Below are 288358 nucleotides of genomic sequence, written 5' to 3' on the forward strand. Positions count from 1 at the left end.
TTTCAAAGTTCTTTGTATATTTTGGATAACTCCTCTTTATCAAAGATACCTTTGGCAGTATTTTCTCCAAGTCTGTGGCTTATCATTTTCAGTCTTTCAACATTGTCTTATGCAGAACAGTAAGTTCTAATTTTAATGAATTCTTGCTTATTAATTCTCTCTCTCTCTTGTGTGTGTGTGTGTGTGTGTGTGTGTGTGTATGGATTGTGTCTTTGGCCTTCCATCTAAAAGGTAATCACCAAATCCAAGATCATCTAGATTTGCTCCTGTGTTATCTTTAAAAAGTTACATAATCTTACATTTTGTTTTTTAATTATCCATCTTGAATAACTTTTTTGTGAAGGACATAAGGTTTATGCCTAGATTTATTTATTTATATTTTGCATGTGGAAGCCCAGTTATTCCTGCACCATTTGTTGATTCTTTTCTCCATTGTACTCCTTTGTAGACTGTAACTTATTAGAATAATTTTCTCACATATTCAGGTGGCAGAGATAATGCAATGAGTTTCTCAAGTTTGAGCACTTAGGGAAGACCATATATTTGATTTTTAATCAAAGGAATGTAGCACAAGTCTGTTTGTGCTTCTGTGACGTCTTCTGTTTATCATCTCTCACAAACTTGCATTTCTCCTCTGTCTCAACTCATGTATCTATCTAGCAGAAAAAGACTAAATGGATAGTCTGGGTCCCTGGTTAACATTTAGAGGAGGACTGCCTAGGATCACTTTCTGACCCGCCCCCAGATATGGTAAAAAATAAAAGATAATTAAACTTCTATTGTGTTAAATCACAGAAATTATCAAACATGGTAGCTAGTATTACTAACCCTGAAAATTATAGTGCAAAGTCATAAAAAAAAAATTTCTTTAAATCTCCAGGAAAAAAAAAAGTGTTTTAGAAATCACTTCATTAGATTAAAAATGGTTTAAAAATTATGGTGTTTAACAATAACAATTTGTTCTTCTCATACAAAATTCAATAATAATGATGTTTTAATGGCATTAAGTATATGCCTATATAATCTAAGTGTCACTAAGAATATCTAGCACTGATTAGAGTTTCCGGTAATTTTCTTGTTTTTGATACATAATCTTCAACATTATCATTATGACAGCTTCTTCAGACTCTAACTACCTTTAAAAAATATTGTTTTAGTAATCAAATCAAGAATAAAATAGCATAGGTTTTTGGCCCAGTTAGAATATATTTCACTTCAATCACTTAAACTTCTTTGTAATGTTCACGTAGATGGACAAATCATTGTGGAAATACATACATGTAGGAGTGATTAAATACAGAGAACATAGTTTTTATGTTAAGTATATCTTCATAGGGGACTGGAATGCAAAAGAAGGAAGTCAAGAGACTGGATTGACAGGCGAATTTGGCCTTGGAGAAAAAAATGAAGCAGGGCAAAGGCTAACAGTTTTGCAAAGAGAACACAATGGTCATTGCAAATGCTCTCTTCCAACAACATAAGAGACAACTCTACACATGGACATCATCAGATGGTCAATACCAAAATCAGATTGATTCTATTCTTTGCAACCAAATATGGAGAAGCTCTACACAGTGAGCAAAAAAAAAAAAAAAGACCGGGAGCTGACTGTGGCTCAGATCATGAATTCCTTATTGCCAAATCAGACTTAAATTGAGGAAAGTATGGAAAACCACTAGACAATTCAGGTATTACCTAAATCAAATCCCTTATACAATGGAAGTGACAAATAAATTCAAGGGATTAGATCTGGTAGACAGAGTGTCTAAAGAGCTATGGACAGAGGTTGGTTAGGGTACATTATACAGGAGGTGGTGATAAAAAACCATCCCCAAGAAAAAGAAATGCAAACAGACAAAATGGTTGTCTGAGGAGGCCTTACAGATAGTTCAGAAAAGAAGAAGAGAAGTGAAAGGTGAAGAAGAAAAGGAAAATATATTCATCTGGCTGCAGAGGTCTAAAGAATGGCAAAGAGACATAAGAAAGCCTTCTTAGGTGAATAATGCAAAGAAATAGAGGAAACATTAGAATGGGAAGGACTAGAGATCTCTTCAAGAAAATTAGAGATACCAAGGGAACATTTCATGCAAAGATGTGCACAATAAAGGACAGAAATCGTAAGGATCTAGCAGAAGGTATTAAGAAGAAGTGGCAAGAATATATGGAAGAAATATACAAAAGAGGTCTTAATGACCTGGACAACCAAGATGGTGTGGTCACTCACCAAGAACCAGATATCCTGGAAAGTGAAGTCAATTGGGCCTTAGGAAGAATGACTAAGAACAAAGCTAATGGAGGTGATGGAATTACAGATAAGCGAGTCCAAATCCTAAAAGATCATATTGTTAAAGTGTTGTACTTAATACACCAGCAAATTTGGAACACTCAACAGTGGCCACAGAGCTGGAAAAAGGTCAGTTTTCATTCCAATCCCAAAGAAAGGAAAGGCCACAGAATGTTCAAACTAACACACAACTGCACTCATTTCACATACTAGCAAGGCAACGCTCACAATTCTTCAAGCTAGACTTCAACGATTAAACTGAAAACTTCCAGATGTACAAAATGGATTTAGAAAAGGCAGGGGAACAACAGATCAAATTGCCAACATTTGTTGGATATTAGAAAAAGCAAGAGAATTCCAGATATATATTTACTTCTGCTTCATTGACTATGCTAAAGCCTTTGATTGTGTGGATCACAACATACTGTGGAAAATTCTTAGAGAGATGGGAATACCAGACCACCTTACTTGCCTCCTGAGAAACCTGTATGCAGGTCAAGAAGTAACAGAATGAGAGATAGAACAATGAACTGGTCCAAAATTGGGAAAGGAGTACATCAGGGCTGTATATGGTCACCCTGCTTACTTAACTTAAATGCAGAATACATTATGTGAACTTCTGAGCTGGATGACTTACAAGCTGGAATCAAGATTGCTGGGAGAAATATCAATAACCTCAGATATGCAGATGACACCTCTCTAATGGTGGAAAGCAAAGAGGAGCTAATGAGCCTTTTGATGAAATTGAAAGAGAGTGAAAAATTTGGCTTAAAACTCAACATTCATAAAAAGATCATGGCATCTGATCCCATCACTTCATGGCAAATGGATGTGGAGATAACGAAAACAGTGACAGACTTTCTTACCTTGGCTCAAAAAATCACTGCAGATGGTGACTGCAGCCATGAAATTAAAAGACGTCTGCTCCTTGGAAGAAAAGCTATGACCAAACTAGACAGCTATTAAAAAGCAGAGACATCACTTTGCCAACAAGATTCCATATAGTCAAATGGTTTTTCCATTAGTCACGTATATATGTGAGAGTTGGACCATAAAGAAGGCTGAATGCTGAAGATTTGATGCTTTTGAACTTTGATGCTGGAGAAGTCTCTCAACAGTCCTTGGATAGCAGAGATCAAACCAGTCCATCATAAAAGAAATCAACCCTGAATACTCACTGGAAGGATTGATGCTGAAGCTCCAATACTTTGGCCACCTGATGCCAATCACTGACTCATTAGAAAAGACTCTGATGCTGGGAAAGATTGGGAGCAGGAGAAGCAGGAAACAGAGGTTGAGATGGTTGGATAGCATCATCAACTCAATGAACATGAGTTTGAACAAACTCCAGGAGACAGTGGAGGACAGGGAAACCTGGAGTGCTGCAGTCCACGGGTTTGCAAAGAGACAGACAGGACTGAGTGACTGAATAACAGCATATCTTCACTGAAGTTCTGCCTCATTGAACTATCAATAGTCATAAGAGTAGTGTTGAAATATATAACTGTAACAGTGGACATTCCCCTTTTTGTAGTTTTGTGTTTGCCACACCTAACATGTTTCATACATGTTTAGATTATTAGATCTTCTTGGACAATTGATTCTTTGTAATTCTATAATGTTTCTCTTTATGTCTGAATTATTTTTCTTCTGAAGTCTTCATTGTCTGAAATTAATATAACTTCTCCATCTTTTTAGGAGAAGGCAATGGCAACCCACTCCAGTACTCTTGCCTGGCAAATCCCATGGATGGAGAAGCCTGGTAGGCTGCAGTGCATGGGGTCGCTACTAGTCGGACATGACTGAGCGACTCACTTTCACTTTTCACTTTCATGCAATGGAGAAGGAAATGGCAACCCACTCTGGTGTTCTTGCCTGGAGAATTCCAGGAATGGGGGAGCCTGGTGGGCTACTGTTTATGGGGTTGCACAGAGTCGGACATGACTGGAGTGACTTAGCAGCAGCTCCATCGTTTTAAAGTGTTTGCATATGTATTTTTATATCCCCTTACTTTTAATCTGCATCTTTATATTTAAAATGGCATTTTTGTATACAACATAGAAATTTTATTGCAATCCATTCTGAAAATGTCTGTATTTGAATTAGTGTATTTAGATCTTTCATATTTTAAGTGATGATACACTTGGATTAATATCTATTATGTTTGTAACAATTTTCTAATATATTTATTTTTCCTCTGTCTGTCTCTTCTACTTTTGAGATTTTCATATTCAGGTTATCTCCTCTCCTAGAATATCAGTCATAATTTTCAAATATTTTAGTTGTTGTACAACAGTTTCCAACATGCATTTTAATTAATCCAAGTTAATGTTCAAATAACACTTTACCATTGTACATGTACCCTGGAATTATAATAGAGCATCCCCAATTCCTACTTGAGATAATATTGTTCATTTCACATGGATATTATGGTTACTGAATACATTGTTATTATAAATGTAGTTACATTTATATCATTATATAATAAGTAAAAATTTTTAATTTACTTATTCATCTCTCATTTTGTTTATCAAATCCTAGTTTCTGGCCTATATTATTTTCATTCTTCTTGAATACTATATTTTAACGATTCTTTTGAGCAGTTCTCAGTCATTTAATTCCTCAGATTTTGTTCATCTGAGAGTCTTGACTTCACTTTTAAGGATAGTTTCACAGAATATAAAAGTTCAGGGTGTGGATTTCTTTTATCTCCTTAAATATGTCACTTTACTCTCTTCTTACTTATATTCTGTTGCTATATCTAACTTAATTCTTCTTTGTTCCTCTACAGGTATAGCGTTTTTCCCCTGTCTGATTTCTTTCAAGATTTTCTCTTTGTCTTTGGTTTTCTGAAGTTTGAATATGACACATCTAGTTGTCACTTTTGTTACTACTTTAAGCATTTAGCCTGTTTAGTTTTATCTGAGCCCCCTGTAAAGATTTCTGTCATTAATTTGAAGATTTATGAGCCATTTTAACTTCAAACATTCCTTCTGTTTCATTCTTTCCTCCCTTATTGGTACTACAATTATGTGTATGATGCACCATTTGAAATTGCCTCACAGTCCTTAGGTGTTCTTCTCAGTTTCCTTCATAACTTTGTTTTCTCTTTGCATTTCAGTGTAGGAAGTTTTTATTGGCATATCTACAAGTTCAGTAATTCTTTCCTCAGCATAGCCAGTCTACTGATGAGTCCGTCAAAGGAATTCTTTATTTCCATTACAGTGTTTTTGGTTTAGCATTTCCTTTTGATTCTTTCTTAGAGCTTACATCTCTTTGCTTACATTAACCATCTGTTCTTGCATGTTGTCTGTTTTTTTTGCATGAAATCCCTTAACATGTTTGTCATAGTTATTTTAATTTCCCTATCTGTTAATTCCAATATAAGTATCATATATGAGTCGGGATTTGATGTTTTCTTTCTCTTCAGACTGTTTCCTCTTGCCTTTTGGCATGCTTTGTAAATTTCATTGAAAGACAGACAGATCACACTGGGTTGTAAGTTTTAAGTTAATCTTGTTGGGAATTGGGCTATGTCTATTTTGTGTAGTTGTAGGTTACAAAGTCTTCACGTTACTCTAGTGATCTTGGTTTTGTCTTCTCCTTAAATAGGGTCTGTCTTGTCACTCTTTCTGTTGCATCAATTTTTATTACACTAGAACTCTGTTATATTAGTAAGATTTGGGGGGAGGATAAACTGTCTATAATCTTATGATTTAATCTCAGTCTTTCAGTTGTTCTGTACCCTAGGACTGTGAACTTTACATGTGTTGGTCCAGTGATAAAGTGTTTTATATATTTACAGTGAGTTAGAAAGGGTAGAAGAGGCTGGATTTGGACAAATGGCCCTCTTAAAGCCTAGATACAGCTTTGGTGAGTTTTTGCACTTGGAGAGCAGGTTTTTACGAATAATGCTCTGGGCATAATTCTACTTTTCATCTCTACCCGCCAGAGTCAGAACTTCTTTGTTTGAACCTGTTGAGCTTCCTTGCTGGAGAAGGGAATGGCTACCACGCCAGTGATCTTGTTTGGAGAATTCCATGGACATAGGAGCCTGTGGGGCTACAGTCTGTGGGGATGTTAAGAGTCAGACAAGAAGTAAACTATGTGCAACTCTGATGCAACTATGAAATGTGGCCCCAGGAATTTCTTCGTCTCATGCTAATCCACCCTCAGCATCCAGTTCCGTTCCGTCGCTAAGTCGGGTCCGACTCCATGCGACCTCGTGGACTGTAGCCTACCAGGCTTCTCCGTCCATGGGATTCTCCAGGCAAGAATACTGGAGTGGGTTACCGTTTCCTTCTCCAGGGGATCTTCCCGACCCAGGGATCGAACCCGGGTCTCCCGCATTGGAGGCAGACGCTTTAACCTCTGAGCCACCAGGGAAGCATCCAGTAATTCACCAAAATTATTATTTAAGTTTTACTCTAAGTTTATGGCTCTTGCCACTTCAATCTAGCAGGGCAGATCTTACCTGTGATTCTATGTATTCACCTGCTAAGATTTTCAGGTGGTAGTTTTCCCAACGGAGAAGGCAATGGCAAGCCACTCCAGTACTATTGCCTAGAAAATCCCATGGATGGAGGAGCCTGGTAGGCTGCAGTCCGTGGGGTCGCTAAGGGTCGGACACGACTGAGCGACTTCACTTTCACTTTTCACTTTCACACATTGGAGAAGGAAATGGCAACCCACTCCAGTATTCTTGCCTGGAGAATCCCAGGGACGGGGGAGCCTGGTGGGCTTCCGTCTATGGGGTCACACAGAGTCGGACACGACTGAAGTGACTTAGCAGCAGCAGCAGCAGCAGCAGTTTTCCCAAAGACCTCAGCTGCATCCAGTTGATTTTCAGTTTGTTCAGCCTTTTGCTGTTACTGCTGTAATAACAGGTACGATGGCTTCCAGATTCTTTATATGTTGAGACTAACCGAAATTTGTGAGATATATTTTTAAAGTAATGTATCAGCTTTTCAATGGCGAGACATTTTCCTTCCAAGTGAACACACTTGCCTTCCCCCCCCCACTTTTTTTTTTTTTTTGCTTTTATTTCTTGCTTCCTTTCCTCCAAACTTTCCTCCCACCCTGAACTTCACAGTCTGCAAAGTTGTAAGACTGAGGATATACAATTTTTGTAGAAGCACTATATGAGACAGCTTTGATTTCTTTGGCCCAACACTTATTTTTAAATTACATGACAACATTTTAAAAGACATGAGATTTTACATAAAGGAAATATTTGCTTCTTCCCTTAAATATTCAAAGAACTAGCAATGTTGAGTTCACATTGCTCATGGAAACTAAGTTAGGCTCAGTTGCAGATACCTCCTTTAAATGACTAGGTGTGTGTTACTGTATTTGTGCTTAGCCACTCAGTCGTGTCCAACTCTGTGTGACCCCATGGGCTGTAGCCTGCCAGGCTCCTCTGTGCATGGGGATTCTCCAGGCAAGAATACTGGAGTGGGTTGCCATGCCCTCCTCCAGGGGATCTTCCCAACCCAGGGATCAAACCTTGGTCTCCCACATTGCGGGCGGGATTCTTTACAGTCTGAGCCATCTGGTATTGTATTTACAACATCAGAAAAAGTATATCCTTAATTTATGTAAAGCTTCTCTCAGACACACATTTTGGTGTGCCACTGAAATGTAATTCTGACCTTAACTTCCTGGAAATAGGTGGCATTTCACAGTTAATGGTCCAGTTTCCAAAGAGACTGCCTTTACTTCAGACACCAACCACAAGCTCTGGATTCCTAGGTCACCTATGCTCTTACCAACAGGTTACAAATTTAGGATTTTTCACTAGTTTCCCAGGTTCAAAAATTTGTTAGAATGACTCACAGAACTCTGAAAAATACTATAGTTGTGACGATCATTTAATTGTAAAGAATGCAAACAATATCCATTCAAAGGATGAAACCCAAAAAGAAAGCTCTGGGAGGGTCCCAAAGGAGATGCTTCCGTGTCTTCAGAACATGTCACTTTCACATCTACCAGGAAGCTCACCTGACCTATGGTGACCAGAGGTTTTATTGGGATTTTTATTATGCAGTCATATTTTATTGAATCTTTGGCCATGTGACTGAATTCAATCTCCAGCACCCCTCCTTCCCCAGAGGATGAAGCTCCAATCACATTTATCTAATTGCATCCGTCTTTCAGGGTTAGTGTATTCTCATTACAAGTCATCTCATTAACAAAGAAGATCTAGGAGCCAATCGTAAGTCACTTCATTAGCAAAAACTCAGGTCTAGCCTTAGAGTCCCACATAACAAAGACACTCTTATCACTCAGGAAGTTTCAAGGGTATAGAAGTTGTCTCCCAGGAATCAGGGACAAAGACCAGCCACTTTCTTCATTATACTACAGCTATCCTTATTCTGAGGCAAAGGTCTAGAAACATGTAAAACTGTAAATAAAAAATTCAGTAACTGAGAAAAGATATAGTTTAATCTGTCGATCAAGAGGACTAGAGGCTACTGTATGAATACTGATAATTAGCAGGAGCTAACCATTTCAGTTGAGTTACACATTTTAGAAGCTTCATTAAATTTTTTTAAATTTTTTAATTTTTTTATTGGAGGATAATTACTTTACAATATTATATTGGTTGGTTTTGCCATACATTGACATGAGTCCACCCTGGGTGTATATGTGTTTAGTTCAGTTCAGTCACTCAGTCGTGTCTGACTCTTTGCGACCCCATGAATCACAGCACGCCAGACCTCCCTGTCTATCACCAACTCCCAGAGTTCACTCAAACTCATGTCCATCGAGTCAGTGATGCTATCCAGCCATCTCATTCTCTGTCATCCCCATCTCCTCCCATCCCCAATCCCTCCCAGCATCAGACTCTTTTCCAGTGAGTCAACTTGTCACATTAGGTGGCCAAAGTATTGCAGTTTCAGCTTTAGCATCAGTCCTTAGAATGAACACCCAGGATTGATCTCCTTTAGAATGGACTGGTTGGATCTCCTTGCAGTCCAAGGGACTCTCAAGAGTCTTCTCCAGCACCACAGTTCAAAAGCATCAATTCTTCGGCAATCAGCTTCATTAAATTTTATACTAAAGCTCATAACTTCACTCATATTACTAAAAATTATAGTAGCTAACATTTACAGATATTTTTTAGAGTCCACAGCTTTTCATTATCTGAGTCTTTGCCAGGAAAGAAGAACCTTTCATACTCTTGTTGGGCTCTGCTACTTTGCACGGTATAAGTGCTTCTCTTTCTGGTCTCCCAACTCAATTTACCTGAGGTTTCTATTTAACAATTTTTTATAAAATACATAGTTATATTTCAAAACATATCCATAACAATATGTTCTAGGCCCTTGTTCATTGTCATTTGGGAACATTTTACAGAATCTTTTGCTCCATTTTGTGTTACTCATCTTAAACTTCAGGCTGTGGGTAAAAACCTTAATTTTATAGATGGAAGCTCAGTTTCAGGAAACCTTAAACTGATACCTAAACAATGTCTTACCATTCCTTTTCTTCAATTGTAAAATAAGCCATAAATAATGTAGTCTGCAAAAATTGGAAAATATTTTATTTATTAATTATTAGTGTATACTCCTTACTACACAAAGAAGATCCCCTCCATTGCCCAGCTCTTATCAATTTATTATTCCTATTATTAAAGGAATAGCAATTATTAAGTAGGGCTACAAAAGAAGTACACAAAGAATAGCATAGAAATACAAAGGATAAATTGTTTCACTGCCTCAAGAATCAAGTAGTATTTGAGTTTTTAAATACAAAGATTAAAATGAATCTGAAACAATAATTTAAGGAAATTTTTTAAAAACTAAGAGACCTAAGAAAAGCAGTTTTATTTGGCCAGAACATGGTTAAAGATGAGACAAGATATAGGCAGAAGCTTGACCATAAACTATCTTTCATTTCATGCTCAGATAGTGGAAGTTTCAAGGAACCAGGGATAAAGACCAGACACTTTATTATACTACAGCTATGGACTTTCTGAAGTCCATAGAAAACTTTGAAGGATTTTATGTAGGCCTGTGTCATGATTAGATATATTTTAAAAGTTATTCTTGTGATAGTGTGAGGGAAAGTTTTATCACTTTTAAAGTAATGTTATTAAATATTTTATGAAGGATAAATGATACATAGACGTGTGCACAATAGAGCTAACATATGCTCCAGCAATCCCACTCTTGGGCATATATACAGAGAATATCATAACTTGAAAATATATAGGCAACCCAGGGCTCACTGTAGCATTATTTACAATAGCCAAGGCATGGAAGCAACTGAAACATCTATCAACAGATGAAGGGATAAGGGAGATGTGGTATATATGCACACAATGAAATGATACTCAGCTATAAAAAAGAATCAAATAATGCCATTTGCAGCAACATGGGTGGGCCTAGACATTATCATCCTAAATGAAGTAAATCAAGAGAGAAAGACAAATATCATACAATATCTCTTAAATATGGAATCTATTAAAAGAGATACAAGTGAACCTATATACAAAGCAGAAACGGATCCATAAATATAAAAAATAAACTCATGGTTACCAATGGGAAAGTGCATGAGGGAAGAGTTCAGGATTAATGTATACACAATATTGTACATAAAATGTATAAGGACATACTGTATAGCAGAAGGAATTGTACTCAATATTTTGTAACAATAATGGAAAAGAATCTGAAAAAATTGATATATATGTATGTATAACTTTATCACTTTACAACTGAAATACCACTTCATTTAAAAAGAAGAACACACTTTGTAATTGTACAGCTTTATCAATTTTCACCAAGAAGTCATACATATAATCAGGATACAGATCAATACAGAGAACACTGAACATTGTCAGTCCCAAAGAAAGCCACTTGTAACTTCTCCCAGCTACTTATACTCCTCCTCAAAGAGAAACAGTATCAGACTTCTGACATTTTATTTGTTCACAATGCTGTACAATATTGCACTGTTTAAAAATTTTATAATGTAGTTTACTTAATAAGCCTATGGCTATTATAAATAATGATACTATGAACAGTCCTGTACATGTCTTATGGGGTTCATTTGCATATATTTCTGTGGAGTATACAGACTAGGTTGTAGAATTCTGGGCCAGAGCATGTATATTTGTTTAGGTTTAATGTATACTACCAAACAGATTTCTAAAACAGATTGAATTTGAGACTCTGTTAGTATTTAGGTGAGAGGTTAAATAGCAAATATAAATACAGCTTAGACTCCTAGGAGAACAATATTGGAGGAGTATACATGTATTAATAATCAGCATCAAGGTGGTAGATAAAGCCATAAAGACGGAATGTGATTACTGGGCAGATAAAATAAAGGCTAAGAAGAGAAAGCAACAAGGAGAAAACCTAAGAAAAGCTTAATTTACTAAGTGGATGAAGAGAGCAAAACACACAAACTCTAGAACTGGAAAGTCACAGTTAAAAGAAAATGATCAAAACCCTGATAATAGGCTAATTCAGAAATAACAGTTAAAACACACATTTTTGGAAAAAGAAAAAAAGGATTGAAATGTTTTCATTTGAATTGAATCCCTAGGAGGTCATTGGTAAACTCATAAAGACTTTGCCAGTGGAGGTAGGGATCACAGAACGGATGATTACAGCAAACTAGAGAGGATTCCAGGTGAAGAAGCAGAAGATTACATTTAGATTGCCTTTCTTTAGTGGAAGAGTGGGTACATGAAAGAGAGGCCTCTAAGGGAGAGTGTGAAAATTGCTTGGAAAAATACATTTGCTGTCTCTTAGACAAGTTTAGCAGTGCATGATTTCTGTTAGTTTATTTTTTCTATTTGTGGAATAACATTCTACCTTATTTTTATACTATCTGCTGGCCATTGGCCTTATAGAATGAATTGTACCATAGCAAAATTAGTTTATTATAGAAAGGCAAACTAAACAAAAGGGAAAAGGGAGGGGGGGATGCTTAATTAACATCATCCACAAGTTTCTAAAAGATTATCCCCAAGTCATGCCAGGACTGCTACTAATGTTGCACACTAGTCCTGCCATAGCAGCACTGTTCAATAGAGCTTGAAATTAGCGAGAAACACAGGGACTTTTTGACAGCCAGTGTGTTCATGGCCGCCAATTCTGTGCAAACAGTGGCAGCTATTTTGCTCACAGGAGAAATAAGGTCAGGGGAAATATTAAAGAAATGTGAATACCACTGCTTTGTAGTAATTGGCTCTTGGCAATTCCTGCTGGCCTGTTTCTGAAACCTCCAAATTGAAAGCCTTAATGCCACTTTTCAGAAAACATCTCGTCTCTTAAATAATGAAAAGAGACCAAACGTCTACTAAAAGTAACCAACAGGCTTTTAGTTTCAGTTATTGTGTGGTTGTATGTAAGGTGTTTAGTACAAGTTTTTCTTCTAAAATAAAATTAAAGTCATCGCTTTCTACTCATTTTTAGTTTAATGGTTAATTTGTTGCTACTGCCAAGTCACGTCAGTAGTGTCCAACTCTGTGTGACCCCATAGACGGCAGCCCACCAGGCTCCCCTATCCCTGGGATTCTCCAGACAAGAACACGGGATGGGTTTCCATTTCCTTCTCCAGTGAATGAAAGTGAAAAGAGAAGTCGCTCAGTCATGTCCAACTCTTAGCAACCCCATGGACTGTAGCCTACCAGGCTCCTAAGTCCATGGGATTTCCCAGGCAAGAGTACTGGAGTGGGGTGACATTGCCTTCTCCGAATGGTTAATTTATATGTATGCAAATATATGTGTATATGTGTATGTGATTTTTAAGATTTTCATATTGTATCTATGAGTATTTTTCTTCATGTGTATATGTGGCTTAAAATACAGACTTTACCTTCCATGCTTGTTTTATTTATTTATTTATTTATATATTCTGTGATAATAGCACTTAAGTTATTGGGTAAGCTTGTTTCCTTGAATTTATTTTTGTATTTTAAGAGTATATCTTTGGGGCAAACAAATTATACACATGTCCTATGACTGAACAAAGTGTGTATATACAGGATTAGCTCTGTGAATCAAAACAGAGATCTTTTGCTATTAGCCAAAGAATTAGCCTCTGTGAAATTAAGGAGAAGCTAAACATTAAGATGGAGAAGACAATGGCAACCCACTCCAGTACTCTTGCCTGGCAAATCCCATGGACAGAGGAGCCTGGTAGGCTACAGTCCATGGGGTCGGGAAGAGTCGGACACGACTGAGCGAGTTCACTTTCACTTTTCACTTTCATTCACTGGAGAAGGAAATGGCAACCCACTCCAGTGTTCTTGCAGGGAGAATCCCAGGGACCGGGGAGCCTGGTGGGCTGCTATCTATGGGGTCGCACAGAGTCAGACATGACTAACGTGACTTAGCAGCAGCAAACATTAAGAATATAGGTGGTAAATTGAAAATGAAAGCAATGAGTACAATCATAACTAATCTCATTATCATGTTAAACTAGTTATAACAAAAGCTCTGAATTTAATGTGCAATTGATATATTTTAGTGCTACTGATATATTATTCATAATGATATAATCTCTTGAGAAAACAATATTCTTTGGCAAAATATTTGTAAAAGTTGTGAATACTGTAAACCCTTTGATTTTATCTATTCCTGAGAATCATATAAAGTAACTCAAAGGTTTTAATGTATCCTTACTCTGGCATAGTCAATGTAGCATTATCTATTGTATCAAAATGCTTCAGTTCAGTTCAGTTCAGTCGCTCAGTCATGTCCAACTCTTTGCAACCCCATGAATAACAGCACGCCAGGCCTCCCTCTCCATCACCAACTCCCAGAGTTCACTCAAACTCATGTCCATCGAGTCGGTGATGCCATCCAGCCATCTCATTCTCTGTCGTCCCCTTCTCCCGCCCCCAATCCTTCCCAGCATCAGACTCTTTTCCAGTGAATCAACTTGTCGCATGAGGTGGCCAAAGTATTGGAGTTTCAGCTTTAGCATCAGTCCTTCCAATGAACACCCAGGACTGATCTCCTTGCAGTCCAAGGGACTCTCAAGAGTCTTCTCCAACACCACAGTTCAAAAGCATCAATTCTTCAGCGATCAGCTTTCTTACTTAAAAGAATCCTAAAATATAATGTTTTAGTCTCCTCAGGCTGCCATAACAAAATGTCACAGACTGTGAGGCTTAAACAACAGAAAATTAATTTCCCACATTTTGGAGGTTGTGACATCCAAGACCAAGGTGTCAGCTAATTTGGGTCCTGATGAAAACTGTCTTCAGTGTTTGTGATTGGCTATATCCTCATTGGCTTTGTTTGGCTGTATTTCTCTCTCTATGTCCCAACTAGTAATACTGAAGAAGCTGAAGTTGAACAGTTCTATGAAGACCTACAAGACCTTCTAGAACTAACACCCAAAAAGGACCCTTTCATTATAGGGGACTGGATTGAAAAATAAGGAAGTCACAGGCAAAATTGGAGTAACAGGCAAATTTAGCCTTGTAGTACAGAATGAAACAGGGCAAAGGTTAATAAAGTTTTGACATGAGAACGCACTGGTCAGAGCAAACACCCTCTTGCAACAACACAAGAGAAGACTCCACACATAGACATCACTGGATGGCCAACACCAAAATCAGATAGATCATATTCTTTGCAGCCAATGTTGGAAAAGCTCTATACAGTCAGCAAAAACAAGACCAGGATCTGATTGTGGCTCAGATCATGAATTCCTTATGGCCAAATTCAGGCTTAAATTGAAGAAAGTAGGGAAAACCACTAGACCATTCAGGTATGATCTAAATCAAATCCCTTATGATTACACAGTGGAAGTAAGAAATAGATTTAAGGGACTATATCTGAAAGAGTGCCTGATGAACTATGGACGGAAGTTCATGACACTGTACAGGAGACAGGAGCAAGACGATCCCTAAGAAAAAGAAATGCAAAAAACCAAAACAACTGTCTGAGGAGGCCTTACAAATAGCTTTGAAAAGAAGAGACATGAAAAGCAAAGGAGAAAAGGAAAGATATACCATCTGAAGCAGAGTTCCAAAGAATAGCAAGGAGAGATAAGAAAGCCTTCCTCAGTGATCAGTGCAAAGAAATAGAGGAAAACAATAGAATGCGAAGTACCATTCCATCTCTTCCCAGTACCATGGGAAGAGATCTCTTCAAGAAAATTAGAGATCCCAAGGGAACATTTCATACAAAGATGGGTTCAATAAAGGACAGGAACTGTATGAACCTAACAGAAGCAGAAGATATTAAGAAGAGGTGGCAAGAATACACAGAAGAACTGTACAAAAAAGATCTTCATGACCCAGATAATCATGATGGTGTGATCATTCACCTAGAGCCAGACATACTGGAATATGAAGTCAAGTGGGCCTTAGGAAGTATCACTAGGAACAAAGCTAGTGGAGGTGATGGAATTCCAGTTGAGCTATTTCAAATTCTGAATGATGATGCTGTGATAGTGCTGCACGCAATATGGCAGCAAATTTGGAAAACTCAGTAGTGACCACAGGACTGGAAAAGAGCAATTTTCATTCCAATCCCAAAGAAAGGCAATGCCAAAGAATGCTCAAACTACTAATAATTACACTCATCTCACATGCTAGCAAAGTAATGCTAAAAATTCTCCAAGCCAGGCTTCAGCAATACATGAACCGTGAATTCCAGATGTTCAAGGTGGGTTTAGAAAAGGCAGAGGAACCAGAGATCAAATTGCCAACATCTGCTGAATCATTGAAAAAGCAAGAGAGTTCCAGAAAAACATCTATTTCTGCTTTATTGACTATGCCAAAGCCTTTGACTGTGTGGATCACAACAAACTGTGGAAAATTCTGAAGGAGATGAGAATACCAGACCATCTGACCTGCTTCTTGAGAAGCCTGTGTGCAGGTAAGGAAGCAACAGTTAGAACTGGACAAGGAACAACAGACTGTTTCCTGATAGGAAAATAAGTTAAAACTTATTTAGCTTATAAGTTAAATAAGCATTGTCACTCTGCTTATTTAACTTATTTGCAGAGTACATCATGAGAAACACTGGACTGGATGAAGCACAAGGTGGAATCAAGATTGCCGGGAGAAATACCAATAATCTCAGATATGCAGATAACACCACCTTTATGGCAGAAAGTGAAGAACTAAACAGCCTCTTGATGAAAGTGAAAGAGGAGAGTGAAAAAGTTGGGATAAACTCAACGTTTAGAAAACTAAGATCATGGCATCCAGTCCCATCACTTCATGGCAAATAGATGGGGATACAATGGAAACAGTGAAAGACTTATTTTGGGGGGGCTCCAAAATCACTGCAGATGGTGACTGCAGTCAAGAAATTAAAAGATGCTTACTCCTTGGAAGGAAAGTTATGACCAACCTAGACAGCATGTTAAAAAGCAGACATTACTTTATCAACAATGGTCTGTCTAGTAAGCTATGGTTTTTCTGGTAGTCATGTATGAATGTGAGAGTTGCACTATAAAGAAAGCTGAGCGCTGAAGAATTGATGCTTTTGAACTGAAGTGTTTTAGGAGACTCTTGAGAGTCCCTTAGGCTGCAAGGAGATCCAACCAGTCCATCCTGAAGGAGATCAGTCCTGGGTGTTCATTGGAAGTACTGATGTTGAAGCTGAAACTCCAATACTTTGGCCACCTGATGTGAAGAGCTGACTCATGTGAAAAGACCCTTAATCTGGGAAAGATTGAAGGCAGGAGGAATAGGGGAGAACAGAGGATGAGATGTTTGGTTTGCATCACCGACTCAATGGAGATGAGTTTGAGTAGTCTCTGGGATTTGGTGATGGACAGGGACGCCTGGCACTCTGTGTTCCATGGGCTCGTGAAGATTCAGACGTTGCTGAGAGACTTCACTGAACTGAACTGTGTTCTCATTGTGTCCCCTTGTGGCAGAGAGAGAGAGAGTGCTCATGACACTCAGTACCAGGAAAACAAACAACCCAGTCAAAAAGTGGGCACAAGACCTAGACAGACATTTCTCCAAAGAAGACATACAAATGGCTAATAAACACATGACAAGATGCTCAACTTCAGTCAATATTCAGTTCAGGTTAGTTGCTCATGTCCGACTCTCTGCGACCCCATGAATCGCAGCACGCCAGACCTCCCTGTCCATCACCAACTCCCGGAGTTCACCCAAACTCATATACATCGAGTCGGTGATACCTCGTTGTAGTTTTGATTTGCATTTCTCTAATAGTGAGTGATGCAAATCAAAACTACAACGAGGAATTATCTCACATCTGTCAGAATGTCCATCATCAAAAAGTCTTCAAACAATAAATGCTGGAGAGGGTGTGGAGAAAAGGGAACACTTTTACACTATTGCTGGAAATGCAGACTGGTACAGCCACTATAGAGAACAGTGTGGAGATTCCGTAAAAAACTTGGCCTAGAACTGCCATACCACCCAACAATACGTCTGCTGGGCATACATACAGAGGAAACCAGAATTGAAAGAGACACATCTACCCCAATGTTCATTGTAGCATTATTTACAATAGCTAGGACATGAAAGCAACCTAGATGTCTATTGATAGATGAATGGAAAAGGAAGCTGTGGTACATATACACCATGGAATATTAATCAGCTATAGAAAGGAATTCATTTGAATCTGTTCTAATGAGATAGCTAAACCTGAATTAAGTGAATCAGAAAGAAAAAGACACATACTGTACATTAATGCATACATATGGAATTTAGAAAAATGGTACCCGTGAGCCTACATGCAGGGCTGCAAAGGAGACATAAAGAACAGAATTTGGGATTCAGTGGGAGGAGTCAAGGGTGGGATGATTTGAGAGAATAGCACTGAAGCATGTACATTACCATATGCAATATAGATGAGATAAGCAGTGTAAGTTCCATGCAGGAAGCAGTGCACCCAAGGCCAGTGCTCTGGGACAACCCAGAGGAATAGGGTAAGGAGGGAGGAGGGAAGGGGTTCAAGATGGGCAAGACACATGTATACCTGTGGCCAATTAATGCTGAGGTATGGCAAAAACCATCACATTATTGAAATGTAATTATCCTCCAATTAAAAATAATTAATTGAACAAAAAAAATAAAAAAGATTGTACCTTTAAAAAAAAAGAGAGAAAGAAAAACAAACTCTCTGGTGCCACTTTTCATGAAAACATGAGGCTGATAAAGTCAGAATCATCACTTACAACTTCATTTAACATTAAGGACTTCCTTAAGAGTCCCCATCTCCAAATACAGCCACAATGGGGGTTATGGCTTCAATATTTAAATTTGGCAACAAACATTCTTTCCATAGAAGATTTGTGACTTCATTAAAGTAATGTTTAGAAAGATTGGATAGAAACATGGGAAAATGTTTCAGTTCAGTTCAGTTCAGTTCAGTCGCTCAGTCGTGTCCGACTTTCCGTGACCCCATGAATCACAGCACGCCAGGCCTCCCTGTCCATCACCAACTTCTGGAGTTCACTCAAACTATGTTAAAAGAAAAGACGAAGATTATGATGTGAAATATATTCCAATAATTTTGATTTGAAAGAGGCTTGAAAAATACAATCAAAATAAATATGAACTATTGAAGTGCTTTATTTAGAATTAAGTAAAAGCATAGTCAGTCTGGGCAGAATTATCATTTCAAGTAAAACAGAAACGGATATTTTTCCATGAGGAAATATATATGAATCCCGACCTCACACCTTACACAATCAATTTCATAAAGTTAAAAGATTTGGTGTCAAAGACAACATAAAAACTGTTAAAACAAAATATTGAAAATTATCTTCATACCTTCAGGGAAGGAAAGGATTTTTTTTTTTAACCGAAAACATTTGGCTTAACTTTAAGTACATGATTTTAAGTAACCTTTTCTGACAATAGTTAGCAAGTAGAACTAATTTCCCCCAAGAATCCTGATAATTTGTGATGTGTCCGTATCATAAGCATGTAAAAGGAACATTCCATTCTCAATATGGGACATATCTGCACTAGTCAAACAAATCAATTAAATATGTAAAAAGAAAATGGGGGGAATTAGAACACAGCAGGCTCTAATGTTTTTAAAATTAGTTGATTAATTAGTAGGTTTAGGAAAGAATTTCTTTTTTTAAATATTTATTTTAATCGGAGGCTAATTATTTTACATTATTGTATTGGTTTTGCCATACATTGACATGAATCTGCCCTGGGTGTACATGTGTTCCCCATCTTGAATCCCCTCCCACTTCCCTCCCCATCCCATCCCTCTGGTTCATCCCAGTACACCAGCCCCGAGCATCCTGTATCGTTCCTCAAACGTAGACTGGAGGTTTGTTTCACATATGATAATTACGTGTTTCAATGCCATTCTACCAAATCATCCCACCCTTACCCTCTCCCACAGAGTCCAAAAGACTGTTCTGTACACCTGTGTCTCTTCTGCTGTCTCGTATACAGGGTTATTGTTATCATCTTTCTAAATTCCATATGTATGCATTAAAAAACTGTATTGGTGTTTTTCTTTCTGGCTTACTTCACTCTGTATAATAGGCTCCAGTTTCATCAACCTCATTAGAACTGATTCAAATGTATTCTTTTTAATTGCTGAGTAATATTCCATTGTGTATATGTACCAAAGCTTTCTTATCCATTCGTTTGCTGATGGACATCTAGGTTGCTTCCATGTCCTGGCTATTATAAACAGTGCTGTGATGAACATTGGAGTACATGTGTCTCTTTCAATTCTGGTTTCCTCGGTGTGTATGCCCAGCGGTGCGATTGCTGGGTCGTATGGCATTTCTATTTCTAGTTTTTTAAGGACTCTCCACACTGTTCTCCATAGTGGTTGTACTAGTTTGTATTCCCAGCAACAGTGTACAAGGGTTCCCTTTTCTCCACACCCTCTCCAGAATTTATTGCTTGTAGACTTTTGGATAGCAGATGGCTAACAAACACATGAAAAGATGCTCAACATCACTCATAACCAGAGAAATGCAAATCAAAACCATGATGAGATACCATTTCACCCCAGTCAGAATGAGGAAAGAATTTCTTAAGCAAAACATATAAAGTAGAAAGTATAAAAGAAAATTACATTTTAGTACATTGAGCATAAAACTATAACTACTGTTCATAATTCTTTTCTTAATGGATTGAAAAGTCACACTTGGAACCTGACAAGTCATATTTGGAACATAATTGGAAAAAGATATTTACTATTGCCATACCATTGACAATGGATTGTCATTTAGAAAGTATAAAGTATTCATCTAAGGCAAAACAAAGAAAAGAAGCAATTTAATGGAAATAGGAGTTAAGTTCAATTCAGTCACTCAGTCGTGTCTGACTCTTTGTGACCCCATGGACTACAGCATGCCAGGCCTCTCTGTCCATCGCCAGCTCCTGGAGTTTACTCAAACTCATGTCCATTGAGTCAGTGATGCCATCCAATAATCTCATCCTCTGTCATCCCCTTCTCCTCCTGCCTTCAATCTTTCCCAGCATCAGGGTCTTTTCAAATGAGTCATTTTTTGCATCAGGTGGTCAAAATCGTGGAGTTTCAGTTTCAGCATCAGTCCTTCCAATGAATATTCAGGACTGATTTCCTTAGGATAGACTGGAAACAGGAGTGACCAGTAGGAATAAGTATGTATTTACCCTCATTAGTTATTATGAAATACAAATGAAAACCACAATAATTTATATTTTCACCCTGCCAGATTAGCAAGAATAAAGAAGTCTGATAGTCTTATCTATTAATTAGATACGAAAGCAACCAAATTTCATGAACAATTATCTATTACTTTAAAAATGGTATAGCAGATTTGAAATGCTTGGATCCTAAACTTAGTAATCCATTACTTAATAAGTCTTATAGAAATTCTCTTGCATGTGTGTTCCTGAAGACTTTGACAAGCCTGTGGACAGCAGCATTCTAAGAGTAGAATATCAAAATGCCTATAGGGTCTTCCTGCTGCTGCTGCTAAGTCGCTTCATTCATGTCCGACTCTGTGCGACTCCATAGATAGCAGCTGACCAGGCTCCGCCGTCCCTGGGATTCTCCAGGCAAGAACACTGGAGTGGGTTGCCATTTCCTTCTCCAATGTGTGAAAGTGAAAGTGAAGTCGCTCTGTCGTCTGACTAGTAGCGACCCCATGGACTGCAGCCCACCAGGCTCCTCTGTCCATGCGATTTTCTAGGCAAGAGTACTGGAGTGGCTTGCCATTGCCTTCTCCGAGGGTCTTCCTAGATTAGGTTAATTATTCTACCTAATATCTAAACACCACTTCTTGAGTTGTTATCAACTTATCAGAATGTTCTTTCTGTTGGGAAAAAAATATGTATTTCAATGTTCTATACTTGTTTTTACAATTGTCTTTCTATAGGACATGTGTGGCATCTTGTAAGTAACACATTGAAAGGGGGAAATGAAAACTAGAATGTATTGCCAATCATCCCACTTGAGAAACTTAAGATTCAATTTGACTTGTTAATAATTTACTTAAAAAAAAACCCCATATCATTAATTCTGCAATAATTTATGTCTAAATAAAGCCCCACATTTCAAACAATTATTGACAAATTTTCAGTGTAATATTTTAGGTGACTACCAGATTTTCTTGGGGTAGACTGAATTAAAAGTGTTGTGGAGATTCCTCAAAAAACTGGAAATAGAACTGCCATATGATCCAGCAATCGCACTCCTGGGCATACACACTGAGGAAACCAGAATTGAAAGAGACACATGTACTCCAATGTTCATTGCAGCACTGTTTATAATAGCCAGGACATGGAAGCAACCTAGATGTCCATCTGCAGATGAATGGATAAGAAAGCTTTGGTACATATACACAATGGAGTATTATTCAGCCATTAAAAAGAATACATTTGAATTAGTTCTAATGAGGTGGATGAAACTGGAGCCTATTATACAGAGTGAAGTAAGCCAGAAAGAAAAACACCAATACAGTATACTAACGCATATATATGGAATTTAGAAAGATGCAAATGATAACCCTGTATACCAGACAGCAAAAGAGACACAGATGTATAGAACAGTCTTTGGGACTCTATGGGAGAGGGTGAGAGTGGGATGATTTGGGAGAATGGCATTGAAACACGTATGTTGTCATATGTGAAATGAATCACTAGTTCAGGGTCAATGCATGTTATAGGATGCTCGGGGCTGGCATGCGGGGATGACCCAGAGGGAGGATAAAGGGAGGAGGGAGGGGGGAGGGGGGTTCAGGAGGGGGAACTTATGTAAACCCGGGGCGAATTCATGTCAATGTATGGCAAAACCAACCAATATAATATTGTAAAATAATTTGCCTCCAATAAAAAATAAATTAATTACCAAAAAAAATGCTAATACAAGCACAACTTAAAAAATAAATCAGCATTATGATTGCCAAAAAAAAAAAGTGTTCTCCCAATATTGTGATAAGTTTAGCATTTGCCCAAATTGTTCATTTCTTAACAAAGTACTATAACTAAGAGTTGCATTTGAGTATTTGCTTTGAAGTTCCAAATGGTGTCAGCTAGCAGGTATGAGACACATGCAGTTAAGTTTGAAAGATAACTAGCAACATACCCTGGCTCTCTTTTCCCAAATCCTTCTAGTCACAAAGTAACTAACTGTCCCTTTACAAGTAACTTTTAAGAATGCCATACATGGTTCAGTTCAGTTCAGTTCAGTCGCTCAGTCGTGTCCGACTCTTTGCAACCCCATGAATCACAGCACGCCAGGCCTCCCTGTCCATCACCAACTCCCGGAGTTCACTCAAACTCATGTCCATCGAGTCGGTGATGCCATCCAGCCATCTCATTCTCTGTCGTCCCCTTCCCCTCCCGCCCCCAACCTTTCCCAGCATCAGAGTCTTTTCCAGTGAGTCAACTCATCGCATGAGGTGGCCAAAGTATTGGAGTTTCAGCTTTAGCATCAGTCCTTCCAATGAACACCCAGGATTGATCTCCTTTAGAATGGACTTGTTGGATCTCCTTGCAGTCCAACACCACAGTTCAAAAGCATCAATTCTTCGGCGATCAGCTTTCTTCAAAGTCCAACTCTCACATCCATACATGACCACGGGAAAAACCATAGCCTTGACTAGATGGACCTTGGTTGGCAAAGTATTGTCTCTGCTTTTTAATATACTATCCAGGTTGGTCATAACTTTCCTTCCAAGGAGTAAGCGTCTTTTAATTTCATGGCTGCAATCAGCATCTGCAGTGATTTTGGAGCCCCAAAAAATAAAGTCTGACACTGTTTCCACTGTTTTTCCATCTATTTCCCATGAAGTGATGGGACCAGATGCCATGATCCTTGTTTTCTGAATGTTGAGCTTCAAGTCAACCTTTTCACTCTCCTCTTTCACTTTCATCAAGAGGCTTTTGAGTTCCTCTTCACTTTCTGCCATAAAGGTAGTGTCATCTGTATATCTGATATTTCTCCCGGCAATCTTGATTCCAGCTTGTGCTTCTTCCAGCCCAGCATTCCTCATGATGTACTCTGCATATAAGTTAAATAAGCAAGGTGACAATATACAGCCTTGACATACTCCTTTTCCTATTTGGAACCAGTCTGTTGTTCCATGTATAGTTCTGACTGTTGCTTCCTGGACATACATGGTACTTGGTGATAAAACAAAGTGCACTAGAACGCAAGTTACAAGAGACAGTGAATTCCTTCTGGTCTTGGGCTGAGTTCATTGTACTGACCAGTGGTTCAGGCCAAGCAGTGAACTGGCTGCAGAGACCCTGCCACAGACAGAACCAGAAGACCGGACTGACCAAAGTATGTGAAAATGTGTCAAAAATTACTATTTTATTTGTTATTGCTAAATCAATACAGATTTTACAGTCTAATGTATATGATTATACATTCTTTTCATTTTTAATAATATTTTGAAAATAATTTTTGAACTGAAGTATTTCATAGGTATATTTAAATAATAAAAATTACACACTTTAATTATTTCAGCACCTTTTTACTCTCCACAATGGACAATACTTAAATGGTGACTCCAGTTATATTTCATTTTCACTATCCCATTTGTCTAATTTACATAATTATAAGACGTATTTTCACTGGAATTTTATGCCAGGTATATTTAACCTTCTCGTTGATCCCATAAAGTAGACTATATTCCTATTTAACAGATTAGCAAAATGATGCCTAGGAAGGTTTAATAATAATTCTGCAAAGAAATGAGTTAGAATCTGATTTTGAGAAGTTCACATCTCGTGCTTTCAACCTCTGCTCTCACTGATGAATTTCTCTGTTCAGTCATGACTTCTCTAAGTGCCAGGAAATTTCAGAACATGTAAAATAACCGTATATTGCAAAAAACATGAACTGAATTTAGGCATGAGTTTTGTGATACAAATGCATAGATTTCTTCAAAGTTGTTAAGATCATGGAAGCCAGGGTAGAATATATGTCTATGAAAGAATGTATTCCTGGTTCTTTTATGTTTTAGAGAAATGTTTATATAGGGGGAAGAATGGGGTGGGTGTGTATAATAAATGTATGGTTATAATAAATATAAAATCAACAAAATGTATCTTGTTAGAGAATACTTGAAATTAACCATGCAAATAATGAAACGCATTATAGCTCTGTTCTGTGAAAATGTAAAAACTGGGTATTTTTTTCTTAGGGGAGAAGACAAAAGGAAAACTACACCATCATCTTACAAATACAGCTAAGATCCCATATCAGACTGTGACTCCCACCACAGGTTTTTGTGAGGCAATAGTACTGTTCAAAATAATCTAGAATTGATTCTAAAGTGTCTGTCTACTTGTCAGAAGGAACAAAGATGCTATTTTAGAAGAATACAAAATCCTTGATAAAGCATAACATGAAGGAAACAAAATAAAGTGACTAATTCTCAGTAGTTTTAAAAAAAAAGCATGAGTTTAATATTATATTCCTCTTCTGGAGCTTAGATGTGATGAAAGCATAGTGACAGAGGACAAACCCTAAGTAATGAGGGAATAACCTAAGTAGCTCTAGAGACAAGCTGCTTCCAAACTGTCACTGAAATGCTTAAGGTGCCACTTCCTACTTCAGGCCATTTTGATTTTGAGATCAGTCCTTCTTATACTCCCCAGAAGCTCCACTGGCTCAAGAAACATCACTCCATCTCCTACCGATCCAAAGCAAGGCAAGTGATGTCTTTTTCTTGAGGCCAGGGCCCCATTGGGAACCAGGGGGACACTGCTTGATCTATCAGGTTGTTCTGGTTATCATTAGGCTAACACAGACTATGGAGCAAGTCACATCAAGGCCAGCAACCTTTTTTCCCTAAGAATACTAAATATATTCCCACCAAAGTAATTGGTTTCTGGAATGAAAATAGTTTCAAGAAATAACTACAAAGTACATGACTTCTCTTCATAGTCAAAATATTCTTTGACATAAAGTGCACCAATGCTTTCTTAGGTTAGTTTCCCAAAGGCAAGAGAAAAACAAAAATAAATAAATGGGACCTAATCAAACTCACAAGCTTTTGCACAGCAAAGAAAATCATAAACAAAATGAAAACACAACCTATAGAATGGGAGAAAATATTTGCAAACAATGAGACTGACAAGGGCTTAAAATTGTGTAGGGCTTAAAAATTATATATTTTCAAAATATATAAGCAGTTCATGCAACTTAACAACAGTAACAACAACAACAACAAAAAAAACCCCAAATACCTCAATTGAAAAACTAGCAGAAGACCAAAGTAGACATTTTTCCAAAGAACTACAGATGGCCAATAGGCACATGAAAAGATGCTCAACACTGCTAATGGTTCAGTTCAGTTCAGTTCAGTCGCTAAGTCGTGTCCGACTCTTAGAGACGCCATGAACCACAGCACGCCAGGCCTCCCTGTCCATCACTAACTCCCAGAGTTCACTCAAACTCATGTCCACCGAATCGGTGATGCCATCTAGCCACCTCATTCTCTGTCGTCCCCGACTCCTCCTACCCCCAATTGCTCCCAGCATCAGAGTCTTTTCCAGTGAGTCAACTCGTCGCGTGAGGTGGCCAAAGTATTGGAGCTTCAGCTTTAGCATAAGGCCTTCCAATGAACACCCAGGATTGATCACCTCTAGAATGGACTGGTTGGATCTCCTTGCAGTCCAAGGGACTCTCAAGAGTCCTCTCCAACACCACAGTTCAAAAGCATCAATTCTTTGGCAATCAGCTTTCTTCACAGTCCAACTCTCACATCCATACATGACCACGGGAAAAACCATAGCCTTGACTAGACGGACCTTGGTTGGCAAAGTAATGTCTCTGCTTTTTAATATGCTATCTAGGTTGGTCATAACTTTCCTTCCAAGGAGTAAGTGTCTTTTAATTTCATGGCTGCAATCAGCATCCGCAGTGATTTTGGAGCCCCCAAAAATAAAGTCTGACACTGTTTCCACTGTTTCCCCATCGATTTCCCAGGAAGTGATGGGACCAAATGCCATGATCTTTGTTTTCTGAATGTTGAGCTTCAAGCCAACCTTTTCACTCTCCTCTTTCACTTTCATCAAGAGGCCTTTGAGTTCCTCTTCACTTTCTGCCATAAGGGTGGTTTCATCTGCATATCTGAGGTGATTGATATTTCTCCCAGCAATCTTGATTCCAGCTTGTGCTTCTTCCAGCCCAGCGTTCCTCATGATGTACTCTGCATAGAAGTTAAATAAGCAAGGTGACAACATACAACCTTGACGTACTCCTTTTCCTATTTGGAACCAGTCTGTTGTTCCATGTCCAGTTCTGACTGTTGCTTCCTGACCTGCATACAGGTTTCTCAAGAGGCAGGTCAGGTGGTCTGGGATTCCCATCTCTTTCACAATGTTCCACAGTTTATTGTGATCCACACAGTCAAAGGCTTTGGCATAGTCAATGAAGCAGAAATAGATGTTTTTCTGGAACTCTCTTGCTTTCTCCATGATCCAGCGGATGTTGGCAATTTGATCTCTGGTGCCTCTGCCTTTTCTGAAACCTGCTTGAACATCTGGAAGTTCATAATTCACATATTGCTGAAGCCTAGCTTGGAGAATTTTGAGCATGACTTTACTAGCATGTGAGATGAGTGCAATTGTGCGGTAGTTTGAGCATTCTTTGGCATTCCCTTTCTTTGGGATTGGAATGAAGACTGACCTCTTCCAGTCCTATGGCCATTGCTGAGTTTTCCAAATTTTCTGGCATATTGAGTGCAGCACTTTCACAGCATCATCTTTCATGATTTGAAATAGCTCAACTGGAATTCCATCACCTCCACTAGCTTTGTTCATCGTGATGCTCTCTAAGGCCCACTTTACTTCACATTCCAAGATGTCTGGTTCCAGGTGAGTGATCATGCCATCGTGATTATCTTCGTATGAAGATCTTTTTTGTACAGTTCTTCTGTGTATTCTTGCCACCTCTTCTTAATATCTTCTGCTTCTGTTAGGTCCATACCATTTCTGTCCTTTATCGAGCCCATTTTTGCATGAAATGTTCCCTTGATAACTCTAATTTTCTTGAAGAGGTCTCTTGTTTTTCCTATTCTGTTGTTTTCCTCTATTTCTTTGCATTGATCACTGAGGAAGTCTTTCTTATCTCTCCTTGCTATTCTTTGGAACTCTGCATTCAGATGCTTATACTTTCCTTTCCTCCTTTACTTTTCACTTCTCTTCTTTCCACAGCTATTTGTAAGGCCTCCTCAGACAGCCATTTTGCTTTTTTGCATTTCTTTTCCATGGGGATGGTCTTGGTCCCTGTCTCCTGTACAATGTCACGAACCTCCGTCCAGAGTTCATCAGGCACTCTATCAGATCTAGACCCTTAAATCTATTTCTTACTTCCACTGTATAATCATAAGGGATTTGATTGAGGTCATATCTGAATGGTCTAGTGGTTTTCCTTACTTTCTTCAATTTCAGTCTGAATTTGTCAATAGGGAGTTCATGATCTGAGCCACAGTCAGCTCCTGGTCTTGTTTTTGCTAACTGTATAGAGCTTCTCCATCTTTGGCTGCAAAGAATATAATCAATCTGATTTTGGTGTTGACCATCTGGTGATGTCCATGTGTAGAGTCTTCTCTTGTGTTGTTGGAAGAGGGTGTTTGCTATGACCAGTGCGTTCTCTTGGCAAAACTCTATTACCCTTTGCCCTGCTCCATTCCGTGCTCCAAGGCCAAATTTGCCTGTTACTCCAGGTGTTTCTTGACTTCCTACTTTTGCATTCCAGTCCCCTACAACGAAAAGGACATCTTTTTTGGGTATTAGTTCTAAAAGGTCTTGTAGGTCTTCATAGAACTGTTCAACTTCGGCTTCTTCAGCATTACTGGTTGGAGCATAGACTTGGATTACTGTAATATTGAATGGTTTGCCTTGGAAACGAACAGAGATCATTCTGCTAATGGTTAGAGAAATACAAATCAAAAGTACAATGAGGTACCAACTCACCCCAGTCAGAATGGCCATCATTAAATGGCCATCATTAAAATGTCTACAGATAATAAATTCCTCCTACACTGTTCATGGGAGTGTAAGTTGGTGCAGTCACTGTAGAAAACAGTATGGAAGGTCCTCAGAAATCTAAAAATAGAATTATCATATGATCCAGCAAGCCACTCCTGAGCATATATTCAGATAAAACTATTGATTATAAAAGATACATGCACCGCTATGTTCACAGAAGCACTATTCAAAATAGCTAAGACATCAGAACATCCTAAATGTTCATCGACAGAGAAATGATTAAAGATGTGGTATATATACAATATAATATTACTCAGTCATAAAAAGAACAAAATAATGCCAGCAACATGGATGGACCTAGAGATTATCAGTAAATGAAATAATTCAGAGATAGACAAATACCACATGGCATCACTTATATGTGGAATGTAAAGGATAATACAAATTAACCAAACTATGAAACAGAATTACAGACATAGAGAACAGACTGGTGGTTACCACAAGGGAAGGGTTTTGAGGAGGGATGAATGGGGATGAGAGGTTGGGGTTAGAGGCTGTAGGCTTTTATGCATAGAATGGGTAAACAACAAGGTCCTACTGTACAGTGCAGAGGATTATATTCAATATCCTATGATAAACCATAATGGACAAGAATATAAAAAAAAGTGTGTGTATATATGTGTATGTGTGTATAACTGAACCTTTTTACTGTATAGCAGAAATTAACACATTCTAAGTCAATTGATGAAATGACTTGAAGCTCAACATTCAGAAAACTAAGATGATGTTATATCATGGGAAATAGATGGGGAAACAGTGGAAATAGTGTCAAACTTTATTTTTGGGGGCTCCAAAATCACTGCAGATGTTGACTGCAGCCATGAAATTAAAAGCCGCTTACTCCTTGGAAGGAAAGTTATGACCAACCTAGACAGCATATTAAAAAGCAGAGACATTACTTTGCCAACCAAGGTCCATCTAGTCAAGGCTATGGTTTTTTCCGTGGTCATGTATGGATGTGAGAGTTGGACTGTGAAGAAAGCTGATCACCGAAGAATTGATGCTTTTGAACTGTGGTGTTGGGGAAGACTCTTGAGAGTCTCTTGGACTGCAAGGAGATCCAAATAGTCCATTCTAAAGGAGATCAGTCCTGGGTGTTCACTGGAAGGACTGATGCTAAAGCTGAAGCTCCAATATTTTGGCCACTCATGCGAAGAGTTGACTCACTGGGAAAGACTGTGATGCAGGAGGGATTGGGGGCAGGAGGAGAAGGGGACGACAGAGAATGAGATGGCTAGATGGCATCACCAATTTGATGGACATGAGTTTGAGTGAACTCTGGGAGTTGGTGATGGACAGGGAGGCCTGGAGTGCTGTGCTTCATGGGGTCTCAAAGAGTCAGACACGACTGAGTGACTAAGTCAATAATACTTCAATAATAATATCAATAAAATTTTGATCTTAACTTGAAAACCATCACTAACTTTTATTGAAAAATATCACAAGCTTAAGAAATTCACAAGAATGTCTTTCCATTTTATTATTTTATTTATTTGGTTTTCATTTCCATGGAAACAGAATAGAAATTGAAGCTACAGGCCAGAAGCATATTGGAAATTTTATTTTGTTAGCTATCTGCTAGAGGTGATAGACATTGCCAGTATGTTGTAGGTTTAAAAATAATAATAATACAAGCAAAGAATAGAAAAAAAAAAAAAAGACTTCCACAATTCAATGGGCTAGAGTTTTTCACTGTCAAAAACCTAAGGAATATTCTTCAATAAATGATAACGTACAAAAATATACTCCTTTTTAGTAAATGTCATTGAATATTTTGAATATGTTTCCACAGTAAAAACATAATATATGAAACAGATTTTTAAGTTAATTTCTGTAACTGTCAATAACCAGAAAAACCATTTAATTTTGGTTGAAATCAAATATGTAGAAATTCAAGAAAATATAGAAAACAATAAAGATAAAATAGATAATCTCAGAGTTCTCTTTGAGTCTCCGTGATACTTAACCCCAGCACAAACACACAATCTTCATTATCTTCCCTCACTGGGAACTTACCTTCTAAGATTAAAGCCACCGTTTCAATGTAAGATATTTTTGATAGTGCTAGAAATCTTGTAGCCACCTAAATAAAGGAAGTAGAGCATGACACTCACACCTGCATAGGATAATAAGCTTCTGGAAATATTTAATAAAGCTGCTTATTCCTGTGTTCATCAACCATCTATTATACCACTGAAAAGGCACCAGAACTCATGCTTACTACTAAATAATAAACACTGAGGAACTGGTGAGAGAAAATATTTGGTTAACCAGTGGAAGTATAAAAAGAGCTTAAAGGGTTAGGCATATTTTTAAAATGTTTATTTAAGAAACTATGTCTCCCAATTAGGTAAGATTTAAATATATCACAAGTCTGCCTTTAGGAGTCCTCAATAAGGAGAATAGGGAAAAAAACTTACATGACAATGTATTTTAACTAAAAACTTTGCAAATTGTATCACAGTATTTGGAATGAGTGGAGAATAATGTGGAAATAATTGTTTATAAACATTTTAAATTTCCTTCTGTCATTCAGTGATTAGTTTCTCAGTGCATTACCTTGGTCAACTATATCTAAAACCTACACATAATTATACATTTCTGTTAAATCAAATAAAGCATTCTCTTTTCCTCATGTGTATGAATTTTTATCCATCACAGTATTTGGAGGTTACTCAGCTAAACATATCTAATCACTAGTGGAATAATTACTTTTAAGTCAAAAAATGATGCCATTTTAATAATTTTCTATTTTTCCATATTTCTTCTTTTCTCTTTTGTCCCGAAGGTATTACATGTCTGTTTATTTATGCAATTATTGAACATTTTTATTCTGCAGCTGCTATGTCTTTTCCGTATTTAATTTCATTTCTGTGTTTGTCTTGAGGTGTGAAGTTCTAAAGACAGAGATTGTGCCAAAAGAATTCTTTCTCATAGCCCTTAGCAGGGGGTCATGTGAATTTATATCCTGAAGCTACAGTATTTATTATTATACATCACCATAAGAGGATATCAAATTTTCTAGTCTCTTTTAGTCTTATGTCTTCATCTTTCTCTTCCTGGATTAGAAAATCTCATTTATTTTTAACCAGCTTTTAAAAATTTTAGAGCCTCATAGTGGGAATAGAGAGTTACAATAACTAACTTTCAGGAAATTAAGATCAACTGTATATATTGATGTAACAAGGAGACTATTAATCCTAGTATAAATTTAATTGTTAATTAATTCAATGTAAAAAAATCTTTTATCTTTATACTTTAGTATGTATATGTACTGGAGAATGGAATGGCAACCTACTCCAGTATTCTTGCCTGGAGAATTCCAGGGATAGAGGAGACTTGCGGGCTACAGTCTAAGGGGTTGGAAAGAATAGGAAACAACTGAGTGACTAACACACACACACACACACACACACACACACACATATATATAATGAACTGCAGTCACCTATACAATTAAGGGGTTGAGTGTTCAAGCTAGAACTTGATTACTTCTTCACTATTGAATCCTAAAGAGACTAAACTACAGATTGAGTTTCAACTAACAGACCTTGCCTATATATTCCAATCCAAAAGTCAGAGTTCATCAGAATTTAGTCTTAGGCATGACCTCACCTGTTACCTACAAAGTTATGCTTTCATGGTTTCTGTATATGTACTAGGAAAATGCAATCAAGAATGACCTCTGAAATGTTCCAGTGGTTTTACACAAAGTGGAATTAGACATGATGCACATATTACTGCTAACTACATATTTATCTATAATTTATTTATTTTAAACATATGGTTCAGAAACTCTACAAATAAGTGCTTTAGTTTATAATAAGTTTATAGTGTGTATGTACATGTGTCATATTCACTTGAATGTTTTTTACTATCAAAATCATCTCACTATCAAACATAATATTTTTTCTTGTTTAAAATTGCTGATACAAATTGCATTAGCCATCTTAGTCCTTTCAGGTTAGATTCCAGGAATTTTGCTAGAGATACAAAAATGATGCTCTGGCATGCTATTATAATCCACATGAATCAGTTTAACATTTTTTTAAGCTTCAGAAACATCCTTATGAGGATGTTTAGTTCTTTATAAAGCAGAAGCTTCTGTATGTACTGAACTCATATATTTTGATATGACAAACTGAAAAATATGTTATGAAATTAATGAACCGCAGAAAGGTATTTAAGGAGACAGCTCAGCCTGAAAATTGCTAGCATTTTTCCAAGTATTCTATTCCCAGATGCTCATCCCTTAAAACATAAAATCTTTGTCTTATCAGGATGAATCCCTATAAGCCATGTATACCTTATGCTGTTGCTGCTAGAGTGTCTGACTCTTTGTGACCCAATGGACAGCAGCCTGCCAGGGTCCTCTGTCCATGGGATTTTCCAGGCAAGAATACTGGAGTGGGTTGCCGTCTCCTTCTCCAGGGGATCTTACTGACCCAGGGATTTAACCCATGTTTCCTTCTTGGCAGGAAAATTCTTTAACACTGAGCCACCTGGGAAACCCCATGTATACCTTATATTTTGCCTTAACAAATGGTGCATATTCTCAGTCAAAGGATAGTGGAGAAAGTGAGAAAGAGAAAATGAGGAGATAACTTCCCTAGCTCTTATGACCCTTAGATATTTCATGCAAATCTAACTCCTTGTTTTCTCTCTTGTTCTTACTATCATAGTGACTTTGAGGCAAGAGATAGATGGGCCCCAGGCTGAGCAGCTAGAGTTTGTCCCCTGTGGACAGCTACTCCAAAATATAGAAGCGGGAGAGGAGCTGAATCCTGCCCAGATTAAGAGATAAAAGACCACACATTGCTCATTTTCCAAATTAAGGAGACCTTTTTGACTACACATGTGCAGAAAGGCTTCTTGAAGGCCAAAAAGGGAGTGATGTCAAACTACTCATAGCCCTTTATGCTAGAATCCATCTTGGCTAAGACATGTCCATGCACACAGAGGATAATCTTGACATAAACCAAATAGGAACTTGGAACCAAGCAAAGCAAGATAATTGGCCAGAAGAAACTCAGAAGAAATCCCCCAATATAAGGCAGACTTCCAGGAGGGAACCACTCTCTCTGACCTCGCCTTTGTGTGCCTATTTACATACATTTTCCTCCTGATAAACAGTTTAGCTGCTTTAGGATTTCCGTTTCTTTGCTGAAATTCATCTTCTGCGAAGTCATACAGGCTCATTCCTTATCACTGACCATTGGTCTAGTGTAAGCTAGGATTCAGTGTTCTCACTACCACCACCTGACTTCAATCTCTGGCCGGGAACCAAAATCCTGCTTCAAGCCATTGCAGGCCAAGGTCACCTATGATCAATTTTACTCTTATTCAGTCAAATTAAGTTGGGGAAGAAGAATTTACTAAAACTATTTATACGTTCAGTCTTGGAAACAGGATTGTGATTCATGGACAAATTCTAACTGAAAATTACAGTACTGTGCACCAGGAAAACCTAGATTAACATAGTATAAAACTATGTATATGGATCATTATATCACTCATAACACAAATATTTCTTGATAAACTATGTGTCCAAAACTCTTCCAGTTAGTGAACTTGACAGACTAGGTTGCTACCTTCAATGTGCTTACATTCTAGTGGAGGAGACAGACAATAAACTAATACAGAGCATAAAATTTCAAGCTAGAGTAGCTAGTGCCATTAAAGCAATTAGTGACTGGGAGTTCCAGAGAGATAGACTGAGGTCCTAATGTAAATAACCTATAATGGACAGGGAGGCCTGGCGTGCTGTGATTCATGGGGTTGCAAAGAGTTGGACAGAACTGAGTGACTGAACTGAAATGAACTGAATGCTCATTGAAATTAAGTAGACATTAAAATATGCTTTTGAGAATATTCAGTTCAGTTCAGTTCAGTCGCTCAGTCGTGTCCGACTCTCCGCGACCCCATGAATCATAGCACGCCAAGCCTCCCTATCCATCACCAACTCCCTCACTTCACTCAAACTCATGTCCACAGAGTCGGTGATACCATCCAGCCATCTCATTCTCGGTCGTCCCCTTCTCCTCCCGCCCCCAACCTTTCCCAGCATCAGAGTCTTTTCCAGTGAGTCAACTCGTCGCATGAGGTGGCCAAAGTATTGCAGTTTCAGCTTTAGCATCAGTCCTTCCAACAACTATAAAAAGAATAAGATACTACCATTTGCAGCAACATGGTTGGACCTAGAGGATATCATCCTAAGCGAAGAGAGTGAAAGACGAATATGATATCACTCACATGTGGAATCTAAAAAAATAAAAGAACACATTTATGGTTACCAAAGGGGAAAAGGAATGGGATAAATTAGGAGTTCCAAATTAACAGACGCACACTACTATATATAAAACAGATAAGCAACAAGGATTTACTGTACAGCACAGTGAACAACATTCAATATAGGTAATAACCTATCATGGAAAATAGTCTGAAAATATATACATATATAACTGAATCACTTTGCTGTATATTTGAAACTAACACAATATTGTAAATAAAATATACTTCAATTTAACATAGTTTTCTGGGGGAATTTTGCAGGAACTAATGCCTGTGGCTGGCACTTTATTATGTGAGTGAATAATGAAATGTCTCCAGTCAAATGTCCAGGTAACAAAAGAAATATTAATACAACTCCGGTAAGTTGCTTAAAAAAAAAAAAAGGGAAGGGGATTGGTTTTAAAAATAGCAGTGTGGAAATGTTTACTGTATAAATGCTTCATGAAAAAACAGCTTTCAAAATTTTATGCCATGAAGGCAAATACCCAAACATATAAACAGGTTAGTGGTTTTAGAAGAAAAAAAAAAAGTTGTGTTGGGATGATATTAAAATCTTATTTTTCATTTCTCTATTGTATACCTATTCCACATCACTAACATCAGCTAATAAAATAACATTACATAAATGATTCTAAAAAATGGAATTGAAAGAGAAAATAAAACAAGGAAAAATATTTAGGAAGACTAAGAATGACTAAGAAAGTACCTCTTCAACAGAGGTACTGAACACCTGCTGAACACCAGAGAGTGTGGTAGGACCAGTAATACAAAAAACAAGTGTAAGTCTACTGTCAAATAATTTACCTTCCAGCTAGAGGGTAAACAAGCAAGCCAACGCTGCTTTTCCTTGTGATAAGGGCTAGGTTTACAGGAAACCCAGTTTGTTCTGGAAGCACAGAGGAGTGGTCAAAAAGCTACACAATGGATTAAGCAGTATGTCACAAAAGTTAACGTGCATAAGAATCACCTGGGTATCTTATTAAAGGCTCATCCTGATTCAGCACACATGGGTGTGTGCGCTGAGTGCAGTTCTAGCAAATTCATGGGTGATACCATTCTGACATCTACGAGTAGCATTTGGGTAAAGAGAAGCAGTTCTAGAGAATAAAGTACTTCTGATGAGATCTGAAGAACTAAACGAATTAATCAAATTAGAAAAAAGAGTCAATTATGTCTTTCACCAACCCCATTTCTGATTTTAAAGATTTTTTTTAAAATTTATAAACTAGTAAAATCTGGGCATAATGAAATTAACTCTCTTCATAGGAGAAACATCTAGATGTCATTAATATGTGATCAGGATACCTAGAAATAGACAGGCAATTCTAATTTGATAGATGAGAATCTGATTTCATTTTTACATTCTTGAATAAGCATAGTATGAAAAGAAAAAACAAAAAATTATACTCTAGTAAAGTACTTCTCAGGCTTACCAGGTGGCTCAGGGATAAGAATCCACCTGCCAAGCAGGAAATGTGGGTTCAATCCCTGGATCGGGAAGATCCCCTGAAGAAGGAAATGGCAACCCACTACAGTATTCTTGCCTGGAGAATTCCATGGACAGAGGCGCCTGGCAGGCTATAGTCTGTGGCGTTGCAAACAGTCGGACGTAATTTAGTGACCAGATAGCAGCAAAGTACTTCTCAGTTTCATCAATTACTATAATCTGGGAGCAGTTTTAAATAATAACAATACCCCAATCTCACCTTGGAACATTTGAGTATGACTCTATGGTTGGGCCCAGTCAAGAATATTTTTAAATACTATTCAGATGATTCAAATGAACAGGGCTGAGCAACACTGATTAAAAGTGAAAATAATAAAGAATCAGAGGTTGGCGGTACTGAATTAAAACACTAATCTGGGTAAGGAATGCTTCAAAATATGAAGTTGCATAAATCACATTCTCAGCTCTGTAAAAGAAAACCTGTACTCCAGTTTAGTTCAGTTTCTCAGTCATGTCCAACTCTTTGCAACCCCATGGACTGCAGCACACCAGGCCTCCCTGTCTATCACCAACTCCAGGAGTTCACCCAAACCCATGTCTACTGAGTCAGTGATGCCATCCAATCATCTTATCCTCTGTCCTCTCCTTCTCCTCCTGCCTTCAATCTTACCCAGCATCAGGGTCTTTTCAAATGAGTCAGTTCTTTGCATCAAGTGCCAAACTATTGAAGTTTCAGTTTCAGCATCAGTCCTTCCAATGATTATTCAGGACTGATCTCCTTTAGGATGGACTGGCTGGATCTCCTTGCAGTCCTCTTTATAGTCCAATTCTCACTTGGACTTTCTTTATAGTCCAATTCATACATGACTACTGGAAAAACCATAGCTTTGACTAGATGGACCTTGGTTGGCAAAGTAATGTCTCTGCTTTTTAATATGCTATCTAGGTTGGTCATAACTTTTCTTCACTCGGGTGGATTAAATACACAAAGAAGACTTTATCAAAAGTATTGCAATAGAGAAAGGGATTAAATTCAATGATGCTGAGATGAAATGTGAAAGTGGTTTTAAGCACTGGGATGAACTATTGAAAAAGTTCTAAAAGACATTAGGGAGGAGGTTGGAAATGTGATTAGGTCACCTGTGTTTGCTAAATGGCACAGGTTAGTTAGGTTTCTATCGTTCCACAAAAGCTAGAGGTAAGGGTCCCATGTTCACTGATGATTATATTTCATAGACATGGCTCCCAGGTTCTTGATAAGGATATTTCTAGGTTGCAAAATGTTTACCTCTCAATTGTGTTGAGGATTCTGCTACAGTTGCAAGTTTTCTAGAATAAATGTTATAAGGAAAGTAAAGTCAGGGACTTAATGCCAAGAAGAAGACTGTCAAAAGCTCAGTCAAGCTGATGTGCTGCAGCCACTCTGGCCAGTCACGTGCATTGGAATCACACAATACCCACCCTTCCATGGTTGCTACACGTTCGGTTGAAATTTGACTTCTTGTGGATTCTTGCTTAGTGGATCCATTCTAAAATTCCATGTGTGTGTGTTAGTTGCTGTGTCATGTCCGACTCTTTGTGACCCCAGGGACTGTAGCCCACCAGTCTTCTCCATCCATGGAATTCTCCAGGGAAGAATACTGGAGTGGATTGCTATTCCCTTCTCCATAGGAACTTCCCAACCCAGGGATCGAACCCTGGTCTCCTGCACTGCAGGCAGATTCTAGAATTCCATAGGGCAGTGTTATTTTCTCAACGGGAGTTGTAAACTCCTGGAAATAATAGTCTAACCTGATTGCCTAAAATCATGAAGTTCATAGGTTTATCACTGTCCAGCATTCTACTTATCAATGTTTTCAGTCTTTCCTTTTGAGAAAGTCTTATTACTAAACTAAGATACAAGAACAACAAAATACTACTAAAGCACAGCTTACTAATCAACATGTTGTGAACTAGCATTGAGTTAAATAATCAACATAGCAACACATCAATGCATCATTCATCATGGTAAAAGAATAGACTTTCAGTAGTCAACATCAGCTAGTCTTTTTATATAGGCATTATAAGACGTAATTCAGTTAACAATGAAAAAGAGATTACTCAAAGTCATTAGTATATATTTATTTAATACATAAGGCAAATGAGACATGCATGTGTTAAAATTACCCAAGTTTCAAGGACTAGGTAAAAACTGTTCACCTTAAACACTAATATTCTATACTGTTTGCTTATTTTGTTTCAAGGGGTCATTCTATGCTTCCATGTGCTTCCCCTTCAGGCATCCTTAGAAGCATTCCTTTCTGTCCTACAGAACGAGAGAAGCATGAAACTCCAGTCTGACTTCTAAACTGCTGTTTTGTTCTTCCCCATTATTCACGTCATGTTCCCAAGGCACAGTCCATCCTTATTTATTTATTTTGCCTCATAATATTACTGTTGATTCTTGTCTACATTTTTCTAACTACCCCTCTCTTTTAGTCCATTTCTTCTATTAGTTTTAGAATTAATTTATTATTTTCATTTATTTTGAGGTCTGGATTTCTACACATAATGTACTTCTCAGATATGTGGTAGGCCACTTCTCTCCTGGTTGAACTGGAAGTAAAACAAGGCTACTAATTGCAAACATAGGTCTCTCCCTGAATATCGACTTTGAATTCCAAGAGTCGCCTCTTTCATACACAGCACAGAATTTTTCTGTCTTCGTATTGTTATGTACATATCATCAATAAAGTCTACCTTTCAGAAGGACTTGAACAACTAACTGGCTGTTTTTTCCTCAGATTCTTATTTTCACATTTCCCATTCTAAATGGGTTTTTGACTGGACTAGGAGAGATTTAGATTGCAAGAGGTGAATAAGTTTTTTCAGTGTCTTTTCTGCCTTGCTCCCTGAAATTCTGGCCCATGGACTCTTGGGAAGAGAAGTGGTTTAGCTATTGGAACTGAAGACATTTAAACAAACATGCTGTAATGTTTTGACCTTCTGGTCCTTGGTTTGAAGTGGGTATTACGTACAAAGGACTGTATTTACCATTTCTCTAAGAGTAAGTTCTTCTTCCTGTTGACATTAAATAGGATGTAGTGGCTATACTTCAAGAGAATTATGTTCCCAATTGCAAAGCCTCTGGGAAACAAAACATTGAGAGATTCTTTTGTAGTTGTCAGTGGGATGGATTGACAGGAAAACTGCTCAAATCAAAATCTAGAAGAATTTAGGATATCATAAAAAATATAGAGATAAATAATTATAGATATATATTAGATATTCATTAAAGCAAATGAATCAAGTCATCTAGAAATCCATATGGCATTCTTTATTTACAAGTTAAAATATGCTACTATTTTTACCAAGTTATATGACTGACCTGCCCTCAGCAAACATGACATTTGAGTTCCTAGAAGTGAGGATGAGCTAATTCTTAACCAGAGCCTCTTTTAACCCATATAGAGGTCTAAGACTGTTGGATTGGGCTATTGTCACTGGGGCTAATGTTGGTAGGAAAGTATATGTAAAGTTAAAAGAGAAATAAAACTGTTAATTAATGAGAATTATACCCTTAGTAGAAATTAAAATGAAAAGCTGCCCTTTATTGTTAAAACCAGTAATTAGGGCAATAGAGAACAAAAAGAAGTAAAAGTTGTCTTCTCCAAATACCCAGTGCAGCTGCTTTGTAAGTCAACTGTTATTAAAGCATTGTTTAGGTTTCCACTGAGAAGAAAGCAGGATTACCATCAGTGGAAGACACACAGTGATTTTGTTTGGTTTCTTCATAAAACATGAGAACTTTGTTCAACACTACTGCATATTTACAATGGTAAGTATATATACCCTTTTCCCAACATTAAACATAGTATAGGCTGGCCTTTAAAATCAGATATATCCAGGGTTAAAGTGCTGGCTTTCCTTAATTATTACTAGGTATCATGTGTATTACATGTGCTAAAAGCATTAGAGTATTTTGGATAATAAGCCATTCCTGTGACATGTGGCAGATAAACCATGAAATTATGAGAAAGGGGAGTATTTATCAAGAGTAGGAATACTGAGCTAGTGACAAGAGAGTCATGAGAAGGAAGGCTCTGGTTTGAGAGTGACGGTAGGGATGATACCTATGAAATCAATGGAAACTACTTGATCCAAATCAGATTGGATACTGAATCTTAGTCTCAAAGTAACTCATCACACCTGAGTTTAAATATGAACAAGTCAATTTCATTCCTGGATAGTCCATGGGCTCTACATAGATACATAGTATTCAAAAGATTTGCACCCATAGGTGTCACTGTGTTCACATAACATCAATGTGACAAGGTTATTGAGAAAATATTTAGCAGAATGAATGAAATAATGTGTTATTTCATTTTCCTCACAGCTAATCCTTCTGTATTGAAAAACAAGGAAGATAAATTTAATTTCAACCTGAAAATAACTGGAAAAAGCAGAAAGCTCCAAGAACCTGGACCAAGGGGGATTAAAATCAGAGACAGCTGAGAGGATCATAGTGGCCATGTGAACTGCTTTAGGGAAGAGCAGAAGCCTGGGATTGCCAGAGGGCCGACAGCTGGTGATTGGAGAACACAGCAGGAGAGCCACATAGACATTCAAAGGGGCCCCTTCCCAAAGTCCTTGGCTTCAGCTACAAATTGGGATGTAGCTAAAGGCTCAGTGGAGTGAATCTACATGATTCTATGCTTGCGTTTGTAAGTGAGAGAGTGTGTCAGCAACATAAACAGGAAAGTAGGCTGCTTATTGGGTTGTTTCATTTTGCTTTCTTGTTACCCTTTAAAAAATAAGCATAAGCTTTCCACAGACAGAATTAAAGTGTTTGAAAATGATTCATCAACAAACAAGTAGAAGACTTAAAAAAAATTAAGGTTCAAGATGTCATGAGTTTTACTGTCTTAGGACATAGATAGGACTGAGTTGGTTAAGGATGTTAGTCTGAGGCACTTTAGACTGGATTCTACTGAAGTTGTCTATGTATACCTAGCTTACACCAGGAGGAAGGTGATTTCCAGGGCATGAAGCTTACCCTATCGTAAGAGGTAGGGAAAGAGAATAGAGTATAACCATATCTATCATTATATGAATTTGTTTTTTGGTTAATGTGGATATGGAGTGGAGAAAGAGAAAACAACACCATCTTCACTTTTAGCAAGTTTTTCACTGTAGTTCAAAATAAAATGCAGAGAAAAATACAATTGTACTTAGCAGACTAACAAAAATTGGAAAGGTGAAATATGATTTAAAAAAAGGCAACATTATCGAGTCATGTGGATTAAATTCAATGCAATTTCCCTTTTCTCTTTGGTTTCCCTTATGCCTTCAGTGCTAAAGAAATGCATAATAATGAGTCTAAGTAGTTTATTATACAAAAAGTGATATACAGTGTTTTATGACAAGAATCACAGTGCTATGAGATGACACTAGTAGAATATACCTGTATTTCTTCATCTATAACATAATGATGATACTATAGAGTTAGAATGAGAATTAACCGCATTCAGCACTATGTACCATAGTCAGGATATGGAAGAAACCTAAATGTCCATCAGCAGAGGAATGGATAAAGATGTGGTACATATAAATGGTGGAATATTACTGAGTCATAAAAAGAACCAGATAGTGCCATTGCGGCAATGGATGGACCTAGAAATTGTCATACTGAGTGATGTAAGTCAGACAGGGAAAGTCAAGTATCCTGTGATATCAATTATATGTGGAAATGCACAGTTGCACTCATCTCACACACTAGTAAAGTAATGCTTAAAATTCTCCAAGTCAGGCTACAGCAACTTCCAGATGTTCAAGCTGGTTTTAGAAAAGGCAGAAGAACCAGAGATCAAATTGCCAACATCCGTTGGATCATCAAAAAAGCAAGAGAGTTCCAGAAAAACATCTATTTCTGCTTCATTGACTATGCAAAAGCCTTTGACTGTATGGATCACAATAAACTGTGGAAAATTCTGAAAGAGATGGGAATACCAGACCACCTGACCTGCCTCTTGAGAAACCTGTATGAATGTCAGGAAGCATCAGTTAGAACTGGACATGGAACAACAGACTGCTTCCAAATAAGAAAAGGAGTACATCAAGGCTGTATATTGTCACCCTGCTTATTTAACTTATATGCAGAGTACATCATAAGAAACGCTGGGCTGGAGGAAGCACAAGCTGGAATCAAGATTGCCGGGAGAAATATCAATAACCTCAGATATGCAGATGATACCACCCTTACGGCAGAAAGTGAAGAAGAACTACAGAGACTCTTGATGAAAGTGAAAGAGGAGAGTGAAAAAGTTGGCTTAAAGCTCAACATTCAGAAAACTAAGATCATGGCATCTAGTCCCATCACTTCATGGCAAATAGATGGGGAAACAGTGACTGACTTTATTTTTCTTGACTCCGAAATCCTGCAGATGGTGATTGCAGCCTTGAAATTAATAGACGCTTACTCCTTGGAAGGAAAGTTATGACCAACCTAGACAGCATATTAAAAAGCAGAGACATTACTTTGCCAACAAGGGTCCATCTAGTCAAGGCTATGGTTTTTCTAGTGATCATGTATGGATTTGAGAGTTGGACTATAAGGAAAGCTGATTGCCGAAGAATTGATGCTTTTGAGCTGTGGTGCTGGAGAAGACTCTTGAGAGTCCCTTGGACTGCAAGGAGATCCAACCAGTCCATTCTAAAGGAAATCAGTCCTGGGTGTTCATTGGAAGGACTGATGCTAAAGATGACACTCCAATACTTTGGCCACCTGATGTGAACAGCTGGCTCACTGGAAAAGACCCTGATGCTGGGAAAGATTGAGGGCAGGAGGAGAAGGGGATGACAGAGGACGAGATGGTTGGATGGCATCACTGACTAGATGGACATGAGTTTGGGTGGACTCCAGGAGTTGGTGATGGACAGGGAGGCCTGGCGAGCTGCGGTTCATGGGGTTGTAAAGAGTCGGACACAACTGAGCGACTGAACTGAACTGAAGTGTACAAAATGAACTCAGTTACAGAATAGAAAATGAGTTACAGGTGTAGAAAACAAGCTTATATTTACCAGGGGATAAGAGGAGGGATACACTGAGAGACTGGGATTGACAAATACACATTGCTATATATAAAATAGATAACTAATAAGAATCTGTTGTACAGGGGACTCTACTCATTATTCTGTAATTGCCTATATGGGAAAAAAACCTTTAAAAAATGAGTGTGTATGTGTATATGTATAACTGATTCACTTTGCTGTACACCTGAAACTAACACAACATTGTAAATCAACTATACTCCAATAAACTAAGAAACAGAGTAAGCATGAGAATTAAATGAGAATATATATGTATATGTATTTATACACATATAATTTTGAACATTTTCTGCCTGATCCATATTAAGAACACAGAAGAAGCAAATATTCCACTGAACTATAAGTCCATGAGTCTGCTAAACTATAAGTCTATAAGTCTTTGCACAAAAATAGCAAAGAATCAACTATCATTAGTACATGGAATTCTCCAAGCAAGATTATTGGAATTTGTAGCCATTCCCATCTCCAGGGAATCTTTCTAATCCAGGGATAGAACCCAAGTCTCCTGCACTGCAGGTAGTTTCTGAGTCACCATAGTGGAGAATTATTATAAGCATCTATAAACCATATATAGCTAAACAATTTTAATTTAATTTTGTCAGCATTTACATGTTATTTTTTGTTATCACTTATAATTTCAAATGATTCCAAGTAATATCTGTAGTGTTTTATAACAAATAAAATTGATAGAATTAAACTCTCCAGTAGAAAATGTTGTCAAAAGGAAATAAATTATTTCATGCTTAATAGTAAACATTTAACCAACTATTCGGAGAAGGCAGTGGCAAACCGCTCCAGTACTCTTGCCTAGAAAATCCCGTGGATGGAGGAGCCTGGTAGGCTGCAGTCCGTGGGGTCGCTAAGGGTCGGACACGACTGAGCGACTTCACTTTCACTTTTCCCTTTCACACATTGGAGAAGGAAATGGCAACCCACTCCAGTGTTCTTGCCTGGAGAATCCCAGGGACGGGGGAGCCTGGTGGGCTTCCGTCTATGGGGTCACACAGAGTCGGACACGACTGAAGTGACTTAGCAGCAGCAGCAGCAGCAACCAACTATTAAAAGTTATCCTTCTTTTATAGATGCATAAATAACTTGAGCATTACATGACTGTTTATTAGCCTATTTTATTTTTATTTTAGTGCTAAAAATGAAAAAGTTAACAATTTTGAGAAATTAATATCTTAATGGAAGCTTCATCTTCCAGACAGTATAGGATAACAGGTATGGAATTAGCCCTCCTACCAAAAGAAAAAAGAAAAAAAAAGCCAGACAAATAAATAAGACAATTGTTTTCAGGTATTTAATAAAAGGAAACTTGAGACTGGAATTTCCAAAAAAGGAAAACTCACAAGCTGAGGCAGACAATCTTTGTAACTTAGCACAATTTTCCAATTGTTTTTGCAGAGAATATGAGCCCAAGAGAAACACCGTGATCCCTCTGACCTGAAAGCAGAGCCTAGAGCTTTGAGTATCTGAAGCAGCTGAAATAAAAGATTTGTGAGATCAGGGTACCAGTCAGACGGAATTGAGGCTTGGATTGTGAAGAATTTATCTTTGAGTTAACTAAAAAGTAGGCTACACATGTACTGAGAGAGACTCATCCCTAACCATCATAGAAATGCAAATCAAAACTCACATATGTCAAAATGGCTATCACCAAAAGTTAACAAGTAACAAATGTTGGCAAGAATGTGAACAAAAGGGACAGTTGGTGGAATGTAACTTGGTGCCCCGACTATGAAAATAGTATGGAGGTTCCAAATACCTAAAAAGAGAATTACCTTATGATTTAGCAATTTTCCTCCTGGGTATATATCCCAAGAAAACGAAAATACTAATTCAAAAAGATACATGCACTGCAATGTTCAGATAAGCATTATCTACAATAGCCAAAATATGGAGATAATCTAAGTGTTCATCAATAAATGAATGGATAAAGAAGGGGTAGTATATATACAATGGAATATTACTTGGCCATAAAACAATGAAATTCTGCCATTTGTAACAATCTGGATGGAACTTTAAGGTATTATGCTTACTGAAATATCAAATAGAAAAAGACAAATATTCTATGCTATAAAATATATGTGGAATCTAAAAAAAAGTAAAATAAACAAACATATAACAAAACAGAAACAGACTCACAGATACAGAGAACAAATTAGTGGTTACCAGTGGGGAGAGGATATGAGAGATGGGCAAGATATGGGTAGGAGGTTAACAGAAACAAACTACTATTTATAAAATAAACAACCAAAAGGATATATTGTACTGAAAAGGGGGATATTGCCATTTTATATAAAAACTTTAAATGGGGTATAAGCTATACAACTATTGTGAACCATTATGCTATACAGCTGAAACTAATGTATTATAAATCAACTATACTTTCATAGAAAACAAAATAAAAAATAAGTGTAAGATCTAAAACATAGAGAAAATGAAAAACTTTGCAAACTTAAGGTTTGCCCAGATTTGTAGATAATAGTCAAAACACAAGGACCATAAAAGAAAAATTAATAAGCTAGATTTCATGAATATTTTTATCTTCTGAATTTTTAAAAAATAAGTCTCTTAAAATTGAAAGGTAAAACATAGGCTTGGAAAAATATTCCCAATTAGTTTGTTTGACAAGACTGCACATTTAAAATATTTTTAGAAATTTTATAGTTCCATAGAATCGGAAAGACTAGAGATCTCTTCAAGAAATTAGAGATACCAAGGGTATATTTCATGCAAAGATGGGCTCGATAAAGGACAGAAATGGTATGGACCCAACAGAAGCAGAAGATATTAAGAAGAGGTGGCAAGAATACAAAGAAGAACTATACAAAAAAGATCTTAATGACCCAGATAACCACAATAGTGTGATCACTCACCTAGAGCCAGACTCCTGGAATGTAAAGTCAAGTGGGCCTTAGCAAGCATCACTACGAACAAAGCTAGTGGAGGTGATGAAATTCCAGTTGAGCTATTTTAAATCCTAAAAGATGATGCTGTGAAAGTGCTGCACTCAATATGCCAGGAAATTGGGAAAACTCATCAGTGACCACAGGTCTGTAAAATGTCAGCTTTCATTCCAATCCCAAAGAAAGACAATGCCAAAGAATGTTCAAACAACTGCAGAATTGCACTCATCTCACACACTAGGAAAGTAGTGCTTAAAATTCTTCAAGTCAAGCTTTAACAATATGAGAACTGTGAACTTCCAGATGTTCAAGCTGGACTTAGAAAAGGCAGAGGAACCAGAAATCAAATTGCTAACATCCACTGGATCATTGTAAAAGCAAGAGAGTTCCATAAAAACATCTACTTCTTCATTATTGATTATGCCAAAGCCTTTGACTGTGTGGATCACAATAAACTATGGAGAATTCTGAAAGAGATGGGAATACCAGACCACCTGACCTGCCTCCTGAGAAATCTGTATGCAGGTCAAGAAACAACAGTTCGAACTGGACATGGAACAACAGACTAGTTCCAAATTGGGAAAGGAATAGGTAAAGGCTGTATATTGTCACCCTGCTTATTTAACTTACATGCAGAGTACATCATGAGGAACACTGGGCTGGAGGAAGCACAAGCTGGAATCAAGATTGCCGGGAGAAATACCAATAACCTCTGATATGCAGATGACACCATCCTTATGGCAGAAAGCGAATAAGAACTGAAGAGTCTCTTGATGAAAGTGAAAGAGGAGAGTGAAAATGTTGGCTTAAAACTCAACATTCAGATAATGAAGATCATGGCATCCGGTCCCATCACTTCATTGCAAATAGATGGGGAAACAATAGAAACAGTGAGAGACTTTATTTTATTTTTTGGGGGGCTCCAAAATCACTGCAGATGGTGACTGCAGTCAAGAAATTAAAAGACACTTGCTCCTTGGAAGAAAAACTATGACCAACCTAGACAGCATATTAAAAAGCAGAGACATCACTTTGCCAACCGAAGTCCGCCTAGTCAGTTTTGGTTTTTCCTGTGGTCATGCATGGATGTGAGAGTTGTACTATAAAGAAAGTTGAGCAGCAAAGAATTCATGCTTTTGAACTGTGGTGTTGGAGAAGACTCTTGAGAGTCCCTTGGACTGCAAGGAGATCCAACCAGTCCATCCGAAAGGAAACCAGTCCTGAATATTCTTTGAAAGGACTGATCTTGCCATTCTCCCAAATCATCCCACCCTTGCCCTCTCCCACAGAGTCCAAAAGATTGTTCTATACATCTGTGTCTCTTTTGCTGTTTCATGTACAGGGTTATCATTATCATCTTTCTAAATTCCATATATATGTGTTAGTATACTGTATTGGTGTTTTTCTTTCTGGCTTACTTCACTCTGTATAATAGGCTCCAGTTTCATCCACCTCATTAGCACTAATTCAATCATATGAGAAGCGAATCTCCAGTCCAGGTTCGATGCATGATACATGATGCTTGGGGTTGGTGTATTGGGATGAACCAGAGGGATGGGATGGGGAAGGAGGTGGGAGGGGGGTTCAAGATGGGGAACACATGTACACCTGGGGCAGATTCATGTCAGTGAATGTCAAAACCAATACAATAATGTAAAGTAAAAAAAAAAAGGACTGATCTTGAAATGGAAACTCCAATATTTTGGCCACCTGATGCAAAGAATCAACTCACTGGAAAAGACCCTGATGCTGGGAAAGATTGCAGGTAGGAGAGGAAGGGGATAACAGAAGATGAGATGGTTGGATGGCATCACTGATTGATTGATATGAGTTAGAGAAGTTCCAGGAGCTGGTGATGGACATGTGAGCCTGGCGTGCTACAGTCCATGAGGTTGCAAAGAGTCAGACATGACTGAGCGTCTGAACTGAACTGAACCAATAGTTCTATAATTCAAAGAAAAATCATCCAAACATGAAAAACAGATATAACACTTGAATAATACCTCCCTAAAGTAAGATATATTATGATAATCACATGAAAAGTTTAGAATTAGTGATATACATATTTAAAACATAGTATAACATAAAATAGCATTTCATATTTCATACACAATTGAATTGCCAGAGTTAAATAGACTGACAATGCCAATTGTTTCTGAGATCTAGGGAATCTGAAATTCTCATATATAGCTCATGGAGGTACAAAAATATTTGACCACTTTGGAAAACAGTTTGACTGTTTTTTATAAAATTCAGCATCCACCTATATCCACTCAGCAATTTCATGTAAGAGAATAAAAAATATATATGTCTACAAAGATATTCATATTCTTTGCAGCTTTATTCATAATAATCAAATGAGGAAAGTAATACAAATGTTCATCATTAAATGATAATATATTGTGGTATATTCCTTAGAATGAAATACTACTCATCAATAAAAAATAACAAAATACTGTTACAAGCAACACCACTTAGAGAAAATGAAAAAGAGCTGAACAGAAGATTAGCTTTCAGAGAGTAGAGTGCAGACAGTGTGATTACATTAATATGAATTTTATAAGTGTCAAAAATCTAAAATAATAAAATAATCTAAAATGACAGAATCAGATCAGTATCATCTAACTGGGTCAGGGAATGGGAGTGTTAAATGCAAGAGGTGAATAATAAAACTTTTTAGGCTGTGAGAAGTCTTGTATCTTTGGTAGGGAAGTGGCCTTATGGTTGCATAAATTTGTCAAAAATTCATTAAATTTTGTGCATGACTACATTTTCTTACATGTAAATAAAGCTTGCTTCTAAATCAAGAAACATACAATTGTTTACATTTGTGTGATACCCATCCTATTCCACCTTCCTCTTCCTCCCACCACACAGTTTTGTTTTTCTTCTAACATCCATATTATATATATTTTGCATGCGTGCACAGTTGCATCCGACTTTTTGCAACCTCATGCATTGTAGCCCAACCGGCTCCTCTGTCCATGGAATTTTCCAGGTGAGAATACTGGAGCAGATTGCCATTTCCTTCTAAAGGAGATCTTCTCAACTCGGGGATCTAACCCACAGCTCTTGCATCTCCTGCATTGGCAGGCAAAATCTTTACCACTGCAACATTTGGGAAGCTCATCAATATGTTTTAACTTTGCAATTTTATTCTCATTCCAGAAAGCCAACATTCATTTAACTTTATTATTATTATTAAGGACCTGTTTGGAATTTGACTATCTTCCAACTGTCCTACTCTTGGCAATGTGTCAAACGGGGAAAGATCTGTTCCCTACATTTATCAGTCCTCTGTACAATAAACAAACAAAAAATGTGATATGAATGTCAGGCAATGATGAATTATGAGCAAAAAGAAACTCAGGTTACAGAGATAGAGTGATGGGTGTGCAATTTTTGACAGTGTATTCAGGAAAGCACTCTCTGAGGAGGCAATATCAGCTCAGACCTGATCAAGAGAGGCAGAGCAAGGTGATATCGGGGCAAGAGTGTTTCAGGCAAAGGTAAAGGCTCATATTAAAGTTCTCACACTGCCAAGACTTTGAGAGGATATGATGTTACAAATATGTTAAACAAATAACACTAATATAAGCTTTCAGGGTAAGTTGATGATGCTGAAATAATTTCAATTCATTTTATTATTAAAATCTTAAGTGTGATAATGCATCAATACTAGCATCAATCTTCTGATTCATATAGTTCCCAACCTTGAAGATCTCATTGATTTTTCATGTCATTACATCTGAACTAAATCAATGTCATATTCATGGGACTTTTAGAACATCCTAGCAAAGATATAAAATGCCCTTGAAATTTTGGCTTTTAGAAGAATGTCTTTATAGAAAATGTATGATTTTTCCTCTCTGCTCTGTATGAGAGCCTGGATATCTTGTTCTTCAAAGAGTTTTACAGCATTGTTTTTCCTGGCTGCATCTTCAGTTTAATTCAGTCACTCAGTCATGTCCAACCCTTTGCAACCCCGTGGACTGCAGCATGCCAGGCATCTGTGTCCATCACCAACTCCCAGCGCTTGCTCAAAGAGAATTGGTGTCTATTGAGTCAGTGATGCCATCCAATCATCTCATCCCCTGTCATTCCCTTCTCCTCCTGCCTTCAATCTGTCCCAACATCAGGGTCTTTCCAAGGAGTGGAGTCAGTTCTTCATATCAGGTAGCCAAAGTATTGGAGTTTCAGCTTCAGCATCATTCCTTCCAATGAATATTCAGGACTGATTTCCTTTCTGATTGATAGGTTTGAACTCCTTGCAGTCCAAGGGACTCTCAAGAGTCTTCCCCAGCACCACAGTTCAAAAGCATCAATTCTTCGGTGCTCAGCTTTCTTTGTGGTCCAATTCTCACATCCATACATGACTAAGATGTATGTATCCATACATGACTTAAGATGACTAAGGTTGTATCTTAAGTCTATTTAAAACATTGAGTAAGATCCTCATATGTGTCAGTTTTATACTGCTAAACTAAGTCACTTCAGTCATGTTTGACTCTGTGCGACCCCATAGACGGAAGCCCACCAGGCTCCCCCATCCCTGGGATTCTCCAGGCAAGAACACTGGAGTGGGTTGCCATTTCCTTCTCCAATGTGTGAAAGTGAAAAGTGGAAAAGTGAAGTCGCTCAGTCGTGTCCAACCCTTAGCGACCCCACAGACTACAGCCAACCAGGCTCCTCCATCCATGGGATTTTCTAGGCAATAGTACTGGAGTGGCTTGCCATTGCCTTCTCCGCAGTTTTATACTAGGTACTTATAAAAAACTTTCATGCTTATGTATGTATATATAGACACACACATACATACACCAGTATACATATATAAGTACACACATATATACATATCCACACATACATATATTTTGTATAAAATAAAGGCAATATTCACCTATATTTAAATATGTATACACATTTATCAATTTGACGTGTGTACATATATTAGATAATTTGCATATATACTGTATAAACATTCTCTGTATATCAAATACATGTCTATACCTGTACATCAAATTTGGTATTTGTCAAATCTATGTGTGTTTATACATATACACATGTATATATTGCAAAAATATATCTATTATATACACATACAATATATATTTTTCTAAACAGGAAAATGGACACTGAGGAATGTTAAATAATTTGCCTAAGACCAAGAAAGATTTGGTTCCCAAGTTCTACCTTCAATTTTTAGATTCGTTGTAAGCCAAGGACATAGATTCCGTTTGCGTTCATTGAGGACTTACAATAAAAGTAGGTAAAATTTAAGTTAGTGTTTGAATAGTGAAACCACTACTTACTTCAGATCTACCATTTGCATGATAAGTTGTAAAGTATTAATACAATACCAAGGGTCTGGAGGAGATTTTGAAGAAGTTATGTTTTATATAATGTTATTTGTTTTATATTCATGCAGCAATATATGTAGCCTTTGGCATGGAGGAATATAATTATAGGAATAGGAATATCAAATGAGAAGTTTAGGCATCATTTTTGAAACACTCAAGCTAGAAAGTCGCTGTGAATTGTGCTTGGCAAAACTCAAACTCTGTAAAATTCAATCTGATAAATCTTGCAAACATAGGATGACATGAAAACAATTTGCTTTATCTGTGCTTCTGATAATTATATCAGAAATATATAGATAATTCTTACATAATTGAGCTCCTCAAAGTAAGTCAGATTATTATGCATTTCAGTGAACCATTATATAGAGCTAAAATATTTTGGAGTAAGTAATACAATGTTTTAAAAACTTAACAAAACTAGGATTCCCTGGTGGCTCAGTTAGTAAAGAGTCTGCCTGCAATGCAGGAGATCTGGATTCAATCCCTGTGTCAAGATGATCCTCTGGAGAGGAAAGGGCAACCCACTCCAGAATTCTTCCCTGGAGAATTCCATGGACAGAGGAGCCTGGTAGGTTACAGTCCATGGGGTCAAAACGAGTTGGACGAGACTGAGTGACTAACACTTTCATTTCAACAAAAGAAGTATCTCTCAACTTTCCTATAATTTATATATTACTCAATGGTTTCTCACATTGCCCAGTGGTAAAGAATCCGCCTGCCAATGCAGGAGGTGCATGAGGACACAAGTTTGATCCCTGAGTTATGAGATCCCCTGGAGAAGGAAATGGGAACTCACTCCAATATTCTTGCCTGGAAAATTCCATGGACAGAGAAGCCTGGCAGGCTACAGTCCATAGGGTTGCAAAGAGAAAATATGATTAAGCAACTGAGCACACACACCACATTACTCAGAGATATTAAATTTCCAATGGTGAGAATAAAGGGGATTTTGGAGGACTGAGAGTTTGGGCAGCATAAAGATAAAATTAAACTAGAAATATAATATTAGTAAAATAAAGAGTATTGATATATACTGGGTAATAATTATAGGCTGGGACAGGTTTTAAGTTCTTTACATCAATTGAGTGACATGGCACTCCTGATTAATGATTTCCATAGTTGTGGAACCTAAATTCAGAGAGGTTCAGGTGACTTATACAAATTCATACTAATGGTAGAACTGACTTCAGAGCTTGGTTTTGCAACCAATGTGCTATAGATCATGAGTCAAAAATTTATATATAGTATAAAATGAAGTTTGACCTTTCTGAGAAATGCTGTACATAATATCAAACTACCAAATTATTAATAATAAAGACAATAGAAGCATTGCGATAAGCCAGTATAATAATTTTGCTGAATATTGTACAAAATTGATACATTTGGTAATATTTTTAAAGTAACAATTTGTATAACTTACCATAACAAACCTTGGATTCTTTCCAGGGTCATTCACTAGAGGGGGAAAAAAAGCAGGGATGTTTGGGATCACATAGCTCCCAAGCTACAGAGAAGAATGGGGTGGAAGGAAATCACTTAGGGTCACAGAGAGTAACTGTGTGTTCCAAATTTCTAAAGAGCTCATGTGAGCTAGGCTATTATATCTAACCCAAGAATATCTGTGAACCTGCCTGCTGTCTACACAGGTTTAAACTTACGTACCATAAAGTTTCACTTACTTGAAAAACAAAACAAGCAATATATTGTGTTCAGTCCTGACTGCATCAATAGCTGGTTGAAGACCTGGGATATTATTTAATCTATATGGACTTGAGTTTCATTATGTATATCAATACCTGCTTTATTAGTATTATTGAGTTGTTTGACTAACAGATAACATGTTGTCACTAACACTTCAAAATTTTGTGTTGCTTACAGGATGATGAAGAAAGATTAAAAAAAATGCTGATGTGTTTCTTCAGTTTTCAATGCAGGCAGACAGGAACAAAAGGCTTATAGAATTAGCCTTGTGACGGATACCTATTTGTTTTTTGCAAAATCTAAAAACAAACCAAAACATGTGGGCAATCAGAGAGTCTAAAAGAAAGAAAATGATGGCTTACACACAAGCATGCCCTGGTAAGAATAGGGTCATTTTAGGTGTATAGTATGACCGACAACATCTTTTGACAAATAAAGCAATAAGCACAGTCACTCTCAAAGCTTTTGTAGAAATTATGAAAAACTTCTCTATGCCATAAATTAAAGACATTAATTACAAAGGGAGTGTTATTTACACTGCTAAAAGTACTTAGTTTATGACTTTCTTTTTTTCTTAGTTATAATTTAAAGTATTGATTCATGTGTTCTATTAATATTTATTTCCTTTATCTCAAAGTATCTCTACTTAACTAGATCGTTTTCCCTGAAACAATGTTTCAGATATTTGAAAAGATTAAAAGAAAAAATGCTGAAAAATTATGGGAAAATTATACTAGCAATTATATGAATTTCAAAATTATTTCCTTTTTATAGTAATCAGGAATACCCCTATATCTTTTGACAATGTCTCTTCTTATGTCATCTACTGAGTTACTTTGTCACAACTTTCATGCTTATTTTAATACTTGTGTAACTTATTCTTCTCCTTTGTATTCTTCTCAGTTACCATTTAAGGTGCTATATTAGAAATGTGATGTTAGTCCAGGGTGTATTAGCATTTCACATCACAGGAACACAGTGATATCTACTAAGTCAAGTAAATTTTTGGAACAGATTACTGCTTTGGGGAAAAAGTATAGATTTATTGCATTTATTGTATTTATTATATATGTAAGTTAGATGCACTGTGAAATTATTGTAGCACAGTGTTCAACCATCATCACAGGTAGTATATTTGCTAGGGTGGCTTATATTTAGGCACCTCAAATAATCTATGATTGTGAAAGCTGGACGTGCTTAACACACTGTTCTGTGTTCCACTTGGACAAAAGACTTTGAAAGTGATGAAAAGGAAAATACTTTAATAATGGAGACATGACTATTCTCTCCTTATGGGTGGGGGAAAAACATTTGTTTCAAATCCCCAGTTGTCTCTTTCACATATGGCTATTTCTTTTCTTTTTCTTTTTTCTATTTACTTCTACAAGGTTTGATTGAAATGGCATAATTCTTTGTGATGCTTTCCTCTGATCTTGAATAACTTTGCTTAAGTGTGAAATATTTTAAAAAATTCAATTGATTTGCAAGTTTTTGTTTGCTTATTTGTCTACTGTAATAGGTAGTTGTAAGTTTTCTATTATGAACTATGAAACTCCATGTTTGAGCCTGGCTCTCTTCTTGCTTCTTTAATCACATTTTGTTGTGTGAGTATCTTGTTGTTTCTGTCAGTGACAAACACTTCTTAAAAGCAGAGGTCATTGTCACATTAAAAAAACTAGGAAAAACTTTTTTTCTAATATGCTGGTGATTAAAATGATTACAGAACATTTTTCAAGTTTGTACATTCCTGTATTCAACAAGAATGCAACGTATTTCTGGTTATACTAAGCAGGAAATGCAATACAAACTTCCCAGTGCAATATTTTCTTTGAAGGGAAACACATTAGCTCCTCAGGCCCAGGGAGAATGCTTGATAGGAGCAAACAAAAAATAATAATAATAAAGGAAAGTGTGGCTATATAAATTTAGGTAACAAATTCCAGGCACCATTCACACTAATGTACAAAGAGTATATATCATCCCACAGTCACTCAAATAATAAATTGGGAAGGCTATAAAACCTTTTATTACACAAAGCAAAGTATATGTAGTCAAAAAGCATTTTGCAAAAGCTATTTTGAAGAGAGCCTTAGGAGAACCTATCTACATTAAAAAATAAGCAAGATTTTGATTTTTTAGCATAGACACAGTTTTGTACAATAACAGTGAGGCAAAGAGCTAACTGGAACAGTACCAATAGCGTCAGGAATAGTGTATGTTTGAAGCAGCAAACATTTGTAATTTAAAGATTGAATTCTGAATGAATTCAAACCAATTCTAAAGAATGAGAATTGCAAATGAGTCTGGAGCGAGGAAATGCTTGGTGTGATGTGGTCAATATAGGTGCAACATGGGGACTGGATTTGTAGAATTAAAGAAGAGGACACTCCTACATGTATGAAGTAGTATTCTGGTCACACCTGACTTTCTTATGGCACCAACGATAATATGTAACAATGACATCACACTCTACTCATGGTCAATATGGACGAGGATACTCTTTACCTGTAAATTTCCTCAACACAGAGCTCATCAAAGAAACTACTAGCCTATCAGCATTGCCTGTGAGTTGAAACCAATTAGTCATCTCTGACCTACCTATTCAGTAATGAGAATGGATTCTAAGTTAACAATAAAACACATTAGTAGTTATTCCTGAATTTTTGTGATGAGTTGAAGGCTCCTGTGAATGTGCTTCCCTCAGCTTCCTGTGATATAAGGTGCAGAGAGTTCCTATGTGCTTGATGAGGATAGAGAAGGTGGCCCAGGGGACTAATGAAGGGCTTCTCAGGGTAATGACCTTGACAGAGAGGGAAAGTGATTGGAGAACTGATATAAAAGGAGAATTATATTGATCTTGAGATCCAACAGTGCTGATCTCAGCAGGACCCAGACATCAAGATAGAAACTGGCCAGTGTTCCCTATTAGTAATTTCTTAAACTTTACGAAAATAATTTTTAGATGTTTAATTTTCTATTAGTTCAAACATATGCTATATGCATCTTATTATCTAAATATATTTTTAAAAACAAATTTTAATATCCCAAATGGCATATTTAGTTGCTAAGACATAACTTCAGTATATGAACAGAAGAAAAGTCCATGTGCAAATATAGAGAAGCACTAGCATGTTGAAATGTGACAGAATATGCATATTAGCAAATAAAATGCAGATTTGGGGTTAAAAATATATTATTATCATTTTCAAATAGGATAATAACATAATGATTTTGTTTCTTCCTGGTAAAATTTTACAGATTTGAAGAAAGTAATTTCTTAAATACTCTATAAATAAAGGGGCTACAGTTAGTTATATGAAATATCAGAAATGAAACATATAACTAACTGTAGCCCCTTTATTTATAGAGTATATATACATGGGGCTTCCCTGGTGGCTCAGAGGTTAAAGCGTCTGCCTCCAATGCGGGAGACCCGGGTTCGATCCCTGGGTCGGGAAGATCCCCTGGAGAAGGAAACGGTAACCCACTCCAGTATTCTAGCCTGGAGAAGCCCATGGACGGAGAAGCTTGGTAGGCTACAGTCCACGGGGTCGCAAAGAGTCGGACACGACTGAACGGAACGGAACGTATATATATGCATACACACATATATACATACACATATATATATACACACACATATATATATGAATAGTTTTAAAATAAGGTCTAGAAAATCACTTTATACTCCAGATATCAAAAATGAAATAGTTATGGACTGTAGCATGTGAGAAACTAGCTCACTGCTAATTCTAAATACATACAGAACAAGGAAATTGATTTTGAAATTTAAAATTTTATAAAAAATGAATCTAATAAACACTGGATAAAATATCCTGAAATATCTTTTTCTGATGGACTTTAGGATATGATTTAGGCTTTAGCATACCTAAATACATGGGGAAAATCTACAGATAATGTAAATTCTTGCTTGATTTTTAAAATTTTAAAATACATTTCCTTACAGATATTTGTTGGATTCCCTGTTTCACATTCATCTCTTCAAAATTACATATGTGCACAAATCTATTGACAATGGCTAATGATTATGGTAAAAATTCTCATGCTCATGCTTACTTTCCTAAATATGGGTTTCTGTAAATTTTGTTCCAAACATGTCCTGTCTAGATGTTAAATCATTGCTTACCTGCTTTTGATACAGAAGGCAATGTTTGAAATGAATTTGTGAATATACTATTTTTTTCTCACAACTTATGGCATTATATAAAAGTTGATATTAATTTTTGACGTACGCTTGTGATTCATGGGGTCGCGGAGTCGGACAGGACTGAGTGACTGTACTGAACTGAACTGTGTTAAGATCACTACTAACCATTTGATGTAACAAGCATACATCACTAGTTTTTATTTCATCAAATAGTAGTGATCTTTGGTAAGATTTTTAAATAATTGATATAGCCTCTTAGTTGAACAATTTGTGCCTTCAACTACTGTTATTTTTTTCAAGAATAACAAAGCAATAATATACAGTTCTTTGTAAACAAACCTAAACAATGTAACTCCTTTGTGAAATGCAAAAGGTAATAAAACAAATCTTTATTTCATAAGTTCAGTTCAGTTCAGTCGCTCAGTCGTGTCCGACTCTCCGCGACCCCATGAATCACAGCACGCCAGGCCTCCCTGTCCATCACCAACTCCCGGAGTACACTCAAACTCATGTCCACAGAGTCGGTGATGCCATCCAGCCATCTCATTCTCAGTCGTCCCCTTCTCCTCCCGCCCCCAACCTTTCCCAGCATCAGAGTCTTTTCCAGTGAGTCAACTCGTCGCATGAGGTGGCCAAAGTATTGCAGTTTCAGCTTTAGCATCAGTCCCTCCAATGAACATCCAGGATTGATCTCCTTTAGAATGGACTGGTTGGATCTCCTTGCAGTATAAGGGACTCTCAAGAGTCTTCTCCAGCACCACAGTTCAAAAGCATCGATTCTTCGGCGATCAGCTTTCTTCACAGTCCAACTCTCACATCCATACATGACCACGGGAAAAACCATTGCCTTGACCAGACGGACCTTGGTTGGCAAAGTAATGTCTCTGCTTTTTAATATACTATCAAGGTTGGTCATAACTTTCCTTCCAAGGAGCAAGCGTCTTTTAATTTCATGGCTGCAATCAGCATCTGCAGTGATTTTGGAGCCCAAAAAATCAAAGTCTGACACTGTTTCCACTGTTTTTCCATCTATTTCCCATGAAGTGATGGGACCAGATGCCATGATCTTTGTTTTCTGAATGTTGAGCTTCAAGCCAACCTTTTCACTCTCCTCTTTCACTTTCATCAAGAGGCTTTTGAGTTCCTCTTCACTTTCTGCCATAAGGGTAGTGTCATCTGCATATCTGAGATTATTGATATTTCTCCCAGCAATCTTGATTCCAGCTTGTGCTTCTTCCAGCCCAGCGTTCCTCATGATGTACTCTGCATATAAGTTAAATAAGCAAGGTGACAATATACAACCTTGACGTACTCCTTTTCCTATTTGGAACCAGTCTGTTGTTCCATGTCCAGTTCTAACAGTTGCTTCCTGACCTGCATACAGGTTTCTCAAGAGGCAGGTCAGGTGGTCTGTGATTCCCATCTCTTTCAGAATGTTCCACAGTTTATTGTGATCCACACAGTCAAAGGCTTTGGCATAGTCAATGAAGCAGAAATAGATGTTTTTCTGAAACTCTCTTGCTTTCTCCATGATCCAGCGGATGTTGGCAATTTGATCTCTGGTGCCTCTGCCTTTTCTAAAACCTGCTTGAACATCTGGGAGTTCACGGTTTACATACTGCTGAAGCCTGGCTTGGAGAATTTTGAGCATGACTTTACTAGCGTAAAAGGTAGGGGAAAAGTCATAAAAAGGTTATGTAATTTGTTTGTAGCTCACAAAGAGGTGTTGCTAGAGTCAAGAAGTCAGATTATCTGCTTCTTTAAGCATAAAACCATGCTTCTCAACAAGCAAACTCCACATGGAATAAATAGGAGTAACAGAATTTCCAGTTTAAATACTGTGATTTGGGATAAAAAATGCCCCACTGTAAAGTATAATTAAATCTTCAAATTCTTTAATGTAACTTAGCTTCAGAATATACGATGAATTTAATTTATAAGATAAAAAATGGACATCTGAATTCACTTCATTATCACTTTAATGTGCAAAAATTATGGAGGAACTCTCTTCCAGGAAGACTTCAAGACACTCTTGTTTTTGAAATAATAATTCTCACTCCTACTCTTCTTTCAGATGACGTTGTTTTGACAGCCTGAGTGGGTGGAGTGGGAAAATAATGTTTCATGTAGCCATGTAATACCTCAAGTAAAGATAGGACTTATGAAAAATATCCTGTTCGAGAGAAAAGCAGATAGACACAAAGGAACTGCCATTTTTCAGAAATCATATTTTTCAAGTCACCTTTGTTCTCCTACTTACCCTCCTTTCCTGAAGCAATGTCTGAGTTTTTCTTTGCCAACAGCTAAACTAAAGTGAGAGAAAGTGGAGTGATCAGCTTCTCAGGAGGTCTTGAACTTGAGCCAGTTTGCCTGCATGACTATGCATGAGAGATGGCAGAGATATGACAGCACTGCTGTCAGAAAGGCAGCGTTTGGTGTCATGATCTCAGTCTGGTCACATTCCTTTTCCTTTGGAGTGGGTTAGGATAACTAAATACAACTTGAGAGGCAGGGGTGGGATAAATTTTAAATGCACACACCCAGATTTTTTTTTGAATGCTGTGACTAGTTTAGTTCCTTTAAAAACAATAAAGTCTGTGCTAACTCATATAAAATCACTTTGAAGACCTTTGGGTGGAGTCTCACTGTTATGTAAGAGAAAGATTAAGAAGGATAAAATTTGTATTTATAAAGGTGAATTTTTATCTTTATGAAAAAGTGGTACTTTCATAACATAATTTATTTCCCTGCTTCACTCTCATACTCATAAATGATGGGCCTTTTCCTTTATAAAAGATGAAAGAAATCTAAAACATTTATTTTCTTAAAAAAGATATATGCTCTTACAATCCCTGTTTTACAGATGAGGAAAATAAGGGTCAGAGGGGTTAAGTGTCTTCCCAGGGTCACACAGCTAATAAATATTGGAGTCAGATTTCAAACCCAGGCTGTCTCCCTCCAGAGTCTACACAATTAAGCAATTCACTGTACAAGTTCAATACTTGAGAATTCTGGGAGAGACATGAAACTAAAAAAAACTGATTCACAGACAGACAAATAGAGGTCTTCACATGGTTAAAGTTCCCAGGTTTAAGAGGAAAAGAGTGAACTTGAAAAGTTATAGTCAAAGAAAAACCATTAGAGTTTATAGTTTTCGAACCAGGGAAGAGCCAGGTCATGGCTAGTTCAAGGGTAACCATGAACAGGGTTGCTATAGAGCATGGTGTTGGAAATTAAGTCTGAGGTTGCTTGATGAATCTCTCATGTGAATATTGAATTTCCATTGAAACAAATACTGGATTTGAATTTGGTCCAAAATGAGGGGGAGTAGGACAGGGTTAACCATATGGTTTGGCCCAAAACAGAGGTGATAGTCTACTAAAGTGAACTTATAAAAACTTGGAAGTGACTAAGGGAGATTTATTTTACGGCAAGTGAATTGCAGCCATCAGAAGTAGCCTTAAAAATAAATAGAAAGACACGATAGGAAAATTAATTTAAAACATGCTGTTAATCTATAAATGAACCAGGATAGTGACATAAACCTGAACAGATACTTCTTTGGGGAGAAGACTTATAAAAATTGATATATAAATTAAAAGACAAGACAAAAATTTCCCCTTCTATTAAACTCATCCCCAATCACAGGTCCTTAGTGATGCAGCATTACAGAGATGATGAAATGATACTAACTAGATACGAACTATGCTAACTACAAGCTCGCAGGCCCATCCTTAAATTAATACTATTTTCCACAGCTCTCCACCTCTGTAATCAAGATACACTTATGGAGCTGATTGAAATAAACAGTCACGCTCTGAAATGTGTCCCCAAATTATCATAAATAGTAAATGTAACAACAAAGTAGTAAGGAAATCGCCTTGTTCAAGAACTCTGTGGTGTTTATAGATAAATCTCTGAAATGCAAGAGATATCCTGAGTTCCAATGAGGTTTTCTTTTTAATATTATATTTTGAAAACGAGAAAATGCACATGAATTTTTTTAATCTGCTCCAGGGAACGCTCAGAGCTTTTACTGTCTGTGTTTTTAATGGTACTCCCTGACTGCTCACACTGCTGGAAAGCCTGGCATTGGGGACAGAAAAGCAATGTACCATGGTCAAGAGTAACTATCATAGCAGTTTCACTTTAAGCAGGCTCTTTGCCCAAAGTCCTAATTCAAGTATTGCTAAAGAGCTCTCCAGAGGTTGTAAAGAAAGGCAATTGCAAATGTGGAGCCCACAAAATCACTTTTATTTGCTTTGAAGTATACTTATGGAAGGTTTTTCATTCTGTTCTTTCTTGTTAGGTCCCTAGTCTGCAAAGTGGGCAAGGCAGCACCCTGCTGTATTTGACAAAGAGGCCAATTGCAGGAATGATAGATCATTTTATTACTTTTCTGAGATATATTCGCCAAGTACAAGAAATCACACTATACTCCAAAAAATATCTTGTTTTCACATCTAACAGATGAATTATAATTTATAATAATAATTGATTCATGATAAATGTGTAATATTGCTTTGGTGTTCTATATGGAAGTGCTTGCACAGTGAAAGTAATGTCAATTTTATTCATACATTTATTTGCTTCTATTTTAATGTTTACTTTTTTAGAAGTACTTGCATTTAAGCTTTTTTTTTTAATTGACTTTATTTTTTAATGAATTTTTATTATGTTAGTTTCTCCTATACAGCAAAGTGAATCAGTTAGATTCTTTTCCATATAGTTCACTATAGAGTATTGAGTAGAGTTCCCTGTGCTATACAGTAGGATCTTATTAATTGTCTACTTTATGTATAGCAGTATGTATATATCAATCCCAAACTGGGAGGTTGGGATAAGCCTTTTTGGTTTTAAATCATTCCATCCTTTATTTGCAAAAATAATATAATTAAAGGGATTCAAAGGGATTTGAGATAAATATTCCTATATTCCCATCATCATTCTCCATAATACATTCTACTTCTTAATGACACTGGCATGCCTACTATTCAGCATAAGTGTAGTAGTATTCTAGATGGGCTTTACATTTAATCAGGTTTTTCCTCCCAGTTTCTTATCACCCCACATTATAGATATCCACTGATGCCAGTATCAATGATTAAGTAAATCATTCCTTTTCTGTTGCTTTAAGATATTGCTTTGTTGTATATTAAATCTCTTTATAGATTTAGATTTGTAGTGGACTTTCATTTTTGTTTTGCTTACTGGTGTGACTTTTTATTTTTAACACTGGTGACATCATGATAGTTCTTAAGATCTTTTTGTTCTTTACATTTACTACAAAATGTATCTGACACAAAAATCGAATACAGTAAAGCCCATGACTGCTTTGCCATCTTTGTTTTATAGTTTCCATATTGTTCTTTGCAGATTTTTCTCTCATCCTATTGTCTAGTTGATTAATCATATTTTCTCTATTGCATTTTTTAACTCATTTTCAAGTTATTGACTCTATATTATTCTAATGAGAACACAGTGTTTATAATTTCATTTATACACTTGAATTGAAATCTGAAGTTCATAAAAATCACCATCTTCTCCTGAACAGCTATACCCATTGGAAATCTTCAACTCTCATCTGACTGTTCCATCTTTCTTGGGATTTTACTATACTTCTTATACTCCATCTTTTTTTAATTCCATACCCTAAGTTTATATTTTACTAAAATTGTTATAAATCAAAGTGCTCATTAGAGTTTATCCATATGTTTTCTAAGTTTGTCAAAATGTTTTCCTCCTGGGCTTCATTTCCTTCCCGTTGAAATAATGCACTTTAGACATCCTGAGGTTAATGACCCAGAAATGGTAAAGCCTCTAAACCTGTGTCTGAAAGCATATTTGTTTTACCATTAATCCTGAATGCTAGTACAAGATGGAGTTTTCTGTTCACCATAATTTTCCCTTGGGTTGGATATATTCTTGATGCAAGTCATTGTTCTTTCTTCTCCTCTCTGCCCCATTCCTCCTTTCATCATGGGTGCTCCTGATTTGTTCCCTCAGTTTACTCCTGTTTTGCTCAGTTCTCTCCTTAGAAGGGAATTATTTGGGGGCATCACTTCCACCTTCTTTCATTAGAGCATGTTGTATTATAAATACTGCCTTCCTCTTTCTTTGGAAAGTCAAAGTAATGAGAACAAGCACTTTATTTCACTTATTACTGTATTGCCAATGCCTGGAACAGTGCCTGGCATATGACAGGTCCTCAAACTATGACTGTGGAGAGAATGGTTAAAAACTATGTATTTATAGCTGATTTTGTACTAAAAGAGTAGTTATCAATTCTGGTTGCTCATGAAGATTGTTGGATAAAACATAATTGTGATCCATATCTGACCCGTAGGTTTTGGATTCATTTGACAGAGAGAACACTGATGGTGACAGAGCATCAGTATTTTTAAAGTGCTACCCAGCAAGTTCTAATATGAAGTTAGAATGGAGGAAGGACCGCTGAGGATGGTTCTTCATTTTCTCTTTCAATTTGCTTCTCTCAACGTGGTGCAGTGCTGTGCTTAGTCACTCAGTTGTATCCAACTCTTTGGGACCACATGGACTGTAGTCTGCCAGGCTCCTCTGTCCATGAGATTCTCCACGCAAGAATACTGGAGTGGGTTGAAATGCCCTCCTCCGGGGGATCTTCCCAACCCAGTGACAAATCCAGGTCTCCTGCATTGCAGGCAGATTCTTTACCATCTGAGCCACCAGGGAAGCTCAAGAATACTGGAGTGGGTAACCTATCCCTTCTCCAGGGGAACTTCCCAATCCAAGAACTGAATCGGAATCTCCTGCATTGCAGGCTTATTCTTTACCATATGAGTTACCATGAAAACCTCTCAACATGGTACAAAACAATTAATTAGATTCCAATTGATCAAATTTAAAACACATTCATTACTGTTCTTCCAGTTTGTACCAGGTCATACTGACTATAGCTTCAGAATAAATTAATGACCATCTCCAACATCTGAGCACTTTGTGTATTTGCCTTTACCTTTCCTTCACACTAACGAAATTCTTTAGGATTCTAATTTTACTCTTCCGCATACAAATAGACACACTTCGAACTTTTATATGTTATCACTTTTTCAATCTTCACATCCTTTATACTGCTTTGCTTTTTATGGTGCTTTTTAAAATTGTTCATACTATAATAGTGTGTGCTGCTAAGCTGCTAAGTCACTTCAGTCGTGTCCGACTCTGTGTGACCCCATAGACGGAAGCCCACCAGGCTCCCCCGTCCCTGGGATTCTCCAGGCAAGAACACTGGAGTGGGTTGCCATTTCCTTCTCCAATGTGTGAAAGTGAAAAGTGAAAGTGAAGTCGCTCAGTCATGTCCGACCCTTAGCGACCCCACAGACTGCAGCCTACCAGGCTCCTCCATCCATGGGATTTTCTAGGCAAGAATACTGGAGTGGCTTGCCATTGCCTTCTCCATAATAGTGTGTATAACATGGTAAACATATATACATATGTACATGTGTAGTAGTAAATATAAAAGGACAATTTTTTCTTTTTTTTAGTTGAAATATAGTTGATTTACAAAGTTCTGTTAGTTTCTGATATACAGCAAAGTGATTCAGTTATACACACATGCTCACATATATATACATATATATGTATATATATTCTTTTCCATTATGTTTTTTTACAGGATATGGAATATAATTTCCTGTGCCAAACCATGGTACCTTACTGTTTATCTATTTTACATATAGTAGGTTGTATCTGCTAATCCCCAAATCCTATTTTATTCCTCCCCCACTCCTATTCCCCTTTGATAACCATGTCTGTTTTCTATGTCTGTAGATCTGTTTGCTTCATAAATAAATTCACCTGTGCCATATTTTATATTCTACATATAAGTGATATGGGTATGGTATTGGAAAACAATTCTGATGGTTTATTTAAGTCACTTAGTAGTTCTTCTTTGCTTACAGAACTTTATGGTGTTTTTAAGAAGTGAACCATTCAACTTTAGTGGATAAATTTCAGTTAATCTAAGACAATCATTATCGTATCCTTCTTTGCCAATAATTATCTTATGAATGGTCCTATCAATGTCTTTGGGCCAATGAGTAATTAGGGGAAGGTTGCTATCATGCATATGAAAACTATATATTTCTCTGAAAAAAGATAAATATGTATTAGGAAAATTACCATTTGGACTCTTTTCTGCTTTCTCTTTGTTCTGTGAGAATATGAGCCCTAGTTCTACAGTAGCCATCTTGTGACCATGAGATGATAATACACCAAAAATGGCAAACAGTAGATTAGAAAGGACCAGCAAAGACAGAAAACAGCAACAGCAATAGTAACAACAATCACAGCAAAAGAACAATGGAACCATAGCTTCTGGAATTCCTAGAAAGTAAAAAAATAAATGGCCAATGTCTATTCTACTGTTATTTAGAATTTCTGTCATTCACATTTTAAAACAATCAAACTGGACACAAGATTAACTTCAGTTTCAAAAACTCTTATTTAATATATTTTTACCATACTGTCAATTACACTTATAATCAATTTATATTTAACTATATGTTATGTTCCATCACTGATAACATTTTTTCCCTCTTCCCTCATGTTGGAAATAGAGCATTTTTTTTTTCTAGACATGTTGTTGAAATGCCTGTTAATTCTTGCATTATACATATATGCACATAACTTCCCTTTGCTTAACAGTATTATATTCTTGGGTCCCAGTCTTCTTGCTCAAGAATGTATAGATTAATTGCAGTGCTTTATGGTTTTCAGTATTGCAGAGTTAATGTCCCATGTTAGATTGCCTTTCTTTTCCTTGCCTTGCCTTTAAGTCAGGATGTGTGTGAAATTCCCTTTACCACTTCAGAAGTTTCAAAGGCACATAGATAGGCTTTTGTCTTTTTGCTAATCCTGAGGGAAAACTTTCAACTATCATCAGATCAGCAAGTGTTTCCCCTATAGAAGCTTGTCTCCAGTTTTCTTTTTCTTCTTTTTGCTAAGTCACTTCAGTCGTGTCCGACTCTGTGAGAGCCCATAGATGGAAGCCCACCAGGCTCCCCTGTCCCAGGGATTCTCCAGGCAAGAACACTGGAGTGGGTTGCCATTTCCTTCTCCAATTTCAGGTTGTAAAATATTTTTATGCGCCATCTCCTCAGTTTCTCCTCCAAGATTTTTAATTTTCTCTCATCCCTGGAATTTTGCTCACTGTCATAAGTTTTTTTATCTTCTAGACCATTGTTTCAGTTCTCAAGAGTGTTCATCCTCTCATTAAGCTTTTTGATAAGAACACCCTGACTGTCATTTTAAAGTTAATATTATAGTGATCTACTTGAAAACTTTATTACTGCTGCTTTTGGTAAAGTTTTACATTCTCCCTAAAACACTCATGTTTCTCAAGTGATGCTGACTCTGCTAGGGACCACTTGGGACCACTGCTTTAGGTAAAGGAATCCTTGATTCCTTTTGAAAAAGGATTTAAATCTTTCAGAAAGCAATGATGCATTTAGTACATTCAGTTGTTCTCATTTTATTTGGTACTCTTGTTTTTTCTTTTGTTTTTACCTTTTCTAAGGAAAAAGAAGTGACATTATTTTTCTACTCTGCTTCCTTCTAAAGATTTTAAACAGGAAATGCACACTGGTGGATTCTTCCATTAGTTATAGGGTGAATGATCAGTACCGAAGAGCTGAAACAGTGTGATTCCCTGCCAAAGATGCACCATAAAGCAATGTCACCCTTACTTCATGATGGTCTGTGATGAGTGATCTGTAGAATGGATAAAAGCAAACTAGCTGCTGTGTGACATTTGCTTTTATTACTGTAAATGATATCATGTGTTTGCATTTACTTTAAAGTTGATCAAATGTAACAGGAGACGGTGTTGACAGATGCTGAAAAGTGTTAACCTTTCCTTTCATCTTTTTTGCTTATGTGTATCTTGTACCATAGGCTTCTCAGATAGTTTTACTAGCTGATATATGAAATGTTGTACAAAATACTCACACAAAGAATTTCACTCTTAGAAAGAATTATCTGTAATTCTATAAATGATACAGTCAAACTCTATGGTTCATGTATGGTAAACCAGATCCTTTAACTAAATAAAATTGGCTTATATAAAAGTGCATAATTAAAAAATTAGTTTTGAATGTAAGTCCAGGCATGCAGGTAACTGATTTATCCTAGATGTGATTTTCAATAAATTTAGCTCAGTTGATCTATGTGAACTGAAATGCAGTTATTTCTTAAAATTTGACATTAAAATTTCAACAGTTATATTATTTTTCTTATGTATTTACTAATCTAAATGGACATAATATGGAGCAAATGTTTATAGAATTATCTTCAAGCAGATGGAAGGATTCTGATTTATCCTATGAAGTTAGTGTAGGATCCCTTGGGAAATTATAAAGACACTCTGTCTATAATACTGCACATATATATCATATTATAAAATTTATTTTGTACTGAATAAAATTGGAAAACATTTTGCAGCTATAAACTGATGGGTTTTAGTTTTCATTATTGTTGTCTTGAATTCCACTTCTTAAATCAGAAATACATAAGATAGAAAAACTTGACTATTTGACCTTTTCAGCAAGACAAAATCAAAGAAAGCTTTTAATTGCCCTGAGAATATTTTATATTTTCATTGCTTTTTCACTCCTTTAGTGTCAGGTGAAGCTGCTCAGTCTGCCTTGGGATCATTGTTGAAGAAGAGAAGCTACTCTCTAACAGAAGTTGAGGAGAATCACATGAAGAAATGAAGAGATAGAAAATGGGGCAGATAGTACAGGAGATACATATATATATATATATATATATAAAATCAGAAATGAACAAGTGAAAGACACAATAGTCCCCTCAGAAATACAAAGAATCATAAGAGATTACTATGAGTATATGCCAATAAAATGGGCAATTTAGAAGAAATGGGCTAATTCCTAGAAATGTATAATCTCCCAAGACTGAACCATGAAGAAACAGAAAATATCAACAGACCATTTACCAGCCATGAAATTGAACCCAGAATAAAAGCATTTTCCAACAAACAAAAGACCAGGACCAGATGGTTTCTCAGTTGAATTCTACCAAACATTTGAAGAAAATTTAACAGTTGTCTTTCTCAAAACTATTCTAAAAATTTAGAGGAAGGAATGCTTCTCAACTTACTCTGTAAGACTGGCATTACCTTATACTAAACAAAAGCAATACTAGAAGAAAAAGCAAATCTAGACAAATATCACTGATGAAACTAGAAGCAAAAATCCTCAGCAAAATATTAGTAAACAGAACTCAAAAACATAGTATTACATCATACACATGTTCAAGTTGGATTTGCAAAGATGCAAATTTTTGCAAAGATGGCACGATATCTCCAATTCAATCAACAGGATATACCACATTAACAAATTGAGAATAAAAACTATATGATTGTCTCAACAGATGAAGAAAAAGCTTTTGAAACAATTCAGTTCCCATTTATGATAAAAACTCTCAACAAAGTGGAAATAGAGGGAACATACCTCAATATAATCAAGGCCACATATGGAAGGCCACAGCTCTAACGTTATACTCAGGGGTGAAAAACTTTCTCTAAGACAATGGACAAAACAAGGATGCTCACTGTTGCCACTTTTATTCGACATAGTATTGGAAGTCTAGACATAGCAATCATATAAGAAAAAGAAGTAAAAGGAACAAAATTGTAAAGGAAAAAGTAAAAATCTTACTGTTTGCAGACGATACGATGTGATATTTCAAAATGTTATTAGCAAAATTAGCAAAAATTGTAAAAATCCTGCCAAAATCCTACTAGAACTTTTCATTGAATTTGATAAAGTTGCAGGTTACAAAACTAACATACAGAAATCTGTTGTATTTCTATATACTAACAAAGAAACTATCATAAAAATTATTAAAACAATAATAATCCCACTCAGAATTGCATCAAAAACAATAAAATACTTAGGAATAAAATAAGTCTAACCAAGGAGATAAAAGACTGGTACTAGGAAAATTATAAGAAAGTAATAAAAGTAATGAAGATGATACAGAAATGGAAAGATATACAGTGTTCATGGATTGGAAGAATTTAAATGGTTAAAAGGATCATACTACCCAAGGCAATCTACAGATTCAAACCAATTCCTATCAAAATACCAGTGGCGTATTTCACAGAACCAGAACAAATAATTCGAAAATTTGTATGGAAACATAAAAGACCCCAACTAGCCAAATCAATCTTGAGAAAGAAGAACAGATCTGGTGGTATCACACTCCCTGATGACAAACTATACTACAAAGCTAGTACTAGAACACATGAAAATGACACATACATTAATGGAACAGAATAGAGTCCAGAAATAAACCTACATTTATATGGGCAATTAATCTATGACAAAGAAATAAAGAACATACAATGGAGGAAAGATAAGCTCTTTAGTAAGTATTGTTGGGAAAACTAAATAGCAACATGCAAAAGAATCAAACTGAGCCACTCTTTCATACTGTACCCAAAAATAAATTCAAAATGGGTTAAAGAATTAAGTGTAAGGCATGAAACCATAAAACTTTTGAAAGCAAACTTAGGCAATACGGCCTTTAACATTGGTGTCAGCAATACTTTTTTGGGATATGTCTCCTAAAGCAAAAGAAACAAAAGGAAAAATAAAAAAGCAGGAGTATACCAAACTGAAAACCTTTTGCACAGTTAAGGAAACTATCAACAAAATAAAAAGACCACCTATTAAATGGGAAGAAGTATTTGCAAGCAATATATGATGATAAATGATATCAAAATTATATTCATAACTTATGCAATTCAATATCAAAAACACAAACAGCTTAAATTTTAAAATGGGGAGGCTTCTGTGGTAATGATGTAAGTTAACAATTTAGTGGCTCACAACATCATAGAGAAACAATCTACTTACCAAATTGAAAATATTCATGGAACATGGTTGTAAATTACTTGGCTGTGGCATACATGAGACTTATAAATGCATGAAAACTGATTCAATATTATAAGAATTAAAATAAAATTCACAATTATTAAAAGATATACATTTCTTCTCCAAATAGAAGAAGAAAATCTTTTAATTTGGCAACATGCACTTTTTTTGTCCCTTTGCCTTTCACAAGTTAAATTTTAGATTTCTGGTAGCTAGACAAACAAATTATTTTGACAACAAATTATTCTGCAACAGGATTTTCTGTATGAAGAAAAATTACCTAAAATAAACAAGATAGCTGAAGGAAGAAAGAGGGGTAAGAAAGTTTTATACAAATCTCTTCTGGAGTTCTGAATTTTTAAATTCTCATTTGGGACGTAGGTTTAATATCTTGGACCAGACAGTGAGAAACTGGGTTTTGTGTGAGCACAGCCAAAAAGAGAACTAACAGCCAGTCCTGGGGAAGTCAAAGCCAGCTTAGTTTATTTCTTGAACCTAAGATGGATCAAGGCTGGTATCCCAAACTTGAATTTAATAACTGGAAGTGCAGTCATACATCTATATTCACATTGTAGTCATATACCAAAAAAAGAAGTCTCTCTTTCCCAGGCTTTATTTACCTGATGTAAGGGCAAAAATTCTTAGATAATCATAGCTAGAAAACCACTTCCTTTTTATCTTAGACTTTGGGAGAATGGTGGACACACTGAATCATATAATTTCTAAAGCACACAACTTGCAAAAATGAATGGAGATCAGGAGAGTGTGACAGATTTTATAAATCAACTTTAGGGGAGAAATCATTTCACAACCTACAGAATTTGAGTAGTAACTTTGTTTTGTGGGTGTCATAAACATAGTTCTAATACCTTTCTATTTGCTTATTATGAGTGTTGATGAATAGGTTTTTGGTTGTCTTTGTCAATAGATTAGATGAGTAATAATCTGAATGTAGCTGTCAGCCAAGTTCTTATGTGTAATATTATTGACTTTTCAAATTTTTAACCACAGAGGATTTGACTCATAAGACATACAGGAGGGTAAAAGACTCTGAAGATATTAGGATGTCTATGTATAACCATATTTCAGTTCAATTCAGTTCAGTCGCTCAGTAGTGTCCGACTCTCTGCGACCCCATGAATCACAGCACGCCAGGCCTACCTGTCCATCACCAACTCTGGGAGTTCACTCAAACTCATGTCCACAGAGTCGGTTATGCCATCCAGCCACCTCATTCTCGGTCGTCCCCTTCTCCTCCCGCCCCCAACCCTTCCCAGCATCAGAGTCTTTTCCAGTGAGTCAATTCATCGCATGAGGTGGCCAAAGTATGGGAGTTTCAGCTTTAGCATCAGTCCTTCCAATGAACACCCAGGATCGATCTCCCTTAGAATGGACTGGTTGGATCTCCTTGCGGTACAAGGGACTCTCAAGAGTCTTCTCCAACATCACAGTTCAAAAGCACCAATTCTTCGGCGATCAGCTTTCTTCACAGTCCAACTCTCATATCCATACATGACCACGGGAAAAACCATAGCCTTGACTAGACGGACCTTGGTTGGCAAAGTAATGTCTCTGCTTTTTAATATATTATCAAGGTTGATCATAACTTTCCTTCCAAGGAGTAAGCGTCTTTTCATTTCATGGCTGCAATCAGCATCTGCAGTGATTTTGGAGCCCAAAAAAACAAAGTCTGACACGGTTTCCACTGTTTTTCCATCTATTTCCCATGAAGTGATGGGACCAGATGCCATGATCTTTGTTTTCTGAATGTTGAGCTTCAAGCCAACCTTTTCACTCTCCTCTTTCACTTTCATCAAGAGGCTTTTGAGTTCCTCTTCACTTTCTGTCATAAGGGTAGTGTCATCTGCATATCTGAGATTATTGATATTTCTCCCAGCAATCTTGATTCCAGCTTGTGCTTCTTCCAGCCCAGCGTTCCTCATGATGTACTCTGCATATAAGTTAAATAAGCAAGGTGACAATATACAGCCTTGACGCACTCCCTTTCCTGTTTGGAACCAGTCTGTTGTTCCATGTCCAGTTCTGACTGTTGCTTCCTGACCTGCATACAGGTTTCTTAAGAGGCAGGTCAGTTTAGTATACATGAAAACAAAGAATGCAAAAAGTTAAAAATAATTTGAAATTTTTATAAAATTTTGAGGTATAAATTCTATTTTTTCACCTAGTCTTTTATTTATGTGAAAGTATATGTAGAATTTCAGATGTGAAAGGAAACCTCAGATCAAATTTTCATATCCCTACTAGTATATAGGGAAAGAAAAGTCACAGGAGAATTATTTATTTCATATAAGATTACATATCTCTTGGTGTTCCCTGATGGTTCAGTGGTAAAGAATATGCCTGCAACACAGGAGACACAGGTTTGATCCTTGGGTTGGGAAGATCTCCTGGAGGAGGAAATGGCAACCTACCCCAGTGTTCTTGCTGGGAAAAATCCCAGGGTCAGAGGAGCCTGGAGGGGCTACAGTCCATAGGGTAACAAAGAGGTGGATATGACTGAGTGACTGAATGAGCACATACATTTCTTAGTAATGACAGTTCTAGAATCTGGTTCTTCCGGTTCCCTAGCTGCTATTCTTTTTCATATCATTTAAGATTTATTTCTTAATTTTTATTGGAGGCTAATTATTTTACAATATTATATTGGTTGGTTTTGCCACACATTGACACGAATCCGCTCCAGGTGTACATGAGTTCCCCCTCCTGAACCCCCCTCCCACCTCCCTCCTCTCCTTATCCTCCCTCTGGGTCATACCCGCATGCCAGCCCCGAGCATCCTGTAACATGCACCGACCCTGAACTGGCAATTCATTTCACATATGATAATATACATGTTTCAATGCCATTCTCCCAAACCACCTCACCCTCACCCTCTCCCACAGAGTCCCAAAGACTGTTTTATACATCTGTGTCTCTTTTGCTGTCTCGTATACAGGGTTATCATTTGAATCTTTCTAAATTCCATATATATGCGTTAGTATATTGTATTGGTGTTTTTCTTTCTGGCTTACTTCACGCTGTATAATAGGCTCTAGTTTCCTCCACCTCATTAGAACTGGTTCAAATGCATTCTTTTTAATGGCTGAGTAATACTCCATTGTGTATATGTACCAAAGCTTTCTTATCCATTTGTCTGCAGATGGACATCTAGGTTGCTTCCATGTCCTGGCTATTATAAACAGTGCTGCAATGAACACTGGAGTAGATTAGAGAGCTAAATGTAAGACCAGAAACTATAAAACTCCTAGAGGAGAACGTAAGCAAAACACTCTCTGACGTAAATCACAGCAGGATCCTGCAAGACCCACCTCCCAGAATATTGGAAATAAAAGCAAAAATAAACAAATGGGACCTAATTAAAATCAAAAGCTTCTGCACAGCAAAGGAAACTCTAAGCAAGGTGAAAAGACAGCCTTCAGAATGGGAGAAATTAATAGCAAATGAAGCAACTGATAAAGGATTAATCTCCAAAATATACAAGCAGCTCCTGCAGCTCAATTCCAGAAAAATAAATGACCCAATCAAAAAATGGACCAAAGAACTAAACAGACATTTCTCCAAAGAAGACATAAAGATGGCTAACAAACATATGAAAAAATGCTCAACATCCCTCATAATCAGAGAAATGCAAATCAAAACCACAATGAGATACCATTTCACACCAGTCAGAATGGCTGCTATCCAAAAGTCTACATGCAATAAATGCTGGAGAGGGTGTGGAGAGAAGGGAACCCTCTTACACTGTTGCTGCGAATGCAAACTAGTACAGCCACTATGGAGAACAGTGTGGAGATTCCTCAAAAAACTGGAAATAGAACTGCCATATGATCCAGCAATCGCGCTCCTGGGCATACACACCGAGGAAACCAGAATTGAAAGATTTATTTCTATAATTACTTTTAGTGACAGTGTTGAGGGAAAGCAGATCTATTGTTTATAATGGTAGTCCATAAAAAGAAGTAAAAAAAAAAAATTCTTATACACTAGGATAAGAGGGCAACAAAGTATGAGATGGTTAGATGGCATCACCTACTCAATGGACACGAACTTGAGCAAACTCCGGGAGATGGTGAATGACAGGGAAGCCTGACATACTGCAGCCCATGGGCTCACAAAGAGCCAGACATGACTGAGCAACTGAACAATAACAACAGTCCTTAACCAAACCACTTCTTTTCTTTTTCTGCTATTTAACATCTAGATAACCAAAGCTAGAAAATAGCTTCCTTCTCATGTTAGAGTTTTGGAAGAATGATGAAAAATTGCACCATGTAATTTTAAAATCACATTACACATTAAAACGATTGGATAAGAAGGCAGTTTAACAAATTTTTAAATCACGTTTTGGGGAAAAACAACTTAAAGATGTAATTATATGATAGAAAACAATATTAATTCAATTATAAGATAAAGAGCAATAGTAATTTTCCTTGAACTGACCCTTGTATTACTGTACCCACCAGACCTCGTACTCCATGATCTTATACTAATGACATACCAAAAGGCATCTATTAATATACATTTTTTATATTTAACTCTAAATTCCTCACAATATGATGTTTATTCAACAGTTTTCTTCTAATACTTTGCTCCCTTTTCTAGTACAATTGGTCCTTTTTTCTTTATCAAGATATTCTCATTACTAGTTCCCTCTTAGCCTTCTAGAAAGCATTCTGGTTTTTCATGGCTCTAAGTGACTAAAATGTGCCTTAACACTGAACTCTAAGTGGTACACAGATGGTTCAGGTTTGGCAAAATTTTCATTCAGTAACAAAGATCCCCAGGATTTTGGTGATTTAACACAAAACTTTTTCACCCATGATTCATTTCCAAAGCCTGTTGGAGGAAAGACTTCATGGATAATCACTCAAGAGGGAAGCTGACCAAGCAAGACTGCGGTTGAGAGGCCTCATCTCAACACAAGCTTTCACAATCACTGAGACAGGAGAAAGGAATGTGGTGAATTGAGTGAAGGTTTTTAAAGTTTCCTTGTAGAAGTGACACACGCATTTTGAATATCATTTCAGTGCCAAGATTAAAACAATAGCTGTCTCTAACTTCAAAAAGGGATCTGCTGGGAAATGCAAACTTACTCTTTGCCTAGAGAGAAAACCAGAACATGTATGATAGCAGGTTGTGTTCTATGTACTCAAACCTTAAATTCTGTTCTCACATTTTGTGGTAGGCAGGATTCTGAGGAGACTTCACAGTTTTCATCCTCTGAAATATAGTCAGTACTATCTCCTGTAAATGTATTACTGGATTATCTGTAAGTATGATATTACTCTCATGATCAGGCTGCCTTAGATGGCAAAACTGAAGGGATTTTGTGGATGTAATTAAAGTCCCAAACAAGTTGATTCTGAGTCAACCAAAAAGAATATTATATCAGATAGGCCTGTCTTAATCAAGTGATAACTGTTAAAAATAGTGTGTGGACATTCCTGCAGAAACAATTCCTCTTTTTGTCCAGCTTTGAAGAAGTAATCTGGCATGTTGTGAGAAGGTCTGAGAGGATTTTGGAGAGGGCCACATGTCAAGGAGCCAAGAAAGGTCTCCAGCTAACAGCTAGCCTAAACTGCAGCCTAGGAAGACACTGAGCTGAGAATCAGACTAGATATGCCTAGGCTCTGGGACCACAGAACCTGTGAGTAAGGAAATGCATGATGTCTTAAGCTTTTATATTTGCGATAATTTGTGGTTATATAGTAATAAAAACAATAAAATTTTTAATGCTCATTAAGAATCATCTATTTTATACATTTTTTAAATTTAATAGATTATATATTTGAGTGCAGTTTTAGTATTGATTGCCAATTCCTTCATTTCCCAAACAATAATGTGTATCTATTATGAGCTAGCAATAGTGGTATTGGTAATAGCCCAGTAAATACATCAAGGTTTTAAAGTTTCTAAATAGAGACTATAAATAAATGCACAATTAATAAAAAAGACTTGCTTTTTATAAATCAGTCTTTCATGAAGTAGACAGTGATTCATTCCTTCATTCCACTAACAGTCCTGAGTGTCTACAATGTTCCAGAACATGGGAAGAGTTTAGGTTTTGTAAAATAGGTGACACAGGACATAGTCTTTAAAAAAGACTTGTGTCTGCCCTGTATTAAATAAAAAGATGAAAAGAACATGTCTTGACATGTATACAAACAGTGCAAGCCCTTTATGAGATGAAGGGCAAGGTAAATTCTCTTTATCCTGAGGATGGAAAATGCCAAAAATCTAAGCAGCGAAAGGAGTACTGGTGTTGGAGGAGGGGGCCCCTTTAAATCTCAGTCCATCAGTGACTTTGATGTTGTTCTACCTGGATCTGAGGACAGCAGAGGTTAGTTGAAGAAAATTTTTAAAAATCTCTCTGCAGGATTTGGTCATTATTCATTCTTCAGAGGATTTTAAACGTAAGATCTCACTTAGGATGGCCCAGGTCCACAGACCCCAAGATGGTTTAAAATTCCCTGGTGAATTTCATTCCTGGGCCCTGTAAAACTCAGAGCAATGCAGATAAAGAGCGGCTGAACAGAAAATATCAGAGGACAGTATAAATCTTACCTTAATTTTCTTGGAATGGTTTCTGGCTTTATCATAAGTTTTTAAGAATGTTGTATGGAAGTCAGTGACAGGAATAAGGACAAGAACTAACCACCCCTTTCTGTTTTCCAGCTTCGGTCAATCAAGAGAAAGCATGCTGTCAACAGCCTTCACCTCAAATATCTAGTCAAGCAGGCTCAGCCAGAGATTGATTCACAATTGAACTATGTTTTCACATGATTAACCGACTCATTCACACCTGAGCCACATTTTAAGGGTGGAATGGCAAAGCTTTCACTTTTGCAGCCCATGCTCTATCACTCTTGTGGACAGAGGCCTCCTGATGACACTGCTCCCAATCTTGTGCTCTTTACTAACAGAAATTAACTTTTGAGGGGAAAAAGAGGTTAACTGCTAATTTTGTTATTTAGCATTTAATTTTGTGACATGGATTTCATCTTTAAATATCAACTCCAAGTTTAATTTTTGATTTGTAACACCTGAAAAGTAAATCTATACTCTCAAATTGAACAAAATTAGTTTCAAATCTGCAACTGAGGAAGTACTCTGAAATAAATTGAATCTAGGATCCCTCTTTCTCACTGATAGTTTTGGCATTTTTGTAGGGAGTGTGCAATATGTGGCATTTCATAGTAGGAAGGGAAAATAGATAATTATTCCTTCTAATCTATTAAAAATATCAACCTCATAGAAAAATCATCCTAAGAATGCATATAAAATTTTAAGTTTGATTAACTTTATCTCATCGTTATTTAAAGTTTTAAAACCTGGAAATAAAATTTTTCATTTAGACTTTTCACGATGATTTTGAGCTAAGTTAAAATTGACTAAATCAAAGATATTATACTTAAATTAAAATTGCCCCCATATTGTAAGAGTCAGATGAAGAATTTGCTGCACCTCATAATCAGTTCTTTTAGTTTTATTATAGTTAAAAATGCAATAGATGCCATATAATTTCTGTTAATAAATAGCACGTATTGAAAGTCATTTGTGGGTATAATATTGTTCTTTTTTTAATATTTAAAAGAAATCCTAATCCCTAGATCATAGTTTGAAAACTGCAGTCATTAAGTATGCCAACATAGGCTTTAGTTGCATTACAAAAGGAAGAATAGATAATCCCCCCCAAAGGAGTGCCATTTAATCCCCAGTGACTGTACAAGTCACGATCTCTCTGTTTCTGTCTCTCTCTCTCTCTCATACACACACACACACACACACAAATGCCTACTTGGCTATTAGACCTTGTATCCTGCCAGCTTTTGTGCTAGCACTTCTACAAAAGTAACCAATTCCATCATTTTAACCAAATAGATATATTTTCTTCTTGAGAAGTGAATCTCAGTATTAGAAGAACTTTTTACTTTTCCCCGCACCTCTAAAATATGAAAGGATCACAGCTAACAGTGTCAGAATGAGTAGAATAGGGAGGCAGTGTGATGTTCAGTGATTTTCCAAAAGCATTCTTCAGTATGTGTCTAGTGTTCTCCATTATGATAAAAGTTACATCATCGAGAGAGTGACTGAACTTGGAATGCAATTTAGTGAAAGGGAAATGGCACTAAGATGCTTTAGTGGGTATCATTTAACATACATTACATTGAACTGTCATTGTGTTGGAGAATATTTTGGTCAATAATTAATAGGACTCAATGGAAAACTCAGTTCAGTTCAGTTCAGCTCAGTCACTCAGTAGTGTCCGACTCTTTGCAATCCCATGAACCTCAGCATGCCAGGCCTCCTTGTCCATCACCAACTCCCAGAGTTTACCCAAACTCATGTCCGTTAAGTCGGTGATGCCATCTAACCATCTCATCCTCTGTCATCCCCTTCTCCTCCTGCCCTCAATCTTTCCCAATGTCAGGGTCTTTTCAAATGAGTCAGTTCTTCACATCAGGTGGCCAAAATACGGGAGTTTCAGCTTTAACATCAGTCCTTCCAATGAACACCCAGGACCAATTTCCCTTAGGATGGACTGGTTGGATCTCCTTGCAATCCAAGGGACTCTCAAGAGTCTTTTCTAACACCACAGTTCAAAAGCATCACTTCTTCTGTGCTCAGCCCTCGTTATAGTCCAACTCTCACATCCATACATGACAACTGAAAAAATCATAGCCTTGACTAGATGGACCTTTGTTGACAAAGCAATGTCTCTGGTTTTTAATATGCTGTCTAGGTTGGTCATATCTTTCCTTCCAAGGAGTAAGCGTCTTTTAATTTCATGGCTGCAACCACCAACTGCAGTGATTTTGGAGCCCCCCAAAATAATGCAAAACTAGCCAGGTTGTAATGGAGTGTACTTGAGTTCTCGTTTATATTATTTTTGCTTCTAATATGTTGCAGGTTCCTTATATACATTTTTTTCTTACTCTAATACTATCAATGAATGTTAGAGCTCTTATCCCTCTGTTTATATCAAGGAAAGTGAATCTTAGATTAGGTTTATTCACATTCATTCATTTATTCATGCATACATAAATTTATTCACCAGTTGTTTGATGCTTTGATTCACATACCCAATTATGTGCAGGTCACTGTCCAAAGTGCTAAAAAATCCTAAAAGAATTTGAAATCTAGAAAACAGCAGTCCCAGGATTGTGAACAAAGAACCATTATCTAAAGCTTGCGATTTCAAAACAACTTAATATATTACAAAAAAGAAAAAGAGGTTAAGCTGAAGTTTCAGTTTAGAATTAGTGTTGAAACTGAAGTAGTTTTGGGGACCTAAGAAGAATCTCCCACCAGACTTCTCTGTTCACGGGATTTTCCAGGAAAGAATACTGGGGTAAAGTGCCATTCCCTTCTTCAGGGGAATTTCCCAATCCAGGGATTGAGCCTGAATCTTCTACATTGCAGACAGATTCTTTACCATCAGAGCTACCAAGGAAGTCCAAGAAGAATCTGAGTAACCAGCATAAAACTTTGATGAACTAACTTGAAGCTGTTATGTACTGACCAGCAGAGTGCAGTGATTCCTTCCCTGCTCTTGAATTTTTTATATTGTTAGAGATTGTGGTATTTGGGGACAGAGTTAAGCTCAATGTAGAGTTGCTTCTACAAAAGCCAAATGTAGAGGATTTCTTGCCTCTTTTGACACACTGTTATTCCCAAACCATCCGTGTCATTACTGGGATATAGCAATCAACCTGACAAATTCACTGAAAGGCAGGAATTCTTTGGACAGAGTAGAGTTTCCTTTGAATCCACTTCTCTGATACCATGTAAATTGAGTGCTCCAATGTGGAATTACTATTCTACTGGGAAATTCACTAAGGATTTTAAATTAAAATCAAATAAATCTTGCATTAAAAAAGGCAATTTCTGTGAATATGATAGCTAAATTAACTCTTATTTCCCAGGTTGAGGGGCTCTAACAACTGCAATGCTGTAATAATGCCTTTGACAGATAAACAATACTATGAAATGAAGCAAGTCGTATTTTTTAAGTATCATAATAACTAATGCTTTAATATAGCACAGATTTTAAAGCATCATAAAAGATATGATGTGATAATATATTTTACTAAATAGTTTAGCAGTGCGAGTAAAACTCAATTAAGGCCAGACTCATTAACACTTAATTTCATTTGGGCCTTTATTGCTTGTAATTGTACAGTTTCTTAACTTTATTCCTCACTCTCACTCTTAATTCTAGTAAGCCTTACATCTATCACAGAAGACAATACTTCTCTGTGAAGCACCCATGGATGAATTTTTCACATGTGAAAAGACATACAATTTCTTTAATTGCTGACATCCCCCTGATTTAAGACAGCATGAGCTGGTAGGGAATCAGATCCTTGTAATTGTGAAGATGCTTCCAAGTGATCTGAGACAATAGAAGGAAAATGCAATTTTGACACATAGTAGTTTCATGTACATGGCATAAATAGCACCTGCAATTTTGGAATAGGCAGGCAATACTGGATTTAAACCAAATTTAGGATTTTTAGACATGTGTAAGTAGTCTGACATTCCTTTGGAACTAGTAATTTCAAAGTTAGAAATTGTACTAGAAAATTAAATATTATGACAGTTGTGTTGGTTTTCTCAGGAGAATACATGTTTTAGTCTATTATCTCAGTACTTTTATGAAGAAATATTAGTATTCCAGTATTCCTTATATAAGTAATGAAAAATTATTTCAGAATTTTATTAAAATTATTATTACTGCTATATATCTAAGAATAAAGAATGGGCTTCCCAGGTGGCACTAGTGCTAAAGAACCCACCTGCTTGGAGAATCCTAGGGACAGAAGAACCTGGCGGGCTACGGTCCATAGGGTTGCAAAGAGTCAGACATGAGTGAAGCGACAGCACACATGCACATGAGAAAAGTACAAAGCTTAACATTATAAAAACCCATGTAACAACTGCCAAAAATCTATTATACATAAAAATATTAACATTAAAATCTAAAAATTATTTATAAATAGTTGTTACAGACAAAATTGAGGAGATGATGCTCCCTTTGTACTATTTTCAATCTCATTCTTCCCCTTTCTTCACAAAAGCAACAATTATCTTGAGATTGGTTGCATCTGTGCTGCAATATTTTAGTAGCATTACTTATATCCATAAGCAATATATTGGATTTTTATTTGTGTATGTTGGGACTATCAAGGACTCTCTGGATAGAAGAAGGACTCTTTTGAAGTCTTTTATGATACTGTGTCATGATATGCTTATCAATAAATTCTATAGCTTGTTTGATATAAGAAGACCAAAATAGCAGATACATCACTATATACATATTCTTCTACTTGCATACCTTTGCAAATAAATAGGTTTTTGTGAAAACCATTTCATATAAATGTAAATCAAACTTATTATTGTTAATTAGTTTTTGCTTTATTATTATTTTTTCTATTTCCTCCCATCTCCTTTGAAATAGAAATTTTATTTTCATTTTGATTTCTTAGAATAAAAAGACATTGCAACTCTCTTATTTTAATGGTTACACTTAAATTTTTTAAAAAAATAAACACAAATTTATTGAATAAGTGTCCTTTACAATAAGAACAAAATATAACAGATTGCTCTTAATTTCCTCTTATTTTTCAAGTTATTACTGTCAATTTCATTATTCTTGTTTAAAATCCCTTAAAATTAGTGGTAGATAATTTTTGGCAGTAAATACTAATTAAGATATTCCAAAACATTTAACTGTGTATTTGCTTATTATTGTTTATTCCATCTATATCTTTTTTTGAGTGTGGAGTTTTATTTACCTTTTAATTGAAAGATAATTGTTTTACAGAATTTTGCTGTTTACTGTCAAATATCAAAAATAATCATGCATAGGTACATCCATGTCCCCTCCCTCCCAAACCTCCCTTCCATCTCCCTCCCCATCCCACCCTTCTAGATCATCACAGAGCCCCTGTTTGAGTTTCCTGAGTCATAGAGCAAATTCCCATTGCCTATATATTTTACATATGGTATTATAAGTTTCCATGTTACTCTCTCCATACATCTCACGGTCTCCCTCCTCCCCTACCCCCATGTCCATAAGTCTATTCTCTATGTCTGTTTCTCCACTGCTGCTCTTCAAATACATTCATCAGTACCATATTTCTAGATTCCATATATATATGCTAGTATATATAATATTTTATTTCTCTCTCTGACTTACTTCACTCTGTATAATAGGCTCTAGGTTCATCTGCCTCATCAGAACTGACTCAAATGTGTTCCTTAGGGCTGAGTAATATTCCATTGTATATATGTACTGTAGTTTCTTTATCCATTCATCTGTCAATGGACATCTAGGTTGCTTCCACACGCTAACTATTGTAAATAGTGCTGCAACTATATCTTTCTTTTTATTGAGATTGTTTTCCTTGTTGAAGTATTCCTTGTTTCCTTTTTAAGGGAAAGTGTGTGAAATGTAAACTTTCTGTTTTTATGCTGGAAAATAATTCTTTCAACCTTCAGATGTGAATGGTATTTATTCAGTTTAGTATTAACATTGTTAATCTTGTATGGATTCCTAGACTGAAAACTAACTTCTCCAAATAATTTGAGGATATTATTACTTTGTATTGTTGTTGTTCAGTCACCCAGTCATGTCTGACCCCATGGACAGCAGTGTGCCAGGCCTCCCTGTCCCTCACCACTTCTCGAAGTTTGCTGAAGTTCATATCCATTGCATTGATGATGCCATCAAGCTATCTCATCCTCTGAGACCCTCTTCTTCTACTGCCCTGAATCTTTCCCAGCATCAGGGACTTTTCCAATGAGTCAGCTATTCTCATCAGGTGACCAAAATACTGGAGCTTCAGCATCAATCCTTCCAATGAACATTCAAGGTTGATTGGCCTTGAGATTATGTTACAGGATGCTCGGGGCTGGTGTGCGGGGATGACCCAGAGGGAGGATAAAGGGAGGAGGTAGGTGGGAGGGGGGTTCGGGAGGGGGAACTCATGTACACCCGGGGTGGATTCATGTCAATGTATGGCTAAACCAACCAACATAATATTGTAAAATAATTAGCCTCCAATAAAAAAAAAAGAGAAAAAAAAAAAAAAGATTAATGGTTTGATCTCCTTGTCCAAGGGACTCTCAGGAAACTTCTCCAGCACCACAGTTCAAAGGCATCAATTCTTTGGCCTTCTGCCTTCTTTATGGTCCAGTTCTCACATCCACTTGAAAGACCACAGCCTTGACTATATGGACCTTTGTCGGTAGAGTAATGTCTCTGCTTTTCAACACACTGTCTAGGTTTGTCATAGCTTTCCTACCAAGAAGAAATCGTCTTCTGATTTCATGGCTGTAGTCACTGTCTGTAGTGATTTTAGAGCCCAAGAGGAAATCAGTCACTACTTCCACATTTCCCTCTTTTCTATTTGCCAGGAAGTAAAGGGGGTGGATGCCATGATCTTAGTTTTCCTATAGTAGGCTCTTTCACTCTCCTCCTCCACCCTCATCAATAGGCTCTTTAATTTGTCCTTGTTTTCTGCCATTAGAATGTGCCATCCACATACATGAGGTTGTCGATATTTCTCCCGTCTATCTTGATTCCAGCTTGTAACTCATCCAGTCTGGCATTCCTCATGATGCTGTCAGCATATAGGTTAAATAAACAGGGTGACAACAGACAGCCCTGTTGTACTCCTTCCTCAGTACTGAACCAATCAGTTTTTCCATACAGAGTTCTAACTCTTGCTTCTTGACCTACAACAGGTGTCTCAGGAGACAGGTAAGATGTCCTGGTATTCCCATCTCTTGAAGAGCTTTCCACAGTTTGTTATGATCTACACAGATAGAGGCTTTAGTGTAGTCAACAAAAGAGAGATAGATTTTTTTTCTTGAATTTCCTTGCTTTCTCTGTGATTTAGTGAATGTTGGCAATATGATCTCTGTTTCATCTGTCTTTTCTAAACTCAGCTTGGACGTCTGGAAGTTCTTGGTTTGCATAATGCTGAAACCTAGCATGTAAGATTTTAAGCATGACCTTATTAGAATGGGAGATAAGTGAATTGTCTAATGGTTTGAACATTCGTTAATACTACCCTTCTTAGGGATTGGGATGAGTTTTGATCTTTTCCAGTCCTGAGGCCAGTTCTGGGTCTTTCAGTTTTGCTGACATATTGAGTGCAAGGCTTTAATAGCATCATCCTTTTGAGTTTTGAATAGCTCTACTGGAATTCCATCTCATCCACTAGCTTTATCAACAGCAGTGCTTCCTAAGGCCCACTTGACGTCACACTCCAGAATGTCTGACCCTGGATGACTGACCACACCATTGTAGTTATCTGGTTCATTAAGATCTTTTTTGTATAGTTATTTTGTGTAGTCTTCCCACTACTTTGTATGCTAATTTCAAATATTTTGCTGAGACCTCTGCAATTAAAGTTGATTACCAATTCTTCGAAAATAATCTTTTTTTTTTTTAATCTTATTTTTCCTTTTGGTACTTCTCCAAGACTTTTTCCTCATCTCTTACATTCTGCATTTGGAAGCCCTGCATTTTCACTATAACACAAACATATATAGGCTTATTATTTATATATGTTGTTTTGTTTTCTGTATGCTATTTCATTTCTGAGTACTCATATTTCTTTTTATTTATAAATTCTGGATTTTAAAATTCATGATGGCTTTGAAAATATCCTCTCACCATTTAACTCCGTTCTCTATCTGGAACTCTTAGTTACCCATTGAAACTTCTTAATTTTTCTTCAATGTCTCTTAACAGCTTATTTATATTTTCCAAGATCTTATTTATCTGTGCTGTATTTTTCATATTTAACTCTATAACTTCCCAATATATAAGTCTTTCTTCAGTTGTTCCTGTTCCACCCACAGAAACACCTTTAAAAAATACCAGTGTCTTTCATTTTCATCTTATAAATTATGTTTGTTCATCCTATAGTTTCCAAAATGAACTATTTTTTTCTTCTGTGTGAATTACAATATTTTCATCATTTCTTTGAACATTTTCAAAGTGCTAAAAATTCCCCTGGGTGGTTCTGTTCTCTGTCGTTCTTAAAGTATGAGTTTTTTCTTTAGATTTCTTTGATTTTTCTCTTTCTCTTTTTCTCATAGTTGTTCTGTTCTGGACACTTTTGCTTCTTTTTATCTCAACCCAAGTCACTTGTGTGCTCTGGGAATTCTTTCTTGCTTTAAACCACAGAGGTGCTCTGATAGGGCTTCTCCATGTTCATCATGAGCTTTCTGAATGTCATCCATCTGTACCAGTTTTCAGATCAGTTTGGGTTGCCTTTTTGTATATCTAACAGATAACATGATTTTAGACTTCTATTTAATGTAACAGTTTAGAGTCTCAGTTTTCTCTGGATGTTTCTCTTCTTTCTTGCCATAAAAAAGAGTAGGAAAAGCATTTTTAAAATGGTTCTACAACCAGGCAAGTGTGAGAATTCATGTAACTTTCCAGGTTTTGTTAACTTATATGATTGATCCTGTTTACAACCTGATGAAATTTCCAGCATTGAATTCTTTCTGTATCATTTGTAGGTATTGTTTTCTCTTCCTTTTAAACCCTACTGTATACCTGAATTATTTTGGCATTGCAAGAGAGATTGCTTTTATTAACTTGGTGGACTATAGTGACTGAAGTCTCTCTGAAACTTAAACGCCTTACTGGAAATGTGTGTGCTCAATGGTCTACATTTAATAACTCAGTTTATTCTTAATTCAAAATATTTCCTCAAAAGTTCATCCTGATTTTTTAGCATAAAATTTAGACATTTTGTGCCGACATCATTAACAAAATAGTCATGAGGCAATGAAAATCTTAAAAATAACATGAAGAAATTTGTACTGTGGTATGAAGTTACGATGATATTAGAAAACATCAATAACACCTGGTGTTTGTTTACTCAATATCATTTTTCAAGGATATTAACAGACATACATTTTAAAAACTTGATATCAAAACAACATTGTGAGATATATAGGCAAGAATAAAGTCAGGAATTTGACATTTAAATACGTGTGCATGTTCATAATGTTAGAAGGTTCAGGGCTGGTATGAGAGTCCTTTCCAACATATGATTCAAGATTTAATATTTTAATAAATTTTTTAATGCTGCTTAAGTAAAATATCTGATTTTGAAAACTGAAATTCATAATTTTAATATTATCTACAAATATAATACTGATCACTCTCAGGAGATAAACTGCACATTTAGTCAGTAAAAATAAAATTTTTGTATCATAGCCACACCTAATTTATGTTCAGGCTCACTTTACAGATTGTACTGAAGATAATCATGTCTCTTATTGTCATCCTAATTAACTGCTTGCTTATCTGGCAGTTCCTTCTGTTAGTTTGCAACCTTTGCATTGTCAACTTTCAGGTGTAATTGTTCACACTTTTTTTTGGCTTAAAGCTCACTGGATAAGAGGAAAGAAGATTAGCCTTCTGTTTTGTATCAGTTGGAAAATAAAGTTGATTCTCAGGGAATACAGATGATATAGAGTTACTTATTGAATATAGGTGAATATAGAGTTTCCAATTTCATGTCTTGATATTTAAAATGTTTGAAAGGGGTCAGAGATTAAGTATAAATATAAGTAAACAACACATTCAAGTTTTTCATTATTTTAAATAAATAAATTGGTCTTATCACCATTTTGTCACAGATCACAGTAATTAACTGGAATATAATCATCCACTGTCACAGTTCAGTTCAGTTCAGTTCAGTCGCTCAGTCGTGTCCGACTCTCCGCGACCCCATGAATCACAGCACGCCAGGCATCCCTGTCCATCACCAACTCCTGGAGTACACTCAAACCCATGTTCACAGAGTCGGTGATGCCATCCAGACATCTCATTCTCCGTCGTCCCCTTCTCCTCCCGCCCCCAACCTTTCCCAGCATCAGAGTCTTTTCCAGTGAGTCAACTCGTCGCATGAGGTGGCCAAAGTATTGCAGTTTCAGCTTTAGCATCAGTCCCTCCAATGAACATCCAGGATTGATCTCCTTTAGAATGGACTGGTTGGATCTCCTTGCAGTATAAGGGACTCTCAAGAGTCTTCTCCAACACCACAGTTCAAAAGCATCAATTCTTCGGCGCTCAGCCTTCTTCACAGTCCAACTCTCACATCCATACATGACCACGGGAAAAACCATTGCCTTGACCAGACGGACCTTTGTTGGCAAAGTAATGTCTCTGCTTTTTAATATACTATCAAGGTTGGTCATAACTTTCCTTCCAAGGAGCAAGCGTCTTTTAATTTCATGGCTGCAGTCAGCATCTGCAGTGATTTTGGAGCCCAAAAAAATAAAGTCTGACACTGTTACCACTGTTTTTCCATCTATTTCCCATGAAGTGATGGGACCAGATGCCATGATCTTTGTTTTCTGAATGCTGAGCTTCAAGCCAACCTTTTCACTCTCCTCTTTCAGTTTCATCAAGAGGCTTTTGAGTTCCTCTTCACTTTCTGCCATAAGGGTAGTGTCATCTGCTTATCTGAGATTATTGATATTTCTCCCGGCAATCTTGATTCCAGCTTGTGCTTCTTCCAGCCCAGCGTTCCTCATGATGTACTCTGCATAGAAGTTAAATAAGCAAGGTGACAATATACAACCTTGTCCACTCTCACAAGTTATAGTAAAAAATAAAAAATTTTAATTGCAATCTGAATAGCAATAATCACCAGAATGGTAACAATGATATCAATCAGTTTGATTTTGATATGTTAATTATTCATCATATTATTTCATTATTACTTTCGCTTTCAAAATCTACTTGATCTATTTGGTATATCTACTTATAATGCAGATTCGTACACATCACCTCAAAATTATCACAGAGAATTTGGAGAGGTTTGGCCCTGGAATATTTCCCATTTTAGATTCATTGTTCTACTGAATTCAGAGTCAAAAATATTAGATTCAATTAATTTTTATAACATTACCTTCCAAAATTCAATATTTAAATTATTCTGGCCCTTCTGTGCCAATTAGTTTTATTTTTTTCAAATTGAGCAACTTGAAATAAACTAAACATATCAAAAAACATAATAATTCCATTACCCTAGTGTCCTTAGTATAAAGGAATAATGTCCATTCATACAAGTATCATAGTGAGAGCAAGTGTGCATTTTTAGGATATAGCATGCATTGTGTCTGTTTGTGTATTGCCTCATATAATTTTCAACAACTCTGTAAAGAAGAAATTATTACCTCAGTTTATATTTGATGACACTAAGCCTTAGAAATGGAATAAATGTTTGATTCTTGGAGAAAAACTCCAAGGTTTTTCTCTTCACTGCTGAGCTTTATTATACATTATACATGTTCCCAGGTACTGACTAGAAAGAACAGTTGTCTAAATCCATCTTGAGTATAGAGTCATCCAGGGTAAGTCTGCTATCCTCAGATAACATGTATCAGTTATTAGATGAAGGAAGATTTATTCATATAAAAATTACCTCAAAAATCTAATAAACAATGAAACTGAACAAATAACTTGAATGTTATTTAATCTAATCAATCATTAAATGTGGGCATGGGTTTATATTTTGAAATATTAATTTACTGATGGTTTTCTATCATTCCTAAATTGTTTTATTTAAAATAATGAAAAGTATTTTGGTCATTTTGTAAATTCTGGATCCCCAAGAAAACTAGAATTTCAACAGGATGAAAATAGTAATTGGAAATGTAATATAAATTATAATTCTCAACTCTTATAATTGTACAAAAAGTTTTGTTAATTATAGAAGTTCCCCCCATGCTTAGTGAAGTTGATTAGAATCACTTGTAAACATGAGATGGCTCATACAATCAAATGAAAGTAAGTATGGTATTTTAATTATCCACACCTGTAAACATTTGAAGACCAACATTCTAGGGATTCTTTTTTCATGTGTAGAAAATAAACATCAAACTTGTGTTGAGTTTGACATTTCAAATGTCCTCCAAGTTTTTTTCTTTATGAAACCTAAAAATAAGTATTTCCCAATAATTCTGTAAAAAAACATTTTCCTATTTGATTTCTTTTCTCTGTCACTTATCCATCCCTTCCACTTGCCGCTTTGCCATTAATGCTATCTTTCAACAACTATATTTTTGATTTTTTAAGCCACTAGTAATATACCATTTGCTATAGAAGAATCTTTTGACACAGTATATGCAATCATTCAGAAATTGTGTTCAAACTTAATTTTAAATCTCTTTGGTAGGCATTTACATTCACTATGCTACAAATCCAATTCTAGATCCCTCCAGAAGGGGTCCATACACCAGTATCCCTGGCATCCAGAGAGCTTGATAAACATTCAGAAAATCAACACTGCTCAGAATCTCCCACAATTTAGCAGCTCCCCAGGTGATTTCCTTGAAAAGTTCTAGTAGACAGAAAGTCTCAAAATGTTATAGAGGGTGTTCTTTCCACTTGAAAGGAAGGGCTGTCTTAGGGATCACTTTAAGGAAAAGAAACTCATTTGAACTAGCTAAGAACTTATTGAAATGATACTGAATTTTCATAAGATCCAATGCCAAAATTGCAGCTGCATCTGACCAACTTGAACTACCTGTCTGCTTTTGATCCCCAGAAGCTCAGGCTGATCGGTTTCCCAGTTACTACCCTTGGCATATTTTTCCTTCTTCTTCTGCAATCTAGATTTTCTACTTTTGTTTTCAAAAATAGCCTTTCAATTTATAGATATATGCTTCTCCTCATTCTCTATTCCTCAAATATAACTTCTCTGACTCTTGTTGTCCTAAATCTTAATTCTTAGGAGAAAGATTCAATTAAATCCATTTGAGGGCCAATATCCATCCCTGTCTAATCAATTATGGCAGGTTGCTAGGAGGGGTCATGGTCACTTCAAATTAATATGAAATGAAAATCCAGAATGCTATAAAGAACTGAAAGAAATAATTCACTCTGAAGGTAGTGTAACATGGACACAGTCCCCTCCTCCAGTGCTCAGCCCCAATCAACTGCAGCATTTTTAAAACATCATCATTTTCCCCCGAACATCACCAGGCCCACAGAGGGAGAATCTCTATACAGGGAAGCCAGCTTCAGTCTCCAGGTTCAGGGCTATTATATTGGGCTGACCACATAATATAGTAATAGAAATGCAGTGCAGTTCAGTAGAGTCACTCAGTCGAACGGACTCTTTGTGACCCCATGGACTGCAGCACACCAGGCTTTCCTGTCCATTATCAACTTCCAGAGCTTACTCAAACTCATGTTCATAGAGTCGGTGATGCCATCCAACCATCTCATCCTCTGTCGTCCCCTTCTCCTCCTGCCCTCAATCTTTCCCTGCATCAGGATCTTTTCAAATGAGTCAGTTCTTTTCATCAGGTGGCCAAAGTATTGGAGTTTCAGCTTCAGCATCTGTCCTTCCAATGAATATTCAGGACTGATTTCCTTTAAGATGGACTGGTTGGATCTCTCTGCAGTCCAAGGGACTCTCAAGAGGCTTCTTCAACACCACAGTTCAAAAGCATCAATTCTTCGGTGCTCAGCTTTCTTTATAGTCCAACTCTCACATCCATACATGACTACTGGAAAAGCCATAGCTTTGGCTGTTGGCAAAGTAATGTCTCTGCTTTTTCATATGCTATCTAGGTTGATCATAGCTTTTCTTCCAAGGAGCAAGTGTCTTTTAACTTCATGGCCACAGTCACCATCTGCAGTGATTTTGGAGCCGAAAAAATAGTCCATCACTATTTCCACTGTTTCCCCATCTATTTGCCACTGATGTGACCAGATGCCATGATCTTAGTTTTCTGAATGTGGAGTTTTAAGCCAACTTTTTCACTATCCTCTTTCACTTTCCTCAGAAGACTCTTTAGTTCTTCTTCTCCTTCTGTCATAAAGGTGGTTTCATCTGCATATCTGAGGCTATTGATATTTCTCCTGGCAATCTTGATTCCAGCTAGTGCTTCATCCAGCCCAGCATTTTGCATGATGTTCTCTGCATATAAGTTAAATAAACAGGGTGACAATATACAGCCTTGACATACTCCTTTCCTGATTTGGAACCAGTCTGTTGTTCCATGTCCGGTTCTAACTGTTGCTTCTTGACCTGCATACAGATTTCTCAGGAGGCAGGTCAGATGGTCTGGTATTCTTATTTCTTGAGAATTTTCCGTATTTTGTTGTGATCCACACAGTCAAAGGCTTTGTCATAGTCAATAAAGCAGAAATAGATGTTTTTCTGGAACTCTCTTGCTTTTTCAATGATCCAATGGCTGTTGTCAATTTCTCTCTGGTTCCTCTGCCTTTTCTAAATCCAGGTTGAACATCTGGACATTCATGGTTCATGTACTGTTGAAGCCTAACTTGGAGAATTTTGAGCATTACTTTACTAGCGTGTGAGATGAGTGCAATTGTGTGGTAGTTTGAGCATTCTTTGGCATTGCCTTTCTTTGGGACTGGAATGAAAGCTGACGTTTTCCAGTCCTGTGGCCACTGCTGAGTTTTCCAAATAAGACTCCAACAATAAGGCCACGTGTATCATCAGTTTGAATGCCTACACAAAATAAGTACTGACAATTTGGTGAAGCTCGCCCCATTGCTCTGAATACACGCACAAACATTATTAATCAACAACAAAGAACATTCTCTATGTCACAGTCCTGGGGGTTGAGCAAGAATCAAAACTGTTTGTAGATTCCTCTGAAGCCTTTCAGAGATGGACAAATCAGATTTGCTGTGTTAACTCTTTCCTAACAATGACATTATCAACAAGACTTTCTCATATACATGCATTACTCTCTAAAAATATTTTTTCCCTCCATAAAACTTACTATCATCTGTTATTACTTGTGTTTCTTAATGGTCTTCTCCCAGCTAAAGGTCTAAGGGGGCAGGGATTTGTTTCTCTCTCTCCCTTTCCCTCTTATTTTTTGGGTCCCCAGGACTCTAAAACTACATAAAATTGAAAGTGTTAGTCACTCAGTGTGTCTGACACTTAGAGACCCCATGGACATGTAGCCTGCCAAGATCCTCTGTCTCTTTGACTTCCTAGGCAAAAATATCAGAGTAGATAGCCATTCCCTTCTCCAGAGGATCTTCCTGACTCAGGGATCGAACTCAGATCTTCTGCATTGCAGGCAGATTGTTTACCATCTGAGCCACCAGGAAAACCCAGAAGTACACAGATGCTCAATAAACATGTGTTGAATGAATTAATGAGCATAGCATTTTTATACCCTTCAAACTGTTTTGTCTTTTCTCTATTAGACATAATTTACAAAAGTGTAATACTGATATATTAAAGGCATACAGTGTCATTTGAATCACATGAACATTGTGAAAAGATTCCCCTCATCAAGTTAATTAGTACATTCATCACCTCATATATCCTTTTTTAAAAATTATACAATACAGTGTCATCAGCTAAAGTCACTATGTTATACATTCAGTTCAGTTCAGTTCAGTCGCTCAGTCGTGTCTGACTCTTTGCGACCCCATGAATCACAGCACGCCAGGCCTCCCTATCACCAACTCCCATACATTAGATCCTCACTTATTCGTCTTAAAACTGAAAATCTGTACCCTTTTTACTAACCTTTCCCTATTTCCCTCAGCTCCCGGCCCCTGGCAACTACTTTCCTCTGTGATTTCACTCTTTCTATGAATTCAGCACAGTTTTTTGTTTGTTTTTAGGATTTCACATATAAGTGATACTTTGCGATATTTGTCTTTCTGTCTGGCTTATTTCACTTAGTGTAATACTCTCCTTTTCATCCATGTTGCCATGATTGACACAATTTTTTTTCTAAGTCTGAATAGTGTTCTCTGTGTGTGTGTGTATGTGTGTATCACATTTTCTTCTTCATCTGTTGCTAGGTTGTTTTCATACTTTGACTACTGTGAATAATGCTGTTATAATATGAATGTGGGTGTACAGGTATCTCTTCAAGATAATGGCTTCCTTTTCTTTGGTTATATACCTAGAAGTGGGATTGCTCAATAATATGGTAATTCTATTATTAATATCTTGAAGAACCTCCTTATGGCTTTTCCATAGTGGCTGTGCCAGTTTCCATTCACACCAACAGTTCATGAATGTTCCCCTTTCTTCATCTCCTCACCAATATTTGTTATCTCTTATCCTTTTAATGAGGATCCTTTAAAAGGTGTGAGGTTTGTGGTTTCAATTTGCATATCCCTGTTTGCTGGTTAGTAATGCTGATCACCTTTTTATGTGCTTGCTGATCATTTGTAAGTCTTCTTTGGAAAAATGTCTATTAAGATCCTTTGGCCATTTTGGAATTGGGTTGCTTCTTTGCTATTGAGTTCTAGCATTTATGTTTCTGAAGTTATTCTCTTATAAAATACATAAATTTAAAGTACTTTCCCTCATTCAGTAAGCTTTTTTCTTTTTATAACTCTGTTGGTTTTTTTCCCTTGCCGTGCTAAAGTTTTCAGTTAAATGTAATCCTACTTTTTAATTTTCATTTTTATTGTTTATGCTTATGGGGTTATATCCAAGCAATTGTTTTCAAGACAATATAAAGAAGCTTTTGCCTTGTTTTCTTCTAGTCATTTTATAGTTTCAGGTCTTGTGTTTAAGTCTTCGATCCATTTGAGTTGATTTTTGTATATAGTAGAAAATGGGGTACACTTTCATTTTTTAATATATAGATATCTAGCTGTACCAACATCATTTATTAAAGAGAATATCGCCATTGTGTCACTCTGGTCAAATTTAAGTTTACTGTATATATGTGGGATTTAATTCTGATGTCTCTATTCTGGTATATATGTCTATCCTTATGCCAGTACCATACTATTTTAGTCACTTTAGCTTTGAAATTTGTTTTGAAATTAGAACATGTGATGCTTCCAGTTTTGCTCTTCTTCTCAAAAAATTATTGGCTATTCTAGGTCTTTTGTGGTTCCATATGAATTTAAGGATATTTAAAATATTTCTATGAAGCATTTATTTTGGATTTTGATGGGGACAGCATTGAATCTGTAGAACATGTTAGGTAGTATAGACACTTTAGCAAAATTAATTATTCAAATCCAAGAAAAAGAATGCCTTGTGATTAGCTTTCAATGCCATCAGAAACTTCCACTAAAAGTCATAACCGATCCTTAAAAGTATATTAAATTTCATACTGTTAATGTATTTAGAATATATTTATGTCCACACACTCAGTAGAATTAAAAAATGCCATATTTCTTTATTCTTTTAATGAGCTAAAATAAAAATCTAACCCTAAATCTGATTGTATTCCTTAAAGTCCAATTATCTGTCAATATTAGTTTTCTTCTCCCAATCTAAAGCAAGGTCACTGAAATTTCACTAGACTTGGGCAGTACCAAATAAGCTACATTTGTTTGGCTTCAAATCATGTAAGAAGAGGTGGCAAGAATACACAGAAAACTTTTGATAATTTCCATATATTTCTTCTTTCTTATTCCAAAGATGATCTTCAGGGTCTAGTTCACAAAATTTTTGAGGGAATAAAACTATCTCTCCTTTGTTTGCTTTGTAAATGAATACAATCTTCCTCTCAAAATATAAGTAAAGACAGCATCCTAATTGTTAAAGTCAAGATGAGATCAAATTTTTAGAAATTAAATCAGTAGGCTGCAAAAGGTGGTCCTTTCAAGTTCAGAAGATGTAACAGAACATATTTTCACATTTGTTTGCATCTGTGTATATTATATAATATTCATGCAACTCATAATACTAAGTGCTACAGTTCATGGGGTCTCAAAGAGGCAGATATGACTGAGTGACTGAACTGAACTGAACCACTTACTTACTTGTGTGATCTTGAGCAAACAATATAGCATTTCTTTGCCTTAGTTCCTCTGGTTCTGAAATGGGATCAGTGCTAATCTAATACTATATGCTTGTGAGCATTCGGTGTTTTCGTTTGTATAATGCATAGTAAATGTCAGTGTGTGTGAGGCTTTCTTGTCAGTCCACAGGTTACCAATAAGAAAACAATTCCTCAGCTTGTATGGACATTTATAATTTGGCAATTTGCTACCGCAGCACTGATTTTCATGCATGGGTATCACTGTAAACTCCAGGATCTGATTATTTTGTTTTCCTTAATGAATCATCAATTCTTGCAAGCTCTGTGTGTTGCTGCCACTAAATGATACTCAGATCTTAGCTATTCTGAATTCTTCAACTTCTGTCTCCTTCCTCAATTTGGAAAAAGTCTTCCTTTCTCTCACCTTGCTTCTCAGAGCATTTCTCTTTCTCCCAACCAGACACATGTCTTCACTTCTGCTGAATCTCCAAGTTTTGAAAGGCTTCTGACACTCTGCAATTCCTCCTACAAAACATCCTGAGGCACGGCATTTCAAAGAACCTGCTTAGAATATCACTGCTTTGAACAAGAATGAAGGGGAAATACAGAGAAAAAAATTGATATCTCAAAAATGATTCTGCCATGTTGAGATGCTCAGTTTATGCTTTCCCTATTTTTAGTGTAATTCTAGCAATCAGTAGCTGAGTTGCAGCCATATTTTAATATATACTTAATTCACCTCATACTATTATGAGATAATTTCCTACATTCAATTATTTTAGTTTTAAAAATAAACTAAGCATAGCAAAAGAGAATCTTTAAGGTCATTAATGAACTAATGGGGAAGATTATACTATAGAGACATTAGAACATAAAGTATAGGAGTAAGAATTACAGAGTCAGACAGATGTGGAACTGAATGCCAGTTCTGCCACTTACTAGCCACTTACTAACTTCTGACCTTTGGAAAATGAGTTTCCTTACTTCTAAAATGGGATAAGGCAAATCGATATAGACTGCAGATTAGTGACCACAAGGGTTTATGGGTAGGAGAAGAAATTGACCCCAAAGCAGAACAAGATACTTTAGGGGGGTGAAGAAAATATTCTATAATTGATTGGGGTGATTTAACAAAACTTTAAACCAGATGCCTAAAAAGAGTAAATGTTACTAGATGCAAGTTTCATTTTAAAGAATGGAATAATGATACATTTTTTAGGGAAGTATATGACTCTGAGTGATCACTTAATATTAATTTGTGCTATTACTACTTAGGATTCTCATAAGAAATTATATTCATCTTAGAGAGATATTTTTAAGTTTTGTTAAAACATGCCAAGTATACCAGTATAGGAAATTAGGAGGGAACAACATTATCTCTTAAATTTATGCATATGGAGAACTGAATAGAATAACATGGTATTGAGAGTGGATCAAAGCTGGAAGTGAAAAATGAGAAACAAAACAGTTAGATCATTCTGTGCTTTCTCTCTTCAGCTATATGAATGATTTATAGTTTCTCTATCACTGGATGTCTGGTAAATGGGTCCCTTTGCCACCATACAATGGTTTCTTTTGATTGTCTGGGATAAGTCGCCTTCTAGCTTAGGGCCAGAAATCCAGAGCTTCCTTTTAAAATGATTACAAAAGAAAAAAGGATGAGATAATAATATTGTACTAAATTACTTATTCAGAACTTAACTGAAGTGTATACGTATTATGGAATATGTCTTCAATACTTACATTATTCTAGGGATTTTGAAAACTTTCTGTAAAATTAGTGTGTTTATTTGGGGATTTGTTCAGTTTAAGAGACTTTAAAGAATTTACAATCCCCTTCAGTAAGAATTCACATCACTTTTTAGATAGCTCGAGATCTTTTGCTGGCTAATAACCAATTACATAGTTGATTTATGAGCAGGAAAACAAGCAAACCAGACACTTTTTAGGCTCATCCTGAACAGTTCTTGAACTGGGAATTGGCTATCTGTTTATTTATAATTATTTGGAAACTCTAGTTCTCTTGGGAATAGTTGAACAGGAGCAAATAAATACTTAAACTGAGGTGTGCTTAATTATCACTCTCTTTGAATTTCAGCTCTGTTAAATTATACATCATACATCTATGACCTTAGATATATGTCTATATAATCTTGGACAAACTGCTTAAGAATTCTGAACTTCAATTTCCTCTCTGCAATATTGGAGGAATTACTGTACCTTGTTTTAGTGTTGTGAGGATTAAATCTTATATATCAAGTACAGTGTTCAACAAGATGCATAAGAGTTAAGAACTCAGTCAGTATTAGAGAATTTTTTTTTATTTAAATAATTTGACAAGGTTAGGAAAAGCAGATCTAGCTTCCAAATTTTGAAGAAAAGTAAATTTGATACATGAATACTACTTTCCAAATAACATTCATTTATTTTCTCCTTCTCTTCCTAAATGCTTCTTTTCCTTTTCATCTCACTGGGGTGAGAAGTTTGTGTCATTAAAATGAGTGGGTTTGTGGGGAGAAAATATACTCAGAGCAGCAATAAGTAACATTTATGGAGCTCTTATTCACACCAGCCCTCTTTAAGCAATTTTTGTGTACTTAATAAATTAATCCCCACAACTTTAAGAATCTAATACTGCCATTATGTCCCTTTCAAAGATGAGGAGACCGAGGCTTTACATAAGTGGGTATTTTGTTCAGATTACACAAGCATAATATGACTCAAAGAGTCTCTGTTTTTAGAAATGGCTTCTGGAAATAGAAATTCAAAATTAGGTGTATATGTATAGTTATCCAAAGCTTCTTGGGGATATTATTGAAAATAACATCCTAAGCTTCCTTCCTCTGCTGTTTTTCTTTTCTATTTGTGAAATTCTTATTATATTCCATAGACAGATAGTTCCCATATATTACCTCATTTGATAGGCATGAATAAATTATATCAGAACTATCCCATTCACAGATAAGAAAACTGAAACATGACCAGGCTTATTAAGAGACAGTATCAGGAGGAACTTCCGTGGTGGTTCAGTGGCTAGTACTCTGCACTCCCAATGCTGGAGGCCCAGGTTAAATCCCTGATCAGGGAACTGAATCCCACAGGCTGCAACAAAGATCCTATGTGCTGTGATGAAGACACAGTGCAAACAAATAAATAAATTTAAATAAAAAGAAAAACAATTATTTTTATAAAAAGATAGTATCAGAATTCCCACAACATCTTCCTGCTTGCTGATGTTACTTGGTGCATAAGTGAAGGATGAGATTGAAATGCTGTTCACTGTTCTTACATGACATGACATTGGGGGTACAATGGAGAAAACATTGCCAAATTCATTAATTCATGGGAAACAAAAGAGCGTAGTAAGATGGTGGTTAAACTGGTGGTGGTGGTTTAGTTGATAACTGGTGTCTGACTCTTGAGACCCCATGGACTATAGTCTGAAATTAAAAAATGCTTGCTCCTTGGAAGAAAAGCTATGCCAACCCTAGAGAGTGTATTAAAGAGCAGACATTACTTTACTGACAAAGGTCTGTATAGTTGAAGCTATGGTTTTTCCAGTAGTCATGTACCAGTGTGAGAGCTGGACAATAAAAAAGGCTGAACACCGAACTGATGCTTTCAAACTGTGGTGCTGGAGAAGACTCCTGAGAGTTCCTTGGACAGCAAGGAGATCAAACCAGTCAATCCTAAAGGAAATTAACCCTGAATATTCACTGGAAGCACTGATGCTGAAGCTGAATCCCCAATACTTTGGCCACCTGATGCAAATTGCCAACTCAATGGAAAGACCCTGATGCTGGGAAAGATTGGGGGCAGGAGAAGCGGGTGACAGAGGTTGGATGGTATCACGGACTCAATGGACATGAATTCGAACAAACTCTGGGAGATGATGAAGGACAGCAAAGCCTGGCATGATGCAGTTCATGGGGTTTCAAAGAGTTGGACACGATTGAGCAACTGAACAACACAACATCTTCCCTGTCCATGGGATTTCCCAGACAAGAATACTGTAACGGGTTGCCATTCCCTTTTTCATGGGGTCTTCTCAATCCAGGGATTGAACTCACATCTCTGGCATTGCAAGCGAATTCTTTACCCCTGAGTCACTACAGAAGCTCGGTTAAACTGTTAGTGACTGTAATTTTTATTATAATTCTTATGCTTACTAATTTCTAGGCCTGAAAACAATTACTTTTCCATCAAAATGTACCACTAGAGAAGCAGATTTAAGTGCCTGGTTTCACATCTCTGCACAATGTCACTTGTTTCTATCTCTGATTTTACCTTCCTTTTCTGTTAGATTGGATTCAAATATTGCTACAGGGAGATAGATTCTCAGTGGCTTATTATCTTCCCTCTCTCCAGTGCCCTTAAGGGTGATGTGGAACAAGCCCTGCCACATCCTCATTACCTCCATAGGACTTCTGTGATTAGGAACTACAGCACATTCACGTACAAACTGCAGCACACACATCCACACACAAACACACACTTGTGCATGCATTTGCTATTTTTTTTTCAACTGGGAAAGATAACATAAAGAAACTTTACTTCTAAAAATGACTGCAGATTTCACTTTTATCATATAAAATGAAAGAAGAGATGTCTGATAAAACGTCTTCCTGGTTCCTTGGATTTTCTGTCATTTTCACCTTGACCTAAATTCTATAATCCTTTACCACTTGACTCATCCCTGTTGATATACTGTCTAGTAGATAATTCCCTCAAAAGTGTCAAAAATATCTAGTGCCTAGTGTTTTATTTCCTTGTTCTTGTCAAGAAAAACAAAGGTCGCTCTTACTTACCACCAGATCTTATAACTCACATTTTATAGTCTGAAGCTTTATCAAATTTAGATTTCATTTTAGAGTTTTTACTACTGAGCTTAATAATTGCATTTAACATACTTAAAAGGTATTCCTTGTTTATAAATGTCACATAATATCAATAGGCTTTCTGTTATAAAATATTAAAAAAGAAACAATTAAATCCTCATAGTTCTTACCTGATTCACTTTCCTAAGCTTGTCATTATAGTCTTCTAAATTTCTTATTTTAATGCTTTAAATACAACTTAATTGTATTTGACAATCAAATATGCTTGTACCACTCTAAATTGATTTGCAAAATTTAGATAAAATCTATTAATTGTATATTAAGAAACATATACACTATAAAAACTTGTTAATTAATATTCTCTCAAGTTTCACCTTTTTACTTTCTTTTTGGCTAGTTATCTTACTTGTGGTCATTGTAGTTTTCTTGCTAAATGTATTTCATATGATGCAAGAATCTGTGATATAACTTTTTCCTGCCCCTTGGCCCAGTTATCCACAGGTCAAGTTTTCACTTAGAAGACATTTTACTCTTCTTTAGCAATTCTTGTTCTGCTCTATCCTTGAGATGGATGTGGAAACTATTTCACACATGTTTATTCTTCATGTAATCTCCCAGACCTTATGTGAGCCCTGTAAAAACTTTAAATGGTTGGCAATTATAATTTTTATTACTAAAAATATCAGTGAAATTGTTGTGACTCTAGAATCTTAAAGCAGTTTATCCTTTACTGTATGTGTGTGTGTGAATGTGTGTGTTAATGTGTGTGTGTTCAGCCGCTAAATCATGTCCAGCTGTTTTCAACATCATAAACTGCAGTATGCCAGGCTTCCCTGTCCTTCACTATCTCCCAGAGTTTGCTCAAATTCATATTCATTGAGTCCTTTACTAGAGAGTTACTAGTTAGTGTAATGTTTCTGATAAAAATATTTTTTAAATTATCTATATGTTAATATGAGCAGAATATAACATGGCAGTGCCTTTTCCTTATGTCTCTTAACTTGAGGCACTTAAACCAAAGCAACGAAAATGACAGGGTTTTGAAATAGCTTATTGTTCTTGCAATCTAACCCTAGAAATTATTGGGTTGCTGCTGCTGCTGCTGCTAAGTCACTTCAGTCGTGTCCGACTCTGTGTGACCCCATAGACGGAAGCCCACCAGGCTCCCCCGTCCCTGGGATTCTCCAGGCAAGAACACTGGAGTGGGTTGCCATTTCCTTCTCCAATGTGTGAAAGTGGAAAGTGAAAAGTGAAAGTGGAAAGTGAAAATTGAAAGTGAAGTCGCTCAGTCGTGTCCGACCCTTAGCGACCCCACGGACTGCAGCCTACCAGGCTCCTCCATCCATGGGATTTCTAGGCAACAGTACTGGAGTGGCTTGCCATTGCCTTCTCCGAATTACTGGGTTAGAAAATCTTATTTCTATTTTGGGGAGTGTTTCATAGCAAATGCTCAATAAATCTCAGCTGTAATTTTTATCATGGCAGAAGGAATAATTATGCTGCAATACAAAATGCCATGATGGTGGACAACATATGTAACGTCCAAACATTTTTCTGTGCTAACCAAATTATAGTATCTTTATCTACCGACAGAAAGGCAATGACTCATAATAAAGAATAAATCTTCACCTCACATAAGTGGAATTGTTGAATAGGTAATCTGGATAATCACTTCCCTCTCTTTTCATCAGAGGTAGAAGCCGATCTGAGTACTATGTTATTGGTCAAGTTCTCCCCGAATCATATCACCTTACCACATATATGTTTTAGAACTTTTGAAAAAGTGTCTAGCAAGATACTGAGTTGGTATAAATCAGTAGAGACAAGAAGTGTGTCAGCAAGAAGGTTATACAGGTGTTTTGTATTTTGAACATATGTGTAGGGGTTTTTCACTGTCAGTGTTTTCAATGAAGATTATGTGAGAGAGACTGCAGTTTATACCAGGAACTGCACATGTTATTGTAAAGATGTAAGAAAGATGCTTCATACACTTCGTGAAACTTGGCCGGACACATTTTATCTCAGGATGCTAGAAATGATTATAATTTTCTGAATTTGTCTTTTGTGTAAAATGCAAAATGAAATTCATTTCCCTGCTATCTACAAGATACAATTTGCCTTTCTAAACTGGATATAAATTAACAAGGGTTCTCTTTTTAAGATATATTACACATTTAATATAGGCTCTTAAGTAGTATGACAGTGATTTTCTGTGGTGGGCAAAGCAAACGGTCAGCAAATATCTATGCCTATACTTTCAAGCAAAAGTGTAAAAGCAAAATGCAAATAATTAGTCTTAAACTGATGTCTTTCTTAGCCTGAATGTAAACAAAAGTAATATTCCTCCATCAACATTTTTTATCAATATATATATAATGTGAAGCAGAATTTAAAATTTAACATAACTATTTTAATAATTCTCTATGAATTTCTTATTAAAATGAAAAAAAAATACGGAACATAGAACTCCAAAATTCTCCATTCCTATTAGTTACACAAATTTTGAAGGCAGTATTAAATAAAACACATAATGTCAAGAAAATAGTCTGATATTCAGTTTTGCCAAGAGCTATAAATTAATGCTACAGAAGGATAGGCTTCTTTTTTTTTCCCTTAGGTAAGAAAAGTAGGCCAGTGAGAAGATGTGAACAACATGAACAAGGAAAACAAAACTTGAATATCTGACATATTTGGGACAAGGTATTCTTGATGGATCACTGTCTTGGCTTGCTTGCTGACCCATATAGTACCTAATATCAATCAGAGATAAAGTCATCTTACTACAACCCCACTTACAAGCACTTCTCTCCAGCACTCTGGCAATGGTTAGGAAAGCTTTGATTTATTCACTCAGCATTATAGTCTATTCTATCATTCTTTCCCTTTTCAAATCATGTATTTGGTGTTTCCACAAATACAAATTTAAATTGCAAATAGGGACTTGAAAGTACTGGCCTGGATATGGGTATATATTCTACATAGATCCAATCTACTGGTAAAAATTATAGTTTTCACAGGAATTCAGCATAAATATACCATAAATATAGATCTACATTAAGACATTCTGATACAAGACAGATCTCTATTCACCTGATGCCAACTAAACCTGTGAGACAATGAAACTGCTGATCCAACAGAGCGTTTCAACATACTTGACTATTTAGTTTTAGCCCAATAATTGGAAAATGTTCCTATTCATGTGGGAAATTTGATATCATTTGAATATATTCTATATTATAGTCAATTCTGAACATTGTCAAGGCTGTGTGGTACAAAAAGGTTCAGATAAAAGTTTTAAAATATCAATAAATTACTATATGTTTCATCTACATAAATCTAAGAATGATTATTTTTATAAGTATTTGGTCAATAGTTCTATTTTTAAATTTTCATGTAGATATTTAACATTAATTACTGAAACTTTAATCAAACATTCTATGCTAGGCTCTTTAAAAAGAGAAAATAGATTAAATAGTAGTTATTTAGAACTATTTTCATTAAATAATTTTTATTTTAAATTACTTTGTATATTATTTGAAATGTTATAAGTGAAGAGTCATATTTTACCTTTAAACACATATCTTCCTATAGACAAGCTTTTGTGTATTCATATTACTGGTAAAGATAATCCTGAAGGATGAATCATTGGTTCCATGTATCATAGTTTTCCTTTAACTTCAATGTGAAAGGCCAACACTGCATCTGTAACACAGGACCTGACAAGAAAAGATAAATTTGTACAATGATTTTATTTGTGATTCTATTTTCTAAATTGTGTTAGATGCAACATAAAACCTCTTACACAAAACATCAAAAGAACTTTAACAATTAAACTTTTAATGAAATAAAGCATTCCCAGAATGAAAACGGGTTGCGTTTCCAACAAACTGTCTGTGTTTATTTTATCTACAAGAAACATTTGCATCTCTAGATTAAGTAGTTTTGCTAATCAGTTTACATCTCCAAGTAAGCTGTTGTTCCTTAAATATTTATATAGCTTTAATGTACATCATGCTGGTTTTATTAATTTTAACCCCAAAGCCTCTTCTACCAATTACCACTTAATGACTACATCGCTTTTCCTTCTGATCGCCTTTGTTCTTTGGTAAGGTATCAAAGAGGGTGGCAGGGACATCAGACTTAAATAAAACAGCTAAATAAAATGTTACTCTGATTCACCGTGAAGGACTTTTCTTCTTTGACTCACCTGTCTGTTTCAAACAAACTTTCCTGTTTGGGGTTTGTTTTATTTTTCTTAATCCAGAGTCATATGCTTTCTTTTTATCCTAAGAAAACATTTTAAAAAAGCTTTCTGTTTGATGGAGTTGATTTTAGACTTTATGTAGCTTGATAAAAACATATCAAAGTCCTTGAATCATCCTATATCTTCTGACTGATCAGCAAAAGAAAACGTTTAAGCCTTTTAGGAGCTTAGTAAGATCGCTAGCCAAAAAATGTAAGATATTATCCTGGTGAAACTTACCTAATATTTTATTTTATAAAATATGTTTGTCAAAGAGATTTTTTTAAAGTTTTAAGTTTTTTTTCTTTATTTCTAATATCTACCAAGGATGTGGATTATTTTAGAACACAAAATTAGAATTGTAAAGTGTAACAAATAACACACAGTTATTATTAGAAGTATATTTCATTTTAGAACATCTAACTATATATGGAATAGTATCTTTAAGTATAATTAATATGTTTATTTGTTTAAACTTTTGCCAAAATGGTCACAAAGAAATGTTTTTACTATAACATTAATCCATGTGTGTATTACTGATGGGATAAAACTCTTTACTATTATATTTTATAAACTGGCTCATTTAATATATTTATATATATTTTAGTAATGTTCCATATACTTATATAAATGTATCAATTTTATCTTTCTTTCTCTTTATATTTTAATCTATGCTGTGTGATATGTGACATATATATGACAATTTATATAAAATTTATATTTAAGTACTACTGTAAAATATTTATTTAACTATGGCAGTGGAAGAACAGACTGACATGGAAAAAAATTGCAAACAGATCAATTTGTACTTTACTTTTTTAAATCTTGATTTATCATTCAACTTAGCTGTGCTGTTAGGAGTCACTGGCTGACATAGTTATGAGTTGTGAAACAATTTGTTTGCTTTCAAACTGATTTATACTTATTGTTCTTTCTGTTATTCTAGTTCCTTATAATTGTTGTAGCTATCTTCGTTTTGGGTGGTGGTTCTGTTTAGCAGGCAACCAACTCAAAACTGGATGAAAAAACAAATTTATAAATTATGTATAAGAAGTCTACCTTAGCTTCAGTATTTAGTCCTAAAACTTCTAGAATATGTATTTAAGTATTTACATTGTCTTTCAGAAATGGAGGGGAAAAAAAATTGCACACTAATATATACTGTTTCTAACATAAACCTTTTAAATAGATTTTAAATTATAAACCTTACATAAATGTTTGTATCAGTGCCTGACACATAGTAGATGCTAAAATATTTGATGCACATATAAATAAATCAATAACTAAATTCCCCAGTATAAGTTTTCAATTTATCTTGATCAACTAACCACTGGGACAAATTTCAAAGTTTTAATATGGACAGATATGTTGCTAATATTTTCTCTTTCGAGTTATCTTGCGAGGATATCTGTATTGTATTTTGCTTGTACTTAAGTTGTACACCAACCTCAGCCTGTTCAGCTTTCTGGTGTCACAGGGCATTCAGGACCCTTTCTAGTCTTTCCCAAATGACCTTTCTAACCCTTTCTTCTACCATTCCCCGGCATAGGGCATGAACTCTCCTTCTTACAAGAATAATCAACCAGTGCTTCCTCAGACATATCTAATTTACTTTAAACTTTACATCTTTGTTGCCACCGAAGCCATTATGCTCTGGCTTCTTACACATATCATACTCATTCTTTAAGCCCCAAAGCTAATCCTTCCACTCCCAGGAAGCTTTCTCAACCACTACTTTCTCTTACTTTTTTCTGAATTCCTACACTATGCTATGATGCAACCATTTCTTTGTTTGGAGTTGTGACACATGTTTCTCTTTTTCTCTCTAGAGACAGAAATCCTGTATTATTGTAGAAAAACTACTTCAATATTTGTATATAAATGTTCAGTACATTTTAGTGAGTCAAGCCAACCGGCTCTGCTGAGTAATTAACTCATAATCCCTCACATCTCTACTTACTGAAGCAGAGTGACGGGCTATCATGTAGAAATTGCATAGACACTAGAAAGATTTGATCTTGTCATCTGAAGCAGAGCAATGTTTCCCCACTGTGTCCATCATTTCTAGCCCCAATTCCATGCCCAAGAAGAATCCTGAATTATCTTTTTGTGTCTTCACAATTACAGGTGACTGAACTCTACCTGATCCCAATTAACCTAACGAGTGAATATACATCATTATACCAGCACCGAGCCACAAGCTGCTAGGTTAGTGTAAAATTTTTTAAAAACACATACAAAACAAAATGAAATGCAATTTGCTTTCTCTTTTCAGTTTTACTTTTTTTCTCTTAAAGGCAGATATTGCCAATGCAAGTGCTATTCTAGTCTGCATTTTGGAACCAAAAAAAATCAAGATTACATTATAAAAATTTTAAAGCACTTATTTTGAAAACTGACAGTCTTAATTTCTTTACAAGGATTTCAAGAGATCAATCATCTATTTTTATATTCTGGAATTCTGCTGTACACAGAGGACCTCATTGCTTGAACTTTCCTTCCCTTTATACATAGACATTTTTATAAAATATTCATAAGAAATTGTTGACTATAGAACTATGGCAATTCTCTTGAGTGATCCTGGGAGTTTTTCAGTCAATGAGTTCCATGCGGCTCTGGCAGCATGAGCCACGCTTCATAAATCAGACTAAAACCATTTTACGCTGCTTTTAAAATTACTGCTATCAACGAAACCCATGAGCCTGAATTACTTAATCTATGCAGATGTTGTTAACTGCATTAATTATTTAATTCTGACAATAAAACAGCAGTTCCATTTGCCTTAATACAGACGATTCACGCTGCTAATTCCTGAAAGGACATTTAACCACATGACCACTAGGTGGGAGTAGACAACTTTTTAAGTTTCATAAAGCAAGGGATGAAAATGGCAGCTGCTAAACTTAGATGTAAGGTAATTCTAGGTTACAGTACTGCATTTCTAACCAAAGCTCATGAAATACCTTTTGTTAACTAGTGCAGGTTACATTAAAATTGAATTACTTTCCTGGAGAACCGAATTGATTCAAAGGAAGTTCCTTCTTTATTGCCAGCGGAGTCATCTTTATGATTTCATGAGAAATAAATTATATAGAAACTTTTCTTATATTTCTATTGATATAAGAACCAATTTTACATACCAGTTAGATAGCCACTAGCTTGATGAATTAAGTGGTCCCGTTTGAAATAGGATTGTATTTTTTAATAATCATATTAACTAGAAATTAACAAAAAGGAATTGCATGGATTATTATCCTCTTTTGACTGCTGGTTAATTGATTATTTCTTGCACATGTGTTGAATATTAAGCTTTCCCAATCAGACATGTGCATAAAGCAAAATGACCTTTTTTTTTTTTTCACCAGGACATAGTGAGCCATGGCAGGTCAATGAAATCATAATTGGTTCTAATTAGCACTCTTCAAGCTGTTAATTTTTTTTTTTAACCTGCATCTAAATCACACAAAAAGAAAGGTAAAAACTCTCTTAGGAAATCACAAAAGTGCCCCCAATACTTGGATCTTTCAATTTGAGTGACATCTCCAAAGCTTAGATTCTTTTTTTCTTTTTTTGGTATGTCTTTTTGGTGATTTCTGGGGAAAAAAAAAGTTCATTAAACTGAAATATTTTTTCCAAGGAAAAGCACATAAGAATGTCATTGTAACAGTCATGCTCTTTTGTTATTATTATTATTTATAGCTACACAGAGAGTGAGGTCATTAACTGGAGGCAAGTGTCATATTTTTTATATAAGCTTTCAGCTTTTTTACTTTTCTTTGTTTCAAGGAATACTGGAAATCTGATTTTAGTTCTAGTTGCCTCACAAGGTAAACACGAATGAAACTGATTATGTTCTTTGTGCAATGCAATTTGACATAAAAAATTCAGACATCTACTCCTCTTACACATGTCAAATATAAAAAAAAAATTCATGGTCAGAATGTCTAATACACTGAAATCTCTGTGAGTTTTTTCTATGTACTAAGGCTCACCTCTATTTTTAAATGTGAATGCTTCAATGTTAAAACTTTGCAAAATTTCTGAATAGATTGAATTGGAGCTGTTCTCTCAGGTTTATTTTCTCTATAATGCCAATATACTTTTTAGAAATCACTTTTGAATCATTTATTTTTATATAATGTGTTTTACTTTATTTCCAATTATTTCATATAGATTTCATCACAAAATTAGCTTCTAATAATGTTTTATTTGATTAAGAAATTATTCATAAATTTAATCTTGCTCAAGGTTTCTTCCATTTTATTCTTTAACCACAAATTTCCAATTTTATATCACAGTTATCATTCTAATAAATTTACACTAAATCTGCAAAATAATTGTATTTGCAACAAATATTAAATTTTATCACAATGTTATTATTTTTTCTAAGATTAAGTATCACACATCTAAACTATAGGAAAATACTTATATAATATATAAAAACCTGCTTTTATGGCAATTGTGGAAACAAATAATATTTGTAGTAACTATTAAATGTGTCTGTTACCCCTTTAACTAACAATAATGTGTTTGTCAAATGATAAGCAAGACAATGTAGTCTTTGTAGTATAAGATAAAAAATGAGATTTTAGAAAAATGTTCTAATCAGATTTCTCTAATATTTCACCTAAGCTGAATTACATGACATTTTTAACAGTAAATTTAACACTGTGTTTCTTCAATGTTTTTAAAGTAAACATTTTCAATCATACACATGATATAAAAATATATATTAAATCAGCTTAGACTATCAAATATGATTTCATTTTGGCTTTAAAACCTGATAAATTTATTTCAAAAAAACAACTGTAGTGTCATAAGACAAGCTAAAAAAAATATCAGTTCCAAAACAGATCTGATTTAATTTGCTTGTTTAAATGATCTTGATGATATAATGGCTTGAGAAAATGTTAACCTACAACTAATAAACCTGAATAGAAAAACTAGAAAATTAAAGATTGTTATTAAATGATAATTTTTTCCTCTTAGCCTTTTGTTATTTTACAAAAATTAAAGCAATTATATTTTCTTGTGAAGTTCTGTTTGTGTAAATTTCCAATTTTGACATTTAAATTAACAATTTAAATTAATAAGCTATTTGAGTAGTAGTAAGAATTGGATTTGTTTACAATTTCCTAATCATTTTGTTGAAAGAAATTTTGTCAAAAATCTACATAATTGGTCAGGAGAAATGATATTTTAGATTACTATTTATTTTATTATCTTGTGTAAGATCTTTCTTGGTATTAAAATATTTGATAGCATGCTTTTGGCACATATGTAGCATTCTATATTTTCCAGTTGATATTTATTATTGCTCATTAGTTGCATATATCAAAGAGACAAATAAATATATTTTAACATGGCTGAAATTAACAGAATACATATATTTTAATTTCTATATAGATTTTTTGCATTTATATAAAAATTGAGATGTCTTAATAGAAACCCTCTATCCATGTGTTTTAATTCATAGCTCTGTAGTCAATCATAAGTACAGCAGAAAACACCAAATTGACCCTGCTGGGGACAATGGAGCCAGGTTACACAGAATTTGGCTCTAGTTTTTGTTATTTTCCAAAAAATGTCCTTTTAGAAAAACATACTAATCCTGGAGACAGCAAGCCATCTTCAGCTTAAAGATGTAGGGTGCAAGTGCATCCAAGTAATACATATATGTACAAAAGGAAAAAAGAAACTAGATATGAGAACTAACTGAATTTTTGCTTTACATTATTTACAAAATTTATTTACACTTTGTTTTCTTGAAATAAAGTTAAATTTGTTATTGCCTGGGAACAGATCAAATACTTAAGCCACAGGCAGGAGATTCGGTTCCACCCTTTACCTGCTGTGAAACCATCTGCAATCTCCTTAATCTTCTGAATACCTCAGTTTCTCCATTTATCAAGTGACAAGAGAACACCACATGCCCTCTATGCCACTTTTTTTTTTAATTACACAAATGTTAGAATTAATGAAATCTGTTTTGCAAAAACACACTGAGCTCTGAGAAAGTGGAGAAGGTAATGTCCTGAGGAAGTATAACATGACGATAGCAAAGAAAATGCCTTTAACAAAGATACTACACATACTTGTGATAGGTTATCAGAACTAACAGTGTGTGTTCAAAGAAAGCAGTATCTTAGAGTATTCAGCTTTTCTGCACACAAACCTGGAGTTCTGGGTTTGCCAGTTAATGCTGTCTGAGGATTAAACAAATTCAATAACTAAATAGCTTAATTGCTATAAATATTTTTGGCTAAAGCTTAAAATGAATCTATTTGTTTTCATTTAAATTGTTAGCAAAATTGTAGGTCATGAAGAGGTAGAATAAACATTGTCTTTTGCATTTGCTGTTGGTGGTGATGGTAACAGATGTTATATTCTATTTGGCACTTGTGTTTAATGATAGTTAAAATGTATAAATTTAGGAACCTGAATATAGCTAAAAGTTGACCTACAAGGATTCCTACTGGGCATTTTGAAAATTAGTAAATTTATATAAAATTAGATTTTTCAAAATGGAATATATGAACAAAAATGTAGTGCAGCTAGAACTATTGAAATTGACTACTTCAATTAATGTAAAACATCAAATATACATAGCCTGAAAGAATATCACATAAGGAAAAGATGCACCTGTTGGTCTTACTAGCCATTTCATTTTACCTAGTTTAGATATAATCTCAAACTCTCTTCTGTTAAACACACAATAAATAGTAAGAGAGAACGTCTGTAATCTCCAAAACGGAATATACATATAATGTTAAATAGCTTAAAATTTTAAATAAATGAATATTATGTAGTGTATTATATTCTATAGTCACAATAAAAATATCTCACAGAAAAATCTTATTCAGATTACGGAGTTAAGTGTGAATCAAAGTATGGAATATATTATAAAAATCAAAGAGGACCAAGGTGGAATAAAGCTGTGGCTTCGGCATTGGCATAAAATGTAGAGCAAACCTCTCTAAACAAGCTTATTTGATTTGGGAATTTTCCAAGCTTGGTTAACATAAACTACATTTTAATTCCAGAATAATCAGCCAGAGGGAATGGTTTTATAGTTAACACATAAGGTTTGAAATCCTTGGACTTCCTGCGACTACAGGTTCAAATCCCAGTAGTGGTCCATTCTATGGTGCTGGCTGAGTCAAGTACCACGCACGTGTATATATATGTGTGAGGGGATTTTTACAGATGAAACGTCCTAAACGAGGGTATTGCTTGCACTGTGTGACGATCCCAATGCAGTTTTCCTAAGAACCGAGTGTGTGGCTCATGAATGACTGCAGCTTCTGGGAATCTTGCCAAAAACCTAGGGCAACCGAGAGTGTGGCTTTGCTCTAAAGGAGATTAAACTCCCTATTTAAAAGCTCCCTATACTCCACCATTGTGAGGGTTACACTCATTATTTTTTCCATGTTAGATGGTGAGTTAATACACATGCCTAAAATGCAATATCTTAATTCTCCTCTGCCTCCCTGTCTGACCGAGTTGGTAGACTCGCCACACACAGCATTCAAGGTTACTGATTTTCAACAGCACTCACAAAATGCTATTACAGGGGAAATATCATATGCACTGGATGGATAACCACAAAAAAGGTGAAAAGTGACCCACAGCAGTTAGCTCAGTAAGAATATAAAAATAAATTTGTTTTAAAAGCTAAGGCAATGAGGTCAAATTCCCTATGAATCACACACTTCTATGTTTTCTAACTATAATCTGTGGTCCCTAAATATCACTATTTGTTGTATGATTAGATAGAAAATATGAAGGAATTAACACTTAGTGCCTTTTTAAAGTTTATTTCCTACTGTGCCTTGGTCAATATAGTTTTATTTATATTTTATGAGGAATTAGATAAACAAAATACCTCTCATAAACTTATCTCCTATTTAGTATTGGTCAATATAGTCCATATTTATTTGGGAGATGTTTGTTTCAAAGGAACATCTAATATTTCTGAAATTACAGTCATAAAGAATGTAAGATGGGGCATGAGGAAGGAAAAAACATGTTTTTACTACTGTTGCTTTCCATTAAGAAAACATCTTCATTCTTTAAATTTTTCACTATTATAATTTAATCACAATGTAGTATTACATATGTTTAACATGGAATAAATATGATACAGCTTTCCAATATCTACTCTACTTTTTAAAAATTCACTAAGTCATTCCTCCTTAAAATAATACAATAACACCTCAGTTTTTAGAACCCATGTGATCAACTGACAAAACATAGTTAAATGCTCTCTGGAAAATATAAGGTACCTTGAAAATATATGATATTATTATTTTCTAATCTTAGGACTTGTGTTAAAATTAGCAGTTTTTTAAAGGACTAAAGAATATACAAAATATAAATTATACAAGTATTCCAAATATATCATTAAATTGTAAAACTAATTATGGTAAATATAATTAGATTAAATTTAGCATTGGAGGTCTTACTAAGAATTATTGATGCAATTGGTTTTCCAGCATGATCAAGGTTTGTTTTTTTTTTTTCATTCTTGGACATAGAATTTAAGGTGTTTTATTTTATCATTACAAACAAACAAACAAACAATAAAAACTTTAGTTTGCTGTAGTTGCAAGTTTAATAGCTCAGAGTGTGATAGATAGGTTGTCAATTTCTGTTTTGCCCTTTCATTCATATGTAAAAGGTTGAGGATGTAATTATTCACAGATGGCATGATTATCTACATAGAAAGAAACAAAAATATACAAATAAGCCATGATTTCCAACAAAAGATTTTACTGTTTGCTGTATTAAAAATCTTAATATAAAACTAACTTGAATATCTTTACATCAGCAGCAACAATCAAAAAATCCTGTTAGACAATGTAATTTTAAAAGGATGCCAGTTGTAGTATATCAGAAATAAAGTAGTTAAAAGAATATTAATATGCTATCTATGAAGAAAGTAAAAGTGTTTCACCAGAAGATATTAAACTAACAAATTGAGACATATATCAGTATTAAGTTCATAGATGAGAAGATACTGGAGTGGGTAGCCTATCCCTTCTGCAGCAGATCTTCCCGACCCAGGAATCAAACTGGGGTTTCCTGTGTTGCAGGTGGATTCTTTACCAATGGAGCTATCAGGGAAGCTGATATGTAAATATCAGTACTCTTCAAAATGATTTATAAATTTGATACATTTTACATCATAATCCCTACAGTTTTTCTTCTTGTGCAGATGACTCTAAAGTTTGTATGCTTGAGAAAATGACAAAAATTTCCAAGACATATCTGTGAATAACAAGGAAATAGAAATCTTCATAAGATATCAGAAATTATTGTAGACCTATAATAAATGAGACAGTGGTACTGGTGTATGCTAGTATGTTAGGTTATATTCATTTTTATGGATATAAGTAAACCTGAAGCTTTATTTTATACTATGCACAAAAAATCATTTGCAGATGGATTAAAAAAATTAATGTAAAAGGAAAACAAACTTTTAGAAGACAATATATTTAAATACTTGAACAATTAAACTTTTAGAAGACAATATAATTGAATATTTTGAGGCCTCAGTAGAAACTAACTTATTAAGAATCAAATAGCAAAAGTAAAATAGAGATTAATTGTAAAATACTAATATTTAAAATTTCTATTATTCAAAATATCAAATAGAAAATAAAATGACAAGATAGAAACAGAATATCTGCAACATATATACCTAGGCCCCCCAAATTATGATAAATAAAGAGAATGACTGTTTAAAAGATAGTCAAAAGTCCAGAATGAAAAATTGACCCATGGACATACAGATATTCTAAAACTATCTAAAAATTAGAGCAATGCAATTTAAAACTAATGAAATACAATTTTTCACTCAGGACATTTGTAGAACATTTTTTTTAAAGTTTTGACAATAGGAAGTAAAAATTAAGCTATGGAAAAAATTGAATGTTATACTGTTGGTGAGTTTCAGTTAGTAACACTAATTTAAAAAAACATATTGTCATAAAACTGAGGATAAGTATATCAATGACACAGCAAATACTTTCTTTGGCATTCACCCTGGAGAAAGATGTGTACCTGGAGACACACAGCAGAATGTCCATGGCAGCACTATTTGTCCAAAGATAGCGGATAAATCAACTGTCCATCAGCAGTAGTACCCATAAATAAATGATGATATATGAAAGAATTTTATACATCAGTAAAAATGAATAAATGACAGCTCAGGAATAAATGAATCTCAGGAATAAAACATAAGACATTAAAAATAAATTACAAAGGAATATATAGATTTGCTTCAATTTATATAAATTTACAAAATAAGAAAAACAAAAATAAGTTATTAAGGGTGAAATATCACTTTAGTAGAATAATAAATATAAGCAAGAAAATGATAAACATGAAATTCAGGAAATAATTTATCTTCTTTAAAAAATGGGATGAGAAAAAGTCATGTAAGGTATTTCAAAGTAATGAAAATATGTATTTATTTCTTATATAGCTTGACTAATACTGGGTATTAGGCTATATGATTAAATATATTTCATATAGTGTATATAGAAATATATGAATGCCAATAATCTTTTGCATCTTTCATTACTTAACAAATGTCCTTCATGTTTCATGATAGAAAAATTATATTAAATAGTCATAAAATTATTTTTCACTAAAGACATTTTAATTAGGCTGTCACCACACTAATAAAACTAGATCATTTGCACTTGCACAGCATTTTAACTAAATTCTGTACTTGGGAAACATTCTGAATACATTCTAGGCTTCTTTTCCTGACATTTGAACTGAAACAGGGACAATGGATTTTCTTGATACATGTTAAGAGGAAGTGATTGTGATATATTCATGGTATTCAAAGTTCAGACATTCTTAAATACAGTATTCACTGCTGCTGCTGCTAAGTCACTTCAGTCGTGTCCGACTCTGTGTGACCCCATAGACGGAAGCCCACCACGCTCCTCATACATTATTCTTTCACCAGGACTAACAAACAAATTTGCTTCAGCACTAAGCTTAAAAAAATGTATTTCCTGAATAAATGCCTTAAATTAATGGTATGGTTGTGGGAAACTCTTTGGACATTGTTTAACTTAGCTCTGAAACTTTCATTTCTAGATTTAAGTCCTCATTGACCTTATGAAAGGCCAAATTTTGGCCACCAAATAAGAATTTTATGTAAGGTTTTTTAATATTTATCCTATATTTTACATTATTGTCCAGCACTTATTTTCCATTTATTTCCTGAAATTAATATACCTTACTTTTGTTCCCCACTCCATGTGTGCATTTCTTAGCTGTTGTACATTCTTATCTGAAGGGAACAGTGTATAAATCATTCTCTTAAAATTTTTCAAAGTGTTTAAATTTTATGACTCTACCTTTTATTACTTAAAATTCAGAATTTGAACTTTTAAAGATGTTCTCCTACACAAATGATATTGAAGAAAATCATGCCAGTTTTAATACTGAATAATCCAGGATATAGGCAAAAATTTTAAGCCATTTATAAGTATTATATGATAAAAAAAAAAACTCTGTAGAAACATATTACATACATTTGCTTTTCTTTTAGAGACAAATATCTAGAAGTCATATTTGAAATACAAGGAAGGCTAACATAATGTATACAACATGTCCACTATGGAAAATAAGAGAAAATAAATAAAAATACTTAGCACCCCTTTTGTTTCTTCTTTTAATTGCTAAGTCACACCTGACTTTTGTGACCCATGGTCTGTAACCCTCAAGGTTCCTCTGGCCATTGAAATTCCCAGGCAAGAATAATACAGTGGGTTGCCATTTCCTTCTCCATGGGATCTTCCTGACTTAGGGATCAAACTCATGTCCACTGAGCCACAAAGGGTAGCCTTAAAACAGTTTAGGTAAGAACAAAAACCTATATCCATTGTTATCTGAAAAAACACTTGAGAGCTGTCTTTAAAACTGGGCTAAATTTTTGACCGGAGCCTCAAATCACCTTTCTGAAAACAAAGCAAATTTCTCCTAAATATTTTTGAAACTGACTCAGTGGCTTAAGCCACACAAGTGCATCAACAATTTTGCACAGGAAAGCACAACCAGCTTCACAATGTTTGACATCAAGTAGAGGGTGAATTTCAGCATGGGTCTTTCCTTCCTTCAGTGGTCATCTGGAAAGTGTACCAACTCTTCCTGCCTCAGTTACAAAAGGAGTTATCTACAAAGGACTTCAATATCCATTATTTTGGTAAAGAAAGTAAGCAACAAATTTTATACATAGTTAAAGACTATGCTTCCCATACCATATCATCACCTTTTCACCAATTACATGACAGATCAAAGCTACACAATAGCTCAGACATACCAGGAGTGGACCTTAATTTACAGTCTCCCAGGCATTTTTATAATGTTTCGGCATTTTTTCTTTTTTTGCACTTTTTGCAGTATTTTCAATAATACAGTCTCCCCCGCCCTTTATTTCTCTTTTCTCCTTATTTTTCATTATTTTCACTTTTATTCTTAACATCATTTTATTGGTGATAAGCACTATTACAATACATTGTGTTTACAATTATCACATTCCACACTAAATCAACAACTATTTCAAGCATATTTAATGAGTGATATTAACAAAGGTATGTTCTAGTTACCTTTTCCAGGTTTAGAGATTTTCTTGATTCCAGTCACAATTTTCATCCCAATTATTTGCAAAATAAATTAATCTGCAAACCATAAATAAATAGAACAGATTCAAGACTGACCTCCATTAATGGCTGGGAAAGTTTTAGAAGTATGCACAGTGCCCCTAATCTGAAAATTTCTAGACCAAACAACCTCAATTCATCTACTTATCTCTGGAGTTATTATATCAATCAATGATAGCTGATTAAGGAATGTGTGTATATGTTTGTGTGTATGTATACACACACACATATTCTTTGGGTGCTGTTCTTTTTTCAGTAGAGTATTATTTACTTATTAAAAATGTATATATCCTAGATGTTTTTAACTTTCAAGACTGTATGACTGTAGAAAAATTCTGACTTCATTTAGCTTGCATTTTATCAGAGGGAAAATTAATTATTTTCATGTGCTAAACACTTGGCATTTTACATGCAAAAACACGTTCAAATCTTAAATCTAACCTGTGAGTTTGTATTATATCCTCATTTACTTAGCCAATAAGTATTTCTTGCCATTTACATATCATACACAGTTGCTGCCCTTATTTTATTTAGAGTGTAGTGGAAGAGGTACATATTAAACATAAGTCATAAAAACAAATATTGAACGCTTGTGGGATTTATCTTAGACAGGAAGGTTTTCTTGAAAATTGAAATAAAAACAGATTAAATAATAGAAGTTAAATAGAGGCTGTGCTGAGCTTTCCAGACAGAGGGCACAGAGTGTGTGAAAGCTCTATTCTGCAAATATTATTTCCAGAACAAAGTATACCATTTAATGGTCGGTATGTATTTCACAATTTTTTTCAAAATGAAGGAGTATGGGATAATCAAGTCTTGTTTAGTTAACAAATGATGCAGAGTATGGATGGGTTGGAAGCATATTTATTGTTACAAGAAAATATTTGGTTTGGGCACATGTGAACAACCCAAGCATTTGTTTCAGTTAAAAACATTTGTTTCAGAAGAAAATTTGGCTTTCACAGTTGTATGCAAGTTTCCAAATTGGTTTCCAATTGTAGTGAAGTAAGCATTTGGTTGGTGGCAGTTAGGATAGCCAAATGCTTCTGCACATGTTTATAGAGACCTGGGGACTCTCCTGAGGTCCAAGGCCTTTTATTTTGTTTTTATTGGTTTTGTGATTAATGATTTGTCACATAGTTGTGCAATTAGATTCATCCAAACTTTCATTTAAAGGAAAGAAAAATTTACAAAAGCTCATCAGAAGTTAAGAAGGCCTCCCCCATCTTAGAACTTTTATTCTTTCCTTAGATTATAAAACTTTTAAGAAATAGAAGACATGGCACAGACAATAATTATGTTATATTATTTTTGTATTTATTCATGTATTTATTTACCCATGAAAGTTTTTTTAAAGATACTGTAAAATTTTAAAGATTTTTGAAGATTTTTTGAAGATTACTTTAGAGATAAGAATCAATCATGAAAAAACTGGAGTTATTTGTTGAGATTAATTGCAAAATACCCTGTGATTCTCCTACTGTTTACTGATAAGATATTCAAGTTTTCAGTTTACTTAAGAGAAACCTAGAGTAACATTTTGAGAGACTGTGGAAAGCTGCAGCTTTGTCTTCCAAATCCAGTCTCAATTGTTCCTTAGCATATAAATGCCCAGTTAGTCACTACATTCTCCAGTTCTCCAGGCTGCCTGTGGGAAGGTCTGGCCATGAAATTAGGTGATTACCAAAATGAAGTGAAAAGAAGAAATTAAGCTTCCACTTGACCAACTTTTTAGAAAATTTCTTGTCCTGGAGTTTCTGCTTCTTTTTTCCCTTAGCCACAATTTGAAACATCGATGCAACACCAATCCAGTATTACTGTGAAGCCAAGAACATTGCCATACATGGGTGGGTCACAGTAGAGTGGAGGGTTTCATGAGAGAGAAGTTATTTCTTTTAGCAAAGCTATTATATCCCTGGGTCGGGAAGATCTCCTGGAGAAGGAAATGGCAACCCACTCCAGCACTCTTGCCTGGAAAATTCCATGGACAGAGGAGCCTCGTAGGCTACAGTCCATGGGGTTGCAAAGAGTCAGACACGACTGAGCAACTTCAACATCAATATCATGTCATTATATTCTGGAGTCTCCTTATTATAGTAGCTCAGCACTTATATGAGCTATTATAATGAATATCCATTCAACCAGATTATCCAGGTGATAATTTTACAATGATGCAAGTGTTTCTTACACTGATATTGAAAATTATTAGTTAAGTTTCAAAAATAACTAATAGTATCAGAAGGATGAACATGTTGTTTTGTCAGTCCCTACTATTTATGTAACTAAACCTCACGGCTATATATATAGCAACATGGACTTTTACTCAGGATCCCAACTGTATGTATGTTTTAATTTTTTAACTTTAAATGAAAATAAAATTGCAAAAGATGATGAGTATATAGAAACCATATTGGCCAGATTATTAAAATACTATATAAGAAATTTAATCAAAGAAACTTATTAAAACAAAATCAATAGAGATATCAAATTTTGTCTTAAACAGAACCTGGAAATTAACAGATCATATATTCATATACCTTCCATAAGCAAGAAGCATAGAATGAAAATAAAAATACACCCAAAATGCAATCTTCTGTATAGGAAATACCATATTATGTGGAACCCAGTTCAACCCAGTTATAAAGAAGCAATATATTTTGAAAACTAAATAAAAATTTAGAAACGTTAAATACTTGAAAAAAATATTTTTGAAGCAAATTCTCTATTGTAAGCTATATCAGAAAGTAGTCATGGCACATTTTAATTTTTTCACATATATAAAGAAAAGAGACAATATTAATTTTATAAATCAATAAAAAATTTACAAAATTTAGATGATACACTGGTCATATTAATGAATATGCATACTATGATGGGTGATAGATGCTAGAACTTAGTGTTTTACTTTGTAAAATGTGAATACCTTTATTTACCTCCATGGTGATATTAACAATATTAATACCAGTTCAATTGTTTTTCACTTTAATGTTTGCTTTTACATTATCATATTATTTGATCCTGATGAATAGACACTGTTCCTGTCAGGCGAGTGTATGCTCCTCGGTTCTGTCTCATCACAACAAAGATTTGGAGTGATGGACATTAAAGCCCTCGGTGCGTCACAGCTCTCAGGCCTTGGACAGACTGTGTTATAGCTCTCATGTCTCAAATGGACCGTGTTATAGCTCTTAGACAGATTAGTGTTACAGCTCTATTTTATTTAGAAAAGAGCAGGAAAATCCATCCTTGAGGTGTGAGGGCATGCCGATCCATAGATGCAAAGAGAAGAGAGTGGGGGAGTGCGCCAGCATGCAGGAGAGATACCCCCAGCCCTTTGGCTCCTCTTTTTATATGTCTTTTCCTCTCTCTGGGCCTGCCCTATGTAAATTGGGCTAGCCAGGAGTGTGTTTGTTCCACCTGAGGTCCTCACTCCAGTCCTCAGACCTTTCTTTGTTCTATTTTCGCAGGCTTTTCCCTTCCTTATCTTTTAGCCACCACCATTTTGGACTCCTATTTCTACCTAACAGTCCTATTCATAATTGTTCACCAAATGAACATGTTTGCAGCAATATTTTTTAAATGTTCAAAACAATCTTGTGATTTCTGCTTCTAGGACAAAATGGCTTAAATTCACTTTTCTCTATTTATCCCCTCTAAATGTGAATGAATACCCTGGACATAAATACACAAACGAAAGAACTCTGTTAGTTGAAAGGAAGCTGTTAGAGTAGTTAGATATATCAAGATTTGTATAATACTCAAATAGTTTCTTGGACCTTTTCTTTGTTCTCTCTCATATGTTCTGGATAAGTACTGGGAAAAAAAATAAAAACAAAAAACTCCAATCCTAAGCTGCTAGTTGCCTAAGTGTTAGTCACTCAGTCATGTCTGACTCTTTATGACCCCATGGTCTGTAGCCCACCAGGCTCCTCTGTCCATGGGATTTCCCGAGCAAGAATACTGGAGTGGGTTGCCATTTCCTTTACCAGGGGAATCTTCCTGACACAGGGATTGAACCCAGGTCTCCCACATTGTAGGCAGGTTCTTTACTGTCTGAGCTACCAGGGAAGCCCAAACTGCTAGCAATCATAGAAAAAGAAAAATAAAGAAGAAGTACATAATAAAGCACAACACATGCAAAACTCCAACAATTAACCATATGGGAAACCTGGTCTTTTTGGCCAAGAAACCAGAAGAAGGGAAGACCAGCAGAGACCTAACTGGAAGACCAATATCTAGGGGCCACAACAACCAGATCTGCCTATCCTCCCTGACCCTACATCCGTGACAGGGGCAGCAACAGGATGTGTATGTGGGCTCTTGTCTAAAACTCCGAATTGAATTGTCCAAGGAGACACATGTGCTAACAAAAAGAGATTTTATTGAGAAGGGGCACCTGGGTGGAGAGCAGTAGGGTAAGGGAACCCAGGAGGACTGCTCTGCCACATGTGGTCTTGCGTTTTATGGAGATGGGATTAGTTCCCAGGTTGTCTTTAACCAATTATTCTGATTCAGAGTCCTTCCTCGTGGCACAGGCATCACTCAGCCAAGATGGCTGCCAGCGAAAAGGATTCTGGGAGGGGATCGGATATGTGGTGTCTCCTTTTGACATTCCCCAAACTCTTCCTGTTGGTAGTGGCTTATTCTGTGTTCTTACCAGGACCTCCTGTTGTAAAACAATTCATTCAAATGCTTACTAAGGTGCCTAGCCAGGATGGGCTGTTTCAATCAGTGTGTTTCCCCTAACAGGCCCACACCCTGCCTAGGGCCTTACTCAGTAATGTATGAGGCAGACCCACTCAACACATGTCCCACATCCAATGGCAATAGGTGGACTCCTCCACTTGTATGAGCAGTGTTAATAGTCCTAGTGTCTCTCTGTCTTCTGCCCAGGAATGGAGAGGCACATTCCTGACCCTCAAATCCAGTGGCAGAAAGACATCTAATCTATTTGGAGAAGGCACACTGGATAGGTATTTCCCTCTTCCCATGCCACTCTCAGAGATTTAAACAGAAGTCCAAAGGCACTAGATGAAAGATTCTACATTGTAGGGGTTCGGTGTACTCCATCTAAGAGATCTGGGGATATTTTAGACCTGTGCTGGCAACATTAGCAAGGAACCAGCAATTAGTCAGAGCCCAAGCAGAACAATAAGAAGAAAACAGATCGGAACAGTTTTGTGAGGGCTCAGAAAACAAAATTGCCATTAGAATCACAGCCTACAAAAATAAGCAAGAACATACATGTTAAACCTAAACAAGGGGGCTGACTGATAAAAGAGAATATTTTAAAAGAATCAAGAATCACCAACAATAAGATCTAAATTGTTCAGGAGACAGTAATAAAGGTCACTCATTATATCAAGGGCCAGGAAAATCACAACTTGAACAAAAGAAGACAACCAACTGACACCAACACAGAGATTAAACAGATACTGAAGTTATCTGACAAAGATATCAAAATACCCATCATAAGGATGTTTTAACAATTACAAATTATCTTTTAAAAAATTGGAAATACAGTATAGGAATGGAAACGATGAGTAAGAACAACATGGAAATTATAGAACTGAAAAATTTAAAGAAAAGAAACATAAAAAATTTGCTAGATGAACTTGATAATAGAGTAGAGATGACAGAAAATTGAATCAGTAAATTTGAAAAGAAATCAATGGGAATTTACTCAATCTGAGCTATAAAATCTAGACTGATAAAACAAACAAACAGAAAACAAACAAACAAATTGAACATAGTCTTAGGGACATGTGAAAAAAATCAAAATACTAAACATTTGCAGTATTGGAATTCCAAGGTAAAGGAGAAAGATTGTAGGTCTAAAAATACTCCAAGAAATAATCACTGAAATTTTCTAAATTTGGTGAAAAACATAAACTTACAGTTTCATGAAGATGAGTGAAACCCATACAGGAAAAAACTAAAGACATCTATGGTAATCTCAGATATGCAGATGACACCACCCTTATGGCAGGAAGTGAAGAGGAACTAGAGAGCTTCTTGATGAAAGTGAAACCAGAGCGTGAAAAAGCTGGCTTAAAACTCAATATTCAAAAACCAAAGATCATGGCATCTGGTCCCATCACTTCATGGAAAATAGATGGGGAAACAATGGAAACTGTGAGAAACTATTTTCTTGAGCTCCAAAATCACTGCAGACAGACATTGCAGCCATAAAATTAAAGACGCTTGCTCCTCAGAAGAAAAGCTATGACAAACCTACACAGCTTATTAAAAAGCAGAGACATTACTTTGTTGGCAAAGGTTCATCTAGTCAAAGCTATGGTTTTTCTAATATTCATGTATGGATGTGAGAGCTGGACCATAAAGAAGGCTGAGAACTGAAGAGTTGATGTTTTTGAACTGTGTTGATGAAGATTCTTGAGAGTCCCTTTGACTGTAAGATCAAATCAGTCAATCCTAAAGGAAATCAGTCCTGAATATTCATTGGAAGGACAGATGCTCAAGCTGAAGTTCCAATACTTTGGCCACCTGTTGGCCAACTCATTAGAAAAGACCCTGATGTTGGGAAAGATTGAAGGCAGGAGGAGAATGGGTCAACAAAGTACGAGATGGTTGAATGACATCACCAACTCAATGGACATGAGTTTGAGCAAGCTCTGCAAGACGGTGAAGGACAGGGAAGCCTGGAGTGCTGCAGTCCGTGGAGACACTACTGAGCAACTTAAGAACAGCAAAGACATTTGCTTCATGACTCACGATAATTAAACTGAAAACCAAAGATAAAGGGAAATGTGTTAAAACCAGTCAGAGAAAAATGATGCATTATATCTAGCGGAACACCAACTCAAGTGAAATTGGGTTTCCCATTTGAAGTGACAAAAGCCAGAAAAAAAATAGGCACAATAATTTTTAAATTCTAAAGGAAAAGAATTGCCAACTTCAAGTTCTGTGTTTGGCAAAGCTATTCTTCAGTAATAAAAGGGAAATAAAGTCATTCTCAGACAAAGGGACATTAAGATGTTTTGTTTATTTTAAACTCATTTTAAAGAATGACTTGCCTTTTCCAAGAGAAAGAAAATGAAAATATTTTGAATTTGAAACGTAAAAAAAATGAAAAACAGAATAGGCAAAAATAGGGGGAAAATAATAGTCTTTTTTTTTTCTCCTCATAGTTTTTAAATCATAGTAGATGTTTGAAGCAAAAATTATTTGGTGGTCAATGTTTATAGAGAAAATAATTATTACAATCAAATTGTGAAAATGGGGAGGAATAGACATAAATAGAACAAAGGTTTCAATATTTCACTTGAAGTGACTAATTTCAATCATGGTTGTGATAATTATGTATGTATAGTGTACTGTAGGGAACTACCACTAAATCTGTACAAACTGATATTTTCAAAAACATACAAAAGATGGAATTCTACAAAATGTTCACGAACTTGAAAGAAAAGGAAGAAAAGAAAAACTGAGTAATGAAAATAGAGGAAATGAAAAAAAAAATCACAGATGAATACATTACCATACCAAAAATTACATTAAATGTAAATGATCTAAGAAGACTAATTAAAAGATAGAGATTCACAGAGTAGATTTTTTTAAAATTCATTATCCAACTATATACTATCTGTAAGAAATTCACTTCAAACCTGTCATTAAGTAGGCTAAAACTAAAAGAATACAAAAAGATATGTCAACATTAATTTTAAAACAAGTAAGAGTGACTATTTTAATTTCAGAAAAAGCAGACCTCAAAGCAAAGAAAATTACTAGAGATAAAGACATTCAGTTCAGTCACTCTCAGTTGTGTCCAACTCTTTGCGACCCCATGAATCACAGCACGCCAGGCCTCCCTGTCCATCACCAACTCCCGGAGTTCACTCAAATTCATGTCCATTGAGTCGGTGATGCCATCCAGCCATCTCATTCTCTGTTGTTCCCGTCTCCTCCTGCCCCCAATCCCTCCCAGCATCAGAGTCTTTTCCAGTGAGTCAACTTGTCGCATGAGGTGGCCAAAGTATTGTAGTTTCAGCTTTAGCATCAGTCCTTCCAATGAACATCCAGGACTGATCTCCTTTAGAATGGACTGGTTGGATCTCCTTGCAGTATAAGGGACTCTCAAGAGTCTTCTCCAACACCACAGTTCAAAAGCATCAATTCTTTGGCGATCAGCCTTCTTCACAGTCCAACTCTCACATCCATACATGACCACTGGAAAAAACATAGCCTTGACTAGACGGACCTTGGTTGGCAAAGTAATGTCTCTGCTTTTTACATTCACTGGAGGGACTGATGCTAAAGCTGAAACTCCCATACTTTGGCCACCTCATGCGACGAGTTGACTCACTGGAAAAGACTCTGATGCTGGGAAAGGTTGGGGGCGGGAGGAGAAGGGAACGACGGAGAATGAGATGGCTGGATGGCATCACCGACTCTGTGGACATGAGTTTGAGTGTACTCCGGGAGTTGGTGATGGACAGGGAGGCATGGCGTACTGTGATTCATGGGGTCACGGAGCGTCGAACACGACTGAGCGACTGAACCGAACTGAACTGAATGATAAAAGGAATAATATTTTTTAATCTTACGGATTAAATTGTGCTACACCAAAATTCTTTTCTTAGCCCTTTCCCTCAATACGACTGTGTTAGATGGGGCCTTTAAGAGGTAATTGAGTTTAAATGAGAGCATAAGGCTGGGACCCTAATCCAATATTACAAGTGTACTATAAGAATAGGAAGAGAGTAGAAATGCAGTGCACAGAGGAAAGTCCAGATGAGGACACAGAAAGAAGATTGCTACCTGAAAGCCAAGCAGAAAAGCTTCAGGAGAAACCAAACCTGCTGTCACCTTAATCTTGGACTCCAGTCTGTATGAACAATTTTTTTTGTTGTTTAAAGCATCCAGTCTGTTGTATTTCATTATGGCAACCTTAGCAAACAAAGTGATCATTAACATGTATACATCAAAAAAGAGAACTTCAACACACATGAAAATAAGAAGATGGAATTAAATGATAAAATAGAGAAATTCACAGTTATAGCTGAGAATTTCAATACCCTACTTTCTGTAGTTTATAGAATCAACAGAAAGTTGGCAAAGATATAGAAGTACTGAACGTAACAGTCAACCAATGGAATCAAATTATAACATAGAATTCTTCCCTCAACAAAAGCAGAGTACACACACATGCCTATGGAATATACGGAATACTCATCAAAACAGATTGTATCTGGGTTCATAAAGCAGTTTTCACAAAATTAAAATAAACTTAAATCATGTAGAGTATGTTCTCTAAACATAATGAAATTGCACTAGAAACTAATCACAGAAAAATGAAAACTTAAAATACTTAGTAATTAAACACCACATTTCCAAATAATTCTTGAAAAAAAGAGAAAGCATTGAAATGAAATACATGGAGCTAAATGAAAATAATACAGTGTACCAAAACATGTGAGATGCACCTAAAAGAGTGCAAAGAATGAAATTTATAGCATTGAAAGCTTCCATCAGAAAGGTTACAAGTCAATAATCTAAGTATCTATTTTAAGAAATAGAAAAAAAGAAAGCAAAGTAAAGCTAAATCAAGTAGAAGGAAAAAAAACTTGTAAATAAGAGCAGAAAATAATGAAATCAAAATAGGAAAACAGTAAAGATCAAGAAAATAAAAGCTTATTATTCAAACTATCAATAAAATTGATTAGCTCCTAGCAATAATTGACAATGCTTAATAGAAAAAAGAAAAATACACATCACCAATATCAGAAATAAAACAGGAGATATAGATTTTTCAGTTATTCAAAGGATAATAAAAAGATCCTATAAACAACTTTAGAGCCACAAATTCAACAACTTAGAAGAAATGAGTTGATTTCTCAAAAAAAATGCAAAATATCAAACTGAAGCACATGAAATTGATATGTCTTATACCTGCTGTGATTCATGGGGTTGCGGAGAGTCGGACACGACTGAGCGACTGAACTGAACTGAACTGATAATTATTTAAATAAATTGAATCTCTAATTAAATTGATCAGTAGAAATAAATATCTAGCCCCTCGTAACATCACTTTTGAATTTTATTATACACCTAAATAAGAATTAACACCAATTATATACAATCTGTTTCAGAAAATAGAAGACAAAAGAACACTTCCCAATTCATTACATATAAAAAAAAAATGAAAAAGAAGAAAGAAAACAGACCAAAATTCCTCATCCTCTCATGAACTTAGATCCCAAATTCTTATCAAAATATTAGCAAATCAAACACAACAAAGAATAAAAAAAAAGAATTCTACACCATGAAGACTACACTACAGTGAGATTTTTTCATATGCCAAATCTGGTTCACCATTTAAGAATTAATCAATGTAATCCATCATATCAACAGATTAATGTAAAGAAACATACAACTATATTAATTGATACAGAAGAACATTAGGTAAAATTCAACATTTAACCGTGACAAACTCAAAACAAATTAGGAAAATAAAGAAATCTTAACTTGTTATAAAGCATCCATAAAACAGTTATAGCTAACATTACACTTAATATGGGAATGACAGTACCTAACCCTAACCCTAATTTTGAGCATGACTTTACTAGCGTGTGAGATGAGTGCAATTGTGCAGTAGTTTGAATATTCTTTGGCATTGCCTTTCTTTGGGATTAGAATGAAGACTGACCTTTTCCAGTCCTGTGGCCACTGCTGAGTTTTCCAAATTTGCTGGCATATTGAGTGCAGCACTTTCACAGCATCATCTTTCAAGATTTGAAATAGCTCAACTGGAATTCCATCACCTCCACTAGCTTTTATCGTAGTGATGCTTTCTAAGGCCCACTTGACTTTACATTCCAAGATGTCTGGCTCTAGGTCAGTCTTCATTCCAATCCCAAAGAAAGGCAATGCCAAAGAATGCTCAAACTACCGCACAATTGCACTCATCTCACACGCTAGTAAAGTCATGCTCAAAATTCTCCAAGCCAGGCTTCAGCAATATGTGAACCGTGAACCCCCAGATGTTCAAGCAGGTTTTAGAAAAGGCAGAGGCACCAGAGATCAAATTGCCAACATCCGCTGGATCATGGAGAAAGCAAGAGAGCTCCAGAAAAACATCTATTTCTGCTTCATTGACTATGCCAAAGCCTTTGACTGTGTGGATCACAATAAACTGTGGAAAATTCTGAAAGAGATGAGAATACCAGACCACCTGACCTGCCTCTTGAGAAACCTGTATGCAGGTCAGGAAGCAACAGTTAGAACTGAACATGGAACAACAGACTGGTTCCAAATAGGAAAAGGAGTACATCAAGGCTGTATATTGTCACCTTGTTTATTTAACTTATATGCAGAGTACATCATGAGGAACGCTGGGCTGGAAGAAGCACAAGCTGGAATCAAGATTGCTGGGAGAAATATCAACAACCTCAGATATGCAGATGACACTACCCTTATGGCAGAAAGTGAAGAGGAACTCAAAATCCTCTTGATGAAAGTGAAAGAGGAGAGTGAAAAGGTTGGCTTGAAGCTCAACATTCAGAAAACAAAGATCATGGCATCTGGTCCCATCACTTCAAGGGAAATAGATGGGGAAACAGTGGAAACAGCATCAGACTTTATTTTTTTGGGCTCCAAAATCACTGCAGATGCTGATTGCAGCCATGAAATTAAAAGACTCTTGCTCCTTGGAAGGAAAGTTGTGACCAAACTTGATAGTATATTTTCATTTCTACATACTAAAACTGAATCTGCAGAAACCAATTTAAATACAGTATGAAGTGAAGTGAAGTGAATTCGCTCAGTCGTGCCCAACTCTTTGAGACCCTGTGGACTGTAGCCTACCAGGCTCCTTAGTCCATGGAATTTTTCAGGCAAGAGTACTGGAATGGGTTGCCATTTCATTCTCTAGGGGATCTTCCTGACCCAGGGATTGAACCCAGTTTTCCCCCATTGCAGGCAGACGCTTTACCATCTGAGCCACGAGGGAAGGCCAAATACAATATAAACTTTATATAAAATAAAATATGTAAAATTTAACCTCATATAAGGTCTGTATCCAGAAAATTACAATATGTTGATGAAAGAAATCAAAGCCCTACATAAGTGAGGGGACATAATTTTGTTCATGGATTGAAAAGACTTAACATAATAAAAATGTCAATTTTTCCCAAATTGACATATATATAATTAATGCAATTCTTACCAAGGTTTCTGTAAGATTTTTTGTAGATACAAATAAGCTTATAAGGAAACACAGTAACCATAAAAAGGCTAAAAATATCTTGACCAAAGTTGGGAGACATTACTACCTTATTACACAGTTATAATAATCAAGAGTTAGAAGAGAAATAGAGGAGATAAAAGAGAGATATAAGATGGACAAAACAAAGAACCCAGAAATAGATCCTCACAAATACATTAAACTGAGTTTTTGACAGTTTCAAAAGCAATTATTGGTGGAAAGATAGCATGCATTTTCAGCAAACAGTGCTAGAGTACTAGGCATACATAGTCACAAATATGAGCCTTAAAATAATGCATGCATATATGAACTTATATATAGCACCTAAAATTGTAAAAGTTTTGAAACCTACTACACTCTTGATGGGAATATAATTTGGTACAGCCGCTATAGAGAACAGGAGGCTCCTTAAAAAAAACTAAAACCAGAACTAGCATATGATCCTGCAATCCCACTTTTGGGCATATATCAAGAGAAAATCATAATTTTAAGATACTTGAAGCTCAGTGCTCATTGCAGCACTATTTCCAATAGCCAAGACATGGAAGCAACCTAAAATTCCATCTACAGAATGGATAAAGAAGAATGTGTGTGTGTGTGTGTGAAAAGGTGAAAGTTATAGGCACTCAGTAGTGCCCAGCTCTTTGTGACCCCAAGAACCATAACCTGCCAGGCTTCTCTGTCCATGGAATCCTCCAGGAAAGAATATAGAGTGGGTTAACCATTCCCTTCTCCAGGGGATCTTCCTGACCTATGGATTAAACTGAGGTCTCCTGCATTACAGGCAGATTCATTACTGTGTGAGCTACTAGGGAAGCCCAAATATATGTATATGAATATTACTTAGCCATTAAAAAAATGAAATAATGTCATTTGCAACAACATGGATGCACCTAGAGATTATCACATAAGTAAAGTAAGCAAGAGAAAGATAAATACTGAAAATACTGCTTATATGTGGGGTAAAAAAGACACCAATGACCTTATTTACAAAACAGAAAGAGACACTCAGACATAGAATGCAAAGTTATGGTTACCTTAGCGGAAATGGGGCAGAGTATATCATGAGGAGCGCTGGGCTGGAAGAAGCACAAGCTGGAATCAAAATTGGTTGGAGAAATATCAATAACCTCAGATATGCAGATGACACCACCCTTATGGCAGAAAGTGAAGAGGAACTCAAAAACCTCTTGATGAAAGAGAAAGAGGAGAGTGAAAAGGTTGGCTTGAAGCTCAACATTCAGAAAACAAAGATCATGGTATCTGGTCCCATCACTTCAGGGAAATAGATGGGGAAACATTGGAAACAGTGTCAGACTTTATTTTTTTGGGCTCCAAAATCACTGCAGATGCTGATTGCAGCCAGGAAATTAGAAGACACTTACTCCTTGGAAGGAAAGTTATGACCAACCTAGATGGTATATTAAAAGGCAGAGACATTACTTTGCTAACCAAGGTCTGTCTAGTCAAGGCTATGGTTTTTCCCGTAGTCATGTATGGATGTGAGAGTTGGACTGTGAAGAAAGCTGATCGCCGAAGAATTGATGTTTTTGAACTGTGGTGCTGGAGAAGACTCTTGAGAGTCCCTTGGACTGCAAGAAGACCCAACCAGTCCATTCTAAAGGAGATCAATCCTGGGTGTTCATTGGAAGGACTGATGCTAAAGCTGAAACTGCAATACTTTGGCCACCTCATGCGACGAGTTGACTCACTGGAAAAGACTCTGATGCTGGGAAATGTTGGAGGCGGGAGGAGAGGGGATGACCGAGAATGAGATGGCTGGATGGCATCACCGACTCTGTGTACATGAGTTTGAGTGAACTCCAGGAGTTGGTGATGGACAGGGAGGCCTGGCGTGCTGTGCTTCATGGGGTCGCAAAGAGTCGGACTCGACTGAGCGACTGAACTGAACTGAACTGAAGGGATAAATAAATGAGGTTGGAATTAACATATACATACTGCTATATATAAAATTGGTAACTGACAAGGACCTACTGTATAGCACAGGGAACTATACTCAATATTTTGTAAGAACCTATAAAGGAAGATTTCTAAAGAAGAACATAAGCCAAATTGACCTAGCCACAAATTATCTGTCCTATCCCACTTCCATGGATAAAGTCCCCTCACAAGAAACTTGCTTCTTAACCTGAAGAAAAACAGGTGCATTTCAGTTTTGGTTCCTTGCCAGCCTGCAGAAACAAACAAACAAACTGATAAGAATCTCCCATGGGAAGCAGGGGACACCTCATCCTCTTGATACTACAATGCCTGCCTTTTACAGCCCCTGGAAGTTTAATCCCTTCCAAAGTTCAACTCTGGGTTTGCCCTGTGTGGCCCTATATGCCCTGCCCCCTGTGAAGGAACTTATAAAGAAAGTCAGTTCAATTCACATCAGTTCAGTCACTCAGTCATGTCTGACTCTATGGGATCCCATGGACTGCAATAAGCCAGGCTTTCCTGTCCATCACCAACTCCCAGAGCTTACTCAAGCCCATATCCATTGAGTAGGTGATGCGATCCAACCATCTCATCCTCTGTCATCCCCTTCTCCTCCTGCCTTCAATCTTTCCCAGCATCGGGGTCTTTTCCAATGGGTCAGTTCTTCGCATCAGGTGGTCAAAGTATTGGAGTTTCAGCTTCAGCATCAGGTCTTCCAATGAATATTCAGTACTGATTTCCTTCAGGATGGACTGTTTGATCTCCTTGCAGTTCAAGGGACTCTCAAGGGTCTTCTCCAACACCACAGTTCAAAAGCATCAATTCTTCAGCACTCAGCTTTCTTTATAGTCCAACTCTCACATCCATACATGACTACTGGAAAAACCATAACCTTTACTAGATGGATGTTGGCAATGTAATGTCTCTGCCTATTAATATGCTGTCTAGGTTGGTCATAACTTTCCTTAGAAGGAGTAAGCGTCTTTTAATTTCATGGCTGCTGTTACCACTTGCAATGACTTTGCAACCCAAAATAATTAAGTCTGTCACTGTTTCCACTGTTTCCCCATCTATTTGCCATGAAGTGACGGGACTAGATGCCATGATCTTAGTTTTCTGGATGTTGAACTTTAAGTCAACTTTTTCACTCTCCTCTTTCACTTTCATCAAAAGGCTCTTCTTCACTCTCTGCCATATGGGTAGTGTCATCTGCATATCTGAGGTTATCGATATTTTTCCTGACAGTCTTGATTACAGCTTATGTATCATCCGGCCCAGTGTTTTTCATGATGTACTCTGCATATAAGTTAAATAAGCAGGGTGACAATATACAGCCTTGATGTACTCCTTTTCCTATTTTGAACCAGTCTCTTGTTCCATGTCCAGCTCTAACTGTTGCTTCCTGACCTGCATATAGGTTTCTCAAGAGGTAGGTCAGGTGGTCTGATATTGCCATCTCTTATAGAATTTTTCACAGTTTATTGTGATCCACACAGTCAAAGACTTTGGCATAGTCAATAAAGCAGAAATAGATGTGTTGTTTTTTCTAGAACTCGCTTGCTTTTTTGATGATCCAGTGGATGTTGGCAATTTGATATCTGTTCCTCTGCCTTTTCTAAATCCAGCTTGAACATCTAGAAGTTCACGGTTCACATACTGTTGAAGCCTGGCTTGGAGAATTTTGAGCATTACTTTGCTAACATGTGAGATGAGTGCAATTGCACAATAGTTTGAGCATTCTTTGGCCTTGTCTTTTTTTGAAATTGGAATGAAAACTGACATTTTCCAGTCCTGAGGCCACTGCTGAGTTTTCCAAATTTTCTGGCATATTGAGTGCAGCACTTTCACAGAATCATCTTTTAGGATTTGAAATAACTCAACTGGAATTCCATAACCTCCACTAATTGTGTTTGAGATTTACTAACATTCAGGAACTTCCCAAAAAGCTTTGTTATAATAGAATCATGTAAGTAGATGGAAAGAGTTTTAAGTTCATGATAGGTTTCATATGTCTGAATCCTCTAGAAGATTTACACATGCATGCTAAGTCGCTTCTGGCTTCCTTGGTTGCTCAGACTGTAAAAGGTCTGCCTGCAATGCAGGAGGCCCTGGTTTGATCCCTGGGTGGAGAATATCCCCTGAAAAGGGTATGGCAATCCTCACTCCATTATTCTTGCCTGGGCAATCCCATAGACAGAGGAGACAATCCACAGGTTGGCATAGAGTCGGACACGACTAAATGTCTAACACTGTCACTGTCATTTCATTTCAGTCATGCCTGACCTTTTGCAACCCAATGTACTGCAGCCTGTAATCTCCTCTGTCCATGGGATTCTTCAGGAAAGAATACTGGAGTGGACTGCCATGCCCTCCTCCATGGGATCTTCACAACCCAGGGATTGAACTCATGTCTCTTATGTCTCCTTAATTGGCAAGAGGTTTTTTTTTTTTTTTTTTTTTTTACTGTTAGCACCACCTGGGAAACATATACTATTTGAATTCAAATAAAAACAATATATTATCATCATTTCATGAAACACAAGAAGATATCTCTAAATAATTCCTGTTTGGGGATGGGACTGTGATACTTAAAAAAAAATCTAAAGTAACACACACACACAAATAGTAGTGTGAGGTGGTAGCCTTGACCATAAGTATTTTTATGAAGAGGGTAATATTACAAAAAGTAATTTAATAATATCACTTGAATTATAATTTACCATAGACTCTCAGTACACATATTTTTAATGATATATAGTTTTTCCTTATATCATTTGGCTTGCAACTTAAGAAAAAAAATGACCAAATATTAATGTCCTAGGATAATCAGTTCAGTTCAGTTCAGTTCAGTTCATTTCAGTCGCTCAGTCGTGTCCGACTTTCCGCGACCCCATGAATCACAGTACGCCAGGCATCCCTGTCCATCACCAACTCCCGGAGCTCACTCAAACTCATGCCCACAGAGTCGGTGATGCCATCCAGCCATCTCATTCTCGGTTGTCCCCTTCTCCTCCCGCCCCTAACCTTTCCCAGCATCAGAGTCTTTTCCAGTGAGTCAACTCGTCGCATGAGGTGGCCAAAGTATTGCAGTTTCAGCTTTACCATCAGTCCTTCCAATGAACACCCAGGATTGATCTCCCTTAGAATGGACTGGTTGGATCTCCTTGCGGTACAAGTCCTAGGATAATATCAACCCATTTTTCATTTAAAACTTAGGTGATTGATATGCAAACTGATTGGAGATGCCACAGAAAATATATAGTATAAACACTCTGCTGCTGCTGCTTTTAAGTCAATTCAGTCGTGTCTGACCCTGTGTGACCCCATAGACGTAAGCCCTCCAGGCTCCCCCTTCCCTGGGATTCTCCAGGCAAGAACACTGGAGTGGGTTGCCATTTCCTTCTCCAATGTGTGAAAGTGAAAAGTGAAAGTGAAGTCGCTCCGTCGTGTCCGACCCTTAGCGACCCCACAGACTGCAGCCTACCAGGCTCCTCCATCCATGGGATTTTCTAGGCAATAGTACTGGAGTGGCTTGCCATTGCCTTCTCCGATAAACACTCTAAATGAACTCATAGTGACAGCTAGTGTTAAAATCATATGTTGTCTAGGTTTTCCAAATAATATTGAGGCTAATTCAATGGGTTGTATAGTCATTTTCACAATATTGATTCTTCCAACCCAGGAACATGGAATATCTCTCCATCTGTTTATGTTGCCTTTGATTTCTTTCATTAGTGTTTTATAGTTTTCTGTATAGTTTTCTCTTTTGTCTCCTTAGGTAGGTTTTTTCCTAGATATTTTATTTTGTTTTATTTTTTGCAGTGGCAAATGGGATTGATTTCTTAATTTCTCTTTCTGATTTTTTGTTGTTAGTGTTTAGGATTGCAAGTGATTTCTGTGTACTGATTTTGTATCCTGAAACTTTACTTATAAATTCACTGATCAGCTCCAGTAATTTTCTTATTGTATCTTTAGGATTTTCTACGTATAATACCATGTCAACTGTAAACCATGAGTGTTCTACTTCTTTTCCAGTATGGATTCCTTTTATTTCTTTTTATCAATGATAGCCGTATCTATGGCTTCTGAAACTATGTAAAATAGTAGTGGTGAGAGTGGGCATCCTTGTCTTATTCCTGATCTTAGAGGAAATTCTTTCAGTTTTTCACCATTGGGAATAATATTTATCATTATGGACTTTATCATGTTGAGATAAGTTTCTTCTATGCCCATTTTTCAAAGAGATAAACCCACACAGACATGGGCACCTTATCTTTGACAAATATACAGTGGGGCAAAGAGAGTCTATTCAATAAATGTTCTGGGGAAACTGGACAGCTACATATAAAAGAATTAAATTAGAACACTTCCTAATACCATATAAAAAACAAAATCAAAATGGATTAAATACCTAAGTGTAAGACCCAAAACTATAGAACTCTTAGAGGAAAACATTTATGTCTAAGAAAACACTTAGACATAAATCAGAGGAAGATGCTCTATGAACCACCTCTTAGAGTAATGGAAATAAAAACAAAAATAAACAAGTGGGATCTAATTAAACTTAAAAGATTTGCACAGCAAAGGATCTATTAAAAAAAAAAAAAGGTAAAAAGACAACACTCAGAATGGGAGAAAATAATAGCAAATGAAACAACTGACAAGGAGCTCATGTAACTCAATACCAGAAAAGCAAACAACTCAATCAAAAAGTGGGCAGAAGACCTAAACAGACATTTCTTTAAAGAAGACACACAGATCCCTAATAAACACGTGAAAAGATGCTCAACATTGCTCATAACTAGAGAAATGCAGATCAAAACTACAGTGAGATATTACCTAACACCAGTCAGAATGGCCATCATCAAAAAAATCTACAAGCAATAAATGCTGGAGAGGTTGTGGAGAAAAGGGAAAACTTTTGTACTGTTGGTGGGAATGCAAACTGATATAGCCACTAGGAAAGACAGTATGGAGATTCCTTTATAAACTAGGAATAAAACTACCATATGACCCAACAATTCCACCTTGGGCGTATAACCTGGGAAAATCATAATTTAAAAATACACATGTACCCAAATGTTCATGAAGGCAATATTTACAATAGCTAGGATATGAGAACAATATAGATGTCCACTGACAAATGAATGGATAAAGAAGCTATGGTACATATATACAAGAGATTATTACTCAGCCAGAAAAAGGAACACATTTGAGTCAGTGCTAATGAGGTGGATGAACCTAGCACCCATTACAAAGAATAAAGTAAGTCAGGAAGAGAAAAACAAACATTGTATGCTAATGCATATATATGGAATCCAGAAAGACATTTCTGATGAACCTATTTGCAGGGCAGCAATGGAGACATAGACATAGAGAACAGATTTGTGGACACAGGGTGGTGGTGGGGAAGGAGAGGGTGAGATGAATGGAGAGTAGCTTGGAAACATATACACTACCATATGTAAGATAGATAGCCTGTGGGAATTTGCTCTCTGATTCAAGGAACTCAAACCAGGGCTCTGTGACAGCCTAGAGGGCTAGGAGGGGGTAGGAGGTAAGAAGGAGGGTCAAGAGAGTGGGTACATATGTATACTATGGCTGATTCATGTTGATATATGGGAGAAAGCAACACAATAAAGGAATTATCCTTCAATTAAAAATGAATTTAAAAAAGAATTTTAATATCTTGGATGAAATAAAATTGTAGTAATGTCACCATTTTGTGCAAACTTATGATATGATAAGTAACTGATAAGTACAATGAGTTTCATAAGGACAGCAGGAAAGATACGCTGGTTTAAAGGAAAATAAACTACATATAAATGTGAAAATAACTAAATTACTTGCATATCAAGTTCTAGGTGTTTTGAAGAGCTGAGAGTACTCAAAAGTATTTTTAAATAAAATTAGCGTATAATATCATGGACATTTTTCTCAGTGGAAATATTTAATGGCATCTACATTGGATTTTAAAAAATTCCTCCAATTTTGTGTTTAAGACACTGAAATAGTTCAGTTCAGTTCAGTTGCTCAGTCGTGTCCGACAATCCACCACTCCATGAATCACAGCACGCCAGGCATCCCTGTCCATCACCAACTCCTGGAGTTCACCCAAACTCATGTCCACAGAGTCGGTGATGCCATCCAGCCATCTCATTCTCGGTCGTCCCCTTCTCCTCCCACCATCAGAGTCTTTTCCCAGCATCAGAGTCTTTTCCAGTGAGTCAACTCGTTGCATGAGGTGGCCAAAGTATTGCAGTTTCAGCTTTAGCATCAGCCCTTCCAATGAACACCCAGGATCGATCTCCCTTAGAATGGACTGGTTGGATCTCCTTGTGGTACAAGGGACTCTCAAGAGTCTTCTCCAACACCACAGTGCAAAAGCATCAATTCTTTGGCGTTCAGCTTTCTTCACAGTCCAACTCTCACATCCATACATGACCACGGGAAAAACCATAGCCTTGACTAGACGGACCTTGGTTGGCAAAGTAATGTCTCTGTTTTTTAATATATTATCAAGGTTGGTCATAACTTTCCTTCCAAGGAGTAAGCGTCTTTTAATTTCCTGGCTGCAATCAGCATCTGCAGTGATTTTGGAGCCCAAAAAAATAAAGTCTGACACTGTTTCCACTGTTTTTCCATCTATTTCCCATGAAATGATGGGACCAGATGCCATGATCTTTGTTTTCTGAATGTTGAGCTTCAAGCCAACCTTTTCACTCTCCTCTTTCACTTTCATCAAGAGGCTTTTGAGTTCCTCTTCAATTTCTGCCATAAGGGTGGTGTCATCTGCCTATCTGAGGTTGTTGATATTTCTCCCAGCAATCTTGATTCCAGCTTGTGCTTCTTCCAGCCCAGCGTTCCTCATGATGTACTCTGCATATAAGTTAAATAAGCAAGGTGACAATATACAGCCTTGATGCACTCCTTTTCCTATTTGGAACCAGTCTGTTGTTCCATGTACAGTTCTGACTGTTGCTTCCTGACCTGCATACAGGTTTCTCAAGAGGCAGGTCAGGTGGTCTGGTATTCCCATCTCTTTCAGAATTTTCCACAGTTTATTGTGAACCACACAGTCAAAGGCTTTGGCATAGTCAATGAAGCACAAATAGATGCTCTTCTGGAACTCTCTTGCTTTCTCCATGATCCACCGGATGTTGGCAATTTGATCTCTGGTGCCTCTGCCTTTTCTAAAAACTGCTTGAACTTCTCGGAGTTCACCGTTCACATATTGCTGAAGCCTGGCTTGGAGAATTTTGAGCATGAATTTATTAGCGTGTGAGATGAGTGCAATTGTGTGGTAGTTTGAGCATTCTTTGGCATTGCCTTTCTTTGGGATTGGAATGAAGACTGACCTTTTCCAGTCCTTTGGCCACTGCTGAGTTTTCCAAATCTGCTGGCATATTGAGTGCAGCACTTTCATAGCATCATCTTTCAAGATTTGAAATAGCTCAACTGGAATTCCATCACCACCACTAGCTTTGTTCGTAGTGATGCTTTCTAAGGCCCACTTGATTTCACATTCCAAGATGTCTGGCTCTAGGTCAGTGATCACGTTATCATGACTATCTTGGTCATGAAGATTTTTTTGTACAGTTCTTCTGTGTATTCTTCCCACCTCTTCTTAATATCTTCTGCTTCTGTTAGGTCCATACCATTTCTGTCCTTTATCGAGCCCATTTTTGCATGAAATGTTCCCTTGGAATCTCTAATTTTCTTGAAGAGATCTCTTGTTTTCCCTATTCTGTTGTTTTCCTCTATTTCTTTGCATTGATCACTGAGAAAGGCTTTCTTATCTCTCCTTGTTATTCTTTGGAACTCTGCATTCAGATGCTTATATCTTTCCTTTTCTCCTTTGCTTTTCACTTCTCTTCTTTTCACAGCTATTGATAAGGCCTCCTCAGACAGCCATTTTGCTTTTTTGCATTTCTTTTCCATGGGGATGGTCTTGGTCCCTGTCTCCTGTACAATGTCACGAACCTCCGTCCAGAGTTCATCAGGCACTCTATCTATCAGATCTAGTCCCTTAAATCTATTCCTCACTCCCAGTGTATAATCATAAGGGATTTGATTTAGGTCATATCTGAATGGTCTAGTGGTTTTCCCTACTTTCTTCAATTTCAGTCTGAATTTGGCAATAAGGAGTTCATGATCTGAGCCACAGTCAGCCCCTGGTCTTGTTTTTGCTATCTGTATACAGCTTCTCCATCTTTGGTTGCAAAGAATATAATCAATCTGATTTCGGTGTTGACCATCTGGTGATGTCCATGTGTAGAGTCTTCTCTTGTGTTGTTGGAAGAGGGTGTTTGCTATAACCAGTGCATTCTCTTGGCAAAACTCTATTAGCCTTTGCCCTTTTTCATTCCGTGCTCCTAGGCCAAATTTGCCTGTTACTCCAGGTGTTTCTTGACTTCCTACTTTTGCATTCCAGTCCCCTATAATGAAAAGGACATCTTTTTTGAGTGTTAGTTATGAAAGGTCTTGTAGGTCTTCATAAACCGATTAACTTCGGCTTCTTCAGCGTTACTGGTTGGGGCATAGGCCTGGATTACTGTAATATTGAATGGTTTGCCTTGGAAACAAACAGAAATTATTCTTTCATTTTTAAGATTGCATCCAAGTACTGCATTTCAGCCTCTTTTGTTGACCATGATGGCTACTCCATTTCTTCTAAGGGATTCCTGCCCACAGTAGTAGATATAATGGTCATCTGAGTTAAATTCACCCATTCCAGTCCATTTTAATTCACTGATTCCTAGAATGTCTATGTTCACTCTTGCCATCTCCTGTTTGACCACTTCCAACTTGCCTTGATTCATGGACCTAACATTCTAGGTTCCTATGCAATATTGTTCTTTTCAGCACCGGACCTTGCTTAAATAGTTAAATATCACTTTTTTTCTGCCTAGCTCCAGCAAGCAATTGTCTTATTATCCTTCTTATGTGACTTCATTTTATCTTAAAACCACAGTAGTGGAGAGCTCCCGAGAGACACTTATAGGGATTTTTAGGTATTTTATACAATCAGTTCAGTTCAGATCAGTTACTCAGTCGTGTCCAACTCTTTGTAACCCCTTGGGCTGCATCATGCCACACTTCCCTGTCCATCACTAACTCCTGGAGCTTACTCAAACTCATGTCCATCATATCAGTGATGCCATCCAACCATCTCATCCTCTGTCGTCCCCTTCTCCTCATGCCTTCAATCCTTCCCAGCATCAGGGTCTTTTCTAATGAGTCAGTTCTTCACATCAGGTGGAGTTTCAGCTTCAGCATCAGTCCATCCAAAGAATATTCAGGACTGAATTCCTTTAGGATGGACTGGTTGGATCTCCTTGCAATCCAAGGAACTCTCGAGTCTTCTCCAACACCACAGTTCAAAAGCATCAATTCTTCAGTGCTCAGCTTTCTTTATAGTCCAACTCTCACATCCATACATGACTACTGGATAAACCATAGCCTTGACTAGACGGATTTTTGTTGACAGTGTCTCTGCTTTTTAATATGCCGTCTAGGTGGGTCATAACTTTTCTTCCAAGGAGCAAGTGTCTTTTAATTTCATGGCTGCAGTCACCATCTGCAGTGATTTTGGAGTCCAAAAAAATAGCATGTCTCACTGTTTCTATTGTTTTCCCATCTATTTGTCATGAAGTGATGGAACCAGATGCCATGATCTTAGTTTTCTGAATGTCAAGTTTTAAGTCAATTTTTTCCACTCTTCTCTTTCACTATCATCAAGAGGCTCTTTAGTTCTTCTTCACTTTCTGCATAAAGGTGGTGCCATCTGTGTATCTGAGGTTATTGTTATTTCTCTTGGCAATCTTGATTCCTGTTTGTGCTTCATTCAGCCCAGCATTTTGCATGATATATTCTGCGTAGAAGTTAAATAACCAGGGTGACAATATACAGCCTTGATGCACTCCTTTCTCAAATTGAAACCAGTCTGTTGTTCATGTCTGGTTCTAACTGTTGCTTCCTGACCTGTGTACAGGTTTCTCAAGAGGTAGGTCAGGTGGTCTGATATTGCCATCTCTTTTAGAATTTTTCACAGTTTATTGTGATCCACACAGTCAAAGGCTTTGGCACAGTCAATAAAACAGAAATAGATGTTTTTTTTCTGGAACTCTCTTGCTTTTTCGATGATCCAGCGGATGTTGACAATTTGATCTCTGGCTCCTCTGCCTTTCCTAAATCCAGCCTGAACATCTAAGTTCATGGTTCACATACTATTGAACCCTGGCTTGGAGAATTTTAAGCATTACTTTACTAATGTGTGAGATGAGTTCAATTGTACAGTAGTTTGAACAATCTTTGGCATTGCATTTCTTCGGGACTGGAATGAAAATGGACATTTTCTAGTCCTGTGGCCATTGCTGAGTTTTCCAGATTTGCTGGCATATTGAGTGCAGCACTTTCACAACATCATCTTTTAAGATTTGAAATAGCTCAACTGGAGTTCCATCACTTCCACTAGCTGGTGGAGGAATAGTACTTGGAGACATTTTCTTCCCCACAAATTCATCAAAAGATCATTTGTATGCTGAGAAACTTCCATAAAACAACTTCTGAACACTTGCGGAGGACACTAGGCACCCAGAAAGGAAACCCATTCTCTTTGAAAGGAGGTAGTAAAAGACATAAAAGACAAAAAAAGAGACAAAAGAGTCAGGGATGGAGACCTGTCTTGGGGAGGGAGTTTGAAGGAGGAGAAGTTTCATACAGTAGGAAACCCTCTCATGGTTGGGTCTGTGGGAAGTTTTGCAATCTCAGAAGGCAACATTGCATACAATATTTCACTATAAAAATAGATAAATTTCAGTATAAAAATTAAAAAAAAATGAGCTTGGATTGTCATCTACTTTCATTAAACACTAGTGCAAGAAATATTCAATTTGTCTCTGTCATTCTTTATACATTTCTGTGTACATTTTCCCCATAGAATGGCTCTCTTCCATCACCTGCTCAAAGCTAAATTCTTGGAGAAACAAGGTGGAAAACAATGGAAACTAAGTTGGAGGGTTTTACAAATATTGAATATTTTTGGAAGTTTGAATGATTCCTATTTGACAATAAGGAATAAAAAATCATTGGTAGTCACAAAACCCATTGGTGGAAGGCAACCTGAAAAGTACACAAACCTTTAAATATCTTTCTTTCTTTCTTTCATTATTATTGGTTTATAATTGCTTTATAATGCTACATTAGTTTTTGCTGTATAATGAAGTGAACCAGCTATATGTATACATATATCATCTCCCTTTTGGATTTCCTTTCATTTACCCTCAAGTATCTTTTTAAGATTCAAACAGTTCAGAGAGTGGTTGTGTTCCTTTTCTTAAATCTTGAAAACATCAGTACTGAAATGTTCAAAATAGTTATGACCTATACTTTGATGAATTGACCAAGATACTTAAACGATAATATATTTCTCAAGTTTAGGTGGATTAGAGAGTAAATTCTGTGGACTCCTGAGGTCTTCACCAGAATTATCAAGGACATTTACTTGTTTATATTTCTGGCTGTAAAATAAGCATTATAGTTCAAGGGCTGTATGGTTGTTTGTATAACAAGTTGGAATGACTATTTGTGGAATCACATTCCAAGTATCCAAATTCTGATATATTTGTGCTGGAAAAAATAGAGTAAAACAATAAAAAGGAAGTAAGAAAAATGTCCTTTTTGGTATATTGCTGGCAATTGTTAAACGTCTAGGAATCATGCCTTAAAATTGCCTAGCAAATGGGTGAATACTTATCATATTAGCACAAAGAAAAGAAAGAAAATAAGATTCCAAATCATAATTCAATGCAAGAATCTTTGTAAATGAATAAATGTCAACTTGGCATCTTCAGGAACTGAACCCACGTCTCATGACTCCTTCATAGGCAGGTAGATTCTTTACCACTGTGCCACCTGGGAAAAGTGAAAGTGAAAGTAGATCAATCGTATCCAACTCTTTGCAACTAAACAGTCCATGGAATTCTCCAGGCCAGAACACTGGAGTGGGTAACCTTTCCCTTTTCCAGGAGATCTTCCCAATGCAGGGATTGAACCCTGGTCTCCTGTATTGAAGGTGAATTCTTTACCAGTTGAGCCACAAGGGAAGCCCTATCTAAGGGAAACCCTAGCAAACAGGTGAATACTTATCATATTAGCACAAAGAAAAGAAAAGAAAGATAATAAAATAAGATTCAAAATCATAATTCAATGCAAGAATCTTTGCAAATGAGTAAATGTCAACTTGACATCTTCCATTACCCTTTAAATTGTCAATTCCTACTGAATAATGAATATTTTGGCATTCAGTTCAGTTCAGTCGCTCAGTTGTGTCCGACTCTCCGCGACCCCATGAATCACAGCACGCCAGGCTTCCCTGTCCATCACCAACTCCCGGAGTACACTCAAACCCATGTCCACAGAGTCGGTGATGCCATCCAGCCATCTCATTCTCTGTCGTCCCCTTCTCCTCCCGCCCCCAACCTTTCCAAGCATCAGAGTCTTTTCCAGTGAGTCAACTCGTCGCATGAGGTGGCCAAAGTATTGCAGTTTCAGCTTTAGCATCAGTCCCTCCAATGAACATCCAGGATTGATCTCCTTTAGAATGGACTGGTTGGATCTCCTTGCAGTATAAGGGACTCTCAAGAGTCTTCTCCAACACCACAGTTCAAAAGCATCGATTGTTCGGCAATCAGCTTTCTTCACAGTCCAACTCTCACATCCATACATGACCACTCAAGAGCCTCTTGATGAAAGTGAAAGAGGAGAGTGAAAAGGTTGGCTTGAAGCTCAACATTCAGAAAACAAAGATCATGGCATCTGGTCCCATCACTTCATGGGAAATAGATGGAAAAACAGTGGAAAAAGTGTCAGACTTTATTTTTTTTGGCTCCAAAATCACTGCAGATGCTGATTGCAGCCATGAAATTAAAAGACGCTTGCTCCTTGGAAGGAAAGTTATGACCAACCTAGGCAGCATATTAAAAAGCAGAGACATTACTTTGCCAACCAAGGTCCGTCTAGTCAAGGCAATGGTTTTTCCCGTTTGGTTAAATTAAAATTTATTTTATATTTAAATTTATATAACCATTATCTTAAGCTTCCATGTGGACTGAAAAGCTTCCATGTGGACAGTTCCAGCTAAGAACTGTTTAGCCAGAAATCGGGGGTAGTCTAGATCCCACATGATAGCTGAACAGTCAAGGACTCAATATATATGACTGATACAAAAGAGAGGAATGAATTTCTATTTTGTTTTCATTGCTACTTTAGAGAACATTTTTGCTCACAATTAAATTTAGCCCTCAGTTCAATTCAGTCACTCAGTCGTGTCCGACTCTTTGTGATCCCATGAATCGCAGCACGCCAGGCTTCCCTGTCCATCACCAACTCCCAGGGTTCACCCAAACTCATGTGCATTGAGTCGGTGATGCCATCCAGCCATCTCATCCTCTGTCGTCACCTTCTCCTCCTGCCCCCAATCTCTCCCAGCATCAGAGTCTTTTCCAATGAGTCAACTTTTCGCATGAGGTGGCCAAAGTATTGGAGTTTCAGCCTCAGCATCACTCCTTCAAATGAACACCCAGGACTGGTCTCCTTTAGGATGGACTGGTTGGATCTCCTTGCAGTCCAAGGGACTCTCAAGAGTCTTCTCCAGCACCACAGTTCAAAAGCATCAATTCTTTTAATTTCAATTAGGTCCCATTTGTTTATTTTTGCTTTTATTTCCAATATTCTTGGGAGGTGGGTCATGGAGGATCCTGCCGTGATTTATGTCGGAGAGTGTTTTGCCTATGTTCTCCTCTAGGAGTTTTATAGTTTCTGTTTTTACATTTAGATCATTAATCCATTTTGAGTTTATTTTTGTGTATGGTGTTAGGAAGTTTTTTATTCTTTTTTTTTTTAATTGGAGGCTAATTATTTTACAATATTATATTGGTTGGTTTTGCCATACATTGACATGAATCCACCCCGGTGTACATGAGTTCCCCTTCCTGAACCCCCCTCCCACCTCCCTCCTCCCTTTATCCTCTCTCTGGGTCATTCTTTTACAAGTGGCTGACCAGTTTTCCCAGCACCACTTGTTAAAGATACTGCCTTTTCTCCATTTTATATTCTTGCCTCCTTTGTCAAAGATAAGGTGTCCATAAGTGTGTGGATTTATCTCTGGGCTTTCTATTTTGTTCCATTGATCTATATTTCTGTCTTTATGCCAGTACCATACTGTCTTGATGACTGTGGCTTTGTAGTAAAGCCCGATGTTTGGCAGGTTGATTCCCCCAGTTCCATTCTTCTTCCTCAAGATTGCTTTGGCTATTCGAGGTTTTTTGTATTTCCATACAAATTGTGAGATTATTTGTTCTAGTTCTGTGAAAAATATCATTGGTAGCTTGATAGGGATTGCATTGAATGTATAAATTACTTTGGGTAGTATAATCATTTTCACAATATTTATTCTTCCAACACACGAACATGGTATATTTCTCCAACTTTTAGTGTCTTCTTTGATTACTTTCACCAGTGTTTTATAGTTTTCTATGTACAGGTGCTTCTGCACAGCAAAGGAAACTATAAGCAAGGTGAAAAGACAGCCTTCAGAATGGGAAAAAATAATAACAAATGAAGCAACTGATAAAGGATTAATCTCCAAAATATACAAGCAGCTCCTGCAGCTCAACTCCAGAAAAATAAACGACCCAATCAAAAAATGGACCAAAGAACTGAAAAAAACATTTCTCCAAAGAAGACATAAAGATGGCTAACAAACACATGAAAAAATGCTCAACATCACTCATAATCAGAGAAATGCAAATCAAAACCACAATGAGATACCATTTCACACCAGTCAGAATGGCTGCTATCCAAAAGTCTACATGCAATAAATGCTGGAGAGGGTGTGGAGAGAAGGGAACCCTCTTACACTGTTGCTGTGAATGCAAACTAGTACAGCCACTATGGAGAACAGTGTGGAGATTCCTTAAAAAACTGGAAATAGAACTGCCATACGACCCAGCAATAGCACTCCTGGGCATACACACCAAGGAAACCAGAATTGAAAGAGACACATGTACTCCAATGTTCATTGCAGCACTGTTTATAATAGCCAGGACATGGAAGCAACCTAGATGTCCATCTGCAGACAAATGGATAAGAAAGCTTTGGAACATATACACAATGGAATATTACTCAGCCATTAAAAAGAATGCATTTGAATCAGTTCTAATGAGGTGGATGAAACCGGAGCCTATTATACAGAGTGAAGTAAGCCAGAAAGAAAAACACCAATTCAGTATACTAACACATATATATGGAATTTAGAAAGATGGGAATGATAACCCTGTATACGAGACAGCAAAAGAGACACAGGTATTTAGAACAGTCTTTGGGACTCTGTGGGAGAGGGGGAGGGTGGGATGATTTGGGAGAATGGCATTGAAACATGTATATTATCATATGTGAAACCAATCACCAGTCCAGGTTCGACATATGATACAGGATGCTTGAGGCTGGTGCAAGGGGATGACCCAGAGGGAGGATAAGGGGAGGAGGGAGGTGAGAGTGGGGTAGAGGAAGGGGAATTCATGTACACCCGGGGTGGTTTCATGTCAATGTATGGCAAAACCAACCAATATAGTATTGTAGAATTAAAAAAAAAAAACAACATCAATTCTTTGGCACTCAGCCTTCTTCACAGTCCAACTCTCACATCCATATATGACCACTGGAAAAACAATAGCCTTGATTAGACGGACCTTTGTTTAGTTCTTATTGCTGTGGGACAAGGTGGGAGTAGGGTGCTGTAGTTTAAAATCTACATAACAAAAAAATTAAAAAAAAATAAAATCTACCTAACAAAGACAAATTTAACCCTAATGGAAAACTATATTGTTCATAATCTATTAATTTAAAATATTTAAAAATCTTTTTCACAGTCTCTTTCTTATTCACAGAAATTATACTGTGAATTTAGTATTTATCATATTTTAATAAAAACAATGATAGCAAAAGAAAAGAAAACTTGGTTCTTTAAAAACATTTTCTTTTCCTCTAATTAATATGTTATATATAGCTGACATATTATATTTCATTAATAAAAGTATAAATATTCCTTAATATTGAGTATAAATATTATAATATACAGCTGACCATAGCCTCAAAACCTTAATCACTCTTAACATTGTAAAAGATATTGTGACATGCACATTTAAAAATAAAAATGTATATTCTCAAAATTATTTTATCTGTCCATAGTTATATTTTTTCTGTTTGGGTGGTTCTCTTGTATAATGTTATTTTCAGTTGGATAAATAGTGTTTATACTCCATTTCCACTGAGAGATGATAAGCAGGCCCTGGTGATATTATTTGCTTGTGAAAGGAGTTTAACCTTAGATTGATAGAATATAAATTCTAAAAATATAAATTTATATTCTAAGATAGACTATATATTCTAAGAATATAAATTCTAAGATATAATTCTGCCTTCGTAGGTTGTATTTGCTTTGGTAGACTATATTCATTCTATCATTTATGTAGCTTTTATAATTCTATATACTAGCTATTAAAGAGAATGATTTGTCCTCATCTGATCAATGTGTTTGCAACTTTTAATATGTCTTTCTTATAGCTTTTTCTCAACTTATCAATATTATATATAAACAATATTCAGTGTTCTTGTAACATGTATCAAAAATAGCTTTAATAGTCTAGCAATAGAATCAAATTATGTTTCATTCCTACTCAGTCCTACAATCCATTAGGTAATGGCCTATCCCTAAATTTCTTATAAATTATTGTCATATTTTTCCAGATTGTTTACAATAAGAAATCATAGCTTACATAACTAAATAGATGAATAAGATTTGTTTTAATAGTATATGCCCATATAACATCCACTGTGCTCTGTAAATACACTAGTTTTCCAAAGCAGAGTTTAAAATTAATGAATTATAAGATTGAATGGTAACTTAAATACATTACCTTTTCTCTAAAGCACAATATAGTATAAAAATATCTACATGGCTTTATGATTGCAACTGATTTAATTTCCAAGATATATTGATTATAGGAGAGTTATACTTGAAAACATTTCCCCCATATCTTTTAATTATGCTTTTCATTGCAAGCAAACTTACATGTATTTAAAGCAAAAAAATATACAGAGAGTTCTGTAAATTCTTCACACTCCCCCTCACCTATTGCTGATTTCCAAAAATAACTATTTCCAATTGGTTTAGCTATTTTTCTCAAATTTCCTTCATTCCTCTAAACAACAAATGTGTGCTTATATATGTTGGTTGTTCAACAGGAGGCATTATCTAATTCACCTTTCACAATGATTGTTCACAGCCAGCTCCCACGGTATTTACATTTACACAATCCTACACTTTTGTACTATTATTTAGTGGGTTTTGTTTTATTTCAGTAAATCAATGCTCATATCAGTAGAGTCTTCAACAATGCTGTAAAGTTTGTGATTATTTTTGCTTTCTTGCATAATATTTTGCTTTCTTTGTAGTAAATAATTGCCTTGCAATTTCCCCCCCAGTTTTCTATGTCAGTTCAGTTCAGTTCAGTTCAGTCGCTCAGTCGTGTCCGACTCTCCGCGACCCCATGAATCACAGCACGCCAGGCCTCCCTGTCCATCACCAACTCCCGGAGTTCACTCAAACTCATGTCCATCGAGTCGGTGATGCCATCCAGCCATCTCATTCTCCGTCGTCCCCTTCTCCTCCCGCCCCCAACCTTTCCCAGCATCAGAGTCTTTTCCAGTGAGTCAACTCGTCGCATGAGGTGGCCAAAGTATTGCAGTTTCAGCTTTAGCATCAGTCCCTCCAATGAACATCCAGGATTGATCTCCTCTAGAATGGACTGGTTGGATCTCCTTGCAGTATAAGGGTACTTATCACTAATTCAATATCAAACTCTTTTTATAAATCTCCTCTTTGTATGTTCACAAATGTCAAATATTTGACCAATTTTACTTTCTTGATGAAATCTCTGCTAGAACTGATCCAGTCTGTATCCTTTACACCTGGTGTACTATTGTTATCCTGCAATCTTGCAGCACTTTACTGAGGAGGTACAGTATTAACATATGACAGCAAAAGGCAAGAAGACAAAATAGGCACACTGGCTTATGTCTCCTTTCCTCCTTCTTCCAAGGCTGATTCCAGGCAACTGACCCAAGGAAGAAGCTAGGAAGCCATCCATACCCTGGGTCCCAGTGAAACACCATTTTAGGCAGAGGATTACTTGGTGTCCTACCAAGAGCATGCTGGCTCTCTGGGAAGATGCTGTGTGTTTCAGATTCAGCATTTTAGAAATTCAGTCCCGTTCCGTTCCGTTCCATTGCTCAGTCGTGTCCGACTCTATGCGACCCCGCGGACTGTAGCCTACCAGGCTTCTCCGTCCATGGGATTCTCCAGGCAAGAATACTGTAGTGGGTTACCGTTTCCTTCGCCAGGGGATCTTCCCGACCCAGGGATCAAACCCCGGTCTCCCGCATTGGAGGCAGACGCTTTAACCTCTGAGGCACCAGGGAAGCCCAATTTTAGAAATTACTTTGCTGAATTCTACTTTAAATTGTGTCTGGTGTCACAAGCTAGAGATTTACTTTTTTTCCTCCACTTTTCTTCTGAGAAAAGACAAGTCACCTATTTCTCAGAGTGAAAGATGACACCTAAGGTTAAGGTTCTGCCTCTTATATACATATTTATCCAGTACTATTTCTGGACTTATCTTAAATCTTATTTTCAGAGATTCTAGGTATCAACTATTCCAAAGCTTTTAAGGGGTTTACAGGATACATCTCTCTGAGTATTTCATTTTCACTGTTGTCTCCTAACAACAATATAGTATTACCTTATACATTTTCTCTCTGCTCCAACCATGGTGAATTTCTCCCAGTTCTTTAAAGAGTGTTTGAAAATATTTTTCTTTCTGCTTTCACATTCGCATTTCTCTCTGCTTAGAACTCTTTATGCACATGTGTGCTGTGTCCTTAGTTGCTCAGTTGTGTCCGACTCTTTGCAACTGCATTGACTGTAGCCCGCCAGGCTCCTCTGTCCACGGGGATTCTCCAGGCAAGAACACTGGAGTGGGTTGCCATGCCCTTATCCAGGGGATCTTCCCAACCCAGAGATCAAACACAGGTCTCCTGCATTGCAAGTGAATTCTTTTCCATTTAAGAAACCAGGGAAGCCCCTTTATCCACATTAGTTCAGTCATTCGGTCGTGTCTGAGTCTTTGTGACTGTATGGATTGCAGCACACCAGGCCTCCCTGTCCATCACCAACTCCCAGAGTTTACTCAAACTCACGTCCATTGTGTTGGTGATGCCATCCAACCATCTCATCCTCTGTCGTCCCCTTCTCCTCATGCCTTCAATATTCCCCAGCATCAGAGTCTTTTCCAACGAGTCAGTTCTTCACATCAGGTGGCCAAAGTATTGGAGTTTCAGTCTCAGCATCAGTCCTTCCAATGAATATTCAGGACAAATTTCCTTTAGGATGGACTGGTTGACCTCCTTGCAGTTCAATGCACTCTTAAAAGTCTTCTCCAACACCACAGTTCAAAAACATCAATTCTTCAGTGCTCAGCTTTCTTTATAGTCCAACTCCTACATCCATATATGACTAAAGGAAAAACCACAGTTTTGACTAGACAGACCTTTGTTGGCAAAGTAATGTCTGCTTTTTAATATGCTGTCTGGGTGGGTTGTAACTTTTCTTCCAAGGAGCAAGCATCTTTTAATTTCATGGCTGCAATCATCATCTGCAGCGATTTTGGAGCCCAAGAAAATAACATGTCTCACCATTTCCATTGTTTCCCCATCTATTTGCCATGAAGTGATGGGACTGGATGCCATGATCTTAGTTTTCTGAATGTTGAGTTTTAAGCCAACTTTTTCACTCTCCTCTTTCACTTTCATCAAGAGTCATTTTAGTTCTTCTTCACTTTCTACCATAAGGGTGGTTTCATCTGCATATCTGAGATTATTGATATTTCTCCCAGCAGTCTTGATTCCAGCTTGTACTTCCTCCAGCCCAGCATTTCTCATGATGTACTCTGCATATAAGTTAAATAAGCAGGGTGACAATATACAGCCTTTACATACTCTTTTCCCGATTTGGAACCAGTCTGTTTTCCATGTCCAATTGTAGCTGTTGCTTCCTGACCTGCATACAGATTTCTCAGGAGACAGGTAAGGTAGTCTGGTGTTCCCATCTCTTGAAGAATTTTCCACAGTTTGTTGTGATCCATGCAGTCAATGGCTTTGGCATAGTCAATAAAGCATTTTGGTAGCACTTGGCATACTTGTTATTCTGTACTTGTGTGCATGCATGCTAAGTCACTTCAGTTGAGTCTGAATCTTTACAACCCTATGGACTGCAGCCCTCCAGGCTCCTCTGTCCACGGGATTCTCCAGGCAAGAATACTGGAGTGGGTTGACATGCCCTCCTCTAGGGGATCTTTCTGACCCAGGAATGGAACTCACATCTTCTGTGTCTCCTGAATTGGCAGGCATGTTCTTTACCACTAGTGCCACCTGGAAAACCCCATTCTGTACTTAATGATTTATAATGATTTGTTTATTGTTTCTTTTCCCCATAGACCATGTCACTACAAACCTAAGTACAATGTGTTTTAGACACAATCTTTCTAAATCTTAGTTTAGTGTTTATATAGTTCAGTGTTTACATTAGTTTCCTGTATCTGCTGTCACAAGATGCCACAGACTGGGTTGCTTGAAATGAGAGAAATCTATTCTCTCAGTTTTGGAGGCTAGAAGTCCAAAATCTAGAAGTGCCATCTCCCTCTGTGGCCTCTTGGGAGAACAGGTCCTTTGCCTCTTCTAGCTTCTGGTGGCTATCTCAACATTCTTGGGTGCATAAATGCATCAGTCCAGTCTCTGCATCTGAAATCATATTGCCTACTCATTTTCTGTCCTTCTAATCTCCCTCTACCTAACTTACATAGGAATACTAGAAATCGGATTTAAGACACACCATAATAAACCATTTGACTTCCTTATCTTCAGATCCATAGCTTAATTCCATCTTCAAAGACTTTTTTTTATAATAAAGGTACCATTCACAGGTTCCAAGAATCAGGACATGGACATACTTTTGGGAGACCATCATTCAACTCACTATAGTGCTTAATCTTAAATGTGTGGTGGTAGCACATTTTTGAGAGATAGTCCAAGTTTTTTCAAAGTGTCAAAATTTTAGTTGTATTATATTTTTATTATGAAAAATGTTAAGGATGAAGACAAGAGTCACCCTTAGTTGTTTGCCACCTGGGTTTCATGACAGAATAGATCAAAATATGATAGTAAGTTTCCTTTACAGCAAGACACAGTGTAAAACAGTGCCCAAGACAATACCCACAGGATCAGAGAGACCACTTATGAGGCTACTGCAGTAATTATCAAAGCTGATCAGAGGTAATGTTAGCTTGTATCACAGGATAGCTGTGGAAGTGCTGAGAATTTGTTGAGTTCTAGAAAATAACTCAAAAAGTATGTCAACACAAGTTCTTAGTGGATAAGAAGTGGGTGTAAAAGAAGAGAATATTGTAAAAGCAGAAAAGCAATGTCTTCCTCCCTAAATAGTTTACTCTGTGCAAGAACAATTTTTCTTTTCTCCACCACTTTATTTCCAATATTTCTAAAGCAGTTAATAATCAGAATAAATGAGTGTATCAATGGATAATTTGATCAATTTAGCAAAATTAACAGATGTGGAAGCACGAAGTATATCAAATGAGAGTCAACCTACATATTCTATAACTGTGTTACAAAGAAAAACATTGGTCATAATTATAACAGTAGTAAAGCATCAAGGGCTTTAATACAACATATTGTCAGAAAATTTAACTTATTGGGTAATGTGATGATAGGGACCTATAATGCGAATACACACAATAGGCATTTCAAAGCTAACATGAACAACAACTATAAAAAAGAAAATTTTGAGAATGAAAGTTCTTCAGAATCATTGTGATTCAACATACCTTACTTAATTAAAACTCATAATAGAGTTTGGTATTATGACCAGGATTGAGCAACTAATTCAACATTGTCATTTTAAATAAGGAAATGTATTAAGCAACATTATATGGTAAATTTTGTATTCTTTTCCATATGTAGATTGATAAGTTACAAAATCAATTTCAGTTATTGCCACATTTGATGAGAAAAAATGCTAGTCTCTTACTATAGGTAGGGTGAAGTTTAGGATTTTGTGTCAACTTGGCTAGGCTATAGCCCCCAGGCTGATTAGCTATCTAATCAGATATTAATTTAGTATTTCTATAAAGGTATTTTGTATATGCAGCTAACATCTACAATAAATTGACTTTAAGTAAGGCCCATCTAGTCAAAGCTATGGTTTTTCAGTAGTCATGTATAGATGTGAGAGTTGGAACATAAAGCTGAGTGCAGAAGAATCTATGATTTTGAACTGTGGTGCTGGAGAAGACTCTTGAGAGTCCCTTGGACTGCCAGATCAAGCCAGTCAATCCTAAAGGAAACCAGTCCTGAATATTCATTGGAAGGACTGATGCTGAAGCTGAAACTCCAGTACTTTGGCCACCTGATGCGAAGAGTCAATTTCTTAGGAAAGACCCTGATGCTGGGAAAGATTGAAGGTATGAGGAGAAGGGGACCACAGAGGATGAGATGGTTGGATGGCATCACTGACTCAATGGACATGAGTTTGAGCAAGCTTTGGGAGTTAGTGATGGACAGGGAAGTCTTGTGTGCTACAGTCCATGGGGTCACAAAGAGTTAGACAGGACTGAGTGACTGAACTGAACTGAAAGGGAAATACCCTCAATAATGTGAGTGGGCCTCATCAAATCAGTTGATAAGACCTAACAGCACAATCTGAGGTTTCCTGAAGAAGAAATTATGCCTCGAGATAACAGCAGTATTTCTAACCTGAGTTTTTGATCTGTCATCCTATTTTATGGATTCACCAGTCCCCATAATCTTGTGAACCAATTCCTCAAAATAAATTTATATCTAGCTATGTATGTAGGTCATATATATCAATATAGTTATACCTATATCTCTATCTACCTATCTCCTATTCTGTTTCTGTATTTTTTATCCATGGTGATTATGAAAGAAAAAAATATTAGGAATATTTGCCAGGAGACTACAGTGAGAGAGAAATCACAGGATAGTTAAATTTGAACTTCTGACAAAAGTGAAAAGTCAAAGAAAATCGTTAGCTTATACTTGCTGAGAGGGTGCCAAGTTCAAGCTCTAAAAACAGACAGCCTCTGTTCAAATTCAGGTCCTGCCAATTATAGGGCTCTTGGACAAGCTACTGACTTCTTATAATTCCAGCTTCCCATGTGCATAATGACATTATTAATGATTTCTACCTCATTGAGTGCTATGAAGATTTAATGAGGTCCTGAATATAAAATGTTAGCACAATGTCTTAACTATAGTGAGCATATAATAAAGTTAGTGGTAATTATTATTTCTCAGTTTTAAAATAGGGAATTATTCCAATTGTAGATACAAAGAGAAATAATAGGATAGCATTCTGGTTGAGGATACCTTATTGACCTTAAAGAGGAAAATAAATGCCAGAAATTTGCATAAAATTTCTATTTCTAATCAATAAAAACATTCTAATAAAAGAGGGAAAAAAACTCTTTAAAGTAAATAAAAGCATTCTGCAAATGAGATAAACTTCAAAATCCAAATTGTCTGGCAAGTCAAGTGCAAAATAGAAACTGAAGAAGCAAAAATGAATTTAAGAAATGCTCAATAAAGAATTCTGAAGGCAAGATAAAAGAGAAAACCTCAAATAAAGTATCACAGAAACCTTTGCTTTCGGTTTACTTTGTATTACAAGTGTGTGTGTGGTTTTTTTTTTTTGTGTGTGTGTGGGCCATGTAACATACTTGTCACTAAAATAACAGTAAATCTATGGTTTGCTCTCTGACATATTCATTCACTATTATGACACAATTTGCTATTCTTTTCTGGAAGTTACTGGGAACATATCATGAGTATAAATAGAATACAGGCAGTAAAGAGCCCAAGGGTATGTGTGTGTGTGTGATGGTCTGGTTTGGATGGAACAAAAATGTATTGCCTGACAGTCAGTTTCCCATAACTGGCACAGCTCCCTATTAACAGAACCCTTGGGGAAGAAGAGATAAAGCATCTCTTCTGACCCTGCTCCCCCTTTTCCACAAACATCGCATGAAGCTACTGTTGTCACAACCACTGGAATGGAAATACAGTAAAGTAATATTTAGATTGGGTATGCTCATGACTTTCTAAGATTATATCTGTCTTCAAGGAATTCAGTTCAGTTCAGTTGCTCAGTCCTGTCCGACTCTAAGCGACCCCATGGACTGCAGTATGCCAGGCTTCCATGTCCAACACCAACTCCTGGAGCTTACTCAAACTCATGTCCATAGAGTTGGTGAAGCCATCCCACCATCTCATCTTCTGTTGTCCCCTTCTCCTCATGACTTCAATCTTTCCCCGCATCAGGGTCTTTTTCAATGAATCAGTTCTTCACATCAGGTGACCAAAGTATTAGAGTTTCAGCTTCAGCATCAGTCCTTCCAATGAATATTTAGGACTGATTTCCTTTAGGATTGATTGGTTTGATCTCCTTGCTGTCCAAGGAATTATGGATTCATTATTTTATATTTTCATTTAAGGTTTACAAAAGGTTTTCCGTGAATAACATGAATGAAAATTAAAAGCTTTCTTTTATTTTTCTTTTAAACTGCTTCGAGTTTTCTGCTCTCACATAAACTTCCCAGTGCAATTATCTAAAAACCGTCTATATTTTTATATTTATTTTTATAATTAAATATAACAAATTGTTTTATCATTATGGAGTTTTTTTCTATACTGTCTTCTGCTAATAAGAACAGTCATAGAATGGATATATAAATTAACTTTATATCAAACTGTAGTTGGAGTTTTTTGTTTGTTTTTAAATATTGCTCATGTGAACCCCCAAAATATTTAAATTCTGGCAGGTTTTACTAAAGAAAAAATAATGTTAACTACAATTAGCAATTTGACATACATAAAAGGAATATTATGCTAAGGCTGTCTGAGTCCATTAGGAAAAAAAATATTTTGTCGGCACATTTACAAAGTGTTAAGAGGATCTGCCATGATGTAGAGAAAACCTACACTAGAGACAATTTCAACCTGCTCTGGCTTCAATACCCTTACCGAGTTGCTGCCTATTCCCACTCCACACATTCTCTCTCCTCACCACACTTGGTTCCAAGCACCATAACAGATGCTACCATGACCTCCCACTGCAGACAAATTTTTCCTCATGTCCCTAGAAGCATTTTTGTGAATTATTTGAAAGCAAAGTAATAGCCAATAAGAGAATTCTGGTCACTTTAAGGACAATATGAGTATAGCATAGTGGCTATCAGTTGCATGTCAGCACAATCTCAAATCTTTATTCTAGGGAGGCAAAGGGCATTGCAGAAAACCACCATACAAAATAAAATAATATTCCACTAAACTAACTTGACTAGTTCACTAAACTAATCCTGGATGAACAGAACTGTTTAAATCTCCTTCAGATTTGCAATACAAGCAGCAGAGAGTTGTTTTCCCATCACACCAAACACATATTTTCTCCAAGGCCAGAAACATCCCAGGTATCTTTTTTTTCCTTTTCTGAAGTCTAAAGTATTTTCTAAGTTCTAAAGTCATCTTCTAAAGAGAAGATGGTAGAATTAATGGCTTCCGGTATAAACTAATTCATGAATATTTGCATTTTTAAAAAACAACGTGGGAATCTGTCCTTTCATCTTAAAGACAGTGTATATTCTTTAGAATTTCCTTGATTAATTATCAGTTAAGGTAGTTGTACTATTCATCTATTGCTGTGACTCTGCTGGATAACAAACAAGCCCAAAATTTCAATCACTTTTGAGAAGTAGCATTTGGTTTTTTCTTACACAAGTGTGCGAGTTAGAATGTATAGCTCTATTTAACACACCAGGTCTATTTCTGCACAGTCTCATGTGTTTCTCCTGGGAGAAGCAAGTAGGAGGCAAGCTTCTATCATAGTGAATGGCAGGAACACAAGTAGACAAGAAAAATCTTGCAAATACACTGAGCCCTCTTCTAATATCCCTCTGCCTAATAAGGTAGGAATGTATATTTTACCAACAATGTATAAATGAAAAAAGTGGAGAGTGCTCAAAGAATAGTAGAAAAAAAATAATGCAATTTATTTGCATTTGTCTTCAAGTTGCATTCAGCTATTTTAATCTATTTAAAATCCTAAAAGATGATGCTGTTAAAGTACGGTAATCAGTATGACAGCAAATATGGAAAACTTAGTAGTGGCCACAGGACTGAAAAAGGTCTTCTTTCATTCCAATCCCAAAGAAGGGCAATGCCAAAGAATGTTCAATCTATTATATAATTGTACTCATTTCACATGCTATTAGGGTTATGCTCAAAATCATTCAAGTTAGGCTTCAGTAGTACATGAACCGAGAACTTCCAGATGTACAAGTTGGGTTTCAAAACGCCAGACAAATGAGAGATCAAATTGCCAACATTTGTTGAATCATGGAGAAAGCAAGGGAGTCCCCAAAGCATCTATGCCTGCTTCATTGACTATGCTAAAACTTTTCACTGTGTGCATGACAACAAACTGTGGAAAATTCTTAAAGTGATGGAGGTACCAGATCACCTTACCTGCCTCCTGAGAAACCTGTATGTGAGTCAGGAAGCAACAGTTAGAACCAGACATGGAATGACTGACTGGTTCCAAACTGGGAAAGGAGTATGGCAAGGCTGTTTATTGTCACCCTGGTTACTTAACTTGTATGCAGAGAACAAGTACAACATGCAAAATGCCAGGCTAGATGAATCACAAACTGGAATCAAGTTTGCCAGGAGAAATATCAACAACTTCAGAAATGCAGATCATACCACTCTAATGACACAAAGTGAAAAGTAACTACAGAGCCTCCTGATAAGGGTAAAAGAGAGAGTGAAAAAGTTACCTTGCAACTCAACATTTAAAAAACTAAGATTGTGGCATCTGGTCCCATTACTTCACAGCAAACAGAAGAGGACAAAGTGGAAACGGTGACAGACCTTACTTTCTTGGGCTCCAAAATCACTGCCAACAGTGACTGCAGCCATGAAATTAAAAGGTGCTTGCTCCTTGGAAGGAAAGCTACGACAAACCTAGACAGTGTATTAAAAAGCAGAGACATCACTTTGCCAGCAGAGTCCCATATATTCAAAGCTATGGTTTTTCCAGTAGTCACTTAGGGATGTGGAAACTGGACCATACAGAAGTCTGAGAGCAGAAGAATTGATGTTTTTGAATTGTGGTGCTGGAGAATACTCTTGAGAGTGCATTGGATTTTTAAAGAGATCAAACCAGTAAGTCCTAAAGTAAATCAACCCTGAATATTTATAGGAAGGACTGTTGCTGAAGCAAAAGCTCCAATACTATGACTACGTGATGCAAAGAGCCAACTCATTGGAAAAGACCCTCTTACTGTGAATGACTGAAGGCAAAAGAAAAAGGGGGTGGCAGAGGATGAGATGGTTAGATAACATTAAAGACTCATTGGACATGAATTTGAGCAAACTCCAGGAGATAAAAGAGAACAGAGGAGTCTGGCATGCTACAGACCATGGGGTTGCAAAGAGTCGGATACAACTTAACTACTGAACAACAACAATTATAATATCAACAAATGGCTAAATCTTTCAACAAAAAATTTACACTAGGTTTTAATATGACATAATCACTATATAAAAATATTTTCATTTTAGAGGAAATAATGAAACTCAAGTACGACAACAGTAACTTTTAATCAAAGTAGTGTTCTGCTTTGATGAAGAACTTTAAATTTTACATCAAGAGGTCTAACACTCCTTAAGCTCTCAGGCAACAATATATAGTATATATTTTTATCTATGTTTATATAAACATACACTCAATAAACATTACGGACTAAAGTAAAAAGACTCCAAAATTATCAATAATTTGCTTGATATTTTGCTAAAAGCAAAAATATTACATATTCAGAGTTGTGGGATCAGTTCAGTTCAGTTCAGTCACTTAATCGTGTCCAACTCTTTGCGACCACATGAATCACAGCACACCAGGCCTCCCTGTCCATCACCAACTCCCGGAGTTCACTCAAACTCATGTCCATCGAGTCGGTGATGCCATCCAGCCATCTCATTCTCTGTTGTCCCCGTCTCCTCCTACCCCCAATATCTCCTAGCATCAGACTCTTTTCCAGTGAGTCAACTCGTCACATGAGGTGGCCAAAGTAATGCAGTTTCAGCTTTAGCATCAGTCCTTCCAATGAACACCCAGGATTGATCTCCTTTAGAATAAACTGGTTGGATCTCCTTGCAGGCCAAGGGACTCTCAAGAGTCTTCTCCAGCACCACAGTGCAAAAGCATCAATTCTTCGGCAATCAGCTTTCTTCACAGTCCAACTCTCACATCCATACATGACCACGGGAAGAACCATAGCCTTGACTAGACGGACCTTTGTTGGCAAAGTAATGTCTCTGCTTTATAATATGCTATCTAGGCTGGTCATAGGGAGAAGGCAATGGCAAGCCACTCCAGTACTGTTGCCTAGAAAATCCCATGGATGGAGGAGCCTGGTAGGCTGCAGTCTGTGGGGTCGCTAAGGGTCGGACACGACTGAGCGACTTCACTTTCACTTTTCACTTTCACACATTGGAGAAGGAAATGGCAACCCACTCCAGTGTTCTTGCCTGGAGAATCCCAGGGATGGGGGAGCCTGGTGGGCTTCCATCTATGGGGTCACACAGAGTTGGACACGACTGAAGTGATGCAGCAGCAGCAGCAGCAGGCTGGTCATAACTTTCCTTCCAAGGAGTAAGCATCTTTTAATTTCATGGCTGCAATCAGCATCTGCAGTGATTTTGGAGCCCAAAAAAATAAAGTCTGACACTGTTTCCACTGTTTCCCCATCTATTTCCCATGAAGTGATGGGACCAGATGCCATGATCTTTGTTTTCTGAATATTGAGCTTCAAGCGAACATTTTCACTCTCCTCTTTCACTTTCATCAAGAGGCCTTTGAGTTCCTCTTCACTTTCTGCCATAAGGGTGGTGTCATCTGCATATCTGAGGTTATTGATATTTCTCCCGGCAATCTTATTTAGTGATAATGTCATAATTGCCTATCACTTTGAAGAAAGTGGCTCACTAGCTGTGGAATTGTATGAGTGCCAAAAATAATATATTCTGAAATGTCTAAACATGGTATGCTAGGATAAGCTGTTAATAGATTTATTACAACTAATATATTTTTTAATATGAGTCAGAACAATCAAGGTCGAGAAATAAAAGCTAAATCCAAACTTTTAAAGGAGTGCAATATGCAGATGACACCACCCTTATGGCAGAAAGTGAAAAGGAACTAAAAAGCAACTTGATGAAAGTGAAAAAGGAGAGTGAAAAGTTGACTTAAAGCTCAACATTAAGAAAACTAAGATCATGGCATCTGGTCTCATCACTTCATGGAAAATAGACGGGGAAACAGTGGAAAAGTGTCAGACTTTATTTTTCTGGGCTCCAAAATCACTGTGAATGCTGATTGCAGCCATGAAATTAAAAGACGCTTACTCCTTGGAAGGAAAGTTATGACCAACCTAGATAGCATATTAAAAAGCAGAGACATTACTTTGCCAACTAAGGTCCATCTAGTCAAGGCTATGGTTTTTTCCAGTGGTCATGTATGGATGTGAGAGTTGGACTGTGAAGAAAGCTGATCGCCGAAGAATTGATGCTTTTGCACTGTGGTGCTGGAGAAGACTCTTGTGAGTCCCTTGGACTGCAAGGAGATCCAACCAGTTTATTCTAAAAGAGATCAGTCCTGGGTGTTCATCGGAAGGACTGATGCTAAAGCTGACACTCCAATACTTTGGCCACCTCATGCAAAGAGTTGACTCACTGGAAAAGAACCTGATGCTGGGAGGGATTGGGGGCAGGAGGAGAACTGCTGGATGGCATCACCAACTCGATGGACATTAGTTAGTAAACTCTGAGAGTTGGTGATGGACAAGGAGGCCTGGCATGCTGTGATTCATGGGGTCGCAAAGAGTTGGGCATGACTGAGCGACTGGACTGAACTGAACTGAACTGAATATGGCCAAGAAATTTGCCCCGAGAAGACCATTACATTGCATCCTGCTGCTGCTGCTAAGTCACTTCAGTCGTGTCCGACTCTGTGTGACCCCATAGACGGATGCCCACCAGGCTCCCCCATCCCTGGGATTCTCCAGGCAAGAACACTGGAGTGGGTTGCCATTTCCTTCTCCAATGTGTGAAAGTGAAAAGTGAAAGTGAAGTCGCTCAGTCGTGTCCGACCCTTAGCGACCCCACAGACTGCAGCCTACCAGGCTCCTCCATCCATGGGATTTCCCAGGCAAGAGTACTGCCATTGCCTTCTCCATTACATTGCATAGAACTAAATATAAAAATTGTGGTTGGGAATTCCCTGGTATCTCAGTGGTAAAGAAACAGCTTGCCAATGCAGGAGACATAGGTTGGATCCCTGATACAGGAAAATCCCAGATGCCATGGAGCAACTGGTAAGCCTGTACACCACAACTATTGAACCTGTGAACTAGAACCCAAGAGCAACAGCTATTGAGCCCACATGCTGCAATTACTGAAAACTGTGCACACCAGAGCCTGTGATCTGCAACAAGAGAAGCCACCATAATGAGAAATCTAAGCACTGCAGCTAGAGAGTAGCTGCTCATCTCTGCAACTAGAGAAATGCTTAGGCAGTAAAGAAGACCCAGCACAGCCAAAATAAATAAATATAATTATTTTAAAAAATATTGGCTCATGAATGATGAAAAGGAAATATTTGAGATGTTACATGAAAGTTATTGTTAGTATTATTATGTAAATTCTCTCAAAGTCTCATGTCATAAACACCAATTTTTTGGCTTCTTATACTCTGTTTTAAAGTTTGTACATCTCTTTTTTTTTTTTTAAGAGTAGGTTACCCAATACCAGTAAGCAATTCTCAGATGCCAGGAGGGTGTTAAAAAATTCAACTGAATTCTGATGCCTTTCTACGTGGAGATAGCATGGGACACCATAGGTTAAAAGTGCCATCCTACATGTGTATTCCTATGACTGACTTATGTTAATGTATGGCAGAAACCAACACAACATTGTAAAGCTAATATCCTCTGATTAAAAATAAATAGATTACAAAAATAGTAATGCAAAACAATTAAAAAAAAAAAAAAGAGTGCAGTCCTAGAAGATCATCTCCCTCCCACTTTCGCAAACCAATGGGAAGTCAAGTTAACCTGTGTTCTGTATTGCCCTGTATTCTGTATTGCCCTGTATTCTGGCACTAATTTAGCAGTTTCCACAATCCCCTCCTTGGGTTCAACGAATTCTCTAGAGTAGTTCACAGGACTTAGGAAACTACCAATTTATTATAAGTTAGAACAGGCAGAATGCTAGATATAATCAGAGAGAGGGAGGCATGGACCAGGTGGCAGAAAACTATACATCTTTTAAACAATAGGGGTCCTTGGGAAGACAAAGAAAAATAGGAACCTCTAGATTGACAGGGAGTCATTTTGTGGCAGGGATCCTAGAGGCAGACAAAGAAAGGCAGGAATATCTTGAATGTAACCTTTTGTTCATTATCCCCTCATTAAAATTAAATTAGCTTTGCCAGATAAGAAATGCCCATCATATACTAATGGCATCACATCACACTTCTGATCAAGAATAAATAGGGACAAAAATCCCTCTTCCCCTTGGCAAGAAGGATCTGGGATGAAAATCAAAAAATATCAACCCAAACTCCTTCCTTCTACTTTCCCCAAACAAGTCTGCCAAAGAATCTCTGGGCAGCTATTTGCCTAAGTTTGCCCCCTCTCCCCTTAAAAGTGTACTATCACTTAATAAACCCTCACTTTGCTTTCTTGACCTCCACGTCTCCTCTCTGAATTCTTTCTGCAATGAAACAAGAACCTGCTCTCTGATAACAAAAGGATTCAACTCAGGAACAACCAGATGAAGACATGCATATAGCAAGGTATACAGGAAGGGGAACAGAGCCTTCAAGCCCTTTCTAAGTCCACAGTTCTCCCCAAATATCCATGTATTTACCAACCTGAAAGCCCTCTGAACACTTTTAGGGGTTTTATGGAGGCTCCATTATGTAGACATGGTTGATTAAATCATTAGTTGCTCCTGTTTGAGCTAAATCCCCAGCCTCTCTCCCCTCTCCAGAGGTCAGGGGGTGGGGTTGAAAGTTTCAGCTCTCTAATCACAAGATTTGTTCTCCTGGCAAACCAGTCCCCATCCTTAGGTGAGGTTGAAAGTCATTCATTAACATAACAAAAATGTTTTGGTTACTTTCATCATTTAGGAACTTATAAGGGTTTAAAACCCTCTCACCAAAAATGAGGATAAAGACCCAATATGCATTTCTTATGATAAATTACAACACACATTCTATATCTATTTATACTTGTACTTTATCATTAATTCCTTATTACTGAAGAGATACATGCTTATCTTAGAAATTTTTATCCTAATTTTTTGGAAATGAGTTATGCATCTGAGATAGATTTTAAAAAATAAAACCTGCAGAAACAAAAAAGCAATTTTGAGACTAACTTAAACTACTGCACAACTGCACTCATTTCACATGTTAGCAAGGTCATGCTTAAAATGCTCAAAGCTAGGCTTTGACAGTACGTAAACTGAGACCTTCCAGAGGTACAAATTGGATTTAGAAAAAGCAGAGGAACAGGGATCAAATTGCCAACATCTGCTGGATCATAGAAAAGTAAGATAATTCCAGAATAAAACATATACTTCTGCTTCATTGATTATGTTAAAGCCTGTGACTGTATGGATCACAACAAACTGGAAAATTCTTAAAGAGATAGGAACACCAGAACACCTTACCTGCCTCCTGAGAAATCTATATGCAGGTCAAGAAGCAACAGTTAGAACCAGACATGGAACAATGGACTGGTTCTAAATTGGGAAAGGAGTAGGTCAAGGTTCTATATTGTCACCCTGCTTATTTAACTTGTATATAGAGTACATCATGGAAAATGATGGGCTGGATGAAGCACAAGCTGGAATCAAGATTGCTGGGAGAAATAGTAACAATCTCAGAATGCAGATGACACCACCCTTATGGCAGAAAGCAAAGAGGAAATAAAGAGCCTCTTAATGAAGGTTAAAGAGGAGAGTCAAAAATTTGGCTTAAATCTCAACATTCAGAAAGCAAGATCATGGCATCCAGTCCCATCACTTCATGGCAAATAGATGGCGAAATAATGGAGACAGTGACAGACTTTATTTTCTTGGGCTCCAAAATCACTGCAGATGGTGACTGTGGCCATGAAATTTAAAGACACTTGCTCCTTTGAAAAAAAGCTATGACCAACCTAGACAGCATATTAAAAAGCAGAGACACTACTTTGCCAACAAAGGTCCATACAGTCAAAGCTTTGTTTATTGCAGCAGTCATGTATGGATGTGAAGGTTGAACCATAAAAATTGCCGAGTGCGGAAGAACTGATGCTTTAAACTGTGGTGTTGGAGAAGATTCTTGAGAGTCCCTTGGACTGCACGGAGATCAAGCAAGTCAATTCTAAAGGAAATCAACCCTGAATATTCATTGGAAAGACTGATGCTGAAGCTGAAGTGCAATACTTTGGCCACCTGATAAGAGCTGACTCATTGGAAAAGATCCTGATTTTGGGAAAGTTTGAAGGCAGCAGGAGAAGAGGACAAGAGAGGATGAGATGATTGGATGGCATAACCAACTTGATGGATGTGAGTTTCAGCAAGCTCTGGGAAATGGTGAAGGACAGGGAAGCCTGGTGTGCTACAGTCCATGGTTTTACAAAGAGCTGGACACAACTCAGTGGCTGAATAACAACAAATTACTCCTTACAACAGGGTACTACAAGAAAGAAAATTTATTGATATTCAAAATGAATAGATTTTAAGTGTGAAATAAAGTTCAAAATTTTATCACAAGATAAAAATTTGAACTTAAAAACAGATCTCGGCCTTTGGCCTCCCCTCTCCCAACTCTGTGCCTTGTGTACCTGGAGTATGTATTGAGCAAACCTTCCCCATCTCAAAAAACTTATATAACAGTCCTTAGTCCTTGCCTTCTAATGGTCAGAGCAGTTCACAGAGCTTTCTGAGATGCTCTTCCTGGGTTATAATCCTCAAATTTGGTCCAAGTAAATTCTTAAATTTATTTCTTAGATTGATAATTTTTCATCAATGTAAGGAGGAGAGGACTTAGAGGTGTGTGAGGGCAGCATAAAGAGAGCAGACATATAAAGAAAGGCTAGCGAGTGAGAGCAGTAAGGCTTGGTGGCTGTTAGGATTGAAGAATCAAAGGGAGAAAGCAATGCTGCTGGTGCCCAAAGATAACAGGATGCCTGTGGGAGGGATAAACAAGGTGAAATGTGGTCCTGCAAGAAGTACACTGCAAAAAGAAATAGAAGGAAGAGAAGTAGCATTCTTACTTGACTTATTTCCCAGTTGTCAAACATCTGCTGGTTTTTCCAGTTGTTTACACCTAACTAGGTAGAGTTCCCTGTGCTATACAGGAGGTTCTCATTAGCTACTTATTTCACACATAGTATCAACAGTGTATATATGTCAATCCAATCCATCTCATCCAGGGCTGACGTCTATGGGGTCGCACAGAGTTGGACACGACTGAAGCGACTTAGCAGCAGCAGCAGCAGCAGCATTCTATTCAAAGCTCCGTGGTAATCTAAATAGGAAGGAACTCCAAAAGTGAGGGGAGGTATGGATACACATATATTATTCACTTTGCTACACAGTAGAAACTAACTCAGCATTACAAAGCAACTATACTTCAATAAAAATTAAAAACAACAAAATACATAAAACGAATGTATTAAAAAGAAAAAAAAAAAAAACTGGAAGCCAGCTAGAAAGAAGGCCCTAGTATTGTAGTGGACAGAGATCAAACTCAGAGGGCACAAATTAGTGTGGAGAAGGATGAGGAATGGATTTAGAAAGGGGAAAATACAGTATATGCCTTCCTGTGCAAGAGTGATTACTGGAATAGAGAGACAATAAAGAACAAGGTCAGTGGTGAAAATACAGGGTCACACAGCCCTGCAAAGCAAATTGACAGTGACCAGCCTGCAAGAGCCAAGTGTAAAGCAATGAAAGTGTAAGTATTGATTCTCTATCAAGAAAACATATGTGACATCCTGGGACAGTATCAGAGAAGAAAGGAAAGCAGGTTATGGTAACTTAACTGTGAGGACTCATTTACAGAGAATAAATCTGCCATCTAGGAGGTAAAACCTGGGGAACATAATCTTAAAAAATATAACTTTTGCACACTAAGTCACTTCATTCATGCCCAACTCTCTGCGACTATATGGACTTTAGCCCGCCAGGCTCTTCTGTCCATGGGATTCTCCAGGCAAAAATACTGGAGTGGGTTGCCATGCCCTCCTCCAGGGGATCTTCCCCGCAAAATATAAAGAAAGCCTACTTAATTTATGAGAGATGCTGTAGTTGAAAATACTATCTACTAAAAAAAAAAAAAGTGCAACTTTCAATTTAAGAATTCCATTTAACTCTGTGTAGTTTCTGAAAACTTAAGCTTGGAAGAGAGCTTCTTAGATGATTTTGAGGGACAGTTCCAAAAAGGTAAGGGAGGAACCATGATAGATAGAAGTTTTTGCAACATAAAACAGGCAGCTACAACATGAAAACATTCACATTAGTCAGTTCAGTTGCTCAGTCATGTGCTACTCTTTGTGACCAAATGGACGGCAGCACACCAGGCTTCCCTGTCCATCACCAGATCTCAGAGCTTACTCAAACTCATGTCTATCGCATCAGTCATGCCATCCAACCATCTCATCCTCTGTCACCTCCTTCTCCTCCTGCCTTCAATCTTTTCCAGCATCAGGGTTTTTTCCAGTGAGTCAGTTCTTTGCATCGGGTGGCAAAAGTATTGAAATTTCAGCTTCAGTATCAATCCTTCCAATGAATATTCAGGACTGATTTCCTTTAGGATGGACTGGTTGGAACTCCTTGAAGTCCAAGGGACTCTCAAGAGTCATGTACAATGCCACAGTTCAACAGCATCAATTCTTTGGTACTCAGCTTTCTTTATAGTCCAACTATCAAATCCATACATGACTATTGGAAAAAACTATAGCTTTGACTAGATGGACTTTTGTTCACAAAGTAATGCCTCCGCTTTTTTTTTTTTTCCAAAGCTCTCTGCATGTGTATATTTATTTTTTTTAATTTATTTCTTTTAATTGGAGGCTAATTACTTTACATTATTGTATTGGTTTTGCCATACATTGACATGAATCTGCCCCAGGTGTACATGTGTTCCCCATCTTGAAACCCCTCCCACCTCCCTCCCCATCCCATCCCTCTGGTTTATCCCAGTATACCAGCCCCGAGCATCCTGTCTCATGCATCGAACCTGGACTGGCGATTCGTTTCACATATGATAATATACATGTTTCAATGCCATTCTCCCAAATCATCTCACCCTCGCCCTCTCCCACAGAGTCCAAAAGACTGTTCTATACAGCTGTGTCTCTTTTGCTGTCTCGTATACAGGGTTATCATTATCATTTTTCTAAATTCCATATATATGCGTTAATATACTGTATTGGTGTTTTTCTTTCTGGCTTACTTCACTCTGTATAATAGGCTCCAGTTTCATCCACCTCATTAGAACTGATTCAAATGTATTCTTTTTAATTGCTGAGTAATACTCCATTTTGTATATGTACTAAAGCTTTCTTATCCATTCGTCTGTAGATGGACATCTAGGTTGCTTCCATGTCCTGGCTATTATAAACAGTGCTGCGATGAACATTGGAGTACATGTGTCTCTTTCAATTCTGGTTTCCTCGGTGTGTATGCCCAGGAGTGGGATTTCTGGGTCGTATGGACAGGAAGGCCTGGCATGCTGTGATTCATGGGATCGCAAAGAGTCGGACACGACTGAGCGACTGAACTGGACTGAACTGATGGCAGTTCTATTTCCAGTTTTTTAAGGAGTCTCCACACTGTTCTCCATAGTGGCTGTACTAGTTTGCATTCCCACCAACAATGTAAGAGGGTTCCCTTTTCTCCACACCCTCTCCAGCATTTACTGCTTCTAGATGTTTGGATAGCAGCCATTCTGACTGGTGTGAAATGGTATCTCATTGTGATTTTGATTTGCATTTCTCTGATTATGAGGGATGTTGAGCATCTTTTCATGTGTTTGTTAGCCATCTGTATTTCTTCTTTGCAGAAATGTCTGTTTAGTTCTTTAGCCCATTTTTTGATTGGGTTGTTTATTTTTCTGGAGTTGAGCTCCAGGAGCTGCTTGTATATTTTGGAGATTAATCCTTTGTCAGTTGCTTCACTTGCTATTATTTTCTCCCATTCTGAAGGCTGTCTTTTCACCTTGCTTATAGTTTCCTTTGTTGTGCAGAAGCTTTTAATTTTAATTAGGTCCCATTTGTTTATTTTTGCTTTTATTTCCAATATTCTGGGAGGTGGGTCATGGAGGATCCTGATGCGATTTATGTCGGAGAGAGTTTTGCCTACGTTCTCCTCTAGTAGTTTTATAGTATCTGGTCTTACATTTAGCTCTCTAATCCATTTTGAGTTTATTTTTGTGTATGGTGTTAGGAAGTTTTCTAGTTTCATTCTTTTACAAGTGGTTGACCAGTTTTCCCAGCACCACTTGTTAAAGAGATTGTCTTTTCTCCATTAAATATTCTTTCCTCCCTTCTCAAATATAAGGTGTCCATAGGTGCATGGTTTATCCCTGGGCTTTCTATTTTGTTCCATTGATCCATTGTCTTTATGCCAGTACCATACTGTCTTGATGACTGTGGCTTTGTAGTAGAGCCTGAAGTCTGGCAGGTTGATTCCCCCAGTTCCATTCTTCTTTCTCAAGATTGCTTTGGCTATTTGAGGTTTTTTGTATTTCCATACAAATTGTGAAATTATTTGTTCTAGCTCTGTGAAAAACACCGTTGGTAGCTTGATAGGGATTGCATTGAACTTATAAATTACTTTGGGTAATATGTTCATTTTCACAATATTTATTCTTCCAATCCATGAACACGGTATATTTCTCCATCTATTAATGTCCTCTATGATTTCTTTCACCAGTATTTTGTAGTTTTCTATATATAGGTCTTTTGTTTCTTTAGGTAGATATATTCCTAAGTACTTTATTCTTTTTGTTGCAATGGTGAATGGAATTGTTTCCTTAATTTCTCTTTCTATTTTCTCATTATTAGTGTATAGGAATGCAAGGGATTTCTGTGTGTTGATTTTATATCCTGCAACTTTACTATTGATTAGCTCTAGGAATTTTCTGGTAGAGTCTTTTGGGTTTTCTGTGTAGAAGATCATGTCATCTGAAAACAGTGAGAGTTTTATTTCTTTTCCGATTTGGATTCCTTTTATGTCTTTTTCTATTCTGATTGCTGTGGCCAAAACTTCCAAAACTATGTTGAATAGTAGTGGTGAGAGTGGGCACCCTTGTCTAGGGGGATCATAGCTTTTCTTCCAAGGAACAATTGTCTTTTTTTCATGGCTGAAGTCACCATCTGCAGTGATTTTGGAGCCCCAAAAATAAAGTCTCTCACTGTTTGCATTTGTTTCCCCTTCTATTTGCAATGAAGTGATGGGACCGGATGCCATGATCTTTGCTTTCTGAATGTTGAGTTTCAAGCCAACCTTTTCCCTCTCCTCTTTCACTTTCATCAAGAGGCTTTTTAGTTCCTCTTCACTTTCTGCCATAAGGGTAGTGTCATCTGCATATCTGAGGTTATTGATATTTCTACCAGCAATCTTGATTCCAGGTTGTGCTTCATCTAGCCTGACATTTCACATGATGTACTCTGCATATAAGTTAAATTAGCAGGGTGACCATATACAGCCTTGATGGAACCCTTTCCTGATTTGGAACCACTCTGTTGTTACATGTGAAAAGATTACTGTAGATGAAAAAATAAATAAAAGACATCTCAAGTGAAAGGATTCAGCACTTTTCCATCTTCCTGAAGATGCAAGAGTGTTGTTGTTGTTTAGTCATTAAGTTATGTCTGACTTTTTTCCAACCCTATGGACTCTAGCCCACAAAGCTCCTCTGTCCATGTGATTTCCCAGGCAAGAATACTGGAGTAGGGTGTCGTTTCCTTCTCCAAGGGATCTTCCTGACCCAGGGATCCAACCCTTGTCTCCTGCATTGGCAGGCAGATTCTTAGCCTCTGAACCACTAGGGAAGCCCTCCTTTAATATGCACATTAACTACCCAGGACCAGCATCTTGCTCTTCTTCATCCTTATCCCCTCAGGGTACTCAATTGGGGGCAGTTGCAGTGACAGATGTCTTGATGGTCTCAACATCCTTTGTTTACTTATATGGCAGTAATCCATGATACTGATATTCTTAAAGGTTCACAGAATATTTTTCTAGAAACAAATAGTTTCTTAGTGCCTTCTATCTTATCTAATATCTCTTTCATCACTACAGGTTAAATGTTTTATCATAAGCATTTATGAAGAATTCATTTTATATATGAATATCAAATATAGATTTTAGTATAAACATATTATATTTTGGATTTTGTATAACAAGTTAATTTACACACTACAGATTTTATTTTCATATTTACAGCAGGGTATATAGTCTTGAATAATTTTTTTATCCTGTTCAGGAATTTGAGATTGGAGCTTCCTTTTTTCATCTCTTGGAACTTTGGAGCATTAGATACAAAATAACATATATAAACTTAAAAATATTCTGAATTACTCTTTACTCTGGATATCTATGAACACATATTCTTTAGATGTGAAGATCTATTGGTTAAATTGAAGAAGGTAAAAACTATCCTGCTAGTTTCATCTTCTTTTGAATAATCTGAAATAGTATTCTGAGTTGAGAAGAAGCAGTGAATTTCTTTTTTTAGTTAAAGTAATAGTAGCTTGAAATCCCTTAAGCCTTTATATTATCTCATTGAGGTTCTTAAACTATGTCCTGAAGGCCAAGTCCTGCCCACTGTCTGTTTTTGTAATTAAAATTTCATTGGAACACAACATGTTAACTCATTTATATATTATTTATGGTGTTGCAGTGTACCCTGCAGACCTGCTAGGCCTGTACTTGCCCAGCTTCAACTCTGAAGAAAGAGCTCAAAGTCAGCAACAGAGATATCAAAAGTTTAAAGGATAGGGGGAGCCTGAAGCAAGGTCCTGAAGCAAGTTTAATGGATATGGGGAGCCTGAAGCAAGGTCCATGTAAGGTGGATGGCAGGGGTCTTTGCTCCCAGAGGGAAGAGGAGATTCCCCTTTATAGGGGGAACTGATGTCAGGTTGGCTCATTGGTTACCAGGGAAAATAGCAGAGAGGTATGAGAGGTATGTCTTGTGAGTAGTGTGTCTGTGAAGTAGGCACTGGTTGAGCAGGGGATGTGCAGGGAGCAAGAGAACAGCTATCTTCTAGGGGACTGACAATACACGTGGCTTAGAGAAAAACAGCCAAATTACACTGTTATAACAGGGATTTTATGGCCCACAGTTTAAAATATTTACTGATACAGAAAAAAGTTTGCCCACCTCTGGCGTGTAGTGATATCCCCCACTGATATTAAGAAAGCAATACATTTTTGCCTAGCATATTTCTGATGTAGCAATAATAACATGTAATTCTAAGGAAGTAGCTGCTTGTTTGCAATTCTTTCACTGACAGATGGAATTAGTATACAAAAACCTTTTGGGAAAATAAAATCCTACTTATAAAACTACATTCAGTTCAGTTCAGTTCAGTCACTCAGTCGTGTCCGACTCTTTGCGACCCCATGAATTACAACACGCCAGGCCTCCTTGTCTATCACCAACTCCCGGAGTCGGTGATGCCATCCAGCCATCTCATTCTCTGTCGTCCCCGTCTCCTCCCACCCCCAATCCCTCCCAGCATCAGACTCTTTTCCAGTGAGTCAACTCGTCGCATGAGGTGGCCAAAGTATGGCCAACACATAATAGGCACACCATGAATTTCTATTTCACTGAATGCAATTAACTATACAATGAAGAGTTGTTCTATAAATATAGTTTTAGTATGAATGACATATTAAATTAATTAATTAATGTAGCTATAAAATCTGCCTTTATCCAATAAGGCTCTTTCATATTAGGGCCGGATTTTTGGAGAATAAAATACATGTGGCATTCTATTTCATAAAAACTTCTCTAATTCTATGATTTAATATTAATAGGTCTAAATATCTCTATAAAAATATATAACAATAATCCCTGAGGTATCACAAAGACCATCTTAGAAGTGAGATTGTTTCAGGCAAAGGTTGAGAACGACACCTTTTTGTAGCTTCCCTTTTCTAGCAGTATTTTAGAAATTATTGAACTCACTAGACCAAATACAGAAATACATAAATAAATTTTTAAAACAAAAATAAACAGGGATTATCTACTAGGAAATATACAGAAACTTGAAAGCATGCAAGCAAACAGGATGGGATTGGTAAAGAAAACCACAAGCTAAAATATGTGCAGAAACAGCTACTTGAGAGGGTGAGGTAACTCTAGTGTGATCCATGGAGATGGAGGTCTTAAAAGCAGGTATGTGCCAAGAGGTCACTATCAAGGTTTCTAGGGATGGAGATCCTACATACGAAGGAAAGGCATGACAAAAAAATATACAGAAATAACTTATAATAAAAGTATTCAATAGAGAAAATGGAGCAAAAAAATGGAATACAGGGGTAATATATTTAATACCATTAGGGAGCTTCACTAAGGTACACACAAGGAATAAAACTGAGCAGGACACTGCAGGACCCTCATGGGTGCAAAACCTTTCCATGTCTCTCATTTCTTCTTTGTAGGGAAAGGGTTTCAGCATCCTAGACCTTCTCTGATTTCCAAAGGGCAGACTCATACAGTTGGTGATTGGAACAAGAGAGCTACAGGACACCTAGTTCTTCTTGAAGGAATACACAGAAGAATCTGATACACATCTTTAAATTCTTCCATAGGAACTCAATCCCCACCCAGGTGGAGGATGGTGAGTGCAAGCTGAGAACAAGCATGGGGACCTGAAGCTGGTAAGAATCAGAAGTCTAGTGATTCAGATTCCTAGAGCACCACACTGTTACCTCACCATCAACCAGTCAGAAGAGAACCACACATCCTGCAACCCTTATCCCAAATTTTTCTTTAAAAATTCTTCCCTGAACCCATCAGGGGGTTCAGGCTTTTAAGCATGATCCACTCACTGTACTTGGTTGGCCTTGCAGTAAATATTTTCTTGCTCCCAAATCCAAGGATTTCATTTGTTCAGCCTCACTGTGCATGAGACACACAGAACTTGAATTTTACAACAATTCCAAAAGATTATGACAAATAAATTTTTGGTCATTCAAAAGAAACAGAACATAAAAGATAATCACAGATTACTGAAGATGAAAAAGTTATGACCAACCTTGTTAGTATATTAAAAAGCAGAGACATTACTTTGCCAACCAAGGTCCGTCTAGTCAAGGCTATGGTTTTTCCCGTGGTCATGTATGGATGTGAGAGTTGGACTGTGAAGAAAGCTGATCGCCGAAGAATCGATGCTTTTGAACTGTGGTGTTGGAGAAGACTCTTGAGAGTCCCTTATACTGCAAGGAGATCCAACCAGTCCATTCTAAAGGAGATCAATCCTGGATGTTCATTGGAGGGACTGATGCTAAAGCTGAAGCTGCAATACTTTGGCCACCTCATGCGATGAGTTGACTCACTGGAAAAGACTCTGATGCTGGGAAAGGTTGGGGGCGGGAGGAGAAGGGGACGACCGAGAATGAGATGGCTGGATGGCATCACCGACTCTGTGGACATGAGTTTGAGTGTACTCCGGGAGTTGGTGATGGACAGGGAGGCCTGGCGTGCTGTGATTCATGGGGTCCCGGAGAGTCGGACACGACTGAGCGACTGAACTGAACTGAACTGAAAAATTAGGAGCTGTTGCTGCTATCCAGACACTAAGTTGTGTCCAACTCTCTGTGATCCCATGGACTGTAGCCCACCTCTGTTTATGGGATTTTCCAGGCAAGAATACTGGAGTGGGTTTCCATTTCTTTCTTGAGAGGATCTTCCCAACTCAATGATCAAATCCAAATCTCCCTGTCTCATGCATTGACAGGTGGGTTCTATACCACTTAGCCACAGGGAAGCCCAGAAATTAGGATAGGAAGTAATAAAGCTTGATTAAAGTAGAATATAGATTTAGTGTTTCTTCCATCTTTTAAGTTCAGTTCAGTTGCTCAGTCGTGTCTGACTCTTTGTGACCCTGTGAACCGCAGCATGCCAGGCCTCTCTGTCCATTCACCAACTTCTGGAGTCCACCTAAACCCATGTTCATCAAGTCGGTGATACCATCCAACCATCTCATCCTCTGTCATCCCCTTCTCCTCTTGCCCTCAATCTTTCCCAGCATCAGGGTCTTTTCAAATGAGTCAGCTCTTCTCACCAGGTGGTCAAATTACTGGAGTTTCAGCTTCAACATCAGTCCCTCCAATGAACAACTGGGACTGATTTCCTTTAGGATGTATTGGTTGGATCTCCTTGCAGTCCAAGGGACTCTCAAGAATCTTCTCCAACACCACAGTTCAAAAGCATTCATTTTTCAGTCTCAGCCTTCTTTATAGTCCAACTCTCACATCCATACATTACCACTGAAAAAACCATAGTCTTGACTAGATGGACCTTTATTGGCAAACTAATGTCTCTGCTTTTTAGTATGCTCTCTAGGTTGGTCCACCTTTTAAAAGAAATTCCAAAAAGGGTGACTAGAATAGATGAAAAAAATCTTCAAAGAATTCATACTAAGTTTACAAAGATTGGGGTTAAAAAAAAGAATATAAATTTGAAGTGCCTGGTGAGGACTGACCCACAAAGACAATTGAATAGAAATAAAAGTAAAATAACACAACTGTTACTATCCAAAAGTATTATTAAGCCAAAAGTATTAATAGAGTGGGAAAAATTAAAATTGTCTACTAATCAATAAAACTCAGATTTATCTAAGATTTCTCATTGGCAAAACAAACTACTTCTATTAGTATAAGTTACAACATCTACTGTTGTTAATAATAATGACAATGAAATGGATAATATTTTTAAATCTCTAAGGAAATCAACATTACAGCTACAATTCTATAGCCATTGCCACTTTATTATAAAAGGGCACTATAGACTATAGGGACCTTCCTGGTCGTCTAGTAGCTAAGACTCTGGGCTCCCAATGCAGGGGTCTGGGTTTGAACCTTGGTCAGAGATATGGATCCCATGTGCTTCAACTAAAAGATCCTACACACTATAACTGAAATCCAGACTAACCAAATAAATAAATAATACTTTTTTTCTTTAAAAATGTGATATAAGTATACTTTTAACCAAACTATAGAAAATCTACCTTCTCAGATCTTCTATGAAAAAATTATTATATAATTAATCCCACTAAAAGGACCATGTAATTCAGGAGAAAATGGGAAACTAAGCAAGCTGTTTATACAGCAAAAGTAGAAGTTAGCACACATTAAGTCTAAATATTAATAAAAGCTGCATATACATTTATTAAAGAAAATACATAATGGTGTGGAATACAATCCCAAATTATGACAACTTAAAATTGGTTAGGGAAGAAATTTCAGGAGAAAACTGAAAATACAAATAGTTATCAAGCATTTTTAATGTTCACTCACTCTTCTGTTCAAACATTAACTCTAGGCAATGTTTGTCCCTTATTGTCTTAAGATAGCATATTTTGTTATTCTATATCCCATTGCTCTGCTTTTTAAATCTATCTCTGAAATAAATATCACTGCAAGGAATTCAATATTTACTCATCAAGTAGTCTATTATTTGTTTCAATTGAAAAGTATATCAGTTCCATGAGATCTGAGATTTCGTTTTGTTCACTGTTACACAATGAGCACTGAGAATGATAGTAAATATAATGTAGGTACTCAATAGACACGTCTTTTATCAGTGTAGAAATGATCGAGTAATTTTACATTCATAAAATAAATAAAAAGAATGTTATAGTTCTAAAATAATCAATATGGACTAATTTAAAAGTGACATTAAGTGAGAAAATCAAGGAACACTAGTTTAAATTGAATAATCTCACTTATTCAGTTTATTTTATTAGCTTAAACAAGCCATTAGAATGAAAACAGACCAGAAATATGAAGCTTTAGATTGGGAGACTGAGAAAGATAATATCAAAATTATAAATATAGTAAACAAAAAGAAGAAACTTGACCATACTGGGTTTACTAAAAAGTTAAGGTATAGATTAACATTTAAAAACATATTATATGTAATGACACTTGTACTATTAATTGAAGAAAGGAGGAAGGCATAAGACAATTATCCCAATAGGCCAGAAAACATGTGTTCAATAAATTAAGTTCAATAGGTTTTAAAAATAAACAGAAAGTTTAATTAAACAATATTATAATAAACTATAAAGAGAACAAAATTTCTTACACAGAGTAAGTGTCCACAAAAATAAATAGTAAAGATAATGTATGATGTCTAAGTATTAGAAATACTTTTATCAGAAATAGACCAGATTCTGGCTCTCACACTCATACTAACATTGTAAGAGAGGTTGAAGCCAATGTAATGATAAAGAAATAAATAAATGGAATGTTTGTTGAGAGGAAGAACTATAAGTCACTATTTCTAGACTATATGGTTGTACACCTAACATCCAGGTTTAAATCAAACAAGAATCATAAAAAATTAAGTGACCTCATAATACAGGCTAACATTTGCTGATTATATTAAAGATGTCAAGTAGTATTAGAGATTCTTTTCATGTATTACCTCATTTAATTGTAATTTTTAAGTTTGATAACTTTTCAAAATAAATGCTATTTTTTATTCACTTTTAAATGAGGAAAACTGAGACACAAAAAATTAAAATTAATTTCTTCATTGTCATAGAGGTAAAAAGTGAAAAAACAAAGCTTCACTGTGGCTCTGAAGTCCATTGACTGAACCTCTAAGTTTTACTGCCTCTCCTAGTTCAGTAATGGCCAGTTAGGAATATATTAAGTTCAATACCAATTGCAACTGTAAACTACAAAATGTGTGTGTATAGGTGTGTGCTTGGTTGCTTGGTTATGTCCAACTCCTTGCAACCCCATGGACTGCAGCCCATCAGGCAAGAATACTGGAGTGGGTTGCCATTTCCAAATGCAGAGGATCTTCCTAACCCAGGAATTGAACCCACATCACTTGTTTCTCCTGCATTGGCAGGCAGATTCCTTACCAATGAGTCACCTAGGAAGCCTCAAAATACAAAGTACTCAGAAATAAATCTCAGAAGAATCTATAACATAGTGGAAGAAAATACTGAAACTTTGTATAAGCACACTAATAAAAACATGAATAAATTATATGATATAACCTGATGTAAAGACAGGGAGAGTCAACAGTGTAAAGATGCTAGACATTCTAACTAATTCATAAATCTAATCTAATCTCTCTAAAATTCTAATAAAATTATTTTGAAACTTGAACAAAATTTCAACTTCATCAAGCAAAGTTAACATGAAAGAATAGTGAAGATAATATTGAAAAAACAGAACAAGAAATAGACTTTAGCATATAAAGTACCAAATTACAAGTAGTAATAAAATAGTAATGTAATCAATAATAAATTATTAGATTAATAGAACAGCATTTACAAATTATTCATGTGTATTTGGAAAATATACTCCCAATTTGTAAGAAGTCAATACCATCTACAATAATAAATCTCAAAATAAAAGGACTTCAACTTAAACAAAATGATAATAATGACTATAAAACTATAAATATATCTAATATTAGATGTACTTTTCTAGTTTCAGAAGAGAATATAGGAGAATATCCTTTAAACCTTGAGAAAGGAAGCCATATTTTAAAAGGACAAAAAAAAAAAAAAAAAGAAGGAAAATGCTAGGAAACATTTTACTATAACCAAAGCATCATTATTAAAGTTAACATATAAGTAGTTTAGAGGAAGAAAATATTCAGTGCATATACATTAGAGGATTAATAGTTAAGATTAATAATTTTAACAAATCAACAACAGAAATTGAGAATGGAAAGACAGAAATGGCAAAAATACAAAAAGTTGATCAATATCATTGTTATCAGAAAAATTTATATTATATATACAAAATGCATTTTCCATTCATTATATTGCCAAAATTAAGAAGTTTAATAAGGAGTTACAAATTTTTGCTGTCTAGAACAAAGAAGTATCTGAGATTTTACCTACTTTCAAAGCTAAAATTTTAGCTTACCATAATTTCATAGATGTTGGCAGAATACACAAACTCTTGGTTCAGAAACTGCTTGTATTATTCATGGCTCAGGATGCAGAAAGTTTCATGTTCACACCAGTTCTTCTTACAGCTGAAGACCCATAGGGAAAAGGCTGCTGCTAAGTCACTTCTGTCATGTCTGACTCTGTGTAACCCCATAGACCACAGCCCATCAGGCTCCCCCGTCCCTGGGATTCTCCAGGCAAGAACACTGGAGTGGGTTGCCATTTCCTTCTCCAATGTGTGAAAGTGAAAAGGGAAAGTGAAGTTGCTCAGTCATGTCTGACTCGTAGCGACCCCATGGACTGCAGCCTACCAGGCTCCTCTGTCCATGGGATTTTCTAGGCAAGAGTACTGGAGTGGCTTGCCATTGCCTTCTCTGAAAAGGGAGACAGGGAAAAGGCAGACACTGTTTTTAATAGATCAAACCAGGTGGAAGATGGAGATCCAGCAGCCAGTGAGTCTAAGGAAACTGCAATGGTTTGGGAGAACCATACCCTGACGTTTTCCTTCTGGAGAAAGGCTTCATAGGAACTTAGGAAAAATTAAAGATAACTAATGACTCCCTAACATTTTTCCTACACCCAGGGAATTGTCTTCTAACTTCTGTTAGCTTATTAATATGAGTCAACACCAATGTTCTCAAGAAATATTAGAGGCAGAACAAGAAACTTGATTAAGTCCCTAAGGTGGTACACAAAAATCTCACCATATTTCAGACTCTAGTCTCTAACTAAATATGTTCTTAAGCTAGTGGAAGAGTAGCAGGAAACTCTCTTAATTAAAGAGCCCTGATGATAATGTACTGTCCTGGAGAAGGAAAACACAAGTGGTATAGTACTAAGGAAGAAGTAGAACATCTTAGACTGAATATGCTATACAAAAAGACAGAATTAGACTCCTACCCTGGGATCATATGTAAACTCCATTCCAGTCCAAGATCTGCAGACTCAAGGAAGAATTTGGCTGCCATGAGAAGGAGGCACAAAAATGCTAAAGAAAACTTTGTCCCTGAGGCCTAAGATCTGCAACAATGCCAAGAAAACTGAAAACTATCCTGTCTCTAACACTAGACACATGGTTAGTAAAACATAGCAATCTAGAGCTGGGGGAGGGACAAGAATGTGGAATAACACTGTGATTCCGGTCTACAGACATTACAGTAGCAGAGGTTGAGATACTAAGGATGGGTTAGCATTCTGCCTGTGACGGAATTTGAAGTTTGTGGTGCTTGTGTGCGAAATCACTTCAGTCATGTCTGACTCTTTGCGACCCCATGGACTTTAGCCTGCCAGGCTTCTCTATACATGGGATTCTCTGGACAAGAATACTGGAGTGGGTTGCCATGTCCTCCTTCAGGGGATCTTCCCAACCCAGGGATCAAATGCAAATCTCTTGTGTCTCCTGCATTAGCAGCCCAGTTCTTTACCACTAGCACCAACTGGGAAGCAGAAAGGTTGTGGTGTCTTGAGGTCATTAAACTCTGATGATCATTATATTTACTACTGTGGGAAGGATTCCCTTAGAAGAAATGGAGTAGCCATCATGGTCAACAAAAGAGTCAGAAATGCAGTACTTGGATGCAATCTTAAAAAGGACTGAATGATTTCTATTCATTTCCAAGGCAAACCATTCAATATTTCAGTAATCCAGGCCTATGCCCCAACCAGTAATGCTGAAGAAGCTGAAGTTGAATGGTTCTATGAAGACCTACAAGACCTTTTAGAACTAACACCCAAAAAAGATGTCCTTTTCATTATAGGGGACTGGAATGCAAAAGTAGAAAATCAAGGAACACCTGGAGTAACAGGCAAATTTGGCCTTGGAGCACAGAATGAAGCAGGGCAAAGGCTAATAGAATTTTGTCAAGAGAACACACTGGTCATAGCAAACACCCTCTTCCAACAACACAAGAGAAGACTCTACACATGGACATCACAAGATGGTCAACACTGAAATCAGATTGATTATATTCTTTGCAGCCAAAGATGGAGAAGCTGTATACAGTTAGCAAAAACACGACCAGGAGCTGACTGTGGCTCAGATCATGAACTCTTTATGCCAAATTCAGACTGAAATTGAAGAAAGCAGGGAAAACCACTAGACCATTCAGAAATGAGCTAAATCAAATCCCTTATGATTATACAGTGGAAGTGAGAAATAGATTTAAGGGACTAGATCTGAAACATAGAGTGCCTGATGAACTATGGACGGAGGTTGGTGACATTGTACAGGAGACAGTGACCAAGACCATCTCCATGGAAAAAAATGCAAAAAAGCAAAATGGCTGTCTGAGGAGGCCTTTCAAATAGCTGTGAAAAGAAGAGAAGTGAAAAGCAAAGGAGAAAAGGAAAGATATAAGCATCTGAATGCAGAGTTCCAAAGAAGAGCAAGGATAGATAAGAAAGCCTTCCTCAGTGATCAATGAAAAGAAATAGAGGAAAGCAACAGAATAGGAAAGGCTAGAGATCCCTTCAAGAAAATTAGAGATTCCAAGGGAACATTTCATGCAAAGACGGGCTCGATAAAGGACAGAAATGGTATGGACCTAACAGAAGCAGAAGATATTAAGAAGAGGTGGCAAGAATACACAGAAGAACTGTACAAAAAAGATCTTCACGACCAAGATAGTCACGATAATGTGATCACTGACCTAGAGCCAGACATCTTGGAATGAGAAGTCAAGTGGGCCTTAGAAAGCACCACGACGAACAAAGGTAGTGGAGGTGATGGAATTCCAGTTGAGCTATTTCAAATCCTGAAGGATGATGCTGTGGAAGTGCGCCACTCAATATGCCAGCAAATTTGGAAAACTCAGCAGTGGCCAAAGGACTGGAAAAGGTCAGTCTTCATTCCAATCCCAAAGAAAGGGAATGCCAAAGAATGCTCAAACTACCGCACAATTGCACTCATCTCACACGCTAGTAAAGTCATGCTCAAAATTCTCCAAGCCAGGCTTCAGCAATATGTGAACAGTGAACTCCCAGATGTTCAAGAAGTTTTTAGAAAAGGCAGAGGCACCAGAGATCAAATTGCCAACATCCGCTGGATCATGGAGAAAGCAAGAGAGCTCTAGAAAAACATCTATTTCTGTTTCATTGACTATGCCAATGCCTTTGACTGTGTGGATCACAATAAACTGTGGAACATTCTGAAAGAGATGGGAATATAAGACCACCTGACCTGCCTCTTGAGAAACCTGTATACAGGTCAGGAAGCAGCAGTCAGAAGTGTACATGGAACAACAGACTGGTTCCAAATAGGAAAAGGAGTACGTCAAGGTTGTATATTGTCACCCTGCTTATTTAACTTCTATGCAGAGTACATCATGAGGAACGCTGGGCTGGAAGAAGCACAAGCTGGAATCAAGATTGCCAGGAGAAATATCAATAACCTCAGATATGCAGATGACACAACCCTTATGTCAGAAAGTGAAGAGGAACTCAAAAGCCTCTTGATGAAAGTGAAAGAGGAGAGTGAAAAGGTTCGCTTGAAGCTCAACATTCAGAAAACGAAGATCATGGCATCTGGTCCCATAACTTCATGAGAAATAGTTGGAAAAACAGTGGAAACAGTGTCAGACTTTATTTTTTTGGGCTCCAAAATCACTGCAGATGCTTATTGCAGCCATGAAATTAAAAGACGCTTACTCTTTTGAAGGAAAGTTATGACCAACCTAGATAGTATATTAAAAAGCAGAAACATTACTTTGCCAACCAAGGTCTGTTTAGTCAAGGCTATGGTTTTTCCCGTGTTCATGTATGGATGTGAGAGTTGGACTGTGAAGAAAACTGATCGCCTAAGAAATGATGCTTTTGCACTGTGGTGCTGGAAAAGACTCTTGAGAGTCCCTTGTACTGCAAGGAGATCCAACCAGTCCATTCTAAAGGAGATCAATCCTGGGTGTTCATTGGAAGGACTGATGCTAAAGCTGAAACTGCAATACTTTGGCCACCTCATGCGAGGAGTTTACTCACTGGAAAAGAGTCTGATGCTGGGAGGGACTGAGGGCAGGAGGAGACGGGGAGAACAGAGAATAGATGGCTGGATGGCATCACCGACTCTATGGACATGAGTTTGAGTGAACTCCGGGATTTGGTGATGGACATGGAGGCCTGGCGTGCTGTGATTCATAGGGTCACAAAGAGTCGGACATGACTGAGCGACTGAACTGAACTGAACTGAGGTCATTATATAATAACAAAATTCAAATCTGCTCAAATGTGGACTGAATTTAATCTCCACACCAAGAGCCTGAGAAAGAAAAATGCATAACTCTGTTTACTGTAGTTTCCAATGTTCTCCAACTCTTTGTGATCCCAAGGACTATACAGCCCATTAAATTCTCCAGGCCAGAATACTTGAGTGGGTAGGCTTTCCACTCTCCAGGGGATTTTGACAACCCAGAGGTCGAACACAGGTCTCCTGCATTGCAGGTGGATTCTTTACCAGTTGAGTCACAAGGAAAGCCCAAGAATACTAGCTTGGATAGCCTAACCCTTCTGCAGCAGCTCTTCCCTACCCAGGAATCCAACTAGGGTCTCCTGCATTTCTGGCAGACAGTTTACCAACTGAACTATGAGGGAAGGGAAGCCCATAAAATATTCATTGTTCAATATAAAAAAAATTCACTGAAAGATGGAATCAAGAAGATACAATAAATTGTCAGGAAAAGACATGGTTCACAGAACTAGGCATAGAGATAAAGTTGTTAGAACTATCATATAAGGACTTTTTAAAAACTATGACTAATGTTTCAAGTGAGCTACTTCAAAAAAGTACAACATGAAAATACATAAGAAGAACTTTGCTAGAAAAATGAAAAAATGAGAGTCACATGACAATGGTTCCAGTAATACAGCAAATTCAAGTTAAACCATGTAAATAGTGTAAGTGCCCCAAATATAAGTTATAGATTGTTAGACTGGATAATAGAGCAAGAAATTTATGGGCCAAATATTAAGTCATAAGGAAAATATACAGTAATTTGAAATAAATAAATTACAGTAAATTAAAGATTATGGGATATGATAGAGCAATGCTGATAGGCAAATATACAGGATTCAGTATTTATATTAGAAAAGAAGCAAAATCTCAAACCAATACCCTACATTTCCCTTTTAAACAAAGCAATAGAACTAGAGTAACTACAACCAATTAGAATTATTAAAATAATAAACACAGATTAAAATGAATGAAATGAAAATGGAAAAAAAGGTGCAAAAATCAAGGATATCAAAGAAATGTTTTTGGAAAGATCAATAAATCCATGAAACTCTGGTAAAACTGACAAGAAAAAAAGAGAGAAAGTACAGATGAATGGTATTAAGAATAAAAATCATTACTGACTTTTATTCATGAAAGCCATGAAAATAATAAGTGAATACTTTAAACAACTCTATGTAAGCCAATTTAAAAACATATATGAAGTTCATAACTTATATGAAATACAACCAACATTCATCAACATGAAACTTATAGACTGAAGAACTTAAGTTTACTAAAGAAAAACTGAATTAATAGTTCACCTCCTAAAAATTTTCCTGTATGTTTATGTTTGATAATTTTATAAAAATTTAAGGAAGAAATAATACCAACTCTATATAATCTCTTCTAAAAAAGAATCATGAAAGAGATATTTCTCACTTATCATTTGAGGCCAATCAGTTCAGTTCAGTTCAGTTCAGTCGCTCAGTCGTGTCCGACTCTTTGCGACCCCATGAACCACAGCACGTCAGGCCTCCCTGTCCATCACCAACTCCCGGAGTTCACTCAAACTCATGTCCATCAAGTCAGTGATGCCATCCAGCCATCTCATTCTCTGTCGTCCCCTTCTCCTCCTACCCCCAATCCCTCCCAGCATCAGAGTCTTTTCCAGTGAGTCAAGTCGTAGCATGAGGTGGCCAAAGTATTGCAGTTTCAGCTTTAGCATAAGTCTTTCCAATGAACACCTAGGATTGATCCCCTTTAGAATGGACTGGTTGGATCTCCTTGCAGTCCAAGGGACTCTCAAGAGTCTTCTCCAGCACCACAGTGCAAAAGCATCAATTCTTCGGCGATCAGCTTTCTTCACAGTCCAACTCTCACATCCATACATGACCACGGGAAAAACCATAGCCTTGACTGAACAGACCTTGGTTGGCAAAGTAATGTCTCTGCTTTTTAATATACTATCTAGGTTGGTCATAACTTTCCTTCCAAGGAGTAAGCGTCTTTTAATTTTATGGCTGCAAACAGCATCTGCAGTGATTTTGGAGCCCCAAAAAATAAAGTCTGACACTGTTTCCACTGTTTCCCCAACTATTTCCCATGAAGTGATGGGACCAGATGCCATGATCTTCGTTTTCTGAATGTTGAGCTTCAAGCCAACCTTTTCACTCTCCTCTTTCACTTTCATCAAGAGGCTTTTGAGTTCCTCTTCACTTTCTGACATAAGGGTTGTGTCATCTGCATATCTGAGATTATTGATATTTCTCCCGGCAATCTTGATTCCAGTTTGTGCTTCTTCCAGCCCAGCGTTCCTCATGATGTACTCTGCATAGAAGTTAAATAAGCAGGGTGACAATATACAACCTTGACGTACTCCTTTTCCTATTTGGAACCAGTCTGTTGTTCCATGTCCAGTTCCAACTGTTGCTTCCTGACCTGCATACAGGTTTCTCAAGAGGCAGTATTACCTACTAATATCAGAAAAAGTGCAACTAAAGAAAATCACAGGGTAATATCTGTTTTGAATATGGACATAAAATTTTCAAAAAATCTTAGCAAACTGAATTGAGCAACATACAAAGGAAAGATGCATGATAAACAAATATGGGATATCACAGTAATGCCAAGCTGTCTCAATATTCAAAAATAAATCAATAAAATCCACCACATTCACCCAAAAAGGGGGAGAAATGTGTTATTGATGTAATTGAGGCAAAGAAAAGAATTTGACAAAATCATACATCCATTCTTATACAACAAAAAAGTTAGTCTAATATCACACTTAATGGTAAAAAATTGAAATCTTCTCAGTTTAGGAATGAGGCAAAGTTATCTATTCAGCCAGTGCATTAAAGAAACACATTTTATAAACTTAGAGATTGAAAGGAGGAAATAGATAACTGTCCCTACGCATACAGGACATGATTGTTTACATAGACGATCCCAAATATTCTGAAAAAAAAATAGACTTTAAAACTAAAAATGAATTTGCAAATGTCACTACATAAAAAACAATAAATAATATTTCCAAGACCCATGTACCACAGTGTTTATTGCAGGATTACTTACAATGGCTGCAGTGGCCATAGGACTGGAGAAGTTCAGTTTTCATTCCAATCCCAAAGAAAGAAATGTCAAAGAATGCTCAAACTACCTCACAGTTGCACTAATCTCAAATGCTAGCAAAGTAATTTCAAAATTCTCTATGCCATGCTTCAACAGTTTGTGAACCATAAATTCCAGATGTTCAGGCTGGATTTAGAGAGGCAGAGGAACTAGAGACCAAATTGCCAACATCTGCTGGATCACAGAAAAAACACGAGAGTTCCAGAAAAACACCTACTTCTGCTTTATTGACTATGCCAAAACCTTTGTGTTCAGATCAGTCGCTCAGTCATGTCCAAATCTTTCTGACCCCATTAACTGCAGCACGCCAGGCCTCCCTGTCCATCAACAACTCCTGGAGTCCACCCAAACTCATATCCACTGAGTTGGTGATGCCATCCAACCATCTCATTCTCTGTCGTCCCCTTCTCCTGCTCTCAATCTTTCCCAACATCAAGGTCTTTTCAAATGAGTCAGCTCTTTGTATCAGGTGGCCAAAGTATTGAAATTTCAGCTTCAACATCAGTCCTTCCAATGAACACCCAGGACTGATCTCCTCTAGGAATGACTGGTTGGATCTCCTTGCAGTCCAAGGGACTCTCAAGAGTCTTCTCCAACACCAGAGTCCAAAAGCATCAATTCTTCTGTGCTCAGCTTTCTTTATAGTTCAACTGTCACATCCATACATGACTACTGGAAAAATCATAGCCTTGACTATTCGCACCTTTGTTGACAAAGTATTGTCTCTGCTTTTTAATATGCTGTTTAGGTTGGTCATAACTTTCCTGCCAAGGAGTAAGTGTCTTTTAATTTCATGGCTGCAATCACCATCTGCAGTGATTTTGGAGCCCCTCTTCAAAAGTCAGCCACTGTTTCCACTGTCTCCCCATCTATTTACCATGAAGTGATGGGACCAGATGCCATGATCTTAGTTTTCTGAATGTTGAGTTTTAAGCCAACTTTTTCAGTCTCCTCTTTCACTTTCATCAACAGACTCTAGTTCTTCACTTTCTGCCATAAGGGTGGTGTCATCTGCATATCTGAGATTATTGATATTTCTCCCAGCAATCTTGATTCCAGCTTGTGCTTCTTCCAGCCCAGCATTTCTCATGCTGCACTAAGCATACAATTTAAATAAGCAGGGTGACAATATACAGCCTTGACATACCTCTTTTCCTATTTGCAACCAGTCTGTTGTTCCACATCCAGTCGGAACTGTTGCTTCCTGACCTGCATACAGGTTTCTCAAGAGGCAGGTCAGGTGGTCTGGTATTCCCATCTCTTTCAGAATGTTCCACAGTTTATTGTGATCCACACAGTTAAAGGCTTTGACATAGTCAATAAAGCAGAAATAGAACTCTCTTGCTTTTTCAATGATCCAGCGGATGTTGGCAATTTGATTGCTGGTTCCTCTGCCTTTTCTAAAACCAGCTTGAACATCTGGAAGTCCATGGTTCACATATTTCTGAAGCCTGGCTTGGAGAATTTGGGGCATCACTTTACTAGCGTGTGAGATGAGTGCAATTGTGTGGTAGTTTGAGCATTCTTTGGCATTGTCTTTCTTTGGGATTGGAATGAAGACTGACCTTTTCCAGTCCTGTGGCCACTGCTGAGTTTTCCAAATGTGATGGTATATTGAGTGGTGCACTTTCACAGCATCATCTTTCAGGATTTGAAATAGCTCAACTGGAATTCCATCACCTCCACTAGCTTTGTTTGTAGTCATGCTTCTTAAGGCCCACTTGACTTCACATTCCAGGGTGTCTGGCTCTAGGTGAGTGATCACATCATCTTGATTATCTGGATCATGAAGATCTTTTTTGTACAGTTATTCTGTATATTATTGCCACCTCTTCTTAATATCTTCTGCTTCTGTTAGATCCATACCATTTCTGTCCTTTATAGAGCCCATCTTTTCATGAAATGTTCCCTTGGTATCTCTAATTTCTTGAAGGGATCTCTAGTCTTTGACTGTGTGGATCACAACAAATTGTGGAAAATTCTTCAAGAGATGGGAATACCAGACCACCTGACCTGCCTCCAGGGAAATCTGTATGAAGATCAAGAAGCAACAGTTAGAACTGGACATGAAACAACTGAGTGGTTCCAAATCAGGAAAGGAGTACATCAAGGCTATAGATTGTCACCCTGCTTATTTAACATATATGCAGAGTACATCAGGCAAAATGCCAGACTGGATGGATGAAGCTCAAGTTGGAATAAAGATTGCTGGGAGGCTCAGATATGCAGATGACACCACCCATATGGCAGAAAGTGAAGAAGAACTAAACAGTCTCTTGATGACAGTGAAAGAGGAGAGTGAAACAGTTGGCTTAAAACTAAACATTCAGAAAACTAAGATCATGGCATCCAGTCCCATGACGTCATGGCAAATAGATGGGGAAACAGAGGAAACAGTGGCTGACTTTATTTTTGGGGGCTAAAAAATAACTGCAGATGGTGACTGCAGCCATGAAATTAAAAGAAGCTTGCTTCTTGGGAGAAAAGATATGACCAACCTAAACAGCATATTAAAAAGCAGAGACATTACATTGCCAACAAAAATCTGTCTAGTCAAAGCTGTTGTTTTACCAGTAGTCATGTACAGATATAAGAGTTGGACTATAAAGAAAGCTGAGCACCAAAGAATTGATGTTTTTGAACTGTGGTGTTGGAGAAGACTCTTGAGAGTCCCTTGGACTGCAAGGAGAGCCAACCAGTCTATCCTAAAGGAAATCAGTCCTGAATAATCATTGGAAGAATAGATGCTGAACCTGATATTCCAATACTTTGGCCACCTTATGCAAAGAACTGACTCATTGGAAAAGAACCTGATGCTGGGAAAGATTAAAGGTGGAAGGAGAAAGGAACGACAGAGGACGAAATGGTTGGATGGCATCAGTGACTTGATGAACATGAGTTTGAGTAACCTCCGGGATTTGGTGATGGCCAGTGAAGCCTGGTGTCTGCAGTCCATGGGGTTGCAAAGATTCACACACGACTGTGTGACTAAACTGAACTGAGCTGAACTTACAGTAACTAGGACATGGAAACAACCTAGATGTCCATCTACAGATGAATGGATAAAGAAGCTTTGGCACATATTATATATAAAATGGAATATTACTCAGTCGTAAAATGGAACAATTTGAGTCAATTCTAATGAGGTGGATGAACCTAGAGCCTATTATTCGTAGTGTAGTAAGTCAGAAAGAGAAAAACAAATATTGTAATTTAATACTTATATATGGAATCTAGAAAGATAATATTGATGAACTTATTTGCTGGGCAGCAATGGAGATGTAGACATAGATAATAGACATATGGACATAACAGGGGAAGGAGAGGTTGGGACAAAATCAGAAAATAGCCTGGAAATATATACATTACCATATATAAAACAGATAGCCAGTTGGAATTTGCTGTATGATGCAGCAAGTTTAAACTTGGTGCCCTGTGACAACCTAGAGGGGTGGGAGGTGGGAAGGAGGTTTCAGAGGAAGTGGTCACATGTATGCTGCTGCTGCTGCTGCTGCTAAGTCGCGGCAGTCGTGTCCGACTCTGTGCGACCCCATAGACGGCAGCCAACTAGGCTCCTCCATTCCTGGGATTCTCCAGGCAAGAACACCGGAGTGGGTTGCCCTTTCCCTCTCCAATACATGAGAGTGAAAGAGAAAGTGAAGTCGCTCAGTCGTGCCTGACTCAGCGACCCCATGGACTGCGGCCCACCAGGCTCCTCCGTCCATGGCTAATTCATGTTGATGTATGCCAGAAACCAACACAATATAATAAGAAGGACAAATGAGTTAGCCTAATTTTAAAAAATTGAAAAAGAACGATGCTCCACCTAACTAAATTTAGGTAATAGGTAGTTCACCATACCTGACTTTAAGGCTTAGTATTTAGTTATAACAATCAAGACACTATAGTTATAAGAAAATTTGCATATCTGTTCATTAGAATAAATGGTCTAGAGAAAGATTCACAGAAATATGGTCAATTGCTGTGACAAAGGAGCAAGGCAAGTCAATGGCAATAGGGTAGATTTTTCTTAACAAATGGTATGCAAACAATTAAATATTCATATGCAAAACAAACATGAACCTTGATCTATACTTCATGTTGCATACAGATGAAATTACTCTGCATAAATTATACCTTCAAAACACCTGACAAAAGGTGTATAAGAGCCGTACAATATTCTTCTCTTTTGCAATAACATATTCTGTACACAGGTGAATAAGTGTAAACACATGGAGTAGTCTAGAAATATACTTTTATACTTTTAATAAATATATGATTTTTAGCATATTGTGATTGGCAATGGTGGTCAAAGTTTTCTAAAAATATTTAGCAATATTAATTCAGTGCCTCTTGTGCACTAGCACTGTTCTATAGCTTTGCACATATTAACTCATTTAATTTTCAAAGAAACTGTAAAAGGTGGATACTATAATAACTTCATATTGAAAACAAATTAAGGAACAAAGGAAAAAAAAAAAACTGACAAGGAGACATTTATTGCATGTGGTAGATCAGTCATTCAAACCCAGGCAGTCTTGATCTAGGTTACATGCCCCTAGCTGTGAAGCCAGGTTGCATTTCTGCTACTGTTGCATTTCTGCTATGGTTCACCTCCACTCTGAGCTTGTATAAAAGTGAAATTGTAAATACTCTATGAAGTCAAAAAATAACTTGATAAATGGGTGGAAAAAGATAAGTCACAATGTCTCAAAATCTCTGCATGGGCTTTTAAAATAAGTTATCAAAGATATATCATTAAAAAACTTGGGCAGGAACTATCCACAAGCTCTTATCAGGTCTACTGCTGAGCAGTTTGGGGGCAAAAAAATAAAATGTACTGCATCAGAACTATTAATATTTCATTTCTTTTCAAAAGCCTCAATTTTCTTTTGGAAGCTTCTTAAAAACAAACAAAACAGTAATTATGATCTCTCCTAGAACATAAGAAAGTTTTACTTAGAAGAGTATACATTCGTATATAGGCAGCTGAACAAGTTGCAGCTCTCTGCATATTACCACCACAGCTTGTGTATCCATGAATTAGCAGATATGTGTGGAACATCTAGTTAAGCTCATAGAACCCAACTCTTGACTGCAATAAATAGACAGATATTTCCAATCTAGATATCTATTTCTGACATCAAAGTGAGGAGGGGAAAACTTTAATGACTTAATCTTTATGATTGGAGAAGGAAATGGCAACACACTCCAGTATTTTTGCCTGGAAAATTCCATGGACAGAGGAGCCTCTTAGGCTGCAATCCATGGGGTCACAATGAGTAAAACACGACTAAGTGACTTCACTTTCACTTTGATACTGGTGAACCTTATGGCAGAAAGTGAAGAGGAACTCAAAAGCCTCTTGATGAAAGTGAAAGAGGAGAGTGAAAAGGTTGGCTTGAAGCTCAACATTCAGAAAACAAAGATCATGGCATCTGGTCCCATCACTTCATGGGAAATAGATGGAAAAACAGTGGAAACAGTGTCAGACTTTATTTTTTTGGGCTCCAAAATCACTGCAGATGCTTATTGCAGCCATGAAATTAAAAGACGCTTACTCCTTGGAAGGAAAGTTATGACCAACCTAGATAGAACGTTAAAAAGCAGAGACATTACTTTGCCAACCAAGGTCCTTCTAGTGAAGATTATGGTTTTCCCGTGGTTATGTATGGATGTGAGAGTTGGACTGTGAAGAAAGCTGATCGCTGAAGAATTGATGCTTTTGAACTGTGGTGCTGGAGAAGACTCTTAAGAGTACCTTGTACTACAAGGAGATCCAACCAGTCCATTCTAGAGGAGATCAATCCTGGGTGTTCATTGGAAGGTCTGATGCTAAAGCTGAAACTCCAATACTTTGACCACCTCATGCGATGAGTTGACTCACTGGAAAAGACTCTGATGCTGGGAAAGGTTGGGGGTGGGAGGAGAAGGGGACGACAGAGAATGAGATGGCTGGATGGCATCACCGACTCTATGGACTTGAGTTTGAGTGAACTCCGGAAGTTGGTGATGGACAGGGAGGCCTGGCGTGCTGTGATCCATGGGGTCCCAGAGATTCGGACACGACTGAGTGACTGAACCGAAACGAACCGAACCGAACCTCCTCTAGCTAAATACCAATAGGAATGTATCTATTCAATGTTGGCTTACTGTGTGACACAATGATAGAGACCTCACGCTGAAGGGAATGGAAATACCATAAGGGACTTCTAGGATTTTGGTTTGTGTTAGGTGACTTCCCCGATGGCTCAGCAGTAAAGAATCCACCTGCAGTTCAGGAGCAGTCGGAGATGCTGGTTTGGTCCCTGGCTCAGGAAGATCCCCCACAAGAGGAAATGACAACCCATTCTAATATTCTTGCCTGAAAAACCCCATGAACAGAGGAGCCTTTCAGACTACAGTCTATGGTGTCGTAAAGAATGGAACACGACTGAGAACCCACACATTTAGGTAGCTTATGCGTGGAGTCAAGGAAAAAAGGCTTTGTTTAGGTTTCTATCTGGTCAAGAAGAAGCAGCAGTGTGTATATATCAATGTGTGTATAGACACGCACACATCTGTCTTTCACAGAATGATATGATGCTAGGATAGGTAGATGGTTGGTATATTTGTGGTTTAGACAATGTTCTGTTTCTGTTTTGCTGAAATGATTGCAGAGTGGTCTTATTTTATCTCAATCGATCACAGTCACAGAGTGGCGTGGTCTTGAAGTTGCCTTCTGTGAAATGGTTTATGTTCATTAGCTGTGAGCACCAGGACTAAGTCAGCAAAACGAAGCCAGGAGAGCTGATAGTTCCAGAACCGCCCCCAGCTGTCAGGAGCTGCTTTTTCCTCTACCCATACCAGACAAACAATTAAGAAGAAGGATAAACTCATTATTAGAACTCCATACATTTTACTCTAAAGTTTACTAAAACTAGTAATAAACAACACATTTAATCCAATAAACAATAGGTGTATCAAGAATGATTTCCAATTCCCCACTCATTAAGGAACTGCTAAAGTCAGTAACAAGAAGTGACAAAGTAATGTTTTGTGTTCAGATTCTGTTTTTCTTCTCTTCTTTGCTAATCCCTTTTGATAATTCTTTTCTGCCTACTCACATATATGGTTTCTTACCCTGGAATCATTTTATTATTAACATTTGCCGGAATTTCTCAAGATATGTGGTTTCAATTGCTCAAAGTTCAATATCACTAAGAAACTTTGGTTTTCTACAGAGATTTACAGCCTCTTATGGTACCTTTAAAATACCTGCACAAATATTTTAATTTCTTCCAGGCATACCCATGCATATTATCTCCACTACAATTGTGTTCTAAGTAATGTGGGTGAAGTAAAATTGCTTCCTCTTGCTTTTTTATTTTATTTGCCTGCCCCCACCCCCTGCCACTGCTATGGCAGTGGAAATCATCAAATTCTGTTCTCAGCACAAATAATTACCCCCTGATTTTGCCCTAATGTGAAATTATGCCTCATGTGGGAAGAAACCTAAACACTTTTATTTCCTGTCTCTTGGATTAATCTTCTCTTTGTAATTCTGGAACTTTAATTTTTCCACATTTCAATTGAATATGAATATCCCTATCAGAGATCTCACTTTTAGTAGCATTTTTGCTAATTTATTGTTTTAGTCATTATTTTCCAAAGTTTAGCATAAAATATACTTTAAAAATTCCTGATTTGGGTTCCTCTTCCATTCTTTTCATCAAATAGGGATTTCACAATAAACTTTGCAACCAGTAAATACTGAAATATATAGTTACATTGTTGATATGGATGTGTGTGTATGTGTATGAATGTACATATACTATATGTATGTGTATACACACCCACACACATATATATGTAAACATAGAGTTTACTCTGCATAATTATTTTGCTATGAGTTGTTTGGTCTTGTTTCTTAATTATTCTTTAAGAAATTCATTGGGTTCCAATTATTCTATATTATCATCATAGCTTATACATTATAGCTGAAAAATCAAATCATATCTAGAACCTGAATTATCACTAGAGGAAGGAGCTGTACTTGATTTCTTTGAAAATGGGGGCTGACTGGCACACATCAAAATACAAGCAAATTCCACAGAGAATAGGCTGCCACTAGGAAAGCTGGCAATTTTGGCAATAGCTATGTGGGAGGTGTATGTGTGTGTGTGTGTGTGTGTGTGTGTGAAAGAGAAGGGACCTGACTGAACAATGATCCTACAGCATATTTTCTGGATTCAAATCCTCCTGTTTATTATTTAGTAGTGTCTTTTCTCAAGGAGATCTGTGTTCAAAGTACCTCACGTCACCTGCCATGTCTCTGAAATATCATCTCATATTTCAGTGCTTGTGTTCCAATAGTATTCTACTAAATCTTTGGTATTCTTCTGACTGCTGATACTATTTCTTCTTGCTTTTTCATTACTGTAATATTTCCAGTATATGAAATTATAACATCATAGAAATAAAAAAGATATACAGATCATAAAATAGAGATCAAATAAGACCAGTCAGGCCACTGACATGTTGCAAAAAATAAACATAAGTCTTTCAAGGTCAATAGATCCCCTGGTGCCCACTGGTAACAGAATTGGTACTAGAGTGTTGGTCCAGTTCAGTATGAGGTTTTATATCCAAGTTTCCTATCCCAACTGGATTGCTGCTAATCAAATATTACTCTAAATTTTTACAGCTATCATATATTAACATTTTAATCAGAACAGTATATTTTTCAGAGCTCTCTTTTTTCCCTTTGGAGAGGTGATAAAATGCTATTTTAAAGAAATGAGAAGTAATAGCTATTGCAACAAGTTGGACATTTATAAAAATCTCTTTAGAGTAAATAGTAACTTGTTTGCATTTTGTACTAGTATAATAATTAAAAATATTTAACAAGAGAATTTTCTCATATTTCCTTTTGTAGATATGAGGTTCAAAATCACAAGCCACAGAAATATTTCCTTTACTAATATTTGGATTTAAATCATGGACAACTAGTCCCACAACATCTATAAAATTCATATAATTATACTCATTAATGATCAGCCTAGTTATAAACTGCTACTTACATATTTTTATACTTGTGTTTATGATAGCTATACTAAGTAAACAACTCCACATAAAAACATTCACTAATTCTAGCAAAGTAATTTAAAATGGATAAATAGAATGAATAATTCCTCTTAAGTAGAACCTGCTACATTTCTAGTAGCTTTTCAGTATTTTCATTTTATGAATCAATTTAATTACTTCATTACAGTATTTTATTTTGTCTAGTTTACTTAATTCCAATCATAAAGAAATATTCACCATTATATTATGTACAATAAATAATTTAGCTACTGAATTAGATCAGTGTACCCTCATTTTCCATGTGGGTGCTTGTGGTATCTAGGTATTCAATCTGTGAAAGAAAGTGTCCATCTGTGGTCCTAATCCATCTGTTATTTGACCGAGGCATTATGATTGTTTAAAAACTTTTCTACAAATACATAATAGTTTATTATTTTGGCTTGACACTTTAAAGTTCCCAACAAGTCTCTTCCCAAGATTAATTCTTACTTATTTTAATTTAAAGTGCTTTTCTGATGATAATATGATATTCAAGTCAGTTTACAATTAAGTGAATGTTATCTCAAGAAGTGTAATCACATTTATAATACTGTTACTTCACTTCACTGCATGACATGGTACAGAATTATTTGGTCCTTAGATATATGCACACTTTTTTGAATAACTTTTATAATACCAATCATTTCTTTTATACAAATCTCTTTTTTTCTTGATTTTTTCTATCGTCATGGGCTTATGCTTCTATGTAGAATTACTAACCCTTGGATTAAGCCATTTAAAGATGAATCTGTCATTTCTAAGGGTGAAAAAATGTGACATTTGAATTTTTTAAAAGGAGCAGGTCAAATGTAGGCCAAGGAAGAGGCCCATAAAAATCTATTCTACAGCTTTACTTTAAGACATTCATCTGATAATAAAATGAATAATTTCTCATTAAATCCAAGCCATTTAACGTATTATTATTAGGTTTGAAAATGACTGTACTTTTGCTATTTTTTTTGCACTTGTACATTTTTGCCTCTCTTATTAAATGTTATTTTTATCAATTAAAAACTTCCTGAATTTTTTTATACAGTTTATATGAAATAACCATTATTTTTCTCTGGTATTTTGTCTCTGAGTATCACATTTATTATTTTGTCTTCCCGTCACAATCCTACTCTCCATTTCTTACCTCATTTCTCCTAGCTCAGCTTTCTCTATCCCATACAATGAAATATTCCACTTATATCACCTGTAAATTTAATAAAGTGCCTGTTCTCACACAACATGATTTTAGAACAGTTTTCAGAAGTCTCAGCACATAATGTATTTTAGTAGTGGGATAACTCTTTTATCAAGTAGTCGTATTAGGTAATGCTAAAACACACAATCTATCTAAAATCAGAAATGCCATCCAGGCACAGAGATGGATTTATCATAAATCAAATAAAGCTTAAGCTTTGGAGTCTCTAATTCACAAAGTGCCTTTCCAAGGCCTTGAGAACAGCCCCCAATTTTTTTTTTTTTATTGGAGGCAAATTACTTTACATTAATATATTGGTTGATTTTGCCATACATTGACACGAATCCGCCCTGGGTGTACATGTGTTCCCCTTCTTGAACCCCCCTCCCACCTCCCTCTTCCCCATATCCTCCCTCCAGGTCATCCCCGTGCACCAGCCCCAAGCATCCTGTATCATGCATCGAACCTGGACTGGTGATTCATTTCACATATGATAATATACATGCTACAATGCCATTCTCCCAAATCATCCCACCTTCACCCTCTCCCACAGAGTCCCAAAGACTTCTATATACCTATGTCTCTTTTGCAGTCTCGTATACAGGGTTAAGGTTACCATCTTTCTAAATTCTATATATATGCGTTAGTATACTGTATTGATGTTTTTCTTTCTGGCTTACTTCACTCTGTATAATAGGCTCCAATTTCATCCACCTCATTAGAACTGATTCAAATGTATTCCTTTTGATGGCTGAAAAATACTCCATTGTGTATATGTACCAAAGCTTTCTTATCCATTCGTCTGCAGATGGACATCTAGGTTGCTTCCATGTCCTGGCTATTATAAACAGTGCTGCAATGAACATTGGAGTACATGTGTCTCTTTCAATTCTGGTTTCCTCGGTGTGTATGCCCAGGAGTGCAATTGCTGGATCATATGGCAGTTCTATTTCCAGGTTTTTGAGGAATCTCCACACTGTTCTCCATAGTGACTGTACTAGTTTGCATTCCCACCAACAGTATAAGAGGGTTCCCTTTTCTCCACACCTTCTCCAGCATTTATTGCATGTAGACTTTTGGATAGCTGCCTATCTCTCTTTTTTAAAAACCCCAAATTTTATAGACTTCAGGTACTAGAAACTCTAGATCTCTCCTTATCAAGAAAGCATAGTGGATGATAAGACCTCCATGTGGTTTCTAATATGTAGCTCCATATCTCAACTTTCTAAAGTCATCTAATTTGATAATATTTCTTTATATTCTTGAAATACAAAACTTGAAATCTCAGACCTTAGACCTGGAGATCTGCTTCGGGTTCAACTGTATGTAAAGAGATTTTTATTTTGTGTTTGCCAATTAGAATACCTAATCTGAATCCTAGCATGATTCTTAAAACTATATGGGTAGAGTAATGATAAAACAAAATAACAGTAATATCAAACAAATAATGAAAAATAACTTATCAACACAAATATATATGAATGAAAAATTTAGCATTAGACCAGATAAATGAAGCAAAATAAGATAATTCAAAAAAAATTTAATTAAAGCAAAAGTACAATAAAAACAGCTTTATAAATTGTAAGGTTAAATTTAAGATATGGACAAATGAAAACTTAAAGATTATATGTAAATACAAATTTACAAATAAGTGTAGATTTTCCCTAGTTTAAAAGTGAAGAAGATTTGAAAGTTTGTATTTCTCAAACAACTTTGTAGTAATAATTGAGATCAGGATCTACTACAATCATTCATCTGAGAAAATCAAGTTTTCATTAATTTTTTTCAAGTAAAAACATGTAAAAATGAAATGACTAACAATAAAGGACCTAAAAAACAGCACTGAGAAAAGACCAATGCTCATTCTAAATTAAATGCCATAAAAATCAGGTCAGATTTTAGATTGTCAGCCTAAACTGCTGGGTCTCATTAAGATTTCCCTGAATAGAGGATAGAAGTTGCTACTTCCAGGTTCTCTCTCTCTGTGGGAGCCTGAAAGACAGGTGACAGAAAATCAGATCAAACAATCAAGATATCAGAGGTGCCTGATTCTGCTGCTCTAAAGCTGTGAACATAGTAGGCACTCAACAGGCTTTCGAACGATGAATTGTCCCTGTTAAGTTAAACATTTACACAGCAAGGCTAGAATTAAGAATAAGCTTTAGAATAAAGACTTCCATTATAAGAATCTTCTAAAGATATTAAGGTTGTGCTTTGTTTTGTTTCAAATTCAGTGCTTGTCTACATCTCAGCTTGTGTATTCCAAATATAGTCCCTTATTTTATAATTCTGAGGGATGCAACCTTTTCAGTTCAGTTCAGTTCAGTTCAGTCACTCAGTCGTGTCCAACTCTTTGCGACCCCATGAATCACAGCACGCCAGGCCTCCCTGTCCATCACCAACTCCCGGAGCTCACTCAAACTCATGTCCATTGTGTCGGTGATGACATCCAGCCATCTCATTTTCTGTCGTCCCCGTCTCCTCTCACCCCCAATCCCTCCCAGCATCAGACTCTTCTCCAGTGAGTCAACTCATCACATGAGGTGGCCAAAGTATTGCAGTTTCAGCTTTAGCAGCAGTCCTCCCAATGAACACCCAGGATTGTTCTCCTTTAGAATGGACTGGTTGGATCTCCTTGCAGTCCAAGGGACTCTCAAGAGTCTTCTCCAGCACCACAGTTCAAAAGCATCAATTCTTCGGCAATCAGCTTTCTCCACTGTACAACTCTCACATCCATACATGACCACGGGAAAAACCATAGCCTTGACTAGACGGACCTTGGTTGGCAAAGTAATGTCTCTGCTTTTTAATATGCTATCTAGGTTGGTCATAACTTTCCTGCCAAGGAGTAAGTGTCTTTTAATTTCCTGGCTGCAATAAGCATCTGCAGTGACTTTGGAGCCCCAAAAAATAAAGTCTGACACTGTTTCCACTGTTTCCCCATCTATTTCCCATGAAGTGATGGGGCCAGATGCCATGATCTTCGTTTTCTGAATGTTGAGGTTTAAGCCAACCTTTTCACTCTCCTCTTTCACTTTCCTCAAGAGGCTTTTTAGTTCCTCTTCACTTTCTGCCATAAGGGTGATGTCATCTCCATATCTGAGATTATTGATATTTCTCCCGGCAATCTTGATTCCAGCTTGCGCTTCTTCCAGCCCAGCATTCCTCATGATGTACTCTGCATAGAAGTTAAATAAGCAGGGTGACAATATACAGCCTTGACGTACTCCTTTTCCTATTTGGAACCTGTGTAGTTCCATATCCAGTTCTAACTGTTGCTTCCTGACCTGCATATAGGTTTCTCAAGAGGCAGGTCAGGTGGTCTTGTATTCCCATCTCTTTCAGAATTTTCCACAGTTTATTGTGATCCACACAGTCAAAGGCTTTGGCATAGTCAAGGAAGCAGAAATAGATGTCTTTCTGGAACTCTCTTGCTTTCTCCATGATCCAACAGATGTTGGCAATTTGATCTCTGGTTCCTCTGCCTTTTCTAAAACCTGCTTGAACATCTGGGAGTTCACGGTTCACATATTGCTGAAGCCTGGCTTGGAGAATTTTGAGCATGACTTTACTAGTGTGTGAGATGAGTGCAATTGTGTGGTAGTTTGAGCATTCTTTGGCATTGCCTTTCTTTGGGATTGGAATGAAGACTGACCTTTTCCAGTCCTGTGGCCACTGCTGAGTTTTCCAAATTTGCTGGCATATTGAGTGCAGCACTTTCACAGTGTCACCTTTCAAGATTTGAAATAGCTCAATTGGAATTCCATCACTTCCACTAGCTTTGTTCGTAGTGATGCTCTCTACGGCCCGCTTGACTTCACATTCCAAGATGTCTGGCTCCAGGTGAGTGATCATGCCATTGTGATTTTTAGCCTCTGCAAATATTGATATGCTATACTGGAATTTAATTCTTTAAATATATGCCAACACTAGCATATATTTGTGCCGTTATTTTAAACCATCTTGAGGATTTATTTATGAAACTTAGTTTCTTTTCCAAGAATCCCCAAGCATTTCTACTATTTGTGTGTGTGTGTGTTTAGGAGAAAGAGTGTGAAAAGTAGAGTTTGAGAGAGCAAGTGTTTCCTCCATGGCTGCTGTTAGACATTGATAGTATCATATAGTTCAATATTGATGCCTTTCATCCTAGTATAAGATGGTTTCAGTAACAATTAAAAATAAGCAGTAGGCACTTTTCTAACATCTTACAAGGTTAGTACTATTACTACATCCCTACAGAGACAAAGAAAATGAGGCACAGAGAGTTTAATGATGTACATGTTTAAAATTTAATAAAAATATTTTTTATTATTATTTTATTAGTTTTACTATGAGTTGGGTAACACCAATGATGTTTGGCAGAAATCAACACAACACTGAAAAGTAATTATCCTTCAACTAAAAAATAAATAAATTTAATTAAAAAAAATACTGGAGTGGGTAGACATTCCCTTCTCCAGGAGAACTTCCAGACCTAGGGATTGAACATATATCTCCTGCATTGCAGGTGATTCTTTACCATCTGATCCACCAGAGTAGTCCAAATATTTTTGATAGGAAGACTTTAATGTCTATATTGAAAGGGCTTACTCATTGACTGGGAAAGAAAGCTTAAAATGCTCCCATGAATATATAACATTATGAAATTTTAGAACTCTAGAGACTAAAAAAACACTCCCACTGAACTAAAAGGTCACAAACAAAAACTCAAGAAATTACAATAGCATTGGATTTTTAACAATATCAGAATTAGAAGGTAGAGGACAGTTGAGAAATACCTTGAAAAGTCTAACGATCTTTTTAACCTAAAATGTTATGTTCAGATAAATTAAGATTCAGTTAGGCAGTAGACCAAAGACTCTTTTAGATAAACAATATCTTGAAACTTTATCTTTTATATAATCTTTCTCATAAACTTGAAGGATAACTTGGTCAGAAAAAGGGGAGAAAGGAAAGGAAAGAAACAGTTATCCAGCAAAGAAGAAAAGATGAAAAGAATCCTCAGGGTAATGACACAGGGAGACTTTAGGATTACAACCAAGCCTGGAGAAAAGCAAACCCTGTCAGGTAGAGAATGTTGGAGTGTGGCTGGAAGACAAATGCAGATTTACATTTTCCAGCAAGTTGGAGAAGAAGATTATAATCACACATGAAGAAAACTAAACAAGAAAATGATAAAGAGGAAATGAAATCCTAGTACACTACATGCCTCCAATTGAATAATATTTTCAGTCATTATTAATAACTGAAAAATGCTGCCTGTTAATTTATATTAATTGACAAAATTGAAGAAATCAATACTGGTTATGAGAGGAGGTTGAAAGTGGATTTTCCCATTTCATCTCAGGAAATTTATAGATCTTGAAGTAAAATTGTATGAAAATCCAACAATATGGTTTATTGTTACTCAGTATCTAAGTTGTGTCCAATTCTTTGCAAAATCATGGATTACAGCACACCAGGCTTCCCTGTCCTTCACCATCTCCTAGACTTTGCTCAAACTCATGTCCATTGAGTTAGTGATGCCATCCAACCATCTCATCCTCTGTTGCCACCTTCTCCTCTTGCCCTCAATCTTTGCCAGCATCGGGGTTTTACCAATGAGTCATGGCTTCACATCAGGTGGCCAAAGGATTGGAGTTTCAAGTTCAACATCAGTCCTTCCATGAATATTCAAGGTTGATTCCCTTTAAGATTGACTTGTTTGATCCCCTTGCAGTCCAAGGGACTCTCAAAAGACTTATCCAACACCACAGTTCAAAAGCATCAATTCTTTGTCACTCAGCCTTCTTTATTTCATATCTCCTTCCCTGGTGGCTCAGATGGTAAAGAATCTGACTAAAATGCATGAGACCCACATTCAATTCGTGGATTGGGAAGATCCCTTGGAGAAAAAAGTGGCAACTCACTTCAGTATTCTTGCCTGAAGAATTCCATGGACAGAGGACACTGGTGGGCTACAGTCCATGGGGTATAAAGTGCTGAACACAACTTTCAGTCACTCACATATGTACTTAAATATTGGAAAAACCATAGCTTTGACTGTATGGGCCTTCATCAAAAAAGTGATATCTCTGCTTTTTAATATGCTGTCTCGATAAAGGACAGAAATGGTATGGACCTAACAGAAGCAGAAGATATTAAGAAGAGGTGGCAAGAATACACAGAAGAACTGTACAAAAAAGATCTTCACGACCAAGATAGTCACGATAACGTGATCACTGACCTAGAGCCAGACATCTTGGAATGTGAAGTCAAGTGGGCCTTAGAAAGCATCACTACAAACAAAGCTAGTGGTGGTGATGGAATTCCAGTTGAGCTATTTCAAATCTTCAAAGATGATGCTGTGAAAGTGCTGCACTCAATATGCCAGCAAATTTGGAAATCTCAGCGGTGGCCACAGGACTGGAAAAGGTCAGTCTTCATTCCAATCCCAAAGAAAGGCAATGCCAAAGAATGCTCAAACTACCGCACAATTGCACTCATCTCACACACTAGTAAAGTCATGCTCAAAATTCTCCAAGCCAGGCTTCAGCAATATGTGAACCGTGAACTCCCAGATGTTCAAGCAGGTTTTAGAAAAGTCAGAGGCACAAGATCAAATAGCCAACATCTGCTGGATCATGGAGAAAGCAAGAGAGTTCCAGAAAAACATCTATTTCTGCTTCATTGACTATGCCAAAGCCTTTGACTGTGTGGATCACAATAAACTGTGGAACATTCTGCAAGAAATGGGAATACAAGACCACCTGACCTGCCTCTTGAGAAACCTATATGCAGGTCAGGAAGCAACAGTCAGAACTGTACATGGAACAACAGACTGGTTCCAAATAGGAAAAGGAGTACGTCAAGGCTGTATATTGTCACCTTGCTCATTTAACTTCTATGCAGAGTACATCATGAGGAACGCTGGGCTGGAAGAAGCACAAACTGGAATCAAGATTGCCGGGAGAAATATCAATAACCTCAGATATGCAGATGACACTACCCTTATGGCAGAAAGTGAAGAGGAACTCAAAAGCCTCTTGATGAAAGTGAAAGAGGAGAGTGAAAAGGTTGGCTTGAAGCTCAACATTCAGAAAACAAAGATCATGGCATCTGGTCCCATCACTTCATGGGAAATAGATGGAAAAACAGTGGAAACAGTGTCAGACTTTATTTTTTTGGGCTCCAAAATCACTGCAGATGCTCATTGCAGCCAGGAAATTAAAAGACACTTACTCCTTGGCAGGAAAGTTATGACCAACCTAGATAGCATATTAAAAAGCAGAGACATTACTTTGCCCACCAAGATCCGTCTAGTCAAGGCTATGGTTTTTCCAGTGGTTATGTATGGATGTGAGAGTTGGACTGTGAAGAAAGCTGATCGCCGAAGAATTGATGCTTTTGAACAGTGGTGTTGGAGAAGACTCTTGAGAGTCCCTTGTACTGCAAGGAGATCCAACCAGTCCATTCTAAAGGAGATCAATCCTGGGTGTTCATTGGAAGGACTGATGCTAAAGCTGAAACTGCAATACTTTGGCCACCTCATGCGACGAGTTGACTCACTGGAAAAGACTCTGATGCTGGGAAAGGTTGGGGGCGGGAGGAGAAGGGGACGACAGAGAATGAGATGGCTGGATGGCATCACCGACTCTGTGGACATGAGTTTGAGTGAACTCTGGGAGTTGGTGATGGACAGGGAGGCCTGGGGTCCTGTGATTTATGGGGTCGCGGAGAGTCGGACACCCATGAGCGACTGAACTGAACTGAACTGAACTAGGTTCGTCATAGCTTTTCTTCCAAGCATCTTTAATTTTCATGACTGCAGTCACCATCTGCAGTGATTTAGGAGCCCAAGAAAATAAATTCTGCCTGTGTTTTCACTTTTTCTCCATATATTTGTAATGAAGTGATGGTGAGCCATGTGCCATGGTTACCAGTATATGAACAGAGTGGATAGGTTGGAAAATTAAGAAGTAGTACAAAAATATTTTAAGTAAAATAGCATAAACTCATTGCTTCAGTAAACAAGAAACCAAAACTGTGGAAGGAGTGATGCATAAGAAAGATGGTTTTCATATAATATAAATCTCATAAAACATTTTTTTCTAACAAGTATTAGGTTTAAGAGTGAAAATAAAACTAATTTTTAAGAGCAAATGACAAAATAATAATAAATTAGATAAATATAAAAAGTAGTGGAGTGAGTGAAACTGTTTCTGTGACTATGACTGTTTTTCTTTTTCTGGTCCTACTGTTCCCTCTGATTGCTTTTTCTCTTTTTCATGGATTCCCATATTTTTCTTTCATATTTTTTGCTATCTTTTTTTTTGGTCACTTTATTTATCCTTATCTTAGTTTTTCTACTCTTCTAATATAAGTATTTATACAAATAAAAAATGCCAAAACTTGGAATATGTTTCATTACATGTATATTCCCAAAAATATTTTAATATTTTGTATGCACTTCTTTTATTTACATTGGTTCAATGATCCTCAATGAATTCAAAGTATAATATGAGAAAAGTTTATTAAAATTACCAAGGGAATGTTTCCAAATTATACCCACCTTTATGCTTCCATTTGGACAAGAATCCCTAGAGTTGGTTACATGTTGGTTAGCATCTATAGATAGTTCTAACAGTGTTTTAGAGATTGTCTCAACATGGACTTTTTAAGGTCTCATCCTTTGATTAAGTTAAACTTTATGCTCAAATTATGAAATGCTCTTAGTAGCATGATTGAGGATTCTTTGGACAGCAAGGCTAAAATTTTCTTCACTCAGTAACCCAATAATGGGAACTATAAGTTCTTCTCTATTATCGAAACACATAATTTACATCTCGACTGGGGCTTTGAATAATTTAGTTCACAGAAAGTCATTCCAGTAGCTAGCTTTATGTGCAAAGACAGCTGATTTATTCCATGCACTTTTAACATAACAGTACATTTCAAATAAAAATACTTGATAATTTTAAAAATACAGGCCCAAATTCAAACTTGACATATTAATAGAACAAAATATTATACTAAATCATAATGTAAACACATATTTTCAATAAAAAATATAATCTGGAAGAAACAATAAGTTCAAACTGTTCTTTTACTGTTCTCCAATATGTCATATATTTCCAAAACTCCATTTTCTGTACATAAGGATTATTGTATGAAACATTCTTATTGTCATTTATCATCTGCCAAATTCACATACATATATTAGGACCCTCTGCATGAAGGCCTTCTTGGCTCCCCAGATGGGTTTAGTTTCTCCTCATCCTTTGCAATCATAGATCATTTTAAGCTTCTTATCAAAAGTATAAGAAATATTTATAGGCTTAAAAGCTATATCAGTATAATAATGCTCTACAGGTTAGATACCTCTTTGTGCTATTTTATGTCTCTGGAATTTAGAAAATTAATATTTTTTCACTTTTTATGGAAACATTTTTAATGGAATTACTCAGAATAGTATTGTGAGTCCTCATATACACATGATTCATAATCACCGATACATATAAACATATACAAAATTTCAGTGTGTATCTCTAAAGACAGTGCCTCTTTTACTTAACACTACCTAAAATGTCATTGTCAAACTTATAAAAGGTTTAGCTTACAATAATTCCCAAATATCATTAAAAATAAAATATGCTCAAATGTCTCATTCTAAATGTACAGATAAGAGTGGTGTGCTTGAGTTAGGTCATACCACCTTGTAAGAACCTGCTATAGTTTCAATAATTTTGTGAGCTTAACGTTAAAAACAAGCATTATTAAAAATCAAGTTATATAATCACACAATTAAAGAAACTATATTTAAATCATATTTTAAATGAAGGCAAGAAATACTAAAAGTCTCAGTGCCATATTTTCATGTGTACATTATTAGAACATGTATTAAATAACCCCTTGGTCAATATAGTTGTTCATATTGCAGCTGAAAATGCAAATGATGTCAAACTCGATAATTGACAGCATTTCCTACATGTGATAGAAAATATTTGGATGGCAGAGTTATCTTCCTGACTACTTAAAGCAGTTCTCTTTTGGACTGTAAATAGATGGGAGGGATAAGCTACACAGATGAAAATAACTAATGACAATATTATCAGTCATTACAAAGATATCCTCCAGAATCACTGGAATAATAAATTAATAAATAAAAAAATATACAGCACCTGCCATAGCGAAGCTAATGGTTCAGATCTTTAAATGGAAATAGCAGCCTTAGGTGCTAGTATTTATACTGTACCTCGAGGATTCAGTTTTTCCTTTAGAAAGCATTGATTGTCTAGAAATGCTTTGATTGAAGGAAAGAAGCCTTTAACCTTTGTAAGTAAAAGGCCTTATGTTGCTGCCCTAATGTTCTAAGTCCTCAGTTTATCTTTATTTCTAGCAGTATGACTCTAAATAAAGATTAAAAAGCAACTCAACATGAGGTAAAATAAAAAGGTCATTTAATCACCCTGTTAGCTTCAAATGATTATTGATTCTTAGAGGTGATGTCTAATTCTGCCAGAAAATCCATTTCTGTAATGATTGCTGCCTCAGTTTTATCTGTGATACTGGAGGTTATTAAAAATAGGAATCTCAAGGGAAGTGTACAACTTAGGCCATTAATATTATATTTAATATTATTTTTTTATCAGAACAGAATTTCTAGCTCTACCCTGTTTCAAAATAAGAATAGTCACATAGGAATATGTTCTTCACCACAAGTTTAATTATTATATACATTCCTTTGGGAAACAGAAGCACATTGAAATATCTGATAGGTAAATATCAAACAATGTAGGGCATGTTGAACTACTCATCATTTCTTATTACCACATACACAACAGTCAAGTATCATGCCTAGAAAACTGACATTATTCTTTTGCCTTTTTTTTTCACCCAAACTATTTTATAGTCATGTCTAGAATGCTATTAGAATCACAGATTTGAAAATATAGTATACAGGAATTCCTGAATACAGTTCAAAATATAAGCATAGACAATATAGGCATCTTGAACACAGATAAATAAAGCTCGGATGACCCTTTATGTAAGGTTCATTAAAGGTGATGTGCCAATAAATCAAAAAGTTGCTTCTTTGAGCATGTCTCTCTACTTGTAGCTGTTAGTGAAAAGAGTAAGAGAGGAGGAAATCTATGAAGCATAATCTAAAAATCTCAAGTACAAATTTATTAAACTTCTACTGAACTGCAGCCCAAAATAGACCTAGTGAGCAACAGAAATCTCATGCAATGGGAATGAAGAAAAGAGAGATATATGAGAATAAAATTTACACACTTGATAGCAAGCATATATTGATAATAAGGTAAATAGAGTGATCCAAAATTATTACCATATTTATTAAATAAACAACTGAATCTTACCTCAATAAGATGAAATATAATACAAGGGATAATTGGTAGGGAAAATTATGAGCATAGTTTTGAAGAAAATAAATATGAATTTGAAGTTTTATTTATGATATCATTTAAAATATGATTCTAATATTCATAAAATAAATATAGCTTGGGATTAGAAATCTGTGAAAATGTTTACTTGTTATCATAGAAATTAACAGGCTGATGAGGCAGTAAATAATAAAATAACAAGTAAAACCGTAGCATAGAAGTTATTTTGGCTCCTTTTGAATCATCTTTAAAATACAAGATATTACATTTTGTTTCAATCAGAGCTTAATCACATTAGGTGTACTAAATAAGGGGTCCTTCAATTACGATTACAGAAAAACAGATACACATTATAAAATAAAATGAAAAAAACAAATTCTAACATAAGCTTACCAAATGTAGATTTTTTAACCCTAATTTGCAGACTACAAAGTATTCAAACAAAACTGTTTGAAAATGATGCTGTAGAATGTTCCTGTTAAGTATTTGTTCACTGAATTTGCATAGCCCTATTTCATGGAAGTTACACTTTAGTCGGAAGAGACAGATAATAACAAAAGTAAATAAGTAAGATATTAGGTAGTGTTACATGCCAAGGAAAAAGTAGGAAGATGGAGGATATATGACTACAAAAATGCAACAATTTTAAACAGAGTGAACAGGGATAGCCTCACCGAGAATAAAATGTTTGAGATGGAAATATTTTGTCTGCATTATAATGACATAAACTTTAATTTTTATGAAATTGCTGTCCAGATAGATCATATTTATACAAATCATTAATCAATGAAATTGTGCTGAATGACAGGCTATCTATATTTGAATTTCAAATTCAGTTGTTAGTTCTCTCCTGCAATTATATAAAAAATATATTCGAAAATATTATATGTACATTTAGATATATAGGTATACAAATATATTTATATTCATAATGTGGGAGTTATTTTAATTTTCACTGCTGTTTTTTTCTGAACACAGTTTGAAATGATCAGTAAAACTGGTTAAATCCTAGCAATACTAACAAAAATTAAAAATAGAAGATACAAATTACCAGTATTATAGAAGAAACAGGAGATATCTCTATAGATCTGGCTGATCTAAAATGAAAACAAGATGATACTAAAAACAACTATACGTATATTAATTTGCAAACTTAGATCAAATGAACCAATTCCTCAAAAACCTAAACTATTACAACTCACACAATATGAAATAGAGAATTAAATAGCCTTATAGCTATCAAGGAAACTGAATTCATAATTTAAATCTCCCCCAAAGAAATTGCCAATCTCAGGTGATTTCACTGACAAATTGTACCATATTTTAAGGGCTTCCCAGGTGGCTCAGTGGTGAAGAATCTGACTGCCAATGAAGGAGAAGAGGGTTTGATCCATAACTCTGGAAGATCCCCTGCAGGAGGAAAAGGCAACCCATTACTGTATTTTTGCCTGGGAAATCACATGGACAGAGGAGTCTGGTAGGCTACACCCCACGAGATCGCAAAGAGGCAGACGTGACAGAGCAACTAAGAATGCTTGCACCATATTTTAAAATAAGAACACCAATTCTATATAATATCTTATATAAAATATACAAAAATTAACACAAATTAGATCACAAACTTGAAGATAAAATGTAAAATAATTAAATTTTAAAGAGACATATAGCAGAAAATCTTTGGGATATAGAACTAGATAAAGTATATTTAGATTTCACTGAAAAAAATACAATCTACAAAATGAGAAATGATAAACTGGACTTTATAAAATTAAAACATTTGTTCTGTGAAGGATCCTATTAAAGGGAGGAAAAGATAGCTACATTCCTGAAGAAAATATTTTAAGCCATAATCTGGAAAAGCACTTGTATCTAGAATACACAAAGGACTTTCAAAACACAACCATAAAAACAAAACAAAGAAAAATACCACATAATTTGAAAATAGAAATACCTCAACAAATGTTTCACTAAAGAGGATATATAGATGACAATAGGCACATGAAAAGAATTGCTTTAAAAAAAAAAGTGATAACACCAAATTCTGGTAATGGTAATACCACTTTGGAAAACAGTACAGAAATTTCTAAAAATTGAGCATGTAATTGCCATGAAATCCAGCAACTGTCCCGTGCATTTATCCGATAAAAATGAAAAGCTGTGTTGATACAATATCTTGTAGCTAAATGTCTAGAGAAGTTTTATTTAAAATAGCCTAAATTTGAAAAACCTCAAATGTTCTCTATGAGGTAAATGGTTAAACTAATGGTGGTACCTTCATACCATGTAATAGTGCTCAGCAATAAAAAGGATTAAAGTATTCATACTCATAAGAACCTAGAAGAATCTCCAAAGAATTAATAGTTTTGAGTAAAAAAAATCAGAAAATGTTACATACTATATTATTCTATTTATAAAACCGTCTTTAACTGGTAAAATAATAAAAATGAAGAATGATTACAGGTTCTAGGAGTTTGGATGGGATTGGGGTGTGAGGAAAGTGAGCAAAATTATAAAAGGATAACATGAGGGATCATTTTTTCATGTGTGCGTTTCTATAGATTAATTCCTAAAAGTGATTTATCTAGTATAGAAGTCCATTTGAAAATTATTATAACTGTATAATAAGTTTATAAAATTGTGAGAGTAAATTTTTCTACACTCTCTACATTACTGGTATATAAACTGAGATAAAAATATTTTATGTATATGGGAATATTTCTAAGTTTTGTTCAGGCAATGATGGCATAAGGAAATCAATTTAGAATCCTCAAATTGCATACTGCATCTCCAAAACTGACACACTGTCTTAGGAGCTCATGAGGACAGTACATTCAAATCCCTGGGTGAATGTAGGACAGATTGTAAACTTCAAAAAACCTGAAATCAATCCCCAAGTCATACACCAATGGAAAAGTGTGACCTAGCACATCCTCTGAAAGATCAATGGTTGATCATTAATATATGCTGACATAGGCATGAATACTATGACATTAAGCTTAAAAATAAAAGTAAGGTAAATAAATTGATCATGGATATCAAGAGGCTGTACACCATGGGAGATATGGATCTCACAGAATCAGAGCAGTGAATTCACTGAGCAAGCATACAAATGAACAAAAAGAGTAATAACAATAAGCCCTGAGGAATAAGAAATGTTTCTATAACATTATATAAAGTATTTAGTTTTCACTGAAATATTATACGACATGGCAAAGGAAGCAAAGTGTTACCCATACTCAGGAAAAAGAGACACTAGCATATGCGTTTAAGGTGTTCCCCAGTGTTCAATTTAGCAGACGCAGATTTCAAAGCAGTTATTATATGTGATCATAGAACCATAGGAAACCATTTTCAAACACTTAAAGGAAAGTCTCACCAAACAGACAATTTCAAATAAAGATGGAGAAACTATTTTTTTATCCTAACTTTATTTTTTTATTATTTATTTTTTTTATTGGAGGTTAATTACTTTACAATATTATATTGGTTGGTTTTGCCATACATTGACATGAATCTGCCCCAGTTGTACATGTGTTCCCCATCTTGAACCCCCCTCCCACCTCCCTCCCCATCCCATCCCTCTGGGTCATCCCAGTGCACCAGCCCCGAGTATCCTGTCTCATGCATCGAACCTGGACTGGCGATTCGTTTCACATATGATAATATACATGTTTCAATGCCATTCTCCCAAATCATCCCACTCTCGCCCTCTCCCACAGAGTCCAAAAGACAGTTCTATACAGCTGTGTCTCTTTTGCTGTCTTGTATACAGGGTTATCGTTATCATCTTTCTAAATTCCATATATATACATTAGTATACTGTATTGGTGTTTTTCTATCTGGCTTACTTCACTCTGTATAATAGGCTCCAGTTTCATCCACCTCATTAGAACTGATTCAAATGTATTCTTTGTAATGGCTGAATAATACTCCATTTTGTATATGTACCAAAGCTTTCTTATCCATTCGTCTCCTGATGGACATCTACGTTGCTTCCATATCCTCGCTATTATAAACAGTGCTACAGTGAACATTGGAGTATATGTGTCTCTTTCAATTCTGGTTTCCTCAGTGTGTATGCCCAGGAGTGCGATTGCTGGGTCGTATGGCAGTTCTATTTCCAGTTTTTTGAGGAATCTCCACACTGTTCTCCATAGTGGCTGTATTAGTTTGCATTCCCACCAACAATGTAAGAGGGTTCCCTTTTCTCCACATCCTCTCCAGCATTTATTGCATGTAGACTTTTGGATAGCAGCCATTCTGACTGGTGTGAAATGGTATCTCATTGTGGTTTTGATTTGCATTTCTCTGATTATGAGGGATGTTGAGCATCTTTTCATGTGTTTGTTAGCCATCTGTATGTCTTCTTTGGAGAAATGTCTGTTTAGTTCTTTGGCCCATTTTTTGATTGGGTTGTTTATTTTTCTGGAATTGAGCTAAAGGAGCTGCTTGTTTATTTTGGAGATTAATTTTTTGTCAGTTGTTTCATTTGCTATTAATTTCTCCCATTCTGAAGGCTGTCTTTTCACCTTTCTTATGGTTTCCTTTGCTGTGCAGAAGCTTTTAATTTTAATTAGGTCCCATTTGTTTATTTTTGCTTTTATTTCCAATATTCTGGGAGGTGGGTCATGGAGGATCCTGCTGTGATTTATGTCAGAGAGTGTTTTGCCTATGTTCTCCTCTAGAAGTTTTTTAATTTCTGGTCTTAAATTTAGATCTTTAACCCACTTTGAGTTTATTTTTGTGTATGGTGTTAGGAAGTGGAGAAACTATTTAAAAACGAATGGAAATTCTGGATTTAAAAAGTAAAATTAATGAAATGAAAATTTCATCCCACAATTCAACAGGAGATGTGAGCTGACAGGAAAGAATTCAATGATAATGAAGACCAATCAATAAAATTTGTACAATCTGGAAAAGCGAGAATGGAAAAAACGGAACAGAGCCTAACAGAAACATGGAACATCATTAATGTATCATTGCATACTTAATAACAGAAGGAGAGGAGAGAAAGTATGGGGAAGAAAAAATATGTCAATAAGTGATTGAAAACCTCCCAAATTCTTTCTCTTCATAATAATAATCTATATCCAAGAAGTTCATAAAATTCCTAGCAGGATAAAATGGTCTGATATACAGACATATAATAATTAAATTATTGAAAGTCAATGAAAAAGCAATTACATTGGAATAAATATTTTTAAAATCTAAAAAAGGAATCACAATAAGATTAAAACTTATTTCTCATAATTTCTCATCAGGAAAAAAGTGGAGACCAGAAAGGAGTGGTTGACTTCAAAGTGCTCAAAGGGAGGGGAATAAAAAAGTTATCCAAGTATTATCTATGCAGCAAAATTCTCCTTCAAACCTGAAGAGTAAATAAGGACATTCCTTAAGAACTAAACATGAGATATTTTGTGAGCAGATTTGTCTTACAAGAAACACAAAATTTTTCAGGCTGAAAGGAAGTGATCCCAAGCAGTAATTCTAATCTACATTAATATTTAAGAACACAGGAAGAGGTAATTATGTACATGATTGGAAAAGGCAGTAAAATAACATTTCTTTTCACTTCACTTATGGAAATGTAAAATCACATAGTTACTTTATAAAATAGTTTGGGAGTTTCTCAAAATGTTAAAAATAGAGTTACCATATGTCTCAGCAATCCCAAATCCTGATAATTACCCAAGAGAAATGAAAACAAATGTATACATAAAAATCTATACATAAATATTTAGGCTGGCATTATTCATAATAGTCAGAGTGGAAAGAACTCAAATGTTTATTGAAAAATGAATGGACAAACAATGTACTATAAATTATTAAAACAGAATATTATTTAAAAACAAAGTATTGATAAGTACTACATTAATGATCCTCTAAAACATTATAAGTGAAAAATGCCAGGCACAAAAGATTATATATTATTTCATTTATATAAAATATCTAGAGTAGGCAGATATATGGAAACAGAGAGTAGATTAATGTATTGCTAGGGCTATTGGGAAGGGATAAGAAGTGATTTCTCATTGATATTAGGTTCACTTTTTGGGTGCTGAAATTCTTTTAAAATTAAACACTGCTATTGGTTCCATAACTCGTGTGTATGTGTGTATAAATATATTAAGAAGTGTTGAATTTTCAAAATTCATTGAATTAAAAAATTGAACACTTAATGTTTTGACATGAATGTTATACTTAAATGAAGTTATTTTAAAAAAGTTAAAATTTAAAAACCCAGTTTAATAAGTAAAGAAGAGATAATTCAAGGACTAAATGTTTATGCACAAAAAGTTAAGATATGAATGGTGAAACAAATAATTTCACAATTTGTATGGAAAAACAAAAAACCTTGAATAGCCAAAGCAATCTTGAGAAAGAAGAATGGACTGGAGGAATCAACATGCTGGACTTCAGGCTCTACTACAAAGTCAAAGTCATCAAGACAGTATGGTACTGGCACAAAAACAGAAAATTAGATCAATGGAACAAAACAGAGAGCCCAGAGATAAATGCATGCACCTATGGACACCTTATCTTTGACACAGGAGGCAAGAATATTCAATGGAGAAAAGATAATCTCTTTAAGAAGTGGTGCTGGGGAACATGGTCAACCACTTGTAAAAGACTGAAACTAGAACACTTTCTAACACCATCAGTTCAGTTCAGTTCAGTTCAGTCACTCAGTCGTGTCCGACTCTTTGCGACCCCATGAATCACAGCACACCAGGCCTTGCTGTCCATCACAACACCCGGAGTTCACTCAAACTCATGTCCAACGAGTCGGTGATGCCATCCAGCCATCTCATTCTCTGTCGTCCCCTTCTCCTCTCACCCCCAATTCCTCCTAGCATCAGACTCTTTTCCATTGAGTCAACTCGTCGCATGAGGTGGCTAAAGTATTGGAGTTACAGTTTTAGCATCAGTCCTTCCAATGAACACCCAGGATTGATCTCCTTTAGAATGGACTGGTTGGATCTCCTTGCAGTCCAAGGGACTCTCAAGAGTCTTCTCCAGCACCACAGTTCAAAAGCATCAATTCTTTGGCGATCAGCTTTCTTCACAGTCCAACTCTCACATCCATACATGACCACGGGAAAAACCATAGCCTTGACTAGACGGACCTTGGTTGGCAAAGTAATGTCTCTGCTTTTTAATATGCTATCTAAGGTTAGTCATAACTTTCCTTCAAAGGACTAAGTGTCTTTTAATTTCATGGCTGCAATCAGCATCTGCAGTGATTTTGGAGCCCTAAAAAACAAAGTCTGACACCGTTTCGACTGTTTCCCCATCTATTTCCCATGAAGTGATGGGACCAGATGCCATGATCTTAGTTTTCTGAATGTTGAGCTTCAAGCCAACTTTTTCACTCTCCTCTTTCACTTTCATCAAGAGGCTTTTGAGTTCCTCTTCACTTCCTGCCATAAGGGTGGTGTCATCTGCATATCTGAGATTATTGATATTTCTCCCAGCAATCTTGATTCCAGCTTGTGCTTCTTCCAGCCCAGTGTTCCTCATGATGTACGCTGCATATAAGTTAAATAGGCAGGGTGACAATATAAAACCTTGACGTACTCCTTTTCCTATTTGGAAACAGTCTGTTGTTCCATGTACAGTTCTAACAGTTGCTTCCTGACCTGCATACAGGTTTTTCAAGAGGCAGGTCAGGTGGTCTGGTATTCCCATCTCTTTCAGAATGTTCCACATTTGATTGTGATCCACACAGTCAAAGGCTTTGGCATAGTCAATGAGCAGAAATAGATGCTTTTCTGGAACTCTCTTGCTTTCTCCATGATCCAGTGGATGTTGGCAATTTGATCTCTGGTGCCTCTGCCTTTTCTAAAACCTGCTTGAACATCTGGGAGTTCACGGTTCACGTATTGCTGAAGCCTGGCTTGAGAATTTTGAGCATGACTTTACTAACGTGTGAGATGAGTGCAATTGTGCAGTAGTTTGAGTATTCTTTGGCATTGCCTTTCTTTGGGATTGGAATGAAGACTGATCTTTTCCAGTCCCGTGGCCACTGCTGAGTTTATACAAAAATAAACTCAAAATGGATTAAAGATCTAAATGTAAGACCAGAAACTATAAAACTCCTAGAGGAGAACATAGGCAAAATTCTCTCCGACCTAAATCACAGCAGGATCCTCCATGACCCACCTCCCAGAATATTGGAAATAAAAGCAAAAATAAACAAATGGGACCTAATTAAAATTAAAACCTTCTTCACAACAAAGGAAACCATAAGAAAGGTGAAAAGACAGCCTTCAGAATGGGAGAAAATAATAGCAAATGAAGCAACTGACAAAGAATTAATCTCCAAAATATACAAGCAACATCTTCAGCTCAATTCCAGAAAAATAAACGGTCCTATCATAAAATGGGCCAAAGAACAAAGCATACAGTTCTAAAAAGAAGACATACAGATGGCTAACAAACACATGAAAAGATGTTCAACATCACTCATAATCAGAGAAATGCAAATCAAAACCACAATGAGATACCATTTCACACCAGTCAGAATGGCTGCTATCCAAAAGTCTACATGCAATAAATGCTGGACAGGGTGTGGAGAGAAGGGAACCCTCTTACACTGTTGCTGCGAATACAAACTAGTACAGCCACTATGGAGAACAGTGTGGAGATTCCTTAAAAAACTGGAAATAGAACTGCCATATGACCCAGCAATCGCACTCCTGGGCATACACACCGAGGAAACCAGAATTGAAAGAGATACGTGTACCCCAATGTTCATCACAGCACTGTTTATAATAGCCAGGACATGGAAGCAACGTAGATGTCCATCAGGAGACGAATGGATAAGAAAGCTGTGGTACCTTTACACAATGGAGTATTACTCAGCCATTAAAAAGAATGCATTTGAATCAGTTCTAATGAGGTGGATGAATCTGGAGCCTATTATACAGAGTGAAGTAAGCCAGATAGAAAAACACCAATACAGTATACTAACACATATATATGGAATTTAGAAAGATGGTAACAATAACCCTATATGTGAGCCAGCAAAAGAGACACAGATTTATAGAACAGTTTTGGACTCTGTGGGAGAGGGCAAGGGTGGGATCATTTGGGAGAATGGCATTGAAGTATGTATATTATCATAGGTGAAACGAATCGCCAGTCCAGGTTTGATGCATGATACAGGATGCTGAGGGCTGGTGCACTGGGATGACCCAGAGGGATGATATGAGTAGGGAGGTGGAAGGGGGGTTCAAGATGGGGAACACATGTGCACCCGGGGCAGATTCATGTCAATGTATTGCAAAATCAATACAATATTGTAAAGTAAAAAAAAAAAAAGATATGAATGGTGAGCTGATTTTTAAATTTAGCAAGTCGGACACGACTGAGCAACTGAACTCCACTGAATCTAACCTCTGTATTCATAGTACAATTTCAGAATGGTATGTGACTGTGCTAAATCTTTTTTGCTTTGATTTTTCATTTATCACACCTGCTTCTAGAAGTATATATACCCTTTGAATCTGGAGGCTTACTGTATTAAAGACTGGGGAAGTTTCCACACTCATTTAACAGTATCTTCCACTCTGTAGTCTGTGATTGTTCTCAGTCGAAAGTTGCATACCCTGTGTCATTGCTCCAAATATCTGATGTATTTACTCTTAGTGCTTTTGAGTTACTGAGTTTTATTTGCACTTATGTATAGATTTCAAGATATTTATCTTGTTCCAGTTTTATTTCTTAAGAGCTCTGATCTTATTTACTAAAATTTTTACTTCTAAAAGTGAAATATCTTCTTATGTTTTTTCTGTGTATACCAATCAAAACTTTCTAAACACAATTCCATTCTGAGCTTAATTTTTCTATTTTTTTCTGGGACCATATTAATTTTGTTTTTCTGTTTGGGTTCATTTTTTCTTTTCTTTTTTTATATTTTCCAGAAATATCTCATTAACTATGACTATGCATTCATATTTAACAGGGAGACTCTAAAATAATCTGACTGGTTTATATCTGCTTATTTTTAACTTCCAGTCCTGGGATTAGCAGATGCAAACTAATATTGATGGATAAATAACAAAGTCCTATCATATAGCATAGGGAACAGTATTTAATATCTTGAGATAAACCATAATGGAAAAAAAATGAAAAGAATATATGTATATGTATAACAAGTCATTTTGCTCAATAGCAGAAATTAAGCACAACATTATAAATCAACTAAGCCTCAATAAAATTAAAAAAAAAATCTGGGAAGAGCACCTGAAATGTCTGCTACAGAAGTTCTAGCTTGGGTTAATAGGCACTAGAGAATCATCGCTGCTGCTGCTGCTAAGTTGCTCAGTCATGTCCAACTCTTAGTGGCCCCATGGACTGCAGCCTACATGGCTCCTCCATCCATGTGATTTTTCAGACAAGAGTACTGGAGTGGGGTGCCATTGCCTTCTCCGAGAATCATCACAGTGGTTCGCAAATCTGGCTGTATTTTAGAAACACCAGATGATCTTTATAAAGAAAAATTAATGACTTGCTCTGACTCAAGAATTTGAATTAAATTAATTAAATATGAGTTAAATTAAATTAATTTAGCTGGATGGCATCACCGACTTGATGGACATGGGTTTGAGTGAACTCTGGGAGTTGGTGATAGACAGGGAGGCCTGGCATGCTGTGATTCATGGGGTCGCAAAAAGTCGGACACGACTCAGTGACTAAACTGAACTAAACTGACTGAATACAAATTAAATTAAATATAAATTAAATCAGAACCTATTCATGTAGAACTTTAGTATCAGTGGTTTTTTTCAAAGCTCTTCTCTTGGAATCAAAGGATTAACTGGATTAAAGAAATCTGGACAAGGATTATCCAAGCAAGAGTACTGGAGTGGGTTGCCATTGCCAGTTCCCTGATAACTCAATTGGTAAAGAATCCGCCTGCAATGAGGGAGACCTGGGTTCGATCCCTGGGTTGGGAAGATCCTCTGGAGAAGGGAAAGGCTACCCACGCCAGTATTTTGGCCTGGAGAATTCCATGGGCTGTATAGTCTATGGAGTCGGAAAGAGTCGGACACGACTGAGAGACGTACACTTTCACTTTCACTTACACTTTCACTTTCACTTTCTCTGGAACTTAGTTCAGTTCAGTTCAGTTGCTCAGTCGTGTCCGACTCTTTGCTACCCCATGAATCACAGCACACCAGGCCTCTGTCCATCACCAACTCCCAGAGTTCACTCAAACTCATGTCCAGAGTCGGTGATGCCATCCAGCCATCTCATTCTCTGTCATCCCCTTCTCCTCCTGCCCGCAATCCCTCCCAGCATCAGAGTCTTTTCCAGTGAGTCAACTCGTCGCATGAGGTGGCCAAAGTATTGCAGTTTCAGCTTTAGCATCAGTCCTTCCAATGAACACCCAGGACTGATCTCCTTTAGAATGGACTGGTTGGATCTCCTTGCAGTATAAGGGACTCTCAAGAGTCTTCTCCAACACCACAGTTCAAAAGCATCGATTCTTCGGCGATCAGCTTTCTTCACAGTCCAACTCTCACATCCATACATGACCACGGGAAAAACCATTGCCTTGACTAGACGGACCTTGGTTGGCAAAGTAATGTCTCTGCTTTTTAATATACTATCAAGGTTGGTCATAACTTTCCTTCCAAGGAGCAAGCGTCTTTTAATTTCATGGCTGCAATCAGCATCTGCAGTGATTTTGGAGCCCAAAAAAATAAAGTCTGACACTGTTTCCACTGTTTTTCCATCTATTTCCCATGAAGTGATGGGACCAGATGCCATGATCTTTGTTTCCTGAATGTTGAGCTTCAAGCCAACCTTTTCACTCTCCTCTTTCACTTTCATCAAGAGGCTTTTGAGTTCCTCTTCACTTTCTGCCATAAGGGTAGTGTCATCTGCATATCTGAGGTTATTGATATTTCTCCCAGCAATCTTGATTCCAGCTTGTGCTTCTTCCAGCCCAGCGTTCCTCATGATGTACTCTGCATATAAGTGTAGAGGAATCTTAAAGATCGTCATTATTCAAGCTGAGACCAGACAGCTTGTGTGTGTGTGTGTTGCTGTGTGTGAATTGTGGTACCAGGCCTCTCAATTTGCTTAGGAATAAAAGATTCCCTGAGATGTATAAATTTTAGTACAAAACCAAGATAGTCACAGACCAACAGGGAGACTTGGTCATTTCAGTTTGTGTGTGATTCAGCTACTTTTGGTGAGTCCCATTAAGGTGAATATTTCACATATACTGTTGTATTAATATATAAACATGACTTTTGTGTACTGGAATTCCTAAGAATTTTGTTGATATGATCTGTTGTGCATTTAGCTTATTTAATTCAGTCAGATTTAACAAATATGGAATAAGTGAGAATTTTAAGTTTGATTCTTTCATGTCTTCTCCTCACAGCCCTGACATTTAAATGAGTTGTAAATTGCAATAAAATCTTCTTTGGCCTTTCTGATTCATATAGACTCTTTTTAAATGACAGTGAAACAAGCTTTGCTGTGTCATAAATTTAGTCAAATAAATTATTTTTAACCATGCTGATCAAAAAACCTAAGCCTTTAGCCTAAATTTAATCATTTACTTAAGAATTTTATTTCATGTTGGAAAGTATAATTTTATGATGAAAGAACATAAAATGCCTTTTTTATCTTTTAAGTTTTGTTCTAGAGAAGTAGATCTTATGTGACTAAGAGATGTGTTAGATCAAATTTAAAACGATCATTGCAGAATATTTCATAATTTATAGAGAATCCTGAAACACCATTTCCTAATTTTAAGGTGGATTTCACAGTCATAACTAATCAGAACACTATTTGTTTGTTCATGCCAGATCCCACTGCACTTTACATTTCCAGTATATTTTACAAAAATTACTATTGACCCTATAGAGGGAGAGAATGGAATCTTAACAATAAACTGGATGCACATGGTCCATTAATGCTAACCAATAGCATGGTATGTGGTTAAGTAGGATAATTATTCAGTACCAGATTCAAAGCTGGCAGATCATTTCGCATTGTCAGAGAATTCATTGTCAGTCTTACCTCTTGTTAATCCCTGCTCAGCTCAGTTTTAAGCTGTTGATCCATTGCAGGGATGAGACATTTCATACTTTATTAAAAACTCCACTAACACACCTAGACATGTAATCTCTCCTGTTTTGGTAGAAATTCAGTCCTTAAACATTAATTAGTACTGCAAACACTGACAGAGAAGGCAATGGCAAGCCACTCCAGTACTCTTGCCTAGAAAATCCCATGGATGGAGGAGCATGGTAGGCTGCAGTCCGTGGGGTTGCTAAGGGTCGGACACGACTGAGCGACTTCACTTTCACTTTTCACTTTCCCACATTGGAGAAGGAAATGGCGACCCACTCCAGTGTTCTTGCCTGGAGAATCCCAGGGACTGGGGAGCCTGGTGGGCTGCTGTCTGTGGGGTCGCACAGAGTTGGACACGACTGGAGTGACTTGGCAGCAGCAGCAAACACTGAAATTCTAAAAAAAAAAAACCTTCACAAAAACTGCTTGCCATTATGTATTGTCATGTTCTTTTTCATTTATAACCCAATCAATTCTGGCTGCTCTGTTTAAAAGGAAGACATAACTTTGTCTCATTTTCAAAGTTTCCTCAGTATTAATATGATGAAAAAAACTGTTATCTATATAACTCACTAGATCCATAAAATATTATTGAATATTTTTAAAAGGAAGGGTATACATTTTAACCATTAAACATTCCTACGATATTTCCATTTCGTTCAGTAAATCTTATAATAAAGAAGTCTGAAATATTTGAGGAGGAAAGAGAGGGCACATCAAGGAAAGACATAGAATGGAATATGATAGACTATACCACTCAGTGTAGTAAAGATCAATCAAGTTAAACAAACCAATAATTTATGCAATATTGTTTTTCTACATTATAGTTAATGACTTGCTAAGGAAAGAGGCAGTGTGAGCTAGAATGATGTGCATGTACCTAACTCAGCAAAGTTTATCTTGTTTATCTAGGGAACCCGCAACTGCACCTGTATCCACTTGTTCGACACACAGGTGTTACAGTCTGTATTTACAAGACTGTCTACAAGCCTGAAGACCCTTTGTTGTGAAGACTGTAAGCCATTGTGATTATATGCACATAAAATCAAAAGAAAACTGTTCCCTAATCCTCTTCACTTCCATCTGTTTGGTTGCTAGTTCTCAGGTGTAATTTAGACAGGCAGATGTGCAATCTGGGAATCCATCCAAATTCACTTTATTTACTTCCTTTTTAAGGAAAGAGGAACATTCAATATTGTCTTCAGAAAACAATTCTGTTTCTTCTAGTGTTCTCTCCAATCTGTAGTTATATTTTATTCTCTGATCATAATGTGGAAGAAGTGTAGGTCCTGGGACTTTGACACTGGTCTTCTGTTCTCTTGCCTCTTCTGTTACATCAGACAATGCTGTTTCTAGGCAGAAGGCTCCAGCACTTCCTCCAGGGAGACTTCTTCAATAATGACTGTTGGTCTCTGGTTGATGACAAAGGGCTAGGGGAAACCGACATAAAATTACCTATAATATGTCTCTTATGCTAACCAAACTGTGAAGACATCCAAATTCATTGTATAACTGACATAATAGTAAGGTTAGGGATCTTTTAGTAACCAAACACAACTGGACATCTGGAATACTTAGGAAGGAATAGTCAATCATTAAAAGTCTCATTAAGGGGGGGAAGATAGAGCAATGGGAGACAAGTTAACTCTTCAGCTACTTGTGACCTGTAGTATTCATCAAAATAGGCTAGGTTATGTTATGGTAACTAAAATAACCCTGAGATCCTGGCTACTCAAAAAAAAAAAAAAAAAGTTTCAGGCTAGACTAATGTTTGTGTTCTTACCATGAATTGGCCATAATGGTCATATGAAGTCATTTAACAGCAAGTTGGAGCAAAAGTGTAATTTTCATGGAAGGAGAGGTAAACCACATAATGCACAGATGTCTATAGACCACTACATTGACCACATTGATGACTATGTATCTTTAAGTTGACTGATTCTTTAAGTTCTCTATTGTTTCTCATCAGGCATGGGTTCTATGAAGCAAAAACAACAAAAAATTCCATATCACCTTTATTTCTCAATGTGTACTTCTCCTGAAATTAGACATATTTTTTCCTAATTACTAGAAAATTCAGGGAACATCATACCTATTTTACTTCCATCAAAGGAGGGAAAAACATTTAGGTGTATAGAATAGTGGATAAACATTATCTCAGTTATGAGATATTTAATTTTATTTTCAAAAGTCATTTCCATCACTGACTTAGTGATGCTTCACTTACTGAAAATGATGGCAGGACCATGTTTGGAGAGGTCAATTGGATGCAAGAAAATGTGATGGCAGATGGTGACATAGTGTGTGGGAGATAGGGTGGTGTGAGTAGGAATACACAAATAGAAATAAAAAGATTAACTATAGGTGACAGCTGCTGGTGAGGGAGCTGACAGATTTTTTCTTCTGGTGTCCAAGACTTTCACCACGTTTGTTTTAGAATTATAAAATGTGAAGCAGTTTTGGCACTTTTTTTCTGTTTTGGCATTACCTAGAGGTCTTGCATTACCTACAGTCATCAGTATAATAAGTCAAGAATGGATCCTTTGAAGTAACCAACAGTACCTGAAAACTACTAACAACCAAGTGCTCCTGTCTCTTTGTTCTCATCCTACTAAATAACTGTTAAACAAAAATGACACCATCAACAGAAAGAGAGGAAAAATCAAGAGTTTTATGTTGTATTTCATTGTGCTAAATCTAATATTATAGATACCATGAAGGAACTTGCAATGAGTCAAAAATGACATCATTTAATAGCAACAATATGATTCACTGACATACTATTCATAAGTCATACTAGAACATTGCCTGGCACATAGTGTTGTGTGCTGAGTCACTCAGTCAGGTCTGACTCTTTGTGACCCCATGGACTGAAGCCATCCAGGTTCTCCTGTCCATGGGTTTCTTCAGGCAAGAATATTGGAGCGGGTTGCTATGCCCTCCTCCAGGGGATCTTCCTAACACAGGGATCAAACCCAGGTCTTCTGAATTGCAGGCAGATTCTTTACCATCTGAGCCACTCCAGTATTTCTTAAATACACCTTTTAAAAAATCATCAGTATTATTCTTTTCTTAGATCATAAGCAACAAGGAATTTTTCATAAATTTACTGTTTATGGTGATGTTCTAGGCTTCCCTGGTGGCTCAGATGGTAAAGTATCTGCTTGCAATGTGGGAGACCCAAGTTCAATCCCTGTGTAGGGAAGATCCCTGGAGAATTGAATGGCAACCCACTCCAGTATTCTTGCCTGGAGAATTTCACAGACAGGGAGCCTGGTGGGCTATTGTCCATGGGATCACGAAGAGTCAGACAGGACTAAGTGACTAACACTTTCATTTTAATGGTGAAGTTCTAAAAACTTCAGAAAACTTGGGTACATAGATTATATAAGTTTAAGAAGGCTTTGTTTGCAAATATCTTTCTCCCATTCTGAGGGTTGTCTTTTCATTTTGTATATGTTTTTTTTCTGCCGTGTAAAAATATTGTAAGCGTAATTAGGTCACATTTGTCCAATAGTCAGAATGGACATCAGTACAGTGGGTAAATGCACAATCACACAGGTATGTCTGATTCTTTGCAACCCCATGGACCGCAGCCAACCAGGCTCCTTGTCCATGGAATTTTCCAGGCAAGAATACTGGAGTGGGTTGCCATTTCCTTCTCCAGGGGATCTTCTTGACACAGGGATTGAATCTTTGTCTCCTGCGTAGGTAGGTGGATTCTTTACAACTGAGCCACCTGGGAAGCCCTATGTCTCAATTTCAACAATATTTTTCTTAGAAACCCAAACTAATACTTTTATAATCATGGTACTTCAAAGTTATTACAATCTCTTTTATTGTGTTCTGTTTTCTACAGATAACCTCTTTTAGGTTACTATGTTTTACGTACTGTAAATCTGGCAGGGTACCACTGAATACACTACAGCAAGAAAGATAAATCTTTTCCTTAAGTAATGAGAAATTAAATTTTCATTCATTGGACAGAACAAACTTACACTTGAGATTTTAATGATTAACCGTATTTTAGAGAAGTAGTTTTTAACTAAATACAGAGAAGAAGCAGGAGTCATTTATACAGCTTTTCTACAGTGTCAAATTTAAGTCACCCTGTTTTACAATTACATAAGAATGCTCAAACTACTGCACAATTGCACTCATATCACATGCTGGCAAAGTAATGCTCAAAATTCTCCAAGCCAGGCTTCAACAGTACATGAACCACGAAATTTCAGATGTTCAAGCTGCATTTAGAAAAGGCAGAAGAGCCGGAGATCAAACTGCCAACGTCCATTGGATCATTGAAAAAGCAAGAGGATTCAAGAAAAACATCTACTTCTACTTTATTGACCACACCAAAGATTTTGATTGTGTGGATCACAATAAACTGTGGAAAATTCTTAAAGAGATGGGAATACCAGATTACCTGACCTGTCTCCTGAGAAATCTGTATGCAGGTTAAGAAGCAATAGTATACCTATGGCTGATTCTGGTTGAGGTTTGACAGAAAACAACAAAATTCTGTAAAGCCATTATCCTTCAATAAAAAAACTAAAATAATTTTTAAAAAAAGAAAGAAAAAAAAGCAGCAGTTAGAACTGGACATGGAAGAACAGACTGGTTCCAAATCAGGAAAGCAGTACATCAAGGCTGTATATGGTCACCGTGTTTATTTAACTTATATGCAGAGTACATTATGAGAAATGTTGGACAGGATGAAGCACTAGCTGAAGTCAAGACTGCTGGGAGGAATATCAATAACCTCAGATATGCAGATGACACCACCCTTATGGCAGAAAGGGAAGAACTAAAGAGCCTCTTGATGAAAGTGAAAGAGGAGAGTGAAAAAGTTGGCTTAAAACTCAACATTCAGAAACTAAGATAACGGCATCTGGTCCCAACACTTCACAGCAAATAGATGGGGAAACAAAGGAAACAGTGACAGACTTTATTTTGGGGGGCTTCAAAATCACCGCAAATGGTGAGTGTGGCCATGAAATTAAAAGACGCTTACCTCTTGGAAGAAAAGTTATGATCAACCTAGGCAGTTTATTAAAAAGTAGAGACATTACTTTGCCAACAAAGCTCTGTTTAGTCAAAGCTATGGTTTTTCCAGTGGTCATGTATGGATGTGAAAATTGGACTGTAAAGAAAGCTGAGTGTAAGAGAATTGATGTTTTTGAACTGTGGTGTTGGAGAAGACTCTTGAGAGTCCCTTGGACTGCAAGGAGATCCAACCAGTCCATCCTAAAGGAAATCAGTTCTGAATATTCATTGGAAGGACTGATGCTGAAGCTGAAACTCCAATACTTTGGCCACCTGATGCAAAGAGCTGACTCATTTGAAAAGACACTGATGCTGGGAAAGATTGAAGGCAGGAGGAGAAGGGGATGAAAGAGGATGAGATGGTTGGATGGCATCACTGACTCAATGGACATGAGTTTGAGTAAACTCCGGGAGGTGTGATGGATAGGGAGGCCTGGCGAGCTGCAGTCCATGGGGTCACAGAGTCCTTCACACGACTGAGTGACTGAACTGAACTGATCGTATATTTTATACTTGAAGTTCCTATTGTAATGAAATATTCGTTGAAAATGTCTGTATAGCATTTATAGCTCACTACATTGTAGGTTCTGTTTATTTCTATCTTATTACTCTGTCCTTATCATCTAGCATATTGTTTCATTTATCAAGTCTCAGTATCCACATGTGAATAATATTGTATACCAGCATATACTTTATTGGGAAATAGCATGAAGTTGTAGTTAGGAGCATTGATTTTGGAATCAAATAGTCTGTATATTATCTATGCAATCATTAATAATAATTATGTGAATCTAAAAAATTCCCTAGAACATCCAGTAAAATGTTAATTTTAGAGATTGTATTTTTCCATTCCACAGTTTTAATTAGTGTTTTGTTTGGCTCTTTTCACTAGATCATATATCTCACAGAGATCTTAATTTGTCTGCCCCAATATCTGGGATATTTTAGACTTGTTCATTAATTTCCTTTTATGATGGGTATGGATCATGTTCCCTTGTTTTTCTTTTGGATATATATGTCTTCTAGAAATTTTATATTATATCTTGGAAACCTAATGATACATTGAGTAGATTCTGGCTGGGTCCTGTTCTCTGTGGAATATTAAGATTTCTCTTGCTTGTTTGCCTTAACAGCCCTTTACCTTGGCTGAAATGAAATTCCAAACTCTATATTGTATGTAGGGTGCAGCCACTGACCTCAATATCTAACTCTTTATAGTTGGCTTGCTTGGAGTCTGTCCCATGCATTCATAGAAAAGAGATCAGCTAGAGAGATGGGAAAAGGTAACATGCAGAATCTGGGGCCACTTCTCTCTGTTTTTTTCCTTTGTACGATTTCACTCCTCACATTCCATTTGCTGTGATACCCCTGATGCGCGTGCTCAGTTGCTTCAGTCATGTGTAACTCTTTGCAACCCTCTGGACTGTAGCCCACCAGGCTTCTCTGTTGATGGGATTATCCAGGCAAGAATTCTGGAGTGGGTCGCCAGACCTAGAGATTGACCCCACGTGTCTTGCATTTCAGGTAGATTCTTCACAACTGAGCCATCTGGGAAGGTATAGTACCCCTCATATATGTTCCCTAATTTCCAAAGTCAAAAGCACCAATTCTAGGTTTTAGCTGCCTGTCATAAGTGCTGGCTGTAGACTTTCATTAGGCAAAAACCAATTGAGAAACTCAGAGCTATTCCCTTCTTCCCAATGTTGATTCTTTTCCAGATTCTGCTGGTTTTAAGTCACACTTTAGTACCTTTGGGTATTTTTTTACATATACATTTTTAGAATTTCTAATCTTTTAGAGCATATAATTTGCAGAAGATTACTCTGTCACCAACTCAATGGACATGAGTTTGAGTAAACTCCGGGAGTTGGTGATGGACAGGGAGGCCTGGTGTGCTGCAGTCCATGGGGTCGCAAGGAGTCCGACACGACTGAGTGACTGAAATGAACTGAACTGAACTGAACTGAACTCTATCATTACCAAAAGTCAAAAGCTCTTCCCAAACTGTGAAAATAATTTTCACAAATTTGTTTAAAAAATAATTGAGTAATTATAACACTTCAAGAGATGTGGCAATTATTGATTGAGATGATATATGACAATAATTCAGCAAGACTGGTACATGCAGTATTCAATATGTAGCAATAGTAATTACATTAATTTTATAGTTAGTTGCTCAGTTGTCCCGATTCTTTGTGACTCCATGGACTTTAGCCAGCAAGACTCCGTCCATGGAATTCTCCAAGCCAGAATACTGAAGTGGGTAGCCATTCTCTTCTCCAGGGGATCTTCCCTATCCAGGGATCAAACCCATGTCTCCTGAATTGCAGTCAGATTCTTTACCATCTGAGCCACCAGAGAAGACCAATAATGACAAAACTGAGTATTAAATGAAAACATACAGCATTTTCAAATAGTGAAATATTATATTCTCAGGATTAATTAATTTGATGACTATTTGGACAACATGGATAATATTACATTGATAATTATACTAGTCTAGATAGATAATTTCTTCTGGGAATCAAAGTCATTTAGATATGTTTCAATTACTGTGCTACATTGTATCCTTAAAGCATTTTTATTAATCAAAGTTTCCATGTACATCAATCATCATATCATATCAATCATCAATCAACCTTTGATGCAGTTAGGTAACAGCTGTCATATTTATTCCCTTATAGTAACAGAACTGAAAGCTATGTGTTAAGTAAAAGTTTATCAAAACCACATAGAAAATATTTAGGCCAGGTAGTTGGAGTTCCTGAATAAGCATTGTGAGCTTCTCATTCTCTATGTCACTTTCTCTGTTTCTTCTCTTTATTAGCAATTTCAGATGCTAGGAAGCAATATTCTTTTATTTTTTCTGCACTCAAGAGATGATGTTGATGATTTTGTATGTTATATTTACAAAACATTTTCTATTTACAATGTAACTTAGTTCTCCTAATGCCTTTGTGAAGAGGACTTTCCACCTGTGTGTTTCTTCATTGTACTAATGGGGATTATCATCCCCATCCCTTCGCATTTTTTTCTGTCACTGTACACATAACAACGCTAGAAATTGCATTTGATGCCACACTTAAACATGAAATAATTACTAGCTTTATAGTAATCCTGGCTCCAGTTACTGAATTTACCTTGAGAAAAATATAGAGCAGTTTCAGGCAGAAATCATTGACAAGAAATTAGCTATGCTGATTTTTACACACCTGTCTTAGAATTAAGAAGTTAAAAAAAAAGGAAAGAAAGGAAACTGCATCTCTTCCATAGCAATTTTCTGGGGTGCTCTCTTATTTTGAATTCATCTGGGGTATTTTATTCTTTGATTGCTTTGAAGATGTTCCGTTTCTTTCTCTATATAAACTGTAGCCTTGTTAAATAATACTTAGAAACATTTTAACTATAACAATGGGGCAAATGTTTGAATGCATGTACATATGTATAAATATAATATATATGATATATCATTTTACATCACACATAAACATGCACATATATAGATATACTACATTCATATTTTTCTTCATTTTATAATAGTCATAAAATCTTTATTCAAGATTCTAGCTTGGCAATCTCTAAGAATGAGATTGTGGGGTGGTGTTATCTTGGAACCACAGAAAGAGTATCAGAATTTAAGAGTGTCTGGATACAGACACTGTGTACACATGTGAAAGTTACAGGTATACATAGAGTGAAAAGCAAATTCCATCATATAGTAGGTATGTGAGCATAAGTTTATTGTATGTAAAATTAGGATATTAATAATTATCACACAGGATCACAGATAATACATCAAATTTCCTATTTCAACAGTTGTAATATAGATAAAGCTAGTGAATATATCCATTTTCTTTACTCTCAACTCAGTTCAGTTTCTACCTTTGCTTAAAAGCTTTCCCTAATAGACTTCTCCTCAACGCTGAATTTTTCTTAATACCCATGCTTTTGCAATATTATCTTAGCAGCTGCTACCTAGTATTTCCAGTTGCACACTGATATGCATCTTGTATTCCTCAAAGTGAGATTGTAAAACATTTAAGATACTGTTGAAGACAGTAGTGGTTCATTACACCTTTCAATATACCAACTAATCATCCATGAATCTAATGTACAGGAAGTAATTAGTTTTTAACAGTAGTGATCAAACAAAAAGAACCATAGAATTGTCGAGATTTAAAGTTTAGAGTAATCATAGAAATCATCTAGACCAGAGGTTTTCAAACAGTTTCTGTAAAGGGTCAGATAGTAACTATGTAACGCTTCTCAGGCCAGACTCTCTTAAGTTTGCCACTAAAGCATGTAAACAGCCATAGACAATACATAAATAAATGAATTCAGCTGTATTCTAATAAAACGTTATTTATAAAAATAGGCAATCATCACGTGTTGATCCCTAATTTATAGATTCATTTGATCCACAGTGACACATTCTAGAAATATATTTTTCCAAAGGTGAAAGCAGTCAAAATGGCAGAATGAGAGAATATCTTTAGCCATAATTGAGCTCTCATTCTAGAAATCCAACAGCTAAAGGAGCTGCTGCTGCTGCTGCTGCTAAGTCGCTTCAGTCGTGTCCGACTCTGTGCGACCCCATAGACAGCAGCCCACCAGGCTCCCCTGTCTCTGGGATTCTCTAGGCAAGAACACTGGGGTGGGTTGCCATTTCCTTCTCCAATGCGTGAAAGTGAAAGTGAAGTTGCTAAGTCGTGTCCGACTCTTAGCGACCCCATGGACTGCAGCCCCCCAGGCTCCTCCATCCACGGGATTTCCCAGGCAAGAGTACTGGAGTGGGGTGCCACTGCCTTCTCCAGCTAAAGAAGCTAGTAGAGTAAATATGCAATAATATTTCAGAATATAAATAACATGAAATTAAACTTACTATAAAGAGATTTTAAATTTTTATTTGGAAATAAATTGTAACTGTGTAGGACTAGAAACACCCATATATTCTCATTTGTCATATCAATTGCATTAGAAATATAGTAAGTTAATCTATCACTCATATTTTCCACTCATTGTACTATAGTCATCTGAAAAATAACTAATCCATTGTGTAGCTTATTTAATGTCACCAACTTAAGAGTAAAACATCAGTTTGAGATTTAAAGGTTAAAAAGCAGCTCAGAACAGAAGGTAACGCAAGAGCGGACTTTCTATGTCCTTGTAAAATGGGAAAAAACACAGGTGCCAAATTTCAGCAAGCTTTTGAGTAAGTGGAATCTATAAAAATAAGATTGTTTGCATTTACAGGAAATAACTATGAAAATAGTCTATTCATATTGAAATAGACTCCTGATTAAGATGTCTGTGACAGCTTTAAAACTCATTCTGTAATGATTTAAGTAGACTCGTTCTGCAAAAGGATTGGCTTTCCAAATCTGCAAAGTTTTGTATTAACTCTACTATTAAGTGAAATATTTGAAAATTTTAGAATACCCCTTAAGGTCAGTTTCATGATACACAGATTTATTTTGCCTGTATCTTATGTGAAGATATTTGAATAGTCTCATGAAAAATACCTGACTATAAGTAGGCATATAATAGATTTAGAAATTTAAAGTTCTGTCATATTTCAAGGTAAGTCTATTATTATTAGCTTATCACTATGATTTTACACAATATCTCCTAATAAATAAACCAAAAATAAGTACAAAATCTCATAAAGAAAATATAAATGATGATAAATCCCATGTTTTATTAACTTAAATTGTGCATATTTTCTTAAAAACTGGTACACATGCATTCATTGTTTGGCCACACATAAATAGAAGTCTACATTCAGAGTAGTGTATTAGGAGTGAAGATAATGTTCTCTAATAGTGGCAAACTCTTTCCCTTGCTGGGTATGATTTTTGGTGTCATATTTATCTTTTTGTTATTTCTCCAACTGCAAGCTAGGACTAATACAACTAGCTATTTTTAGAGAGAAGCTTTAGCGTGATGGTAATATATCGTGTCAATAAATGGCTTAGAATGGGACTTGGCACAGTATACACATATAACAAACATTAAATGTCATAGTTATGAGTTCTGGGAATCACCCTGCAAGAAGAACATAGAGAAACTAGAGCCCATAACATATGACAGACAGAGGAAATATGTTCCATTTCCCCATTAAAATTAGTTCACTTATTTATACAGTAAATGTGTACCACTCCTTTGGTTAGGTATTTGTAATTCATTAATGAACAAAACAAACAATAATTTCTACCCACATATGGCAAACATAATAAGGAAGTAAATGTATAGTTTTTCTAAGGTGACAAATATACATACATGAATATGTACTTATAAATGTATATACATGAGCTTCCCTGGTGGCTCAGATGGTACAGCGTCTGCCTGCAATGTGGGATACCCGGGTTTGATTCCTGGGTTGGGAAGATCTCCTGGAGAAGGAAACAACAACCCACTCCAGTACTCTTGCCTGGAGAATCCCACGGATGGAGGAGGCTAGTAGGCTACAGACCATGGGGTCGCAAAGAGTTGGACACGACTGAGCGACTTCACTTTCATGTATATATATATATATACATGTGTGCCATATATATGAAAATGTAAAATAAAATAGAGGAGTCAATTGAGCATGGAGATGATACCATATATTTGGTAGGATGAGGAATAAGAAAATTAGGATAGAACTGACTTACTGAGAGAGTGACATTTGTGCAACAATTTGCAGAATGTGAGAGAGATGCCAATTCAGATACTTTGGGAAAGGGGAGAGTACATCATGATATATGCAGGACTGGATGAACTACAAGCTGGAATCAAGATTTCTGGGAGAACTATCAATGACCTCAGATATGCAGATGAGTCCACACTTATGGCAGAAAGCAAAGAAGAACTCAACCGCCTTTTGATGAAAGTGAAAGAGGAGAGTAAAAAAGTTGGCTTAAAATTCAGTATTCAGAAAACTATGATCATGGCATCTGGTCCCAACACTTCATGGCAAATAGATAGGGAAACCATGGAAACAATGACAGACTTTATTTTTGGGGGGCTCCAAAATCACTGCAGATGGTGACTGCAGCCATGAAATTAAAAGATGCTTGCTCCTTGGAAGTAAAGCTATGACCAACATAAACAGCATGTTAAAAAGCAGAGATATTACTTTGCCAACAAATGTCCATCTAGCCAAAGCTTTGGTTTTTCCAGTGGTCATGTATGGATGTGAGAGTTGAACTGTGAAGAAAGCTGAGTGCCGAAGAATTGATGCTTTTGAACTGTGCTATTGGAGAAGACTCTTGAGAGTCCCTTGGATGGCAAGGGGATCACCCAGTCCATCCTAAATGTAATAAATCCTGACTGTTCATTGGAAGGACTGATGCTGAAGCTGAAACTCCAATAGTTTGGCCACCTGATGCAAAGAGCTGACTCATTTGAAAAGACCCTGATGCTGGGAAAGATTGAAGGCAGGAGGAAAAGGGAGCAACAGAGGATGAGATGGTTGGATGGCATCACCTACTCAATGGCCATGAGTTTGAGTAAGCTCTGGGAGTTGGTGATGGACAGAGAAGCCTGGCGTGCTGCAGACCATGGGGTCGCAAAGAGTCAGACACAACTGAGGGACTGAACTGAGACTAGACAGAACACAGAGACTCTACAATGGGAGCATGATTGACATGTTAGAGAATCAGCAGGGAAGCCAACATAGTTGTAGCTGAGTGATTGTAAGAGGAATTAAGGAATGAGGTCAAAGGATAATGAGAATAAGCATCTCACAGGCCTAAATGTCCTTACATGACTTGGTATTTAGTTAGTGAGATGTGGAGCAGGGTAAGTGTGGAATAGTATGACAAGATCATTTGTGGTTTAAAAGATCATCCTCACTGCTGTGTTGATAAGTGGTTGTGAGTGAACAAGGGAAGAATCAGGCAGATCAACTCAGAAGCAACTGTAGTGAAATAGGCCAGAGATGACTATGCCTCAGACTAGGTGAAAGTGGTGAAATAAAATTAAATTCCATATTAATTTTTATTTTCTGATGGAATAAAGCAGGCAAATGGAGAAAGGAAGGAATCTTATTTAGCTTCAAGTTTTTTTTCTTTTCACATGAACAACAGGGAGAATGGATTTACTCTAAAACAAGATACAGAACGCTGCCAGTGAAGAAAGTTTTTAAGAGGGTCAGTAGAGTTTTCAAGCAGCCAATGGATGTAGGAGTCTGTAGGTTTTTTAAAAGATCTTGATTGAAAATAAATATGTAGGGATCATTGACCCATCAGTTCAGTTCAGTTCAGTTCAGTTGCTCAGTCATGACCAACTCTTTGCAACCCCATGAATCACAGCACACCAGGCCTCCCTGTCCATCACCAACTCCCGGAGTTCACTTAAATTCATGTCCATCGAGTCGGTGATGCCATCCAGCCATCTCATTCTCTGTAGTCCCCTTCTCCTCTCGCCCCCAATCCTTCCCAGCATCAGAGTCTTTTCCAGTGAGTCAGCTCTTCGCATGAGGTGGCCAAAGACCCATTTCAGTTCAGTTCAGTTCAGTTCAGTCACTCAGTCGTGTCTGATTCTTTGCAACCCCATTAATCACATCACGCCAGGCCTCCCTGTCCATCACCAACTCCCGGAGTTCATCCAAACTCATGTCCATCGAGTTGGTGATGCCATCCATCCATCTCGTTCTCTGTCGTCCCTGTCTCCTCCCGCCCCCAACCCCTCCCAGCATCAGAGTCTTTTCCAGGGAGTCAATTCGTCGCATGAGGTGGCTAAAGTACTGGAGTTTCAGTTTTAGCATCAGTCCTTCCAATGAACACCCAGGATTGATCTCCTCTAGAATGGACTTGTTGGATCTCCTTACAGTATAAGGGACTCTCAATAGATAGTATTTAAAACCATGGGAATCACCAGAGAAGACCAAAGGCTGAGCATCAGGACTCACTACAAATAGACTGAGAGATCAGGCAAACAAAGACCATTGAGAAGAAGCATCCCATATGATCGGAGGAAAATGAAGATGTGGTAGTGTCCCAGAAGCCAAGTAAAGAGAGTATATCAAGGTCAAATGCCAACAAATGCCAAGCAAATAAAGACAGAATATTGACCATTGAAGCAAGCTACACGCCAGCCATTCATGATCTGAAAAGGACCTGCTGAGGTGGTTATAATTAAGAGTAAATATGAGGGACAAATCGGACTCTTGCCTGGAAAATACCATGGGCGGAGGAGCCTGGTAGGCTGCAGTTCATGGGGTCGCTAAGAGTCGGACATGACTGAGCGACTTCACTTTCACTTTTCACTTTCATGCATTGGAGACGGAAATGGCAACCCACTCCAGTGTTCTTGCCTGGAGAATCCCAGGGATGGGGGAGCCTGGTGGGCTGACATCTATGGCGTCGCACAAAGTCAGACACGACTGAAGTGACTTAGCAGCAGCAGCATGAGGGACAAATATGATACAATAGGGAGAGAAATTAATGGCTGCAAATGCAGACAATACATTTAAAGAGGTTTTTGAAAATAAAAGAAGAGAAATTTGTAGCTGGTGGAGGAAATGGGATCAAGAGCACACTTTTTATTAAAGATTTTTTTGATGTGGACCATTTTAAAGTCTTTATTGAATTTGTGACAATATCACTTCTCTTGTGGGTTTTTTTTTTTTTTCTTTTTGTCTGTGAGGCACATGGGATCAAACCTGTACCCCTTGCATTAAGAGCACACTTTCTAACAGGTGAGACAGAGCATCATATTTTAATGATGATGTAATGAGACAGTGTATTTTTTTGTTTATTTGTTTTAATTTAATTTTTTTTAAAATTTATTTTATGGGAGGCAAATTACCTTACATTAATATATTGGTTGGTTTTGTCACACATTGACATGAATCCGCCCCGGGTGTACATGTGCTCTCCCTCCCGAACCCCCCTCCCACCTCCCTCCTCCCCATATCCTCCCTCCATGTCATCCCCGTGCACCAGCCCCAAGCATCCTGTATCATGCGTCGAACCTGGACTGGTCACTTATGATAATATACATACTACAATGCCATTCTCCCCAATCATCCCACCTTCACCCTCTCCCACAGAGTCCCAAGACTGTTCTATATGCCTATGTCTCTTTTGCAGTCTCGTATACAGGGTTCAGGTTACCATCTTTCTAAATTCCATATATATGCGTTAGTATTTTGTATTGATGTTTTTCTTTCTGGCTTACTTCACTCTGTATAATTGGCTCCAATTTCATCCACCTCATTAAAACTGATTCAAATGCATTCTTTTTGATGGCTGAAAAATACTCCATTGTGTATATGTACCAAAGCTTTCTTATCCATTCTTCTGTAGATGGACATCTAGGTTGCTTCCATGTCCTGGCTATTATAAACAGTGCTGGAATGAACATTGGAGTACATGTGTCTCTTTCAATTCTGGTTTCCTCGGTGTGTATGCCCAGGAGTGTGATTGCTGGATCATATGGCAGTTCTATTTCCAGTTTTTTGAGGAATCTCCACACTGTTCTCCATAGTGGCTGTACTAGTTTGCATTCCGACCAGCAGTGTAAAAGGGTTCCCTTTTCTCCACACCCTCTCCAGCATTTATTGCATGTAGACTTTTGGATAGCAGCCATTCTGACTGGTGTGAAATGGTATCTTATTGTGGTTTTGATTTGCATTTCTCTGATTATGAGGGATGTTGAGCATTTTTTCATGTGTTTGTTAGCCATCTTTATGTCTTCTTTGGAGAAATGTTTGTTTGTTAGCCATCTTTATGTCTTCTTTGGAGAAATGTTTGTTTAGTTCTTTGGCCCATTTTTTGATTGGGTCCCTTAGTTTTCTGGAATTGAGCTGCAGGAGCTGCTTGTATATTTTGGAGATTAATCCTTTATCAGTTGCTTCATTTGCTATTATTTTCTCCCATTCTGAAGGCTGTCTTTTCACCTTGCTTAGAGTTTCTTTTGCTGTGCAGAAGCTTTTGATTTTAATTAGGTCCCATTTGTTTATTTTTGCTTTTATTTCCAATATTCTGGGAGGTGGGTCTTGGTGAATCCTGCTGTGATTTATGTCAGAGAGTGTTTTGCCTACGTTCTCCTCTAGGAGTTTTATAGTAACTGGTCTTACATTTAGCTCTCTAATCCATTTTGAGTTTATTTTGGTGTATGGTGTTAGGAAGTGTTCTAATTTCATTCTTTTACAAGTGGCTGACCAGTTTTCCCAGCACCACTTGTTAAAGAGACTGTCTTTTCTCCATTTTATATTCTTGCCTCCTTTGTCGAAGATAAGGTGTCCATAGGTGCGTGGATTTATCTCTGGGTTTTCTATTTTGTGCCATTGATCTATATTTCTGTCTTTATGCCAGTACCATACTGTCTTGATGACTGTGGCTTTGTAGTAGAGCCTGAAGTCTGGCAGGTTAATTCCTCCAGTTCCATTTTTCTCCTTCAAGATTGCTTTGGCTATTCGAGGTTTTTTGTATTTCCATACAAATTGTGAGATTATTTGTTCTAGTTCTGTGAAAAATATCGTTGGTAGCTTGATAGGGATTGCATTAAATGTATAAATTACTTTGGGTAGTATACTCATTTTCACAATATTTATTCTTCCAATCCACAAACACGGTATATTTCTCCATCTATTAGTGTCCTCTTTGATTACTTTCACTAGTGTTTTATAATTTTCTATGTGCAAGTCTTTTGTTTCCTTAGGTAGATATATTCCTAAGTATTTAATTCTTTTCGTTGCAACAGTGAATGGAATAGTTTCCTTAATTTCTCTTTCTATTTTCTCATTATTAGTGTATAGGAATTCAAGGGATTTCTGTGTGTTGATTTTATATCCTGCAACTTTACTGTATTCATTGATTAGCTCTAGTAGTTTTCTGGTAGAGTCTTTAGGGTTTTCTGTGTAGAGGATCATGTCATCAGCAAACAGTGAAAGTTTTACTTCTTCTTTTCCAATTTGGATTCCTTTTTTGTCTTTTTCTGCTCTGATTGCTGTAGACAAAACTTCCAGAACTATGTTGAATAGTAGTGGTGAGAGTGGGCACCCTTGTCTTGTTCTTGACTTTAGGGGAAATGCTTTCAGTTTTTCACCATTGAGGATAATGTTTGCTGTGGGTTTGTCGTATATAGCTTTTATTATGTTGAGATATGTCCCTTCTATTCCCACTTTCTGGAGAGTTTTTATCATAAATGGATGTTGTATTTTGTCAAAGGCTTTCTCTACATCTATTGAGATAATCATATGATTTTTATTTTTCAATTTGTTAATGTGGTGTATTACGTTGATTGATTTGCGGATATTGAAGAATCCTTGCATTCCTGGGATAAAGCCCACTTGGTCATGATGTATGACCTTCTTAATGTGTTGTTGGATTCTGATTGCTAGAATTTTGATAAGGATTTTTGCATCTATGTTCATCAGTGATATTGGCCTGTAGTTTTCTTTTTTTGTGGGATCTTTACCAGGTTTTGCGATTAGGGTGATTGTGGCCTCATAGAATGAGTTTGGAAGTTTTCCGTCCTCAGCAATTTTCTGGAAGAGTTTGAGTAGAATAGGTGTTAGCTCTTCACTAAATTTTTGGTAGAATTCAGCTGTGAAACCATCTGGACCTGGGCTTTTGTTTGCTGGAAGCTTTCCGATTACTTCCTCTATTTCCGTGCTTGTGATGGGTCTGTTCAGATTTTCTATTTCTTCCTGGTTCAGTTTTGGCAAGGTGTACTTTTCTAGGAATTTGTTCATTTCTTCCAAGTTATTCATTTTATTGCCATATAATTGCTGATAGTATTCTCTAATAATCCTTTGTATTTCTGTGTTGTCGCTTGTGATTTCTCCATTTTCATTTCTAATTTTATTGATTTGGTTTTTCTCCCTTTCTTTCTTGATGAGTCTGGCTAGTGGTTTGTCAATTTTATTTACCTTCTCAAAGAACCAGCTTTTGGCTTTGTTGATTTTTGCTGTGGTCTCTTTTGTTTCTTTTGCATTTATCTCTGCCCTAATTTTTAAGATTTCTTTCCTTCTACTGACCCTGGGGTTCTCCATTTCTTCCTTTTCTAGTTTCTTTAGATGTAGAGTTAGGTTATTTAGTTGACTTTTTTCTTGTTTCTTGAGGTGTGCCTGTATTGCTATGAACTTCCCCCTTAGCACTGCTTTTACAGTGTCCCAGAGGTTTTGGGTTGTTGTGTTTTCATTTTCGTTCATTTCTATGCATATTTTAATTTCTCTTTTGATTTCTTCTATGATTTGTTCATTATTCAGCAGTGTGTTATTCAGCCTCCATATGTTGGCATTTTTAATAGTTTTTCTCCCGTAATTGAGATCTAATCTTACTGAATTGTGGTCAGAAAAGATGCTTGGAATGATTTCAATTTTTTTGAATTTACCAAGGCTGGATTTATGATCCAGGATGTGATATATCCTGGAAAAGGTTCCGTGTGTGCTTGAGAAAAAGGTAAAATTCATTGTTTTGGGGTGAAATGTCCTATAGATATCTATTAGGACTAACTGGTCTATTGTATCATTTAAAGTTTGTGTTTCCTTGTTAATTTTCTGTTTAGTTGATCTATCCATAGATGTAAGTGGGGTATTAAAGTCTCCCACTATTATTGTGTTATTGTTAATTTCCCCTTTCATAATTGTTAGTAATTGTCTTACATATTGCGGTGCTCCTATGTTGGGTGCATCAGTTCAGTTCAGTTCAGTTCAGTCGCTCAGTCGTGTCCGACTCTCCGCGACCCCATGAGTCACAGCACACCAGGCCTCCCTGTCCATCACCAACTCCCGGAGTTCACTCAAACTCATGTCCACAGAGTCGGTGATGCCATCCAGCCATCTCATTCTCCGTCGTCCCCTTCTCCTCCCGCCCCCAACCTTTCCCAGCATCACAGTCTTTTCCAGTGAGTCAACTCGTCGCATGAGGTGGCCAAAGTATTGCAGTTTCAGCTTTAGCATCAGTCCCTCCAATGAACATCCAGGATTGATCTCCTCTAGAATGGACTGGTTGGATCTCCTTGCAGTATAAGGGACTCTCAAGAGTCTTCTCCAACACCACAGTTCAAAAGCATGTTGGGTGCATAAATATTTATAATTGTTATATCTTCTTCTTGGATTGATCCTTTGATCATTATGTAGTTACCTTCTTTGTCTCTTTTCACAGTCTTTGTTTTAAAATCAATTTTATCTGATATGAGTATTTCTACTCCTGCTTTCTTTTGGTCTCTATTTGCGTGGAATATATTTTTCCAGCCCTTCACTTTCAGTCTGTACGTGTCCCTCGATTTGGGGTGGGTTTCTTGTAGACAACATATATGGGGGTCTTGTTTTTGTATCCATTCAGCCAGCCTTTGTCTTTTGGTTGGGGCATTCAACCCATTTATGTTTAAGGTGATTATTGATAAGTATGATCCCGTTGCCATTTTCATTATTGTTTTGGCTTCAAGTTTATATACCCTTTCTGTGTTTCCTGTCTAGAGAAGATCCTTTAGTATTTGTTGGAGAGCTGGTTTGGTGATGCTGAATTCTCTCAGCTTTTGCTTGTCTGTAAAGCTTTTGATTTCTCCTTCATATTTGAATGAGATCCTTGCTGGGTACAGTAATCTGGGCTGTAGGTTATTTTCTTTCATCACTTTAAGTATGTCTTGCCATTCCCTCCTGGCCTGAAGAGTTTCTGCTGAAAGATCAGCTGTTATCCTTCTTTGGATCCCCTTGTGTGTTATTTGCTCTTTTTCCCTTGCTGCTTTTAATATTTTTTCTTTGTGTTTGATCTTTGTTAATTTGATTAATATGTGTCTTGGGGTATTTTGCCTTGGGTTTATCCTGTTAGGGACTCTCTGTGTTTCCTGGACTTGGGTGATTATTTCCTTCCCCATTTTAGGGAAATTTTCAACTATTCAAGTATTCTCTCATGGTCTTTCTTTTTGTCTTCTTCTTCTGGGACTCCTATGATTCGAATGTTGGGGCGTTTAATATTGTCCCATATGTCTCTAATATTGTCCTCATTTTTTTATTATTTTTTCTTTTTCCGACTCTGTTTCATTTATTTCTACAATTCTATCTTCTAGCTTGATTATCCTGTCTTCTGCCTCAGTTATTCTACTGTTTGTGCCCTCGAGAGTGTTTCTGATCTCATCTATTGCATTATTCATTGTATATTGACTCTTTTTTATTTCCTCTAATTCCTTATTGAACATTTCTTCCATCTTCTCAATCCTTTTCTCCAGGTTATTTATCTGTAACTCCATTTTGCTTTCCAGATTTTGAATCATTTTCACAATTAAAATTCGAAATTCTTTATCGGGTAGGTTCCCTATATCTTCCTCTTTTGTTTGTGTTGGTGGGCATTTATCCTGTTCCTTTACTTGCTGGGTATTTGTCTGCCTCTTCATCTTGCTTATATTGCTGTGTTTGGGGTGGCCTTTCCGTCTTCTGACAGTCTGTGGAGTTCTCTTTATTATGTAGTTACCTCGTTGTGTGTGGGGTTGGATGGGTGACTTGTCAAGGTTCCCTGGTTAGGGAAGCTTGAGTAGGTGTTCTAGTGGGTGGAGCTGGATTTCTTCTCTCTGGAGTGCAATGAAGTGTCCAGTAATGAGTTTGAGATGTCAGTGGGTTTGGGGTGGCTTTGGGCAGCCTGTATATTGAAGCTCAGTGCTATTCTCCTGTGTTGCTGGATAGCTTGCATAGTTTGTCTTTCACTGAAACTTGTTGACCCTTGGGTGGTGCCTGGTTTCAGTGTATGTATGGAGACCTTTGATGAGTACCTATCAATTAATGTTCTCTGGATCCGGAGATCTCTGGTGTTCTCAGGATTTGGCCTTAAGCCTCTGCCTCTGGTTTTCAGTCTTATTCTTGCAGGAGGCTCAAGGCTTCTCCCTCTTCTGTTTTCTGGTCTCCTCAGTGTCTAATTCCCGTCCTGACACCAGGTTGCGGTGGTGGACACTTTTATTTTTTTCCCGTCTCTCCTATTCAGTCCTACTATAGGGAGGGAGGAACAGCTAACAAATATCCCTGGCATCTGTGGGGAGTGCTCGCAGTGTCTCGGCTACACTGGGAATGCTCCCGCTCGACGTGTGTGTGCTTTCCCTGTTTATGCTGCTTAGGCTTTAGTTTGCTCTGCTTCAAGCTGTCTGCGGGTGGCGCTGGGTTGCATGAACTTCCCAGGTCTGAGCGGGTCAGGTTCAGGTCCTCGGGTAGTCGACAAAGGTGCAGACTTGGCTGGGCCTGCGTTTTGTGCCTTCCCCGGTCCTAGCAGCTCAGGTGACCGGGTGTTTGGCGAGCGCGGTCGCTGCGACTTATCGCCTTCCCGGTCCCTGCCACTCGGTTTTCTGGGGGTACAACCAGCGCAGTTTCTCAGGCAGATATCGACCAGCCCGAACCCCAGAAGTCCTGGCCAGCAAGGAAGCCTGCCTGGGGAAGCCTCTCTGGGGCTGCGGCTGCCCCCGCCCCGGCGCTGGCTCCCCTCCCCGCCCATGTCGGCGGAGGCTGGGGGAAGGGCCGCCCGCTGCCAGCTCGCTCTGCTCAGCGCCCAGTTCTGTGGGCGGGGGAGGCTTGGGGCTTTTCGCAGGCTTTTTCCAGCCCTCTCACCCTTCAGCTGCAACCTCTGCTCTGGTATCCCAAGTTCGAGCCCTCAGTCTGCCCTGGGGCACCCAAGACTGGTTCTCCCTCTAAGCGCAGCCACCGGTTCTCCCTCCAAGGGCACAGCCGTTCTCCCTCCAAGCGCACAGCCACCAGTTCTCCCTCTAAACGCGGGCACCAGCTCTCCCTCTAAGCGCGGGCGCCGGCTCTCCCTCTAAGCGCTGCTGCCGGCGCCTCCCTGCCCAGCCCCCGCCTGCTAGTGAGGGGTGCGGGCGTCTGCACCGCTTCTCCGCTGAGAGTTTCCTCTGGGCACTTAGTCTGTGAGTTTTAATTATTTATGTCTTTTGTCTCCCAGTTATACGGCCCTCTGAGGTTCCACTCGCCAGTGCTTCCAGGTGTTTGGAAACTTCTCTCTTTTTTTTTTTTTTAAGCCTCCCTTCCCAGGAGGGAGCTCCATCCCTCCCTCTTTTGTCTCTCTTTTTATCTATTTCCTACCTCCTTTCGATGACTATGGGCTGCTTTTCTGAGTGCCTGATGTCCTCTGCCGGTATTCAGAAGTTTTTTTGTGGGATTTACTCAGCGTTCAAATGTTCTTTTGTTGATTTTTTTGGGGTGAAAGTGGCCGCACCGTCCTATTCCTCCGCCATCTTCCCGTGCCGAGACAGTGTATTTTGTTGAAAGGCATACCCCATTCATGTCCATCCTGAACCTATGAATGTGACATTATTAGCCAAATAGGGTCTTGAAAATGTAATCAAGTTAAGATGAATCCTAATTCAACACCTACCATCCTTAAAAGAAGAGGAAATTTTCAAAAACAGATATAAAAGGGGGAGAAGACCATATGAAGAAGGAGACAAAAGCGGAGTGATGTATCTGCAAACCAAGAATGCCAAGGATTGCTGGAAACCACCTGAAGCTAGAAAAAAGAAACAAAGATTCTTTTCCTAGTGCCTTCAGAGAGAGCGAGCATCGTCATGCTGTTACCTTGATTTCAGGAAACTTCTAGCCTCAAGAATTGTGATGGAATAATTTTCTGTTGTTTTAAGAGAACTGGTTTGTGATATTTGGTTACAATAGCTTTAGTAAACTAATTCAGACAGCAAATACGTTGATAAATGGAAAATCAGCTATGGAGAGAAAAGAGTATATCTGAAGCATAAGGCAAGAAGACAGCATATTTTGGTGAGTAGTGTGCATACGCATTCGCTCCATCATGTCCGACTCTTTGCGACCCCCATACACTGCAGCCCACCAGGCTCCTCTATCCATGGGATTTTCTCAGCAAAAATACTGGGGTGGGTGTCACTACCTTCTCCAGGGAATCTTCCAGACCCAATCGAACCTGAAGCTCTGTGTCTCCTGCATTGGCAGGTGGATTCTTTACCCTCCAGGAATCCCTCTGGTGAGTAGATGTGGTGGTCTTTTAAATCATTATGAGACTTACAAGCCTACACTGTAGACCTTAAGATATACTTTAAAGTCACTGATCTAGATTAGCTTCCGTGTTTTAAGATGAAAAATTGAATAGTGACATCTGCCTGGTATTTATCAACCAGCTATAGCCACGTCTTTTCTCATTTTTATTTTGAATGCTTTTTATCTTAATAATCTACCTATAAAAATCATATTTATACTTCTAAACCCAGACAAAGCATGAACTCTTAAACTGACCCTCAGGTGTATGCTGCTGCTGCTGCTGCTAAGTCACTTCAGTCGTGTCCGACTCTGTATGTTATGCTATGCTAAATCACTTCAGTTGCGTCCAACTCTGTGCGACCCCATATATGGCAGCCCATTAGGCTCCCCCATCCCTGGGATTCTCCAGGCAAGAACACTGGAGTGGGTTGCCATTTCCTTCAATGCATGAAAGTGAAAAGTGAAAGTGAAGTCTCTTAGTTGTGTCCGACTCAGCAAACCCATGGATTGCAGCCTACCAGGCTCCTCTGTCCATGGGACTCTCCATGCAAGAGCACTGGAGGCCCCTCAGGTGTAAATATATATAAATAATATTTTCTCTTCTCATGTTTTTTTGTTTAGAGAACATTTTTCATCATTTTCCTTGTTACATGCCATTCAACTAATTTTCATGTTGAGATTAAGAACAATATCTTAAATATCCTAAATTTCCAAGGATGCTCAACAAAATACTTTGCATGCAGGTTAAAATAGACTTTTGGTCAGGGCAAAATCAGAAGTCACCTAGAAAAAAATCCATTTTATCAGTCCCTCAGGAAATTTATCCCTGTGCTCTTAAGGGCTTCTCTGAAAGCTCTGTTGGTGAAGAATCCACCTGCAATGCAGAAGATCCTGGTTCAGTTCCTGGGTTGGGAAGATCCGTTGGAGAAAGGATAGGCTACCCACTCCAGTATTGTTGGGAGTCCCTTGTGGCTAAGCTGGTAAATAATCCACCTGCAATGTGGGAGATCTAGGTTCCATCCCTGGGTTGGAAAGATCACCTGGAGAAGGGAAAGGCTACCCAATCCACTGTTCTGGCATGGAGAATTCTATGGACTGTATAGTCCATGAGGTAGCAAAGAGTCGAACATAACTGAGTGACTATGCTCTTAAATGAATTGACTTATGTATTTTGACTTGGTCTAATGTGTAGGGAGATTTTCACTATGTAGTATTGCCTGCAGCATTTTTCAAATTATTTTTTGATAGGGTAAAAACATATAATGTTTACCAAAAGTGTTTTTGAAATCATATTTGAGGAAAATAAAATAGTCCACAATTGATCAGAAAGTGAAACATTCCAACTTTGCTTTTTTAGTTCTCTCTTCCATTTGGCTTCCTAAATTTTCATCATTTATCTCTGCTCATTATCCCCTGAATCTCTTGAGTAGTAGGAAAGAAAACAAGTGTGGAGAAAATTTAAAATCTGTCTTTTGCTTTTTCCCTCAGACTTTTGGCCAGAAGTTAGTCAGAAATGTGAATATTAATGACTTCAGTAAGAAATGGGGTTATTTGATAATTTCGTTCGTCTGGATTCTGCCATTTCCCATTTCCAAGGGTAACTGATATTTTATCTAAAATGGTTCCAACGGATGAGAGAATTAATATTTCGAGGTGATATCTAAACTCCAAAATCAACTACTTTATAGATAAAATGGCCATATTGGATCTTGTGAAGATAAAATTTGACACAATCGACAGGATATGTTATGAATTCAAATCAAACTGGTCATTAAAGTAATCAAAAATAATTATTGAAAAATTTCAACTGAGAATTGTCAAATAGATACAGTCAAAAATTATATATTTTTTATGCTTTGGAAAACAATAAAATATTGTTTTAAAAATTCATCTTTCATTTTAATTATTTAAATATTTTATGCTTTTATGTCTTCAAATTGCAAATAATTTCTACATTCAGTTAACCCAAGTGTAATGAGTTTAATGTAATGAGCTAATCCAACGTGTAAATGAGTTTCCACAACAAAACACTTAAATTTAAAACAGATTTGTCTAAATTGAAGTTAATTTTTGGTACTTTCTATTGTATTTCGAATAGGAAATCTGAATTTATCATATTAGTTGATCATTAGATGATCTGATTTTTACGGTATTGTCTTTCCTATCTAATTAACGTGATACTATAATGTTGCTTTTAAAATGCTTTTAGAGACATATTATCATTTGGTCTTCACAATACTGACATTGTGAAGTGATTAGAACTTATTTTGTTATCATTGTCCTCATCTTAGAGATGAGAAATCTTTGGTTCATGACTTCCCGGGTGGCTCAGTGGGTAAAGAGTCTGCCTGCAGTGCGGGAGACCCAGGTTCAACCCCTGGGTCGGGAAGATCTCCTGGAGAAGAAAATAGCAACCCACTCCAGTATTCTTGCCTGGAAAATCCCACGGATGGAGGAACCTAGAGGGCTATAGCCCATGGGGTTGCAAAGAATTGGACAGGATTGAGCAACTTCACTTACTTACACTTATTAAAGGCAAGGCACAAACCTGAGTTGTATAACCCCAAATATTATGCTCTTTCTGCTACCCATATCTTACTTGTCATTGTTCAAGTGAATATTCTTAGACTTGGGTTCTAATTCTGGTTCTGTCAAAAATTAAGAGAATGACAAAGAAAATTTTAATAAAATGTTTTAGCTTAGAACACAGTTCAATGATGTATAGAGAGATCAATATCTTTTCCAATGTTAAGTTGAATGTTCTATGTATTTTCACATTTAAAATAATGTGTGAGTGCTTATATATCAGACTCTGAGATATTATTGCAACTCAGGGTTGAATAAAATTAACATAGTTCTTTATGGATTTTCAAATTTTCAGTGTATTAATCAGTATTCTGAATTTCAAGCACCAGTTAAATTTTGCAATATTTGTATAATTGTGTATAAATGTGGTTCTTTTATGTCAAGAAAGTCTATTGGTATTTAGTAGACAAAGTATTTCCTGATATATTTTGTAAAAAAATGTACAGAATATATTTTTATTTTTTAATATCTAATAATAAATTTATGGGCTTTCCAGGTGGCACTAATGGTAAAGAATTACCCCCCAAAAAACACACCCCGCATCAATGCAGGAAATTTAAGAGACACAGGTTCAATTCCCTTCCCTTGTATCAGGAAGATCCTCTGAATGAGGGCATGGCAATCCACTCCAGTATTCTTGCCTGGAGAATCCCCATGGACAGAGGAACCTGGCGGGCTACGGTCCATAGGGTCACAAAGAGTTGAACATGCTGGAGAAGACTCTTGAGAGTTCCTTGGACTGCAAGGAGATCCAACCAGTCCATTCTAAAGGAGATCGATCCTGTGTGTTCATTGGAAGGTCTGATGCTAAAGCTGAAACTGCAATACTTTGGCCACCTCATGCGAAGAGTTGACTCACTGGAAAAGACTCTGATGCTGGGAAGGATTGGGGGCAGGAGGAGAAGCGGACGACAGAGATGGCTGGATGGCATCACCGACTCTATGGACATGAGTTTGAGTGTACTCTGGGAGTTGGTGATGGACAGGGAGGCCTGGTGTGCTGTGATTCATGGGGTCGCAAAGAGTCGGTCACGACTGAGCGACTGAACTGAACTGGACGGAAACAACTAAGCGTGTACTCAGTGAATTTATAAATCTTTTTCTGGAATTGTCATTATATTTATTGCTTTCTTCAGCAAGGGGAAGATATCAAACTGCTAAGGGTTATTGCTAATATTTTTTAGATTACTGCCAATTTTTACTCAGTATATATATTTACTTCTCTTTCTCCTTCTGTCTCTCCATATGCATATGTGTGTATATATATATATATTTGGTAAAAAAGTTAAAGAGCTTTAAAAGATTTCTAAGATGATAATAATAAGGAGGCATTTTGAGTGTCACTACTGTCTCTGTATATCAAGTGTCTTTATGAAAATTATATCCTTTATGACAAAAGTTATTCATTAATTTTTTTTTTGTTAATTTGACTGTTGTAAATAAAATGATATGAGCTAGAATTACATCATTCTATGTACCAACTTTTCCAGCTACTTGTTGTCTGATGGTTGTTTACCCTCTTTTCAGTTTTTCAGAGTTGATGTAGATATTTAGTAAAATGGAACTCATCTAGTCATATTGCAGGTTATTTAGATATATTAAGCATAACATATAAACTGAGCTAGATTATACATTTTTTGATTTCTGTGTCTCTACTGAGTTACTGAACTGTATTATTCTATTTTCAAATTCATGGACACGTCCTTCTGGCATTTCCATTCTGTTGTTGAGCCCACTTAAATTTTTGTTACTTTATTTTCCAATTAGAATATTTTAAATGTTTCTTAATTTTTATCTTTCTACTTGCTAAGAATTCTTGTTTTTTCCATTTATTACAAAAGGGATCACCCTAACTTATTGAAGCATGCTTATAATACCTGCTTTAAATTCTTTGATAATTTCAACATTCATCATTTCAGGGTCAGTTTGTATTTTTGTGTTTTCCTTTGAGAATTCATATTTTCCATGTTCTTCTTATGCCAAATAATTTTGGGTTGTATCTTAGACATTTTGAAATTTAAAATATATAATATGAGATTAAATATTGTTTAAATCTTAAGGAGAATATGCTGTGTTTTGTTTGAACAGGTATTCACCCAGTTAGTTTCTTTAAACTAACGTTAAAGTTCCTTTAAACTTTTGACTTTTCTATTTTCACAGATTTCAGTTTTATTTTCAAAATTTTCACTTCACCTTTTCCAGGCTATGGTTCTGATGTCAGTTCAATTCTCAATGAGATAACTGAGCAAACTCAGGGAGATACTGAAGGACAGGGAAGCCTGGAGTACTGCAGTTCATGTGGTTGCAATAGAGTCGGATATGATTTAGGAACTGAACACCAACTTTCCTGAAATTAGAAATATTAATCCTCCATTACTATTCATTTAGTACCAAGAAAGTTTCCTTCCTTATGATTTTGTTTAGAAAATGATGTTGAATTTGCAACTGTTAAAATTACAGTTCTTTAAAAGGTCAGCTAAAATCTTCATACAATTAACAAATCAATATGTGTTATCAGTGACTAATCTACAAATTGTAGTAAATCTAGCTTTGGGACATATCTAATAACTAATAACAACTTAACCTTTTGACTTTTCAGTCAGTAAAGACAAAATTGGTGGCTCCATTGCAAATACAAATTGAATTTCCTAATACTTTTAAGAAACACTGTCCAGAAGAAAAGGAAAATGTGGTAAAGGGGAATTTAAACATGATTAATCAGACCTCCAAATAATCCAATTTTTTCCCCTCTTTTTTATACTTGGGATATGTGGTGAATAGTAAATTAATAATTGAGTCTTAAGATTTATTTGAAAATCAATACTTTTCAGGTCCAATCTTTACATCCATAGGGACATGGAACAATATTCTGTATTCCCTCTTTAATTTCATCTCTGTCCCTATGCAGTGAGAAATGGTACTTAAAATGATGAGCCTGAGACAATGCAGATCCTGAAATACAGATTCAATTGTCTTCAGTGTCATGAACATGCTAAGATGGGTGAACGATGTATTTGAGAAAGACTGTAAAATAATGAGAATTGATATGAAATGATTGGGGAATTAATTTTTGGTTTTCAAGGACTTTTATTGGCCATTATTAGCCAAAAGATTTTAAGTATTACTGATAATCAAGATTTGTCTAATAGTCTTTTGGTTTAAAACATGATTTGAATATTAAGGAATACAATTGAAATAAAAGAGTTAAAGTTCATGCTTATGATAGTAAGATATTTCTCTGTGGAAAATTTCTATACCTATCAAGGAGTTCAATAGCTATCTTCTTTGTTTTTAATTTAAGTAGATTGAACAGTGTAGCAACTATGGATTTCTCAAAATAATAATGTCTAGAGAAATAAATGTTATTATTTTTCATTATACACTTCAGTTCAGTTGCTCAGTCGTGTCCGACTCTTTGCGACCCCATGAATCACAACACACCAGGCCTCCCTGTCCATCACCAACTCCCGGAGTACACTCAAAATCATGTCCATTGAGTCGGTGATGCCATCCAGCCATCTCATTCTGTGAGGTCCTCTTCTCCTTCCACCTCCAATCCCTCCCAGCATCAGAGTCTTTTCCAGTGAGTCAGCTTGTCGCATGAGGTTGCCAAAGTACTGGAGTTTCAGCTTTAGCATCAGTCCTTCCAATGAACACCCAGGATTGAGCTGCTTTAGAATGGACTGGTTGGATCTCCTTGCAGTACAAGGGACTCTCAAGAGTCTTCTCCAGCACCACAGTTCAAAAGCATTAATTCTTTGGCGATCAGCTTTCTTCACAGTCCAACTCTCACATCCATACATGACCACAGGAAAAACCATAGCCTTGACTAGACGGACCTTGGTTGGCAAAGTAATGTCTCTGCTTTTTAATATGCTATCTAGGTTGGTCATAACTTTCCTTCCAAGGAGTAAGCGTCTTTTAATTTCCTGGCTGCAATCAGTATCTTCAGTGATTTTGGAGCCCCCAAAAATAAAGTCTGACACTGTTTCCACTGTTTTCCCATCTATTTCCCATGAAGTGATGGGACCAGATGCCATGATCTTTGTTTTCTGAATGTTGAGCTTCAAGCCAACTTTTTCACTCTCCTCTTTCACTTTCATCAAGAGGCTTTTTAGTTTCTCTTCACTTTCTGCCATAAGGGTGGTATCATCTGCATATCTGAGGTTATTGATATTTCTCCCAGCAATCTTGATTCCAGCTTGTGCTTCTTCCAGCCCAGCGTTCCTCATGATGTACTCTGCATATAAGTTAAATAAGCAGGGTGACAATATACAACATTGATATACTCCTTTTCCTATTTGGAACCAGTCTGTTGTTCCATGTCCAGTTCTGACTGTTGCTTCCTGACCTGCATACAGGTTTCTCAAGAGGCAGGTCAGGTGGTCTGGGATTCCCATCTCTTTCAGAATGTTCCACAGTTTATTGTGATCCACACAGTCAAAGGCTTTGGCATAGTCAATGAAGCAGAAATAGATGTTCTTCTGGAACTCTCTTGCTTTCTCCATGATCCAGCGGATGTTGGCAATTTGATCTCTGGTGCCTCTGCCTTTTCTAAAACCTGCTTGAACATCTGGGAGTTCACGGTTCACATATTGCTGAAGTCTAGCTTGGAGAATTTTGAGCATGACTTTACTAGTGTGTGAGATGAGTGCAATTGTGCAGTAGTTTGAGCATTCTTTGGCATTGCCTTTCTTTGGGATTGGGATGTAGACTGACCTTTTCCAGTCCTGTGGCCACCGCTGAGTTTTTCAAATTTGCTGGCATATTGAGTGCAGCACTTTCACAGCATCATCTTTGAAGATTTGAAATAGCTCAACTGGAATTCCATCACCTCCACTAGCTTTGTTCGTAGTGATGCTTTCTAAGGCCCACTTGACTTCACATTCCAAGATGTCTGGCTCTAGGTCAGTGATCACGTTATCGTGATTATCTTTATCATGAAGATATTTTTTTTTCATTATTACCATTTACTAAATAAATATTACTATTTTATTTTTCATTTTTCTTATGTCAACAGTTGACATTCTGATTTGTAAGTATAGAGATGATTGTAAATTATAATTGCTAATTGATTAGAGTTAGTATTTCATTGATATTACCTAATATTTCCCTGGTGGTTCAGATGGTAAAGCGTCTGGCTACAATGCGGGAGACCCCGGTTCAATCCCTGGGTTGGGAACATCCCCTGGAGAAGGAAATGCCAACCCATTCCAGTATTCCTGCCTGGAAAATCCTATGGACGGAGAAGTCTGGTTGGCTACTGTCCATGGGGTCACAAAGAATCAGACACGACTGAGCGACTTCATTTACTCAATACATATTTAGTTATGAAATCATATTCCTGTCCTGTCTTTGTGGATACATACAAAGAGTATGTCTGAAATTTGTCTATTTACAAGATGATATATTTTATTCCTGAAAGAGAGTAAATGTACATTATGCAATATGTAAATTGTAACATAGCTTTTAAATATCAAATTCATAATTAGATATCCTGCTCAGCCAGACTTCATTAATCCTTAATCTTTAAAATACTGTGTGCTTTAACATACTGTGTGCTTCTTGAACATAAACTATTTCTGACACAAACTATTTCTCAGGGTAAGCCATACAGACATTTGTTGAAATAAAAACAAAATGATATATGATTCATCTGAGAACATATAAAAACAGAACAAAGCACATTGTTTTAACCTCTGATTCTCCTTTATATTTTGTCAAACTTTTGTTTACTTTGCAGAGTATACAAGAGGCAGACAGTTAATAAAATGCTCAACTGTATCCTTAAGTTGAAAATGGTGGAGCCACATGGGAGGTTTCCACTAAATTGAGAATCAAAATATGCCATGTTTGAAGGAGAAAAATTAACAGTAAGATTTTCCTCAAGTAAGAGATTGATTTGTCTAATAGAAAATGCCTGTATCAGAATCATTTTAAACTTGATTAATTCTTCATTATATATTAAGCATTCAAATTATTTCTTCCCTACTGATATTTTCTTTTCAATAAGAGTAAAGTTGGAAAGAACTTTTAAAGATATGTAGAAGAAATAAAGTAAAACTGTGATAGAAAATTGCAGTCTCTCTATTTGAAATAGCATTTCCTCAGGTAAAATTTCTGGGAAAAAAAATCTCATATACAACCAATGTGATATAAAGAAAAGTATTTACCAATAAGATGCAATTCCCTAGGGCAGGGCTATGTAGCAACTCTAAAACCAGACAGAACTTAGAGGCTATCTAATGACTTGATATTATGTGAGGCTCTGGGTAATTATAGGAAATTCTAAAGGTCACACCAGAAGGTAGTATGGAATTGAATATAATTGACCATCATCTGATTTGGGGTATTTGTTTCTTTGCACTGTATCTGCTTTCTCTGCACTAGCAGTTTTATTTTTCTCGATTTAATCAAAATATTCTGCTTATTTAATGCCCCTGCTGAGAGTCTAGATTTGTTTCTAGTTTTTGTTTATATGTTTGTTTTGTTTTCGTTTTTCTGCCACATCTTTTAATTTATTAAAGTAATCACTCAATCAGTGCCTATTTAGATAGTTGATGCTTTTTATCAGACACCATTACAGGCATTTGGGGCAATTTAAGTGAACAAACTAGTAAAAGACTGTTGCCCATGTGTTAGAAGAAATAAATAGTATGGACAAAGGAAATAAGATAAAGTAAGGCAATGGGAAATTGCTAGGTCGTATGAAAGGGGAGAGATCTCATGCTAACTGAAGTCAGAATAGACCTTATTGTAAAGGAATATTTGAGCCCAGATTTAAAGAACTTAAAAGAGTTAAGTCTAAAGATATCTTCAGGAAGATATTTTTTACACTGCCAGTAAAAATGTTCTCTGGTTGGCATGTGCCTAACATGTTCCAGGAACAGTAAAATTGTCAATTAGACAGGGAGAAAATAATACAAGAAGCTGTCACAGACTTAATGGGATACCAGAATATGAAGCACTTTGTAGGTTACTAAAGACTTTCAATTATAGTTTGAGCATGGTAGGGAATCCCTGGCTATTTTTGAACAGAGGAATAACATGATTTAACTTGAGTTAAGAAAGCAAGATGCAGGTACAAAGATTAAGAAATATAGTGGAATAGGAATTCAGAGAAATAAGAAAAACTGAGGTAGGCAGTTCTGATTCTAGGTCTTTGCCTTTGTTAACAAACTTCGTGGGTCAGGCAATAGCAGTTTAATGCTGAAGAAAGGGCAAGAGTTTAGAGAGAGACATCATATGGGGCACAGATTTTCAGGATAGAAATTTGAGAGTGGAATCTAAACCCTGAGTAAAATCTTCTGGCAATTCACAACACCCCCTCCCCCACAACCTATCCACAGCTTAGAAAACAGTAAAGTTTGTGGTATAATTCATTTATTAACAACTATACAATTGCAAAACCCAAACTCAGCTCAAATATTGATTTGATTAATTTAGACTCTCCACACATAAACCAACTTATTGGACGAGTTGGCTCATTACTAAATTTAAATACTATTTTCTTCAGACACTTCTGTTCTATGGAAGATTTCAGGCATTTAATTAGAAATTATAGAACACATAAAATTCAAAAGAAAATTATCTCATTAAGAAAGACAAAACAATCATTAGAGTCAGACTCAGAGGATACACAAATGCTATAAATTTCAGAATATTTAAAATAACTATTATAGATGTGAAGAAAAGGATCTAGGGGAAGCATTATACAACATTCACACACAAATGGAAATTTTAGGAAAGAAATAGAGAACATAAGAATCAAATGGAAGTGCTAGCAAAAATTGATAAATAAAAGAACGGAATGGACAAATTTATATTTATATTTGAAGGCTTAGATATTTCTTGCTTAGTAATCATTAGAAAGTTTAAGGAAAATTAACCCTAAATCACATTGTCAATCATTTAATCTAACTGACAATTAAAGAACTTATTAGCCTAGAGTAATAAAATGCAATTTTTTTCCCCCAAAGGTACATAGATTATTCACAAAGAAAGAATCATATTTGGGGGCACATAGGAAACCACAATGCCTTTAAAACAATAAAAAATGAAGTATATAAGTTTCTTAATAACAAATAAGAATAACAAAAATATATCAAAAATGCACTAATTAAAAATTAAATAACACTTCTAAATAACTGATGGGGATAGATAAAGATTAGAGTTAATTATAAATATTTTTAATTGAATGACAATCAAAACATATCAAATATTGAAAGAGAGCTAAAGCAGTTAACAGAGAAATGTATAGCATTAACAGCTTATATTAGAAAAGAAAGAAAGTCTCCAGTCAATGATCTAGTATTAATTTCAAGAAACTACAAAAAGAAGATGAAATTGAAGTTAAATAGAAATATGGAAGTAACTCAGATAAAATCAGAAATCAATGAAACTGTAAAATAAAACAAAGCATTAAGAACACTAAAAGCTCACTAATTATAAAGGTAAAAATAAAAACACAAAAATTTGGCCAGACTGATTGTGAAAAAATAGAGAATATCAAATTATAAATACCTGAAGGAGACATCCTTAAAGATCCTGCTGATATTAAAAACTTGTTAAAAGAATACTGTGAATGTGTTAATAATAAATTCCACCACTTAGAAATTCCTTGAAAAACTAAACTACCAAAATTTAATCACAAAATTGATAATCTATTTTTTTTATAGAAAATAAATTTCTTTATCTAATACAAGAGATCAAAAATCTATAATAAAAACACATCCAAAGCTTTTGTTTGAATCACATATAAGATGTATCTGAACTGAACTGAAGGTAGGATATTTAAAGAATCAATTCAAATAATCATTTCTCTGATACCAGTAGGTGAGACCCTTTGAGATGCTGTGGAAACTCTGAATTCTGTGTCTTCAAGGGCAGTTAAGCATTTGCCATGACCTGATATTTTAGTTTCCCAGAATGTTAGAGCAGTAGTCTGAAACCTCGGTGTACCTTGGCCTGGTAGTCTGGGAGGCTTGATGGAGATGACATGACTGTTTGCACATGGTGGGGGGAAGGAACTCATTTAAGTCTATCTCCTTTCCTCAAGGTCCCCTTAGACGTCACCTTCCTGCTGTATAATACAGTGCACTTCTACTCCACACATTTCCATTTTAGCAGCTCTGTGAAAAAAGAGAAGCGAAAAGCAAAGGAGAAAAGGAAAGATAGCATGTATATTATCATAAGTGACCAGTCCAGGTTCGACGCATAAATTTTCCTCTGTTCAAAAAAAAAAAAAAAAAGAAATGCTCAGGTCTAATAAAAAAAAAAAAAACAGTGCATTGGCTTATTGAGTGACAGTTCATCAGCTGTGTTCTGAGAGATAGGCTAACACGGGTGACAACTAATAGTGTTCAGAAATATTGTCACCCGCCTCCATAGTTAGAGCAAGGACAGGGCAAATACAGTATGGAGCAGAGCTGCTAAAATTGATAATCTAAATTGCTCTAGCCACTGAATAAACTGAATTTATAGTTAAACCCTTCTAATACATAAACTTTAGTCACTGACAATTTCAAGAAGAAATAACTTCTCAACAAATTTTACTAAGCATTTATTATAGTGAAGAAGAAAGAATGAATAAGAGAGGGAAAGAAAGGTAATAGAGTCATATAAAATGGTGGTTCAATATTCATCATGAACATAAACACAAAATTCTCAACAATATATTAGAAAATAAAATTCACCAATAAACATAAAACTAATGAATCATACTTATGTCCATGCAAGTATTGTTCAACTTTGAAAAATGAAACAATATAATTCACCTTATCTATGGAATATTTGTATATATTGTATATAATATATATATCAAATTGGTCATGAAGATCTTTTTTGTACAGTTCTTCTGTGTATTCTTGCCACCTTTTCTTAATATCTTCTGCTTCTGTTAGGTACATACTATTTCTGTCCATTATGCAGCCCATCTTTCCATGAAATAGTCCCTTGGAATCTCTAATTTTCTTGAAGAGATCTCTTGTCCTTTGTCTTCTGTTGTTTTCCTCTATTTCTTTGCATTGATCGCTGAGGAAGGCTTCCTTATCTCTCCTTGCTATTCTTTGAAACTCTGCATTCAGATGCTTATATCTTTCCTTTTCTCCTTTGCTTTTCGCTTCTCTTTTTTCACAGCTATTTGTAAGGACTCCTCAGACAGCCATTTTGCTTTTTTGCATTTCTTTTTCATGGGAATGGTCTTGGTCCCTGTCTCCTGTACAATGTCACAAACCTCTGTCCATAGTTCATCAGGCACTCTATCTATTAAATCTAGTCCCTTAAATTTATTCAAACTTCCACTGTATAATCATAAGGGATTTGATTTAGGTCATACCTGAATGGTCTAGTGGTTCTCCCTACTTTCTTCAATTTAAGTCTGAATTTGGCAATAAGGAGTTCATGATCTGAGCCACAGTCAGCTCCTGGTCTTGTTTTTGCTAACTGTATAGAGCTTCTCCATCTTTGGCTGCAAAGAATATAATCAATCTGATTTTGGTGTTGACCATCTGGTGATGTCCATGTGTAGAGTCTTCTCTTGTGTTGTTGGAAGAGGGTGTTTGCTATGACCAGTGCGTTCTCTTGGCAAAACTCTATTAGCCTTTGCCCTGCTTCATTTCGTGCTCCAAGGCCAAATTTGCCTGTTACTCTAGGTGTTTCTTGACTTCCTACTTTTGCATTCCAGTCTCTTATAATGAAAAGGACATCTTTTTTGGGTGTTAGTTCTAAAAGGTCTTCTACGTCTTCATAGAACTGTTCACTTCGGTTTCTTCAGAGTTACTGGTTGGGGCATAGGCTTGGATTACTGTAATACTGAATGGCTTGCCCTGGAAATGAACAGAGATTATTCTGTTGTTTTTGAGATTGCATCCAAGTTTTGAACTGTGGTGTTGGAGAAGACTCTTGAGAGTCCCTTGTACTGCAAGGAGATCCAACCAGTCCATTCTAAAGGAGATCAATCCTGGGTGTTCATTGGAAGGACTGATGCTAAAGCTGAAACTGCAATACTTTGGCCACCTCATGCGACGAGTTGACTCACTGGAAAAGACTCTGATTCTGGGAAAGGTTGGGGGTGGGAGGAGAAGGGGACGACAGAGAATCAGATGGCTGGATGGCATCACCGACTTGATGGATATGAATTTGAGTGAACTCCGGGAGTTGGTGATGGACAGGGAGGCCTGGCGTGCTGTGATTCATGGAGTCGTGGAGAGTCGGACACGACTGAGTGACTGAACTGAACTGAACTGAACTGCATTTTGGACACTTTTGTTGACCATGATGGCTACTCCATTTCTTCTAAGGGATTCCTGCCCACAGTAGTAGCTATAATAGTTGTCTGAGTGAAATTCACCCATTCCAGTCCATTTTAGTTCATTGATTCCTAGAATGTCTACGTTCACTCTTGCCATCTCCTATTTGACCACTTCCAATTTGCCTTGATTCATGGACCTAACATTTCAGGTTCCTATGCAATATTGCTCTTTACAACATTGAATCTCACTTCTATCACCAGTCACATCCACAACTGGGTATTGTTTTTGCTTTGGCATCATCCCTTCATTCTTTCTGGAGTTATTTCTCCACTGATTTCCAGTAGCATATTGGGCACCTACCGACCTGGGGAAGTCTTCATTCAGTATCCTATCATTAATACACAGAAGAACTGTACAAAAAAGATCTTCACGACCAAGATAATCACAACGGTGTGATCACTGACCTAGAGCCAGACATCTTGGAATGTGAAGTCAAGTGGGCCTTAGAAAGCATCACTACGAACAAAGCTAGTAGAGGTGATGGAATTCCAGTTGAGCTATTTCAAATCCTGAACGATGATGCTGTGAAAGCGTTGAACTCAATATAGCAGCAAATTTCGAAAACTCAACAGTGACCACAGGACTGGAAAAGGTCAGTTTTCATTCCAATTCTAAAGAAAGGCAATGCCAAAGAATGCTCAAACAACCGCACAATTACACTCATCTCACACACTAGTAAAGACATACTCAAAGTTCTCCAACTCAGGCTTCAGCAATAGGTGAACCGTGAACTTCCAGATGTTCAAGCTGGTTTTACAAAAGGCAGAGGAACCAGAGATCAAATTACCAGCATCCGCTGGATTATGGAAAAAGCAAGAGAGTTTCAGAAAACATTAATTTCTGCCTCATTGACTATGGCAAAGCCTTTGACTGTGTGGATCACAATAAACTGTGGAAAGTTCTGAAAGAGATGGGAATATCAGACCACCTAATCTGCCTCTTGAGAAACCTGTATGCAGGTCAGGAAGCAGCAGTTAGAACAGGACATGGAAAAACAGACTGGTTCCAAATAGGAAAAGGAGTACGTCAAGGTTGTATATTGCCCCCCTGCTTATTTAACTTATATGCAGAGTACATCATGAGGAACGCTGGGCTGGAAGAAGCACAAGCTGGAATCAAGATTGCTGGGAGAAATATCAATAACCTCAGATATGCAGATTACACCACTCTTATACTGTGGTGTTGGAGAAGACTCTTGAGAGTCCCTTATACTGCAAGGAGATCTAACCAGTCCATTCTAGAGGAGATCAATCCTGGATGTTCATTGGAGGGACTGATGCTAAAGCTGAAGCTGCAATACTTTGGCCACCTCATGCGACGAGTTGACTCACTAGAAAAGACTCTGATGCTGGGAAAGTTTGGGGGCGGGAGGAGAAGAGGACCACGGAGAATGAGATGGCTGGATGGCATCACCGACTCTTTGGACATGAGTTTCAGTGAACTCCGGGAGTTGGTGATGGACAGGGAGGCCTGGCGTGCTGTGATTCATGGGGTCGCGGAGAGTCGGACACGACTGAGTGACTGAACTGAACTGAACTGAACTGATGGCAGAAAGTGAATAGGAACTCAAAAGCCTCATGATGTAAGTGAAAGAGGTGAGTGAAAAAGTTGGCTTGAAGCTCAACATTCAGAAAACCAAGATCATGGCATCTGGTCCCATCACTTCATGGGAAATAGATAGGGAAACAGGGGAAACAGTATCAGACTTTATTTTTTGGGGCTCTAAAATCACTGCGGATGCTGATCGCAGCCGTGAAATTAAAAGACCCTTACTCCTTTCAAGGAAAGTTATGACCAACCTAGATAGCATATTAAAAAGCAGAGACATGCTTTGCCAACCAAGCTCCATCTAATCATGGCTATGGTTTTTCCAGTGGTCAGGTATGGATGTGAGAATTGGACTGTGAAGAAAGCTGAGCGTCGAAGTATTGATGCTTTTGAACTGTGGTGTTGGAGAAGACTCTTGAGAGTCCCTTATACTGCAAGGAGATCCAACCAGTCCATTCTAAAGGAGATCAATCCTGGGTGTTCATTGGAAGGACTGATGCTAAAACTGAAACTCCAATACTTTGGCCACCTCATGCGACGAGTTGACTTACTGGAAAAGACTCTGATGCTGGGAGGGATTGGGGGCAGGAGGAGATGGGGACGACAGAGAATGAGATGGCTGGATGGCATCACCGACTTGATGGACATGGGTTTGAGTGAACTCTGGGTGTTTGTGATGGACAAGGAGGCCTGGTGTGCTGTGATTCATGGGGTCGCAAAGAGTCGGACACGACTGAGCGACTGAACTGAACTGAACTGATATATTATCACTCTCTCATTTGAAATAGGAGAATCTTTCTTCACTTGTTAAAGAGACTGTATCCAAAATACTCCACAGAACCCTACAGCTAACATAAAACTTAATGGAGAAATTCTCAGTGCTTTCTCATTGACTTCTAAGAGGCAAATATGTTAGCATTTGCCCCTGTTATAAAAATATTACTGGAAGGAACACTCCTACACTGTTGGTGGGAATGTAAATTAGTACAGTCACTTCCCAGGTGGCACAGAGGTAAAGAGCCTTCCTGACAAAGCAAGAGACACAAGAGGCATGTGTTCAATCCCTTGGTCTGAAAGATCCCTTGGAGAAGAAAATGGCAACCTACTCCAGTACTCTTGCCCGAAAAAGTTCATGGACAGAGGAGTCTGGCAGGCTCCAAGAGTTGGACACTACTGAGCATGCACTCACACACTATGGAGAACCATATGGTGCTTCCTCAAAAAACCAAAAGTAGAGTTTCCATATGATTTTGGGATCACTCTGCTGCTGCTGCTGCTGCTGCTAAGTCACTTCAGTCGTGTATGACTCTGTGCGACCCCATGGACCACAGCCTACCAGGCTCCTCTGTACATGGGATTTTCCAGGCAAGAGTACTGGAGTGGGGTGGCATTGCCTTACTGGGCATATATCCAGAGAAAACCATAATTTGAAATGATACATGTACCCTAATATTCATTACAGCACTATTTACAATAGTCAAAACATAGAAACAACATTAATGTCCAGAAACTGATGACTGGATAAAGAAGACATGGTATAGATAGCTAGATATCAGTTCAGTTCAGTTCAGTCGCTCAGTTGTGTCCAACGCTTTGCAACCCCATGGACTGCAGCACGCCAGGCCTCCCTGTCCATCACCAACTCCCAGAGTCCACTCAAACCCATGTCTGTAGAGTTGGTGATGCCATCCAGCCGTCTCATTCTCTGTCGTCCCCTTCTCCTTCCACCCCCAACCTTTCCTAGCATCAGAGTCTTTTCCAGTGAGTCTACTCGTTGCATGAGGTGGCCAAAGTACTGGAGTTTCAGCTTTAGCATCAGTCCTTCCAATGAACACCCAGGATTGATCTCCTTTAGAATGGACTGGTTGGATTTCCTTGCAGTATAAGGGACTCTCAAGAGTCTTCTCCAACACCAGATCACAAATGGCACCTAAACACCTGAAATGATGCTCAACATTACTTTATTAATTTGTCGATCATATGATCAAATTACATGCTTATTAGAATGGATAAATTAAAGCAATAACTAGAAGGGAAGAACCATAACAATAACAATATCAAATGCTTGAAAGAATGTAGAAGGATGGAAAGAAAGGAAGGAGGGAGGAAGGAAAGAAGGAGAAAAGGAAAAGGGAGAAAATTAAGTCAATATGTGAGCCTGTAAACTGGAGGAAATACCAACTGTACATAAGTTTAATGAAGAAGAAGTAAGAATGAAAGTGGATATTTTCATCTTGATCCACAGGGAATTAAGTGCATAAATCTCTACATTTACCTCTGTAGCTTGACCCTGGGAAGTAGAAATAATTGAGAAAGTGCCCACAGAATCCCATTATTAGAGAGTGAAATTACATAGAAAAACCTAATCTTGAAATCCTCATGCAGGTGAAGTCTCCTTGAAAACAAACTCAGAGACTACAGGGAGCTGACAAATGAAATTGTGTGTGAGGTCATAAGTCTCCCAGAGACTCTTGTGTATGCTCACTTTATTGGAACAGCAACAAGAGTGTCCATTTCCTGGCAACAAGAAGTGCCTGAAGAATTTATCTATCATCTAGAAGGAGTGTGAAAAATATCCTGTAATATCCTTTAAAAATATGTTCATTTGCTGGGAATGAAAATTGAGGACAGCTGTTTATAATTGGTTTGAGATTCATTCTCTAACATGAGAAAGGAAAGCTTCAGACGTTTCACTAGGTTATAGAAAAGATAAAAATGAAGCATCCTTGATCATGCGGCAGAAAATAAAACACTGTGCAAAACAATTTTTTTTCAGGGCATTGGCTTTTTGGAATATGACTAATTCATAAAGGTAACAATACTTTTTTAACGTAAAATAGAGAAGGTGCCAAGACATTTTGTTGCAACCTTAATGCATCTTATATTTTAGAAAAGTTAATATTATTGTAAAGCTGTAAATGCTTTACATATGTCTTCTTGATGAATTATCTATACTGATTCAGCTTCTATTACTATTCCTATTTTTCAGAAGAGGCAGTAGAAGCAGAGAAGAGTAAATCCAATACACTTGAGCTATAAAAAAAAAATGCTCTTACAATTGCCCTGTAGAGCCCTGTTAAACTCTGGGGGGGGGGGGGGGACTGTCTTTGGTATGACCTTGTCTCTATCTCTGCTTCCTCAAATTTGCCCTTCTGGTAGTTTTAGGGGTGACCTGCTTGGGCTTATTTGTTTCAGCCAAAGTCCATGCTCAGACTTTTTCTGACATTCATTTTTCTCCTTTATCAAAATATATTTATTAGTGTTCATTCCTTTATGACTTTGCTAAGTAATTCCTGCTCACAGGCTAATGGAACAATGTACTATCTTCCCAGCTAATAGAGTTGCATTTCAAAAGAACTATTTGGAGACATTGCTGCTACTGCTACTGCTGCTAAGTCACTTCAGTCGTGTCTGACTCTGTGTGACCTCATAGACGGCAGCCCACCAGGCTCCCCCGTCCCTGGGATTCTCCAGGCAAGAACACTGGAGTGGGTTGCCATTTCCCTCTCCAGTGTGTGACAGTGAAGTCACTCAGTCACATCTGACTCGTAGCGACCCTATGGACTGCAGCTTATAAGTTAATGGAGACATTAACTTATATTAACTTGTGAAAAAAAATTTTATTGATGAAGAGACTTTTAAGCATCACTCAGGCCTCTTTCCTAATTTCTGAAATCACTTAGAAAGTCACTCTATACTCTAATGTACTTAGCCATAGCACCCAAGTCATCATGGTGAAAGTTGGACTTTTCAACCTCTGGGACCCCTAAAGTTGCTCTAAATTGGCTTGTTAAACTTTAAAAAGTCCATGGTGATCATTATTAACAATTTCAGAAGAATTGTTCTCTTTCAGAGCATCTATCAAGATGTTTGTTTGTATTTAGCAGTAGAAACTGGTAACATGTGAAACTGACTGGAACTGTCTTCTCTGAGCAAGTGCTAAAATGATACTACCAAATGTGCATTTGTGATGTACTCAACTGTGCAGTCTTCGGTGGCATAGCCATGAGAAACTGTGCAAAAGTACAGGATATCTTTCTGGCTACACATTTTTCAGAAATCTTTGGATATTTTTGGGCAGACCAGGTTAAGAGCTACATACACATTGTGTGTGTGCTCAATCATGTTCAACTCTTTGTAACTTCATGGACTGTAGCCTACCAGGCTCCTCTCTCTAGGCAAGAATATTGGAGTAGGTTGCCATTTCCTTCTTCAGAGGATCTTAACAACTCAGGGATCTAACCCATATCTCTTGTGTCTCCTGCATTGGCAGGTGGATTCTTTACCATTGAGCCATCTGGGAAGCCGAATGAATATTCATTAGGTACCCTCCAAGCGGAATGCTTACATGTCATATTTCAAAAGTTTCAATTTTTATTAAAAGAATGCTCAGAGATTCCCGAAAAATATATTTGAAAATAGATATTTTGACCCTCCATAGAAGAAAGTTCAGCATTTGTGGATTCAGTGGAAATACTATACTTTTCTATTTTACATAATCGACTTGAGCATGCTTGGATTTCGGTATATGCAGGTCCTAGAAACAATTCTTCTCTGGATACGAAGGGGAGATTTATGTTGACCTTGGAAAATTTGAGTTTACACAATATATTTGAATTCACAAGATATCCACTAATAAAAAGATTAAATTCTAATCTGTTGTTCTGCATTGAAAGTAATATTTTCATATACAAAATATTCTTATAAAATAGCATTCTATCTCAGGGAAATTGTGAAGTCGGTAAGATTTGCTTTTTGATTTTTATATCTTATAAAAACCCAGTTTTGAGTTTATTTCCTGAACACCAACCTAAGCTGAGTTTGAACACATGCCACATACATGAGGTTTTCCCTGTTGCTTTCCTCTTTAATCTCATGTTCTGTTTTCTTCCACATGTGTATGTGTCTCTTTCTCACATATGTATATGTGTGTATAAACACACATATACAGTTAAACACACACACACAATTAAATTATCTCCAAAGGGTCACTACTACCCTCCCTCATCCCCCACACTTCCACCAATTATTAGCTCTTCCTGATGGCACATTGGACATATAAAAGATGAACTTCTATTTCCTCTTCTCAGGACAGCTACTCTTAACAAACAATATATGTACAAAGAGAGAAAGCTAGAGGTATTTCCTAGAAGGAGGCAAGCAAGTTCAAGTCTCTATTGAGTATTGGTACGATGATCTGGTGTTACCACGTTTCTTATCTCCCCTAAATTTGTTTTGGCATCTGCAACAATGAATCAAAAGGTCACAAGAGGGATTTGAGACTGAAATGACTAAAGTATATATGCTTTTATACACACAAAGTGGGAGGATAGGGCCTGAAACATACTGCACACTCAATATCTGCTGGTTTGACTCTCAGTGAAGGAAGCAGGATATAGAGAGTTACTGACTGGTATTGGGACTGGGGAAGGAAAAACAAAACAGTAAGAAGGAAAGTGGGAGAACTGAGTTTCCATGGGAAAGGTCCTGATATCTGGACATCAATGCTTAATATTAGAAGGCAGAGAGCACAATTGAGGGCAAGAGGTATGAGAAGCTGGTCAGGGTAGAGTCGGAGCATATGGAGGTCTGTATATTGAGCTATAGTGTTTTGTAGGAAGATGGATAAGGGGTGGAGAAGATAAAATGCTAGATTAACAGTCATGGGTAAATGAGATGAAGATGCAGTGACTTGATATTTGGTGAGGTGGTATGTATCAGTGGTGTAAGAAACAGATATAAAAAGAAGAAATAGTTTTATAATCTAGGGAAGTTGCAGGAAAAGAGGTAAGCATTGGCTATAAAACAATCTCAGTGTCCAACTGTGGTGGCTGCTACACTTTCTCTTTTGTTACTTTATGAGATCCCATTTGACTATTGAGATAAAAATTGATTTTTTTATATTGCTAAGAAATTATTTATCTGATTGCAGATTTGGGGTTCATATGGGAGCACAGAAGGAGCTATACAAATTTTAAGTAACAGTGATCTTTATCTGAAGATTCATGTATATAATCGTTCCAAGTATCTTTTGGGTTAGCAACTACATTAGGGTTTCTTTTTGGACGCAGAATATTTTATTAAGAGATGTATCATATTAAAATTTAAGTTGAAACAAAAATACCCTGTTATGTATGTCATAGAAGCCTCATTTTCTGTCCGTAAGCAATTTAGAGTTATCATGTGTTGCTTAATGGCTGAGGACTTTACAAAATAGGCTTAGAGGAATCTGTGATAGATAATCGCTGACTTTTAAAAGCTCAGAAGAAGGTGTTATGGTTTATTTGGAGATATCATATAGTTTACTAAAGGCTCCTGGGCTTGTTGACATCCCTGACACTTTGTGAATGAGGCCTTTTTTATTCTCCCTTCATTTGTTTAGATCTTTACCTAATTGATTTTCTGTGCTAATACACTAAAGGTCTGAAGAAGGCAGTGCCTCAGGTGTGACAGATGAAATAAGGTGCTTTTAGTCATTGCTTTTATCTTCCATGTCTAATGTGTTGGTTACAGCTGTGCAGTTTAACAGCAAAATCAATACATCATTTTCCACAAATACCTGAAAGAATTTGGAATCTCTTCAGTATTTTAACTATTAGATTTCTTCTGGAATTTTATTTATTTATGTATTACTTATTGACTCATTTATATGTTTGCTGATACTGAATGCTACAAGGTGAGGAATTTTTTTTTTTTTTTTCCTTTCTCTTGCCTTCTCAAACCTTGTCTTTTATACTAGCTAGTCAAGTTACTTATTTTTGGGCTTTGGAACATCTGCCAATCTAAATGAATCCCGTAAAGTGTAAAATAAATGTTTAAAAAATCTTTTCCATTTTGTCTAAATCATCATTGAGCTTAAACACTTAGCATATGTTCTACTGAAAATGGAACCACTTTGTATTGTGCATGGAAGGCAGTCTGTATGGGGGCATTTGGGTAATTTCTCATGTAAATGGATGCTTTTATTGCCAGTTTTTTATTTTACATTGGCAATGACAGGGTGTCAGCCTGAAACAGAAACAAGAAAAATGCACCTAATTCAAACATTTTCCCTTTTCAATATTCATCTTATATATATATATATATATATATATAATCTCCTTTATTATTCTCCAACTGTTTTGTACATATTAGTTTTACCTTGAGTATAAGGTTTCAAAGTGTAGGAAATGTGATTTGCATTTCTTGCTCACCCATTCAGACAGCACAGGCCCGGGATATGGAATGAGGGCAGATTACACAGATTTGAAAAGCCATGGAGAATTTATCAAGTTGCTTTTCTCATACTAGGTTCTTAGAAAAAATTTGCTGAGTTTTATATTCTTAATTTTATCTAGTATGTCGACTCTTTGCGACCCTATGGACTGTAGCCTACCAGGCTTCTCTGTCCATGGGATTCTCCAGGCAAGAATACTGAAGTGGGTTACCATTTCCTTCAGGGGATCTTCCCGACCCAGGGATCAAACCCGGGTCTACCGCATTGGAGGCAGACGCTTTAACCTCTGAGCCACCAGGGAAGCATAATTTTATCTAGTATGTTGTTTACAATAAGCCTAGCATCAAATCTATCATCTTAAATGTTAACATCTAGAGGATTAGGGATTTAGAAGACCCATTGCCTTTTTTTTTTAAATAAATGAGGACAAATGGTATAACAACTGTATTTATGAATTTATTTTAAATCTCACTTATAGGAAATGTCATAATTCAGGATGTATGCTAGCTCTTCCTTGGTCTTCATTAGCCTACACACAAAGACCATGTTCATTCATAGCAATGACCCAGAACTAAAATGAGCCCTTGATTAAAATTAACTGAGTTTATATTACTCTTTCAGAGGAGTCAGTAGCAACCCACTCCAGTACTCTTGCCTGGAGAATCCCACGGACGGAGGAGCCTGGTAGGCTACAGTCCATGAGGTCGCTAAGAGCCGGACACGATTGAGCGACTTCACTTTCACTTTTCATTTTCACGCATTGGAGAAGGAAATGGCAACCCACTCCAGTATTCTTGCCTGGAGAATCCCAGGGACAGAGGAGCCTATTGGGCTGCCGTCTGTGGAGTCGCACAGAATCTGATGTGACTTAGCAGCAACAGCAGCATACTAATTTTTATAAATGCTTTTTACTTTGATTATAATGTTAAAACTGTAATAATTTACAAATATGCAATTTCTCTCAGTTGACCAGAAAATTCAACTTCACAGGATTCCTAATTTTCAACCTTTCCAACTCTATTATTTAAAAATATCTTTTACAAGCTTCATAATTAGTATATATAACTATTAAAATGATTAAAACTATTTACTCTTAGAATTTATTATTCCTCTTGTATCTCTATAAAATATGATAAGATTTGAATAGATGGAAAATATAAATTCATGTAGTTTTATATAAATATATTTATATTAGCACATTTCAGTTAGTGATTACTTGTGTTTTCATGTGAAATGTCAGTATTAGTAACAAACGATTTTTCTAAGGTGAAGCAGATTTCTTTTTCTGAACATTCTGAGCTAGCTGTCAAGACAGGTTCATCTTTATTTGCAATTGTACAAACCTGTGCTTTTATTACTCTGACCTAAGCAAAGTAATGGAATGAAGCTAAAGCACACAAAGGCTTTGTCTATACAATAAAACAGATTCCCCATTAAAACTGTAGAATTGTTTTTTCTAAATTTTATGTTTGATTACTTATTAGTAAATAATTGATATGTTTCAGTCAATTAAGTGACTTAAAGAAGTAATCCATATGCCTGTTATCATCATGACTATATGTGTGTGGTAATGGTGTTTGACCAGAGACTGAAACCAGGCTCCACAAGAATCTGGTTGAAGGTGATTGTTGAACTAAAACAGCACCTCAGAATATTTAGCATGACCTAATCTTAAAGTTCAAGCAGGTTTTAGAAAAGGCAGAGGCACTAGACATCAAATTGCCAACATCTGCTGGATCATGGAGAAAGCAAGAGAGTTCCAGAAAAACATCTATTTCTGCTTCATTGACTATGTTAAAGCCTTTGACTGTATGGATCACAATAGACTGTGGAACATTCTGAAAGAGATGGGAATCCCAGACCACCTGACCTGCCTCTTGAGAAACCTGTATGCAGGTCAGGAAGCAACAGTTAGAACTGGACATGGAACAACAGACTAGTTCCAAATAGGAAAAGTACGTCAAGGTTGTATATTGTCACCCTGCTTATTTAACTTATATGCAGAGTACATCATGAGGAACGCTGGGCTGGAAGAAGCACAGGCTGGAATCAAGATTGCCGGGAGAAATATCAATAACCTCAGATATGCAGATGACACCACCCTTATGGCAGAAAGTGAAGAGGAACTCAAAGGCCTCTTGATGAAAGTGAAAAAGGAGAGTGAAAAGTTGGAGGGATTGGGGGTGGGAGGAGATGGGGACGACCGAGAATGAGATGGCTGGATGGCATCACCGACTTGATGGATATGAATTTGAGTGAACTCCGGGAGTTGGTGATGGACAGGGAGGCCTGGCATGCTGGGATTCGTGGGGTGGCAAAGAGTCAGACACGACTGAGCAACTGAACTGAACTGAATCTTAAAGTAGAAAGCAGACTCAAAGTCCTATGTATTTTACCCAAATATATCCATCTAGAGGCAGTATAAGCCTGTTAGTGAGATGCCATTTTGTTGTTGTTTAGTTGATAAGTCTTGTCTGACTCTGCCATCCCATGGACTGTAGTCCACCAGGCTCCCTTATATTAGAAGGCTTTAGACAAGACACCACCACTTATTTCTGGGCAAGAATAGATCTTTCCTTAAGGAGAAAGATTTCTTTACATTGCTTAAATGTAATTATGTTGGTGTGAATCAAACAGCCTCAGGCTGTGTCTGTATTTGCATTCCAATAGCATAATATTTTCATTGCTGTGTTCAAGCTGCTTTAATCTGCTGCATTGTTTAAACTGGCAAAGTGGCCAATTTTATGGTAAATTGATGCTTTGGCAATCTTGCCCAAGATTGACTCATCAATCTGAAAAATAAGGCCAGGAAAAGTATTGACTTGATGTGGCTGTTAGTCTAGAAAGTGCCAATAATCTCATGAGAATTAAAAGTAAAAATATGTAAAGCCCTAATTCTTGAGGGATAAAAAGTCTTAACAAGATATTCATTTTCTGTCTCCCTCTACTGGAAAAAACTTACCTAAATAAGATATATACATCTTGTGTATCATCTTTTAGAATTATGACTACTATTTGTATAGCAACTACTATGTAATTTGTAATCTTCAAACACATTAGAAGATATAAAGATAAATAAGACTTTGGTCATTGTATACCAGGGATTTATAATTCATTGGTAGTGATAGCCTTGGACACAGATATGGAGAATATAAGCAATGGCTTGAAGCTCAACATTCAGAAAACAAAGATCATGGCATCTGGTCCCATCACTTCATGGGAAATAGATGGAAAAACAGTGGAAACAGTGTCAGACTTTATTTTTTTGGGCTCCAAAATCACTGCAGATGCTGATTGCTGCCATGAAATTAAAAGACCCTTACTCCTTGGAAGGAAAGTTATGACCAACCTTGATAGTATATTAAAAAGCAGAGACATTACTTTGCCAACCAAGGTCCATCTAGTCAAGGCAATGGTTTTTCCCGTGGTCATGTATGGATGTGAGAGTTGGACTGTGAAGAAAGCTGATCGCCGAAGAATCAATGCTTTTGAACTGTGGTGTTGGAGAAGACTCTTGAGAGTCCCTTGTACTGCAAGGAGATCCAACCAGTCCATTCTAAAGGAGATCAATCCTGGGTGTTCCTTGGAGGGACTGATGCTAAAGCTGAAACTGCAATACTTTGGCCACCTCATGCGACGAGTTGACTCACTGGAAAAGACTCTGATGCTGGGAAAGGTTGGGGGCGGGTGGAGAAGGGGACGACAGAGAATGAGATGGCTGGATGGCATCACCGACTCTGTGGACATGAGTTTGAGTGAACTCTGGGAGTTGGTGATGGACAGGGAGGCCTGGCGTGCTGTGATTCATGGGGTCGCGGAGAGTCAGACACGACTGAGTGACTGAACTGAACTGATCTGAACTGAAAGAGCAGATAAGGGACCGAATGGAAACCTAGACTGAAAAATAGTCTGCTCAATGCTGTAGTTCCTAAGAAGCAACTATACTCAACTTCTTTCAATTAACACATTTAGTTTGTTGGCCCCCAAACAGTCACATCGCCATTTCTTATTTTCCTGGATGTACCCATGTTTACAATAATTCTATTTGTAAGCTTCTTTCTGATCAAATTATATTCATCACCTACTAATATTTTCATAGCAGTCCATAACATACATGAAATCATGAATAATTTAGAAATCACGGCCTCCTGGTTTTTATGATTCCCATTAATCATCAGCAGTAAATGAAGGAAAAGTGAATTTCCAGTCATATTTTAATGTGGAATATCTGTTTCTGAAATCTATCTTTACTAACATCTAGCAAAGAATATGGCAACCCAATCCAGCATTCTTGCCTGGAGAATCCCAGGGATGGTGGAGCCTGGTGGGCTGCCGTCTATGGGGTTGCACAAAGTCGGACACGACTGAAGCGACTTAGCAGCAGCAGCAGCAGCAAACAATAGCGCTACAGAGACATTTTTGTTGTTTCTTTTCTGCTTAGCTATATACTATCAGATGATATAATCAGTGCAGAGAATACACTGAGCACAGGGTACAGTGGCATGTTCTAAAAACGTCTATGGTTTGGGTTGGACATAAAACCTAGAGTTTAGTGTCAAATCAAATTGATTTTTTCCAACTATTTATTTTTAGCTGAGATACAGTTGACATAAAATATTACATTAGTTTCAGGTATACAACATAATAATTTAACATTTGTATATGTTGTGAAATGATTACCATAATAAGTGTGGTTAACATCCATCACCATCAGGTAGAAGATGTAGCAGAAAAATCAGGTGTTCTTAATAGGGCCGTTTAAATATATATATATATATATATATATATATATATAAATTCCAGATATCTTTTATATCCTTCCAGGCAACAACAGGTCTGGCTTGAGGTATAATAAGAATATAGATTCTTCCCCTACACCTATAACTCTAATAAAAACAACAGAACTCACTGATCCCAGAATGGCATAAAATATACTTAAAACTTCTGAAGGTAGGACAGGTGATTGCTTTGTTACTTTGCTCATTTATTATTAAAAATGTACGGAGAAGGCAATAGCAAGCCACTCCAGTACTCCTGCCTAGAAAATCCCATGGATGGAGGAGCCTGGTAGGCTGCAGTCCATGGGATCACTATGAGTCAGACACGACTGAGCGACTTCACTTTCACTTTTCACTTTCACACATTGGAGAAGGAAATGGCAACCCACTCCAGTGTTCTTGCCTGGAGAATCCCAGGGATGGGGGATCCTGGTGGGCTGCCGTCTGTGCGGTTGCACAGAGTCGGACACGACTGAGGCGACTTAGCAGCAGCAGCATTGATTGCCTACTAGGTGCCAGCTATTAGACAATAACATTAGGAGAATAAAAATGTGCCTTAGTTTCAATAAACTTTCTTTGAAAGCAGTAGTAAAAGACAGGTAAAAGATAGATTCAGAGAAGCCAATCAGACCAGTGTTTTCTCTTTGTGGAGGTCCTTTGTCATTTCAGTCCAAATCCAAACACAGAAGGGTATATGATATCATGCTTCAAGACTCTCCTATGCCTGACTTCACTAACTAGGATCCCATTTCTCTGAAACTATTGCAGTTTGGGTTATTTCAGCAAATTTACTAAAGACGAGTGGAAAAGACAGGTTGTAGCAAAACTTCTCTAATTCTATGGCAATAAATTAGACTTAAATATATATATACTGATTTCATATTACCATCTATCCTTCACTCTATATACAAATATAAAAAGCCTGTTTTTTTACTCTTAAAGTATTTTGTTGTTGTTTAGCTGTTGTCATGTCTGACTCTTTTGTGACACCAGGACTGTAGCCCACCAGGCTCCTCTGTCTATGGGATTTCCCAGGTAAGAATACTGGGTCAGGCTGCCATTTCCTTCTCCAGGGGAATCTTTCAAACCCAGGGGCTGAACCCACATTTCCTGCATTGGCAGGCAGATTACTGCTGAGCCACCAGGGAACCCTGTATAATACATATAGATAATACATTTGTGTTATCAATTATGATGTTTTTTTAATGTTGTTTCAATTATGAAAATACTGTTTTACAATTATTGTATGGAGTGAATTCAAGAGATACTAATGACTCCTACAAAGATTATTAATTTTATAGGGATTTTAATGAATCTGTTTAGCAATTAAAATACTTGTAATAGCAATAATAATAAAATGGGCTTTCCTTTTGGCTTTGCGGTAAAGAATCAGCCTGCCAATGAAGGAGACACAGGTTCAGTCCCTAAGTTGGGAAGATACCCTGGAAATGAAAATGGCAATCCACTCCAGTATTCTTACCTGGGAAATAACATGGGTAGAGGAATCTGGCAGTCTATGGTCCATGGAGTTGCAAAAGAGTCAGACACAACTTAGTGACTAAACAGCAACTTTTAAAATATAGACCTTGAAAACATGTAACTTAAGGATATATTTACCCAATAGATGATTATATATTACCCAATAGATGATACGTAAAGAGCCAAATGATAGAACTGCTAAAATCTTTAGGTATAACTTAGGAAAGGACACAAATCCAGTTATCTTGTCTTCGGGCTTTCTAAATAGTCATAAATTGAGTGGTTTTTAGATTATAAAACAGTGAGCTCTGTCATTCAAATATGACTCTATCTTGCCAAAGTACAGAAGGGAGAAATATATTTTTCATTTTAACTTTTCTCTGGCTATAGCCCCTTAGGGGGGCTTTGTGGATTCCCAAAGTGTCCCGTTGAGATGTCGTGTCAAGTAACATTAAATAAATGGTGAAGAAAAAAAACAAAATTTTCTTTAATTTTTCCAAGAAGGACTGGGGGAAGGAGCAGAATAAGAAAAGCAAAAGTGTTGTAACACAAGTGCTTAGCGAAAGTAATTAATTTGTCCCAGAGAAATCCATTCTCTAGTTTGTTTGTACCTTTTTCCATGACATTCTCAATTGCATGTTTCAGATACTATTCAGCATATTCTCTCTGGGAACAGAGACAGCGTGAATGTGTGGCAGGGGCTAGGAAAACCTGGGCGCTTGTCTTTCCAATTATTTCCTTGTCATTCCTTTCCTCTGTAGGATTACTCAGTTTCTATGAACATTGCACTGTTTTCAGGAATTTTGTTGTACCATTATTTGGAAGGTCTCAATGAAATGGAAAGAATCATAATAGGAGGGCCATTTGCTTTAGTATAATATTGTTGCAGCAAATGTTTACTGGTGAGCTAAAATTTGCACTGTTTTAGACCACTCAAGTAAAGGGTCCCAGCAATACAAGTACAAATGGATACAGACCTCTGAATGTTATCAAGGAACATAGTCATACTAGAAATGGCTCTTTTGTCTAGTGATTCTATATATTTCTGCTTACATCGGATGTAACTCTAAATTGCCTTTTTCATAATGGTGAAGTCAGTTGATCTATAAAACTCAGGCAATAGTATTTCAGTAAGAACCACTGTGGGAAGCAATGGGGTCTACTTTAATTTACAAAGGCAGCATTAATGCAGTCCTTTGTAATGTGAAAAGTTAAAGAAAATGAAAACCAACACTGTTTGGTTCTTTTTTTTATATGCAAGCTGTCAAATCAGATAAAACGCCTGAATACCTGTTATTATAAAAGGAGAAGACTGACGAGGGACTGAGGTTGAAACTCTTTAAGGAATTAAGAAAACACTGAACAGGGTTCATGTGGAAATCATTTTCAACATGAGTTGTGGTCCTTTTCCTTACATTTTTTGTGTTCCATACTGTTTTGTTCTTTATCCATTTCACCTGAAGAAGTTAAAGTCCCTCCTTCATTGTTAGAATTGATGAAAATCTATAGTATGTCAAATGTTAGGTACACACATCAAATAGCAAGTCTTAAAGAGTGATGAATGGTGAATTTTGCAGTTAGGTGTTTGGCAGGCAAGGGGAACACTTTGTATTCTAGTAATGCTCCCAGTGACTTTTCTTCTGATTTAATCTGAATGTTTTTGACCTCTGCAATTTCAATTTAAACAAGATATGGTCATTCCATAATATTTGCCAGTTGCTGTTGCCAAGAAAAAAATTGTACAAACTAATGTTAAAACAAACAAAGTATAGAATTTCTAAGATAGAGTGTGTCAGGTATTATTTAAATTAACAGTTTGAGAATGATTAATGGTAGAAATGACATGGCCATATTTAACTTAAGAAATTCCAAGTTGCCCTGCAGCTTCTTAGAGACCACAGTTTTTTCTCCATCTTTCCTTGAAGTAGATGGAAATTCTGTTTTACTAATTCAAAGCATGCTCAAGAGAAAACCCTCATGAGTTAATACTGCCCATCAAGGGTCATATTAGGCTCTTTGGACACTGCATACAATCTAACATAAACATAAAAGTTCCAGGGTACTAAAATTGTCTAGAGTCTTTAAGGTTAATACTACTTTTCCACAAACCTCTGCATAAAGCATGGTATATGTTATATATCAGGGATATGTGGCTTATTATGTTGATGTCATCAACTTAAAAAAATTTTTTTCAGCTGAATTGTGATTTGGTAAATTTTATCAAGAGGAAATGCTGTTTGCTTTTCAAAACATTTTAGGCATTATGTCACATAACAACTGGAAATAGTTGTGATGCTGTTGTTGTTCAGTAGCCCAGTCACGTCTGATTCTTTGAGACCCTGGCATGCTGCATGGGCTGCAGCATGCCAGGATTCCCTGTCCCTCACCATCTCCTGAAGTTTACCGAAGTTCATGTTTATTGCATCAATGATGCCATCCAGCCATCTCATCCTCTGACATCCTCTTCTACTTCTGCCTTCAATCTTTCCCAGCATCAGGGACTTTTCCAGTGAGTCAGCTGTTCACACAGATGACCAATGGAGCTTCAGCATCCGTCCTTCCAATGAGTATTCAGGGTTGATTTCCTTTAAGATGGACTGGTTTGATCTCCATGCTGTCCAAGTACTGTCAGGAGTCTTCTCTAGCAACACAGTTCAAAAGCATCAATTCTTTTCTGCTCTGCCTTCTTTACAGTCCAGCTCTCACAACTGTTCATGACCACTGGGAAGATCGTAGCCTTGACTGTACAGACTTTTGTCGGCAGAGTGATGATGTCTCTCTTTTTCAACACACTGTCTAGGTTTGTCATAGCTTTCATGACAAGAAGCAATTGTCTTCTGATTTAATGGCTACAGTTACCATCTTCAGTGATTTTAGAGCCCAAGAAGAGGAAATCTGTCACTACTTCCACCTTTTCCCCTTCTACTTGCCATGAAGTAATGGGGCCAGATGCCATGCTCTTAGTTTTTTAATATTTAGTTTTAAGCCAACTCTTTCACTTTTCAGAGTACTAAAATTGTCTAGAGTCTTTAAGGGTAATACCACTTCCCCACAAACCTCTGCATAAAGCATCCGTTCCGTTCCATTGCTCAGTCGTGTCCGACTCTTTGCGACCCCGTGGACTGTAGCCTACCAGTCTTCTCCGTCCATGGGATTCTCCAGGCAAGAATACTGGAGTGGGTTACCGTTTCCTTCTCCAGGGGATCTTCCTGACCCAGGGATCAAACCTGGGTCTCCTACATTGGAGGCAGATGCTTTAACCTCTGAACCACCAGGGAAGCCCAGTACAGTTTATATATCAGGAATATGTGGCTTATTATGTTGACATTATCAACTTATTTTTTCAGCTAAATTGATATTGGTAAATTTTATCAAGATACAATGTTGTGTGTGTTTTTCAGAACATCATTTTAGACATTATGTCACATAACAACTGGAAATAGTTTGATACCTCAATTCAAAGGAAGTATCATTTTAGCAAAGGGTGAAGTACATCCTATGCTTATATTCCCTAGAGCATTTTCTGATTCATTATGATGTAGTGCTATAGAAGCATAACTCAGGTCATTATATATAGTGCTTTCCAGGATAGAGAAGCACATTATATTAAATTAGTAGTGGACAGATGAAAGCTTTTTCTACATAGCACAGCCATGAATTTGTGATATTACTGGTACGTTCCAATTCACTTCTGGGTTATTGCATATTGTTTGCAAATGGTCACATTCTGATTCCTAAGGGAACACGTGAAACATTGTGATCCTTTTTCATGAGAATATTGAGGCTCTGTGTTAAGCAGAATACCTCCATAGAAAACAAAATTTATGTTTGTGTGTGTGTGTGTGTAGCCAAATCATTCATCTCCTGTTCTGTCAATGGAATAGCTTATTTTATTTTATTTTTAATTTATTTATTTTAAACTAATCACTATGACCTATGATTCTTGTTCAATCCAGAACATATATGACCTCCACATCTTCGTCTTACAAAACGAATACTTACAGCCATAATATACAGTGATTATCATCATCATCACCACTAAAAGACATATCTTCGTAATAAAAACATTTAGAAACATGGACAAAAAATGTGAAATGAGTACTTGTAGATACTAAATAAAAGAAATCACAAAACTGTGATCCTTGAAAAAAGAGAAACAAATGAGGTATATATTTGCTTCAAATTTTCTCCTGGGGAAATTTCCAGGAAGAGGGACCTTGCAATGCAATAAGAGAACCCATAAATCTGTAAAGATTTACTAAAAATCTTTGATAATAACAATCAATAACAATCAGCACACAAACAGGGTAGAGAGTGACAATACTGGTCACAGATAAATTTTTGGAGGAATAATAACCATCTGAACATAGAGACCTGGCAATGATTTGAATTTTCACCAGCTAGGACAGAAAAAAATATCTTTGAACACATGAAGCTTTCGGTAGAGACCTCAGAAGGTTTGTGTCTCAGCAGTAGGACTAAAATTGTGCAAAGGTACAAGTACTATACACAATATTATGTGAACCAAAAAAAAAACAAAACCAAAAACCCTTGAAATTATAAAAATAAATTGCAAGTAACTTTTTAACTATGAGTAGATCACAGCCCAACATTCTTTAAACTAATATAAAAATTCAGTATTCAATATTATTAAAGTATTATATATGGAAAAAAAGGGAAACAGAACAGGAAGAAATTTAACAAGTTTAGATCTGAGAAAAACAAAGAGAAAATTATGCTAAAGAAGTTCCTGTGAATAAGCTTAATATGATCAATGATTTATTGGAAAACATAAGAATGACAATAAAGATACGGAAATAAGAAATATAAAAATATAAAATATGGAAAAGTTAGTAGATAAGATTAATTTAAACTAAAGACTGCAGAATAAGATATCAGTGAAACTGAAGTTTCAATAATAGAAAATATACAGAACTATAGCTAAGAAAAAAATAACAATAAATATCGTTGTATAAGGTAATATACTAGACAGTTTAGCACATAAGAATTGGGATGTTAGAATAAATATATTGAAAAAATGTGAAGAAAGAAATAACAAAGCTTCCAAATTTGAAGTAAACTATAAATTCATATATCTCAAAATTCAACATAACCCAATAAATATTAACAGAAAATAATTCCAATAAACATAATTAAGTTATTGAAACACAGTGGTAAAAATAAAAGTATCTCAAGAAAAAAGGGACAATACCTATAGATACATTAGGAAATCACAAACATCTTATCAGATATTATGTCAGCCAGAAAACAGAAAAATAGCATCCTTGGAGTACCAATTAAAACAAAGCCAAAAACTCTCAGTTTGGATTTCTATATTCAGAGGAAATAACTTTTAGAAATTAGAGAAAAATAAAGACTTTGGTAGGGAAAAAGCAAATTTTATGTATCACATGTTGTTTTAAAATAAATATTAAGGTGGATCATTAAGACAAAAGAACATGACATAACTTAAAAATTGCATTAATACAAAGGAAGATAAAACACCAGAAATAACAAATATGTAGGAGATGTTAAAATTTCTATTACTTTCTGGTTTCTTAAAAGGTTATTTGACCACCGCAGATTTTACAACATGTGTAAAAGCAAAGGTACATAGTAATAAAACAAAAGAAAGATGGAAAGAAATGGAAGCATGCTGTCATAAAAATTTACATATAATGTGAAAGGATGCAATATCATTTTATGGTAGATTATGATAAGTTAAAAGTACACATAAATACCCCAGAATTAACAACAGGGGTGGAAGGGGGGAAGAAGTATAGCTAGTAAGCCAATAGCAAATGAAGATTAATTTATATACTAAATATTGTTAGTCAAAAAGAAATTAGTAAAGACAAAAAACTATAAGAACAAATGAAAAGTTCAAGGAAAAATCATATAGCAAATTACTATACTTAAAATCCATGTCACTGATAACAACAATAAATATAAATGATCTAAACATTCCAATAAATAGGTAATTTCCCCTCCAGGAGATCGTCCCAACCCAGAGATCAAACTCACATCTACTGCATTACAGGCAGATTCTTTACCACTGAGCCACCAGAGAAGCCAATAATAAATAGGCAGAGATAATAAAATTGGAAAAAAATGCAAGAGACAAATACATGTTCTCTCTATATATATTCAATTTAAATATAAATACATAGAAAAGATAAAGTGGTGGAAATATATAGTAGTGACTGTATTAAGGTGAGAGCAATTAGATTTAAGAACAATACATAGCACTGGGTATAAATAAGGAAAATTCATTATGATAAAGAGACAAACTAAGCAATAGTAACAATACAGAAATTCAAAATAAGTATTCATCTAATATGGATGTGAGAGTTGGACTGTGAAGAAAGCTGATCACCAAAGAATTGATGCTTTTGAACTGTGGTGCTGGAGAAGACTCTTGAGAGTCCCTTGGACTGCAAGGAGATCCAACTAGTCCATTCTAAAGGAGATCAGTCCTGGGTGTTCATTGCAAGGACTGATGCTAAAGCTGAAACTCCAATACTTTGGCCACCTCCTGCGATGAGTTGACTCACTGGAAAAGAGTCTGATGTTGGGAGGGATTGGGGGTGGGAGGAGACGGGGACGACAGAGAATGAGATGGCTGGATGGCATTACCGACTCGATGGACGTGGACATGAGTTTGAGTGTACTCCGGGAGTTGGTGATGGACAGGGAGGCCTGGCGTGCTGTGATTCATGGGGTCGCAAAGAGTCGGACACGACTGAGCGACTGAACTGAACTGAACTGAACTGAATAGAAGAGTTTCAAAGCTCATTAAAAAAAAAATGAGAGAGCTGAAAAGAGGAAGAAACTACTTCATAATTATAGATGGAGATTTCAGTATCACACTTCCAATTAATAGGAAATTAGCAGATATTTAGAGGATATAATGTTATCAACCAAACTGACCTAGTTAACACCTAGAGCAACCCAACAAATAACTACAAAATATTCATTCTTTTAATAGGCATATTCAACAATATTGACCATTTGCTGGTTTATAATAGAATTCTTTATAAATATTGAGACATGTATCAAATATGTAACATCACTACAATGAAATAAAATTAAAGATTAATAAGAAAATATCCAAATTTCCAAGTATTTTGAAATTAAACAACATAAGCTTGAACAATAAAAATCATAAAATACATTGAAAAATATTCAAAATGATCAAAAATGAAAGGAAAATAGAAAACACTTTTAGCTGTAACACCAGTCTGCAGAGTAAAATTAGTACATTTAAAAATGCTTACGTTAGAAAAGAGAAAATATCTCAAATCAATGATCTAACTGTTCAACTACAGATGATAGAAATAGAAGAGCAAATTAAACTCAAGGAGAAGTAAGCAAACAGCAATTACAAAAGTAGAAATTTCAATAGAAACCTTGCAAACACTAGATAAGAATAATTAGACCAAAATCAGTTTCTTAGAAAATATCAATAAATCCCTACCAGACTGACAAAAAGGATTAACAAAATAAAAATTTAAAACAAAACAGGAAATAAATAAGATAGAAATAAATGGATTGATTAAAAAAGAGAAAATACTAATTCCCAATGTCAGAAATGAAAGAGGGAGCATCACTACAGAATGAAAGATCATCACTATCGACACTCAGACATAAACAAATATTGTAGACAACTTTACACCAATGGAATTGATGTCTCTGAAGTGTTAGTGAAATAGACAAATTCCTTGTAATCATACATTTAAAAAACTGACCTCGAAACTCAGAACATCTCGGTATCAATTGCAACTTATTAAATAATTAATTAAAAACTTCCCAACCTGGCAAAAAAGTAACAAGCTCATCCTAGAATTTATATGAAAAGGTAAAAAAAAGAAAAGTTGGTGAATTTTTACCTATTTATTTCAAGAATGTTTATAGAGCTTTCAGTGATCAGGATTAGGATAGGGTAATATTGACACAAGAAAGAATATGTAGATCAATGGAGTAGAAAAAAGAATTCATAAGCATACCCACGCATGTATAGTCAATTAGTTTTTGACAAGGTACTGAAGAAATTAAGTATGAAAGTATAGTCTTTTGATCAAATGGTGCAGAAGCAACTAAATTATATCCAAATGGGGAAAACTGAACTTTACTACTATCTCACTTCATAGCAACAGTTAATTTGAGATGTACTTAAAAGCTAAAATATCATAACTGCTACAAAAACACAGGAGAATGTATTTGCAAACTTTGATCAGGCAAGGATTTATAAGGTAGAACACAAAACAGACAAACCATTAAAAAAAAAAGATAAACTGTATTTCATCAAAAATAATATCATCTGCTTTAAAATTAGACCATTAAAAATGAAAAGACAGACACAGACTGGTGGACTACATTTACAACACATATATTTGTCAATGGATTTATATTTAGAATATGTACATACATTCAATAATAAGAAATCCAATAAAAATATTCAAAACACTTGAACAGAAACTTCATGAATGTGGTCAATAAGCACAAGATGAATTTAAAAATATGCTAATTTATAAAGGAAATACAAATTAAAGCTATAGTGAGATATAACATTGAAGTTAGAATGACTAAAAGTAATAAAAATTTGGAGTATCAATAAATATTTGAAAATAGAGCAAAATCAAACTGTCATATACTTATTTTGGGAAGGTAAAATGTACTCAAAAACAATTTAGCAGTTTCTTCAATATTTAGATATACACTGATTATATACTGCCTAGCTGTTCCATTTTTAGATGTTTGCCAAGAAAATTAAACTGTATATCCAAGCAGAAATTTAATCAGAAGTGACATGGCAGCTTTATTTTGATAACCCCATATTGGAATCCACTCAAATGCTCATCAACAGCTGACATGATGTATACAATGAAATGCAATACAGATGGAGAAGTTCTATACTGTCAGCAAAACCTGACTGGGAGCTGACTGCAGCTGAGATTATTAGCTCCTTATTACAAAACTCAGACTTAAATTTAACAAAGTAAGGAAAATCACTAGATCATTCAGTTCAGTTCAGTTCAGATCAAAAGCCTTATGATTATACAGTGGAAGTGACAAAAAGATTCAAAGATTTAGATTTGATAGAGTGCCTGAAAAACTACAGACAGACTTTCATAACATTGTACAAGAGGTGGTGATGAAAACCATCTCTAAGAAAAAGAAATCCAACAAGGCAAAATGGTTGTCTGAGAAGGACTTACAAACAGATAAGAAAAGAAGTGAAAGGCAAAGGAGAAAAGGAATGATATGACCATCTGAATGCAGAATTCCAAAGAAGAGCAAAGAAAGACAAAGCCTTCTAAAATGAATAATGCAAAGAAATAGAGGAAAGCAATAGAATGGGAAAGACGAGACTCTTCAAGGAAATTAGAAATACCAAGGGAAAATTTGATAACAAAGATGGGTAAAATAAAACACAGAAAAAGTATGGACCTAACAGAAGCAGAAGATATTAACAAGAAATGGCAAGAATACATAGAACTGTACCAAAAATGTCTTAATGACTAAGATAACCATGATGCTGTGGTTAGCCACCAGGAGACAGACATCCTGGAGTGTGAAGTCAAGTGGGCCTTAGGAAGCATCACAACAAAGAAAGCTAGTGGAGGTGATAGGATTCCAGTTGAGCTAATTCAAATCCTAAAAAAGGATGCTGTGAAAGAGCTGCACACAATATGCCAGCAAATTTGGAAAACTCAGCAGTGGCCACAGGACTGGAAAAGGTCAGTTTTCATTCCAATTCCTAAGAAAGGCAATGCCAAAGAATGTTCAAGTTACTGCACGATTGTGCTCATTTCACATGCTACCAAGGTAAGGTTCAAAATCCTCTACCTAGGCTTCAGCAGTATGTGAACTGAGAATTTCCAAATTTACAAGCTGGATTTAGAAAAGGCAGAGGAATCCAAGGTCAAATTGCCAACATCCATTACATCATTGAAAAAGCAAGAGAATTCCAGGAAAAGATCTACTTCTGCTTCACTGACTACACCAAAGCTTTTGACTGTGTAGATCATGACAAAATGTGGAAAATTCTTCAAGAGATGGGAATACCAGACCACCTTACCTGCCTCCTGAGAAACCTGTATGCAGGTTAAGAAGCAACAGTTAGAACCAAACATGGAATAATGGACTTTTTCCAAATTGGGGAAGGAGTACATCAAGGCTGTATATTGTCAACCTGCTTATTTAAATTATATTCAGAGTACACCATGGGTGTACTCTGGGTGGGATAAATTAAAAGCTTGAATCAAGGTTGCTAGGAGAAATATCAATAACCTCAGATATGCAGATAATATCACCCTTATAACAGAAAGTGAAGATGAACTAAAGAGCCTCTTGATAAAGGTGAAAGCGTAGAGTGAAAAACTTGGCTTAAAACTCAACACTCAAAAAACTAAGATCATGACATTTCGTCCCATCACTTCATGGCAAATAGATGGGGAAACAATGGAAACAATGACAGATTTTATTTCCTTGGCCTCCAAAATCACTGCAGATGATGACTGCTGCCATGAAATTAAAAGATGCTTTCTCCTTGGAAGAAAAGCTATGACAAGTCTAGACAGCATATTAAAAAGCAGAGACATCACTTTGTTGACAAAGGTTCTTACAGTCAAACTAAGATTTCTCCAGTAGTCATGTACAGATGTGAGAGTTGGACCATAAAGAAGGTTGAGCCCTTAAGAATTGATGCTTTCAAACTGTGGTGCTGGAAAGACACTTAACTTCCTTGGACAGCAAGGAGATCAAACCTGTCAATCCTAAAGGATACCAACTCTGAATATTCATTGGAAGGACTGATGACAAAGTGGAAGCTCCAGTCTTTGGACAGCTGATTCAAAGAACTAACTCACTGGAGAACACCCTGATGCTGGGAAAGATTGAGAGCAGGAGAAGAAGCAGGCAACAGAGGAGGAGATGGTTGGATGGCATCGACCATTGGACAGGAATTTGAACAAACTCTGGGAAATTGTGAAAGACAGGGAGGTCTGGCTTACTGCAGTCCAGGGGATTGCAAGAGTCAGACACAACTGAGCAACTAAACAACAACTCAATGATGTATTTGAAACATACTACTAAAAGATATAATAGGAGTGAATCTCAAAAACATTCTTAGTGAAAGAAGTCAGTCATGCACAAGTACATTTCAGATAACTGTTTTTAAAAAACTCTAAAGAAAAATGTCCTTTTCTTTATAGGGGACTGAATGTAAAAGTAGGAAGTCAAGAGATACCTGGAGTAACAGGCAAATTTGGCCTTGGAGTACAAAATGAAGCAGGGAAAAGAATAAAAGAGTTTTGCCAAGAGAATGCACTAGTCATAGCAAACACCCTCTTCCAACAACACAAGAGAAGACTCCACACTTGTACATCACCAGATGGTCAAAATGATCAGATTGATTGCATTGGTTGCAGCCAAAGAAGCTCTATACAGTCATCAAAAACAGACTGGGAGTTGACTGTGGCTCAGATCATGAACTCATTATTGCAAAATAAAGACTTAAATTGAAGTAGGTAGGGAAAACCACTAGACCATTCAGGTATGACCTAAATCAAATCCCTTATGATTTTACAGTGGAAGTAACATACAGATTCAAGGGATTAGATCTGAAGACAGAGTTCCTGAGGACTATGGACAGAAATTTGTAACACTGTACAGGAGGCAGTGATTAAGACCATCCCCCAAATAAAGAAATGCAAAAAGGCTAAATGGTTGTCTGAGGAGGCCTTACAAATAGCTGAGAAAAGACAAGAAGTGAAAAGTAAAGGAGAAAATGAAAGATATTCCCATTTGAAAGCAGAGTTCCGAAGAATAACAAGGAGAGAAAAGAAAGCCTTCTTCAGTGATCAGTGCAAAGAAATAGAGGAAAACTAATAGAGTGGGAAAGACTAGAGATCTCTTCAAAAAAATTAGAGATATCAAGTGAATATTTCATGCAAAGATGGGCTCAATAAAGGAAAGAAATTGTATGGACCTAACAGAAGCAGAAGATATTAAGAAGAGATGGCAAAATACACAGTAGAACTAGACAAAAAAGATCTTCATGACCCAGATGATAATGATGGTGTGATCACTAACCAAGAGTCAGATATCCTGGAATGTCAAGTGGGCCTTAGGAAGCATCACTAGAAACAAAGCTAGTGGACATGATGGGATTCCAGTTGAGCTATTTCTAATCTTAAAACATGATGCTGTGAAAATGCTGCACTCAATATACCAGCAAATTTGGAAAACGCAGCAGTGGCCACAGGACTGGAAAAGGTCAGTTTTCATTCCAATTCCAAAGAAAGGCAATGTCAAAGAATGCTCAAACATCCGCACAATTGCACTCATCTCATATGGTAGCAAAGAAATGCTCAAAATTCTCCAAGTCAGGCTTCAACAGTACATGAACAATGAACATCCAAATGTTCAAGCTGGATTTAGAAAAGGCAGAGGAACCAGGGATCAAATTGCCAACATCTGTTGGATCATTGAAAAAGCAAGGGAAACACCTATTTCTGCTTTATTGACTATGTAAAAGCCTTTGACTGTGCGGATCACAACAAATTGTGGAAAATTCTTCAAGAGATGGGAATACCAGAGCACCTGACCTGCCTCCTGAGAAATCTGTATGCAGGTCAAGAAGCAACAGTTTGAACCAGACATGGAACAACAGACTGGTTCCAAATTGGGAACGGAGTACGTCAAGGCCATATATTGTCACCCTGCTTATTTAATTTATGTGCAGAGTACATCATGTGAAATACTGGGCTGGATGAAGCACAAATTCCAATCAAGATTTCTGGGAAATATCAATAACCTCAGACATGTAGATGATACCACCCTTATGGCAGAAAGCAAAGAAGAACTAAAGAGCCTCTTGATGAAAGTGAAAGAGGAGAGTGAAAAGGTTGGTTTAAAACTCAACATTCACAAAACTAACATCATGGCATACGGTCCCATCACTTCATGGCAAATAGATAGGGAAACAATGGAAACAGTGAGAGACTATTTTTGGGGGCTCCAAAATCACTGCAGATCATGACTGTAGCCATGAAATTAAAAGCAACTTGCTCCTTGGAAGAAAAGTTATGACCAACCTAGACAGCATATTAAAAAGCAGAGACATTACTTTGCCAGCAAAGGTCCATCTAGTCAAAGCTATCGTTTTTCCAATAGTAATGTATACTTGTGAGAGTAGGATTGTAAAGAAAGCTGAGCACCAAAGAATAGATGTTTTTGATCTGTGGTGTTGGAGAAGACTCTTGAGAGTCCCTTGGACAGCAAGGAGATTCAACCAGTCCATCCTAAAAGAGATGAGTCCTGAGTAATCATTGGAAGGATGGATGCTGAAGCTGAAACTCCCAATACTTTAGCCACCTGATATGAAGAACTGACTCATTGGAAAAGACCCTGATGCTGGGAAAGATTGAAGGCAGGAGGAGAAGGAGATGACAGAGGCTGGAATAGTTGGATGGCATCACTGACTCAATGGACATGAGTTTGAGTAAGCTCTGGGAACTGGTGATGGACAGGGAGGACTGGTGTGCTGCAGTCATGTGGTCACAAAGAGTCAGACATGACTGAGTGACTGAACTGAACTGAAAGAAGATAATAAAGGCAAAAAACACAAAACAAAACAAAAAGTTAGTTGTCGCCTAGGTCAAAATCTTGGAAGAAGATTTTTTTGTAAATGGCACAAAAGAAACTTTTTGCAGGGAGGTACATGTTTTACTTGTTTTAGGTATTGATTATGGTGATGTTTCCCTGGTGAAGGAAATGACAACCCACTCCAGTGTCCTTGCCTGGAGGATCCCATGGACTGAGGAGCCTTGCAGGCTAGAGTTAATGGGGTTGCAAAGATTGGGACATGATTAAGTGACTAGGCAAATCGTGATGGTTACATAAATGTATACCTGCTTGAAAACTTATTTGGCTATACACTTAAAATATGTTTATTATTATGTAAATTATTGGTGTAAAATATGGGGGAGGGAGAAAATTGAATGCAAATTTAGAAAACTAATCTTTTTCTTTCTAAAGTGTCTGTGATTCAGGAAAGATAGACCTTAGTGTTCAGACAGAGTTCAATAATATTTGAGTACAACTATAATGCCGATACAGATAGAAGCATCTCCTCAGTAGTTTTTCATTACTTTGAAAATTCTCACAATTGAATTTTACATTACAGTACAGACAGGCACTACTCCTCAAGATTAAGTCAAAGTTACAGTGCAGATGTCTCTAGTAGCACGAGGTTGAAATGAATGTGTTGTACTAGGAAGATGGGTCATTAACATACCAGACCAGAGGTTCTCCAGGATGGGTAAGCTTTAAGACAAAGAATGTCATAAAGACATTGCTCCCAGAGAGCAGTGAAGTCTGTATAGATGGGAGAAGGCACATATAAAGTTGATTTAGGAAGCATACTTGCCCTTGGTTAGTGGTTCAGAAGACTCAGTGTGGATAAGGGAGGCCGAAGGTGTCTTAATGACAGTGAATGCATGGGTCCTTTTTTTCCTGTTCTATTATGTGATGTTTATCCCAATTTGAATTAGTATGTTGCATATAAAAAGCACTCAATAATGTTTGTTGAATGAATAAGTGAATTCATAAGGGTAAATGACTATTAGAGGAGAATATACTGCAAAGAAAATGAAATTAATTTAATATTTAAACTATATATTTTTTGGAAACTTATTATACTTAACAGTTTAATAACTATTACTTCATAATTTTGGCTAGAATTATTCCTATAACAGTTGAATTCTAGAATCATCAATGAATACATAGAGTATTTTTCAAAGAAGAAGAATATGTAAAGTTAATTACAGCAGGCCAGTTATGAGAAAGTCATTTTAACTGTATAAAACTTCCAAGTTTCCACCTATTCACAATGTATTTAAGTGCTTTAGGGGAAAAACCACTTTGACCTGAGTTCAGAGCTAAACTTAAAATAAAAACTGTTCTTTATTAATTACAATGATGAAAAAGGGGAAAAGTTAGAGAAGCATGTACGTGTGATTTAATAATATAGTCACTCAACTACATTATGAATAAAAGGATGTTACTAAAGTATCTTGATAAAAAGAAAGGGAGGGCATTTTATAGGAATATTGCTTTTCAACACGGTAAGCCATGCTCTGTTCCAGGCCCCTGGCTTCGCTGGGTTCCTGTGTTCAAATATATCTTTTCAAAATTTTTCTTTGTTTCTTTTGGATGCTCTGGATCTTTCAGGATAGACAACATTGTATGAGCAGGACATCCTGCATTCTAACTGGGACCCCTCAGAGTGCTCTGAGAACTTTTACCACACACCACTTACTCTGCCCATGATCATCCAGATGCCCCCTACAAGCCCTTGGGCTCACAGATGGGGCTGTTCTGAGACCTTATGTTTGGGATGGTTCTAGGAGTATAGCTTAGAGAGAAGACTACTGTTGTCCTGTGCAGGACTTCTTTCCGAGGATGACAAAAAATTGGGCCTTAGGAATGTTG

The sequence above is a fragment of the Moschus berezovskii genome, chromosome 10, assembly GCF_049115385.1.
Source record: "Moschus berezovskii isolate FMDL1 chromosome 10, NW_MosBer_1.0, whole genome shotgun sequence".
Classification (NCBI taxonomy): domain Eukaryota; kingdom Metazoa; phylum Chordata; class Mammalia; order Artiodactyla; family Moschidae; genus Moschus; species Moschus berezovskii.